Source organism: Eubalaena glacialis, chromosome 9, assembly GCF_028564815.1.
Source record: "Eubalaena glacialis isolate mEubGla1 chromosome 9, mEubGla1.1.hap2.+ XY, whole genome shotgun sequence".
In the NCBI taxonomy this organism is placed as follows: Eukaryota; Metazoa; Chordata; class Mammalia; order Artiodactyla; family Balaenidae; genus Eubalaena; species Eubalaena glacialis.
The window spans coordinates 28,421,392-28,709,749 of NC_083724.1; the positions used below are offsets into that span (position 1 = coordinate 28,421,392).

A 288,358-nucleotide genomic window follows, 5' to 3' on the forward strand; every position below is an offset into this window, starting at 1 on the left:
CTGCATAGCTGGAGTAGAAAGAAAAAGTTCATGATAACATTTAACCAAGTGGCCATGTTTTTCCCATCAGGAGTGGGTAATTTCCCATTCTCTCTCTTAAGTAAGAGAGATAATACCACTTCCTAGAAAAATTTCTTAGATGGAACCTGAATTTAAGTACAATATCCTTTAGCATCCTGCTAAGGGCTAATAGCTATAAAGATTTCAGATAACAAAAATATTTGAAAAGTAACAACAGAGCTTTCCAAATAAAATACTTGGCATAGAATTTTAAATAGGCAACATAGGATTTTTACCACTTTCATTTAAAAAAATTTTTGATGTTTCCCTTGTGTGTTAGAAAACCCAATATAAAATTAAAGGGAATTTTGAAAAAAGAAAAATTAATTTGTAATTCTGCCATCCTCACATACCTGTTTTCAGGTTTATGACTCCCCTTTTGTCTTTGTCCACAGCATGTGCCCCTTTCACCTTGCATTATTTTATACACATTTCCTGTGTTTCTGGTATTCATGTAATTTTTCAATGGTTACATAACATTTCATTAAGCAGAGGTATAATTATTATTTAAACATTTTCCTAATGTGCTTTATGAGGGCAAAGACTTCTGTTTTTGTCACCTCTGTACCCTCAGCATTTAAAACAATGTTGGCAAAAAGTAGACACTCAGTACATATTTGTTGAATAAAAAGTAAATTCAAATGGTTTCAAATTTTTACTCATATATTATTATTTTTCAAATTTCATCATGCCTTCTTTTTTTTTTTTTTAAATTTGTCAGCGCTCCTCCTTATCTATTCCACCCATTTCTTTTTTTTTTTTTTTAATAGTGAATACAGAGAGATGTCAGAGGAGCTAGTTAGAGTAGCAAGTATTAAATTTATTTATTTATTTATTTATGGCTGTGTTGGGTCTTCGTTTCTGTGCGAGGGCTTTCTCTAGCTGTGGCAAGTGGGCGCCACTCTTCATCGCGGTGCGCAGGCCTCTCACTATCGCGACCTCTCTTGTTGCGGAGCACAGGCTCCAGACGCGCAGGCTCAGTAATTGTGGCTCACGGGCCCAGTTGCTCTGCGGCATGTGGGATCTTCCCAGACCAGGGCTCGAACCCGTATCCCCTGCATTGGCAGGCAGACTCTCAACCACTGCGCCATCCCCCTATCATGCCTTCTTTTGACTTGTTAATTTTTCTCACTCTACCTCCATGAAATAGAAACAGTTTATTATGATTATTTTCTCTTTTTTATGTAGAAAACATTGAGTGATCAATTTTCTTTGATGATGATTGGTATGATTCCATGTAAATCCCTTGTGTATTTGAAATGTCTTTATTCTACCCTCACATTCATTTCATAGTTTGTATAGATTATAGAGTTCTACAGTGGAAATCATCTTCCCTCTGAATTTTGAAATTGTCTTTTCATTTTCTTTTGGCTCTCAGTGCTCTCTTGAGAAAGCCAATGTTGTTCTGATTCTTGATCCTTTTTCTATGTATAATGTTTCTTCCCTTCCCTTCTCTCTTTCTCTCCCTCTCTCCCGCCCTCTGTTCCTCCCCCAACCTCTTTTCCCTGAATCTTCCTCTTTTAAATAACCAAACTTTTTAATGAATACAATCTTCTGTATTATGTATCTTAATTTAGTAATTTTTTTAAAAGTGTTCTTGCATCTTACAGTCTGTTTCCTCCAAGTCATTTTGTTGTTGTTGTTTTCTCTTTGTTTTGGTCTCTATCTTTCATGGTAGAGACTTGCCTCAGGGGTCTGGTAATTCTTATTTAAGAATGGGGCACGAACTATATTCAATATCTTGTAATAATCTATAATGGAAAAGAATCTGAAAAAGAATATACTATATATATATATATAACTGAATCACCTTGCTGTACACCAGAAACTAACACAACATTGTAAATCAACTATACTTCAATTAAAAAAAAAAAAAGAATGGGGCACTAAAAGCTAATTGGAAGCTTTGTATTTGTGGGTAGATTTTGGAATTGAAGAGCTTTACTACAGGGTGATCTCGCTGGGCCATTTAGTTGGAGAACTCTGGGTGTCAACATCTTTAGGTATTTTCCCTTGGCCTAGTCAGATTCCCCAGAGAATAATCTTCCAATCTCATGCTTGGTGGGTGAAGGCCTGGTTGCTAGATTTCTGCGAGCTCAGAGGGGGAAGGAGGCCACAGGTCCTCTACTTTCAGTATGTAGACTCCCCTTAACCCCCTAATTTTACTATGGTTCCCTGCTTCTGATGCCACCCTACGTCCTGTATTACCCTCTTCAGAGATTCCCCGCCAATTGTCTGCTGGGGATGAAAAGGGGCCTGACTTCACAGAATAGAGGATGGTGTCTGGAAAAATTAATTTTTTTAGCATACCTTTAAAAATTTAATTATAACTTAAATACAATAAAGTGCACAAATCTTACATGACTAATGAATTTTTACACATGTAGGTATCCATGTAACACCATCTAGATTGACATATAGACTATTTCCAGCACCCAAGAAGACTCCCTCATGACCCCTTCCAGTCAAAGCACTCCTTAAAGTAACCACTATTCTGATATCTTTTACCATAGATTAGTTTTGCCTGTTCTTAATCTTGATTTAACCATTAAATCACACTGTGTGTATTCTTTTGTGTCTAGCTTTCTGCTCAACATTATATCTGTGAGATTTATTCATATTGTTTCAAGTTAGCTGTAGTTCATTATTTTTCGTTTCTGTGTAGTTTGCCATCATATGAATATACCACAATTTATTAATGCATTCAACTGTTGTGGAAACTTGAGGTGTTTCCAGTTTGAGGCTCTTACAAATAATCCTTCCATGAACATCATTGAACTTGTCTTTTGGTGCACATGTGCATGCATTTCTGTCAGGTACATAACCAGGAGTGGACTTGCCAGATCTTAGGACATATATTTATTTTTAGCTTTAATCATACAGCCAAACAAGTTTCCAGTGTGCTTGTACTGATTTATTTTCCCACAAGCAGTGTATGAGAGTTCCAATTGCTCCACAACCTAGTCAACACCTTGAATTTTAGCCATTCTGGTGGGTGGGTAGTCGTATCTCATTATGGTTTTAATTTGCATGTCCCCAGTAACTAAAGATGTTAAGCATCATTTTATATGCTCATTGGACATTGGACTATCCTCTTTTGTGATGTGCCTATTCAAGTCTTTTACCCATTTGGGTTACCTGTCTTTATCTTATTGATTTGCAGAAGTTCTTTATACATTTTAGGTGAGTCCATTTTTAAATGCGTTTTGCAAATATTTTTCCAGTCTGTGGTTTACCTTTCCTCTCTTTTAATGCTGTATTTTGACAAACAGAAGTTTTTGATTTTTATAATGTCCAATGGAAGGCTCAATTTTAAACAACTTAAAAAGGAATGATTTCGTTTAAAAGTCTGGTCCGTCTTTCTGAGTTCACTTTAATGTACTGTAATAAAACTTATGCTGAGCAGAAAACCATCTTTGCTCCAGGGTTCAGGATGATGATTCTTGTTCCAGCTGTCATCAAGATTAAACATTATCAGACACAAACTATATTATGCTACTACAGGCAACAGCAAAGAGGAAGAGAGGGATCAGTCTTTGGTTGTTCTAGCAGACCATACTGCAACAAAGCTTTGATCTCTAAAGACAGACGGACAAAGCTTCCAGGCCCAGGGAATCATTGCCTCTGCCCCTTTCTTTATACATCACTTGTTAATAATCTGATATCATTTTGGATGTTTTATGCAATCCTGAATATTCCTGTGCCCCCATCTTCAACAAAGTGGAACAGAAGGACAAGCATTTTATTATATACAAATGATAAGATTTTATTACCTTTAACAAGGAGTGGCCTGAACAGATACTGTAGTTGGCCTACTAGCTAATTATTGACAAAGAAAAGGGCTATAATCAACTGTTCACAAACTAGAGCCACCATTCAACTGTTTTTGACCAAAAAAAGATAATCTCATACAGTCAACGTACTGTTTTTGGTAACTTTGCAAGTAGTTTATGTTGGAGGTAGGCCAGAAATAAAAGGCCTCAAATCAAAGCTGCTTTATCGTGCATGGTATAGAGGAGGGGCTCAATAAATATTTACCAGATGAATTTGAGGATGCTGAGATGAGTGTATGGAGTTACATTTACCTAACATTGACAAGGCTTCAAATTCTTTTAACCACACTATATGGGCTGGAATTTGGGCCTAATTTGTCAATTTGTCTCTAAGCAGACTAGAGTTCCACCGTCTTTTCAGGTGCGTGTCCCTCTTATGACCCTCATGTCTTAGAGGAGATGTCAGTCTCCTACCCACGCCAGGCAACAGGTAAGAAGCATGGGCCAGTGTTCAACTATACTCCAGGTACTTGTTAGGGAACAAAATGTACTCATTTCACTCCAGTATTCATCAAAAACTCAGCAAAGACATAAATTCCAATGGAATAGAACTGCAAGTCCAGCAGTAAACCCATACATCCATAGTCAATTAATTTTGGCCTTGATAAGAATGCCAAGACCATTTCATGGGGAAAGAATCGTCTTTCAACAAAGAGTGACGGGACAACTGGATACCCGCATACAAAAGAAGAAAGTTGAACACATACCCTACACCATGCACAAAATTAACTAAAAATAGATGAAAGATCTAAATATATAAGCTAAAACTATAAAATTCTCAGAAGAAAAAGAAAGACTAAATCTTTACAACCTAGGTAATCGTTTCTTACATATGACAAGAAAAGAAAAAGCAACCAAAGAAAAAATACATAATTGGACTTCATCAAAATTAAACACTTTTATGCTTTAAAGGACACTATAAGAAAGAGAAGAAAACAACCCACAGAGTGGGAGAAAATATTTGCAAATCAGATATCTGATAAGGATCTGGTATCCATAGTATGGAAAGAAATTTTATGCTCAACAACAAAAAGACAAACTATCCTATTAAAAAATGGGCAAAGCACCTGAATAGACATTTCTCTTAAGAAGATATACAAACGGCCAATAAATATATGTAAAGGTGCTTAAAATCATTAGTCATTAGGAAAATGCAAAGCAAAACCAAAATGAGATACCACTTCACACCCACTAGGATGGCTACAATCAAAAAGATGGAAAATAACACATATTGGCAAAGATGGAGAAATTGGAACCTTCGTACATAGCTGCTGGGAATGTAAAATAGTGCAGCTGCTGTGTAATATGGTTTGGCAGTTCCTCAAAAAGTTAGACACAGTTACCACATGACCTAGCAATTCCATTCCAAGGTATATACCTAAGATAATTGAAAACATATATCCACACAAAAACTCGTACACAAATGTTCATAGCAGCATTATTCGTAATAGTTAAAAGGTGAGAACCTAAATATCCATCAACTGATGAATGAATAAACAATACGTGGTATATTATACAATGGAATATTATTCAGTCATAAAAAGGAGTCAAGTACTGGTATATGCTACAACTTGGTTAAACCTCTAAAACATTATGCTAAGTTAAAGAAGCCAGACAAAAGAGTCTACATATTGTATGATTCCATTTACATGAAATATCCAGAACAGGCAAATTCATAGAGAAAAAAAGTAGATTGGTGGTTGCCTGGTGCTGAGTGAGGGGAAGAGGTATTGACTGCTAAAAGGCATGGGGTTTCTTTTTGGGATGAGGAAAATGTTCTGGAGTTAGATCATAGTCATGGTTGCACAGTTTTGTGACTATGCTAAAAACCATGAATAGTACACTAAAATGGTAAATTTTATGATATGTAAATTATATCTCAATAAAAAAAGAGAAAAGAACTATGAAAAACTTTAGTAAGAAATTATTTAGCTCCACATGATGAGAACTGTAGTTAAAGCACACAAACACAGACACATAAAAAGACACGAAAGAAGATTTGAACAAAATTGATATAAAATCAAAGTTCTGCATGGGAAGAATTATTTTAAAAATTATTTTCTCCAAATTAATTTATATACCTAATGGTCTTCTAATTAAAATTGCAGAGGCCTTTTTGGCAGATGGTAAACAGTTGATAAGTGATTTTATGCCAAAGGATAAAAAGTATTATACAGAAAAATGAAAGATATTAACCGAGACAGAGAATATGGTGGTGGAGTTAGTTACACTTTTACGTATGTAGTTCAAGGAAGGCTTCACTGATGAGGTAACATCTGTACTGAGACATGAAGCAAGTGAGGGCAGGAGACGTGGCAGCAAGTACAAAAGCCCTGAGATATGCCTGCTTGTACAAAGAACAACAAGGGGCCAACTCGTCTGGTGGCTGGAGTGGAGTGAATGAAGAGAAGGTAGCAGGAAATGATTTGAGAGCAGTAATAGATGAGTGTGTGGGTGTGAATCATGTAGGGATTCTGAAATTTATTCAGAGTGAGATGACAAGCCATTGGAGAGTTCTGAGCAAAAGAGTGATGGGATATGACAGATTTTCAAAGCATAACTCTGACTCCTGTGTTGAGAATAGGTAGGGGGATAAGGCTGGAATCAGGAAGACAAGTTAGGAACCTATTGCAATTTTTCAGGCAAGAAGTAAATGGTGGCAGCAGTGGAGGAGGTGAGAAGTGATTGCATTATGAATCTTTATGAAAAAATAAAGTCCGAACTGCTGCTGGACTGTATGTGAGGTATGAGAGAAAAAGAGTGGTCAAGGATCATCGCATGGCTTTCATTCTCAACAAATGGAAGGTCAGTGTTGCTGTTTACTGAGAAGGGAGTTTGGGTTGGGAATGTTAAGTGAGACATAGTTATTATAAATCCATGGTGATGGCAGGTAGGCCACTGGAATTGCCTAAAGTGAATCTAAATTTCATCTGGTAGAAAAACGGGCAAGCGTTGCTAAGTAAAATTTCAATGTGAAGATTAATGTAGGGAATTGTCCTTACAGATATGAAAGTGAAATCTAAAACTACAATAAATAAAACTGGCACAAGAAATCCAAAAGAGATGGATGAAACTAGAGATATACCTTGAAATGGTTCCTAAAAGGCCTCTGTGCATTTGCATACTTAAGTGTGATGTTTTCACTATTTGTAATGAAATCTTGGATGATGATTAATCTCTAACTTTGAGGTATGTACTTTTCCCAGAAACATCTTTATTGTTTTTCCCTCAATATTCATAATTATTGTCAAGAAATTAAATACAGAAAACCCTACCTTCAAATCCCTCAAACCTTTGAGATAATCTAGTTTTATATCCTTCCAGATCTCCCTTCTAAGGCATGAGATGAATTGTGTGCTCTGTGGATGCGTATCACTTAGCTGTGAGTGAGTCAAGCTAATGCCCATTGTGAAGATATTAATGCAGCTTCATTTCATTTTTCAGTCAAATTCCCAGTATCTCATTACAGCTTTCTACACTGTTCAAGACCATCAAGATTTATTGAAGTATGCAATAACTTTACCAATATCATAGTCATAATCATAGTAGCTAATATGTACTGTACTGGAGGTTTTCCAGGTTATATACCTCATGCTAAATGCTCTGCATGCACCATGTAACGTAATCCTCCCTACAATCCCTCTTTCATACATGGGGAAACCAAGGATTCAATGGGCTAAGTAACTTGCTCAAGACCAAAAAAACAGCAGAGCCAGGATCTGAACCCAGATGTGCTGATCACAAAGTCCATCTATTAGCTACTATACTTCTTGGAATATTAAGGATCTACTACATATGGTAAAATATGTTCACAAATCAATGGGGGAAGGAACAACTACCTAATAAATTGGTGAAAAATTTGTTAAATATTCACCATGTGCCTCACTTCATATTTTATTTAGTCTTTTGTTTTGTTTTCTTTTCTAGTTTTTTTTACACTTTTTCAAATTTTATTTATTTATTTTTTTATACAGCAGGTTCTTATTAGTTATCTATTTTATACATATTAGTGTATATATGTCAATCCCAATCTCCCAATTCATCCCACCACCACCCCCACTTGTCCCCCTTGGAGTCCATACATTTGTTCTCTACATCTGTTTCTCTATTTCTGCCTTGCAAACCAGTTCATCTGTACCATTTTTCTAGATTCCACATATATGCATTAATATATGATATTTGTTTTTCTCTTTCTGACTTACTTCACTCTGTATGACAGTCTCTAGGTCCATCCACATCTCTACATATGACTCAATTTCGTTCCTTTTTATGGCTGAGTAATATTCCATTGTATATATGTACCACAACTTCTTTATCCATTTGTCTGTCGATGGACATTTAGGTTGCTTCCATGACCTGACTATTGTAAATAGTGCTGCAATGAACATTGGGGTGCATGTGTCTTTTTGAATTATGGTTTTCTCTGGGTATATGCCCAGTAGTGGGATTGCTGGGTCATATGGTAATTCTATTTTTAGCTTTTTAAGGACCCTCCATACTGTTCTCCATAGTGGCTGTATCAATTTACATTCCCACCAACAGTGCAAGAGGGTTCCCTTTTCTCCACACCCTCTCCAGCATTTGTTGTTTGTAGATTTTCTGATGATTCCCATACTAATTGGTGTGAGGTGATATCTCATTGTAGTTTTGATTTGCATTTCTCTAATAATTAGTGATGCTGAGCAGCTTTTCATGTGCCTCTTGGCCATCTGTATGTCTTCTTTGGAGAAATGTCTACTTAGGTATTCTGCCCATTTTTTGATTGGGTTGTTTGTTTTTTTAATATTGAGCTGCATAAGCTGTTTATATATTTTGGAGATTAATCCTTTGTCCATTGATTTGTTTGCAAATATTTTCTCCCATTCTGAGGGTTGTCTTTTCATCTTGTTTCTAGTTTCCTTTGCTGTGCAAAAGCTTTGAAGTTTCATTAGGTCCCATTTGTTTATTTTCGTTTTTACTTCCATTACTCTAGGAGGTGGGTCAAAAAAGATCTTGCAGTGATTTATGTCAAGGAGTGTTCTTCCTATGTTTTCCTCTAAGAGTTTTATAGTGTCCGGTCTTACATTTAGCTCTCTAATCCATTTTGAGTTTATTTTTGTGTATGGTGTTAGGGAGTGTTCTAGTTTCATTCTTTTACATGGAGCTGTCCAGTTTTCACAGCATCATTTATTGAAGCGATTGTCTTTTCTCCATTGTATATCCTTGCCTCTTTTGTCATAGATTAGTTGACCATAGGTGCATGGGTTTATCTCTGGGCTTTCTATCCTGTTCCATTGACCTATATTTCTATTTTTGTGCCAGTACCATATTGTCTTGATTACTGTAGCTTTAGAGTATAGTCTGAAGTCAGGGAGTCTGATTCCTCCAGCTCCATTTATTTCTCTCAGTATTGCTTTGGCTATTCAGGGTCTTTTGTGTCTCCATACAAATTTTAGGATTTTTTTGTTCTAGTTCTGTAAAAAATGTCATTGGTAATTTGATAGGGATTGCACTGAATCTGTTGATTGCTTTGGGTAGTATAGTCATTTTCACAATATTGATTCTTCCAATCCAAGAACATGGTATATCTCTCCATATGTTTGTGTCATCTTTGATTTCTTTCATCAGTGTCTGATAGTTTTCTGAGTACAGGTCTTTTACCTCCTTAGGTAGGTTTACTCCTAGATATTTTATTCTTTTTGTTGCACTGGTGAATAGGATTGTTTCCTTAATTTCTCTCTCTGATTTTTCGTTGTTAGTGTATAGCAATGCAAGAGATTCCTGTGCATTAATTTTGTATCCTGAAACTTTACCAAATTCATTGATTAGCTCCAGTAGTTTTCTGGTGGCATCTTTAGGATTATCTGTGTATAGTATCATGTCATCTGCAAACAGTGACAGTTTTACTTCTTCTTTTCCAATTTGTATTCCTTTTATTTCTTTTTTTTCTCTGCCATGGCTAGGACTTCCAAAACTATGTTGAATAATAGTGGCGAGAGTGGACATCCTTGTCTTGTTCCTGATCTTAGAGGGAATGCTTTCAGTTTTTCACCACTGAGAATGATTGCTGTGGGTTTGTCATATATGGCCTTTATTATGTTGAGGTAGTTTCCCTCTATGCCCACTTTCTGGAGAGTTTTTATCATAAATGGGTGTTGAATTTTGTCAAAAGCTTTTTCTGCATCTATTGAGATGATCATATGGTTTTTACTCTTCAGTTGGTTAATATGGTGTATCACATTGATTGATTTGCGTATATTGAAGAATCCTTGCATCCCTGGGATAAATCCCACTTGATCATGGTGTATGATCCTTTTAATGTGCTGTTGGATTCTGTTTGCTAGTATTTTGTTGAGGATTTTTGCATCTATATTCATCAGTGATATTGGCCTGTAGTTTTCTTTCTTTGTGACATCTTTGTCTGGTTTTGGTATCAGGGTGATGGTGGCCTCATAGAATGAGTTTGGGAGTGTTCTTTCCTCTTTTTTGGAAGAGTTTGAGAAGAATGGGTATTAGCTCTTCTCTAAATGTTTGATAGAATTCATCTGTGAAGCCGTCTGATCCTGGACTTTTGTTTGTTGGAAGATTTTAAATCACAGTTTCAATTTCATTACTTGTGATTGGTCAGTTCATATTTTCTATTTCTTCCTGGTTCAGTCTTGGAGGGCTATACCTTTCTAAGAATTTGTCCACTTCTTCCAGGTTGTCCATTTTATTGGCATAGAGTTGCTTGTAGTAGTCTCTTACGATGCTTTGTATTTCTGTGGTGTCCATTGTAACTTCTCCTTTTTCATTTCTAATTTTATTGATTTGAGTCCTCTCCCTCTTTTCTTGATGAGTCTGGCTAAAGATTCATCAATTTTGTTTATCTTCTCAAAGAACCAGCTTTTAGTTTTATTGATCTTTGCTATTGTTTTCTTTGTTTCTATTTCATTTATTTCTGCTCTGATCTTTATTAATTTTGTTAGTTCTTGTTTCTCTAGTTCCTTTAGGTGTAAGGTTAGATTGTTTATTTGAGATTTTTCTTGTTTGTTGAGGCAGGATTGTATTGCTATAAACTTCCTTCTTAGAACTGCTTTTGCTGCATCCCATAGGTTTTGGATCATCATGTTTTCATTGTCATTTGTGTCTAGGTATTTTTTTGATTTCCTCTTTGATTTCTTCAGTGATGTCTTGGTTATTTAGTAACGTATTGTTTAGCCTCCATGTGTTTGTGGTTTTTACTTTTTTTTCCCCTGTAATTTATTTCTAATCTTATAACATTGTGCTCAGAACAGATGACTGATATGATTTCAATTTTCTTAAATTTACCGAGGCTTGATTTGTGACCCAAGATGTGATGTATCCTGGAGAATGTTGCGTGCGCACTTGGGAAGAAAGTGTAATCTGCTGTTTTTGGATGGAATGTCCTATAAATATCAATTAAATCTATCAGGTCTATTGTGTCATTTAAAGCTTCTGTTTCCTTATTTATTTTCTGTCTGGATGATCTGTCCATTGGTGTAAGTGAGGTGTTAAAGTCCCCCACTATTACTGTGTTACTGTCGATTTCGTCTCTTATAGCTGTTAGCAGTTGCTTTATGTATTGAGTTGCTCCTATGCTGGGTGCATATATATTTAGAATTGTTATATCTTCTTGGAGTGATCCCTTGATCATTATGTAGTATCCTTCCTTGTCTGTTGTAATAATCTTTATTTTAAAGTCTATTTTATCTGATATGAGTATTGCTACTCCAGCTTTCTTTTGATTTCCATTTGCACGGAATCTTTTTCCATCCCCTCACTTCCAGTCTGTATGTGTCCCTAGGTCTGAAGTGGGTCTCTTGTAGACAGCATATATATGGGTCTTGTTTTTGTATCCACTCAGCTGGCCTGTGTCTTTTGGTTGGAGCATTTAATCCATTCACATTTAAGGTAATTATCAATATGTATGTTCCTATGACCATTTTCTCAATTGTTTTGGGTTTATTTTTGTAGGTCCTTTTCTTCTCTTGTGTTTTCCACTTAGAGAAGTTCCTTCAGCATTTTTTGTAGTGCTGGTTTGGTGGTGCTGAATTCTCTTAGCTTTTGCTTGTGTAAAGCTTTTGATTTCTCCATCAAATCTGAATGAGATCCTTGCTGGGCAGAGTAATCTTGGTTATAGATTCTTCCCTTTCATCCCTTTAAATATATCATGCCACTCCCTTCTGGCTTACAGAGTTTCTGCTGAGAAATCAGCTGTTAACCTTATGGGAGTTCCCTTGTATGTTTTTTGTTGTTTTTGCCTTGTTGTTTTAATAATTTTTCTTTGTCTTTAATTTTTGTCAACTTGATTACTATGTGTCTCGGTGTTTTTCTCCTTGGGTTTATCCTGCCTGGGACTCTGTGCACTTCCTGGACTTGGGTGGCTATTTCCTTTCCCATGTTAGGGAAGTTTTCAACTATAATCTCTTCAAATATTTTCTTGGGTCCTTTCTCTCTCTCTTCTCCTCTGGGACCCCTATAATGCGAATGTTGGTGTGTTTCATGTTGTCCCAGAAGTCTCTTAGGTTGTCTTCATTTCTTTTCATTCTTTTTTCTTTATTGTGTTCTGTGGCACTGAATTCCACCATTCTGCCTTCCAGGTCACTTATCCATTCTTCTGCCTCAGTTATTCTGCTATTGAGTCCTTCTAGTGTATTTTTCATTTCAATTATTGTATTGTTCATCTCTGTTTGTTTGTCCTTTAATTCTTATAGGTGTTTGTTCTTTAATTCTTATAGGTCTTTGTTAAGCATTTCTTGCATCTTCTCAATCTTTGCCTCCATTGTTTTTCCGATGTCTTGGATCATCTTCACTATCATTATTCTGAATTCTTTTTCTGGAAGATTGCCTATCTCCACTTCATTTAGTTGTTTTTCTGGGGTTTTATCTTGTTCCTTCATCTGGTACATAATCCTCTGCATTTTCATTTTGTTTATCTTTCTGTGAATGTGGTTTTCCTTCCACAAGCTGCAGGATTGTAGTTCTTCTTGCTTCTGCTGTCTGCCCTCTGGTGGATGAGTCTACCTTAGAGGCTTGTGCAAGCTTCCTGATGGGAGGGACTGGTGGTGGGTAGAGCTGGGTGTTGCTCTGGTAGACAGAGCTCAGTAAAACTTTAATCCACTTGTCTGCTGATGGGTGGAACTGGGTTCCCTCCCTGTTGGTTGTTTGGCCTGAGGCAACCCAGCACTGGAGGCTCCAGGCATTTTGGTGGGGCTAATGGCAGACTCAGGGAGGTCTCATGCCAAGGAGTACTTCCCAGAACTTCTGCTGCCAGTGTCCTTGTCCCCGTGGTGAGCCACATCCACACCCTGCCTCTGCAGGAGACCCTCTAACACCAGCAGGTAGGTCTGGTTCAGTCTCCTGTGGGGTCTCTGCTCTTTCCCTCTGGGTCCTGATGCACACACTACTTTGTGTGTGCCCTCCAAGAGCATAGTCTCTGTTTCCCCCAGTCCTGTCGAAGTCCTGCAGTCAAAGCCCGCTAGCTTTCAAAGTCTGATTCTCTGGGAATTCCTCCTCCCATTGCTGGACCTCCAGGTTGGGAAGCCTGACCTGGGGCTCAGAACCTTCACTCCAGTGGGTGGACTTCTGTGGTATAGTTGTTCTCCAGTTTGTGAGTCACCCACCCAGCGGTTATGGGATTTGATTTTATTGTGATTGCGCCCCTCCTACAATCTCATTGAGGCTTCTCCTTTGTCTTTGGATGTGGGGTATCTTTTTTGAGTTCCAGTGTCTTCCTGTCTATGATTGTTCAGCAGTTAGTTATGATTCCTGTGCTCTCGCAAGAGGGAGTGAGTGCACATCCTTCTTCTCCACCATTTTGAGCCCATCCACAGTCCTCACTTCATATAATATCCTAAAATTATTTACAGCTATTAAGATATATGAAAGATAAAGACATAAAACTATTAAAAATAGAACATAAATTATACTTTATTTTTAAAAAGAAAAAAATTGAAAAAAATTGAAGAAAAGATAGATAAGTATTTTACTGATTTAGGGGCTTAAGGAGAGACTTTTGAACAGAAAAAAATATAGGAGAAAATAACACAAAATAAATTATCAATTTGTTTATCATGAAATTTAAATCATTTACAGGTAAAAATATCACTAACAATATTAAAAGACAAATTATACAGAAGGAAAAATATTTTCCATAAATGTGAGTGAAAAAGTCCTAATATATAAAAATCTTTTATCCAACAGTAAGAAAAGTCGTGATATCTCAGTAGCAAAATTGACAAAGGACATGAATAGAGAATTTATAGAAGAGGAAATAAAAGGGTTGATAAATAAATGCAAAATATTTAATTTGCTAATAAAGGAAGGCAAATGAAAACAACCAAGGACTGTCATCTTTTGCTTTAGGTTGATCAAAGGTGAATGAGAATAATGTCATGAGTATCTGCCAGGTATGGGAAGACAGGGACGTTCATACACTTTAGTACAAATGCAAAGTGGTAGAACCTTTCTAGAGAGTGATTTGGCAAAATGTGTCAACCTTCATAAAGAAGTACCCTCACCTCTTCATCTAGTAATATTATTTCCAGAAGTCTATTCTAAGGAAATAATCAGCAGTGTGACAAATATATCTCTACAGTAAAAGGGTTATAAGTAATCTAAAAATTTAGGGACTTCCCTGGTGGCACAGTGGTTAAGAATCTGGCTGCCAATGCAGGGGACACGGGTTTGATCCCTGGTCTGGGAAGATTCCACATGCCGTGGAGCAACTAAGCCCATGCTCCACAACTACTGAGCCTGTGCTCTAGAGCCTGCAAGCCACAACTACTGAGCCTGCGAGGCACAACTACTGAAGCCCGCATGCCTAGAGCCCCTGCTCTGCAGCAAGAGAAGCCACCAAAATGAGAAGCCCATGCACCGCAATGAAGAGTAGCCCCTGCTCACCACAACTAGAGAAAGACAGCACGCAGCAACGAAGACCCAACACAGCCAAAAATAAATAAATATATAAATATTCTATAAAAGTTTAATAAAAAATTAATATAAGGGAATATAAATCCACTAGTAAAAATCATGTTTTTTTTTTTAACATCTTTATTGGAGTATAATTGCTTTACAATGGTGTGTTAGTTTCTACTTTGTTACAAGGTGAATCAGCTATACATATACATATATCCCCATATCTCTTCCCTCTTGTGTCTCCCTCCCTCCCACCCTCCCTATCCCACCCCTCTAGGTGGTCACAAAGCACCGAGCTGATCTCCCTGTGCTATGCGACTGCTTCCCACTAGCTAGCTATTTTACATTTGGTAGTATATATATGTCCATGTCACTCTCTCACTTTGTCCCAGCTTACCCTTCCCCCTCCCCATGTCCTCAAGTCCATTCTCTAGTAGGTCTGCATCTTTATTCCCATCTTGCCCTTGGTTCTTCATGACCATTTTTTTTGAAGAATATTTAATGATATGAAACATGCTTTATACATATATATGACATATATAATGTTATATAATGTTAAATGACAAGGACAGGATATGAAAGTTTCTATATATCTATATTTTATTATCAACTGTGAAAATCGGTATAGATAAATAAAATCAGTATTAATATGTAGATATATATATACACAAATATATATAGAAGGAAATACACAAAAATCATAAAAGTAGTTATTCCGGTTAGATGGATGCACATGGTTTTTCTGTCTTTTCTGGAAACATTTGCTATGTATTTTAAAATAAAAATGTGCTACTTTAATGATCAGGAATAAAAATGATAACAAACAATAGCCTTTCAAAAGTTCATTTCATTTTGTCTAACAAGTCATTGAAGTTCTAGGAATGTATCCTTAACAATGGGCAGAGATATAGACAAAGATTTCTATACAAAGATGATCATTTTAGCATTGTTAATAATCCCCTAATTTTGAGAGGCAACTGTTTAATTCAATTATAGAAGAAAGACTGAATAAAATATAGTATGTTCAAATGAAAGAATATTATTAATAGTCCAACTTTCAAAGAATTTCAGTAACATGGGGAAATTCTCATATATCATGTTAAGCAGAAGCATATATCATGTTAAACATATATCATGTTAATTACAGATTATTTAGTATGTATCTTATTTACTGTAACCTTTTATTTTTATTGAAGTATAGTTGATTTACAATGTTATATTAGTTTCATATAACCTTTTTTTTTTTTTTTGGCTACACCACATGGCTCGCGGGATCCCAATTCCCCGACCAGGGATTGAACCCGGGCCACGGGCCACAGCAGTGAAAACCTGGAATCCTAACCACTATGCCACCAGGGAACTCCCCATATAACCTTTTATTTTGCATATGAGTTGAATCAGATAGATAGTAGACAGATAGGCAGACAGATAGATGCACACACACACACACACACACACACACTCATTTACTTATGTATAGTAATTTTATTTATTTACTCATTTATTTGTTTATTTTCCAGTTTACCCATTTAACAATTTCTTTACGAAGACTGGGCTTGAATTCTGACTCTGGCAAAAAATAATTGTGTGACTTTGGGCAAATTACCAATCTTCCCTTAGCCTCTGTTTTCTCATCTATAAAATGGGAAGAACATCTACTCTGCAAGAGTAAATGGGGAGGGAGACCTTCAAGATGGCAGAAGAGTAAGACGTGGAGATCACCTTCCTCCCCGCAAATACATCAGAAATACATCTACATGTGGAACAGCTCCTACAGAACACCTACTGAATGCTGGCAGAAGACCTCAGACCTCCCAAAAGGCAAGAAACTCCCCACATACCTGGGTAGGGCAAAAGAAAAAAGAAAAAACAGAGACAAAAGAATAGGGATGGGGCCTGCACCTCTGGGAGGGAGCTGTGAAGGAGGAAAAGTTTCCACACACTAGGAAGCCCCTTCGCGGGCGCAGACTGCGGGTGGCGGAGGGGGGAAGCTTCGGAGCCACGGAGGAGAGCGCAGCAACAGGGGTGCGGAGGGCAAAGCAGAGAGATTCCCGCACAGAGGATCGGTGCCGAGCAGCACTCACCAGCCCGAGAGGCTTGTCTGCTCACCCGCCGGGATGGGCGGGGACTGGGAGCTGAGGCTCGGGCTTCGGAGGTCGGATCCCAGGGAGAGGACTGGGGTTGGCTGCGTGAACACAGCCTGAAGGGGGCTACTGCTCCACAGCTAGCCAGGAGGGAGTCCGGGGAAAAGTCTGGAACAGGCTAAGAGGCAAGAGACCACTGTTTCAGGGTGCGCGAGGAGAGGGGATTCAGAGCACCACCTAAACGAGTTCCAGAGACTGGCGCGAGCCACGGCTATCAGCGCAGACACCGGAGACGGGCATGAAACGCTAAGGCTGCTGCTGCAGCCACCAAGAAGCCTGTGTGCAAGCACAGGTCACTATCCACACCTCCCCTCCTGGGAGTCTGTGCAGCCCGCCACTGCCAGGGTCCCGTGATGCAGGGACAACTTCCCCAGGAGAACACACAGCACGCCTCAGCTGTTGCAAGGTCACGCCGGCCTCTGCCGCCACAGGCTCACCCCGCATCCGTACCCCTCCCTCCCCACAGCCTGAGTGAGCCAGAGCCCCCTAATCAGCTACTTCTTTAACCCCGTCCTGTCTGAGAGAAGAACAGACACCCTCAGGCGACCTACACGCAGAGGCGGGGCCAAATCCAAAGCTGAACCCCAGGAGCTGTGTGAACAAAGAAGAGAAAGGGAAATTTCTCCCAGCAGCCTCAGGAGCAGCGGATTAAAGCTCTACAGGCAACTTGATGTACCCTGCATCTGTGGAATACCTGAATAGACAACGAATTATCCCAAAATTGAGGCAGTGGACTTTGGGAGCAACGATATATATATATATATATATATATATATATATATATATATATATATATATATATATATATATATATATATTTCCTTTTTCTCTTTTTGTGGGTGTGTATGTGTATGCCTCTTTGTGTGATTTTGTCTGTATATCTTTGCTTTTACCATTTGTCCTAGGGTTCTGTCTGTCTGGTTTTTTTTTTTTCTTTTTATTACTTTTAAATTTATTTTATTTTTAATAATTATTTTTTATTTTAATAACTTTATTTTATATGATTTTATTTTTTCTTTCTTTCTTTCTTTTTTTCTCTCTTTTCTTCTGAGCCGTGTGACTGACAGGGTCTTGGTGCTCCGGCCAGGTGTTAGGCCTGTGCCTCTGAGGTGGGAGAGCCGAGTTCAGGACATTGGTCCACCAGAGACCTCCCTGCTCCACGTAATATCAAACTGCAAAAGCTCTCCCAGAGATCTCCATCTCAATACTAAGACCCACCTCCACTCAACGACCAGCAAGCTACAGTGCTGGCCACCCTATAACAAACAACTACCAAGACAGGAACACAACTCCACCCATTAGCAGAGAGGCTGCCTAAAATAATAATAAGGTCACAGACACCCCCAAACACATCACCGGACACAGTCCTGCGCACCAGAAAGACAAGATCCAGCCTCATCCACCAGAACACAGGCACCAGTACCCTCCACCAGGAAGACTACACAACCCACTGAACCAACCTTAGCCACTGGGGGCAGACACCAAAAACAACGGGAACTACGAACCTGCAGCCTGCGAAAAGGAGATCCCAAACACAATAAAGTAAGCAAAATGAGAAGACAGAGAAACACGCAGCAGATGAATGAGCAAGGTAAGCACCCACCAGACCAAACAAATGAAGAGGAAATAGACAGTCTACCTGAAAAAGAATTCAGAGTAATGACAGTAAACATGATCCAAAATCTTGGCAATAGAATGGAGAAAATACAAGAAACATTTCACAAGGACCTAGAAGAACTAAAGAGCAAACAAACGATGGTGAACAACACAATAAATGAAATTAAAAATTCTCTAGAAGGAATCAATAGCAGAATAACTGAGGCAGAAGAACGGATAAGTGACCTGGAAGATAAAATAGTGGAAATAACTACTGCAGAGCAGAATAAAGAAAAAAGAATGAAAAGAATTGAGGACAGTCTCAGAGACCTCTGGGACAATATTAAACGCACCAACATTCGAATTATAGGGGTCCCAGGAGAAGAAGAGAAAAAGAAAGGGACTGAGAAAATATTTGAAGAGATTATAGTTGAAAACTTCCCTAATATAGGAAAGGAAATAGCCAATCAAGTCCAGGAAGCACAGAGTCCCATAGAGGATAAATCCAAGGAGAAACATGCCAAGACACATATTAATCAAACTATCAAAAATTAAATACAAAGAAAAAATATTACAAGCAGCAAGGGAAAAAAAAACAAATAACATACAAGGGAATCCGCATAAGGTTAACAGCTGATCTTTCAGAATAAACTCTGCAAGCCAGAAGGGAGTGGCAGGACATATTTAAAGTGATGAAAGGGAAAAACCTACACCCAAGATTACTCTACCCAGCAAGTATCTCATTCAGATTCGAAATTAAAACCTTTACAGACAAGCAAAAGCAAAGAGAATTCAGCACCACCAAACCAGCTTTACAACAAATGCTAAAGGAACTTCTCTAGGCAGGAAACACAAGAGAAGGAAAAGACCTACAATAACAAACCCAAAACAATTTAGAAAATGGTAATAGGGACATACATATCGATAACGACCTTAAATGTAAATGGATTAAATGCTCCAACCAAAAGACATGGACAGGCTGAATGGATACAAAAACAAGACCTGTATATATGCTATCTACAAGAGACCCACTTCAGACCTAGGGACACATACAGGCTGAAAGTGAGGGGATGGAAAAAGATATTCCAAGCAAATGGAAACCAAAAGAAAGCTGGAGTAGCAATTCTCATATCAGACAAAATAGACTTCAAAATAAAGACTATTACAAGAGACAAAGAAGGACACTACATAATGATCAAGGCATCAATCCAAGAAGATATCACAATTGTAAATATTTATGCACTCAACATAGGAGTACCTCAATAGATAAGGCAAATGCTAACAGCCATAAAAGGGGAAGTCGACAGTAACACAATCATAGTAGGGGACTTTAACACCCCACTTTCACCAATGGACAGATCATCCAAAATGAAAGTAAATAAGGAAACACAAGCTTTAAATGATACATTAAACAAGATGGACTTAATTGATATTTATAGGACATTCTATCCAAAAACAACAGAATACACTTCCATCTCAAGTGCTCATGGAACATTCTTCAGGATAGATCATATCTTGGGTCACAAATCAAGACTTGGTAAATTTAAGAAAATTGAAATTGTTTCAAGTATCTTTTCTGACCACAACGCTATGAGACTAGATATCAATTACAGGAAAAAATATGTAAAAAATACAAACACATGGAAGCTAAACAATACACTACTTAATAACCAAGAGATCACTGAAGAAATCAAAGAGGAAAGAAAAAAATACCTAGAAACAAATGACAATGAAAACATGACGACCCAAAACCTATGGGATGCAGCAAAAGCAGGTCTAAGAGGGAAGTTTATAGCAATACAATCCTACCTCAAGAAACAAGAAACATCTCAAATAAACAACCTAACCTCACACCTAAAGCAATTAGAGAAGGAAGAACAGAAAAGCCCCAAAGTTAGCAGAAGGAAAGAAATCATAAAGATCAGATCACAAATAAATGAAAAAGAAATGAAGGAAACAATAGCAAAGACCAATAAAACTAAAAGCTGATTCTTTGAGAAGATAAAGAAAATTGACAAACCATTAGCCAGACTCATCAAGAAAAAAAGGGAGAAGACTCAAATCAATAGAATTAGAAATGAAAAAGGAGAAGTAACAACTGACACTGCAGAAATACAAAGGATCATGAGAGATTACTACAAGCAACTATATGCCAATAAAATGGACAACCTGGAAGAAATGGACAAATTCTTAGAAAAGCACAACCTTCCGAGACTGAACCAAGAAGAAATAGAAAATATAAACAGACCAATCACAAGCACTGAAATTGAGACTGTGATTAAAACTCTTCCAACAAACAAAAGCCCAGGACCAGATGGCTTCACAGGCAAATTCTATCAAACATTTAGAGAAGAGCTAACACCTATCCTTCTCAAATTCTTCCAAAATATAGCAGAGGGAGGAACACTGCCCAACTCATTCGACAAGGCCACCATCACCCTGATACCAAAACCAGACAAAGATGTCACAAAGAAAGAAACCTACAGGCCAATATCACTGATGAACATAGATACAAAAATCTTCAACAATATACTAGCAAACAGAATCCAACAGCACATTAAAAGGATCATACACCATGATCAAGTGGGGTTTATCCCAGGAATGCAAGGATTCTTCAATATATGCAAGTCAATCAAGGTGATACACCATATTAAGAAACTGAAGGAGAAAAGCCATATGATCATCTCAATAGATGCAGAAAACGCTTTCTACACAATTCAACACCCATTTATGATAAAAACCCTCCAGAAAGTAGGCATAGAGGGAACTTACCTCAACATAATAAAGGCCATATATGACAAACCCACAGCCAACATCGTTCTCAATGGTGAAAAACTGAAAGCATTTCCACTAAGATCAGGAACAAGACAAGGTTGTCCACTCTCACCACTATTATTCAACATAGTTTTGGAAATGTTAGCCACAGTAACCAGAGAAGAAAGGAATCCAAATTGGAAAAGAAGTAAAACTGTCACTGTTTGCAGATGACATGATACTATACATAAAGAATCCTAAAGCTGCTACCAGAAACTACTAGAGTTAATCAATGAATTTGGTAAAGTACCAGGATACAAAATTAATGCACAGAAATCTCTTGCATTCCTATACACTAATGATGAAAAATCTGAAAGAGAAATTAAGGAAACACTCCCATTTACCATTGCAAGAAAAAGAATAAAATACCTAGGAATAAACCTACCTGAGGAGACAAAGACCTATATGCAGAAAATTATAAGACACTGATGAAAGAAATTAAAGATGATACAAACAGACAGAGATTTATACCACGTTCTTGGATTGGAAGAATCAACATTGTGAAAATACTTATACTACCCAAAGCAATCTACAGATTCAGTGCAATCTCTATCAAACTACCAATGGCATTTTTCACAGAACTAGAACAAAAAATTTCACAATTTGTATGGAAACACAAAAGACCCAGAATAGCAAAAGCAATCTTGAGAAAGAAAAACGGAGCTGGAGGAATCAGGCTACCAGACTTCCGACTATACTACAAAGCTACAGTAATCAAGACAGTATGGCACTGGCACAATAACAGAAATATAGATCAGTGGAACAGGATAGAAAACCCAGAGATAAACCCACAGACATACGGTCACCTTATTTTTGATAAAGGAGGCAAGAATTTACAATGGAGGAACGACAGTCTCTTCAATAAGTGTTGCTGGGAAAACTGGACAGCCACATGTAAAAGAATGAAATTAGAACACTCCCTAACACCATACACAAAAATAAATTGAAAATGGATTAAAGACATAAATATAAGGCCAGACACTATAAAACCCCTCGAGGAAAACATAGGTAGAACACTCCATGACATAAATCACAGCAAGATCCTTTTTTGACCCACCTTCTAGAGAAATGGAAATAAAAACAAAAATAAACAAATGGGACCTAATGAAACTTAAAACCTTTTGCAGAGCAAAGGAAACCATAAACAAGACAAAAAGACAACACTTAGAATGGGAGAGAATATTTGCAAATTAAGCAACTGACAAAGGATTAATCTCCAAAATATATAAGCAGCTCATGCAGCTCAATATCAAAAAAACAAACAACCCAATCCAAAAATGGGCAGAAGACCTAAATAGACATTTCTCCAAAGAAGATATACAGATTGCCAACAAAGACATGAAAGAATGCTCAACATCACTAATCATTAGAGAAATGCAAATCAAAACTACAATGAGGTATCACCTCACACCAGTCAGAATGGCCATCATCAAAATATCTACAAACAATAAATGTTGGAGAGGGTGTGGAGAAAAGGGAACCCTCTTGCACTGTTGGCGGGAATGTAAATTGGTGCAGCCACTATGGCGAACAGTATGGAGGGTCCTTAAAAAACTAAAAATAGAACTACCATACGACCCAGCAATCCCACTACTGGGCATATACCCTGAGAAAACCATAATTCAAAAAGAGTCATGTAACACAATGTTCATTGCAGCTCTATTTACAATAGCCAGGACACGGAAGCAACCTAAGTGTCCATCAACAGATGAATGGATAAAGAAGATGTGGGACGTATATACAATGGAATATTACTCAGCCATAAAAAGAAACGAAGTTGAGTTATTTGTAGTGAGGTGGATGGACCTAGAGTCTGTCATACAGAGTGAAGTAAGTCAGAAAGAGAAAAACAAATACCGTATGCTAACACATATATATGGAATCTAAAAAAAAAAAAAAAAAAAAAAGGTTCTGAAGAACCTAGGGGCAGGACAGGAATAAAGATGCAGATGTAGAGAATGGGCTTGAGGACATGGGGAGGGGGAAGGGTAAGTTGGGACGATAGGGAGGATGGGTGGGAGACGCAAGAGAGAGGAGTTATGGGGATATATATATATGTATAACTGATTCACTTCGTTATAAAGCAGAAACTAACACACCATTGTAAAGCAATTATACTGCAATAAAGATGTTAAAAAAAAAAAAGAGTTAATGGGGAAATGTATATAAAGACCCAACATGATGACTCACTCATAAAAAGGCTTTCAGGAAATAGCAGTTGATATTATTTGATTGTTATTTTTAAAAATGGAAAAGATTTAGGAAGCAAAGTAGTAGTGAAGGCAGAGGAATTTTTTCCCAGACAAGGGAGTTATTTAATTTCTAATTTAAAAATAAAAAACATAAAAGATATTACAATCCTGGGACCTTAAAGGAATGCAAATGTCAATGTAAATCAAGATCAAACATGAGGAAAAATAATGTTAGGAATAATGCAATGCACGAGATAACCCCAGCAAATTCTCTAAAGCTGCTTAATAACTATGACATTGCCACCTTGTGGAATTAGTGATGCATTACATATCCGAGGAAATTTGAGTCTTTTTTTTGTTTTTTGGTTTTTTTACATAGTTGGTATAGAAAGACTAAATTACACAAATATTCTTACAAAAGAAAATAACATGTAACAAGGTGAGATCATACATAAATTGTTCAAGCACATACTTTCTTTAAAAATAAAAAAGTTAACTGTAGAAAGTGATGTTACAGGACATTTGGAGAACAAACAAAAAATCAGAATTCTGTCACTTGAAAGCAATGACATCATTTAAAAATTATTTCTATTATTTCATCCCATTTTCTACTCATTTCTAAGTTAATATTATATAATTAGGATTTTCCATGCTGTGACATTCATCACAATGATTTTTAACGGCTGCCTAGCATTTTGTTGAACGGACGTGCCATACCCTGCTTCAACACTCCCTTAATGCTGGACATCTAGACTGCTTCCAGGTAAAATGTCAGTTTACTGCGATAGTTTCTTTACAGGTAGATATGAGGTATTTATTTATTTATAAAAATTAAAATATGTTCTTATGAAGGTAATACACAATTAGTATTTTAAAAGTTAAGCAGGGCTTCCCTGGTGGCGCAGTGGTTGAGAATCTGCCTGCCAATGCAGGGGACACGGGTTTGAGCCCTGGTCTGGGAGGATCCCACATGCCGCAGAGCAACTAGGCCCGTGAGCCACAATTACTGAGCCTGCGCGTCTGGAGCCTGTGCTCCGCAACAAGAGAGGCCGCGATAGTGAGAGGCCCGCGCAACGCGATGAAGAGTGGTCCCCGCTTGCCACAACTAGAGAAAGCCCTCGCACAGAAACGAAGACCCAACACAGCAATCAATCAATAAATAAGAACGTGAATTTCTTAAAAAAAAAAAAAAAAAAGTTAAGCAAAATTAAGAAAATAAACTACAGTCACAATTTTCCAACCCAGATAACCACTGTTACACCTTGCAGAGTTTTTAAACACACACACACACATGTAATATATGTAAACATATGTTAGCATACATTCACATTTATAAAAACAAAAACGGGATTATATTACTATGTGACCTTTTTTTCATTTAAAATTCTATCGTGTGCAATTTTCTATGCCAGTAATATCCATAGAAAACATTATTTTTGTTGACTAAATAGTATTCCATTATATATTGATAGATTACTTAATCGCATAGATGTACTATGCAGTTCTCACTTCTGATATACACATTATGAACATGGTGCTTACAATTTGATGAGGGGGAAACAGGCATTAAACAAATAAACAAGAAAAAGAAATATAGAAGCCTGATTTGTGATGAAATGCCATGAAGGAAACAAATGGATACTAGGAGAAAAAAATAGGGGTACCCAAGTTGGTTGCAGAAGGTCTGCCTAAGGGAAAAAATTTGGACTTGAAGGACGAAGAATCTGTCATGTGAAAACTGAGAAAGAAAGTTCTAGGCAGAGAGAGCAGTGTATTTGAAGGCCCTGAGGTGGAAACAAATTCTTAGGAAGCACTGGAAACTGAAAGGTGCTCACTGTGGCTCGCACTTAATGAGGCTGGGACAGATGCAGCTGGAGGGCTTCTCTGCCATGGCAGGGAGTAGGTACTGTACTTTCAGTCTGTGGCAGCAACATGGTCTGATTTCTATTTTAGAAAGCTCACTCTGCCTGTTCCGTGTTGAAGAATGGATTGTGGGGGGGGGAACAGTGGAAGATGGGAGACTAGTTAGGGGAGTACAGCAAGAACCCAAACCGGAGATGCTGGGGGCTTGGAGTAGTGTAGAGGTAATAGTTGGATATGAGATATAACGGCGTGGGGAGTTGGTTAGTCCCAATAGTCAGCGGTAAATATTGCATCCAGGGTGGCTGCTAACATTTTCAGGGCTGAGACAAGAGGACAAAAGAAGACCCTTCTCCCATTCTCTCCCCACCGCTTGCCCTAACACTCGCTTGTGGATACCTGAACCCACTAATCCAAGGATAGCCAGGATCCACCCTTAGGAGGATCCACCCTTAGGAGGAAGTACCTGGAGAAGAGAGCCATGCAGGCCTTGTTTGAGGAGGGAGTTCTGGGGTCCTTTGTGGTCTCAGGGGGAGGAAGTGGGCTTTGGGTTGACTTCTTGCCCTGTGGAAGGGGTCCAGAGGGAAGAGGGCAAGGGTGAGGACCCTGATGCTCAGGATCTTAAGGTGGTACTGATCCCATCCAGTCAAAATTAACTTTGAAAAACCTCTTAAATTATCCATAAAGTATAGTACTGTATATATGTTTTATATGTAAAATCCTATATCACTATTTTCTAATTCTTCCTTGTCCGTGGCTCTCAGATTAATTTCATCTTCCACGATATTTGCAGAGTCATCAACGCCCACTTACCTGGCTACTTAAACAATGCCTTTCATAGCTCTTTCTTTTTCCTAGTCATCTCCCAGGGATGTGCAGAGGATACATCTTCCTCTATTGGTGGTGCATAAACCCTTGAAAGCATTCAACCTTCCTTATATATTGGCTTTTAGGCTTGATGGCATCTATTACCTGCTTAAGTTAATATGTCTACAAGACGATACCCTGTATATTTTAGAAAATGATAGGACTCGGAATGACAAGTTGAAAGAGAAGGAGGGAAATTTTAAAATGATTCTAGGCTTCCAGCTTGAGCAACTGGTTTAACAGTGGTGCTATTTTCTGAGAGGAGAAAGACCGGGGAAGAACAGGTGTGGGTGTAACGTAATTCGTTGACCTGATTCCCTATATTTGGATATTTAGGTTGGTTGCAATATCTTATAACTAGGAACAATACTCTGGTTTACGGCAAAATCTTTTCACACATCCTTAATTTCTAAACACTCAATTTTTGGGTTAAAGGATGTGCACATTCTTTAGATTTTTAATACACATTGCCAAATAAGTTCTAAAAGAGCTCTTTCCTCACACTGTTAATATTAGGGTATATTTTGAATACTGAGGTTCTCAGTACGCTCCCTCTTTTTCTTTCCTTTTCTCCTTCCCACTTTTCCTTTGTCCATTCAATAACTAAACTTTTATCAAGTACCTACTATATCCCACACAGGGCCTGAGATAAATCTAGCTTTGTTCCTTGTTGGGGGCTGCGAGGTGACTGGGAGAGGAAGAGCTATAGAAGATGCTAGAGTTTTGAATTGGATGGCTTGGATATCCCACCCACAAACTTCTTTCTCTCTGGATAGCAGGCCAAATTAGTTAAAATTCCTTCTTCATTTAGGTTGGTGATGCCACTCTAAGAATCTGGAAGAAAAAATGTTTACCCTTGAGCAGACTGCGAATAGGACACTGAGACCAGGTTTGCCCCCAAAGAACTGTCACTTAGAGGGTATCATTTTCCAATGAGCTTTTAAAATATTATGCAAATTTTACACTTTAGCCAATGGCCACATCACTTCTCCAGGCTTTGAGGTAGGGTTGCCCTAGCCAGGGGTCTGTCTCCTGGGAGCTGATAGAGAAGGATGGAGCAGGAGACCAGAGGTCAGGGCGGGAGTTCCCAGCATGAGGCCTCTTTGTGCACACTAGGGCCAACCCCCAATGTCTTTTTCTGAGAGTATATCCCATACTACTTGGTTTGAACACCTGAGTAGCTAGATTTAACTATGACCTTGAGTTAAAACAGGCACTGGTGGACTTCCTTATTGTTGTAATTCAGATAGGAGTGTCCAACCCAACAACAGTATCTTTTCTCAACTGGCACTTAGTGAAAGACTTCATTCAGCACACATAACACCATATTTATTACCAGTCATTGGAGACTTAGGCCCCTTGAAAGGCTGAAAAATAATGACAGTGTACCTATGTGTCCAAGGAATTAAAAGGAGATTCCTGGAGTATTGTGAACCTAACACAAGCCTTGATCATGAGTACCACTGCTCTCTTTTTAAACATGGGCTATTACAAAATCCCTGTAATCCAGAGCTCTAACACTTACGTACTTAAGTAACTTGGTAGAGGCTCTTTGACCTCTAGTAAGCTACCTAAGTCTCTGAGTCATTGTGTTCACCTCTTTAAAATGGAAACAACATTCTAGTCTCATGATTCTTATAAGCATTTAAGGAGATAATGCACCTAAAGCCCATTGTAGCTTTCACTTAGTGTTTAGTAAGTGGTGGCTGTTTCTGGAACAGTGTACACCATCATACCACATCTGAGTCATAAAATATTAATGCATTTTATTAATCAGACCATCTATTTGAAAGCCAGAGGAACCATTTCCAGGTATTGTTTTGTAATGAAAAATAGAGTAAAATGATTTTTGAAAGAATTAACAACTGCCTTTTAAAAATATACGATGTGGTTAAATCTTTGGAACTCTAGATATTTATTAGTTTATTCCACATTTGCTGAACATTTTTTATTTACCAAAATTATGCTATATATCTGTGTCTTTCTGAATGGGCTCTTGCAATTCTTTTCTCAGTAGGATACTGAAGCAATACAACAGCAGATCAATCTAGACCATCCTACTCAAACAAGCATTGCACTGACTATAATCAACTCAACATTCTGGCACTTTGCAGACTTCCTTACTTTGGAAGAAAAGAAAGAGATGTCTAAAAAAGGAACATGTGCTCTCCAGGGGAAGGAAAGAGTCTTTCTAATTCTCTCTCTCATACCCCACCATGCACACATGTCTCCAGGACAAATTAAAGAATGTTGTGATAACTTTAATTTTTGAATCCCAATAGGAGGCCAACATTTCTTAAACAATAAAAGTTACAGACAACCATGACTTTTATTTAACCAAGTGCTTTAACTTCCTCCCTCTTCCTAGGAATCTAACAAAGAGTAAAATAGGACATTTAGTCTCTCCCCTCTCATCTTGCCGAAATGTTGGAGGTACTGCAGGCAACAGGGCATATTCCACCAGGATCAGGGGATCCTGGATGGGAAGGGCTCTGGCGAAGGCAGCATTTGTCCTAAATAATGGCAGACAAAAGAGACCTCTGATAAAATGATAGAAAGGCTGTCAAATAACACAGGCACCAGCTGTTCCAGAAGACAGAGCAGGGAGCGTGTGGAAGGTGCAAGGCAGCAGACCCTGCTCTCTAACCATCAGGGCAGCCAGCATGGGAACACGATGCCTTCTAAGAGGATTCTGAACCAGTTAGAAGATAGGAATTACTAGATTAACTTCTACTAATAATTAGCGGTTGGCTGTACCTGCAAATTAGGAGATCCAGAGCAATCAGGAAGCTTCCTGGAGTACAGGATGTTCAAGCCTTCTAAATCCCAGATTGGGACAGATCACCTGTCCAAAGGCTTGTTCTTCTGACTTGTGTATTTTCTGATACTCCCTTTGTAAAACTACAATGCAGGTACAATTTTCTTTCCTACTCTTTGAGCTTATTAAAAGCAAAATAAAAATTACTTTGAACATACTTTAAAATCCTTCAAGTACAACCCAATAGAAAAATGGACAAAAGACTTAAACAGACATTTCTTCAAAGAAGACATACAGATGGCCAACAGGCACATGAAAAGATGCTCAACATCACTAATAATTAGAGAAATGCAAATCAAAACTACAACGAGGTACCACTTCACACCGATCAGAATGGCCATCATTAAAAAGTCTACAAATAATAAATGGTGGAAAGGGTGTGGAGAAAAGAGAACCCTCTTACTCTGTTGGTGGGAATGTAAGTTCGTGTAGCCACTATGGAAAACAGTGTAGAGGTTCCTCAAAAAACTAAAAATAGAGTTGCCATATGATTCAGCAATTCCACTCCTGGCCATATACCCAGACAAAACTATAATTCAAAAAGATACACACACCTCTATATTCAGAGCAGCACTATTTACAATAGCCAAGTCATGGAAACAACCTAAATGTCCATCGACAGAGGAATAGATAAAGAAGATGAGGTACATATATACAATGGAATACTACTCAGCCATAAAAAGAATTAAATAATGCCATTTGCAGCAACATAGATGAACCTAGAGATCATCATACTAAATGAAGTAAGTCAGAAAGAGAAAGTCAAATACCATATGATATTACTTATAACTGGAATCTAAAATACAACACAAATGAACATATCTACGAAGCAGAAACAGACTCGCAGACATAGAGAATAGACTTGTGGTTGCCAAGAGGAAGAGGAGATAGGGAAGGGAAGAACTGGGAGTTTGGGATTAACAGACACAAACTATTATGTATAGGATGGATAAACAACAAGGCCCTACTGTATAGCACAAGGAACTATATTTAATATCCTGTAATAAACCATAATGGAAAAGAATATGAAGAAGGACATATATATGTATAACTGAGTCGCTTTGCTGTACAGCAGAAATTAACACATTATAAATCAACTATGCTTCAATAAAATTTTTTTAAAAATCAGATTGAAAAACTCCTTCAAGTACAAATAAAGCAGGGTAATGTTTCAGCATCATCATTATCTCCCCACATCAGTCACCAGCTCTGTCTTGCAGCCACCCTTGGGCAGGCATTTATACCAGCGCTACTCAAAGTACAAAAGCTGTGCAAACTAGCATGTTTCTCACCAAAAGTTTCTATGCTAACACAAGGGTTCTTCAGCTTGTGAGTCTTTTTCTTTGGTGGCTTTTCAGTCTTTTGTCATTTGGCTCTATTTTGACTGTCATGTTCACTGCCATACTGTGTTTAGTCACAATTTGCCAATTTCTCGGCATTTCCAGGATATTAAGAGTAGATGAGTAAAACAGAACAGAATATGCGTGATGGGAACTGTCCCTGAAATACTGTCCCTTTAAGTCAAAGATTACCTTTGGACCAGATCTTTGAGGGTAATGTTCTTTAGGCTGTTGACTTGGCCGATGAGTAAGAAACCTTGGTCTGTTAGGTAATATCTACCAATAGGAAAGTCATACTTCAGCATGAGTGGCTAAGAGACCCTCTCCTGATTTGGGGTCGGGCCAGTCAGGCACCAGTCTGCTTATCTGTGCAGATGGGGGCAGCCCCGCCCACAGGTCAGGAGAGCCTGTCTTCGGGCATCACATCAGGGTTGTGGTCCATGTCCTGTGGTGAGCAAATATTGACAGAACTGGATTCCTCTTGGAACTGCAAGGAGGGTGGGTGGCTGGTTAATGACCGTCAGACTCCATACTTGAAAGAGCTCAAAATCTTTTTGTTTTGTTTTTGTTTTTAATTTTGGCCACCCCATGCAGCGTGCGGGATCTCAGTTCCCTGAACCCGGGCAATGGCAGTGAACGCGCCGAGTCCTAACCTCTAGACAGAGAGATTGGGACAGTAAATCTGTAAGCTAAGAAAAGGTCTCTAATTTAATTAACCCGTTTCAGAGGTAAACTCCATAGAACAGCACAGAACAGCAGGAACTAATAATGGCCACTTACCACTGTTGTAGTCTGAAGGCCGTGTGCTTCCTGGTCTTTTGATGACTCACTGGTATCAAGGGAAGGATAGAAAAAAAAAGGGGGGATAGCTCACATTTACTAAGGTCCTGCTGTGTGTTGGGCACTGCTCTCAGGTATTCTATACATATTTTTTCTCACTCGATTCTCAAGAGAAGGTATTATTAGCTCCCTTTGCCAGGTGGAGAAAGAGGAAAAGTTAAGTGACTTGCCAACATAATGGGGTGGGAGGTGGGGCAGGGAAGGACAAGATTCAAATTCAAGTCCTTTGGATTTCAAATTCCATGCTTTTTTCCTCTAGACTATGCCAAGCGGGTAAGGCTATGCATGGCGTGGCTGAAGACCAAGCAGAAGGGAGGGGGAAGAAACAAAGAGATTGTGTTTGTCCATCTTTCTTGATTGTGTAGCATGGACCCAAGGTAAGCACCTCCTCCTGTTGTCAAAAGCAACATGCAAATATATCCATTATCACTTATTATATGTTCAAGGTGAAAAATTGTGCACAAAATAATGAATTGGTTTATTTTGTGCCTCAGGCTCTGAATATAAACCAGGCTCAGCTTTTGGCCCTGTTAAGGACACCTGTGGGAGTTTCCCGGGGTCTGTGTGATGGGCACTGCTGCGTATGAGGCCCTGTTAGCACAGGAAGAGGAGGCAGTGCAGAAGCTCCAAAATAAAAGGCATGGAGAGCCTGCTCTGACTAATAGCTACACTAAACAAACAAAGAAACAAACAAACCAAACCCCCCCCCCCAAACCTCTGTTATAGCACACAAGCCAAATCTAATTACCAGAATGCTAAAAGTCTTTTCAAATGGACTGGGGCTTTTTTGTGTGTTGAATATGCATGGAATTCTCAACTATTAGATACAATTTTTTTAAAAAAATTATTTATTTGGCTGCACTGGGTCTTAGTTGTGGCATGTGGGATCTAGTTCCCTGACCAGGGATTGAACCCAGGCCCCCTGCACTGGGAGCGCGGAGTCTTAACCACTGGACCACCAGGGAACTTTAATCAGGAATTTGGACTCAGTTAAATTTGTCGACCATCAGATAAAAAGGAGGTGCTCTGCTTTGTGTATTGCTGTTCCAATGGAATAAACAATCTGATAAAAAGCGCATCTTAAATTTAAGCTCTTCAGTGGTTAGTCACAACCTACAGGATGAAATCTAACCTTGGCAAGTGGGGGAGGTTTGGCCTGACTCCTTGGCCCCATCACCCATCACTGACTTCCAGCCTCACACTTTATAAGGGCAAATTATTTGGAGGTTACCCCTTTCCTGTGACATTCACCCCAAATGCCATTTCACACCTCTGTGTTTCAGCACATACCAGTCTCTCTTCTGGGAGCTTGGGACCTGGTAATGTCCATGTAGGATCTGGAAGAACGAATCTTTCCCACATCTCACCTTCTTCCTTGACTCCACCCTTTCCTCTCGCTGCTTCTCCGCATCACACACACTTCCACTGTAGGGACCACGCCTGCGCCTTCTCCATCCCTGAGCCCCGAGTTCTCTGAGAGGGTGGCTGGCATAAGTAGGTGCTCAGTAAAAAGAAGGAACCAAGATATCATGAAACAATTTTTTTTTTTTAATCTTGCCTGGAGTCATCAATGAGAGAGAAAAGCTGGCTTCTCACTTTTCCTCTAAAACAACCACAGAGAATAAGTTCCCCAGCCGAAGAGTTCAGTAAATCCCTTCAGAGGAAATCCAAGAGTTGGTAATGTTTCAAGTAAATGTGAAATAAGAATATTTGTTCTAAGAAACATGTAAGATAATTGAAGGATAACATTCAAATATATATTGATTCTACCTGAAGCTAGTGAAAAGAAGATACAAATATAAAAGCATATCCCCTAGATACCTGGGGCTTTGGGTATATTAAATATCGCTGTTAGAATTCAGACACTAAAATGCAGCACCTTCAGTATCTGGGCCCCTTAAGAGAAAACACCGGTGTATCAATAGTTTGAGAGGTTGAGCCTTTGCTAATTGTTACTCTCAACCAGCAGGTGTCGTCAGAGACTAGCGCGTTTGCTATGGCTGCCTTCTTGAGGCTGATCACCCAAATCCTGCTCCAGGTGGAATTCCTGCTGCCTCCTAAGATCCTATCCCTCTGTGGAAGCTTCAGCTGGAACAGCCAGTATGCACACCTGCAGTTCTCAAAGTGTATCATACAGGAGAATCACTCGGGGGCGGCGGTGGAGGGGGGGGCGGGATGCTAAAATGCAGATTTCTGAGCTGCAGCTGTGGAGATTCCGATTCAGTAGGTCTGGAGTGGGGCCCGGGGTAATTTTCATCTTAAGCACCATCTTCTTCTCCCTCCAACCTCCCACTGTGAAGCACTTTGAGAAACACTGATCTGCACCCACATAGACTGTACAATATCATCTCACAGCCTCAACTCAGAGACAGGCTGGAAGGGGACTCATTTGTTCATTCATTCGTCAAACACCTACTGGGTCCTTGCAGCCTGCCAGTCACCACTGGGCACCTTCACAAAGTCACGCAGCTCATCTTCCTCTCTCAGGCTTGAGATCCCCATCAAGGGATCAATCATAGAATCCAGTAAAGACTTAGCCTATCCTTTCTTATGTTCACCCCCATCAAAGAACCTGGTTTCCACCATGATAGGGGAAAAAGCCCCCCCTTTCGCATAAAGAACACTGCCATGTTTACAGAAATCCTGCCTCTAAATTGATCCCTAATGGTTATTTTATAGGATATAAACATTCCAATGATATAGTTAGGAAGGAATCTTGTTACCAAGATTCATTCTTTCAAACACAGACGAAAATAATAAATCCATGGCTTTAAAAACACAGACAAAAATAATAAATCCATGTGTATCTGAAAATCAAAATGCTGCTAAGTATGTTTCACTGCCATGTTAACTTTGTAAGTCCAAGATAAATAAAAATCCTGGTAGTAAACAGTGGGATAAATTACATTACTATAAATAAAACATAAACTAAAATTCCATTAGAAATTTTAAATCGCCATGATATGGTTACCCCGGGGCAGTTGAGGGAGAGCGCTTTTTTAGAAACTATAATGAAAATTGCATATCCCACTATAGTTTTTCAGGCTACAGCTGAAAAACACCATCTGTTCAGTGACCAAAACTTACTATGCCAGAGTTCACCTATTTTTAACTTTCTGACCATCAGAAAAGTTTTTGTTCTAGAAAGGACTTTAAAGGTCATTAAATCCGACCTTTCACTCCACACTCAATACTGCTTTATAACATTGCAGCTGCAGAAGTGCCCTACAGCCTCTGCATGCATTCTATTCCTCTGTGGGTCAAGAGGATCACTGCCTCCCTGGAGCTCAGCCCATCTTGGGACTGTTCCAGTTTTTAGCACTTTCTACCTCACATCCTGTCTGATAAGCAGGAAAAGCCAGTTTTTTTGTTTTTTTTTCCACAAGAAAGGCTTTCCCCTCCTAGAATGGAGCAGGGTGCCTGGATTAGGATGGCACCTCGGCTGCATTGATGAGAAACCTGATCCAGTGCCTTAAACAAGGCAGGGCTTAATTCTTCTCATGTAACAGGAAGCCCAGAAGACAACTCAAGTGAGAGAAGCCGTGGCCTTCTTGGCCACGACTCTGTCACATGGCCACCTCAAACTTCAAGGAAGTATGGGATGGTGGGTATTTTAGCTGGTGACCGGAACAATATCTGGGTTATATCCACGAGGAAGAAGGCTGGGACAGATTTTGGGGAGGGCAATTAGCAGTCACTGCCACAGCCTGAGAGTAATATCAGGTGACTAATATGCTAACTGACTGATGAAATCTGTCTTTCTAACCATTAGAACCCTTTAGGGGCTTAGGACAGGATTATAGAAACTCTTTTCTTTTTCTGTAACATCCCTTCAGATATTTGCACACTGTGATCATTTCTTTTCCTTTTCCCCATCTCAAGATGTCTCTTTTCCAAGTGACGTCTTTTCCAGGCTTGTCTCTGAAAACACTCCCATTTGTTTATATTCCAGGTGCGGCCTGACCTATAAAAAGTAATGCAGAGTCATCTCCTTCCTCCTGCTGTACACCATACTATTATTAACAGAGCCTAAAATCCCCTGAACGGAAACAGCCCGCTGTCAATTCATACAGAGCACGCCTTGAACTCAGATGCCTGTGGGGAAGGGGTAGGGCCAAGGGGGGCACACATCACTGAGTATTTACCTTGTGACAGGCACCCCACCATCTCCTTTATAAGGCATCCATTCAGAAGACCCCCCCAGGCCATATCAACCTCATTTAGCCATTGCAAGCCTGCTTTTATGGACCCAAGGAAGCACTTTACATTATCACTGCTAACCTCCATCCTCCATGCTATCAGATTTAGTCCATTGCTCCTGAGCTCTGATTATTACCCAATAGACTATATATCTAGCATTTTTAGCTCTAAGTCACCTTAAAATATGATGTATCTTTGGTATTAGTTAGGATTGTGTTCAGCTGTAATGAAAAAAAAAAAAACCCAAATAATAGCTGCTAACGTAAGACAGAAATTAATTCAAAAGTCTGGAAGTTGTTAGCCAAGTTGACATGATACGCCAAAGTGTCAGGGATGCAGGCACCTTCTGTCCTGTTGTTCCATCATGCGTGTCTTCCAGTGTCAAGGTCACCTTGTTGTCCAGAATGGCTGCTGAACCTCTAGCCACCACATCTGAATTCCAGCTGGCAGGGAAAAGGAAATCGAGGAAGGAGTAATGGCCCTTCCCTTTAAAGACATTTCCTGATAGTTACATGTCATTTCCACTTACGTGCCACTGGCCAGAACTGAGTCACATGGTCACAATTTAGCTGTAAGGGGGAGCTGGGAAATGCAGTCTTCGTTCAGGATGGCTATATATCCATTTAAAAACCAGGTGACTGCTGTCATCAAAGATTAAGTAAAAAGATATTGGGAGACAACCTATAGTCTTGGCCACTCCTTCCATTCTTCATCCACGTCAGTGGTAAAAACATTAAACTATCCAAGACGAAGGCAAAAAACACCAACGATAATAGGAGATAATACTGATTGAGCATTTACTATGTGCCAGCCACTGCCCTATGCATTTTACGTGTAATAATGTAGTTAATCATCACAAAAACATTCTTAAGTTGGGCACTATTATATTATAACTCCCCTGAACTGTAACAGCCTGCTGTCAATTCATACAGAGCGTGCCTTGAACTCAGATGCTTGTGGGGAACTTGGGCACTATTATATTATTAATAATAATTATATATTATGATTAATAATACATAATTATTATATAATTATATAGTATAATTATGTATAATTATACTATATTATACATAGGTGGGAAAACAAAGGCCTAGAGAGTCTGAAGCCCAAGGTCATATAGTTCATAAGGGATACAAGTGGGCTTGAATTGGAGCTCATGTTCCTAATTAATCACTATAATGCATTGCCTTTGGGCAATGTGTGAGAGATGTAAACTTCTGTCTTATTTTGGCAACTGTTGTTTTGGGATTTTTTGTTTACTCACATCTGGAGTTGGCCTCTTCTACTGGAACCTCCCTTGGGTTGAAATTAATTAGCAAGACTTGGGCTTGGTCCTTCAATTAATGACTATTCCACCAGTATACCTGCTCAGGTCTGCTTAGCTCCTAAGAGTCTTGTCCTTTTAATTTGGATAAACAGGATCAGCTCCCAGAACCAGGCTTACGCTAAAGAAAAATGAGAGATATGACCTAAAAGACAGGAGAGCAAGTGTGGCAGCCCAGCAAACACATCATGGCAGTATGGAGGGCTGTATATAGGAGAGTTCAAGGGCTTTGGGTTGTTTATCTTTGCTGTTGAGTGTTAGAGTTCTTTATATATTCTGGATACTAGACCCTTATCAGATATATGATTCACAAATATTTTCTCCCATTCTGTGGGTTGCCTTCTCATACTTTAAAAAATAGTATCCTTTGAAGCAAAAATTTTTAAATTTTGATGAAGTCCAATTTTCTTTTGTTGCTTGTGTTTTGGTGTCATTCCCGCGAAGCTATTGCCAAATCCAAGGTCATGAAGATTCACCTCTATGTTTTCTTCTAAGAGGTTTATAGTTTTAGCTCTTGTATTTAGCTCTTTGATCCATTTTTAGTTAATTTTTGTATATGATGTGAGGTAGGGGTCCAACCTCTTTTTTTGCATGTAGATATCAAATTGTACAAGCATCATTTATTGAAAAGACTATCCTTTCCTCGTTGAATAGTCTTGGCAATCTTGTTGAAAAATCTGTTGACAACAGACACACACTTTTATTTTTGTCCTTTTAATTCTTTCTATTCTAATATTGATTTCTATATCTATCTGTAGGTCATTACCCCATTGTTTTGATTGCCATAACTTTTTAGTAAGTTTTGAGGTCAGGAAATGGTAGCTCTCCAATTTTTTCTTCTTTTTCACAATTGTTTTGGCTATATGGGCTTCCTTGCAATTCCATATGAATTTTTGAATCACCATTTCCATTTCTACAAAAAAAAAAGACGATTAGGATTTTGAAAGTGATTGCACTGAATCTGTAGATCACTTTGGGTAGTATTACCATTCTAACAATATTTGCTCTTCCAATCCATGAATGTGTGTCTTCTCATTTACTTATGTCTTTGCTCATTTCTTTCAATGGTATTTTGTAGCTTTCAATGTAAAGGTCTTGTACCTCCTTGGTTAAATTTATTTCTTGGTACTTTATTCTTTTTGATGCCCTTGTGAATGGAATTGTTTTCTTCATTTCCTTTTTGGATTGTTCATTGCTAGTGCATAGAAATAAAACTGATTTTTGTGTGTGGATCTTGTATCCCACAACAATGCTTAAATCGTTTATTAAGTCTACTTGTGTGTGTCTGTATGAATTGTTTATGATTTTCTACCTATAAGGTAATGTCATCTGAGGAGAGAGATTTTATTTCTTTCTGATTTGGATGTCTTTCATTTCTTTTTCTTACCTAATTACCCTGGCTAGAACTCTCAGTACAATACTGAATAGCAATGGCAAGAGAGGCATGCTTGTCTTGTTATTGATCTTGGGGGAAAAGCTTTCAGTCTTTCACTATTGAGTACGATGTTAGCTGTGAGTTTTTGGTAAACACGCTTTATCAGGTTAAGTTTCCCCCACTGCTGTCACAGTGATTTTTTTCCTCCTAAAATGCAAATATCATAAAGCACTCCCTTGCTAAAAGTCCTGCAAGTCCCCATTTTCTTCAGCATGAAATCAAGTCCCTTAGTATGGCCCAAAGACACTCCAAGAGTATCTGATACCCGCTGACTTCTCCAGTTTCATGTCCCCACATCCTAGAGTCACAGACACATCATTTCCCCACACATGCTGTTCCCTCTGCTGGGAACACTACCTCCCTTTCCCAAAAGGCTTCTTTGCCACAGCCCTGTGTCCCTGCCCCTCCCTCCTTCAGGCAGTCTCTGTGTTACTCCTGAGTTAACGCTCAGAGCAGCTGGTACACTAGAATACAATCATCTGCTTACCCCTTTGCCTTCCTAAACAGACCATGAGGTTTTGGAAGGCAAAGATTAGGTCTCTCATTTCTGTATCCTTAGTGAATATAAGACTTCATAAATGTCTTTGGAATAAAGACTATTTTTCTGTTTTATTTATATTTACGAACATGTCCTATAAGTCCTAACAGAGGTGGATCTACATAAGGAGGAGGTAACAAATTCAGTTAAAGAATCAGGAAGTTATATGCTTGGACTTTACCAACTCAGCTCCCCAAGCCCCATTTGAGAGCCATAGGCAGATTATTTTTGTTTTCACAGTAACTTGAAGAATGCATATACCTTCTTCCATCAAAGAATAACATTCTATATAAATCTTAGTGTTCTTTCTCTTTAGGTTGCTAGGACACTCAAAGTATTTAATGCTTCATTCTCCTGTAACTATATTAGTCCTAGAGTCTAGCATATTTGTTTCTTCCTGTTTATGCCTTTGCTTTTCTATTTTTATTTTAATAATCTCTGTACATAAGCCTTTTTGGAAAAAAGTGGAGCATAAATATGTAAATATATATGCTAAAAATACATTGTATGTATTTCTTGTTAGCAGAGAAGCACACAGATTGTTAAGGTGACAATGCAGAAGAGCAGAGTTAGAGCCATTGAGAAAGAGTTTGTCTGCAGTTACTTAAGCTGTACAAGCCATTGTTAGGTTGGGGTCTCTTAAATGAAAACCAGAAATTAGGTAGATTTCCTTCATGAGGGAGTGGAAAACAATTTTGTTGGCACAGAGAAATATTTTCAGGCCCTCAAACTCTTCTCCAAATGGCTCCTTCTTATCATTACAGAGATTTTGCATCAGACGGCACTGAGAAGAAAAGGTAAACATTTCCAATATTCAGTGAATTAGAGACGCAGAGCCTGGATGAACTTGACCATCTGGAGCAAGTCCCTATCTTTAAATGAAATGGCATACCCCACACTGAGCGTACACCTCCACGATTCCTTTTCCCTTCCCCCCAGATCTAATTTGTCACCAGGTCTGTAAATTTCCCACTGGGATCTTCCCCTTCCCCCTTCCTCCTCTGTCCCAAGTCTCCCACAGGCTCTAGGTCTGAATGAACGCGCAAAACTCCCATATCCTCTCCGGGGTCACCTCTTGCTGCCCATCCACGCATTCTTGGCTCTGGATTTTCTAAACGACTGAGGTGTCCTCGTGTCGCTATATGATGGCCCGCGCTATTCCTCTGGGTAGAATCTTCTCCCTTCCTCCCTCCTGCCCTCTCATCATCTGGCTCATTCCAGCTCATCCTTCAGGACGCAGCTCAGACAGCTTCTCCTAATAACCCAGCACCTCCCTATGTGAAGCACCTTCACTGCTGTCTGTCTCCCTCATTAGGCTGTGAGCTACTTCAGATCAGGGAGTGAAGTTACCAGAGTCCCCAGAATATAAATCCTACTGACCAGAGCAGGTCTCAGGAAGTGATTGTTGATCGGACGTGGACACGCTTAGCACCCTGCCGTAGACACACTCAGTGAACGCGCACGAAACGGGCCTCGCTCATAACAGTTTCCAGAGTATGAGACGTGGACCTCACCAACTTCCACCAGCCTGATGTTTCCCCCTCTCCCACCTCGATTCTTCTACATTTATTAAGTCCTTCCCACTCCTTCCTCTGTCCAATTAAAAAAAAAAAATTCCTTATTCCATTTGGATTTGACTTAGATTTGTTTTCAAACTGAAAGCCAATTGTCCTAAACACTGTTTATTAAATGAATTCTTTCCTTTCTTATTCATTTTAGTTTAGTTTAGTTGCTGTCATCTTATTATACTTACCTGGATATTTGCTTTTTAACTTAACTATATTTTTTCATGTTAAAAAACTATAGCGCTTACTTCAAAAAAAAAAAAGAACAATACAGGAATATTTTAAACATACAGATAAGCAAAGAAAAAATTAAATTACCCTAATGCCATGTCCCAGAGATAACTATAATTATCATTTTGATGTAACAAGAGTGGTAGCTGACTTCCACTTAACCATCTTGCCAGATTAACTGACACCTCTAGCCCTCGGTAGAATGTGCTGGCTGATGTCCATAGCAGGCTGAATGGTCCAGGGGGGCGGCCTGTGCACTGTTCTCCGCATCAGCGGACTGTGCTTAGCAAGAGTCAGGTGTGTTTATTCCAACATGTTATGCCAGGTGCAGTGGTTATTCAAATGGTATGATTATTTAAATACTATGTATATTGATAAAAACAATGAGTATGAAGAGAGTAATTTCTAAGAAAAGTAAGTTGAATGCTTTGGAAAGACTCTATAAAGATAAGATACTAGGGCTTCCCTGGTGGCGCAGTGGTTGAGAATCTGCCTGCCAATGCAGGGCACACAGGTTCGAGCCCTGGTCTGGGAAGATCCCACATGCCGCAGAGCGGCTGGGCCCATGAGCCACAATTACTGAGCCTGTGCGTCTGGAGGCTGTGCTCCGCAACAAGAGAGGCCGCGATGGTGAGAGGCCCGCGCACCGCGATGAGGAGTGGCCCCCGCTTGCCGCAACTGGAGAAAGCCCTCGAACAGAAACGAAGACCCAAACACAGCCATAAATAAATAAATAAACAAATACTTAAAAAAAAAAAAAGATAAGATACTAAAAATATTACTCAAATTATGTGTACATGAGAATTATAAACATTGGAAAGAAATAAAAATCTAGGAGTCTATACTCAGCTTGCTTCATTATTTAGCTTCTCTAAATTCTTGATCCATTTTAAAGAAACCAGTATTTCACATTTTTACATTTTTTGGTGGTTATATTATTGGTATGTTTAATGCTGCCAAAAAAAAAAAAAAGACAACAGACAACTTCAGAGGACTCAAAGAGTCATAAGTAGAACTAATACCTATGCCAAAGTTTGGCCACTGATTATTTACTTGTTGTAGTTTTAAAAAACATTTCATTTATAAAGATTCTCCTCCTTAACCAAATTTTTCAATTAACCGATCAGCTACCAGTGCCCACAGACTTGGTTAAGAGAGCATGTATTATACCTTCAGTCATTTAAAAATGTATAAAAATATTGATTTTTACATAAATGAGATCATGCTATAAATACTGCTTTATCCCCCTTTTCACTGACTATACTGTAGACATTATTTCAAGTCATTAAAGATTACAACATTTTTAATGCCTGCCCAGCCCCTCCTGCTGAAGTCCTATTTAATGTTTCCTTTTATTAGGCATTTAAAACTATGTACCAAAAATAAACAACCCAATCTAAAAATGGGCAGAAGACCTAAATAGACATTTCTCCAAAGAAGATATACAGATTGCCAACAAACACATGAAAGGATGCTCAACATCATTAATCATTAGAGAAATGCAAATCAAAACTACAATGAGATATCACCTCACACCAGTCAGAATGGCCATCATCAAAAAATCTATAAACAATAAATGCTGGACAGGGTGTGGAGAAAAGGGAACCCTCTTGCACTGTTGGTGGGAATGTAAATTGATACAGCCACTATGGAGAACAGTATGGAGGTTCCTTAAAAAACTAAAAATAGAACTACCATACGACCCAGCAATCCCACTACTGGGCATATACCCTGAGAAAACCATAATTCAGAAAGAGTCATGTACCCCAATGTTCATTGCAGCTCTATTTACAATAGCCAGGACATGGAAGCAACCTAAGTGTCCATCATCAGATGAATGGATAAAGATGTGGCACATATATACAATGGAATATTACTCAGGCATTAAAAAGGAACGAAATTGAGTTATTTGTAGTAAGGTGGATGGACCTAGAGCCTGTCACACAGAGTGAAGTCAGAAAGAGAAAAACAAATACCGTATGCTAACACATATATATGGAATCTAAAAAAAAAAAAAGGTCATGAAGAACCTAGGGGCAGGACAGGAATAAAGACGCAGACCTACTAGAGAATGGACGTGAGGATATGGGGAGGGGGAGGGGTGAGATGTGACAGGGTGAGAGAGTGGCATGGACATATATACACTACCAAATGTAAAATAGATAGCTAGTGGGAAGCAGCTCAGGGAGATCAGCTCGGTGCTTTGTGACCACCTAGAGGGGTGGGATAGGGAGGGTGGGAGGGAGGGAGACGCAAGAGGGAAGAGATATGGGGATATATGTATATGTATAGCTGATTCACTTTGTTATAAAGCAGAAACTAACGCACCATTGTAAAGCAATTATACTCCAATAAAGATGTTAAAAAAATAAATAAAACTATGTACCTTTCTTGATTTCCTCTTCGTGGGACTGACAGAAAACTTGGAGTTTAGTTTTATGTGCAGCCTTCTTACACAGTTAATCTCCTTTTCTCAATTTTCACATGCCTGCTTTAAAAAAAATTTTTTTTTTAAATTTTTGTGTGAAAATTGTTTCTTGTTGTAAGTTGGGAGAATCCTTTCTGGCAGAGAGAATAGACCAAACACAAACCCCTAATATCCTGTCTCCAAGCGTGAGGTTATAGTATGAGTTTGGTTGACTGAAAGCCCTTTTGTTTTGCCTTGAAGGCAATTCCTTACTGTTGCCTCTCTGGTCTGACATAACCGGCCAGGGAGCTTATAACTACCTAGAGGGCTCTAAGACTTCTATTGAAATTGCTGATAAGCCCAGGAAGTGGTCTAATAGCTTAGCTTTGCTTTTTCTGGACTCCAGTATGTAACCTAGGTATATCTTCTAAAATTATTTTTCTCAGGATTTGGACAGTAAAGGAGGCACAATATCAAATTAGAGGCACAAAGTATTCCTTACCCTCACTGCTACTTGCAACAACTGAAAAAAATTAACAATAATGTGAAGAGGCCTGGCCTTGTGGGTTAGTTCCACAACACCTGGTCAAAAATAGGAGGCCAGAGGGCCTCATTAGGATGCTGACTTCTTTCTGAAACTTTCGACACCTCTAGGAGCTTTGAGTACTATCTGAAGCTGAAATTTCAATCACAACTTATATATTATCCTAAAGTGCACAAGCAGTATGCCTCTTAAAAGAGACCCTCTGGATTTTTCTTTACTGTCTAAAATTTGAGATTGAATACAGATTATACTTTTCATAGCCAAACAGAAAAAGAATATCTGGGTACCTTTTAGGAGATGTGAGGCTTTTCACAGGCTCTTTAATCACTAGGTGGTCTATGGAACAAGGAATTGTGTACATTAGCATCAGGACCACACCTCCAAAAAGAATTAACAGTCCAGATTGGTTAACATTCTTTAGTATCTCAAACACCTGTAGTGTCTGAGGACTCCTCACAAATGTTCTCTAACAACTTCTTTGGCAAGCAAGTTATAGATAAATAACTAGGGCTATGATCTGGCCATTACTCACATTTGCTAATGAAAAGCAGTCTGTACAGCAGCCTCTCAAGAAAAATCCAAAATTAAAAAACAAATTGGGAGAGATTTATTGGTATTGCAAAAGGTCTTCCACTTAAGAACACCCCTTTCTTAGTCCCCAATATCATTTAAAATAGGATTAGTTTTAAACAAGCTTGATTTTTCCAAACTTTTCAAGCTTGTTGAAAAATCAACAAGCTTGATTTTTCCATAATTTACTGCCTAAATTACGGCACACCACAGTTTCACCAACTCACCAACTTAGCACAGATCCAGGCTTCAATTTATGTGCAGGGCACTGTACCAAGCACGAGTGATTTCCATGGTAAACGTTATCTAACAGGCTTTTCCTCTCTGCCTGATGATTGAATTCAGTTGCAACCTTAGCATTCACAAAGTGACTCAGACTCCAGCTAGGAAGGCTGGCTGGGCAGTGGATGAACTTTGTACTTTGGAAATTAGGTTTTATTTAGTACATTTATGTTTCATACTTCAGGGATCCTAGAACATGCTGAGAGATGCTGGAAAGAAATAGCTGGCCAATTCCAGGGCACCCTTGCAGCATATTGACCTAATCTGAAAACAAGATGTTGCCCACAATCACTTTCTATTGCAGCACAGCAGAATACGCCACCCCCAAATATGACTGCAGGAGTTCAGGACATGCCACCTCAAAAAAATGCCGCTTTGTTGTATTACTGTGAGCTGAAGGCACTTGAAAAACAGCAAATGTGGGTGAGGTATTCTCTTTTTTTTTTTTTTTTTTTTTTTTTTTAAACATCTTTATTGAAGTATAATTGCTTTACAATGGTGTGCTAGCTTCTGCTTTACAACAAAGTGAATCAGTTACACATATACATATGTTGCCATATCTCTTCCCTCTTGCATCTCCCTCCCTCCCACCCTCCCTATCCCACCCCTCTAGGTGGTCACAAAGCACCGAGCTGATCTCCCTGTGCTATGCGGCTGCTTCCCACTAGTTATCTATTTTACATTTGGTAGTGTATATATGTCCATGACACTCTCTCACCCTGTCACAACTCACCCCTCCCTCTCCCCATATCCTCAAGTCCATTCTCTAGTAGGTCTGTGTCTTTATTCCCATCTTGCCACTAGGTTCTTCATGACCTCTTTTTTTTTTTTTTTTCCCCTTAGATTCCATATATATGTGTTAGCATACTGTATTTGTTTTTCTCTTTCTGACTTACTTCACTCTGTATGACAGACTCTAACTCCATCCACCTCATTACAAACACCTCCATTTCATTTCTTTTTATGGCTGAGTAATATTCCATTGTATATATGTGCCACATCTTCTTTATCCATTCATCCGATGATGGACACCTAGGTTGCTTCCATGTCCTGGCTATTGTAAACAGAGCTGCAATGAATATTTTGGTACATGACTCTTTCTGAATTATGGTTTTCTCAGGGTATATGCCCAGTAGTGGGATTGCTGGGTCATATGGTAGCTCTATTTTTAGTTTTTTAAGGAACCTCCATACTGTTCTCCATAGTGGCTGTATCAATTTACATTCCCACCAACAGTGCAAGAGTGTTCCCTTTTCTCCACACCCTCTCCAGCATTTATTGTTTCTAGATTTTTTGATGATGGCCATTCTGACCGGTGTGAGATGATACCTCATTGTAGTTTTGATTTGCATTTCTCTAATGATTAATGATGTTGAGCATTCTTTCATGTGTCTGTTGGCAATCTGTATCTCTTCTTTGGAGAAATGTCTATTTAGGTCTTCTGCCCATTTTTGGATTGGGTTGTTTGTTTTTTTGTTATTGAGCTGCATGAGCTGCTTGTAAATCTTGGAGATTAATCCTTTGTCCGTTGCTTCATTTGCAAATATTTTCTCCCATTCTGAGGGTTGTCTTTTGGTCTTGTTTATGGTTTCCTTTGCTGTGCAAAAGCTTTTAAGTATCATTAGGTCCCATTTGTTTATTTGTGTTTTTATTTCCATTTCTCTAGGACCTGGGTCAAAAAGGATCTTGCTGTGACTTATGTCATACAGTGTTCTGCCTATGTTTTCCTCTAAGAGTTTGATAGTGTCTGGCCTTACACTTAGGTCTTTAATCCATTTTGAGTTTATTTTTGTGTATGGTGTCAGGGAGTGTTCTAATTTCATACTTTTACATGTACCTGTCCAATTTTCCCAGCACCACTTATTGAAGAGGCTGTCTTTTCTCCACTGTATATGCTTGCCTCCTTTATCAAAGATAAGGTGACCATATGTGCGTGGGCTTATCTCTGGGCTTTCTATCCTGTTCCATTGATCTATATTTCTGTTTTTGTGCCAGTACCAAACTGTCTTGATTACTGTAGCTTTGTAATATAGTCTGAAGTCAGGGAGCCTGATTCCTCCAGCTCCATTTTTCGTTCTCAAGATTGCTTTGGCTATTCGGGGTCTTTTGTGTTTCCATACAAATTGTGAAATTTTTTGTTCTAGTTCTGTGAAAAGTGCCAGTGGTAGTTTGATAGGGATTGCATTGAATCTGTAGATTGCTTTGGGTAGCAGAGTCATTTTCACAATGTTGATTCTTCCAATCCAAGAACATGGTATATCTCTCCATCTATTTGTATCATCTTTAATTTCTTTCATCAGTGTCCTATAATTTTCTGCATACAGGTCTTTTGTCTCCTTAGGTAGGTTTATTCCTAGGTATTTTATTCTTTTTGTTGCAATGGTAAACGGGAGTGTTTTCTTAATTTCACTTTCAGATTTTTCATCATTAGTATACAGGAATGCAAGAGATTTCTGTGCATTAATTTTGTATCCTGCTACTTTACCAAATTCATTGATTAGCTCTAGTAGTTTTCTGGTAGCATCTTTTGGATTCTCTATGTATAGTATCATGTCATCTGCAAACAGTGACAGCTTTACTTCTTCTTTTCCGATTTGGATTCCTTTTATTTCTTTTTCGTCTCTGATTGCTGTGGCTAACACTTCCAAAACTATGTTGAATAATAGTGGTGAGAGTGGGCAACCTTGTCTTGTTCCTGATCTTAGTGGAAATGGTTTCAGTTTTTCACCATTGAGGACAATGTTGGCTGTGGGTTTGTCATATACGGCCTTTATTATGTTGAGGAAAGTTCCCTCTATGCCTACTTTCTGCAGGACTTTTATCATAAATGGGTGTTGAATTTTGTCGAAGGCTTTCTCTGCATCTATTGAGATGATCATATGGTTTTTCTCCTTCAATTTGTTAATATGATGTATCACGTTGATTGATTTGCGTATATTGAAGAATCCTTGCATTCCTGGAATAAACCCCACTTGATCATGGTGTATGATCCTTTTAATGTGCTGTTGGATTCTGTTTGCTAGTATTTTGTTGAGGATTTTTGCATCTATGTTCATCAGTGATATTGGCCTGTAGTTTTCTTTCTTTGTGACATCTTTGCCTGGTTTTGGTATCAGGGTGATGGTGGCCTCGTAGAATGAGTTGGGGAGTGTTCCTCCCTCTGCAATATTTTGGAAGAGTTTGAGAAGGATAGGTGTTAGCTCTTCTCTAAATGTTTGATAGAATTCGCCTGTGAAGCCATCTGGTCCTGGGCTTTTGTGTGTTGGAAGATTTTTAATCACAGTTTCAATTTCAGTGCTTGTGATTGGTCTGTTCATATTTTCTATTTCTTCCTGGTTCAGTCTCGGCAGGTTGTGCATTTCTAAGAATCTGTCCATTTCTTCCAGGTTGTCCATTTTATTAGCATAGAGTTGCTTGTAGTAATCTCTTATGATCGTTTGTATTTCTGCAGTGTCAGTGGTTACTTCTCCTTTTTCATTTCTAATTCTATTAATTTGAGTCTTCTCCTTTTTTCTCTTGATGAGTCTGGCTAATGGTTTATCAATTTTGTTTATCTTCTCAAAGAACCAGCTTTTAGTTTCATTGATTTTTGCTATTGTTTCCTTCATTTCTTTTTCATTTATTTCTGATCTGATCTTTATGATTTCTTTCCTTCTGCTAGCTTTGGGGTTTTTTTGTTCTTCTTTCTCTAATTGCTTTAGGTGCAAGGTTAGGTTGTTTATTCGAGATGTTTCCTGTTTCTTGATGTAGGCTTGTATTGCTATAAACTTCCCTCTTAGAACTGCTTTTGCTGCATCCCATAGGTTTTGGATCGTCGTGTCTCCATTGTCATTTGTTTCTAGGTATTTTTTGATTTCCCCTTTGATTTCTTCAGTGATCACTTCGTTATTAAGTAGTGTATTGTGTAGCCTCCATGTGTTTGTATTTTTTACAGATCTTTTCCTGTAATTGATATCTAGACTCATAGCGTTGTGGTCGGAAAAGATACTTGATACGATTTCAATTTTTTTAAATTTACCAAGGCTTGATTTGTGACCCAAGATATGATCTATCCTGGAGAATGTTCCATGAGCACTTGAGAAAAATGTGTATTCTGTTGTTTTTGGGTGGAATGTCCTATAAATATCAATTAAGTCCATCTTGTTTAATGTATCATTTAAAGCTTGTGTTTCCTTATTGATTTTCATTTTGGATGATCTGTCCATTGGTGAAAGTGGGGTGTTAAAGTCCCCTACTATGATTGTGTTACTGTCGATTTCCCCTTTTATGGCTGTTAGTATTTGCCTTATGTATTGAGGTGCTCCTATGTTGGGTGCATAAATATTTACAATTGTTATACCTTCCTCTTGGATCGATCCCTTGATCATTATATAGTGTCCGTCTTTGTCTCTTGTAATTGTCTTTATTTTAAAGTCTATTTTGTCTGATATGAGAATTGCTACTCCAGCTTTCTTTTGATTTCCATTTGCATGGAATATCTTTTTCCATCCCCTCACTTTCAGTCTGTATGTGTCTCTAGGTCTGAAGTGGGTCTCTTGTAGACAGCATATATATGGGTCTTGTTTTTGTATCCATTCAGCCAGTCTGTGTCTTTTGGTGGGAGCATTTAATCCATTTACATTTAAGGTAATTATCGATATGTATGTTCCTATTCCCATTTTCTTAAATGTTTTGGGTTTGTTATTGTAGGTGTTTTCCTTCTCTTGTGTTTCTTGCCTAGAGAAGTTCCTTTAGCATTTGTTGTAAAGCTGGTTTGGTGGTGCTGAACTCTCTCAGCTTTTGCTTGTCTGTAAAGGTTTTAATTTCTCCATCAAATCTGAATGAGATCCTTGCTGGGTAGAGTAATCTTGGTTGTAGGTTTTTCTCCTTCATCACTTTAAGTATATCCTGCCACTCCCTTCTGGCTTGCAGCGTTTCTGCTGAAAGATCAGCTGTTAACCTTATGGGGATGCCCTTGTGTGTTATCTGTTGTTTTTCCCTTGCTGCTTTTAATATGTTTTCTTTATATTTAATTTTTGATAGTTTGATTAATATGTGTCTTGGTGTGTTTCTCCTTGGATTTATCCTGTATGGGACTCTCTGTGCTTCCAGGACTTGATTAACTATTTCCTTTCCCATATTAGGGAAGTTTTCAACTATAATCTCTTCAAATATTTTCTCAGTCCCTTTCTTTTTCTCTTCTTCTTCTGGGACCCCTATAATTCGAATGTTGGTGCGTTTAATGTTGTCCCAGAGGTCTCTGAGACTGTCCTCAGTTCTTTTCATTCTTTTTTCTTTATTCTGGTCTGCAGTAGTTATTTCCACCATTTTATCTTCCAGGTCACTTATCCGTTCTTCTGCCTCAGTTATTCTGCTATTGATCCCATCTAGAGTATTTTTAATTTCATTTATTGTGCTTGTCATCGTTTCTTGGTTCCTCTTTAGTTCTTCTACGTCCTTGTTAAATGTTTCTTGCATTTTGTCTATTCTATTTCCAAGACTTTGGATCATCCTTACTATCATTATTCTGAATTCTTTTTCAGGTAGACTACCTATTTCCTCTTCATTTGTTAGGTCTGGTGTGTTTTGACCCTGCTCCTTCATCTGCTGTGTGTTTTTCTGTCTTCTCATTTTGCTTATCTTACTGTGTTTGGGGTCTCCTTTTCACAGGCTGCAGGTTCGTGGTTCCCGTTGTTTTTGGTATCTGTCCCCAGTGGCTAAGGTTGGTTCAGTGGGTTGTGTAGGTTTCCTGGTGGAGGGAACTAGTGCCTGTGTTCTGGTGGATGAGGCTGGATGTTGTCTTTCTGGTGGGTTCGTCCACGTCTGGTGGTGTGTTTTGGGGTGTCTGTGGCCTTATTATGATTTTAGGCAGCCTCTCTGTTAATGGATGGGGCTGTGTTCCTCTCTTGCTAGTTGTTTGGCATAGGGTGTCCAGCACTGTAGCTTGCTGGTCGTTGAGTGAAGCTGGGTCTTGATGTTGAGATGGAGATCTGTGAGAGATTTTCGCCGTTTGGTATTACGTGGAGCTGGGAGGTCTCTTGTGGACCAGTGTCCTGAAGTTGGCTCTCCCACCTCAGAGGCACAGCCCTGATGCCTGGCTGGAGCACCAAGAGCCTTTCATCCACACGGCTCAGAATAAAAGGGAGAAAAAATGGAAAGAAAGAAAAAAAGAGGATAAAATAAAATAAAATAAAGCAATTATAATAAAAAATAAGAAAAAAAATTATTAAGAGTAAATTTATTAAGAAAAAAAATTTTTTTTTAATTTTTAAAAATAGATTTATTAATTTTTTATACTAAAAATAAGAAAAAAATTATTTAGAAAAAATTTATTAAGAAAAAAAAATTTTTTAATTTTTTAAAATAAAAAATATGAAAAAACTTATTAAAAAATTTTTTTAAAAATAGAAAATAAGGAAAAAATTATTAAGAAAACATTTATTAGGGAAAAAAAAAAATTTTAAGCCAAAAAAAAAAAACAAAAAAAAAAACGGACGGACCTAACCCTAGGACTAACGGTGAGAGCAAAGCTATACAGACAAAATCTCACCCAGAAGCATACACATCTACACTCACAAAAAAAAGGAAAAGGGGAAAAGTTAATATATCCTGCTCCCAAAGTCCATCTCCTAAATTTGGAATGATTCGTTGTCTATTCAGGTATTCAACAGATGCAGGCACATCAAGTTGTTTGTGGAGCTTTAATCTGCTGCTTCTGAGGCTGCTGGGAGAGATTTCCCTTTCTCTTCTTTGTTCGTACAGCTCCCGGGGTTCAGCTTTGGATTTGGACCCGCCTCTGCATGTAGGTCCCCTGAGGGCGTCTGTTCCCCGCCCAGACAGAACGGGGTTAAAGGAGCAGCTGATTCGGGGGCTCTGGCTCAGTCAGGCCGGGGGGAGGGAGCGGTATGGAGGAGGCGGGGCGAGCCTGCGGCGGCAGAAGCCGGCGTGACGTTGCAGCAGCCTGAGGCGCGCCGTGCGCTCTCCCGGGGAAGTTGTCCCCGGATTACGGGAGCCTGGCCGTGGCGGGCTGCACAGGCTCCCGGGAGGGGCGGTGTGGAGAATGACCTGTGCTCGCCCACAGGCTGTTTGGTGGCGGCAGCAGCAGCCTCAGCGTCTCATGCCCGTCTCTGGGGTCCGCGCTGATAGCCGCGGCTCGCGCCCGTCTCTGGAGTTCGTTTAAGTGGCGCTCTGAATCCCCTCTCCTTGCACGCCGCGAAACAAAGAGGCAAGAAAAAGTCTCCTGCCTCTTCGGGAGCTGCAGACTTTTTCTCGTGCACCCTCCCGGCTAGTTGTGGTGCGCTAGACCCTTCAGGCTGTGTTCACGCCGCCAACCCCAGTCCTCTCCCTGGGATCCGACCGAAGCCCGCGCCTCAGCTCCCAGCCCCCGCCCGCCCCGGCGGGTGAGCAGACAAGCCCCTCGGGCTGGTGAGTGCTGCTCGGCGCCGAGCCTCTGTGCGGGAATCTCTCCGTTTTTCCCTCTGCGTCCCTGTTGCTGTGGGATCCGCGCTGATAGCCGCGGCTCGTGCCCGTCTCTGGAGCTCGTTTAGGCGGCGCTCTGGATCCCCTCTCCTTGCGCGCCGCGAAACAAAGAGGCAAGAAAAATTCTCTTGCCTCTTTGGCAGCTGCAGTCTTTTTCCCGGACTCCCTCCCGGCTAGCACCGAAGCCCGAGCCCCAGCTCCCAGGCCCCGCCCGCCCTGGCGGCTGAGCAGACAAGCCTCTCGGGCTGGTGAGTGCTGGTCGGCACCGCTCCTCTGTGCGGGAATCTCCGCTTTGCCCTCCGCACCAATGTGGCTGCGCTCTCCTCCGTGGCTCCGAAGCTTCCCCCCTCTGCTACCCGCAGTCTCTGCCCACGAAGGGGCTTCCTAGTGTGTGGAAACCTTTCCTCCTTCACAGCTCCCTCCCACTGGTGCAGGTCCCGTCCCTATTCTTTTGTCTCTGTTATTTCTTTTTTCTTTTGCCCTACCCAAGTATGTGGGGATTTTCTTGCCTTTTGGGAGGTCTGACGTCTTCTGCCAGCGTTCAGTGGGTGTTCTGTAGGAGCAGTTCCACGTGTAGATGTATTTCTCATGTATCTGTGGGGAGGAAGGTGATCTCCGCGTCTTACTCTTCCGCCATCTTGCCCTAATCTCGGTGAGGTATTCTCTGAACTCTCCTTATCTCCCTGGACAGATTCTCCAAAAAGAACTCAAATGTCATAAATCCCCTTCTCAGGAGTTTCATCAACCAGGGGAGATTGACTCTTATCACAGGAGAAGAGCCTAGAAGTCGACACCACACCCAGACACACTTTGCCATAAGCTATCATGCCGCCCAGCTATTCCTCTAAGGGCCCATTCATCTTTCCTAAAAATCATTTACTCTCCCCTAAGAGGCCTATATCCTCTCTCCCCTTTCCCTATTAAGATGGTATTTAAATCTGAATTCTAAGTCACTTAGAGGAGTTACTCATTTTTCCTGGGTATCTCACATGTATACCTGAGGTATACATGTTAATAAACTTCTGTGCGTTTTTCTCTTGTTAATGTGTCTTCTATTACAGAGTCTCAGCTAAGAACTCAGAAGGGTAGGGGGGACAATTATTTTCCCTCCCCTACACTCTTCATCACCACCCTGGGCATGGGAAAGTGCTATGACACAGTAGACAATGACATTCTTTCCTATAAAATTTTATTTATTACATAAAAAAATTCTATACATTTGTTAGACTAAAATACAGTTTTCGTTATAATTCTGGTAACTGAGTCAGTACACAGAAAACTTAGCATTAGATCAGTACTTTTTTTTCTAGTTCATATTTCTGCACAAGGAAACCATTTCAAAGCTCCATTTCATATAGGCTCATTGTACTCTGAAGCCAGATGGAATTCCATCCAATTCAGAGCTCTTGGAAGTTAATTTCCCAGCAAGATTTGATAACTCCAGAAAGTTAATTGCTTAATATACATATTTTTAAAGTCCTCTGAGAGCACAACACTCTGTAAAGTCTGCACTGTGTCAATAATGACAGTCACAAATACTACAGGGCTATGACCATGTCTGCGGGGCATGTTCAAGCACCTACATGTTTGTTTCCCCACCTGAATACAGTGTAGTGACACTGTAATAAAGAAATAATAATAAGGCAAAAACTCAAAATAATGCTAAGGTAAAAGATCCCGAACCAGGGAATTCATGGAAGCCTTAACCATGATCCTATAGTTTGTAATGGACAAAGACCGGACATGATACAAAAATTCATTTTGACACTGTGAAATAGGATGCAAATAGCAAAACCAAACCAAACCAGAAAGACAAAAAAGGCCTCAGATTGAGAAATATGTGGCACCACAACATACTTCTCATGGTGGATTTCACAGCAGTGAGATGTCGAAACACATTGATGGGCATTTTCTGTTCAAATCACCCCATACACTGGATGGGATCTGACTGGACGGGATGTTAGGCTCAGAGCCTGAGAGACGAAGAGCAGGTCCCTTTGCATTGACTGATCTTTCAAACTTGGCTGCTTTATTCTAGGAGCCTATTCTAAACTCAGGAGTTCAGGAAGGCTGTGCCAGAAAGTACTTAAAGTTGGGCCTTTGGTCTTCAGAAGATATGCTTTTGTCTTCGGTTGTTTTCCCAGAGCCCCTGTCATTTTGTTAGGTGCTCTCTACACTTTTCTCCCCACTCCTGTGTTAGTTGTAGCAAATCAGATCAGCTAACAACCTCCTGAATTTATTTCACTGGGTACCACATCTATTAGAAGTGCATTCAATGGTCAAGAATATTCTGAGACAGTGTAACTGAAACTTCATTATGGAGCTCCCAGTACCCTTTTATAGGATGGACAAAATCAAAAGAACCTCAACAGCAACATAATCTAGTAGCACTAAGGCAATATAGTAGAAGAAAGGTAACTTCCCCCCGTGATGTCTTTGAAAATCAAAACTAGCCAAAACAAGAGGGCCAAAAATTCTGGGAGAACACTGCTAGAACCCAGAGGAAGGGGAAAATTTACTCAGTAGTCTCTGTCTCCAATCATCAGTCCCAAAGCTGTCCTAGTATTGTTTCATTCCTATGAATCAACTCATACAATTTTTGAAAAGAATCCTGGCTTAATGATCCATGTGGTAAATGAAGGAAGTGCTCACATTTTCTAGTGGCCGGTAGAATGGTCTGCAGGATGCTGGTAGGACGTTCACTCCAGTCCTGTGTCCATTCATTCCTCAAGTCTTTTTTTTTGTTTTTTTCTTTTTATTTATTTTTGGCCGCACTGTGCAGCATGTGGGATCTTAGTTTCCTGACCAGGGATCGAACCCACGCGCCCCCTGCATTGGAAGCGCAGAATCTTAACCACTGGACCGCCAGGGAAGTCCCTCAAGTCTTCTTTTCAATGCTTACTTTACTCACATAGAATGGTTTAACACATTATTCCTCAAAAAATAACTAACTCAAACTAATTTCCTAGCTGATGCGATGGGTGGATCAGATTCCTATGTGAAAGTCAGGACATTTCCTTTAGGTCATACACTTCTATGACAAAAAGACATTATCAAATATAGATACTTACACCGGACTTAGGCCCTTTTCCACCCAATATGGGAACTTCCACCTGCGGTCTCTTCCTTTGCTACTGTGGAAGGTTCAATAGAGCTCTTCTGGGGTTGGGGGGTGGGGAGGAGAGCTGACTTTTCTATTTTCTTCACCAGCCAAAGTAGGACATGTCCACTGCTTTCTTCAGCTTGAAAATGTAGGTAATAGTTTGATGTGTGACTACAGGTCATGACCCCCTGGAATCAAATCTTAAAAAACCTCAAATTCCTTTAAGGATGTCTGCCTGCTTTTTCAAGGGCCCAGAGGACCCTCCATATAGTTGCAGCAAGCTTACCTAATAGTAAGGTGTAAATGTGAAGAAACCCACATGCTCCCTAAAGAAGGAAGGTGATGTGGATGGGGGGGAGTGGAGGCACAGTCCCATGGGCAGTGGTCCAAGGCTGCTCTAGTGGTGACCGGAAAACACTCAAAACAGGAGGGAATGCCTCACTGATTTATGAAGGAGAAAAAAATAACTTTTGAATTTGTCCCCCCAGCATCTGCTCCTCCAACTTTCCACTAAAAATTTTTTGTCAACTATGGACTACGGTAAGTTTGCTAATTTATCACCATCTTCAATGTTCTTGGTCGTGTTGACGGAGGTATATTTTTAGACAGTGATCTAACTGATAACACTATGCTACAGATGTCATAGCTGAGTGACAATAATAAAGAATTTAGTGTTTTGGTAGATGGATAATTACAGGGATTCCCTATTCATTTCTTCTTGGATTTTCTTGTCCATTGCAAATAATTTGGTACCTTGCCAAAAATTCATCGTAGGACACATACAACCTCACACCTCCAAGGAGAGAAATCTTACTGTCTTGAAGATTCAGTGTTGACGTCCTGTTTTTCATTCAGATTAGTGTGGTTTTGACTTTCAAAGCTGGTACTAAAAGTTTTCAAGTTATAAAAAGGATTCCAGACAACAAGGTCCTACTGTATAACACAGAGCACTATATTCAGTATCCTATGATAAACCAAAATGGAAAAGAATATTTAAAAAAAGTATATATATATAACTGAATAACTTTACTGTACAGCAGAAATTAACACAACATTGTAAATCAACTATACTTCAATTAAAAAAAAAAACGATTTCAGGTCTGAAATTGGTTAAGTACCATCTTAAAAGGATCTTCAGTGGAGGCCTAATCACTACTTTGTTTCAAAACACATTATCAAACCAACTTTAGAGCAGCCTCTGACTTGTGTTTGTTAGGCCCTGAGGGGATGGGGGCGGGGTGGAGGCTGGCAGTCTGAGGGTCCCGAAATTCTATTAGTATTTTAAATGTTCCTAAGTAGGCTATGTGACTTTGAGAGAAAGGTAGTTCATTGCTTTCATAAGCTTCTCAGAGGGGCCCTTGGTCCCCTCAAAAGATTAAGAACCTGCTTTTGAATATCAAATACTAAATTCGGGTCTTAGCAAATAAAAGTGAAAGATTTCTGAAACATTTGGAAATTACAACGTTTTCATGTTCAGCTAGATCTTGACTAGACCATGAGTAACCTGAAACCCTTACTATTCTGAATTCCCTGGTCTAGAATGTTTATTCCTCAGGAAATCATTTATATTGTAAAACTGAGTATCAAAACTGAAGAAAATAGCCTAATATTTGGGTCTCTAACAATTGCATATCTTTTCCACAAATTTACTAATGAATTCCTTTAAAAAATATCCAACTTAAATCCTGCTCATTTAATTTAGAAAAGTGATAGCTGTTCATGTGATACTGAAATGGAAGCATCATTTGTCTTTTTTTTACACATATAAAAATCAAGGAGATGGGGTGGAAGAAAAGGTACTATAGTATTTCCATAGAAAAGAAAGGTTTTCCACAGAAATTCTCAAGTTTAAAAATGCTGCATTGAAGTTTTTTATAAGAAAGATATCTTCAAAGATTTAAATCTTGGATTAAAAATTTCCTCTTAAATTAAAACTTGGAGAATAAGAATTTGACTCAAATTTATGAAACGTGAATGGGGGAAAGTGTGCTATTTAAAATTTTTTGGTGTGTACAATATGTTTAGCTTTTTATTTTGTTTTCTAAGTTTGCTAGCTTTATATTTTCTCCTGGCACATTCAAGCATCCTGCTTTTTCACAATTTGGGCTATGTGTCATTAAAAAGATGAGCTTATTCTGAAAGTAGTCACTGTATATGAAGAGTGCCTACTTTTCAAATGGGCTAACATGTATTCCTTAGGACACAAAGATACGTGAATATGCATTTAAAGCAAAAGGCATTCTGCACTGTAATTATATAATACACAAAGCTCTGCTTTATGCATTTACTTATGAACCCACAATTTTCCAATATATATTCACAGACCACATCTTAAAAACTCTAGGCGAGCCATTATAGTGCACTTTTATCTATCAGATGGAATATATGAAAAGAATACAGAGATTAACTGTGGCAGGTGCATTGATAAGCCTCCAGACTCTGAGGATTTTGTTTTTGTTTTTTTAAGTAGCGGTAAAAACGCAGTAGATAACTTATTGAAAGGTGAAAACTTTTAAAGACCTTTCTGAAGGAAACTTCTCAGAGGCTGTGTTAAAGGCTATTGGAAACTCCAAAAATTCAAGTGAGGTTACTGATGAAAAATAAGATAAAATGTTCAGGTCACCATAATTGGCAGCTCTGGTTTTAGAACTGACCCCAGAATTCTACTTTGAAGGCCAGGAGACCTCTTGAAATGGCCTTTATTAGCTATTAGTGGAGCTTGGTGGAAATGGTCGGGGTCTTGAGGGCACTAACACAGCCTCACAAATATTTGGTGCCTGTAGTTTCCGTAGCTGTTTTAAGGGAGAGGGTGGGAGGAGCATTACTCCGGTTTCAAGGGGCTCAGGACCGCTATAAAAGGGGTCACCTCCTTGCCACCCCCTACTGGGGTGAAATCCTGAAACTGCCCTGGGAAGATAAGGGAGCCCTTGGCAGATACCGAGGTCAGTGGTATTGGGAACTGGCAGCTTAACGCCCTTGGCTGAAAAAAAAAGACAAAATTAGAGTAAGGGAGCATCTCTACAAAGGAGAAACTTATTTCCAGCTTAATTTTTAAATAGACTCAGTGAATGCCCCCTCCTCAACCATTATGCAAAAAGTTTAGGGACCAACACACAGTTAAGCTACTTATATTGCAGTAACTCAGGACTTAATTATGCTATAGGATAGGATAAAAGCTTTGATCCTTAAACATTAAACATTGCATTAAATGGTTTAAAGGAAGAGCCTGCTTTGAGCTGTGCTCCTCCGTGCAGAGATTATACAATCTCAGCGCTCTAGCTAAATTCCTAATGTTTACCTAACGTACTGGTAAGCCTCCCACAGAAGATGGGTCTCTTGGATTTATACTGAAATATAACCTTTTCCCTTCCATATCATATATGGCAGAGCTTACTCTTGAGGCAGGAGCCTAGAAAGTCTAAATCAGGCACCAGAACCTTAATTTTCCAATGGCAGCAACGATCACGATTCTCTTCTCACTGTGATCACCACTGACAACCGCAGATGCTAACTGTAACTCTGGAAGTAGGCGTCCTGAACACAATTTTGAAGATCCACCGCAGACAAAAGACAGAACCCACCACACAGAGTCAGTGGTTGATAAAAGTATTCAGGTAACCACATTTCACAGATAATTTTTGTCCTTCATCTATTCTCACTTGGGCAGAGATGGAGGCAGTGAGCGAATAGCAATAAGGCAGCCCAGAGCCACCTAAAGAACGGCTCACGAAGAATGACAGCGGCAGCAGGTCTATCCGAACATAGCCTCAAAACATTCAAATATCGCTAAAAGCCTCTGTGAGGCTCTCTGAAATGCATCAACGAATGAAGCTCATGAGAGAGTGATAGTCTGTAAGTCAAATATCTCTCTGTGAGTGTCTGTGTAATATATATGCATATCTGCATATATCTACCTATATGGCACACATATTCACTTAGGGGAAACAGCCTGGCAATTAATTTGGAACTCAAATGACATGGTTACACATAGATCATAATTGCTAAACACAATGTTAGTAAAACAAAATTTATTTGTAAAACAGGACCTGTTATATAAAATGGCACACAATCAAGTTATACAAAAATACAAAATTTCTTTCTGATTACAGTTCTAGTTGCAAATGATAATTAGAAAGCATTCCTGGTGGCTTCCAAACAGCTGAGATTGCAAGCATAGGGAACAGGCAGCAGCAGGAGTCCATGGTGCCGGGATGTCCAAGTGAGGAGAAGCTAATTTCCAAATTCAACAATTCCACCAGGTCACTCTGGAGGGACACCTCCTAAGATAAGTAGCTCCTGTAATGAATGTCTTCTGTTCTGATACCCATCTTCCATACTTTTGCCAATCCTAAATTTACTTCCCAATGTTTCTTAATGTCCACAATCTGTGTGGCTATGAAACAGAAGGTAGTCTGAATTTTCTTACATGATTTGCTCTCTCACCTATTTGGATAATTGTTAGTTACGTAATTATATTTATTCCATTTCAAATGATATAAAAGAGTACAATGATATCGTTTAGTGACATCACATGTTAGAATGTTAACTTCTGGAGAATTAACTGTTTCAAAATAGCTACTCTCACAATTTTGTTTTCTGTGATCTTGCCAAGACGTGAGCTCCTGTTTCTTTAAAAAAAAAAAAAAAAATTCTGGACTGTTATTGCAAATATTCTGAAAAATCAGAAATATTACATGAGCTTTGAAAAGAAACCGAGGCATTTAGCAAATTTTAGCCTAGCTAGAGTAAAGAACACGGATACTTAAAAAAAAATACAATTTACCTTTTGCAGCAATTTAAAGGTCCAACCCTTTGAAAGGAAGCACATTAGCAAACAGCTGCTTATTAAGCCCTAATGACATTAATTGTACACATTTCCATAATACCGGTCTAATTCACTGTCTAATTCTGGTAGGAGGCAATGCTTTCTTTCAAAAGATTCTCCTTCCATGGAATGATAAAATGCTGAGGCTTTTTTTTTTTTTTTTTTGTACAGAGCCTATATTTAGTGCAATAAGTTTAAAAAATCTGCTCTGAAATATTTACTTTACATTAACAAAAATAGCTTTTTTTAAAAAAATTGTAACAAAAAGGAGTTATCGCATAAACAGATCATGAATTATTCTTAGCAAATTACACTTTTTTTTCTTAAAGCATTCACCATTACGATAAGCAGAACAATGAAATATTAGCCATTCATATCTGGTAAGCTTCAGGAATTAAAAAACCCCCCAAAACCCAAAAACCATCCCCAAACACAAAAAACGTTCAACACTTGAGGATCAAAACATTAACCAATTCTTCAGTTAAACATTGTAGAATTCTGGATACTTAATGAATTGTCAAGGAGAGGAGCACCTGCCAGTATGTTTTCAGATTTTATAGCAAGCATTTGAATAAAATGGCTATTTAGCCCTAAGCCACTGAAGTTCCTCTGAAGCAGAAACCCAAGTACCAGAATTTTCAATGCTTTGTGTTTCATGTTTCTCTTCCTTTTTTATTCCTTCCAGCATTACTTAGTCTGCAAACCTATACACAGAAACTTAACGGCTAAACTTGCTGGGTACCCCAGCTTCCTTTCAAATCAGGCACACAAATGTGTGGAGGATGCTACTAACGTCAACATGAAAGAAAGACAAAATATAAGAGAAAAGTTTGCATAAGAAAGATTATCTACCCTTTCCTTTTTTACCTACTCTCTTATAGAAGCATTAGGGTAAACTACAAATACCTGAGGAGTTGGTTACTTTTTAATGTTGGCTGACAAATGCATGAGCTATTATGAAAATTCCCATATTGGGTCCACTTGTATGTTTCTAAAAGGAAAATGACATGGCTTCTTTGATTGGGGAAAACTGAATGGAGTAACTCCTTATTTACCTGAAAGCATATGCCTAGTCTCATCCCACTAGGACTTATGTATCAGTAAAATAAGGTCTTGATTTTATGCACACATCAGGGAAATCACCCCTGAATGAACTTTAGACAGAGAATTCGGTACAATAATTTTACCTAATTTAAATAACTGAAGTTAAAATCTCCTCTAAGTTATTAAAAATGTTAATCAGATATGAATCTTAACATTTCCATTAAGACAATTACAATTGAAAACATTAAATGACGGCAGTTGCCTTGTAAAAGCCACCCGTATGAAAGGAGTACATGTTTGACAAAAATAAGCATAAAAAAGGTATTAAATCCCTGTTCCTGTTCTCTGATTTTGGCTGATTATGTGTGTGTGTGTATATACATATACATATATATACACACATACATATACATATATACACACACCCACACACACAAATACATAGTTATGTGTATATATTGTTTTGGAATGTCAATGGGTTCCATAACGGTCGGCTAGGTTCAAGCAGAACTTGCTCCCGAAGCCTAGAAAACAAAGTCATACAGAGTATAATCTTAGACAATTACCATTAAAAGGAGATCATGAATGATGTTACAGATACACAGATGGTCACAAACAGCAATAAAGCAAAATGGATTGAGAATCCTTCTCCCCCAAACCTAAATTCCAGGGGCTGAAATTCCTGTGACTGTTGAAAGTCACACTTCCCTCTGGGTCATCCTTGAGATATGCAGAGAATTCATCTCTAGTCTATGTTGCTATAGTGCCCAGGTTTTTCCTCCATTTTCTCTAAGTTTTTCCTGTATGATAGCGAGCAGATGGCCAGATGTCTCTTTCTTAAACCTCTACATCACATTTGGTAAATTTTTCTAAAATAATTTTCAAAGATTTATAGAAAGACCTTACAAACCTTCAAAGTTTCCTTAACTAGTGAGGCTCTCTCAAAAAAAAAAGTCTAAGAGGAAAACTGGAAGTACTTATGTTTAGTTTAGTGATGGCCTGTCAAAAGTAAAAATTTAAACCTCATTTTTCTGAACATTATTTTATAGACTTAAAAAAAACCCATATTAAACTATCCCATTAAGGAGACAGACAGTGAACTCCAACAGCAGTGTTTCTACAGATGCAGCAAAATAGTTATGACGCTCTGTTAACAGAACTTTCATCTATGGGAATAACAAGTGAATTAAACCAAGCAAATACAAATAAGCAATCATAAATTCTACCAATCCCCAAACTTTAGGAGGGAGTTTCTCAGGTACTTCTTTAGGGACACACACAAGATGGTGGTGGTTTTACAGGTCAACTCTTATCATGCATACTTCGAAAGAGAGCAGATTTAGAGGTACTGATATGCTTGAAAGATTTAACTATCCTGTGAGCAACAATTCACACATCTCTCATGGGGACTTTCTGAACCACTTAAAACATCATTCTTAGAGATCAAATGCTACAATGTCCAAAGCACCAGAAAAACAATGCACATAGAAGATGTATTTTGGGAGATGGCAGAGGGCTTTGCCATTAATCTGCAAGCAACGAACAACATAAAATAAAAGTAAAAGTGGAATGAAGATTTTAATGTGGTGTTTGAATTAAGGGACATTAATTTAAAGCTGAAAGTAATATTAGGGGGAAAACATTTCTACATTTTTGTCTTCTGATAGAATGCCACATAACCTAGGCAATTCTCCTACTATTAATACCTGTGAATCAGGGGTTTAGGTAAGAGAAGGTATATTTGCATTCTGGTCTACCACAATTCAGCTATCTTTCCCTCAAGAATAATACAGAAATACATGCCAATTCATGGTCGAAGTAGCTAGTCCTAAACCTCTAATTATTTCTCCCTTTCTTTAAATGCTTGTTACTGAAGAGTGATTTAATGTACGCTTCAACCACTGGAAAGACAGAAAAGAGGGGGAAGGGTGGTTTACATTTTAAGATTTTATATGTCTTTTAAAAGTTTTAGGTTTGAAACCTTATTTTCTGAACAATTAGGACAACCAAGCAGTGGCAAGAAGGAAACCTTCCTCATTTTTCCAGGCTATCTTAGGGTTGGCAGAATTTTCACTGTGGTCCCCCTCAGCCCACATGAAGTAAGAGGGATGCAGAAAGAAAGGGTAGGGAGGCAAGGAACCTGACAGGAGGGATTGGTGATTAGCGCCCCCTCCCTGTTCATCCAGTTCTGTCTGATGCACACTTAAAAATAAGAGTTACATGGCCGTTCTACATGCTCTTACTTATGATTAGAGTGATCTGTGCCTTGGGAATATAAACATTGAAGTTTTGACTTTATCATCATCAATGCTATTAAGAGCAACACCAAAACAGGCACTGGATGGGTTACAGAGAAGAGTTTATATCCAAACATTCTGTTGAGGCTTTAATGTAGGTTGAATATGCAGTTATTTTGCATGTACATATACCAACCCCCCACCCCCGCAATGAAGCCATTTCCTTTATTCTTACATACTTAAATGGGCTTGTTTTATACTACATATTTCTTAAGTTGGACACCTATAAATCAAACCACTTATTAAAGTATAAAGGAGAAAGAAAAGAGAGTCCTCACCTCTCCTTTTTTTGGACATTATATGCAAATAGAAGGCACATTGTTTTAAAATTAAGTGTTTAAGGATGTAGGCAATTATATAATATTCTGAAATAAACATGCTATTTAAGAATAATACACTTGTAATACAAGCAGTAATTAGACCAATATAGCTAAAGACATCTGTCGTTATGCAGTGGTGAGAGTATATATGGGAAAAGCTACTCAGGATTTTCTTACACTGGTTAACTTTAAGTTGCTTTTTTGAAATGAAAGGAGAGTGGTTATATATATCACTGACCAGAGGTAATTTATCTTTCTCACAATTAAGCTGAGGCTGGAGAAGACCAGATTGTCTTATTGAGTGGGAATGTGGGTGTTGACGGAAATAGCCTTGTTTGCTATTGAAAAATAGCTTAAGAAACAAAGAAAGTACAATCCAGGCAACAGAAGAAAAAGTCAGCAAAGGGGAAAAGACAGCAACATAAACAAACCAATATTAAAAGAAGGGGGGAATATGAATTTCAGCAAGTTGAAAGGAATTGCTATCATCACTTCTAAAATAAGTATCAAACCATCAGTTCAAGTGCACAACCAAATGTTCAGTCCCATGAAAACTAAACACTGACAGTTAAAAAGAAAAAAATGGAAACTGCAAGTTCACCTCAGGGACAAAAATATCCCCTGCCCCGCCACGAACACTGTTCCTTTCAGCTTACTTTTACAGAAGGTGGTCTCAGTTGTGACAAGAATTCTGCCATCCAAGTGATGGGTAAACACACAAACAGAAAGAGCAGCACGTCCTGCGTGACACAGATCACAAAAGCTTCTCCAGAAGAAGCGCAGTCAGTGAAGAGAGAGAGAGAGAGGAAGTGAAAGTGAAATTCTTGGAGGGCGGCCACCTCCTCATCTCCACCTACCATAGGTTTCAGCTCTCTGGCATCTGCAACACCTCCCTTACCAGCTTCTTTCATTGCTTTCCTACTGTTTTCCACAAACTCCTGCAAAACAGGGACCAAATTACATAAATTCTTAGGTCCTTTCAGACTTCAGTTGGTAGATGATTTCTAAAGAATATTTACATTTTTGACTCAGTAATGGTAAATGGATGGCCTAAAAACATAGCAATAAGTAATATTTGGTACCACACACAAGAGCAGCTAAATTTGTGGGGATGCAATCTGTTGATATAAAACCTTTTTTCCCACCATTCCTTGTGACAATCTCACTTAGGCTCAAAGAGATGTTAGTTCTATGTGAAAGAGAAAATACCTTTCGTTTTTTAGAAAAGACTATTTTTCCACACTTAGAATATTGTTTTATTTGTTGTGTTACTTTTTCCATATCAAGGTTAAATGGAAAAGCAACAACATTTTACTCTATAAGCCTCCTCTTTAAAATAACCCTAGGAGGTAAAAGAAAGCATTGATACTACTAAGTATAGTATACTGTTTTTACCAAGCCATAAATAAGCTACTTGAAAGAAAAAAGTCTATCTGGCCTTGAAATTACTCCATAAAGTAGGAAGACAGGGAGTAACAGCCAGAACCAGTGGATAGAAGTAGTTAAAATGGGATTATGCCCTGAAGGAAACATTTCTATCCTGTCAAAGTTTATGGAGCACTTCCTCGTTCAATATCCTCATCATTCTTATAGAGAAAACTAAAATAATAAAAACTATATTTTTTACTCTGCTTTTCTTCAGCGGCTTAAAAAACAAAAACAAACCTCTCCTCCTAAATGCCTTAATCACAAGAGAGATGCGATGCTTCTAGGTCAAATTCCATTATGAAAATAATCAGTTAGGATTATAATTGAGATTATGAAAATGTCCAAAATGTAGCTGGTAATGTTGTTAGTAAAAGAGATAATGAGTACCAAATAGGTCAGTTGAATCACTTGGAATTTTCGAGATTGAAAAAAAAAAAGAATCTAGCTTATTTATTAATACATTTATTTTAGATTTAACTGGATAAACCATGTTTCTGGAAGATGGTTTGTTATTTCAAGGTCTAATGTTTAATCTTAAATATTATCCATTCTTGAGATAGGAATATTTTACAGCTTTATTAAAACACATCTTTAATTGGGCAGCATTTGACATTGATACTAGTATTTAAACCATTTTAGAATGGTTTCTAAATTTTTAAAAAAATTTAATTGAGGTTCTAATATAGGGAGGCTGCAGAGGCTACGTAACTATAAAGAATCTGAATATAATATCTGTGTAAAGGTTCAGATCTTGACTAATGGAAAACAATACCATCTACCAGTCATGGGTCTGATAATCTGTATTCATTACAAAACTCCTTCAGTTTGTCCTGGCATACTTAGGATAATGAGTTTTAACAGGGCTGACGGCAATAATACTTGGAAAGGTGGTGGATGGAGAAATACAGATAGACACTACAACCTGGGCAATAAAACTTTTTGTCTTTGAGCTCTGATTCAGGAAAAGGCACTTATAACACCAGCTGTCCAATGTTCCAGTTCAAGGGCTAAAAAAGTCTATTCAAGTGTATCTAACTGGAGAGATGGAGAGAGCAGTATGGAATAGTGTGAACTCAGGACTATTAATGGGAAACTGCTCTAGCTAGGTAGATTTGAAATGGTCTCGTTCATGCCAAGAGGATCTTCTTCCCTGATTTCCCCAAGACTAACCTCATTCACGGGTGCTGAAGGTTTAATTCTGAATTACTCAGTTTCATATAATGGGAATTAAATACAGAGAATGGTCTACAAAATATTTATATTAGTATTTTTATCCTTAAAGCAGTAGAGGGCATTTGAGGTACTTACCATCAGCACTTTATCCATATAAAATTCTCTGCCTGGGCTCCCATCATTGTATTTTGTATCAATGGCAAAACACAAGAATAATACATCCACTACCATTTCGTAAATGGACAGGAAGCAATGAGCGACTAGGAAAGCAAAGAGGCAGACGATGATCAGAGGCAGCACCCATACTGTGTAATCTTGCTGGTAGTTGAGCAGCATAATCCCAGCCAAACCCGTGCTGCAGACTATCAGCACCTGAAGCGGAGAGAACAAAGATCACATTTAATAACCTCCTGCAGAAAACCACGGTTTCTGCATCATTTGCAGACATTACCATTTATAAATGATGGTTGCATGAGTCCATGCCACCTCACATTAGAAAGCATAATCCATAAATACCCATATACATGTATATCATATAACATAAATATCATCCTTGTTGACACTAAAAATAATCAAGTTTTCCAAATGTTATGCTTGTTTCCTAAGACTTCACTTATTTAGTATCTGTGGCAATTTTTAAGGTAAATGTATACATATATTAGAAAAAAAATTATACACACTGTTAGCACTCAGAAGAAAATTATTGACATTGCAGGGTATTGCTATGTATTTTTTCTAAGCATTTTTACATATATGAAATAGTATTATATAAACATATCATTAAAAGCTCTTCATTAATATTTATATATCATAAATGTTTCATAAATATGTATTCAGCTACATATTTACATTTTATGGGTGATTTAAAATTTATTTAACCATTCTCCTATACTTGGAGACATATTGTTTTCAGATATAAATAATGCTGCAACAAACATCTCTAAGAGCTTTTTCTTTGTTTCATATTTTATTTCACATAGAATGTGTGCTAAATTTAATATGATTTGCCATGAAGTGTTGATTTGGATTATTTGTGGAGAAAGAGGTTGCCAAACACACTCATGCTGTAAAAAGAAAAGAAATAGCCATTTGCTTACTGTCAAGAACCACCTACTCTGATGCTTCAACACTGTACATGCAGCACTTTAAATTTTCTGTGTTCCTTTTAATACTTTTTATTTCAGTTTTTCAATAACTCTATGAATGGGTTATGGCAAACATTATCACCCTCATTTTATAGATTGGGAAACATGCTTAGAGGGGCTAGCTGATCTGCCCAAGGCCACAGAGTAGATTAAAGAGCAGATACCATTCAAAAAATGGTCTTATGATGCCAACCCCAGTACTCTTTCCAGGTAAAAATTCAGCAAATACTTGGATACTGATATATCACCGTAACAGATTACACTGAATCCTAGCCACACTCTTCCCCAGCCCTTTACCTGGCCTAGCATCAAGCTTTAAATAACAAAGGAAAAGAGTTCTCTAGAACCACAGCAGCCTTTCCTTGCCCAGTGCTGAGGACAGGCAGACTGAGAATTCTTCTTTTGCCTTTCCCCCACTATTTATCAACACCAAAACATCTCTCACTCACCATTATCTTAACCAGGAATTTTAATGCATCAGAGGATATATCGGTTAAGCTATAAATTGATCCCTCTCTCAGATGATTTTAGGGAGCAAATCTGGGTCTGCTCCCTTCCCATCATTTTTTGTGGCAATATACCTATGAATCTTCTCTCACAGTGACTTATTTTCTGGGGTGATGTCCACAGATAGCTAATTAGGTCCATTTTTTTTCACTCTTCTGTTTCAATTTTAGGATGAGTTATTTCTTATACTCTTCTTCAATGTTTTTACGTCCACCCTATGGGAGAACTCAGCTGCTTTACACTCTCCCTATGCCACTAAAAGTTAAACCACATTTGAAATGTTAAAGTCAATTATAGGCAGAAGATGTGGCTCAGACAAGTAGATGCTGAGACAAAAACTGTTAAGGTAGAACACTGTCACATGAGAACCAACTTCAAAAACTAGTGACATTTACCTTAAAAAATCAAAGAAATGTAATAATTACTCCCCAATATAAGGAAAGGGTATCATGCACTCATTCAAGCAGAAGATACATTAGTGGTTCTCAAACTATTAGAGGGGCTGGAAATCCCTTGGGGAGTTTGTGAATAATGCAGATTCCTGGGTCCTGCCCCCAGAGAATCTGATTGGTTGGATTTAATATGAAGCTCAGCAATATTCACTTTAAAAGAACCCCCGGGTGATTCTTAGAAAGTCCACAGCCTATTAGGAGTACTGCTCTATATCACTGATCTCCATGGTAGAGTACACATAGCCAAGAGAAGGTTCAAGAGAATCACCTGGGACTTCTATTTGTATTTCTCATACATTTAAAATTTTACACTTTATAAAGCATATATTAGTGAAAGCTATACATATGTCATTAATAAATAAATGTAAATATATTGGGGAAATGTGCTCAAATTATTTTTTGGTAATAGGATGTTTGATTTTAAAGGTTTAGACACTCTCGTTATAAAGGATAAGTTATTTGTGATGCAGTAGAAGAGATTCATACACAGAGTAGGATGTGAGAAGCAGGAAGAAAAGGATGCTGGTTTTGGAGTCAGAAAGATGTAGGACTGAATCAGAGTTAGACCTTCTTAGTTTTGTGACTCTAAGCAAGTTCACTTAACTTTTCTGAGACTGTTTTTCCATCTTTAAGAGAGACACAATAGGACATACATCTCGTAATTGTTAAAATAAGCATTCTGAAAGCATTTAACATAGTGACTGGCAAACTTAGCTTCTTTCTTTCTTTTTTTTTTGGTCATCATAAATCTTGCATTTATGATGCCCTTTTTCCCCATGGAACCCATGTTTTGAAAGATTTTGTTTACCAACAAAATAGCATCAACAAATAACTCATATTTTTTTAATAATTGAAGCCAGATTAAATTATCAGGTAGAACATCTAATTGTCATAAAAAGTATTATCAAATAGAGGTAAAATAATTTCAAACAGAAGCAAAGAAACAAGATTTGGGGGATTTTTTTGGTATAGTTTTATTGGCAATAAATATGCAGTATGCAATATTTATTAGACTTAAAATGCAATATCTATTAGACTTAAAAATATTTAAAAAGCTTCTAAATCACTATTCTTAATCTTTGAGGACCCTGTAGGCCAGTGATCATAGGTCACAAGCCACTAAACTAGAGGAGCTAAGGTCTCTTCCAAATCTAATTTACCATTCCATAAAATCATTGGGGCTTCATAGAAATGGAATACATGACACTGTCTTTTGTTTTCTTTCTAAAATCAAGGTTTTGAAAATTAAATTTTAAATTTTGAGATATTATGAATTCACGTGCAGTTATAAAAAGTAACAGAATGATTCCATGTACCCATTACCCAGTTCCCTTCAATGGTAACACTTTGCAAAATTATAGTACAAAGTCACAACCCAGATATTCGTACTGATACGACAAAGATACAGAACATTTCCATCACCACAAGCATCCTTCGCTTTAACCTTTTATAGATATCTCTACTTCCCCTCCCCTATCACTAACTGGGTGACCACATATATGGTCTCCATTTCTATTGATATAATATTGTCATTTCAAGAATGTTATATAAATGGAATCATACAGCACTTAATCTTCTGGGATTGGCATTTTTCACTCAGCATAATTCCCTCAAGATTCATCCAAGTTGTTCCATGTACTAGTAGTTTGTTCCTGACACTTTCATAATGTTTATTATGATCTACCTAGTTGAACTATCTGATCAAAAACTATTTCTGCAAACTAGTAGCCATTAATTTCATTAATTGTAATGAAAGAAACTCTTTAAAAGATTTACTGTATCCTGTGATCAGAACTATATTTTTGGAAAAGGAAAACAAGAATTTATCTTAGTATGTTGGAAACCCAGAAGTTTTTTTTTCCTCTTATCTTTCTCCTTTTTTGATTTCTCAATTTAAAAAGTGTTTACCTTTTATGGTTTTAAAAGTCTTTTTTTACAACATTAGAAATATTATGTTATTCAAAATTATATTTTTCTGGAAAGCAACTTGGAAATACGTATCAAAAATCCTATTATGTATTTGAACTCATTAACTCCACTTCTAGGATTCTGGCCTCAGGAAATAAGTATTAATGTGGGCAAGAACTGGTATACAAAAGTTTCACTTTATAATAGTAAAAAATTGAGAAAAGTTCAACTGTAAAAAAAACAAAAAAAAACCCGGAGGCTTTGTTAAATAAATGATACAACAACTATATAACCATTTTTAATAAAATGAGAAATGCTCATAATATAACACGAAGTGAAAAAAGGGATACAAAACTTCCTTTTCTACCAGATTTTAAATTCTCTTTATTGACTAGTATATAAGCAGCACCCAGAATAGCCCCTAGTACATTACCAGTAGGCACTCTATAAATATTTGTTGAATGACTAAAAGGTTATGATAAACCTAAAGAAAAAATTTTGACAGGTCATTAGGTTGCTGAAAAACTCAAAGCCAATTTTAAAACACTGTATTTTACCATGTATATATTTTTCCATTATAAGAGAAATGCATACTTAATATAGAAACTTTATCATATCATAAAGTTTATCAACTTTATCAAAGTTTCTATCATATCATAGAAACTTTACCATTATATGATAAACTGGGGAGAGGTGTTTGGAATCACTCATATTTTCAATATCCCAAAGCAATCGTTATTAAAAACATTTTGAGATATTAATTTTCTTTCTCTTTCTTACGCACATTTTTATGCACATTTTAAAATGATGGTCTAGTAGTTTTACTCAGCTTTCCACTTATTATACACATTATCACATTATAAACTCAATAAAAAACATGGTTTAGGGAATTCCTTGGTGGTCCAGTGGTTAGGACTTGGCACTTTCACTGCCATGGGCCCGGGTTCAATCCCTGGTTGGGAAACTAAGATCCTACAAGCCACATGGCGTGGCCAAAAAAAATTTAAAAAGTTAAAAAAATAAAATAAAAAAACAGGGTTTAAGAGGTGAATAGTCTGTTGATTATTATTTCTAACCTTTATTGTTAGGCAGTAGATTGTTTACAATTAGTCACTACTATAAGTAATGCTGTATTTAGAATTATCTCCAGTAGTTTACCATCATCAGAATCAAAAGGCTTTAGGGGGAAAAAAAAAAAAGGCCCAGGGACAAAATTAATGTCAGTTGAGGCAATTATAGCACATAGTGATTAAAAACTTTGAAGTCAGACAGATCTGAGTCTGAACTCCAGCTCTGCCACATTCGAGTTTTCTAAATTTGGACAACCTACTTAGCTCTCTAAACTTTGGTTTCCTTTGCTGTAAAATGAAGATAATAGTAGTAGGTCTCCTTACAGGGGAGGACCAAATATAACACTTCACATAAAGCACTGCCCTCAGTACCTGGTACCCAGCAAGTGTCTCAATCAGAGTTACTAAAATCATCATCGTGATCAAATGTTGCCACTTGGTATAATTTTCTCCGTTATTCTTTATATGTCTTCTTATTTCTCTTTTATTTTAATTGCTCTGCATATATATATGTTTTTATTTTAAGTTGCTTCATATCTTTCTTAGCAGTAGGGGTCAATTATAAATACATAAAAAATGAACAAAAAATCTGAAGCCTCCCTGAGTTAGTCATATAGCACATAAATAATAGCAATGGTTAGTGACAGGGTCAGACCTGTACTCATTCGTTAACATGAATTAACTCATTCAATTTTTACTATAAAAAATTTCCTCTTACTGTTAAAATGTGACAAAAACAAATCCAGGAGTCATAATGTATGTTTAATTACAAATTTTCAAAATAACTATCTGTATGGTTTTATAATTCTTTTTAGATGACAATTGCCTGAGAACTTAAAACTACATTACACAGTGCTAATCAATGCCTTTCTAAATCAAATATTTAATTCCCTTTCAAAAACATTTTAAAGGCACAGTGGTTGGAGTAACTTAAGTGTTCAGCAGTAAGAGAATAGCATTTGATGGAATAGTGGCCATCATGATAATGAGTAATTATGAAGATCATCAAAGTAATACAAAAAATGTATAGATAGAATATGAAGTGAAAATAGCAGAACAAATAGCTATGTATACTAGGATTGTTATACTATAGAAATATAAGCCTGTGAAAAAACACTGGGAGGGAATATAAAAATAAGTTATTAGGTTATAGTGGTGGTGCCGTTTTCTTAACTCAATTTTTCAAATTTTCTGAGTATTTTATGGTTTGAAATATAGATACAAAGATAAAGTGAGTCCTCAATTATTATGTTATCTAATATTTTGCAGATTTTAATAGCACAGAATAGAAAAACACTTTTGAGGACAGTTAGGTCTCATTCCCTAACAGCTCTATTTTAAGGGGTTTATATATAGTAACGATGACTGCTAATATTCATCAAGAACTTGCAATGTGTCAAGCACTATCTTAGGTACCCTACACGTATTAATCAGTCTAACCCTCACAGTTCTAGGGGTTTGGCACTATTATTACCTCAATTTCACAAATGGAAAAACTGAGGCACAGAGTGGTTATATACCCTGCCTCAGGTCACACAGCTAGTCAGGCCAGGATTTAAATCCAGGCAGTCAGGCTGCAGATGCACTGCCCCTAACCACTACACGGACTGTTTCTTAATTCAAAATATGTAATGGGCAAATTACTTAACTGCTCCGTGCCTCAGTTTCCCCATCTGTAACATGACGATAATAATAGTACTTCCTTTACAAACTTATTATGAGGATTAAATGAGCACAATACATGAAAAGTACTTAGAACAGTGCCTGACACATATTAAGGGTTTTGTAAGTACTTGCTTTATATTATGTGACTTTTAGTTTTTTTGTGGGCTACATATATTTTTGAAATTAAAGAGCAACTATATGCATATGCAAAAATTTACTGTCTGTCTCAGATAATATACTTGGTCTTATTACCTTGCCTAGGAATAACATGAAATCCCCCACTGTGTTGATGGCAGCTACTCGCAAAGCATTCTCCACGAGAATGACAAAGGCATCCTTCGCTGAGGTGCAGAAGTTGGTGCTGTTGATAGCTGTGGCTGTGTATGCATTCTGGACAAAAGCAAAAACAATTTTTCATCAGTAAATGTAATCTTTAAGATTTAAACCAAACATAGTTAAACCATAGCTTGTAAAAATATTTCACAGTTAAACCCATGGCTTTGGTGAGGTACAGATTTAGATTAAGCACAAGGAAATATGAGACATTAAGAAAAAAACCTGATATGGTAACGAGAGCTTCTCATTTGGCCTAGTTTAGGTCCTTTAAAAACATTGATATTTATTAAAACACACGTAAGCCTTTCCAATATCCATTAACTTCTTCCATGTATTAGTAAATCAAACCATAATTTAAACTTTCCTAGATATCTTGGGTTCATTACCATGCATATCAGTGATGCATTATTACCACTTCAGTGATGCTTTAAAAGCTACACACACACACACACACACACACACACACACACACATAAAGGCATCAGACTGCTATGCTGCTTTAACTGGAACACCTCCTCCTTGGTACTTTCTTCTATGCTGTCTTATCTCATAGTTCTTGCAATAGACTGCTGTTTGTTGCCAATCTTATACCCCTCCCTCCTGGGGCAGGATCCTAAATCCCCTTTAAGAAAACAGACCTTCCCCATTCTCTTGGAGTCTGAGTGAGACTGACACTACCTCCAGCTCTTGGGGTGGGCCTTGGTTGATGTAAGCCAATCAACATGTTCTACCTACAACGACTGATTCAGGGATTGGTACATAAACTAATCAGAGCCTATGAAAGTAAAAGATGTTCCCTGGGGCTTCCGGGGGTGCGGGGGGGAAGATGTTTCCTTTCTCTTCCACAGGTGCTCCTGACAGAGCAGCTCTCTCATTTTTCTGGACAGCAAGGTGTGAGGGTAAGAATTTGCCATAGCTGTTTTGCCAACATAATGGAAGTCAGAACAGAGAGAGAAACAGGTACTCGCATTGGGTGACAATGTTTGCATGATTAGGAACTAGCCAGATTCTGGACTTCTTAGTTATTGAAGCTAATAAATTGCTAAGAATCTCTCCCTTCTCCCCTCTCCCCCACCCCCTTCTCACTCTTGCTCTTTTTTAGGCCAGACTGAGTTGGCTTTATGTCCCTTGTAGTACTGAGTCCCCAGCTGACATACTTTTATTAAGTCATACCTGCTTCTGCTGCCCCATGTTTTCTTTGACCACTCTGACTTTTTTCCTTCTTTTTTACATTGCATTCTAGAACAGCATTGGCATTTTCTGGGAAATGTGAATAAGTAACATAACATGAAATATGCCTGAGTCTTAGAAGAGAACGTATATGGACTTTGTAACTAAAACTTACGGTTCTAACCAAGAGGGAGGGAACCCAGCCCCACCCAACAAGAGTCAAGAGGATTAAAGTTTTACTGAGCTCTGCCCACCAGAGCAACAGTCAGTTCTACCCACCACCAGTCCCTCCCATCAGGAAACTTACACAAGCCTCTTAGATAGCCTCATCCACCAGAGGGCAGACAGCAGAAGCAAGAAGAACTACAATCCTGCGGCCTGTGGAACAAAAACCACATTCACAGAAAGACAGACAAGATGAAAAGGCAGAGGGCTATGTACCAGATGAAGGAACAAGATAAAACTCCAGAAAAACAACTAAATGAAATGGAGATAGGCAACCTTCCAGAAAAACAATTCAGAATAATGATAGTGAAGATGATCCACGACCTCGGAAAAAGAATGGAGGCAAAGATCGAGAAGATGCAAGAAATGTTTAACAAAGACCTAGAAGAATTAAAGAACAAACAAACAGAGATGAACAGTACAATAACTGAAATGAAAACTACACTAGAAGGAATCAATAGCAGAATAACTGAGGCAGAAGAACGGATAAGTGACCTGGAAGACAGAATGGTGGAATTCACTGTGGTGGAACAGAATAAAGAAAAAAGATTGAAAAGAAATGAAGAGAGCCTAAGAGACGTCTGGGACAACATTAAACGCAACAACATTCTCATTATAGGGGTCCCAGAAGGAGAAGAGAGAGGGAAAGGACCAGAGAAAATATTTGAAGAGATTATAGTCGAAAACTTCCCTAACATGGGAAAGGAAATAGCCACCCAAGTTCAGGAAGGGCAGCGAGTTCCATACAGGATAAACCCAAGGAGAAACACACCAAGACACATAGTAATCAAATTGGCAAAAATTAAAGACAAAGAAAAATTATTAAAAGCAGCAAGGGAAAAACGACAAATAACATACAAGGGAACTCCCATAAGGTTAACAGCTGATTTCTCAGCAGAAACTCTACAAGCCTGAAGGGAGTGGTATGATATAATTAAAGTGATGAAAGGGAAGAACCTACAACCAAGATTACTCTACCCAGCAAGGATCTCATTCAGATTCGATGGAGAAATCAAAAGCTTTACAGACAAGCAAAAGCTAAGAGAATTCAGCACCACCAAACCAGCTCTACAACAAATGCTAAAGGAACTTCTCTAAGTGGGAAACACAAGAGAAGAAAAGGACCTACAAAAACAATTAAGAAAATGGTAATAGGAACATACATATCGATAATTACCCTAAATGTGAATGGATTAAATGCTCCAACCAAAAGACACAGGCTTGCTGAATGGATACAAAAATAAGACCCATATATATGCTATCTACAAGAGACCCACTTCAGACCTAGTGACACATACAGACTGAAAGTGAGGGGATGGAAAAAAATATTCCATGCAAATGGAAATCAAAAGAAAGCTGGAATAGCAATACTCATATCAGATAAAATAGACTTTAAAATAAAGAATGTTACAAGAGAGAAGGAAGGACACTACATAATGATCAAGGGATCTATCCAAGAAGAAGATATAACAATTATAAATATATACGCACCCAATATAGGAGCACCTCAATACATAAGGCAACTGCTAACAGCTATAAAAGAGGAAATCGACAGTAACACAATAATAGAGGGGGACTTTAACACCTCACTTACACCAATGGACAGATCATCCAAACAGACAATTAATAAGGAAACACAAGCCTTAAATGACACAATAGACCAGATAGATTTAATTGATATTTATAGGCCATTCCATCCGAAAACAGCAGATTACACTTTCTTCTCAAGTGCGCACGGAACATTCTCCAGGATAGATCACATCTTGGGTCACAAATCAAGCCTCAGTAAATTAAAAAAAATTGAAATCATATCAAGAATCTTTTCTGACCACAACGCTATGAGATTAGAAATCAATTACAGGGAAAAAAACGTAAAAAACACAAACACATGGAGGCTAAACAATACGTTACTAAATAACCAAGAGATCACTGAAGAAATCAAAGAGGAAATCAAAAAATACCTAGAGACAAATGACAATGAAAACACGACGATCCAAAACCTATGGGATGCAGCAAAAGCAGTTCTAAGAGGGAAGTTTATAGCTATACAAGCCTACCTCAAGAAACAAGAAAAATCTCAAATAAACAATCTAACCTTACACCTAAAGGAACTAGAGAAAGAAGAACAAAGAAAACCCAAAGTTAGCAGAAGGAAAGAAATCATAAAGATCAGAGAAGAAATAAATGAAACAGAAACGAAAACTATAGCAAAGATCAGTAAAACTAAAAGCTGGTTCTTTGAGAAGATAAAAAAATTGATAAACCATTAGCCAGACTCATCAAGAAAAAGAGGGAGAGGACTCAAATCAATAAAATTAGAAATGAAAATGGAGAAGTTACAACAGACATGGCAGAAATACAAAGCATCCTAAGAGACTACTATAAGCAACACTGTGCCAACAAAATGGACAACCTGGAAGAAATGGACAAATTCTTAAAAAGGTATAACCTTCCAAGACTGAACCAGGAAGAAATAGAAAATATGAACAGACCAATCACAAGTAATGAAATTGAAACTGTGATTAAAAATCTTCCAACAAACAAAAGTCCAGGACCAGATGGCTTCACAGGTGAATTCTACCAAACATTTAGAGAAGAGCTAACACCCATCCTTCTCAAACTCTTCCAAAAAATTGCAGAGGAAGGAACACTCCCAAACTCATTCTATGAGGCCACCATCACCCTGCTACCAAAACCAGACAAAGATACTACAAAAAAAAAGAAAATTACAGACCAATATCACTGATGAATATAGAAGCAAAAATCCTCAACAAAATACTAGCAAACAGAATCCAACAACACATTAAAAGGATCATACACCATGATCAAATGGGATTTATCCCAGAGATGCAAGCATTCTTAAATATATGCAAATCAATCAATGTGATACACCATATTAACAAACTGAAGAAGAAAAACCATATGATCATCTCAATAGATGCAGAAAAATCTTTTGACAAAATTCAACACCCATTTATGATAAAAACTCTCCAGAAAGTGGACATAGAGGGAACCTACCTCAACATAATAAAGGCCATATACGACAAACCCACAGCAAACATCATTCTCAATGGTGAAAAACTGAAAGCATTTCCTCTAAGATCAGGAACAAGACAAGGATGTCCGCTCTCACCACTATTATTCAACATAGTTTTGGAAGTCCTAGCCACAGCAATCAGAGAAGAAAAAGAAATAAAAGGAATACAAATTGGAAATGAACAAGTAAAACTGTCACTGTTTGCATATGACATGATACTATACATAGAGAATCCTAAAGATGCCACCAGAAAACTACTAGAGCTAATCAATGAATTTGGTAAAGTTGCAGGATACAAAATTAATGCACAGAAATCTCTTGCATTCCTATACACTAATGATGAAAAATCTGAAAGCGAAATTAAGGAAACACTCCCATTTACCACTGCAACAAAAAGAAAAAAATACCTAGGAATAAACCTACCTAGGGAAACAAAAGACCTGTATGCAGAAAACTATAAGACACTGATGAAAGAAATTAAAGATGATACCAACAGATGGAGAGATATACCATGTTCTTGGATTGGAAGAATCAATATTGTGAAAATGACTATACTACCCAAAGCAATCTACAGATTCAATGCAATCCCTATCAAATTACCAATGGCATCTTTTACGGAACTAGAACAAAAAATCTTAAAATTTATATGGAGACACAAAAGACCCCGAATAGCCAAAGCAGTCTTGAGGGAAAAAAACAGAGCTGGAGGAATCAGACTCCCTGACTTCAGACTATACTACAAAGCTACAGTAATCAAGACAATATGGTACTGGCACAAAAACAGAAACATAGATCAATGGAACAAGATAGAAAGCCCAGAGATAAACCCACGCACCTATGGTCAACTAATCTATGACAAAGGAGGCAAGGATATACAATGGAGAAAAGACAGTCTCTTCAATAAGTGGTGCTGGGAAAACTGGACAGCTACATGTAAAAGAATGAAATTAGAACACTCCCTAACACCATACACAAAAATAAACTCAAAATGGATTTGAGACCTAAATGTAAGACCAGACACTATAAAACTCTTAGAGGAAAACATAGAAAGAACACTCTTTGACATAAACCACAGTAAGATCTTTTTTGATCCACCTTCTAGAGTAATGGAAATAAAAAGAAAAATAAATAAATGGGACCTAATGAAACTTAAAAGCTTTTGCACAGCAAAGGAAACCATAAACAAGACCAAAAGACAACCCTCAGAATGGGAGAAAATATTTCCAAACAAATCAATGGACAAAGGATTAATCTCCAAAATATATAAACAGCTCATGCAGCTCAATATTAAAGAAACAACCCAATCCAAAAATGGGCAGAAGACCTAAATAGACATTTCTCCAAAGAAGACATACAGATGGCCAAGAAGCACATGAAAAGCTGCTTAGGGGCTTCCCTGGTGGCGCAGTGGTTGGGGATCTGCCTGCTAATGCAGGGGACACGGGTTCGAGCCCTGGTCTGGGAGGATCCCACATGCCGCGGAGCAACTAGGCCCGTGAGCCACAACTACTGAGCCTGCGCGTCTGGAGCCTGTGCTCTGCAACAAGAGAGGCCGTGATCGCGAGAGGCCTGCGCATCGCGATGAAGAGTGGCCCCCACTTGCCACAACTAGAGAAAGCCCTCGCACAGAAACGAAGACCTAACACAGCCAAAAATAAATAAATAAATTAATAAATTAAATCCATGAAAAAAAAAAAAAGCTGCTCAACATCAATAATTACTAGAGAAATGCAAATCAAAACTACAATGAGGTATCACCTCACACCAGTTAGAATGGGCATCATCAGAAAATCTACAAACAACAAATGCTGGAGAGGGTGTGGAGAAAAGGGAACCCTCTTGCACTGTTGGTGGGAATGTAAATTGATACAGCCACTATGGAGAACAGTATGGAGGTTCCTTAAAAAACTAAAAATAGAATTACCATATGATCCAGCAATCCCACTACTGGGCATATACCCAGAGAAAACCATAATTCAAAAAGACACGTGCACACCAATGTTCATTGCAGCACTATTTACAATAGCCAGGTCATGGAAGCAACCTAAATGCCCACCGACAGACGAATGCATAAAGAAGATGTGGTACATATATACAATGGAATATTACTCAGCCATAAAAAGGAACGAAATTGAGTCATTTGTTGAGACGTGGATGGATCTAGAGACTGTCATACAGAGTGAAGTAAGTCAGAAAGAGAAAAACAAATATCACATATTAACGCATGTATGTGGAACCTAGAAAAATGGTACAGATGAACTGGTTTGCAGGGCAGAAGTTGAGACACAGATGTAGAGAACAAATGTATGGACACCAAGGGGGGAAAGCCACGGTGGGGTGGGGATGGTGGTGTGTTGAATTGGGCGATTGGGATTGACATGTATACACTGATATGTATAAAATTGATGACTAATAAGAACCTGCTGTATAAAAAAATAAATTAAATAAAATTCAAAAATTCAAAAAACCCCCAAAAAACTAATACTAAACTTTCTTTGGGTTATTTGTATGGAAATATGTTAATATAAATGTTTCAGACATTACATGAGATTCCTAAAAATCTTATATGTTCTGGTATAATGTTATAAGTCGTAATTCTAGTTATTACTTTAAAATGTATACCTCAGAAATAACTAAATTTCCTTGTCAATTGCATTATTATGAACTTTCATCAAATCTTTAACCGTGGTCATTTTTAAGTCTTTTGTCATTTACAGACAGTTCTGGGTGTACTTTGATGCTTTTGCAAAAATGTTCCTATAAAAGGGTTTCATCTTCAAGGAATTCATGGAAAAGACTCTCACAAGTACAGGTTTCTGGTAACTGTATTGCTGAACTGAATGAATCAGCATTTTCAGAAATCTAATGGAAAACTGATGAATTCATAAAAGTGCTAACAAAAGATCAAGATGAAAAAAAATTTATTACATTGGACTGAGTGAACTGATGAGGGTGATTATAATTTTTGTGACTTTCTGTTTGAATAAAAAAAAATGTGAAAAAAATACAGTGATGTATATATTTATGTATACACATTTAGTGATTTATGGATTTGGTATTTTTCATCATTCTAATAATAATTTCCTTCTGCCAAAAACAAAAAACAAAAAACTTACGGTCCTGAGGAATTTTTGGCTTTGTGCTGACTTAAGAAATTGTTGGTGAGTCCAAAATATGGAAGTTGCTGAAACACTGCAGGACACGAAGAGCTTACTTTACACTGTGTTGTCTGAAAAGTTTTAAATATTGAGCCCAGGAGAGATGGTCTTTAATTTATGAATGTTCCAACTGTACGCTTGTTAGTTATTAAGAACCTGGTATGAAGATGAGGTTTGAGTCATCAAAAATTTAATTTGCCATTATATGCTTAATTTTATTGGTTAAAAATGCAGAATTTTCCAGGGCCAAGGAGAGAGCACTGTACTGAGTAGGTCACTACTTGTGGTTCATAAACTTTTTTCAGTAATGGAGCAGCAAGAAATTATGTTGCTCTTTGAGAAATATAGTATGATTTTGATATATGAAATTCCATCATACAATTGGCATAACATCACAATATATTACTATATCATGTTTGCAGGCCTTCTTACCTTGAAAGCTAATATATACAACATTTTAAGGAAATCATACTATTAAATTGTCCTGGTAGCATTCATTTGCTGCTTGCTCACTTATACTGTCATCTGCCAGTGCTTTCTATCAGTTAAAGACAGCAGGCACCTAACTGCAGTGCTTCACATTTTTTCATCTTCTACAAAGCTTCTTTTGAAACATTCTGCCAAAGGCCTCATGACATCGAAATAAACTATACTTTTGATCTTGTATAACAGTAACTCGGCTGAAAAATGATAAAGAACTTCCCAAGCCTGATCTATTCTCAAAGAACCCAGATTAGTTCCCAGTTCTCACCAGTTCCCTATGTACTCACGAAAAAACCCTATTTAACAATTTATTCTAGAGCAGACGTTTTCAAACTACCACCTGTGGGCTAAATCTGTACTTCTGTACATAAGTTTTATTGGAAAACAGCCATGTTCATTTGTGTACAAACTGTTTTGGCTGTTTTCATGTTATGATGGCAGAACTGAGCAATTGTGGCAGGGACTATATGGCCCACAAAGCCAAAAATATTCACTATCTGGTCCTTTGCAGAAAAACTTTGCTGACCCGGCTCTAGAGTAACGCCAAGAATCAATACCAACCTCACGTACAGTCTATGGAACCCACCTTCTCATCCCTTTCGAAATACAAACCACATTTACTCATTTCCAGTCTATTAGTACCTTTTCCCACAACTTCCAGACTTGTAGCATTTTTTATTATAATTCTTCAGTTCAACAATTGACAAACGTCCTTGGTGATCTGAGATACAATTTCCCTGAAGAGAAAAACCTTATTTCCCCTATTCTAAGATATGATCCAGGGGCTAATAAGCCAGTTATTTAATAAAAGGTTTCCAGAGGGAAATACCCTACCATATTAACTATATATATACATATATATTATTAATGCTGATATAAAAAAGCATCATTATAATGTCTAGAATCAAGGATATTGGATGACCCATTTAAATCAACTAGGTGTTGTCTTAAATCCCACCCCCTCAGTGAGGACCAACAACTCTTAACTATGTTGTTCTCCCCTTTCCAGTTTGAACATAACTTTCCTTGAAAGAAGAGACAGAAGCAAGAGAGGATCCACACACCTCCAATCTCGCTTCTCTGTTATCATCAGACCAGCTGAGTCTAGGAGCAGACCCAACACTTCCAAACTAAACTACAAAAGTTTTTTTTTGCTCTCACTAATTTTCAGAAGCTTCAGTTCATTTGACAATTATTATTCTTCCTCTGCTGCTTCTTTCTTCTCTTCCCCACCCAGCTCCACCCATTCCATCTACTTTTAGAGCAAAAGGCTATTTGTAGACATGAAAGGAGGCAGCAATGATTTCTTTTCTCCACTCCTCAGTTCCAGGGTTGGATATGCTCATAGAAATTTAGCCTTCTTGGGAATATTCCTACAGATCTATGCAACTCCTTTATATTCAACCTAACTGAAAAAAGTAGGTGGATATTTTATAAATGTTTTCCCTCTCTCAAGGCAGGAAGATGACATGCATGTGATACACAAAGGTCAAGATGACCTCTTCAGGAAGAACAATGTGCTAAAGATCATAGCAGGCCATTGAAATTTCCCTCTGCTTCTATACCTCTTAGTCTAAAGGATTCATGCTAAGGTTCTCAAGAGATTCTCAGTCCTTTGTAGCTTTGCCTAATAACTGTTCTCTGAGCTTTCTGCAGACGACTTAGTTAAGATTTTTAGAGCCCACCCACCTGCTTCCCAGACAGCCTTCCTGATCTTGAGCTAAACTGCCCACAGACAGGCATGATGGTTAACATTTAGCCTGTGCACAACATCTGCTCAGGTAGGACACAGGCTTAGAGACTATTCAATTCTCAGAAGCAAGATAAAAGATGATCACCATCCAGGAATCTTTTTAAAAGGATGCCTGTTAGTCCAAGTGGTCCCTGGTGTGTGCATTTTTGTGAAAAAGTACTGGTCATGTGGAAGAAAATATGTTAGGGCAGAGGATCGCCGGGCAGGTAATGCAGGCCTGCCTGGCCACCGGTCAGAGAACAGCTTCTCCATTTTTACACATTCTTTCTTTTGTTCACTGAAGGACCTAGAAATTCTCTTAAAGTTTAAAATCTTTACATAATAACTCACTTAATAGGGGCAAGCTAGACAGCAATGGTAGGAAAAGGGGAACAGTTATGTACAACTTTGTGGATCATTATACATTAAATAAGGGAAATGGTAAGTAAAATGATCCCTTTCTTATTTTGAGTGAGGGATGGAGGGGGCACAAAGTCCAATCTACACCACATATTTCATTCAGTTTGGTTGCAAATATTTTTATAAGGGGCATAAGAATTAAAAATATGTTGCAAATCTTAATTTAAATAGACTGTCTTCAAAACCATCACTTATCTTAGTTTACAGCATGAAACATGAAAGTTTGAGATGTTTGCATATTCTCTATAATAAACTATACTTTAGTTTTCTTTAAGTTTCACAAAAATGTATATACAGTTGACCCTTGATCAACGCAGGGGCTGGGGTGCCAACTCCCCCTCACAGTCGAAGATCCGCATATAACTTTATAGTCTATGTTTTCTATGGTTCCAGCATCCGTGGAGTCAACCAACAGTGGATTGTGTAGTACTGCAGTATTTATTTTTAAAAATTTGCGTATAAGTGGACCCGCACAATTTGTTTTTCATTCTATGTTGATTTTACTACATTAGCATATTAAACGACACACCTACCTATGCCAGTACTGTACATTAAGAACCAAAACAGGATAAAAAGGGGGTGGCACCCCACTCCCTCGAAAAAGCCTTGCCCCTTGCCTGGTAGACTAATGCATGTGCCTCCCCATCATTAGCCTCACTCCTCCTCCCTTTAAAATTAAATCCCTCTCGCCAGGTGGGCGAGAAGTTCATCTGTGATGGACCCACACAATTTAAAACTATGTTGTTCAAGGGTCAACTGTAGGAAGCTGTGCATTGTCATGGTAAGATCTAGGTAAACTTAGATTAGGAACTTCTCCCACCTCTAGGTCATGTGATCTACCACAAGGTACCAGGCTCAATTTTCTCATGTATAACAGAGGAAATGTGCCTTCCTTACAGAGTTGTGTAGAGAAAGTGATAATATATATGAAGCGCTTTGTATACTATCAAGGATTTAAGTAGGTGCTCAAAAAATAACTCCCACTCATACTATGCAGAGAAAAGCTTTATAATCTTAAGAGCTTATCAGCCAGAGAGCAGATACCCTCCAGTGTTAAATGTACTATCTTCAAGTGGAGTCAAAGTAAATCAAGGCCTGAGTAATCCAATGCCCAAATGTAACAGATTCTAGTTGCAACAATCTTTCTACCTAAAGTGAATTCTATAGGTTAGATTAGATGTACCTTCACTTTCCTGTCACATTAAGATAAGCACCTGCAGAAACAAAGAGCAGTTCACAGTTCACTCTGTTTATCTGCAAAACTCTAGCACCTATGCTGTAAATAGTTAATAGCTTATTTAAAAAATCTAAAGCTCTTTTTTTGAAGCCAGCTGTATTTTCCACATTGTTTAGCATTGAAGCATGGTTTGGGATTATGGAATTTCATAGTGTGCTGCACAATGACTCTGGTCTACCCTGCCTCCACGTAAACACTCCTCTCTATTATCCTCTACATCCTCTAAGGCAGTGGCAACAAACTGGTGGCCTATGGGCAACTGACATAGTGGGGCCCAAAGACAACACAGTGTTTGCTTTGGCTCACTCAGAGTTATTCTTTTTTTTTATTAGTTGTCAACATTTTAATAGCAGGAGATAAAATGCAAACATCCAGAATTCTGGCTTCTCTTAGAAAACTGGAAGAGTTAGAAACTGTCTATAAATTCTCACATGGTAAACAGTATCCCAGAGCTAAGTAGTGATGGCCCTCTTTGGATGGAAAATGAGCTCTCCAGTTGACCACTCTCTACTGCTCCCTATTGCTTTAGACCCTGGCTGCTGCACTCACTTACAGAAGTGATGTAACGGACTTCAACCGGCCCTGCAGGGGTTTGTGTTGTCCAGTCCTGCTCCAGGCTTTTGACTGTGGGTTGCATGCTGACATCAGGAGTTGACAGCAGAAGAAAGGATAGGAGGAAAACGATGCAAAGGGACATTAACTAACTCATTGTTAAGCATTTCCAGAGAGTACTACACAAAACAGGACTCCAACTGAGAGACTCTGCATGTGAAGTGTGAGCCACAGTGCATGGCACATGGTAAGCGCTCAGTAAGTGTCAGCTGGCATTATAATTAGTATTATGTTTTCACTGTACTCTATTGAATACTCTAAAGATAACCTCAGAGAATAAACAGGTGACTTGACAAGAAATCTCTGAAAAATAAGAATGAGAGATTTGCATCACAGGATACTTGAGATATATAATGAAGTATAATTAAATATTCCAGTACTGTACACCTGTAACTTATATAATATTGCACATCAACTAGACTTCAAAAATTTTTTTAAATTAAAAACAAACAAACGTGCCAGTAGAAGAATAGATGAGAAAAGAAAGCCCAAAGACAGACTCAAGTATGATATGTAAGAGTTTAATACACGATCAAATTGACATTTCACAGCAGAAGAAAGGATAGATTAATCACTAACTGGTCCTGGGACAACTGATTAAATCCCAGACAAACTAAAATGGTTTTTTTTTTTTTTTCCCTTTTAAAAAGGGGGAATCTCTAAAGGACTATAAGAAAAAATCCTAGAATAATTATTTAATCTTGAGGTGGGGAAAACTTTTCTAAGTATAAAAGCCAAGTAAGAAACCATGAAAGAAAAGTTAAACAGAACTGACAAGAGAAAATAAAAAATATAACTGCTGCACATTATAAAAATGTAAAAGAAATTAACTGTGGAGAGTACTATAGAATAAGAGTCACCACTCACTGAGCACATGCTTCGAGCACTGTAGACTCTCTTCATCCTCATGGCAACAGGCACTACAGATACTCTTTTGTTTTCTAAATTTATTTAATTAATTTATTATTTTGGGGGCTGCGTTGGGTCTTCGTTGCTGCGCACGGGCTTTCTGTAATTGCGGTGAGTGGGGGCTACTCTTCGTTGCGGTGTGCGGGCTTCTCACTTCGGTGGCTTCTCCTGCTGCGGAGCACGGGCTCTAGGCGCGCGGGCTTCAGTAGTTGCAGCGTGCGGGCTCAGTAGTTGTGGCTCGCGGGCTCTAGAGCACAGGCTCAGTAGTTGTGGCGCATGGGCTTAGTTGCTCCGTGGCCTGTGGGATCTTCCCAGACCAGGGCTCAAACCCGTGTTCCCTGCATTGGCAGGCGGATTCTTAACCACTGTGCCATCAGGGAAGTCCTACTACAGATACTCTTATTAGCCCCATTTTACATATGAGGTTTGGAGCTTATCAGACATTAATTGAAGTGAAATACTGCAAACTTTTTCTCAAAGCTAATGATAAGTATTTTAATGAAAGTGGTAGGTAGTTAGACATGAGCGGCTCCTCGCCCTGTCCTGGACGGGGTCATCTTTCCCTCCCCGACCTGGACATGGGTGATCAGAACATGCCCAGAGATCTTCCCTTTTTGCGGTCAAGGACCGCTAGGATTCCAGCCTTATCGAGACCGAACAAGACGAACCCGCCAGCACAGGTTGACGCAGGCCCACCAAGACCTAAAAGGTGCCTCAGAGTAAAACCCGGGGTTCATTATGCCGTATTTATAATAAATTAGCATTGCGGTTTTTTGCCCATGTCCCCCGGGGTTTCGCTTGGGTGCTTGTGGGTAAGCGCCTGCGCACAAAGAGAAAAGTCATATAACCTAAAGCTGTCAATCACCTCGGCAGTCAAATGACGCAAGACACAAGGAGGGACTTTCCACCACTCTGAAAAACCAGCCCTACGCCCGTTGTGGGCTGCTTCTGGTTTCCGGACGGCCTGCTCCCCTTCTCTCTCTTGGGAGTATATTCTCGCTTTGCTTAATAAAACTTCTGCTGCTTAAAACTGCTCTATGCCTCTCGACTGAGTTCTCTCCTTCCGGAGGTCAAGGACAGAGGAATTGACGTTTGGCCGGTAACAAAAGTGTTACGTTAGCATGGTGAGGTCATGGGTGATGTTTTGTTCTTGTCTTGGTTTTCCAAAATCTTCAGTATCTTACATTACATTTATTTTTTAGAGAAAGTAGATTCATTTGTAGAACTACCTTTTGAATTTTCTTTGTCATAGCTCTGTTATCTTAGAGTAAAAACATAGGGAGTTCTTTATAAAAAAATAAAATGCGGTGGAGGGAGAGCGATAACAACACTTACTAGGTGTCTGCCAAGAGTTAGACACTGGAAGAGCTGATTTATCTGCATTATATTTCATCGTAACCTAAAGCCTGTGAGGACAGGTATATTTTTCTCCACTTACTGAAGAAGAAAACTGAGACTCAGAGCTTTCACTGAGCTTGCCAAACAGTTACACTGCTGGGGATTGAAACATGTCTTCAACATCTGGGCTCTCTTTATTGGGCCTCCCCCCAATTATCCACTGTACCTTCTCCAACAAGGCTATAAAAGTGTGGGCTTAATCCTATGTGTATGGGAAAAGGAACTTAATTTGCAGAAAGCAATGATAAATAAAATACAGGAGACAAAACGAAAGGTGTGAGTCGACTCCATCATCTTGGTGCCAGCTATGGCTTCATCTCTAGCAGAGCACTAAGCTTACAACTGCCGAATGTGTGTGATAGCACTAAAAATGTCCCTTCTTGCACTAGTAGATCATACTCTTATATCCTACTGTTTTCTCAAAGTTTAGAAAAGTCTCTGGAACTCATTTATTTAGTACCACCATGACCCCTATCATCTTAAACACTTCAAACAGATGGGTGCCCATCCAGCTCTGAAACATTTCACAGGAACAAGGTTTAAAAAATTCTACTGGTAACTGGTACTTATGCCTAACCTGTCATGGCAGGAAGTATTCTAATGTCTTCAATATGTTGACCTCATTTCAAATAAAATTCCTATGAAAACAAGAGACATGAAACTCCAGTGGTAACCAGTTCCCATATCGCAACGCTTCATATTCCCAAAGAGAACTACCAGGTATGAGTTCAGAATCACTCTCCCTAAACCTTTGCTCCCATATTTGATTTACTACTATTTTGATGCTTCCTTTGAATCTTCAGACATCATGCCTACCTAATGAGGATGCAAAATGGACAAAACCTGTAAAAGAAAGACCAACTTGTAGTTTGGATACACATCTCAGGACTGTTGGGACTAAACTGCTGATTAATGTTTAGCTTGGAATGAGCTGAAAACTTTGGATGTTTGCACCTGGTTACTGACCATCTTGACATGATGTGATTTGTTTTCTTCTGTAGTATAACTGCACATATCCTTTTTGAGATTCTTAGAGTTTTATATCACCGTCTCAGTCTTTTTTAGTCCAAATATTCATTGATTAATCATTCATTCAGAAAACATTTAAAGACCACCTATTGTATACTAGGCACTGTGATAGTTTCTGGAGAGACAAAAATAAGATCTTGCCTTTAAGGACATAAAAGTCTAAAGGATGAGATGAAGAAGTGAACAGACAACTCCCATATAGTGTTCTTAGTGTTTTCACAGAGGTATGAACTGGTGTTGTGGAAAGTCAGAGGAGGGGCTGGGGTAATGAGGGAAAGTTCCTTAGAGGTGATGCTCAGACAGAATCATTAAGGATCAGTAGGAGTTAGGCAAGCATTGGAAGGAAGTTATTCCCTGCACATTTTGGAAACTGGGAGAGCAAAAGGTGCCTGTGGGAACTGAAAACAGAGAGCTGAGGTTAGCACATCTCTCTGAGAATAAGCTATTTAGTGACAGATACAAAATGTAATGATGATTATCTTTAGTGCATCCATCAACTTTTTTGATGAAGATGACTTGGTCCCAAACCAAATTTTAAAGGACATAATTTTTCAGAATGTTGTGGTTGTTACTAATTATTTTAATAATAACCTTCCAAATGCTTTATATCCATAGAGTATGATGAACTACAAGAATGTATTTTGCTAATGAAATGTCATACCTACTTTATCATATTAACCATAAAACTCCAATAAAGCACACTCCAGGCAAGCTCAACACCATCACCACAGGACTCTTACCCTTTGACTACCCGTGAGTGAATGGAAAGTGCAATGCTACCCTGCAATCACTTAAAGGTAAATGGTGAGAAAGTCAATTTTTATCTTTGGTCTATTAGATGAGGGCATCAGTACATTAGAATTGATTTTCAGCGACTGGAGAAAAGTGGTTAAAAAAAAAAAAAACAACCCAGATGAACAGAGTACTTCACAGCGAGAGTCCTACATGCTCAGATACAGAAAGACCCACTCCGCTAAGAACTGTTACCCCATAAGTATCAATCCCTCCATTTGACCTTAGAAATAGCACTTCCTTTGATAATATTTTCCAGGCCAGTATCATAGTCTTCAGCAGTTAGACAAAAAATTAAAACAAAAACAAAAACAAAAAAAACCCCACAGCATACAGAGCATGCTAGTTTTGAACAGTAGTAGACAGTTGCAAAAAGGAGCAAGTGTCACAACAGCTTTTCACTAAAGCTTTCAAAAACCATTAAAAGAATTAAAGAACTATGGCTAGAGTAGACAGATTCTCAGAGAAAATCAAAGATGAAAGGATGTGAATTAAGGGATAAGAGATAAATGTCTTTCCTGAAAGATGGTCCCTAATGATATTTTATCAATGTACTACAATTAATTAATAATAAGCCTTGGTAAGAACACATATTACATTTAAAAACAAGAATATGATTGAAACAGTTATACTTGATCAAGGCACAATGTATAACACCATAAGAAAAACAAAACATCTTTCACTTAAGCTCAATAACTTTATCTTGGAAGAAGAAACAATGAACCTATCTTTGAAAGTGAATGTTAAATGTATTTTTAAAACATTTTACCTCGGGGCCGGGTGGGGGATGAATTGGGAGATTGGGATTGGCATGTATACACTAATACGCATAAAATAGATAACTAATAAGAACCTGCTGTATAGCACAGGGAACTCCGCTGTACAGTAGAAATTAACACAACACTGTAAAACAACTATACCCCAATTTAAAAAAAAAAGGAAACATAGAAAGGATATGACAATTAAAAACAAACAAAAAAATAAAAAACCAAAAAAACATTTTACCTGATTTAAATAATTTAGGCACTTTTCAAGACACCAAAGGCAACAAATGCAAGATTTCAGCACACATCGAGCACAAGCATTTTCCTGGAAAGAATGAAAAATGGAAATAATTAAAGACCAAAGAATCAAACCATATCATATAGAATATTCTAAATTTTAGAAAAATAAAAATTAAGAAAAATCACAACCTATGCTTCCAAGCCTCTACACTCACCCTTTTTTTCCTCAAAATGTAATGGCTGAATTATTTTTAATCAGTTCAATTCAACATTTACTTAGTACCTATTGCATACAAGATATAAAGTATATAAGATCAATAAGGAACTTATAAGGTATATAAGACCAATAAGGAACTTATAAACATAACAACAATTAGAATCAGAATATGATACAGATACTAGTGCTATGAGAGTGGAGAAGAGAGAGAGAAGACATCACTTGGGAGGTGAGAGGACTCAGGGGAGGCTTCTAGGAAGAGGGGGCATTTGAGCTAAGCAATGTAGAAATGCATGGTATTTCTGCAGTCAAGGACAGGAAGGAGGTTCCAAGGAAGAAAGCATGTTGAGTCCCCACAGAGGAAGAGAAGCACAGGACATTTGGGGAAACTACAGAGTGCAAGAGTGGGAGACAAAGGGGAAGAATTAGATTCTACTAGGCAAGGACTTTGAAAAAAACATTTGCACTTGGACTTAATATCGCTGGGAACTTTGCTACATGCAGAACTGAAGTTCTGGAATGTGCCCACAGAAGGTCCAGAAAAGGGTTTTTCCTTACCTTTCCTTTGAGCTGACTGTGAATGTACATAAGGATCATTCGTGGAATTTTGACTAATGTGATAATGAAAGATCCTTTCGCCACAGTACCAAGGTGATAACGAATAAGGCGATTCACTGATGCCAAAATAGGTGTAAATGGCAAATTCCTTTTATCCCTATATAAAAGACCAAGATGGAAACAGAGAAATGGTTTAGAGTACAAAAGAGTGAAAAATTAGTTCATTTTTCTTATTCTAGCTCTATGACAAAATGGCAAAGTAATACAAATGCTACAGATGTACCATGTAAAATTAATGTTTCATTTCTTTATGGTAGTTTCATGGGGTTCTTATGCTGTAATACTTCAAGTTAAATAAAACTGTGCTTTGAAAGCTCTTATTAGTAAATAGTTATGGGGTTAATTGTAGAATCAGATAATGGAACTTAAAAAGATGTTAGACCTGGCACCTCATTATAAGGCTATTGTAGTGTATATTCAGCTATTAAGTTAGGAAAGGAAGTCACAATACTTGTTCTGATCCATACAAATTAAAAAGACTTGTTATCCTTTGATGGACGTTTATATAAAGCAAAAGTACAAAAGACACTACTACAAGATTTGTTCTTCCGCTAAATGTAATTTAAGTGTAGCATGACCTGAGGTTCTAATTAATTTTTTGAGAAAGCTACAGAAGAGTATAAAGAATAAAATAATAACCTCCCATTTTCCTACCTCACAGAATGATCAACTACACATTTTGTTATATTCACTTCCAATTACTTTTTTTTTTTTTTTTTTAATTTTTATTTATTTATTTAATTTATGGCTGTGTTGGGTCTTCGTTTCTGTGCGAGGGCTTTCTCTAGTTGTGGCAAGTGGGGGCCACTCCTCATCGCGGTGCGCGGGCCTCTCACTGTCGCGGCCTCTCTTGGGGAGCACAGGCTCCAGGCGCGCAGGCTCAGTAGTTGTGGCTCACGGGCCTAGCTGCTCTGCGGTATGTGGGATCTTCCCAGACCAGGGCTCGAACCCGTGTCCCCTGCATTGGCAGGCAGATTCTCAACCACTGCGCCACCAGGGAAGCCCCACTTCCAATTACTTTTTAAAGAAATGGAACTCTTACCGGTCTCAGTTCCATTTCCTTTAGACACAATCACTTAGATGATCTTAAGTTTTCTTTCTTTCTCTCTTTTTTTAATTGAAGTATAATTGACCTACAACACTATGTTAGTTCTGGGTGTACAACATAGTGATTCAATATTTCTATACATTACAAAATGATCACCACAATAAGTCTAGTTATCATTGGTCACTATACAAAGTTATTATCTTTCTCTGCCTGACTTATTTCACTTAGCATAATACCCTCTAGGTCCATCCATGTAGTTACAAGTTAAGTTATTATCTTTCTCTGTCTGACTTATTTCACTTAGCATAATACCCTCTAGGTCCATCCAGGTAGTTACAAGTGAAGTTTTCTGACAAGCATAAATTCTCACCTAGTAAAATAGTATGTTACCACAGCTCCTGCCACAGTCATCTGTTGACAGGCTAGAATAAATTCACTGATCCAAATGAGGCCCACCACATGGTACCACCACATGTATTGCAGAGGCCCAGAAACTCTGAACTCCACAAAGCCTTGGTCATTCTGAATAGCGCTGCCTAGGAAAATATCAAAGAAGGAAAGAAGAAGCACATAAAGCATAAACCAATAAGTATGGCTATTAAATCTAAGAGATTAATCTAATTTCCAACAGTATGTCCCTATCCCCAAACCACTGACTTCATGATCACAGTGCTATTACATTAAGGGACAAAAGTAATTATCACTTAAGAACTTGTAAAGACAAACACTGTACAATTAAGCATTTGTTTTCCTCAAAGGCATCATATATAGCTTTTAAAAGTTGTTCTATTTGAATATAGTTCTTTTTTTTAAAAAAAAAATTTATTTATCTATTTGGCTGCACTGGGTCTTAATTGCGGCACATAGGATCTTCGTTGCCGCGTGCGGGATCTTTAGTTGAGGTATGTGGGATCTAGTTCTCTGACCAGGGATTGAACCCGGGCCCCCTGCATTGGGAGCTCAGAGTCTTAGCCACTGGACCACCAGGGAAGTCCCTGAATATAGTTCTTACCACATTATCAGTTATTTAGTATAGGCATGAATTTTCAAACACTTCAACTTTTTTTCAGAGGAGTTACTTGTCCAATAATTATAGACCTAAATTATTAGCAAAGTACAGAAATTAATATTATTTTCAATTGGTGATGGTGTGCTGAATGGCCAGAGAAGTTACATGTAAGCTTACTATCCTTATACCACTCCTCATAATTAATTCCATTTAGACATACATAACCTTTGATATTAAGTATGGCTACAAGTAAGTCTGAGAGTCTAACTGTGAACTGTATCACTACTAGCTCTACATAGGTTCAGGTCATTTCCAAACTAGAAAGTCCCAAGGAAGCAAGCTGATCTTTGGCTATAACTGGAGTTTGAGGCAATTCCAGAGCAGCACTGCATTCATTAGTTCATCTTAGAATGAATCCAAATGTCTGAGTCAGTACAGGAGCTTACTTCAAATCCATAACCATCTTGAAACTGGATATGATTTCAGGCCCTACCTGGTTTAGACTCACTTTGCTGGGATGTTCTAAAAATCATGAACGGGGAATAGGTTATTGAAGAGCCATAACCATTGCTAGTTCTGATGGTTGTTAGACCTTAGTCCATAAATGTCTTAAGAATTATATCTCTCTGATGTTTTAAAATATTTTAATGCAAATCAGTTTCATCACTAAAAGAAAGAAGTAACATGTCTTCTTACCGGTAGTGCCAAGAAAGAGAAGTGTCATGATCCAGTACACCCAAAACAGGACAAGAGCAAAGAAGGTCCAAAAGGGTTGGAAGACTAGCAGTGGCAAGTGAATGAAGACCTTGCCAGCCACGTGGAACAAGGCGATGGTGAGAGCAACCCGTTTGCGCATGACTAACATTATGAGGAACAAGACAACCTGTAGGAGAGAACAGATGGAAAGATTCCAGCTACTGTTTTAAGCAGTAAAAACAGAAACTGAACAATGGTGGAAATTTTTTAACATAACCCTTCATTCCAAAATGGGGATGTATCATTCTCTGAATCCCAATAACACTTTAACAGTCTGTATCTCTCTTGCAGCCCTTATTTTTCATTATATATTGAAAATGTCTTTTAAAGCTAAACATAAAAGAGTTTCTCAATTTATTAATACATCCTAGATGTATTAATTCTTCTACTTTCCCTTTTTCCACTCGTTATGAATCAAAACGTGTTGTTTGTCATCAGGATGAGACTCTTAATTTATTTAAATAGATACATGCTTGCCACTCTGAAAATAGGGGAAAAGACGATATGCTATGACCACAAAAGCACAGAGAACTTATACCTCATCTCCCTTGTTGGACCAAAAGCACCTTACAAGCAGGGTCCATGTCAAATTTATCCTTTGTCACTCCCCACTCTGCCCTGGCACCTGGCACAGAGAATTGTACTTAAAAGATGATTAATAAATATTTGTACAATGATAGCAAACAAAAATCTTTTGGCACCAATGGTTTTACGATGGCTTTATTTTTAGTTTCTAATGCTCAATGAAAAGCTTGGGATTGCTCCAAGAAGTGGACTGAGATTTTTTTCCCCTTTTTTCAGAGAGGAGAAGGAGATGAACCAAAGATATGAATATAGATTACTGAACCACATGTTAATGAATAATTTTACTGCAATTATTATAATAATTATACTAGTTAGTGAAGCTCACCTCTCTTTTTAAAATAATGTTGTTAAAAGTTTAAAAGGGAAAAAGGGGAAAATAATTAGTGAATAAGTAGATGGAATGACACTAGGTAGCCTATTTCTTAATAGACTTTTCTATAGTAAAGAAAACTGTTTTTTAAAAATAATTACACTATCTCATGACAATAAGATGTACGTTCTTACTAGAAAATGATAATTAATATTCTAGGTGAAAATTCCCTCTCAAAAAGCAGGCAGTACAGAACACAATGTCACATCAAATAGCACTCATCATTTAGGGGAGCCTTCTGAAGCCTTTTGAGTATGTCATACACTGTGGGGCAGAGATTTTATCCAACAGGGATCATGGTTAGGCATGCAATGGCTAAGCGTGAGTTTCTGCTTCATTAATGATCTGTAAATAAAAACATAAACCTGAAAGATACACCAAGGCCTGTACTCACTGTGAATACTGTAGCTGAAATGGCATAGATGAGGAGGGCCCGAAGATTGTCTTCAGCTACCTGAAGCTGTTCAGGGATAACTGTTTCTTTGGGAGACTTTCTTTGCTTTGCATATAGCCACCATAGTACACCTGTGCCACCTGGAGACAAACAAAACAATTGTTTTTGCAATAATCGGCACAAGAAAACGTGTAACATAAATCCTCAATTTTCTGGACCCTTCCTATACATCAACGTGGACTAACACAGCAGCAATCCATTTGGCTGGGAGGTGCGTGGCTGTAACTTTTTGCCAGCCTAAGGGGAACTCCAATGACTCCACTTACACCTTCCACATTAGGCACTTACAAATCTCTCACTGTATCAAATAAACTTCCTTTAACTGTATTTATTATCAACTCTGAAGCTGAGAGACAGCCAGCAAGGACAGATACCCCTGAGAGGAACTGGTCACGAAGACAGCCTCAGCGCCTGTTTAAGCTAAGGAGCCTGTGGGAAGCAAGTAAGGGTTACAGAAATCAGCAATGAAGCTGAGGAAGGCAAAGATCTTCTCTGTTGTACAGTAACCCCAGTGCCTAGTGAGGATACACTCATGCAGTTGATGAAATATTTGTACAATGAATAAATGAAGATCAGATGAGTAGTTCCCACCAAAGGTAGGAACAAAGATAGGAAATCTTTGATAGCTGGATAGCGGTGGGCACTAGGGATGGGAATTTTTATCTCCATGACTGGTTCAGAGATTCTGAGATCTAGACTGAAGAGGGAGGCAGACCTGCCTCCATATAAGAGAGCTGCATTGGACACCTTCATTCAATCCATTCGACAAACACTTTGAGTGCCTACAGCACCTACTGTTCTAGGGGCTACGGATAGAGCGGTGAAAAACCAACATCAACTCTCATGCAGCGTATATAGTAATGGGGAAACAAAAAAAACAAGGAAACAAGTGAAAATAGAGTATATTAAATCTAAGAAAAAAGCTGCCAGTAAGGGATAGAAAGTGCTAGGGCTGGGAAAGCATTACAATTGTATATAAGCAAGGCCTCACTGGGGTGAGACGATACTTGAGCAAAAGAATCAAAGACAGGGAGAAAGCAATCTATGAAACTATCTAAGAGTGTTCCAGGCAAGAGGAAACAGCAAGTTCTGAGATGCTGATATGGGCCATGCCTGGCAGGCAAGAAAAGAGGAAGCCACTATGGCTACAGCAATGAGCAATGGGGAAAGCAGTAAGAGATGTGTGCAGAGAGGGAGCTGGGCACCAGATCATACTGCAAGGCCTTGTAGGCCACGGTAAGGAAATGGAAGATTCAGAGTAGAGATGTGTATGTATAGGTGGATGAGATGAATGCCTGGGAGAGAAGCAACTGGGCTGAGATCTATGCAAATCAACCTGACCTCCATGTGCACTCAAGTCAAAAGTGAATAGTGTCAAAGGGAAATTCCAACTACCTGTTGGCAAATATTAAGCATGAATTTTTCTTCTATGGAAGATGATTAAACAAACCAAAACAACCATGAGTCTATGAAGAATATTTCACAGAAAGGGAAAGGTTACTTCCATTTTGGAATCTTGAAGGTACAAGAAAATTGTTTGTAAAACTGTTTAATATCCTCAAAAAATGGAATAAAATATGTTCTCTACAAACAGAAATAAAAAGTTGAGAGAAAGCCTGAAGTTCAAGGAAAATAGAATGAGATAATAATGATGACATCAAGGGCATTGTTCATAACATCCACAGTAGATATCATTAATTAAACATTTAAACTTGTGCCAGGAATTAGCACAAATAGATGCAACCACATTTAAACACAATGCTATTAAGTGGGTATTATTAGCTCCACTTTGCAAATGATGAAATTGAAATTTAGGAAATTTCAGCAGCATGCCAAATGTCACAAACTTGGTAAGTGGGAGAGCTGGGATTCAAATCTACTTTTATTATAAAAGCTATCCATCTGTTATGAACTGAATGCTGTGTCTCCCCAAAACCCATCTATTGAAATCCTAATCCCCAATATGGTGTATTTGGAGGTGGGGCCTTTAGAAGATGATGAGGCCATAAATGTGGAGCCCTCATGAATGGGATTAGTGCCCTTATAAAAGAGACCCCAGAAAGCTCCTTCCCCCTTCTGCTATGTGAGGACACAGCAATCAGATGGCCGGAAACAGGAAGTTGGCCCTCACCAGATGCCGAATCTGCTGGTGCCTTGATCTTAGACTCCCCAGCCTCCAGAACTGTGAGAAATAAATGTTTGTTGTTTATAAGGCATCCAGTCTGTGGTACTTTGTTACAGCAGCCCAAACTGACTAAGACATCATCTAAACACAGAATTAGATTAGAAGGCTACAAACTGAAATGAAAAGGAAGATGGCTGAGAGAAGGAAGACCTACAAATAAGATGAAATTGGAATAACAAAATTAAGTTGTCAAGTACAGACTGACACCACGGAAAACAAAATCAGTGATATGGTAGATAAACTTGAAGAGTTCTTCCTGAATGTAAAGAAAATGACAAAAGGATTAAAATGATAATTTAGAAGATGATAGCAGGAGAGTAACAAGGATCTTAAAGAGAAAACCACCAGGATGGAAACAATAAACAAGTATAGAAATAAAGTAAACTTTTCAAAGTTGAAAAAGATTCCCCAAAAAAGAGATCATAGGCAAACTGAGTTAAGATTCTGAACTAGACAAAAATTTTAAGTTATAAGGATAAGTTAAAAATTATATAAATATCTAGGTAAGTGAGATAGGTTATGGGCACGGGAACAAAATTTAGACTGGTCTCAAAGTTCTTCTCTGAAATGAAGTACAGACATAAGGCAATATACTGTATCTTAAGACTTTTATATGCAACAAATTCAATATTCACATGTGAAGGCAAAGGCAATCTTAGATAACCAAGAATTCAGAATATTACAACCCATAAGTCTTTCATGAATAAGTTACTTGAACTCAGATTCCAGTCAAAACAAATATGAACTGAAATTTAGAACTCAAGAATGAACTTTTATAAAAACAGGACCAGTATAACTGAATCACTTTGCTGTACACCTGAAACTAACACAACATTGTAAATCAACTATACTCCAATGTAAAATAAAAATTAAAAAAAAATAAAAATAGAAATAAAAACAGGACCAGTAGTTCTCACTAAAATCAGGACAGGAGAGAACTTAAATAAACTTAAATATAATTATGAAACTCCTCAAGGCAAAGGTAAGCAAAATTCTTTGAAAAGATATAGTACAACAAATAATATTTTAAGTTTAATAATAACCTGAATACGAACACTCAGAATATTTAACAAGAGCTAAAAAGTGCGAGTGGGCAGAAGAGAGTAGGATTAGACAGGAAGGAAAGTTTATGCTAAATTTAAAGGGGGGGGGAACCTCAACAAATATTGTTTCAGTTCAGCCTTTAATAATTATAGAATTCTAGACTGAAGAATATTTTCTGAAAATGTTTAGGTTACCAACTGAAGAAGTGAAAATAAAATTATACCATCCAAAGCAAGGGTGAAAATAACCAAAGAAAACACAGTTCCATACAGCAAAGATAGGGAAAACAAAATAAGGAAGCATAAATTTAAGGAAAACATAAAACAGATGACATCAGTAAGACCAAACATACCAGGTAAACGTGACAAATTCTCCTACTGAAAGAGTTTCATATTGGGTTAAAACGTTTTTATACTATATACATACACACACACACACACACACACACACACACACACACGCATACATATATATATGAATATCAAGGTCTGGATTCCAAATGCTAACACTGGTGAACTGAAGGTGGTCCCTATAATTATGACATTTTTAAAGGCAAAAGTAAATACTCTTTAAAGAGAAGATGTAGCATGTGAAATAAAACTTTTTTTTTTTTTTTAATTTAATTTAATTTATTTATTTATGGCTGTGTTGGGTCTTCGCCTCTGTGCGAGGGCCCTCTCTAGTTGTGGCAAGCGGGAAACACTCTTCATCGCGGTGCGCGGGCCTCTCACTGTCGCGGCCTCTCTTGTTGCGGAGCACAGGCTCCAGACGCGCAGGCTCAGTAATTATGGCTCACGGGCGCAGTCGCTCCGCGGCATGTGGGATCCTCCCAGACCAGGGCCCGAACCCATGTCCCCTGCACTGGCAGGCAGACTCTCAACCACTGCGCCACCAGGGAAGCCCCCTAAAACTTTTATTTTCTTTCCTATATTTCTATTTTCTACCATGGAAGTAGTTAGATACCATGAGTAGGTATGACATTTATAATTGGGAGGGGGAAATTTTTTTTTAAAGACAATAAACACAGAAAACCCAGAAGGTTTCATTAGAAACACTAAAATAAAAACAAAATAGAATGTCAATAGACAGAAAAACGAGTAACAAAATTTTAAACACACACACGTACACACCCGGCCCCCCACAGAGTTATCCTGCCAGGAACACTTTTCAACCAGAAAGAATTTCAACACCTTAGAATGGCTGATTCAGGCCTTAAAAAAGTGCAAGATAAAAAGAAAGGGTCCCTTCACTTGCCAGGCAGGGAGCACTGGAAGAATCAAGTGAAAATTCAAAAGCAGGAGCAGAACAGAGGCTCAATTCCTTTCTTTTCAATTGTACTCTCCCCCTCAAACTGATATTGACAGAAAAACGTTAGTCCCCATTTAAAAATATCTCACTTGCTCTTATTCCAAAAGCCACTGACCTTCCCATTTTATTTGATTTAGTGATCTCACAGTGAACTAACTTAAATATAATCCACTCACCTGTCTTTACATTTTATCAATGAATTCACAGGCCTTACAAGAGGAAAATTATTTAAAATAACCAAAATAGTTCTGAATTGAGGGATTGTTAAAGGCAAACTTTAACTCTCAATTCTAATTACTAAAAAACAAAGGAATAAGCAGCTTACCAAGTGAACCCAGGATGAGCAGAATTGTTAAGATCCACACAAGTATTCTTGATATATACCTGATTATCACCATCAAAATCATGGACAGAACTGCAGGGAAGATAAAGAACACACAGAATATCATTTGAAAACTTTAGAAAATATAAAGAGAAACTCTTTCAATTGTTTTCTCCTAGGGAAATAATTTGTTGCTATTGACAAGTTCATGACTCCAATTTAGGTAAGAAAGGAAACTGGCTGCTTTTGTACTTTGACTTTGGTACTTGCACCACTTGAACAGCATCACTTAAAACCAAAGGCACCTAACGGGGTTTATAAATGACAGAAAAGAATACATGCAAATGTATATGGTGACTCAAAAACAGCACAGAACTGTTGTGGATTTGCCACAGGAAGACATCAGAACTCACATGCAAACATAGATGCCAACACACAAAGTGTAGAGAATGACATGCCATGTTGATGACCGGAAAAATTACCACACGTAGACAGAGATCAGTTAAATTAGGTGCTACACTTCCTTGAGTCACCTATGCGTTTCAGGACCAACTTCTGATGTTCGGTCAACAAGCCAGATGGTATATTATCTTTTTCTAGTTGTTTCTCCTCTAAAACTCCAAGAGATGGTCTGACCCTATAGAATAATATCCTGAAAACTACTGAAGCCAAAATTCCTCTGATGTTACTTCTCAACTGAGGTCAGGGGTCCTGACTAAGAAGCTCTTCAAAAAAGGAGCAAAGCTTAGTTTGAGTTATTTAACCAACTCCTCTACCCACCCCAAGCTAAATTCCAACACGCCAAAATCTTGAGTGAAAATCTCAAAACAAACTGAGAAGATTTAACCCTTGCATGGGGAAATTCATTTCTGAAATCATAATTTGTTCATCTTTAATTATCTAAAGTCCTATTTCACAAACAAATGAATAAAGATCTTAAACCTCAAAAGAAAACCATTCTAATAAAAAATGGAATTCCAATGGCTTAACAACATTATTAACATTATTTTTAGGTTTGGATTTTTTTTTCTTGGTTCAAGTATTCAACTATTTCAGAAATCAAAAAATTATTATATATAAAGCTAGACTAATAATCAAGTTTCCTTGGACCATTTGCAAAGCCAAATAAATGGTTGGGATCTGTGACTAGGTAACATTATTAAGGTACTCACATTTGCAATAAATGTACAGGAACCAAAAACAGATGGGAGCGTTTCAAATATCACAGAAATAGCTTTTCATATGGACAGCATTATTTCAACTGAGTCAAGTACTACCTAAGCAAAAAGAAAATACTCTCTAATGACAAGACAGAAATACAGCTAGACTTCTCAATGACTATAATTGGTGTTAACAGGCATAAACACTCATTTTACTTATATAACACAATAGTTGTTTGGTTCCTGCTACAGTTTACTTCTCCCAACTAAAAAAGTCTATAAATTCTGATATAGCTACATATAGTTCTAGGATAATATAGGGAATTTACATCTTGAAAATGACATTTATTTGCTTTTATTTATTTTATTATCTATTTATTGACCAAAAAACTAAATGGCTAACAGGTGGAGATTTCCTACTTTTTCAAGCAATACAGATATTAATTGTAGCAATGAAAAAAATTACATAATCCAAACATAATATATCAGAAATCTATGCTCTTTGATGGAAATATAAAAGAGAATGTGTAGCCTCTTTTTATAAGCAAGTAAGCCTTTTGGAATCAAAACTAAAAACAAAGGGATGCTGATAATAGAAACCTCCTATTATCATATTAAAGGTTATTATAGACTTTGTAATCAAAGTTTGGGAATACACCAGTTTTCTCCAATGAGAGAAAAAGACGGGAAATGAGTTTCAGACATATATATATTCTTTTTAAAATATGTATCTATTTATAACTATATATATTCTGAAACAATTATTTTGGCTATGGGAAGTTAAACAATTTACAAGTATCCCCAGCAGTATTCATATTTTGGTTAAAAGAACAGTCTTCTACTGCAGTACTATGCAATAGCTAATAATGAGAAAAACAATTACCTAGTGATAACAAGCAAAGTCCCAATATAATTTCTTTGCTGGTCATTACTCCACTAATCAGCCTGTGTAAGACACTATTGTCACTGACAAAGGTGATCAGGGCCTCTGCAAACTTGGCATAGCAGGAAATGTTCACAGGAGCACAGCGATGGAAGAATGGAATAGGTGCACTGGTGACACAAGAAAAAAAAAATCAGAAAAAAAATTACTCCTACTTAATATAAATGCCACATCAAACACACAAATGAAAGGTGAATATGACTGCAATACAGTCCACCCTCCACACGTCATATGGGAGCTAAGAGCTGTGAGCTTAATGCTATGAAGATGACCGTCATGGGGCATGATGCACATCTTACCACAAGCCTTATCAAAGAGGGTGGAGTGCATATTCCAACAGAAGACATTACCCTCCCCTTCTGAAAAGAAACACACACATACACACATACACAACTACTAAAAGCAAAACCAAACACTTAAACTCCTCAGCCTACACATCTATCAATCAAGGGGCAGATGGCAAAACTTACAAACATATACTTCATTGAACTGAAAATGAATTTTTGCCATAAGCTATCTAAAAATAAAAACAAACATACTTTTGCTTGAAACATGCCACCATTAATAGAGTATTTCTTCTCTCAGAACGGCATACAAAACCTTAGATTAAAAAAGGTATTTGGGGCACAAGCTTAATAACTCACACAAAGTAGTCATACCAAGACATCAACATACAGCATAATATGCAGCTATTTGAAACAATAACTTTGAATACTATTGTATGGAAGAACTTATGATTTAATAGTACAAGGGAAAAAACCCAAAAATTGATATCTAATGTGATGATTACATCTCTGTATAAAAGATATATACATAAGAATGAGAACAGGAAAAAATATAAAGAAATGAAAAATCTCTGATTTGTTAGGGTCATGAGATTCTGGGCCATTTTCTTTTCTTTTTGTATGTTATTATTATTATGAGATTATTTGTGTCCAAAAAAGAGGGAATCAATTATATCAGGTTTATACTGACTGCAGCTTTCACTTGTGAAGGAACATAGCTATGTATAAACCATGACATAAATATAGCTTGTTATAACATGGTTCTATTTTAGCTTCTGAGAACATGTATGCACTAATCAGTGAGAGATTTTAAGCCAAGCTCTATGAACATGCCCTCAGTTGTGACTTATTTGGATTCTAAAAGAGCCCATACATGCGCCTATGCACAAACACACATTTATGTGTGCATTAAGTTAAAATTTAGTCATTACTAACACGAATCCCACGTTGTCAGAATTATTTGTAGGACTATCAGTCACAGTCTAACATAACACTTTTGACTGGACTGAAATAAGTGTGTTCTCATTCTTGACTGGCACTGTATTTTGGTCAAATTAGTGAATAAGATTACATGGTTGAACACCAAATAAAATCCCAAGGTTTCTAATCTCAGCGAAGCAACTTTGTATAACCCAAAGCAAAACACTACCTTTGTTTCCTTCCTCAAAAAACAATTAGAATATTTCTTTTCAAGTAAGAATATAAGTGAACTATATATTGATTTTCCTTAAATGTTGGTACATGAGCACCGTTGGGAGTAAGAATAAGCAACATCTTCCGTGATGTTAAACTTCATGGAGCAATAAAATAATATAATTTTAAAGATCTAGCCTTACCTTAGTTATGCTCTAAAGTAAAATGTATCCAAAAATGAGGATGACATGCATGTTCATTTTTTAAAAATTACCTCTTGTGATGTGTGGGTGTATTTGTATACACCTCCAAAATGGTGTTGGTGAAAGATAATACCAAAGATTTGATATTTTGTCACAAAGTGCAGAAAGCCAGAGCATTCTGAGTAATGCTTGAATTACAGGTATGTAAGTCACCATTTTTTGACCAAAAGTTGTTTTACTAATGATTTAAAAAGACATTAAATTACAGAATACTTTTAGGTGAAATGGATTTAGTTAGAAATATTACAGGAAAGAATAAAAAAAGATTAACTACAAGTTCCTACTCAATGGAGGCTAACTTGGGACAGAAACCTTTAAACTTGACAACTGTGTTATGACCTACAACTATTTTTTTCCTGATACTGTCTAGATACTGTCCCTGCCAGGTTAATGTCCCTGTCTAAGGACTTTTAACCGTATTTTAACTAAAAGGCTGGTTCTCTGTCCTTCAAGACTAAAGTCCTCTCTGCTCCATGACTGTCTACATCTTCATCTGCTTTATTACCCTATATCTCTGATGTCATCTCAGTTTAACTCACTTGACTCCAACCTTGAACATAAAATACATCCACCTTAAGGATACTGATGTTCTATTTTTAATACCCACCAATTTTTTTGGTCCTGCTCCCCTGTTTCCTTTTTCCTGTCATATAACCGTAAACTTTATCCTCTGTCCAGAGGTGGCTCCACTTAAATCTCCCATATCGTAACAGGATGTTGATGTATTTTTATACTCAAAGAGAAATATACATCATTTCCAAAAGAGAGTGGAACTTGTGATAAAGAAAAGAAAACTGGACTTGGGTTCAAAAGCCCTGGGTGATTCTCCTAACATTACACAGGTCACTTCACCTCTCTTTCTCAGTCCCTCCTTCTGTTAGCTGAAAGGGTAGAAGTAAGTCCTCTATAAGTCTTTCCGCATCTTAATAATAATAATAATAATAATAATGTCCACCCATAAATCAATGATTCTAAATTAGTAGAAGCAGGATGCCCAGTAGCTTTAGTATTTTTCTGCTTTTCATACTTATAATGAGGATAGCTGATTTGCAAAGGGAAGGATTATAGTCTTAAAATTCTAATCCTTCATTTGTATTTAAGAGAAAAGCTGAGTAATATCAGTTTTGAACTTACGCTTTCAAGTCATTTGTATACTGTATATAAACACTTGGCCAATTAGAAAGAGTACTTTTACAAGTATCCTTCAAAGAACTGGAATAAAATAACAGTCCCTTGCCTTATAGTTCAATCTATGTCAGTTAAAAAAACCTGACAGCTCTAAATTTAAAGGTATAAAAATAGCACAAGCTGATTAACTACACTGTTTAGCTGATGGTCAAAATGGTCAAAAGCTGCTCTTAGTGGTAAGGAATAACAGAAATAGAAGGCAAACAAAACCGAAGATAATATTTGGACATAACAGCAAAAATGAAATTAAATACTTAGCTTTAAAGTAAAAAGTACTAGATTCCCTTGTCATTCTTTTTCTCAACTCTTTGCCAAACAGAAACAACTTGACTAGTCATGAATTATATTGTTTGAATTATTTTATTATTTAAAAAAATTTTAGTAATCATGGCATTGAAATGGTTTATCTTATATTTTACCATTTAAATCCCATGTGATATGATGAATTTAAGATGTTACCTGATTTCATATACCTCTCAGAAAATAACCCTTCTGAGAACCTAGTATATGAGATCACTTCTACTTTAGTGTCTAACCTAAATGACACACTCTGTGCTTCTTAATTCAGAGAACGAGCATAAAGAATTCTATTTACAGTAAGTTTTTCTACCTTTTGAAGCCTACAGAATATTGAATCTTTAAGAAGTCAGTGCTGTCCCATTAGGAACTGATGCTGTTTCACTTTATTGAAACATTAGTCAACAAGAACAAAATGAATTTATAATGAGTCTTTTAAAGATTTTTTTAAAATTAGCCACTCATAGGAAAATTGTCTCTTACCTTGGCAAACATATTGCCCATTTGCCTCTAAGTCCAGACTATCACAGTTAATGAGCTCCCTCAAAGTATGATGACAAACAATGCCTAATATCTTGTCCATATGCCTTTGTAAGAGAAGATAGGAGTTTGCACTTCACACAATTATTTTAAAACTTCAGGTTATAAATAAGCAATTATACAAGACTTCTAATTAAAAGTTGTATTTAAGAAAGAATAAAAATAAAGGGTTTTGGCAATATCTCTATAGCACAGCAAAGGCAGGAGATAAGTAATCAAGAATCTAATGGCAATGTGCAGTGATTTTCACACATTTCATTTTATTTCTTTTCTCTCCTCTTTCATTCCTATACTCCCTTTTTTCCCTTCAAATTAACTGTGGTATAGACTTTACAAGATCTTAGATTCAAATTCTGATTCCCAACCATTAGTTGTGTGGCCTTGGGTAACCCATTTAACCTCTTATCTTCTATTTCCTCATCTATAAATTAGGGACAATATCCTTATAGGCTTTTGTGAGGGTTAAGTGAGATAGTACATATGAGAAACATAATATGGTACTTGGCATCCAACAGATGATTTATAAATGTTAATTCACCTTGAATCCTTCACTTAAAAAAATATAGATAGATAATATTTTTTTTCTTGGCTACTATTTTCTTATTCCCATATCATGTTAATTCCTCAACACCAAGTATCCTTTCTGGCATCTGGAAGTACCAAAATAAATGTCGGATGAATAAACTGAACTTATGAAATCTGTTTCTAGTATTGCAATTTTTTCTAGCTATACCCAAACCTTTAAGCACTGGAAGTATAAGGGCTGGCTAGACTCCCTGTTGCTACTATGTTTAGCATGTCACCAGTAGAGTTCTGAATTTGGATACAATATGGCCCTTTCTAGGCATTTGCTTTTAAAATTCAAAAGCTCTTAGGAATAGTAACCATTTGGCAATTATGTGGCACTAATGTTTTATTGCAAATTAGTTTCCAACTGCTTTTCTTTAAAACAGGCACCTTCAAGCTGCAGAAGGTTCCTGGGTACCCAGGAAGGTTGGAAGGCTCTAGAAGTTGAGACAAATAATAGTCCCTAAGCCAAATGCCAAGCACAATAATGAATATTTAACACATATTATCTTACTTAATTCTTATAACAATTCCATGGGAGAGGTATTGATATTCCTATTTTACATATGAGAAAACTTGGTTTACTGAGGGCTTAACAGACTTGCTTAAGCTGACAAATAGAAAGTGGTAGCACAGAATTCAGCCCCAGGCCTATCTGGACTCAAAGTTCAGTTCTTTCTGTCCCACTGCTGTGCTCCCAGAGGGACAGCAAAGGAGACATAAAAGATGCTGAGGGCCATTTGCCTGCATCACAGGTTTGCCTAGTGCTGGTCTTCTGGTGCATATAGAAAAGTCAATCAAAGCATAGTCCCTACTCTTTTTAAGGACAGAGTTTCTTAAGGACAGAGACTAGATCTTACTCATCTTTGGAGATTTGGTATCTAATCTAATACTGTGTGTGAAACAGGGTAGTGCCCTAAGTTTTTTATTAAAACAAATTTATTCTTGTTTTTTTGATCCTTTCACTTTGCCAAATACCAGATGATGATATTTACAAGATCTTGATTTGCCTTCCTTCTATCAACTGTTGCTTCTCTTTTACCTTCCAACAATGTGAGTTCAGACAAAAGTGACAGACTGTGAACTACTAAGATAAGTAAAATGTGAGGATCTTTAAATACAGTATAAATATAGTATATAGCCGGTTTTCACATGATTTAGGTTCATCATTGCATCTTGGATTACTAAAACATTAGTGGATAACCTTGTTAGAAGCCGAGCCTGTCCATCTCTAAAACCCAAGCCCTTAATACTACGTTTTGTCTCCTAGTGAATGCCCTTAGGATGCTGTATGTGAGACGTCCATGAGTGTGCAGCCAAGGCTGGATCACCCAGTATAACCAGGAACAGGCAGTCCTCAACATGGTAGAGTCAGAGGTCAGAGGTGCTGGAGGATTTGCAGTATGAACTGCCCACCCATATTATACTAGAGCAGAGCAACCTCATTCTCATACCATGGCTTTCTGGTTATCCTTTTATAATATACTTATGCCTTAAAATAGTGACTCTATACTCAAAGTATGCATTTAAAATAGGCTTTAGCAGTTGAATGGAGAACAGAGCTTTTCTTGTTTTTACATTGATAATTTTCTCTATTCAAAGAACCTCCTTTCTTTACTGTCTCAGCCTCCCTAATATTCTCAATTTTCATGAATGGAGTTTCCCTACCTACTGGTCTAAGCCCATAATTTGTAGGTCCCTCCTACTTAGTATCTTTTAAAACAGTCCCATTATTTTTATGTCTGTAGGCTTTAAATTTTAATTTCAATAGCAACTTGACAGGACTAAAAGAGCTGGAAATCAATTAAACTGATATATCCTTTGTCGACTTTTCAACAGAAAATTTCAAATTCAAGTTAATAAAGCACAAGTAACACCCATAAGCAAGTTGAAGGAAAGGAGATATAAGATAAGAATTTTAACTAATAGCTTGCTATAACATACTGAGATACAGTAAAAAGTGGTTTTGATTCAATATTCCTGGGAAATACTCATGTCATACATGGTTAGTGATATATGCTAAGGTTCTCAAGATCAGACATGCTCCAAAAACTATATACCTAATTCTGAGGATATATTCCACAATGCTTGAGGATTTATTTCCTTTTTTAAAAAAATCAATTTATAATTTTAAAATTTGCTTTACTTAAAACTACTGTGAGATCCTTCCAAACAAAGAACATTTCTTGTTTCATCTTTGCATCCATTACACGCAGTAGGTACTTAAACAATAAATGTTTGTTGATTAAGACAAACAGCTTACTATAGAGAATGTACCTAAAGGATATAGCCTGAAATAAACTATGGAGAATAATCACTGGCATATTTTTTAAACTTACAAAGAAAATTTTAAAATAATACCAGTAAGTATGACCAACTTCAAAGAATCTTCGGAGAGTGTGAGACTTGGCTTCCAATTTTGTTGTGGGTTTTATAATGATTCAGCAGCTTTGTATACTTAAAAACTATGGCATTAAAAAAAAAAAAGTGAGCTCCCAAAAGAAATTTAAAATATCTGAGAATGATAAAAGTTGTTTGCCTGTGTGTGTGTGTGTGTGTGTGTGTGTGTGTGTGTGTTTTAAAATGATGTGAAATTCACAATGTTATTTCTATTACTACTTTTAAAATTTTGTTGTAAAAGTACTGAAACTGGGCAACAGGTATCATCAAGTGACTCTTGTCTCAGAAAAACACATACAGTTTAAAATCTACCTACAAAAACAGAAGTCACAAGTTAACAAAATACAATAAAATTTACCTCGCTGGAACAGGTAGTTTGGGGCAAAGAACAGAAGCTTTTGATGATGTAGTATATTCAGAAGGCTTTAGGTTGTAGCTGCATAGCACTGAGCCTGTTGAAAGAAAAGCTAAATGTTAGCTAGCAGAACAGAGTCCGAATAAATTCTTCTATTAATTCACTTTAACTTTATTTTATAGGTTAATATTAACTCAACATACACAACTTTCAAACATTATAGAATTAATAAGAGTCTGATTTGGTCTGTAGTATCAATTCTCAATCATTTGAAACAGATTTTTCTCTGGTAACTTATATACAAATTTTAATTAATAATATTAAGGGTAATAACAATAAGTACTAGAGCTACTTTTATTGAGTGCCATATATCAGGCCCTATACAAGATGACATACATATACACATATTTTTTTTTTTAATAAAGAGTCAACTTTTCATTGTAACTGACCAAACTGTGTCTAGGAATGTCTTCGAACAACAGAACCAAAGAAACATGATAAAACTATCCTCTTGAAGAAACCAAGGGTTTTTGCCAGCCCCCGTGCTTCTGAGGGTTAGACTGAAAGCAGCCCATTCCTGAGGCTGGTTCTCTTCCCCACGCCAAGAGGAGGGCTGGGATAGACAGAGGACCTGGCCTTTCCTCCTATCATGCAGTGGGGTGAGCCTCTCCTCTCATCATATATATAAATTACATCATTTACTATAACTCCATTAGGCAGGCCTTTTTAAGCCCACTTGACGGAGGAGAAAATAGAGGCTAAGAGACAAGGTAAATAACTTGTCCAGGATGACACAGCTGCTAAGCCAGTAATGCTGGGGTTAAACCCTAGATCTCTTTGACTACGAAACCCATCTTCAACTACATATGCCATCTCTCCTTCTGATGCTATCCATTACTAAATATTTAAAATTATTGCATATAGCACATATGCATTCAGATAATATATTACTTTTTCCTTATTTAAAAGGCAGGAAACAGTAACTGTAAATAAACTGAATTAATTGATAAAATCAATAAATTGATCAAAGGATTCCCTGTTTTCAGATAGTTTAAAACAGCTTAAATTCAGGCCTAGATTGGTTATTCTCTGACTATATGGCTAATATATATCTAAATAATACATAAAATTCAAATGGATACAGTACACCCTATCTTTGATAAGTCTTATTTAACTGACCTGCTAATTTTATAACATAGCAACTAGAATACTGTAAGATTCATTGTACAACAGATATTGTTAACTAAGGAGATCTAGGCTTTAGTTCTAATTTTGCTGAGACCTACTACATTATATCCCATAAACTGTTTGTATTTCATTAACTGAAGTGCTTACGAGGTTACTAATTTGGTCAAATACTTCATTATTAAATACAAATAGAATAGCTTTGCATTTATATTATAGCAGTAATGAGATTTTGCACTGTACCACCATGGAAAATGTTTAAATTATAATGTGAAGGCAGACTTTAACATTGGATTAATTATGGAAACATCATGTGAGGATGTGAGAAGGAACTAGAAGGGAATACAGAAAAAAAGATTTGTTGGGACAACAAAATTGGGAGATTTGTTACATTTATATCTGGCCCTTTCAATCAAAAGCACTTTTAGAAAGCCACAAACCTGCATTTAATTCAGTAATGCTGCCCCTAAAGCAGCAACCAACTTGTTACGTGTTTGAATACGTGGGCCTTAATAGCACATTTACATAAATACATGTAGCATCTATTTTATATAAAAATAATTCAAGTAATTTGACAGTGTAAAATATTTTTAAAGAGATACTTGAAAGTTACATGGCACTGTTCTTCAAGTTTCTTTAGCTCTTAAGATAGACTCGATAGAAAACTAAGTTTCTGAAATTGTTTTCGATCATTCTCTTCCATTTTAATGACTTTCTTTTCTTTAAGTTAAACATGAATATTAAGCATCTAACTCTTCTAAAATTAGGCTTTCGTGTTTAAAGATAATGCAACTAGATACTATTTATAGCAATTTTAGAGAAAATATGACAGCAATGGCAAGCAAACATCTTAGATTAATTCTAAAATAACTGGGAGCCCTATTATAGAATTGCTCATGAAAAAATAGCAACTGTGCCAATAACTGCAGAGCGCCCAATGTGATCATCAACTTCCTGATCTGAATTGTCAACTTACTTCTTTCAGAGTCCAAGATGGAATCGATTTGCACAATATAAAAGGCCCTAACTAAAGCATACTGTGTCAGTGCTGTCAAACACAGGCTCCATCTGAATTCAGTGAACATAATCTCCATCTCCACCCTTTTTTCATTTAAAAAAGGAGGTCAGCAGGTGCAACAGAGTTCAATTTTTTAAAGACTTTCCCAGGATAATGCTCAATGAAAGGATAATAGCCTTATCTCTGATGGTATTCTGGGACAGAGGCCAGTACTAAATAGATCCTGTACTAAACAGATTAAAGAAAAAAGATCTTTACAATGTGTTAGTAGTAACAATCAGAAGAAACCTTATATTTCTTCCTGCTCAAAGGGTTCATGGACAGAGAAGCCTCAATGAAGAACACTAAAACAACCCAGAAATGGCCAATGTGTTACAATTGTTTTTCTTTTCATGTTTATTAGCTAATGCATTTTTAGTGAACTCTTTTAAGGTAGTATCTATTTTATTTTTTTTTAATAGTAGAAGTATAAACATACGATGTTTGGTTATAAACAGCAAGACAAAATTTTTCTTCTAATGCAAAAAGCAGGGAAAAACCATGCTAGAATAATGAAAAGTCTAAAACAAAAAACAAAAGCTTATCTAAACCACACCAGAGGCAATCCATGCAATTCAGCCAGTGTTATTCAAAGGCCATCAGAATGAGTGATCTTAGGAACCTAACTTGGGTATATAAACATTTATCTTGGTAAACAGTTGCTATAGTCCCCAGAATGTTTAACTACTACAATATAGCAAATGCCTTTTAATAGTCAATTATTTATTCTTTAGCTCAATATCACTTATAACAACACCCTTAAGAGGTATGTTTCCATTGCCATGCTCCAAACATTACAGATGAAAAAAATAAGTCATACTTCCAAGGCCTTTTAAGCAATCACTGGCAAACTAAGAAACAGAATTCTTTACTCCTAGGCTACAATGCTTCTTCTGTGTCTTTTCTAATAATCATAATCAGACATGTATTCAATAAGCTCCTGGGCAAAAAACATATGGTCCACAGGTACTACAAAGATAACATGTTTGAAAACATTTTTTTCCATCACCCACTCTCTAAATCTGCTGTCTCCTCCCGTGTTAATTCTACCCTGGTTAATGGCTCCACCACCCATAAAATCCCCAAGATGAAGTGTGGAAGTCATCCTATATCTTCTTAATCTACATCTTCCATCTATGTCTTCCCACACTATTCAAGACATTCAAGATACCAAGTCCCGACAATCAGATCTTTCTGTGTTATTTCAGACCATCACGATCTCTTATTGGGTCAGTTAAACTATTCTCTCAGAGGGCTTCTTAACTCCATCCTGTGTACAACTTTCAGAATGATTTCTGTAAACTGGGCATTAGTTGTATTACATCCCTGCCCTCAGGAAAATTCCAAACTCCTTGGCTTCAAAGCCCTCCTAAGGCAGGCCTCTTCCTAAAACTCCAGCCTCATTTAAGCATAATAAACTACTTATAATTCTTGCTGTTTCACAAACTTCCAGGCTTTTCCACATGCTGTTCCCTCTGCTTGGGCTGTCCTTTCCTAACTAGCATCTGAATGAGTGTTCCAAGTTTGAGCAGAATTTCTACAAACTACTCAAGCTTTACCTCCTCTGTCAAGTCTTCTCTGATGCACCCAAACAAAGCTATTTACTTCTTAGCTCTATTATAAAACTTAGCATATTATTTTATAATTTTTTAGTTTACATATCATCTCTATCTTTAGAATGTGAGCTCTTTGAGAACTGGGACCTTATGCCTTCAAAATATCTGGAACTCCTATCTCCTGGCATACAGACAGCACTCAAAAGCCATCTGGTAAATAAAACAGACAGAAATAACTACTTTTAATCTCTTATATTTTGGTGTTACATGTTATATATAATGATATATGCTTTTCAACATTGACTACAAAGTACACTATCTGAAACAGGATTTCTAAACCGTGGTATTAATACAATTCTTGGGCAATTCTTGGTTGTATGGGGCTGTCATGTGCATTTGCAGGATGTTTAGCAGCATCCCTGGTCTCTATCCACTAGATGCCAGCAGCCTCCCTGTAACCTCTCACCTAGCTGTGACAACGAAAAATGTCTCCTGACACTATTAAATGTCCTTGTGGGGGGCTGGAGGGTGGGCAGCAGTGGCAGGTGCAAAATCACCCTTAGTTAAGATCTACTGGTCTAAAACATCAAATTATTTGAAACAAAGAATTGGCAAGTTGGAAGCTAATTCTTGTTTAAAAATTTTGTTTGATTTGCTATCTCAATAATACTTGTAGGATATACAAAGAGAAAAAATAGTCCTTAAAAAACATGCTTTAGGACTTCCCTGGTGGCGCAGTGGTTAAGAATCCACCTGCCAATGCAGGGGACACGGGTTCGAGCCCTGGTCCGGGAAGATCCCACATGCCGCAGAGCAACTAAGCCCATGTGCCACAACTACTGAGCCCACGTGCCACAACTACTGAAGCCCGTGCGCTTAGAGCCCGTGCGCCACAACGGGAGAAGCCACCGCAATGAGAAGCCCATGCACCACAACAAAGAGCAGCCCCCACTTGCCTCAACTAGAGAAAGCCCACACGCAGCAACAAAGACCCAATGCAGCCAACAATCAATCAATCAATCAATAAAATTAAAAATAAAGAAAGAAAAAAGAAAATCTTTTGATGCAGAACAGTTTTCATTATGAAAAACAAATTACATTGCTATGAGAAGTTTAATGAATTTAACCCCTTTCTCTCCAATTAAGAAAGCATTATATATTTATATGCCAGAAGAAAGCAAGACAATTTTCCAATTTCAATTTCTAGTAACCAATGAAAAGGATGGACATATTTGCAGTTCCCAAGAAGCACCGTTAACCAGCTGGAGATATGACATCATCTGTCAATCACTATTGGCACACAGTAGGCACACAAGAAATATTTGCTGAGTGAATTAACTTTGGCCATCTATGTACAAGACCTCCACTAGGTATTGTGGAGGACAAAGAGAAGTTTGACTGCCTACTCTAACGCAAGCTCCTTAAACAGGGGAGGACTGTACCTTGTTTTTGTCTCTATGGCACATAATTATTTGTTGAATAAAGGAATTAGTTAAAATTGCGTTACTAAATTTAAGGATTTTTTCCTCCCCTTTTTGACAATCAAGTTTCCCTTGCTGGTCTCTGACTTGGAGGCAATTAAATCAGTTGCTACGGTTGTATGTTTCATTCATTTATAAATTATATCAAGACCAATCTTTTGATTCACTGTGGCCAAAAAGAATCCATACTCTCTGTGGCTTAAGTTATAGTGTTATTGCCAGGTAAAAAAAGAGGGTAATAATCTGATCGCCAATTCATACTAACTCTACACTTACCAACCAGATAACGATAATCAAAAGGCTTGTTAGTATTCATAAATCTTATACGAATGGATCACATAATCTTTCATGATTTTCAGCAGTGATCACTGAGAAAGCACCAAGCTGCATGGCTCTACTCAAAATGTGAACATGGTCCAATTGGCAGGTGATAAAGCTCTCAGAATTTATACAAAATACAGTACACTGAAGAAGCACTCTTAAATAGGAGTGTTATAAAAGGGATACAAACAAAAGGAAAATAATAATTCTGTCATCTTACTACTGTGTTAGGGAAAACAAAATAAATATTGACACAATAGTTTGATAAGAGTAATACAAAAGAAAATAACGAATTCCATGTAAAATATTAGCACCAACTGAGAACATGCAGCCAGCCCCCAACCTACAGGTTATTCTCATTTCTAAACTTTTGTTTAGAATTTAGACTGCATGTGGAAAGAATAAAATGACATGTAAAGCATCTGCCACAGTGCATGACACAAAGTAGGTACCAATAAATGGTATGTTGAAACAAAACGCAGGGCTTAAGTCTGACTTACCTATTCAGACTCAGATGCCCATGCTGAACAATGGGGACAGTGGAATAAAGGGAAGGGTGGACTACAGGCCAGAGGTGGTGGTAGGGCCAGAATTAGGGAAGGGGGAGAGGAAGGGGAAGAACATCTGAGCAGGCATTATCTTCCCTTCCTTCACCACCTGTCATGGTCTGGCTGGGCTGAGATGAAAGTCTCATGTAAAGCTGAAGTTAGTTTCAGAGGGAGGGTGATTCTTTTCCCCCCTACAATGTATACATTATTGAGTTTTCAAAAATAATGATAATAAAGGAGGAAAGAAACCTCTTCATCAGAAACCGGAGGGAAGAAACATTGCTGGGTTCATGCTCTGCTGAAAATAAGAACTCAGATGGGAGCTCTCACCAGATGGTTTTAGTTTCCTCTGTAGGGCATAAGGTTAGGAAAGAGGAAGAACAAGAGAGCTTAAGAGAATAAAAGGCATGAATAATCCTTGGAGAGTACGTATAAGAGAGATAAATGAATGAATAAGATGAATTATTTAGAGATGAATAAAAAGAACTTGATTTCACAGCAATTCTAGTTAGACTGAAGCTAAACAATTTGCCTGCTGGTGGCAACTCACATGGATACAGAATTGAGCAAAGAATAGTATGTTAAGAGAATGAGAAATTATTAAGTGGCAATAGAGATGAAGAGGGAAATTCAGTCTATTATTCTTTCAAAAAACATGAATAGTTGCTGTGTGAGGTCCTATATTAGGGCTTAGATATTCAGAGATGAATAGAGCATGACCCTGCCCCCAGGAAACTCATGCACCACTGCAGCAAGATGATAAACAAAGAACCAAAGAAGTTTAATACTGAGTCCTTACGGTATTTGGCAACTCTAATTTTTTAAAGGCAATTGTTAAATTGTTTTATTCTCTAGCATCATATATTTATGATTTGTGTCTATATAAACTATGAACCAAAATAATAAAACACACATTTATACACCTACCACTCAATTCATGTACTAAAACTTATACTTTTATATTCATCTGAAATCTTCTGCCTGTCTTTTAAAGCTCCTTGTAATATGGCAGCATCTTCACATAACTAATCTAATTTCCAGCTATTTCTTCCAAGCTTTCTATTCTAGTCAGACATATTTGACAGAAGCATTCCACGAACTTAAGTGTCCAAGAAAACATCTCCTCTTTCTTGTCTAAAAGAAACAAAGAATTGAGGAAATATTATTTGCCTAATAAATGCATTTCTGACATTACTACAGGAACTAAGAGCTTTTCCTTATAAAGATTTTAAATAGTTTGTAAAGGTAATAAAAGTTCACATGAATGGATGGTTAAGTGCTAAAAAGTACCTTCAAACGTTGTCATGGAAACTTAAAACTCTGAAAAGAATTTATATTATCTTTTCATTCTGGCAAGAAAAATGTTATTTTACCTTGCATTTTAAAATAAGGTTTAAAATTATCATTTAAAAAGTTACTACCCCAGGGACTTCCCTGGTGGTGCAGTGGTTGAGAATCTGCCTGCCAATGCAGGGGACACAGGTTCGAGCCCTGGTCGGTGAAGTTCCTACATGCCACGGAGAACTAAGCCCATGCGCCACAACTACTGAGCCCGCGCTCTAGAGCCCGCAAGCCATAACTACTGAGCCCGCACGCCACAACTACTGAAGCCTGTGCGCTCTAGGGCCTGCGTGCCGCAACTACTGAAGCCTGCACACCTAGAGCCCGTGCTCCGCAACAAGAGAAGCCACCGTAATGAGAAGCTCTCGCACCACCACAACGAAGAGTAGCCCCTGCTCACCTCAACTAGAGAAAGCCCACGCACAGCAGCGAAGACCCAACGCAGCCAAAAATAAATAAATAAAATAAATAAATTAAAGAAAAAAAACGTTACTACCCCAAACAGGATCCTTCTCTTTCATGAACTTTTAAATTGTGGTACAACACACATAACAAAAAATTTACCATCTTAACCATTTCTAAGTGTACAGTTCAGTGGCATTAAGTACATTCACACTGTTGTGCAACCATCATCCATCTCCAGAACTCTTCATCTTGCAAAATTGAAACTCTTCATATATAAAACAGTAACTTCCCATTCGTTTCTCCCCATAGCCTCTGGAAATTACCATTCCACTTTCTGTCTCTGTGAGTTTGACTACTCTAAGTATCTCATATAAGGGAAATCATACAATATTTGTCCTTCTGTGTCTGGCTTATTTCATTTAACGTAATATCTTCAAAGTCCATCCATATTGTAGCATGTGTCAGAATTTCCTTCTTTTTTAAAAAAAATTGTGGTAAAAACACATAACATAAAATGTACCATCTTAAGCATTTTTTAAAATGTATGGCGGTCTTACCTATATGTATATTGTTGTGCAACAGATCTCCAGAATTTTTTCACCTTGCAACACTGAAACTCTATACCCATTGAACACCATCTTCCCATTTCCCCTTCCCCCCAAGCCCCTGGCAACCACCATTCTACCTTTAAAGAATCTGACTACTTTAGATACCTCATATAAGTGTAATCATGCAGTGTTTGTCTTTTTCTGACTGGCTTACTTCACCTAGCATAATATCCTCAAGGTTCATCCTGTTATAGTATATGACAGGATTTCCTTATTCTTTAAGGATGACTAATATTCCATTGTATGTATTTATATATACCACATTTTCTTTATCCATTCATCTGTCAATGGACATTTAGGTTGCTTCTACCTCTTGGCAGAATAATGCTGCAATGAACATGAGTCTGCAAATATCTCTTTGAAATTCTGTTGTCAATTCTTCTAAAAGTGGGATTTCTGGGTCATATAGCAATATATTTTTTTCTAAGACTTAATTTTTTTTTTTTTGAGCAGTTTTAGGTTCACAGCAAAACTGAGAAAAAGGTACAAGAGTTCCCGTATACCTCATACCCCCACATATGCACAGCCTCCACCATTATCAACATTCTCGCCCCAGAGTGGTATGTTTGATACAACTGATAAAACTACAATGACCAGTGATAATCACCCAAAGTCCATAGTTTACATTAGGGGTCATTCTTGGTGCTGTACATTCTATGGGCATGGACAAATGTATAATGACATGTATCCATTATTATAGTATCATATAAAGTATTTTCACTGCCCTAGAAATCCTCTTGGTAATTCCATTTTTTTAATTTTTGAGGAACCTCATAATGTTTTCCATAGCAGACACACCATTTTATATTCCAACCAACGGTGCACAAGGATTCCAATTTCTCCATATCCTCACCAACATTTGTTACGTTCTCTTTTTTTGTTTTTATTGTAGCCATCCCAATGGGTGTGAGGTGGTATCTCACTGTGGTTTTAATCTGCATTTCCCTTATGATTAGTGATGTTCAGCATCTTTTCATATCCTTATTATTGGCCATTCATATATCTTTGTTGGAGAAATGTCTACTCAAGTCCTTTGCCCCTTTTTTAATTAGGTTGTAGGTTTCTACTTGCTGTTGAGTTGTAGAGTTCTTTATATATTCTGGATATTAACCCCTTACCAGATACAAAGATTTGCAAACATTTTCTCCCATTCCATTGGTTGCCTTTCACTCTGTTGATTGCGTTTGACTCACAGAAGTTTTAAATTTTGATGAGTTCAATTTATCTACATTTTCTTTTGTTGCCTGTGCTTTTGGTTCACATCCAAGAAATTATTGCCAAATCCAATATCAGGAAGCTTTCCCTTATGTTTTCTTTTAGGAGCTTTGCAGTTTTCTCATGCATTAGGGTTCTTTCATGGACGTTTAACAATTCTCTTACAGATTTGGAAAGTTCCCACTTAAACCTAAATTATCTTCTAAAGATATAACTCTCTGAAATTAATGACTGAGAGCTATATATTTGAGGTCAAAGAACTGTGTATTTTCAAACAGAAATATAGCTGTAATAACAAATGGACACACATAACAATAAAAATTATCTGCTCCTTCCAAATCAATTTGTACCTCCAGTTTTAAGTCACCAATCCAAAAAACAATATAGATTCTTTTGAGAAATTTAGAAATTTCAACTTAGGGTTGCTGTTAAAATTAAAGTGTTTAGGCCCCTACACCAAAGGCTCTCTCTCTATTACAGTTTTATAGTTTTCTATTTGCCTTTTTAAATTATTATCTTCTCCATCCTCCATTGCCATGCCTTTTGATGCTGCCATTGTTATTATCTTTTAAAATGCCTAATCTGTTAACTTATTTTGCAAACAGCTGCCTCAAAAGCCTAAGGGTGCCTTTGTCACTAGGCACCAATCTAAGAGGTCTGTTTTCTGAAATAATGTTTATTCATTAATACTCCTGAACACTCACTTTGTGCAAGATACTATGGGTAATACAAAGCTGCAAAACTCACCAGAAGGGGCTTCTTATCAGGGCCTATTAAGGCCATACTCGGTATCATATTCACCCAGGATAGGGGCCTGGAAACAAAGCATAAAAGCAGGGCAGCATGGAGCATTTCTCCCCAGTGGATCATCACAGCAGGCAATACAGCCAACAAGGAACTGGCTCTTTTCTGGCCCTCCAGATGATATGTCAGGTTCAAGGGACCAAGACACATCTGGTAGGTCCAAGAGAACTTGTTAGAAGTTAGTTCAATACTAGATCATAGTTTTGAATGCAGGGTAAGACATATAGACTTTTATTTTATTTTCTTACCACTGATTTCTGAATAAGAGATTAACATGATTGAAGCTCTAGGAATATTAATATGGCAGCAGTATGTAAGGGCACTAGAAGTTAGAGACTGGAGACAGGAAGAGTATTACATTTCATTGGTAGAATAATAATAATAATGATGATGATGATGATGATGATGATGATGTAACAGCAGTAGCCAACACTTTTTTTTTTAACAACTTATATTAGTCAAACATTGTTCTAATGATTTTTTCATGTACTAACTCCTCATAACAACTCTATGAGGTACTTTAGGTAAAAATATTATCCCTATTTCATAGATGGGGAAATTGAGGCATGGAGAGATTAAGTAACTTGCCCAGGGTCTCACAGATATTAAGTAGCAGGACCAACATTTGAACCCAGATAACCTAGCTCCCGAGTCTCTACTATTAACCACTCAATGATACCACTTCTCAGAGTATACTACATATGCTCACATTGTCTAATATTTTAGGAAAACGCTTAAGGAATAACTCATCCACCCCTGAAACCTGATAATGACAGAGCTGATAGTTCTGGTATTAGACTCAGCAAATCAACACATGTGAGGATATCATGTGGGACTAGAAAATGAGATCTTAAAGAATAGTTGGTACCTCTTTATTCAATGCCCACCAAGTGCCCAGTATTCTTCATGCATCATCTCACTTAATCCTCGTACCAACCTAAGAGAGGGGCATTATTTTAAAACCTTTTTTCAGTTGAGGAAATCTAGGCTCAGAGAGGCTATACCTTCTGTCCCTCATTATAGAGCCCATCAGTGACCGAAGCAGAAGTAGAATCCAGATCCAAATCAATCCCATGTTCTTCCTACTATCTTATGTGGAGGGCATATAGCAATGGGACAGGAATACTGCCAGTCTGGAAGGCTGCAGTCCTTCTGCCCTCAGAAGGCTAGCATCCCCATCTGAAACACTCTGGAGCCACGCTGGTATGTGTATAGTTATGTCCCTGGACTGTTTCTCCACCCAGCCAGAAGTTACACCAGGTGGATGCCTGAGTCAGCCCTTGTTCCAAGGCTAGAACTAGCCTGTGAGTTTCAGCAGGACTGAGGCAGCTCTGAGGATTCTTATACACAAAATACAAACGTGAAACCTCATGGAAAAATACAGGCTTGAAGAACTATCACTATGCAGCCCTCCACGAAGAGAGGTTAAAAAAAAAATTCTCTGAAGAGAAATGCTGTGAGTCATATGGAGCTGAGGATAGCACCTGGAGATTAGCAACCCAAGAGAAGAGAGCTAGAGTTCAGGAAATTGACTATGCTTGTTTTCTCAGGGAATTCCCATATGTTTAACCTCAGTTTCTCAAAACTTATTTCTTCAAAAAATGGTTAAGACATAATGTCTAATTAAAAAAGCAAAGCACAAAATTTGAAAAATGCTGGAAGTTTCCTTTTTACTTCATTATTTTTTTCTGAACTTTTCAAATTTCCTATCATAGACATATATTACATCCAGGGGTAAAAATAAAATAAACTAATTGAAATACTTTTAACCTATACTTAGGAAGAGGTGGAAAAAACCCCCAAATTTCCCAGAGAGTAATCTAATAATTCCCAAATACTCAAACAGGCTACATCAAAATCACCTGAAACATTTGTAAAAAATACAAACTTCCAGAGCCCAAAGACCTACACAATCAGAATTTCCCTGGGTGGGGCCTAGGAATCTGGAGTTTCAACAGCTCCCTAGGTGACTATAATAATTTATATCAAGGAAGTCCAAAAGCACCTTCACTTCTCTTTTTCTTTCTAAGGTTCTTTGATGATTTATTTAATGCTAGGACAAATTTATATTGAAAGGCAAACACAATATTTAACAGTGACTGGGCTGTAGACTTGGATGGCCTACTGTCTCACCATTTATCTCTGCAAACTTCTGAACATCACTTAGGGTTTTCAGTTCTTGTCTTGGACATGCTGCCACACACAGTGCTACAGACTTGATCTTCCGGTTTATCAAGTCCAGATTGCATGGATCCAAAAAGAATACGTACCTAAAGCATGAAGAAAAATATTGAGATATTATTTCACAAAATACAGTCTGGTTCACTGCATATTTGAATAAACCTAAGCACAAAGAACATCTCATTTCCCCTTCACAAATTTAATCATAGATGAACAAACATTTCACAAATCTAATCAAACATGAATTTTTAAAAAAATAATTGCTTATAAATACACTGTTAACAGTGGGGATGGAGGAAATACGGGACTCATATTTTTCATGATCTATTTTTCTAATATTTAAAATTCTGCAATGTGTATTTTATAATCAGAAATTATCTATTTTAGTTTTTTTTTAAATAACTAACTTTAGTTTTATTTTTTTGACAAAGTTGTATCCCCCAAATTACTGAAATACTCTTATATAACATGAATTGTAATTTAAACATAAACTTTAATGAATACATAATCATATACAAAGTGTATCATTGTAAAAATGAACTATATTGATATATACAAGGTGTAGCCAAGATGGCTGAGTAGGAAGACCCTGAGCTTATCTCCTCCTATGGGCACACCAAAATTACAAGAGCAACTATTGATGAGAATGATCTGAAGATTAGCAGAAAAGATTTCCCACAACTAAAGATATAAAGAAGGAATCACAATTAGATGAATAGTGGCGTGGAGACGTGGTACAGGAAAGATCCACACCTCTGGGTAGGCAACCCACAAATGGGAGGATAATCACAATTGCAGAGGTTCTCCCCATGGAGAGAGGGATCCGTGCCTCATATGGGCCCCCAGCCCTGGGACCCTGCACCAGGAAGACAAGCCTCCAGAGCATCTGGCTTTGAAGGTCAGCAGGGTTTGCACACTGGAGAGTCAGAGGGCAGTAGGAAACAGAGACTCCACTCTTAAAGGACACACACAAAATCTCACATGCTCCAAAACCCAGCACAGATATAGTAATTTGAAATGAGTCTGGGTCAGACCCACTTGCTGATCTTGGGAGAGCCTCCTAGACAGGTAGGAGGCAATTTCAACCCACCTGGGGACATGATTGCTGGTCACAGCCATTTTGGGGAACTTGTTCTACCACAAGGACACTGGTGCTGACAAGCGCCATTTTGGAGTCCTCCCTCTAGCCTACCAGCACCAGGGGCTTACCCGCCCACCAGCTGGTTACCCCAGGCCCAGGACACCCCCCAACCCAGGACAAGCAGCCAGCCATGCAGGGACCCAATCTCACCATCCAATGGGCCAACACCAGCCCCAGGCACCATAGAGAGCTACCCCAGGACCTACTCCCACCCACCAGAGGGCCAAGACCTACTGTAAGCTATGCTGGGACACAGGCCTATCCACCAGCAGGCTAGCACCTGCCCCAGGACTCACCAAACTTTGCAGCCACCCATGCTGGGAACCAACCCTGCCCACCAGCAGACTGACATTAGCCCTGGACCCCCTGGGACTCACTGTCAGCCATGCCAGGGCCCAGGCCCATCCACCAAAAACATTAAACATTGCAGGGGGAAGAGGGTATTAAAATTGCACCCTCCTTGTTAGAATGTCTTTGAACTTAAGAGATTATCAACTTAAAATAATCATGTATAAATATATGTTGTTATATATGAACCTCATAATAACCACAAATCAATAATCTATAATTGATACACAAAAAAGAGAAAGGAATCCAAACGTAACACTAAAGATAGTCATCAAATCACAAGGGAAGAGAGCAAACGAAGAAGAAAGGAACAAAACAGAACTACAAAAACAACCAGAAAACAATTAACAAAATGGGAATAAGTACACACCTATTAATAATTGTTTAAATGTGAATGGACTAAATTCTCTAATCAAAAGACATAGAGTGGCTGAATCAATAAAAAAATGAAACCCATCTATATGCTGCCTACAAGAGATGCACTTCAGATCTAAAGACAGATACAGACTGAAAGTGGGGGGGATGGAAAAAGGTATCCCATACAAGTGGAAACAAAATGAAAACTGGGGTAGCAATACTTAGAACAGACAAAATACACTTTAAAACAAAGACTGTAACAAGAAACAAAGAAGCATATCACATAATGATCAAAGGATTGATCCAAGAAGCAGATATAACAATCGTAAATACATACATACCCAACACAGGAGCACTTAAACATATAAAGCAAATATTAGCAGACAAAGGGAGAAATTGACACAGTTTCTTGTATTATTAATTGTTAATTGCTAATTGTATTATTAACACAAGAATAGTAGGGGACTTTAACACCCCACTTACATTAATGGACAGAAAATGAATAAGGAAACACTGGCCTTAAATGACACATTAAATCAGATGGACTTAATTGATCTATAGAGAACATCCCATCCAAAAGCAGCAGAATACACATTCTTTTCAAGTGCACATAGAACACTGTCCAGGATAGATCACATGCTAGGCCACAAAACAAATCTCAATAAATTTAAGAATACTGAAATCATATCAAGCATCTTTTCTGACCTCAATGGTATGAGACCATAGTTGGTAGAAATCAACTATAAGAAAAAAAACCTGCAAAAGCCACAAACATGTGGAGGGTAAACAATATGCTACTAAACAAGCAATGGGTCACTAAAGAAATCACAGAGGAAATCAAAAAATACCTGGAGACAAATGAGAACAGAAATACAACAATCCAAAATCTATGACACACAGCAAAAGCAGTTCTAGGAGGAAAGTTTATAGTGATCAAGTTTACCTCAGGAAACAAGAAAAATCTCAAATAAAAAACGTAACCATACATCTAAAGGAACTGGGAAAAGAAGAACAAACAAAACCCAAAGTTAATAAAAGGAAAGAAATAGTAAAGACCAGAGCAAAAATAAAATGAAATAGTGACTAAAAAATGACAGAAAAATCAATGAAACTAAGAGTGGGTTCTTTGAAAAGACAAACAAAATTGATAAGCCTTTAGCCAGACTCATCAAGAGAAAAAGAGAAGGCCCAAATAAAGAAAATCAGAAATGAAAGAGAAGTTACAACCAACACCACAGAAATTCAAAGCATCACAAGAGATTACTATGAACAATTATATGCCAACAAAATGGACAACCTAGAAGAAATGAATAAACTCCTAGAAACATTGATCTCCCAAGACTGAATCAGGAAGAAACAGAAAATATGTATACACTGATTACTAGTAAGGAAATTGAATCAGTAATCAAAAAACTCCCAACAAACCAAAGTCCAGGACCAGAGAGCTTCACAGGTGAATTCTACCAAACACTTAAAGAAGAATTAACACCTATCCTTCTCAAACTATACCAAAAAATTGAAATGGAAGGAATGCTTCCAAACTCATTCTATGAGGACAGCATCACCCTGATACCAAAACTAGACAAAGACATCACAGAAAAAGAAAATTACAGGCCAATATCACTGATGAACATAGATGCAAAAATTCTCAACAAAATATCAGCAAACCGAATTCAATACGTTAAAAGGATCATACACTATGATCAAATGGCATTTATCCCAGGGATGCAAGGATGATTTAACATCTCTAAATCAATCAATGTGATACACTACATTAACAAATTGAAAAATAAAGATCACATGGTCATCTCAATAGATGTGGAAAAAAACTTTTGGCAAAATTCACCATCCATTTGCGATAAAAACTGTTAACAAAGTGGGCACAGAAGGAACACACCTCAATATAATAAAGGCCATATATGACAAGCCCACAGTTAACATCATACTCAAAGGTGAAAAGCTGAAAGCATTTCCTCTAAAATCAGGAACAAGACAAGGGTGCCCACTCTTGCCACTTTATTCAACATAGTATTGGAAGGCCTAGCTACAGAAATCAGACAAGAAAAAGAAATAAAAGGAATCTAAACTGGAAAGGAAGAAGTAAAACTATCACTGATATCAGATGACTTGATACTATATACAGAAAATCCTAAAGACACCACCAAAAACTATCAATATTAGAACTCATCAATGAATTCAGTAAAGTTGCAGGATAAGAAAATTAATATACAGAAATCTGTTATGTTTCTATATACTAACAACAAACTATCACAATGAGAAATTAAGAAAACATCTCATTTACAATTGCATCAAAAAAAGAAAAAAAAAAAAGCCCTAGGAATAAATCTAACCCAAGGAGGTTAGAAACCTACACTCACAAAACTCTAAGACACTGATGAAAGAAACTGAAGATGACACAAATGGAAAGATACACCATACTCATGGACTGGAAGAATTAATACTGTTAAAATTACCATACTCCCCAACACAATTCACAGAGTCAATGCAATCCCTATCAAAATATCAATGGCATTTTTCATAGAATTACAACAAATAATTCTAAAATTTGTATGGAAACACAGAAGGCCACAAATAGGCAAACAATCTGAGAAAGAAGAACAAGCTGGAGGTATCATGCTCCCTCATTGCAAACTGTACTACAAAGCTACAGTAGTCAAAACAGTGTGGTACTTGCACAAAAACAGACAAATAGAAAAATGGAACAAAATAGGAGCCCAGAAATTAACCCATGTACTTATGATCAGTTAATCTATGACAAAGAAGACAAGAATATACACTGGGGAAAAGACAGCCTCTTCAATAAACGGTGTTAGGAAAACCAGCCAGCCACATGCTAAAGAATCAAACTGGACTACTTTCTCACACCATATACAACAATAAACTCAAAATGGATTAAAGATTAAATGTAAGATCTGACACTGTAAAACTCCTAGAAGATAACACAGGTAATATGCTATTAGACATTGGTCTTAGCAAATTTTTTGGATCTGTCTCCTCAAGCAAGGGAAACAAAAGCAAAAATAAACAAATGGGACTACATCAAACTAAAAAGCTCTTACACGGCAAAGGAACTATCAAAAAAATGAAAAGGCTGCCTACTGAATGGCAGAAGATATTTGCAAATGATATGTCTAATAAGGGGTTAATATCCAAAATATACAACAAACTCATATAACTCAACATCAGAAAAACAAACAACCCAATTAAAAAATAGGAAGAGGACCTGAACAGACAATTTCCCAAGAAGACATACAGATGGCCAACAGGGATATGAAAAGATGCTCAACATCACTAACCATCAGTGAAATGCAAACCCAAACCATAAGATATCACCTCACACCTGTCAAAATGGCTATTCTCAAAATGACAACAAGTAGCAAGTGTTGGCGAGGATGTGGAGAAAAGGGAACCCTCGTGTACAGTTACTGGGAATATAAATTGGTACAGCCACAATGGAAAATAGTACTGATGTTCCTTAAAAAATTAAAAATAGAACTACCATACGATCCTGCAATTCCACTTCTGGGTATTTTTCCAAAGAAAACTAATAAAACACTTAATTCGAAAAGGTATATGCACCCCTATGTTCATTTGCAGCATTATTCACAATAGCCAAGATATGGAAGCAACCTAAGTGCCCATTGATAGATAAATGGATAAAGAAGATGTGTTATATACATGTATGTATAATAGAATATTACTCAACCATAAAAAGAATGAAATCTTGCCAGCTGTGACAACATAGATGGACCTAGAGAGTATTATGCTAAGTGAAATAAGTCAGACAGTGAAAGACAAATACACATATGATTCCATATGTGGAATCTAAGAAACAAAACAATTGAACAAACATAACGAAACAGAAACAGACTCATAGATACAGGGAACAAACAGGTGCTTTCCAGAGGGGCTGGGGGATGGGTGAGATAGGTGAGGGAGATTAAAAGGTACAAACTTCCAGTTACAAAATAAATGAGTCACAGGAACAAAATGTACAGCATGGGGAACAGAGTTAATATTATTGTAATATCTTTGTATGGTGATAGATGGTAACTACTTATCATGGTGTTCATTTTGTAATGTATAGAAATATCAAGTCACTATGCTGTGCACCTGGAACTAACATCGTGTTGTATGTCAATTACACTTAAATTAAAAAAAGAAAAAAAAAGGGAATTCCCTGGTAGTCTAGTAGTTAGGACACCGCACTTTCACTGCCGAGAGCCCAGGTTCAATCCCTGGTCGAGGAACTAAGATCCCACAAGGTATGCAGCAGGGCCCCCACCCAAAAAAAAAAAAAATTTAATGGGTAAAAAATAATATCTTACTGTTTTAGTTGCATTTTTGATGAGTTTGAACATTACTTCATATATTGTTCATTTGTATTTTCAAAATTTTTTGTATCTTTTTGCTTGTTTTTAAAATTGCTCTACTACTCACTGAATCATAAATACTTTGTATATTAAGGGTATTAAATTTTTGTTAAGGCTGATACAAGTATTTTCATGATTTGCCAACTGTTACTTTGAAATAGTTTTCTATTTTTGTCATCAAATCTTTTCTGTTTTATTTTTGTAATTAGTTCACTACTTTTTTATGCTTCAAAAAGTAGATCCCCTTTCTCATATCAAATGTTTCATAGATACAATTTGGTGTACAGAAAAGAGAGAAAAGATGTTACTTTAAATTTCTAAGTAATTAACCAATTGTCCTAGTGCTGTTTTTAAAATATTATTTCCTGTTCATAGCATGTTGTCACTCTTCTACACTAGAGGATATGGGTTTATGTTCTCTATTTTGTTTCATTGATTCATCTGAATGTTCTGGTGTTAGTAAAAAAAAATTGAAAGAAGGACATATAAACTTGAGCTAATGAATATATAATTATAAAAATGCATTATAAAATTATATAAAATTTAATATATAAAGGTGAATATAGACTAGAGGAAAATACACCACCAGTTCAACTACAGTCATCTCTGGATGTTAGAATAAAGTGATTTTAATTTTTTTCTTTTACTTTTAGGGGCAGGACAGGAATAAAGACACAGATGTAGAGAATGGACTTGAGGACACAGGGAGTGGGAAGGGTAAGCTGGGACGAAGTGAGAGTAGCATTGACACATATACACTACCAAATGTAATACAGATAGCTAGTGGGAAGCAGCTGCATAGCACAGGGAGATCAGCCCCATGCTTTGCGACCACCTAGAGGGTGGGATAAGGAGGGTGGGAGGGAGATGCAAGAGGGAGGGGATATGAGGATATACGTATGCATATAGCTGATTCATTTTGTTATACAGCAGAAACTAACACAACACTGTAAAGCAATTATACTCCAATAAAGATGTTAAAAAAATTATTATTTTCTAGAATGAATGCCAATTACTTTTGAGTTGAGATGACTATAATAATAAATGTTGTTTTCTAAAAATGTCCATTTCATATGAACAAAATACTCCCCAAATCCTAAATTATCCTTTGGTTTCCTGTACATTTATATTTTAGGAAAGAGAAAATTAATTAGAAATTACAGTAAAACATTTTTTTTTAATGTTATAAGATAGAAGAGATGACAAAGATTGCAGATGTTATCATTTGCCCAAAGAGAAGGTAAGAGCCAAACACTCTTAACTTAGATAAACAAAGTCTAATATCATTGATCCAGGGAGAGAGTACAAGTAGGGATACTTTCTCCCAATAAGAGTTAAAGAACCTCCAGCCCTAGGTTCTACTCTACTGGGTCCATGCAAAGTTTTATAAAATAATGTACCTTCCAATACCTTTCTCACGCTGCTAAACTCTGTTGCTTTACAAAATATGATTCAAATCAGGAAATATAACCGAATACAAGAATTAGGTGAGAAAACTGAAAAGCAGAAAGATAAAGTCAATATATGTGCTCAGATGGATCATATAAAGGGATATCAGAGAAAAAATTAAACAGAAAAAAAAAGTTGGGAGTGGTGGCTATGACAGACCAGGAGGGCCTTTGCAGGTGGAGTAACCACTGAACACTTCAATGGAGCTGGGGACCAGGAACCCAGCATGCAGGCCAAGTATAAGCTACAAACCACCAAACTAAACAAAATGAATTTTTTGTAACTCTGTTAGTGACTCCAATACCATTAATGTTCTATGTAGATAAAAGGAAAGGAAAGAAATCAGGCAGGAAGATGTGGTTTGGAAGTGGATTCACTGATAACAAAGGATCTAGGGCACAGAGAAAACTTTCTGGCACCCTTTGTGTGGAAACAATCATTCCCTTACTAACTCTCCCTCCATCTATCCTGTGCATCTTACTGGGCATGCCCATGCCTGGGACCCTGTGCAATGAACTGCTCAAGTCAGCCACTAGGCAGGGAACATGCTGGTCTTTGAGGAAGGTGTCCTAGAACCACTGAATCATCTACTACCACCACCACTAATAATAATACTATTAACAATGAAAATAATGGTAGCCAACATTTATTGAGTACTTACTATGTACTGGACACTGTATTAAACCCTTTTTACATATTAACTCATTTATCCTCACAACAATCCTGTTGTGTGTTTCTAGGTATGTGCTTGGGGTGGGAAGGGTGTGGACAGCAGAACTGGGGTGGGGTACAGGAGTTAACTGTGATGAGCAATGCCTTAAGAAATATCTGGAGAATCTCATGACAGTTTAAAAAAACCAAAAAACATGCTTGGGGAAAAGGAGAGAAAGCCAGAGGTTTCCAGGGTCTTGCAGATAGCTGGGCCTAGGCTGGATCAATGACAGTGCCTTTTACAGCTTCCTGAGAACAGATGCCTTGTCTGATTGTCCTGCAAGCTTCTGCCCCCTCCAAGGCCAGGAGTGCCCTCACTTTATTTCCAACTTTTTATATCTTAAAGCACACTCCCTTGATTTATACTAGTGACTGGGCAGCTGCCTTATACCACACCTGGGTCAGACCAATCTGAGCTTGCTTTCTGATTCTCTTTCTTAATAGTCCTCTGGCCTTGGGAAATATATTTATCCTTCTGAGCCTCAGTTTCTTTACCTGTAAAACTGCATACCACCTACTTTATTTGTTGTAATGCTATTGACAATGTACATAAAGCATCTAACAGGCAGTATATACTCAGTGATTCATATCATTAAGAAACTGACTTGCCTTTCACAAATTTTACATTTCATAGTAAGGCACTAAATTCAACACTTTCTGATATGGACATAAAACAGGACTACAATACTAGTATTTAGCTTTCATTTGGAGGAAAAATCTGTGTAGGTGTAGTCATGACTGTTAGGGCATTAGCCTTGATAAGAACTAAGCAGGTCTCCAGAACTGATCTAGCACAAGGCAAACAATATTAAGAGGGAAAGAAGAATTCTACAATGACTATAATACTGTAAAACACTGCACATTTTTTTACCCTGTGTATATGGTTCAGAAGAATCTGCTTCAATAGAACTACAAAAATAACTTTAAATGGTATCCTCAGGAATTACACTCATATACATACACGTCATTAAACTCAAAAGTCACCCTACTCCACAGTCTAAGAACACAATAAACTTAATTCCCTACACATTTCCCATATTCAAATGCATATACCCATAACACATGTGGACACACACAATGTTTAAAATAATTTGTAGGCCTTAGATTTAGATTCTATCAACATTTACTGAATGTCTGGGTGCTGGGAACTGTCACGCTAATGACTTTATTTGATCCTCTCAACAACTTTATGAGATGGAGGTCTTAACCTTCCACAGAGGACAAAACAGAGATGAACTCAGTTTTGCAGTAGGGACTAACTACATGGCCCAAGAGAGCCAGTAGGTAGGTGTCAGAGTTATGAAATCAAACCTAGTCCTTCCGATTCTGAGTTTCACTCTATTTCCAATCTGCTCTAGTCTTAAAATATTTCCCACAAATACAATTAATAATTTTAACTGTCCTATATTAATTCTGAATATTGTTTCCAGCATTCTGAAGTTTATCCAATCCATGGCAACATGTCTATAAGTAATTATATTTTAACTAATTGGTATTTAATTGAATATTTACAGAGTAGGAAAAGTGCTTCTATTAAACAGACAAATTTAGGATTCATTAAAACTGCACTCTCTTGCCTTTTGATTTGAAAATGCCCTTAGCCTAGTAAATAAATCCTTAGATTAGCTTCAGTTTTCACTTCAAACAAAATGAACTATATGTGGCAATTTTATTTTTTTGAAATGAAACAAATAACCAACTCTCAAATAATCATGGCATTGGCAGATTTTAATAACAAATCAACAGATGAGTGTTTTTTAACTGAGAGGAGGCAAGAGACACTGGGTAAAAAGCTATAAAATATTCTAGAAAGATTTCTTAAAACATCCTACTTCCGCTCTGCCACCAGGCAAATGGACGGGAAAGGGATGGGGCATATGAATTTTGAGAAAGCATCTTAGGCAACTCTAATTACACGCCTTGGCTCCTATGCCCCATTCTTTCAGGGCAGAGAACCCCTGTCACAGATAATTTATAAACCTAAGTTAAAAGCAAATTTTCATTGCTATCCTCAGTGAATCTTTTACTAGACCTAGTAATAACTTAAAAACAGCTTGATATAAGCTTCCCATTCTTTAGAGGAACTAGAATGACTAAAATAGCAAAAGTGGGAATGAGAGAAGAGAAGCACCAAGAGAAAAATACTCCACAAATGAAACAGCCCAGACACCTGCAGGCACTGGCCTATACAACACGCACACAGCATGATCCTGAGAAGAACACATTTGCAAAGAGAATTGTAAAGCAGCCGAAGCAAGCTTTGAACTTAAAAGTTAGGGGAAGGGAGAAAAATGTTCAAACCAAACTGTAATGCAAACATTAGAGAGGACGGCAGTTAAGACAGATAAATATATATTACGGTCGAAGTGGTTTCTGGGAATTATCGAAGGAGAGAAAAAGATAAATTCATTTAAAACTGAAATTCTTGAAATGCAATAGCAAGGTATCCCCAAAAGGGGAGGAAAGGAGAGATATCTAAATGAAATATCTATCTACACAGTGAACTCAAGGGGACAGATGCACCAAAGATGAAAACAGGGCTATGAGGCAAAGGGAGGGGCACTAACACAGGGAAGCTCAAGGAAAGTGACAAGAGGCACAGAAAGGGGTGACTTTCAAAGCCGTGCTCAGAGCCAAAAAGACGAACAGTGAACAATCTGATGCAGATAAAGGTGCCAGAGAAGGTTTAAACCTAGTTTAAACTTCTATTTTGCTGTCACTTTCCTCATGGAAGATAGGGCAAGGTAAAAACAGTAAGATTTACCAAGAACTTACTTTGGGCCACAAAGCATGTCAGCGCTGTCCTCACACGTCCTAATTCAACAAGAGAGAACTGAGATTTACATTCTGGGCAACTAACCAAAGGCTACACAGACACGAGCCCAGGGGAGACTGACTCCCAAGGGTTGCTCTTTCCACCACTGCTATTCCAATTCAAATTGGAAAGTGAGAATAAATGCAATGGAAAGTGAGTTACAGAGCAATCAAATCAGTGAATTAAGATGGGTCAATCCTCTGGAATCCCAGAACAGATGAACCCTTACTTGGGCATGACGGTGTTGTCCGCTACGTGGTATGCAACACCCCCATGACAAGGATTAAATAGGTTGATATGAAAACACTTCATTCATTCAACAAACATTATAAGTGTTTACTATGTGCCCACTCCTGGGCTAGGTCCACAAAAAAACAGGGACTTCCCTGGTGGCGCAGTGGTTAAGAATCCGCCTGCCAATGCAGGGGACACAGGTTCAAGCCCTGGTCCGGGAACATCCCACATGCCGCGGAGCAACTAAGCCCGGTGCCGGAACTACTGAGCCTGTTCTCTAGAGCCCGCGTACCACAACTACTGAGCCCCCGTGCTACAACTACTGAAGCCCGCGCGCCTAGAGCCTGTGCTCCACAACAAGAGAAGCCACCACAAGAAGCCCGCGCACCGCAACGAGAAGCCCGCACACTGTAACGAAGAGTAGCCCCCACTCGCTGCAACTAGAGAAAGCCTGCGCTCAGCCCGGAAGACCCAATGCAGCCAAAAAATAAATAAATAAAAAATTTTTAAAAATTCACAAAAAACCCCACAAGAATACAATTCTTGAATGCAAGTAACTAGAGAAGAAAAGAAAAATACAGAGTCATCTCAAAATCACGTGATATGCGGCAGGGTTTGGATGGCAGAGGAAACAGTGTAATTCCGCAGAGGATATGGGGTTAGAGGAAGCATTACAGAGCAGGAGGCAGTAGCTAAGCCACATTTTGAAAGTGAGTAGGAATTTTCCAGACAGATGGGGAAGGCAGCATTCTGGGCAGAAGAAACTGCATATGTAAAAGCACAGAAGCATGAAAGAGCATATTTAAGGAATTGTAAATAACTTGAGAAAGTGGACTACAGGATGGGACATCAAAGGGCTATGCACCAAGGAGAGGCAGGCGCTGCAAGAAATAGCTATCCCTAGGCTTGGCAGCATCTTTCAATTCTACTCCATTAGACAACTTGCTTTCAAATGGCCACGACACAGTGATGCCCTAGTATAACCAGCCTCTTGGGTTGAAGGCCAGAGAGGGGAAGGCTACAGTACCAGCAGCGCGCTGCCCCAGAGATGAGCCTTTGCCATTAAATTGCCTCTCGCTGCCATGGCAACTCTCTGCAGCAAGGCTTTTTGGAGCAAAAGGTGGCAAGCAGATACTGGGTCTGCTGGCCGCCTCCTGCCAAATTTGGCTTCTCTCCTCTCTAATCAGGATAGAAGCCCTGCAGCACTAAAACTGGAAAGCCGGCTGAAAAATCCCTCCGCCGCCTTCTGCTTTAGTGATTCCTGACACGTGTTTTCCCCAGAGGGGAATAAAAATGGAGTCTGATCGTTTTCCCAATTATTACCTCATATCAATTTACAATTTATAGCCCCTTTCCACAGAGTATGCTGCCATTAGTGAGTCACACCAAAAGGAAAACACGACGGCCTAGCAGAGGCTTCTGCTACTGCTAAATATAGACTGTAGAGAACCCCGGGTCTGTACTCCACTCACAGAGGAATTCCGCCCAGAGGAGGCTTCTTACTTCCTGTGCGGGGTGCCAGCACGGCAAGTCCAGTCATCCCAGCCGGGGTGGGCCCCAATTACCCCACGAAGAGCTGTGTTATACAAGAATAGCGCTACGGGGCCAGCACACTAATGTCGGTGAAACCCAACCTAACCCAACACAACTAAGTGCAACACATAATTAACTACAACTTTACTGGGACAAAGCTAAGGGGAGAGAGAGAAACAAGCTGAGAGCAGCCATTGGACTTCAAATTTGTAACTCCCGATGGTGGCTGACAGAGTTGTACAATTTTTATAAAGCCCCCGAGACTCCACGAAGACAGACTAGAGAACAGAAAAGGACTGAGGTGAACTGTGGGAAGCCCAACACATGAGGCTGATGACAGTGGTGTCCCACTTTCCCACTGCCCCCCCAATCCCAACGAGAAAATGGTGAAACCGTCCTGAGAAAGAGGTAGTTCTTGTTAAAGAAATGCACCTCACCAACCTCCAAAGAAGCAACTGAACCCTCACCAGCACGGCAGCTTTCTACGCCAGCACCGCCAGAGCACTTGATGCACAGGTCACTGCTAAGAAGAGAAATTTTCAGAGTCCTTCCTGGGAAACTCATAGCATTGAGAGCTGGGAAAAACTTAGAACTATAGAGGAAGCCCGGGGATTGGATTGAGGCAGCAATTGATATTCAGAGAATAAATACCTCCCTGACCTCACTCCCCCGGGTCTCCAGTCTGTCCTCAAACAGCCCGGCACACTCTCACATGAGGCCTTTGGACCTCTGTCTGCCTGGAATGTTCTTTCCTCAGATAGCAGCATGGCTATTGTTAGCTCCTCCACTTGCTTCAAGCCTTCAGTTAAAAGTCACCTTCTCAAAGAAGCCTTCCCTGACCACCCTATCTAAAATGCCATCTCTCTACTCTGATGCACCGTATCCATCTTTCTTGCCTTGTTTCTCCTCAACACTTACAGTCAATAAGACAATGTATATTTTACTTATTTATCTGTTTATTATCTTTCTCCATTGGTAGAGTATTAGCTCCCAGAAGGCAGAGATATTTAACTGTTTAATTCATCACTATATGCTCAGTGCCTAAAATAGTGCCTGGAATAAGAAAAGAGCTTCATTCTTATTTGTTGAATTAATAAATGGGTGGTAAGTGTGTAAGATTTTACCAAGTGTGGCAAGAGTAGAGGGAAGGTAAGGAAGAAGATATTTTAGGTAAAAAGAGACAACTCTCATTCATTCAACAGAAATTTACTGAACACTTTGCCAGGTGCAGGGCTAAATAAGCACTAGTGATACAGTGAAAAGTAAGACCAACGCAAACCAGTGTCTCCCTTCCCAGCATTTATAGCCCAGAGAGTAGGGAGGCAATGACAAAACTGTGTGTAAATGCTTTAACAGAGAAAAGAGGATAGCAGAGGATGCATCAAAAGGGCCCTATGAATGGACAGTCAGGATCGGAGTCCAGAAGAAAGAAAATCTACAGCCAGAACCTAAAGAGTGAGTAAGAGTTAGCAAGGTGTGGAGGAAGAGGGGTGGGAGCAGGGAGGGAAGAGGGCACGCAAAGGCGTATGAAGTGAGAGACAGCATGGCATTACTGAGAAAATGGAAAAGGTCGGGATGGTTGATATGCACAGTGATGCAAGAGACAGATGGCTGGACAGGCCAGCTGGAACTAGATCACATAGGGCCTTGCAAGTGGTATTAAAGACGTCAGAAAGTTTGGAGTTCATTCTAAAGACACTAGGAAGCCATTGAGAGTTCATCAGCTGCCATGGGGAGACTGAATTAAAGATGAGCAAGAGAGAAAGTAAGGAGACTGGTCAGGAGGCTACTGAATCTCTACCAAGAAAGGATGACTTGGACTAGGGTGAGAAAGGGAATGAAAAGGAGATTTCAAGAGCGCATAGGCATAATTAAGAAAACCCGATGACTATATATAGAGAGGGAAAGGAAGAAATTAAGAAGGATGTTTAGCATCTGATTTAGGGCAGGGCAGCTAAGGCATCCTTGGTTTGGGCTCTTGTTCTGTTCAATAAGACAGAGAACTCAGGAGGAGGAGGACAGTAAGGAGGGATAAAGACCATGCTCCAACTTTAGACAATTTGAGTCAGGGGTGTCTGTGGGGTGTCCAAGTGGACCTAGACAGTTGGCTGTAGTGTTCTAGCAGAGAAATCCGGACAAGAGACAGAGAGTTTGGAATTATCAGCATATAAATGATAACCTCACCCCTAGGAGGGCATGAGATCACTAAAGTGAGTGTATGGGGTAAAGATTCTTATCCTAAGTGAAGTCTGTGACCCTCCTGAAATTGTAAGCAAAATTTGGTACAGATTCACGTGTAGTTTTCTGAAGAGAGACTTCATAGTTCATAGTTTTGAACAGATTGTCAAAAGCCTCCAAAGAGATTAAAACTAAGAGTAAAGTAAGATGAGCAAAGAGCCAAAAGAGGTACCAACATTGCAAAACAAAGGCATGGAACTGGAAACCATGGGGAAAAAATGATTCTCCCGTTTAGCTATAGTGTCTGTCTTCTCCTTATACTTGTTCATTAAAGGGAGAAACAATTGCAAGAATGGTAACCAAGAGTCAGATATCATATAGTGTTCCTTATACTAAACTAAGACAGAAAGCAAATTAAAACAGCCTTTTAAAAATATTTCATAAGAGCTACAAGAAAAAGTTTTCTATTTAATCTAGTTAACTAGAAGAATATACCTAAACCCAAGTTCATGGTCAACACTATACAAAGGGATGATTCTCAAAATCATCTTGTTCCAGTACTCAAAATAAATCCTATCTGCTAAGAGCCAAAGGCCAGAAATTTATTTTTCTTTTTAGTTTTAAGCTTTATTGAGATATAATTTGCTTACCATAAAATTCACCTGTAAACTGTATAATTCAATTCAATGTTTTTAAGTGCATTTTACCAAGTTGTTCATCCATCACCACAATCTAATTTTAGAACATTGTCACCCCCAAAAGAAACCTTATACCCATTAGCAGTCACTTGCAATCCCCCCACACTCCCTAACCCCCAGACCTAGGCAACCACTAATCTATTTTCATTTCATAGATTTGCCTATTCTGAACATTTCATATGAATGTAATCATGTAATATGTGGTCTTTTGTGATTGGCTTCTTTGACTTGGCACAATGTTTTTGAGGTTTGTCCATGTTGTAGCATATATCTGTACTTCATGCCTTTTGATGGCTAAATAACATTCCTTTGTATGGATACACCACATTTTATTTATCCATTCATCAGCTGGTGCACATTTGTGTTGTTTTCCCTTTTTGGCTATTATGAATAATGCTGCTATGGACATCTGTATACAAGTCTTTGTGTGGACATATGTTTTTATTTCTTTTGGGTACATACCAAGGAGTGGAATTGCTAGGTCATATGGTAACTCCATGTTTAATATTTTGAGGAACTGCCAGACTATTTCCCAGAGTAGCTGCACCTTTTTTGTTCCCACCAGCAATGTAAGAGGGATCCAATTTTTCCACATTCTTGCCAACATTTAACTGTATGCCTTTTTTATTATAACTATTCTAGTGGATGTGAAGTGGTAACTCACTGTGGTTTTGATTTGCATTTCCTTGATGACAAATGATGTTGAGCATCTTTTCATGTGCTTATTGGTCATTGATCTCTCCTCTTTGGAGACATATCCATTCAAATCCTTTGCCCATCACAGATCTCTTTTTAATCTTTGAGAAGGACAGAGTAAGGCAGAGAAAGGTACTAGATACTATCACAACAGTATGAAAAAATTATATTAGAAGAAAAAATAAGGATAAAAGTAGTGAAGGAAGAGTGTTTAGAAAGTACAGGAGTCAGAGGACTAGAAGTGAAAGAATGACTCCAGTGGGCAAAGAAGAACACCCAAGCTGGAAGGAGAGAAGGCTGTGGTCAGAATGGGGAATTCTTGAATCAGGCTGAATTGATTTAAGGGTGATGACGAAGATGAAGCTGTGACTACAGAACAGTGAATCCTGAAAACCCCCACTGGGAAGAAATTAAAACAGTTCCCATGTCTAGGGTGAGAATCAATGAGACAGAAGATGTGAAAGTGCTTTGTAAACTACACAAATGTAAGGTTGGCTAAAATAGCTGTGTTTTCCCCAACTGGGTTAAAAGCTTTGATAAGTAACTTTGAAACTTGTTTTGGAAGATGGTAATAATGAAGATGATTATAATAAATAGCAGTTAACATTTATGGTTCCAGGCAATGTGCTAAGGAGTAGACATCATTTATCATACTCATTCCTCCAAAACACCCTAGGAAGTAGGTACTACTATTATCTTCACTTTACAAATGAAGATCTTTAAGCCAAACATATCCATGTTTTTCTCTCTAGTGCAAACCATCCTTGGTTACAGTGTAAACCATAACTGGTTACCTGCCTACTTATGGATACATCTCAATTTCATGGAAAATCTTACCTATCAGAGAGAAACTACAAATACTACTCTCACTGCATTGCTTTTTTCTTTATATCAGAGAATCAAAGTTTTTGATAATCAAACATGCCTACCTTGGTACTATTTTATTTCTTTATTGCTTCAACAATGTATAAATGATCTTCTCTCCATAACAAAGGTAAGTACATAATGTTTGTTTTAAAATATTTAACTCATCTGGGATTTATTCCACATGGTATGAGATTAAGATAGAGCTAAATGCAGTTTTCTTCATATTATCATTCAACAATGTTTTTTATTAAACACTGATCGCTTTTCTCATATATTAAACCACTATGAGTTTATTTCTGATATTTCTATTTTGTTTCCATCACTATTATTAACACACATTCAGGTAGTCTTGTTAATATACTTTGGAATAGGTTTTGGTCTTGAATGGCAAAACTCCCTTTGTTCCTCTCTAAGCTATATAATCCTTAATTAGATAATGACAACTATACACACATAACCCTTACTCAGACAATGAGTAACCCCTCCCCCCTACACATTTTGTCTGGCCAGTACACTAATTGCCAGTATTTAAAGATCAGTAGGGCTTCCCTGGCAGTGCAGTGGTTAAGAATCCACCTGCCAATGCAGGGGACATGGGTTCAAGCCCTGGACCGGGAAGATCCCACATGCTGCAGAGCAACTAAGCCCGTGTGCCACAACTACTGAGCCTGCACTCTACAGCCCGTAAGCCACAACTACTGAGCCCACGTGCCACAACTACTGAAGCCTGCACACCTAGAGCCGTGCTCCGCAACAAGAGAAGCCACCGCAATGAGAAGGCCGCACACCGCAACGAAGAGTAGCCCCCGCTCGCCACAACTAGAGAAAGCCCGCGCTCAGCAACAAAAACCCAATGCAGCCAAAAATAAATAAATTAATTAAGTAAAATAAATAAAATAAACATCAGTAGATGATAGGTGCTATGGTCTGAATGTGTCCCCCCAAAATTCACATGTTGAATTCTAACCCCCAAAGGTGATGGTATTAGGAGGTATAGGGGCCTTTGGGAGGTGATTAGGTCATAAGCATGCCTATAAATTTCTGGCTTCTCTCGAAAAATTAGTATCACTGGGCCCATGTACCCACATGCCAAGAATTAGCTAGAACCAATCAGCCACTACCTCCCCTCCTTCATATGGGCACACACATGTAAAGTTCAAAGTGCCCAACATTCCCTGTTGTCTTATTCCCAGGCCACCTAAGTGACTAACAGTGTCTGCCTAAAGGCCTTTGAACTGCACCTTCTGGTAAAACCTACGAGTTTCCCCTTTCTGCCTTCAAAGCCAGAAAGTTCACAGTTAATTTGATGATCAACTTCAGCAACCACACTTAACCTAGATTTCTGGTCTAATCTTTTCTCTACTTCCATGGTATGGCTCCTGATCTTTATCTTCATTTAATTATCTTAAAATATATGCACCTAATTCTAACCCTCTCAAATAATTCTATGAACAAGAATAACTTTTAAAAACACTTGCCCCCTGAAGTTCTTGTCTGCTCCTTTACTGTGTGATTTATACTATCACTCAAATTCAATTCAACATCCTATTGGGATCTTAACTGGTATTATATTAAATCTATAAATTAACTTTGTTAGTATTGTCGTTTTTATCATATTAAGACCACTCAACCAGGAGTAGACTATATTTCTCTTACTATTTGTTTTCTTTTTTTCTATTGAAGTATTATAATTCTCTGTATTTGGCCCTATATCTTGTTAGATTTTTTAATAAAACAAGTATTATCTTTTCATTATGTTTTATCTACTGATAAAATAAATGACTGAATTCAGTTAGGCATATTTTTATAACCCATGATTTAAGCATCTCATTTCAAGACATGGTTTTGTTGAATCTCCTAAACATTCAGGATACAGTCCCTAGTCATTGACAAATAGCATTATTTTTCTCTCTACTGATCTACACACATTTCACTTATCTCTTTTATATGATTTGTTGCAACTATTTACTTAAAATAATACTATAAAAAAGGTGACATCCTTATTATGTTTAATTTTAAATAGACTATTTCTCCATAATATTGGTACCTGCCACTACTATAAACTCCATAAACTTCCCTCATGCCCTCAGACTTAAAATGAAATCTATTTCTGACAGAAGTGCGAAGGTAATTCAATGGGGAAGATAATCTTTTCAATAAATGCTGCGGAAATAACTAGATTTTTGTATGGGAAAAACAAACAAACCTTGACCTCTCGCACTGTACACAAACATTAAACATAAGTGCTAAATAAAAAAACTTCCGGAAGAAAACAAAAAAATCTTTGTGACTTTGGGGTACAGCAATGATTTCTTAGAACACAAAAGGCATGAACCATTAAAAAGACACATTTTTGTGTGATGTTTTTAAAATTTATCTCATGGATAAATTAGACTTCATCAAAATTAAAAACTTTCATTTGTCGAAAGATACCATCAAGAAAATGTAAAGGAAAACCTCATAATAGAGAAATATTTACAGAACATGCCTAACAAAGGTCTTTTATCTAGTATACATAAAGAACACATAACTTATTAAAACAAACAAACCAATTTATTTAAAAATGTGTAAATGACTTAAATACTTTGCAAAAGAAGATATATGGATGGTCAACTAGCACTTAAGATGCTCAACATCATCAGTCACTAGACATATGAAAATTAAAACCACAGTAAGATACCACTACACATGTACTAGAATAGTTAAGATTAAATAGCCTGATAATATGAAATGTTAGTGAGGAGATGGAGCAGCTGTAACTCTCCTCCTTTCCTAGTGGGAATGCAAAACAGTTTGGTAATATCTTATGAAGTTAAACATAGCCTCACCATATGACTTGGCAATCCCAATCTTAGGTATCTACCCAAGAGTAATGAAACAGACCTTCATACAACATCATATACACACATTTTCAAAGCAGTGTTATTCACAATAGAAAAAAAATAATGTTAAGCATGGAAAACACACACACACACACACACACACACACACACACATCCAAAAACTGGTGAACAGATAAACAAAACGTGATATATCCACACAATGAAATACTACTCGGGAATTTAAAAGGAACAAACTACTGATATATTTAACAACATGGATGAATCTCAGATTATTATGTTATGTGAAAAAAAGTGAGAAAATACTACACACTGTATGACTCCATGTATATATATGAAATTCTAGAAAAGGCAAAACTATACTGACAGAAAGCAGATCAGTGGTCATTTGGGGACAAGGATGGGGCATGGATTGACTGCAAATGAGCATGAGGTAATTTTCTGGGGGTAAAAGAAGTATGGATTATGATGGGGAGCATATGACTGTATAGTTACCAAAACTGTACACTTAAAATGGATAAATTATTATACATAAGTTATACCTCAATAAGACTATATTTTAAATTTCATCTTGAAAATGCATTTAATAAAATCCAACTTAATCTAAAGAGTCCCAGTGGGTAGTAACAAATTTAACCTACTCAGAAAGAGGTCTGGACTTTGCCCTGGGCTTTTGGGAGTTAATCTCTAAGCTTTGTAGGAGTGTCTTTATTTGCCTGGGGATTTAGGTTATGGCAGGTAGTCAACAATGTGAAGGTTGGAGGTGGGCCTCACCAGATAGGATTTAGGGTGGAAGTTGACCACTCTTAGAAAGATCAGCAATGTCATATAGACCAGGAGTTTTGGATCATATGGTATTAGCCTGACCAGAAGGGGCTGAGACTGAGTCAGCCACATGGGTAATGAATCGTGCTTGCACAATGGAGCCCTAATAAAAATTCTGAATGCTGAAGCTTGGCTGAGCTTCCCAGGTGGCAATACTCCATGCATATTACCACACATCAATGCCAAGCAAGTAACATGCCCTGACTCCAGGGGGAGAGAACAACAGTACAGCTTCTCTTGTTAGCATCTCCTTACATCTGTTTGCTTTTCCTTGCAATAAACTGTAACTGTGAGTGTAATAGATTTCAGTAAGTTCTGTGAGGGCTTCTGGAAAATTATCGAACCTAAGGGTGGTCTTGTGGACCCCTGAACTTGCATTTGGTGTCAGAAGTGAGTGTGGTCATGTGTGGACTGTATACCCTCTAACTTCTCAGTTGCCCTCAACTCTCACATCCAGGTAAACATAAGTAGGTTGCAAATTGATGACTATAAAATTCATAGTTGAAGTGGTTCATAATAACCTAAAGTATATTGCAAAGGTCATATCCATAAGCTTATGTACAATGACAAAATAACAAAGAACTTTTACAGCTGTCTGGTTAACCTGGAACCAACCCAAGTAGTAAGACTCTGGGCTGAGGATGTGCAATCAGTTGTTTAACTTAGATATGTCAAGTATACAACCTAGGCAGGTAACACAGAGAAACCAATCATCCCTCCCTTGCCTAGGTGTACGTCTATCATCTAATTCTGTTGAGTGGCTTTTTACTTCCTTATTTAGAATCTGCTCAACATTTTGACTTTCAAGTCCTGAATTTCCTATGGCGTGAAGTTGGATCTCTTCTTTCAAATTGCTAGCAGTATTATCCAGAGTAAGTATTTTCCTAAAGGAAGAATTTCACTAGCAATACAGACATTACTTCATAAAAAGTGTTTTAAAAACTCAGGATAAAGAGGGTGTAATCATGAAATGACAAAAACTATTTTCCAAAGATGCCATCATAAATCTGCTTTCTGAAAATTTAACTATCATTTTCACAACTTCCACGAGAGAAAAATGAAAAATGAGGAAAAAACCGCATAAATAATACAGTAAGTTTCCATAGAACACCATAAATGTTACTGTTTCCAAATGCTTGTAAATTTGTGGGCAAATGAGTCCACAAATGCAAGTTCAAGTGAAGTATCTATCTAGGCTGCTCTTTTTTGTGTCAAGCCAAACTAGGACAGGTGGTAGGTTAATGTTGCAGTCAGAGAGTATTTGACAGGAGGGCACAGAGGAGAGTGCTTTCCCTCGAAGAAAAGGCAAACTCAACAAAGGCTCAAAGTATCTCCATTTGTTCAAACTTATCCCTAAGTGTGGGAATGAGCAGATATCTACTGGGCTGCTCTGAAGAATACTCGGGACACTCCGTAAAACCCAGCACAATGGATAAATGTGCTACCTCTGTTCTCCTAAGTTTCTACAACTCCACAAGACAGAGCTGGGAGCTCCTTACTGTGTGCACCAGTTTTCATCAGGCTTTAGGTTGGCCTGCAGAACTCCAACCTGCAGACCATCTTCTTCAGCCAACAAGAACCAAGTTTAGCATTCTAGTCGGAATCTCATCCTCACTACAGGTGGGCTCTCGGAGCTGCCTCTTGGCCCAAGAACCCACATGACCATCCATCATCAGCTCCCTCCTGCACCATCATCACTATGTGTGCCCTCCTTCCACAGATCTACTTTATTTGATTTTTCCTCTGCTAGAATGCAAGTTCTGCTCTGAACCCCCAACTCACCTAACTGGGGCTCTAAAAAACCCTACTTTGAATGACTCTGTTCCTGAACCCCCAGTCATTGGATGAGACATTCTCCAACCCACATGGACAATCTAGAACTAAGAGGCAACCCTAAAGAAGGGGAAGTCAAAAACATTGAAGCATGAGAAGGATTTGACCCACTGTCGTTGAAGGAAAGGGACCATAAGCCACAGAATATATAGGCTACAGAATACATAGGTTACCTCTAGAAGCTGAGAATGACCCCTGGCTGATAGCCAGCAAGGAAATGGAAGCTCCTCCTACAGCCACGTGGAACTGAACTCTGCCAACAGCCTGAATGAACTTGGAAGAAGATTCATTCCCCAGAGCCTCTAGTAAGGAACACAGCCCTGCCAACCCTCTGATGTCAGCCTTGTGAAACCTGGGGCAGGGAACCAGCTGAGCCGTGCTGTGCACAGAATTCTGATTTACAAAACTTTGTTGTTTTAAGGCACTTAGTTTGTGGCAATTTGTTACAGAAGCAGTAGAACTGAACACAATAGTGCTCCCAGTGCTACCACCAAATTGCCTTATTTTCCTGTCCCCACCAGCCTGCAGTTAGGAACCCAGGAAACTGGAGTCACCCAGCTTTCAGTATATAACACTTTTATAGGATGCCCCACACTGCACTGTCATAGCTTATCTGTGTATTTTGTCTTCCTCACTAGAAGGCAAGCTCTTCAAGGACAGGGACTGTGAATTCCTTTTTTTTTAACTCTAATTTTTTTTCATTGCCCAAATAATATACACTGATGGTAGAAAACTTAGGAAAAAAAGAAGCATAAAAGAAAATTTAAATGACCCATAATTCAACAGTTAATATTCAACAGTTAATAATTCAACTGTTAATATTTTCATGTCATTCTATACTTTATTATGTACATGTATTTTTCATATATATAAATAAAAATCACACTATATATACTGATTTATAACTTTATTTTCCCCTTAATAATGTTATGTGGATATTCCACGTCAATGGACATAATTCTATACCATCATTTTTACCGTTCCGTAGTATTCAGACTGGGCCAGGTCCTGCTGTTATAACCACTCTGGTGCCCTTATATCTCGCCCTTCATAACACTTTTGACAGCTGTAATAACATTTGTGATTGTATGATGATATTATTAAGTTCTGTTTTCTCTACTAGATTGTAATTTCCATGAGATAAAAGAGTGTGCCTATTTTTCTCAGGAGTATAATCTCCAATGCCTAACCCAAAGAAGATGGCCAAGAAATATAATTCATGAATGAATGAATTAATTAAAGCAAACCACTTTTTTCAGCCATTTAGGTTGTTTCCTATTTTGTTATTCTTAATAGAGGTTTTTGGCACACAGTAGATTTTCAATAAATGTTTACTGACGACTAAATAAAATACTAAACAGAATTTTAAAGAATGGTGAAGGATAGTCATTCAGTAGGCAGTAATTTGATTTAAGTCATTGGGAGGAAGAGAAATACGCCCTAGTGACGTAAACATGAAGAACTGTACATAGCTGATAAAAGGATCCTCAAAGTGAATATTCTAGCAAATTTTATCTTTACTTTTCTAGGCTTTTTTTTTTTCAAACAGAGACAGGTATGCATAGTCAACAAGATTTGATAACTCTTTAAAAAGTCTTCAAAAGAGGTCTATGTTTTATATGAAAACTAATTTTTTTTTTAAGTTCTTCCTAAAATATATGGTTATATGGCATAGTATAGGCCCAGAAAGCTTGGCAATCTGGTCATGAGTAGTTTAAAATGTGAACACATTCTTCATATGGGTATAATATCACTACCAACCCCCTAAATAATAAATAAGACATCATAAAAGTTAATAAGCTTTATATAGTATTGTACACCAATTATACTTCAATTAAAAAAAAAAAAGAAACCAGGGGAAAAAAGTTAATAAGGTAATTAGCAATCATGGGATAGACTGAACCAGACACTAAACCTACAGAATTCTGAGCTTTAGTGGCCACTAAAGTCCTATTCTTTTTTTTTTTTTAATATTTTATTTATTTATTTATTTGGCTATGCCAGGTCTTAGCTGCAGCACGTGGGATCAAGTTCCCTGACCAGTGATCGAACCCGGGCCCCCTGCACTGCAAGCGTGGAGTCTTAACCACTGGACCACCAGGGAAGTCCCTGAAGTCCTATTCTGTATCCATGTAGAGATTATAAAAATAGACAGTTTCTTTAAAATAAGACTATTGCCTATTAAACAATCAATGATCTTACTAAGAAAGTAACATTGCCAGTTTTAAGCTACATGTTTTTCAATGAATATTTAACACATACAAACGGTAAAAATATACAAATGTGAAATGAGAATAATGCATTTCATCATTAAAATTCATATTCTTTATCTTACGGAGAAAGAAACACACAAGATTGCCTCCAAATTATTCAAAGCCTTCAGAGACTGTATAGGTGCTTTGGTTCCTTACAAAGTTTCTTTAGTTATAACTTTATTGATTTATATAACCTGCCCTTTCTTCTTTGCATGTTCTACTAAAAGTTTCTTTCATCTTTAAATGTTGGAAGGGAGAGGCCCCAAAAGCGAAAAAGGTGAGAAAGTAGAATCACTGTGTAGCTTACCAGAGACAGTATAGCATATAATGCAAAGAGCACTAGACTAAGCACGGAGAGTGGAGAGCTAGTCCTGGTATTACTGTCTTCGTCAAGTCACTGATGTTTCCTAGACCCCAGTTTCTTCACCTATAAAATGAAGGGGCTCAGTGATCTTAAGGGCCCTTCCAGCACAAACATTCTAAGCTGTGGATTTCTGGGGAATGAGACAGTTAAAGAAAAGAAGTAAAACTCACACTAGATACCCTGCTAAAGATTATGAAGGTAACTGAAAAGGTCTCAAATAAAATGCCCCCTATGGATTTTACTCACACATGCATGCCATCAACCTCCTCAGACCTCTATTTCCTGTACATCTTGTTGACACTGATTTATCTGAAATCTGAGAGGCATTTTAGGGCCACAGAGCCTTTATCAGTGATTGGGACTTTAATGGCTTCCTTAGAGAAAAGCCAAAAAGATAAAGAAGAATGTTAGATTTGTGCAAAAACAAAACACACACAAAAAAAATTTGTGTATTAGAGGTACCTTCAGAACCTCTGCAGAAAGATCAATATTGATAAGTGAGATAAGCTGAGAAAATTTCTTAGAGCAACAAAGAAAGTGGACACTAAGCTGTGCGTTAGGATTGTTTGCAGAATGGAGAACAGAGTTCTATTAATAATATAATGCCTATATCAAAATGATTAAAAGCAGTTCCCTACATACTCTCACCCGGCTTTACGATAGCCTATGTATACTAAGAGCCATTGCCACCTTGCCTTAGCCTCTCCCATCCCAAGCAACCAGAAAAAGGGACTTTCCGTGGAGGAAACACAGTACCTCCCCTCCTCCAATCGTCTTACCAGGGGTCAACAGAGCTAGATGCTTTGCCCCCATATAGTCCTCATATACACTAATTCAGGTATCTTAGAACTAGAAGCATTTCTGCTTTATCCAAATTGATAAGGATAAAGCAGAGATTTGACGGATGATTTGATTTTGCAAATCAAAACTATAATGATATCACCTCACACCAGTCAGAATGGCCATCATCAAAAAATCTACAAAAAATAAATGCTGGAGAGGGTATGGAGAAAAGGTAACCCTCTACACTGTTGGTGGGAATGTAAATTGGTACAGTCACTATGGAGAACAGTATGGAGGTTCCTTAAAAAACTAAAAATAGAGTTCCCATATGATCCAGCAATCCCACTCCTGGGCATATATCTAGAGAAAAACATGGTTCGAAAGGATACATGCGCCCCAATGTTCATTGCAGCACTGTTTACAATAGCCAAGACATGGAAGCAACCTAAATGTCCATCGACAGATGAATGGATAAAGAAGATGTGGTATATATATACAATGGAATACTACTCAGCCATAAAAAGAATGAAATAATGCCATTTGCAGCAACATGGATGGACCTGGAGATTATCATACTAAGTGAAGTAAGTCAGAGAGAGAAAGACAAATGTCTTATGATATCACTTATATGCGGAATCTAAAAAAAAAATTATTCAAATGAACTTATTTACAAAACAGAAACAGATTCACAGACTTAGAGAATGAACTTATGGTTACCAGGGGGGAAGGAAGGAGGGAGGGATAGATTAGGAGTTTGGGATTGGCATGTACACACTGCTATATTTAAAAGATAACCAACAAGGACCTACTGTAAAAATAAATAAATAAATATGTTTTAAATAAAATAAAAAAAGATGGGGCTTCCTTTCTGGGAACAATTTCTATAATAATAATGATTCTCTGTCCAAAAATTGACACATACACTCTAAGACTAACTTTATTTTATTTTTTTGTTTTTTGTTTTTTTTTAAATTTATTTATTTTTGGCTGTGTTGGGTCTTCATTGCTGCATGCGGGCTTTCTCTAGTTGCGGTGAGCGGGGCCTACTCTTCGTTGAGGTGCGCAGGCTTCTCATTGCAGTGGTTTCTCTTGTTGTGGAGCATGGGCTCTACGCACGTGGGCTTCAGTAGTTGTGGCACACGGGTTCAGTAGTTGTGGCTCGCGGGCTCTAGAGCACAGGCTCAGTAGTTGTGGCGCACGGGCTTAGTTGCTCCCAGGCATGTGGGATCTTCCCGAACCGGGGCTCAAACCCATGTCCCCTGCATTGGCAGGCAGATTCTTAACCACCGCGCCACCAGGGAAGCCCTAAGACTAGCTTTATGGTTTTGAAAATGATAGGCAATCTAGAATGTGGCAGAAGAGATATGTTTTGGGAATTGCCAATCAGAGTTCAAAATATATTATTACCATCCCAATCCCCACTACCAAAAAAAAAAATGGCTATAAGCCACACCCATGCTTTACAGTACCATTAATACCATAGCTCAGCTATAAATACAAGTCATTTTCTTCTCCGGGCCTTAGTTGGCACTCACAAATATTTGATGCAATGCTTTAAGGAGGTTACCTATTAGATAATCTTAAAGATCCCTTTCATCTCTGGCACTTTATGGTTCTAAGATAAATGAGCTTTTCTACGTTGACCCAGCGTCAGAACTTTATTTATAGCATTGTTTCTATGCAAAAAAGTTTTATACATCTCAAGCAACTGACTTAAAAATCAACTTTGGGAACATAATCCATTTGAAGTTGAGGCCTCCCAGTATCTCATAAAATATTGTCTGCCATGTTCCCATACATCTTTATTACTACAGTAAATATTATTTGGAGAAAAAGAACACATTATAATTAGAATGATTAAAAAAATAAAACACAGCCTTTCCTTTACTACTATAGAATTCTTACGGTCGTCTTGGTATCTTAAATTTTCTGGTTAGAACAGGTCAAAGACATTTCCCTTCCCATGACTCTCTTGACTTACCTCCTTCCTATTTTATTGCAATTCAATAAGCCCTTATGAAACAACTCTTGGTTTCTGAAATTTGGGAGTCATAAAAAACATGGTGCTCCAGGGAGACAGAGTTGGGCAGTGTGGCATTGAGACTCTAAGATGCCCTAATTATCCCTACCTCCTATAATTCAGACTCCTCCCCTTAAGTTTGGGTGGGACCTGTGACTTGTTTCTAACCAGTAGAATATGGCAAAGGTGAGGGGATCTTACTTGCATAGTTACATTACATAAGACTGTAACTCCCATCTTGCTAGCAGACTCTCTGTATTGACTCCCTCCCCACTGGCTTTGAAGTAAGCTGCCATGTGGAGAGGCCCACGTAGCATGCAACGAAGATGGCCTCTGGCTGACAGCCAGTAAAGAGCTAAGGCTCTCGGTCTAACAGTCCTCAAGGGGTATGTGCTGCCAACAACCACCTGAGCTTGGAAGGGGAACTTCCCCAGTAGAACGCCAGCTCTGACCAACACCTTGATTGCAGCCTTCTGAGAGACTCTGACGCAGGAGTCCAGCTAAGGCAAATCCAGATTCCTGACCCACAGGAACTGTGACATAATAAATGTCTCCTGTCGTAAGCCACTAAGTTTATGGAAATATGGTTACCTAGCAACTGATCATTAATACAAGCAGATAAGAAGCACAGTATAATTAGAGAACAACTTAAAGGCAATAGAAATCCAAGTATAAGGTTCTGGGATAAAGTTAGTTTTGAAATATTCCATAGAGAGGGTATGAGACCCACATTCTTTCAAGAATTCAGATTGGCAGAGAGGTAGAGGGACAGCACAGAGGTAGAATAAACTGAATACCATGGACAATAGTATCACTACACTGAGAAACAGTGAGCTAAGACTGAAGAGGTACATTGGGTCTAGGTCATGGTAGGGCTAAGTGGGCTCATTTTCAATACTGTAGGTAATCACACAAAAGGAAAGGCTCTTGAGCAGGGAAATGACAGTAAAAAGTGCTTCAAAGAACTTAATCCTATCACAGTATAAAGGATGGAGAAGATTAGAGATAAGAAGACCAAGAATAGATATGCTGGCACAACAGTCTTCATCTGTTGTGAAGGGGGGGGGGTGCTGTTTCACACTCATGAATAATCAAAGGCATGCAAATTAAAACTATAAAACACCACTTTGTGGTTGATCAGATTAGTACAAAAACTAATAATACTAGCAAAGATAAAGCAATCTCAGACACTTTGTTGGTGGGAATGTAAATGGAACAGACTGTATGGAAAGGCACTTAGTGATATGCATTAATAACCTTAAAATATTCAGATCCTCAGACTCAGTAATTCACTTTGAGAACATATTCAAAAAAATAAATAAATTTATTTACTCATTCAACAAACATTTAATTGAGTGCCTACTACATTCCAGGTACTGAGGATACAGCAGTGAACAAAACAGACCTCACCTCTGTTTTCATGGAACTTAGAAGAGACCAACATTTAACAAATAATCAAAAAATAAATGTATAATTACACATATTACAGGATAAAATGAGACAAATTATGAGCTTAAAAAAGACCTTTCTGGGAAGTAACATTTATACTGAGAGCTGAAGGATGAATAGAATTTAGCCACATGAAGAATAAGAGGATTTTTTTTTTTTCTGATAGAGGAAACAATATTCATGAAGGCAAGAAAGAGTTGTATTCAAGATTTTAGAGGATTCATTCATTAACTTATTCAACAACTATGTATGGAGGTTGTAGTAAGTACCAGGAACTAGGGGCTGAGGATAAGGGATGGGAGAAAATGATCAAGGTCAAGTTGAGGTAACAGCAGACAAAACAGGTATAAAAGTTTCTACAGGAATGGAAGGGCATGGTATTCATAATAAAGCCAAAGATGTATGTGTGAAAAAGGAGAAAACCAATGCATTTGGCAGGAAAAAAAAAAAAAAAGGATGGAGTATAGGTAACAAACACAAAGATTTTCTACCTCCTCTCAAATCCAAATAGTATAGACTTACCTGAGAAAGATACGTTCAAAACAGTACCATTCATTTATTTTAAAAATGACTACTTATAGATAGAAATACTTAGATGGCTCAGTGCTAAAATGTTCATATGCAGAGAAGAAGAAGTAGAGATCAAAAATAAATTTTAAACATATATACAGGAGTTAAGGCATAGCTATACTTGGGACACTACCCTACAGCTATCCATGAATGTGTCTCAACTGTGCTAAGCATTCAAGGAAAGGGAACCACTTTTTCGGAAAAATAAGCAGGCTTCCTTTGCAAGAGGCCAAAATGTACATAGAATAATCCAAGGATTTGAAATTAAAAACTGACCAAATGAACCTCCATAAGCTTAAGGATGAAGTGACAGTTACACAAACTTTATGGTAAGAGTATGCTTGGAGTTATCAGCAAGTTAAAAAGGGAGCCATAAGAAAGATCATGACCTCATCTCAGCAGTAGACCTGAGGAAGTAGAGCCCTTTTCCTCCTGTCTCCTCAATTATCTAAATGGTAATATTTTATGTTTGGTACATGTCAGCAGCATTAAAGAGTTACAAATATTTGACACTACCTTCAAAAATATATATATATGCAGAACTCTGTACTATTTTTGCAACTTCTCTATGAGTCTAAAATTATTTCAAAATAAGTATGGGTAGATTTGCTACAACAAATAACACAAAGCCTAAAATTTGTGTTGATTTCATGAAGCAATCAAAAAGAAGGACAAATGAAACAATTCTCCAAATTATGCTCTAAGAGTCCAATTTTCACTTCTTCTGTTAAGGGATGCAGGTACCTATCAAGAGAAAAGCCCATGGTCTGTCTTGGACATCCACTGCCCACCAGACTTTTGGGGAAGTCATTTCAATCTCTCTAAGCCTCTGCTACACCTACCCCACAGGTTGGTATTATATACTTTTTGACTATGGCATACTATACAAGTATTCATTATCATTATTTAGAATTATTTATTTGAACTGCATTATTCCTTCATTAAATGGAGGAATATCTCTAAGATATGATGAACTATTTGGATTTTTTTCAAGTCTTTGCATTTATCAAATGAATCTTCTACTTAAGTAGGGGCCCAGATTTAACCAACAGATTTATCTAACAATAAATATAGTTATTATATCCCCCCAAATATAATAGAACTACAGTCTAAAAAAATGTTTTTATCTGCTTTAGCCTTTTCCTATAAAGTTCATTAATGGAATTGGTTAAGCTGTTACCTTAAAATTAATTCGGTTAATTCTGAAGACCTGTATTTATTTATTAGACCTGTCTAATAAAGTTTGATGGGGCATAAATACACAGTTTGAACAAACATACTATCATACATAAAATGTTTGATGAAACATATTTTCCCCATAGACATTAAAAATGAAAAAATAGCTCTTTTGAAGAAAAGAGGCAATTAAGTCAGGAATTTCATGAAATCCAAAAGCTGAACCTTGAGAATCCAAAAGAAATTTCAAAGTCTGACAAAGAAAATATATCTCTTATAAAATTGGAAATCAATGTGTACTTATAAATGATGCAGCACAAAATGCTTCATTGTAACTTTAATGTGTCAAAATCCATTATCCCTCTGCCTTCCATCAAGTACACTCTTAGGAAGAAAAATATTATATTATTTTCTGTGTTAAAACTTAGTGTACAGCCTGAAGGTGAGTCGGAAAACAGAGTACAAGAGTAACCCTCTCAAATCACGCATTTACTCATTAAAACCTCAAGGTAGCCCATTTTAACATGGCACCTCATTTTGTTTCCTGGAAAATGTATTTATAGACCAAAACCAGAAACGATTCAAGTGGACAGTTAAAAAGAAAATAAAAAACATCAACAGGAAGCATATAAAAATAATATTCCGTAAGATATTATCTTTATAACAGTAAGAAAAGCAGGATGCCCCCTCCCCTTCAAAGTTTCCAGTGTTCACCATTCAGCCAGTCTACTCACTTCCGGTGGGTGTGGTCCATGCCACTGTTTGGTATTGCTTCCAACTTTGCATTTTTCTGCCCACAGATATTTCCATAGCTGTCGTATCCTGACACTAGTCTTGCTGCTGCACCTGTTGCTACTGAAAAGCCACAAATAAATCCCTAGGGGAAAAAAACAGAAAAAAAACATACAAATAAACCATTTCAATAGCAACAGTCACTACTTGATACAATAATGAGCTGCTTTTGTCCCTTGAAGGGAACAAAGAGCTATCTTTCCTTTTGCAAACACTATTTCACCGTTCTCCTTGGATTTCACATAAGCTATATACAAAGCAGTCCACAGGGTAACACTATTTACTACAATAACAAATCTCAAGCTTTTACATTGTAAGATGGTCTTTGCATTTTATAATAATAATAGCAGCTTCTCTGTATTGAACATCTGCTCAATGCCAGGATCTGTACCAGATGCTTACCATACATTTTCTCTAATCCTGATGATGGGGAAACTGAGGCCCAGAGAGCATAAATAAGTTGCCCAAGGCCATAGAAGCTAGTAAAGATCAGAGCGTAGACTCAGACCCAGCTTTCTTCATTCTTTAGTTTTATTTGGTTGTAAAAGAGTTCTGTTAAATGAACAACAGCAATAGATGAAGGACAAAAATTCAAAGAACAATAGGTATGTGGGTTTTGAATTACTATCACTTCAGTACACACAGCACTTCTGTTCCCTTCCTGCAGTAAATTTGTATACAAGCCAAAGAATTATACCATGAAGCACCACCACGCTCTGAATATTGGAGACTCAAGGAGAGTGAGGCACTGGGTCCGTGTGCCGCAAAGGTCACTTCATTTCATGGGAATATGCTTCGCCACAGTGCCAAAGGCAAATGGTACTTCCTTCAGATCTGCATCATGCTTGCTAAATTGAGGATGCACTGACCAAAGCAAAGCAATAAAACCCTACACTCAACTGCAGGCTACTGGGCATAAGAACAGGAAATACGGGGAGTCACTACTAATAAACTGACTGAATTGGGAGAAAGGATGGGGGTTAAGAAATATTCTTGCAACACGGTCATTAAAAAGGCTGAGTTTTTTGTTATCTTTATTAAAGTGACGAATGAAGATAGAGATTATCACTGTTTCACTCATCATAGCCAAGTATCATGAGTAGTACTTACCTAAGCAGCCCTGCTAGAGCTCAGGTCTACACTGGTAAATACTGTACTCATATGCAATGCCTCAAAGGATTTCCCCCTTAAACCTACTTTTCTAAAAAGGCAAACAAACTCTTTTTTCTAAATAGCTCCTCTACGTTTATCGTGCAGGTAAGGAAAATGAAGGGGGAAGCGTAGAGAGTGTAGGTCTACCTAGTAAAAACGTCTTGAAACTACGCTTTGTAAGAAAGTGGACTTGGAGCAGAGACTATGCCTGATTCGCTACCCTCTCACCCTCTGATCCTTTTGCCAAGTTATTTTAATTCTCTGTGCCTCAATCTACTCACCTGTAAAATGAAGATAATGAGTGTCGCTCTTAAGGCTGCTGTAAGGATTAAATGAAACAATCCAGTAAGGGGGTAAGAATCCTGTTTGGCACATAGTAACAGCTCAATAAACGTTGGCTATTACAGTCGCTAGAAATGAGAACATGTTGTAAGGGAAAGACCATGGGCTTTCGAGTCAGATAAACCTGCACTGATCGGTGGAATACTGATGAGTCCATTTTCTACTCAGGTGACCTTGGACAAACTTGCTTAATTCTCCATGCCTCACTTTACCCATCTCTAAGTTGGGGCTAAAACCACTTACCACTAAGGCTGCTGTGACAATTACCTAAGATAATAATGTAAAGTGTCTGTCTCAGTACATGTTAGTACCCTCTGCCTCAAAGCACAGCTAACTGCTAGCACTGGAGTTAGGCATAGGCTGGTCAGTATTCACTCATTCACCCTCACCCTGGTTTCCCTCTCCCTCTCTCCTGACTCCTCCAAGGAGACTGCAGGGCAATTAGTCCCACATCAGAACTTCAAGCCAATACTAAGACATGAGAAAAATATGTATACTCCCCAACATACATATACATGTGCAAATCAGCATGCCATTTTTTAAAAATTTAAGACCTTTATTAACAGGTGCTTGCAGTTTGTTGACTTTTTTGAAAAAATCAAGCTGTAAACTTTTATTACAAATTAAAAATGAGGTTCTTAAAAATCTCAACTTGACCAGATATGAAACAATTTAAAAACCTTTAAAGGTGTATTGAGAAAAACCAGGCTTTTTAAAAAACAAAACAAAACACGTTTGTCATTACCAAAAAGATACTTCTTTAGGTAAAAATAATAAAAACCCCATGCTGCATAGATAATGCAGATAGCTCTAGTTATCTGGTCAGCAGGCAAAAAGCAAGCACTTAAGGTCTTCAGCTCCAATCTTTCGTTCATTGCTCATTGCTGGAATTTCGTATTCATTTCTTCTTGTTGGATGACTAAACCGGATGATGGTAGAGATGGTAAACCGGTGTTTACTCAGCCCCGCCCTGCTCAGCCTCGGGAGCAGACGAGCGGACGAATTCTCAGCTGGTGGATGGGCTGCTTTTGTCTCTTCGCCCGCCACCTTGTGGTTTAGGGTTTTCTGGGCGTCTGGGCGTTTTCGGTAATTGAAGTTGCGGCGGTACCGACGTTGAGGTAGCTGCTGACCTTGGGTCTCATCTCCTTGATTTTCCTTATCTTCTTCATTGCCGTCCTCTCCGGGCTGTCTTTGGTGAGGAGGGCCCCTGCGGAATCGTGGTCTATAACCGCGATACATATTCTGTCTCACTGGTCTACCTTGTTCTCCTGCGCCCTGGTTGTCAGCACCCTCCATCACCTCTCCCTGCACGGGAGGGTTGGAGTACTGTGGTCGACGCCCATAGGCTCTCCGCACGCAGTAAGGTGGGCGCCTTCGCCTGCGGTAGGGCCGCCGCTGTCGGGCCTGGCCTTCGGGGGCACTCTCGGATCCCTCCGTCTTTTCCCGGCACTCACTAATTTGGTAATTCTGCTGGTAATTGCAGGGAGGACCCCTGCGACGTGGAGAGCGTCTATAATGGTTATGGTCTGCTGCATATTTACTGCCTTGCGCTGGAACTCCACCGGGGCCTGTAACATTTGCTGCCTCCGCGTCCTTTTCTCCTTCAACGACATCAAACTCCACAGTCTCTCCGTCTCCTACGCTGCGAAGGTACTTCCTGGGGTTCTTCTTCTTTACGGCAGTCTGGTGTACAAATACATCTTCCTTGGTGTCATGCCCGTTGATGAAGCCCTACCCGTTTCTTACATTGAAACATTTTACTGTTCCCAGAACCTTCGCTGCGATGACCTTCTCGTCCCCGCCGGCAGGCGCTGCCGATGTGAGGACGCCCGGGCCGCCGCGCCCTGCGCCGCTGCTGCCCGTCGTGCAGGGCGTGGTGTCGGCAGCGCTGAGGGCGGCGGACGGCTGCCGGGTCTCCCGGGTCTCGGCCTCGCTGCTCCTGGTTGCGGCGACGGTGACTGGGGCCCCCTGCGGCAGCTGCGGCTCCTCCCGGGCTGTGATGGCAACTAGGCCGGTGGCAGCGGTGGCGCTGCTCGGGGCTCTGTGGGGTCCGCTCTCCCAGCATGCCATTTTAAGCATATCCTTGAACTTCACATTAGGAAGCCCTACACTAAACAAAACTGGAGGTGGAGGTAAATATTGGAGGTTTCATGGCTAACTTTTCCAATACAGTTCTTTAACAAGAAGGATCACAGAGTAATAAAAAGGGAATCAGAAAGTTCTGGATTCACACCCTCATTCTACCACTTACTACCTGTATAACTTTGATCCAGTTACCTACTTAGATGTTTCCTCATCTCTGACACAAAGTAATATCAACTGTTTCACAGCCTAATGATGAGGAGTAAATGACATAATGCATCTCTGACTTCTAGCTGGTCTGGTTCATGGCAGGTGGTCAATATATGGTGCCTGTTAGTGAGAAAGTCAGACTAAAGAGGTTGACAACAGTAATTGGGGACAAACCAAAAACCCCTTCAGTTCTCTATTTTAGACAAGACTTTCTAAGCGGTCAGGGGAAGTGAGAAATATTGTCAGTCATTTTGTTATGACACAGAAACATTCAGACCACAATTACAATCTTCTTTCACTACTAGCCTAAAATAGGAAAGCCCTTGCATAATTAAAAGGTTATGTTCTTCTTTCACTTTTTATAAAAATTTTCGTCTTATGTTTGATAAGTACTTCGTGTTACAGATTGCCTTAAATGGTTTCTGATTTCCCTTTATGACTATTTTTAACAATACTGTTGGACATGTGGTTTTTGTGCATGTGTGTGTGTTTGTGTTGGTTTTTTTTAAAAATCATAAGCCACCTCGTATCCCTCTGGGATGTAGGCAGAGTATAAATTATAAATGTTACATATATATGGTAAAATGGGACACTGACATATTTTCACATAGGCCATTTAAACTTCTTAGTAGCTTCCCAAAGCATTAGAGTGGAGAGGGTGAAAAGCTGCAGGGGAGAAGGAAGGAGAATAGGAAGCTAATAAGATAGAAAGAAACCAAGACTGTTATTCCAGAGACTTCCCATATGGTACAAGTAGTGACAATGGAGAACTAGGCCAAATATAATTAAAAAGACAATCTCCTTTTTAAAAAAATGTGAAATCCAAATGCAGGAAGCAGTACAGTTTCAAATGAGAAAAAATGTGGTACATGAAATTAAAATAGGCTGAGAGAAATTTTACAGAATGCACTCAATAATTTAATGGCTCCATGAGGCGGATGGGGGCCGTACTCAACAGAAGGAAATCACATTAACGAAGCAAATGATAAGGGGGATGAGGAAAGCTTTTATACACCTATAGTAGGGAGCAATCACTAGAGAGAAAGTAAGCCTATTAGTAAGGAAGAGAATCATGGCTAAAATCTTAAAATGACTAAGCTATTGAAGTGCTTTCAGAACTGCTATTTGAAGAGAGAGAGAAGGAGCAGACAAATCTAATAACAAACAGGAGGTGACTCAAATCAGATAAAGGGATACAGGGATGGTAGATCACAGGCAAGATCTGGCAACTAATAAGTACCTATTGCCTACGTCAGAGAAAGAAAATTTGCTAATTAATGAACTGTGCTCATTTCCCCTTCACATCACAAGGTTTAGTTCAACTTAAGTAAGAGTTTTGGCTTAGTTTCATTCACTGTCAGTCAAAAGAAGGGACATATTTTATTTCACAAGCATGTTTGAATTTCACACGTGGAGCATTTACCATGCCACTGAGCAAGGCAGAGGCCTTAGTTTCTCTCTGAAGAAAAAAAAAAAGTCAACAAAACATGCATGAGGGGTGGGGATGGGGTATGAATACGGCATTATGCTTCAACATAAAAAGATGGGGGAAAAAGACTTAGGCTTACAGCCTTCTCCCGGGGATTAATGAAAATATATCCAAGCTTTTTTCTCAAAGACTTCCGCTCTTATCTCAATCAACACTTGGAGTCAGTCTGCTAATAACTAATTTGTCAGACTTCAGAGTAACACTTGGCTTCTCTTCCTCCTGTTCTGAGAACCCTGAGACAAGGGGGCTATTAGGACCCAGCAGATGGGATAGAATTAGAATGTCTGATGCAGAACTAATACTTATGCAAGCAAATTTGAAAAACAAAGTTAAAAGCTTTGCCAATCTGCCAGATTTCTGAATTTCTTTAAAGTTTAATAGGATACATTACTCTAAGAAAGAGGAAAGAGGAAAAAAACAAGAATGGTTTGAAGTCTAGGAAATATCCACTCAATAAGCATTTATTGGGCACATAAAAACGCAAGATGCCATGCAAGGTACAAAGGGTTATAATACGTAAAGTTCACCCTGAAAGAACGGAAGTGTTCTCAAAAGAAAAAAATAATGGGGCATGAGGGAGCAAAATCAGAGAGGTTCAGTTTCATGGGCAGCTTGAGCAATGAAAAAGAAAACACAGACAAAGAATATGTACTGAGAACTGAACGCAGCTCTTTTGCAAATACTCATGATCCCAGACAAGTCACTTTAAATTCTCTGAGCCTCAGTCTCCTTACCTGTCACTAAGAATGGACTAGATTAATCTCAAAAGCCCTTTTCACTTCCAAAATGTTATGATTCTAAGGGAAAGTACATACAGAGTAAATTTTTTCAGGGTATACTTCCAGGGAGAAGTATAGGCCCTTTTGATCCACTATAATGACTGAGTGGGGAAGGGGCGGGAGGGGATGTAGATTAAAAGTAAATGGATTTAACTGAACTGTACATTTAAAAATAGTTAAAATAATAAAAGTTGTTATGTACATATTACCACAATGATAAAAAAAAAAAAAGAAAAACCAAAAGATTTAACAGAACGTAGGTAGTCATTTGGATCAGGTGACCTTAAGGTAATTTTTGGCATGCTGTTCTTCCTATTCTATCATCCTGCCACAGCACAGCCCATCACACAGGTGATGAAACACTGCAGTGAGTCTTTGAGTCTTTCACTTTGTGCTGCATACTCCACAATAGTTAATGAGGTAGAAACACTGTGCTCTAAGAACTAGACTAAGGCTATAAAACAGAAAAGGTCCTTGAAAGCAGTCTGCAGGGACGACCTATGCAGACCTATAATGGCTCCTAAATCCAGCCCTAGTCCAGATCATTCTCCAAACTTCCAGCTCTGTGTTTCCTACTGCTTATCCCTACCCACACACTGTACATGTCCACAACTCACCTCCTTCCACATTTCCCCAAACCACTTCCCCTTCCTGCATACGCCCTATCTCCATTAGCAGCACCGTTCCTGACTAGACTGCATAGCTAGGATATGGAGTGAGAAGACTCTAGCGTCCTAACTCTGTACTAGAGGAAGCAGGAATGCTAAACTCTTTGCTCAGAGTCTGGAATATTGACTAGACCACATTTAACTGGCAGGTGAGGTTACTGTGTCCTACAGGTCCATGTTCTTAACAGCAACTTCTTTTGTTGTTCCCAATTCCGGGCAACAAAGAAGGGACTGACTATCTCTTGAGGCCTTGCCTTCTTCCTCTTCTCCCCTGGGTTCAATGCTGCCGCCACTGTGTAATCTTAGACAAGTTATTCAACATATCTCTGTGCCTCCTTATCTGTAAAGTGGGAATGATGATAACAATAGTATCTACTTCATTGAGCAGTTGTGAAAATTAAATCTGTATCGAGTGCAGAGAACAGTACCTAGTCCATAAGTAAGCAGCAATAATGATCAGGGGTAAGTTGGAGGAGGTATCTGTGTCTTCTATTTTCCAAGGTACATACTCCTGTTAGGACCATCCAGACTCCTCTTTTTCCTGACTTTTGAGGTAAGATGATCTGGGCAGATGTGGTCCAGGTGGATCTCTTTTCTTTCCTCTTCTCACATATACCTCTACTTGGGACAGAATGAAGTCAGACTATCCAAGGTGGGAAGAACCTTGAGTCCATGTGGGCCAAGCTTCATTCCACAGGTCATGTTTACCAAGGAATTCTTTACTGGGCATAATCAAGTGACTGCTTGGCTACGAACGAAGTAGTACTTTGTTTATCCATCCCACTCTTATTCCTTCATGTGCACAGAAACTGTGGTTTGGAACCTACAAGGAGCTGGAGTAGGATTTGAGCTGAAAAAGCTTACCCGGAACCCTTAACACAAGAATCTCTCAGTCATCCTTTATCTGTTTCCCACTTGCCCGCAACACTGGTGACACCAAATACTATTGATCCCACTCCTTCAATCTCTCTCCTCTCCTTTACTATTTCCTTATTTCAGGTTTTTCACCTCTTATCTAGACTCATCTGAACTGTTGCATCAGCCTCTGAACTGGTGGCCTGAAATCTCTTCCCTCTTTACAATGATTTTACATTTATTTTGGCTACCAGGGCCATGTTTCTAAACCCAGCCATATCATTTCTTGCTTAGAACTCTTCAGTAGTTTATCAGTGCCTACAACAGTGGGTCTCAACACTGGCTGAACATTAGAATCACAGAGATTAAATCAGATTCACTCGGGTGGGGCCCAGGAATGAGTATTTTTATTCTAATACCAGCTAATTCCAATACGCAGCTAGTGTTAAGAACCACTTGTTTACTATCTTAATGGAAAATAGAAATTTAGAAGTACAATGCTACATGTAATTTTTTAGAACAGGGTAAGCATATGTCCAATAATTTCAAAATATTGAATAAGTTAGAATCTGGAAGACGATAGCTCTCACAAAGGCTGATAGCAATTTACTTTGAAAAATACCCTAAGTTCTAGACAATTCAAGCATGGAAAAACCTTAAAAGTAAGGGAAGAAATAAAAGAGAAGTACAAGTATTTATGATGAGATGAACATGTGTAAATAAAAAGATTTAATGGTGAAGACGAGTGAAAGATGAAAAGATCTTAAAATATTTCAGAACTACAGAATAGATACCAAGGAATGAGCAAAGAACTGCAAGTAAGAGCGGTGAGTAAAGATATGGTTTGAGTAATGGGCTGCAAAGATTGACTATAAAAGCAGAAGCAACTGGGCCACTAGGTGAAAAGAATATAGGCAGAAAGTTCTGGTTCCTATTCTATTTTTGCCTTTCATGGGCAGCAGTATATTCTTAGATAAGCTAATACTTAATCTCACTACACTTTGCCTGTAAACTGGGGATAAAACCCATTTCATAGTGTAACTGGGAGAATTTAGTGAGATAAATACATATATGAAAGCATCAAGCCCATGATAATCCTCAAAAAATATTTGTTGAATGTTTCTCTTAAAGGTACTATAGAATGAAATCCAAAGGCAAAAACAAAATACAACTTTTAAAAAACATACAAAACGCATACTCAGAAGACCAAAAAAAAACTTTGGTCTATTGTTGTGCCAGTAAGGTGTGCAACAGAACTTTGAGATTTCTCCAGTTTCCACATGGAAAAATTTGATGTTAGCTCAGCTCCAAGATGGTAATCCATAAAAAGAATCATTCCAAAACAAATAATGCTATGCCTGCATTTAAAAGTACACACAGTGGGTCTTAATTACCATCACACTGAAATTAGCATTATATTAATTACCATTGCATTACAACGTTTCAGTAAACAAATAGCTCCTTACTCTCTGGTCACTCCCAAATCAGCCTATTAACATTAATGATTGCACTTTCCTGAGCTATTTTAGCACAGAAAATCAAAAGCACCTCGGGTGGCAGGTACATATTTTTATAAACATAATTTTGAAAGGTCAGCTGCTATTTGTCCCAGGGTGAAATTCGGGGGTGGGGAGAGGTTGTGGACTAGTTCTGTTAGCAAAGAATGTTCTCCACACTCTGACGCTGCATTTCAGTTGCTACTCCATTAAACTAAGTAGACTCCTGAACAACATCTTACAAGTCCTAAGTTAGGAAATGGATATTTTGATGTTTTCTAAATATCCTAGATTTGATGAAACTGAGCTGTCTATTATCTTTAAAACTAACACTCTTTATTTTACTGGATTTATTATATCTCATCAGAGTTCACTGCTTTCTTTTCCTTGATTCAGGAGCTGGACTGGTGCCTACACTTATGCCCATTAGCCATGAATAGGGTTGTTCTGTGTTTCTCAAGTGACATTTTCGAGGTGGGCAGCTGCAGAGAGACACAGAATAAGTTTACCTAAAAAGTAGTAATAAATAAAAAATAACAAGATTCCTAAAAAAAAAAAAAGGTATGGGAAAAAGGAGGTTAAATACACTCACACTTGTGTGAAAAAAAAGGGTGCCTGAGGTAGCATAATTTTGTTTCCAGCTGCAAAGACTAAGGAAAGAGAGAACAATACTGTCTGCGTGATCCCCTGATCCCCTCGAGGGAGAGGAAACTAAGTGGCAGAAAAGAGCACTGGCCTGGAAGGTAAAGAGTCCTGGGGCTCTGTTCCCAACTCTGCCATTCACTAACAGTGTGGCCTTGGGATGGTCATTATCATCTCTGGGGTCTGATGTTCTTAACGTATATAATGAGGGTGATGCACCAGCTGAGGATTTCTAAGTCCTTGCTAGCTCGAAATATCGGCTAGCTCTAAAACAGCTGCTTTCTACCTTTTTTCCAGCCCAGCACACTGGCAGTGACACTAAAGTCCCTGAACCCTGTGTGGAAACTCCTGCAGGGTAGAGCGGGGATGCAATCTGAGTAAGTACAGCCCCAGCACTTTGCACTCTGCTCCTCCATCCTCCATACCCATTGGAAAATCACCAGCTCCCGTGACCTCTGACTGAGAGATGCCACTTATTACAGTAGACACAGCAGGCAGCAGGAGCCTAGTATGGGTCGAAGGAGGAAGAAGCAGGGAGAAACCAGCCTCCTTCTAGGAAGAACTGAAAAATGTCAGAACTGGAAGTATTGTAGATATCATCTAGCAAAACCTCTAATTTTATAGAAAAGAACACCAAGTCCCTGAAAGGAAACTGAATGGCACAAAAATAACCATCCGGTTTGTGTGACTGGGTTGGATAAATACTCAGGACTCTACTCCATGACCATTGCTCTGCTCACCACCCCATCAAGATCATAGTTCACGGATATTTTGGTCAAATGACCTGGCTTTCTGAAATGGGATAGTCAAAGAGATAGAGTTTCAATTATTCCTTAATTCTGATCACAGTTTTCATGCAAACCAAAAAAAAAAAAGTCAAGGGGTACCAAACACCACTTAACTGTATGGGGAAAAATAACCTGCTTCAATGGTATCCTAGGACTTCCAGGTATAAGCAATTCAAGAGGGGTTATTTATTTATTTACAAATATAAATAAATAAATAATAAATAACAAGTTCCCTCTTTAAACTAACTCCCCATCATCCCCTCGGATCATGAGTTCAGGTTCTGAGGATCTGTGAGTTTCTTACCATCCCAATGCAGAACAGGATAAAAAGCAGCAGCCACGGTATGTCTGTGCAGCTACGGTCCTCCAGTGGCTTCCATTCTCGTTTGGAGCTCTAATTGAAAACACAAAGAGAGTGGTAAATGTGAATTTTAGTTAAAGTTAGGAAGGTGCAAACATGCCATCGATACCTAGATCCCTTCTTTTCCTGACAAATTCTTATTGAACCTTTGAGTTCAATAGGAACCTCAAATATTTGTCACCTTTCTGTGAATTTTACCCTAACACCCACCTCTCTTCCTGGCCAGGATTGATTCCAATGCTTTTTTGGTACCTCTATTAGAGCAGTTAGCATGCTGAATTATTATTGATTGAGCTGTGCCCCTAGCAGAGCATGAGCTTTGCAAGGGAAGAGACCACTTCTCATTTCCCAGTGTCTAACGTGATGCTTGAGGGTTCATGGTATATACTCAGTAAGGGCTTTTTTAAATTAATAAACAAACAAATTCTTCCAACATCAATCTTGGTGGTAGCTTTTTCTTTGTGTGTCCAGATGCTAGACTTAAAAATGTAGAACGTGCTTTCTACATGTTCTCATCTAGGAAGGAGGCTCATTAATTATGAATTCCTATTGGGGGGTAGACTCTTCTAAGTCTAATAAAATTCAGGAACAAAAAACTAAATTAAAACACTTTTACAGACAGATCTGGGCAACTCCTAAACCACCATCCACAGATTTTCATTCTGTTTTTAGAAAGTGTAAAGAGTTTTTAGATCAAACACAAAGATTCCCTAACTAAAAAACTAAAGGCATTCTAAAAGTCAACTTGCAAAGTATTGATTGGAATTGAGTGCATTTTTTTTTTCATACAGCAATAGTCTTAAGGTTCTCAACTCAGCTCACAAATTCCCTTTAACCAGAATGTAATTGAAATAACACTCTTGAGCTTTCTAATGAACAAAAATTCCTGAGTCTCACACCCTTTCCTGGAAACAGTAAGCAGAGAAGGGAGAGAGAAGGTAGCCTTGGGAAACTTATGGGAAAAGTTCCTGCAAAAAGAAGGCCCGGGCCTCCAGTGGCTTCCATGACAAGATCCAGGAAGCTATCCGGAGAAGGCTTGTCAGTAGGAAAGGACACCCGCACAAGGTGTGATAAGGAGATAAGAGAGCCCTCTAGTATAATTAGTACGTAGAGTTCAAGAGTGGGGACCCAGTTCTTAATCAGGTTTGCTTAGCTTTCTCTCCTTCTAAAACAGTTTTTAACTTTGACAACCTGATGAAAGCTACAGATTCTTTTCTTAGGAGATAAGCATACAGTTGCATAATTTTCTTAGAAGTTTAGGGAATTCAGACCCCAGGTTATGAAACTCAACTTTAAAATACCTGCCTACGGACACTGAGGGCAAAGCATTGGAGCTACAACCACTCCTTCCTGACCCCTAAATGCTAACCAGACAAATGCCTTTCCCTTCTTTAGTGTCTTATACACTGTTAGTTTTTCACAAACAACAACAGAAACCACCACCCTTGATAGCTTGTTCCCAGACACCCACACAAGAAAACAAAAGAGCACTAGTTAGTCATGGAAAAAACCTCACCCCAAGACTCTAACTAGCATTAAAAACCAAGAGTGAGTAGGCAGTGTTTTCCAGAGGAATATAACACTATGGCAAATGGATAAAGGACTCTGTCCTCTCCTTGGCTCTGTCATTAGTTAGCTACATGACTTTGGATAAAACACTTCATCTCCCTGGGTGGCAGGAAGAAGTGAGATTAAATCTCTTAGTTTCCTTCCAACTCTAAAAATCTATGGTCAGGAATGCAGTTTTGTGAAAATTTGTGCAACGACCAAAAAACTGCAAAAATAATTTGACATTATTCCCTGTGTTATTCAAATAGAATGCATGCATTGTGGTCTGTGTTTTGGAAGACAGTTGTTCATTCTATGAATAAAGAATGTTTCTTTGTATTAAATAATTTCAAGCTTGCATAATACCCATTATAGTAAAATTACTTACAAACACAGAATTTGAACACATCTTTGAAATTCATTACATTTACTCTAAGGTGATTTCCAGAGCAATGGCTACTTTGAAATACTATATTTGTTTATCTTAACAAACACTATGTATTAGGGGAAGGCGGGGGGGGGGGGGGCGAGTCTCAGACTGATTGAGCATTTTCTTTATCCACAATTATTTTCTTCGTATTTTTACTTCAGACCAACATTCAGCTTTTAATGCTTAAATTTTTACCTATAACATAAAGAAGGTAGAATTTCATTTTGACCAGAAAAACACAAAGATTAAATATCTCAACAGTCAACTTACTGTGGGCCACTTCTGGGCCAAATACATAGAAAACCTTTCACTGGGGATGAGAAGTGGAGAAGGGGTAGGGGTTACATATAAAAAATAGTCACAGAGTACAACACGGAGTAGAAGAATATAAAAAAAGGAGGTAGTCACCTCACTCAGATAAAGAAAGACTTCTCCAGGAGGGGCAGCTTACCTCACAGGCTATTCTGAGGATTAAATGTGAGCATCTGTCACACAGTAAGCACTAATTCTTGGTTATAATTCTTATTTATCAATACTCACTTTTCAGTTAACCTTCTCGCTATTGTAAAAATATCCCTTTACCAGGTGGACCTTTCCACTAAAAGGACAGAAAGAATATTAAATTCACCTTTTCCCCTTCTATTACTAAAATTTTGACTTAATGGTGGCATCTTTCATTTTAGCTACTGTTTTTAATGCTTTCAGTTATTGATTACTATTAACTAGGCACTATACCCAAAGCTGTATACACATTACCTTCAAAATAGCTCTCTGATGTATGTATCATCCCTATTTCACAGCTAAGGAAACTCAGGCTCAAAAGTTAAGTAACCAGACCAAGGTTTCACAACTGTGCAACCAGGATTTGAACCCACGTCTGTGGCCACAAAACCAAATCTGATGAGAATATCATTCATTTTGCACTAGTCAGTAAAGAGCAAAAAAACCTCCATTAGTTTTTCCTCACACTGCAAAATTTGGGAGCCAACCCAATAATTTAAAATCCTATAGGCACAGAGAAAAAGAGAGATGTTTTATGAGCCATGAAATTTTTCAAGCGAGTCAGGAAACCCAACAGTTGAAAGAATTTAATGATTCTTTAACAGACTTAACCAAGTGGTAACTGGATTTAATGCTGTCTGTTTCTTCCAATTAAAATCCACATAGACCTAGCAAAAGTAAAATGTTTTGCAAAAGCACTTTTTAAATGTGATTTTTATCCCTTTCTCAAATTCTACATGAGGTTAATAAAGCCTGTCAATCAATGTTAGGTTCCTTTCCATTCACAGACTCTTACAATTCAGGAACTAAATAGGACCAAAGTAATCATACAGTCTAAGCCTTTAAATGACCTAGGGAAAGGAAAGGAAGGGACTTGCCTGACTTGCCCAAGATCAATTGTTTTGATCTTCAAAACAATTCTGTTAGTTGTTATTATATATTCCCAGTTTTTCTGCTCTGTAAAAGAGAAAACCAAGGTTCAAAGAAAATAAGTGGAAAATTCAGTACTGAAACCTGAGTCCTCAAACTCTAGCAGAGAGATGGAAACTATAAGAGTTAAGAAAATGCTAAAAATAAAAAACCATGGTAACAGAGATGAAGAATGCCTTTGTCTGGCTCATCAGTAGACTAGACACTGCCAAGGAAAGAATCGATAAATTCAAGGATAGGTCAATAGAAATTACCCAAAGTGAAACACAAAGAAAAAGAGAATGAAAATTAAAAACCCAGAACAGAACATCCAAGAACTACAGGATAATAGCAAACGGTCTAACATATGTGTAATTGGAATCCCAAAAGAAGATTAAAGGGAGCATAGGGAATGAATAAAGAAATAATGACTGAGAATTTTCCAAAAATAACAAAAGAAATCAAAGCACAGATCCAAGAAGCTCAGAGAATCCCAAGCAGGATAAATACAACACACACATGCCTGCATACACACACACAAACACATCCTACACAAACTATATTCAAAATGTTGAAAACCAAATATAAAGACATCATCTTGATGGCAGCAAGAGGGAGGAAAAGGCACACTATAAACAGAGAAGCAACGATTAAGCAAACTTCTTATCAGAAACTATGCAAAGCAAAAAACCATGGAATGACATGTTTAAATTACTGAAAGAATTAAAAAGAAAAACAAAAACATTATTAACTCAGAATTCTATACCCAGAGAAAATGTCTCTCAGAAATGAAGACTTTTTCAATGAAAACCTAAGAGAATTTATCAGCAGCAAACCTGAAGAACAAAAAATGTTAATGTTCTTCAGGCCGAAAGAATATGATACGAGACAAACTTGGATATACACAAAGAAATAAAGACTTGTAAAATGAAGTTTTGAAATTTTCCATAATAAAGTATTTTAAAAATAAGGGTGTGAATATATGTGCATAACAACATTCACATTACAGTCTTCTTGCACACTCTACAAGATTAATAACCTAGAAAGCAGAATTACAATTTTTAACTCTAGTATTAGACCATAAAAAATAAATATAAGTCAGACCACAGCTGATGTATGCCTTATGTTTGTATTATATTCATATCCTTAAAGTGAGGGAGGAACAATATTTAACATCTTCACATTCCTTCCTACATTTTCTACATCATAGATTAAAAAAAAATTTTTTTTTCCATAGTATCTTACAGAAGTCATAGTACAGGCAACTATATATATCCTAGACTTCACATTCACTATGAACCCTAATAGCTAAAACCAAGGCCTTCTGGTGAATTTGATATGATAGGGGTGTGTATTTTTTTAGGAAATAAACCTATAAAAAGTTTTGTCTTAAATTTCCATGTTGTTCCTAATGAACACACAGTTGTTGAGTAACTGTTTTTTTAGATAATAGTCACACACAAAGATTTTGACAAGTGATATGTTACAATCAGTTAGTCAAATCAGGCATCACTGGAGGGCATCAGCAGTAATAGGGCTGGCAGGGTGGGCCAAGCCAGGGAACAAATCAGGTAGGAAAAGTTCTGGCAGATGTGAATCTAGTTCACAGAGGTAGGCAGGGCTGGTTGGATCAGGAAGATATAAAGGGATCAGAGAGGCAACAGCAACAATCCAGAGTTAAGACAAAAAGAGTCAGCTAGGTCTCAAATATGGAAACAAGTAGGGTCCAAAATCCAGGAAGTCAGAAGATCCAGGTGATACCTAATGACAAAGATCGAATGCTCCCTGCCCTCTTTTTATACTCTGCATACTGTCTGTATGACTCTCTCCTAATTAAGACAGATGTACAAAGATTCCCAAAAGATTCTTATCGTAATCTAGTAACAGTATTACCTAATGCTATGAGTCTTTCCTTGATACACTAGATTTTTGTAAGCATGGTTTGAAAATAATGAAAAATGTGCTTAAAAAAATGGTATTGTCAGTTATACTAAGAAGTTACTTAATTTTTCAGGTAATACCCTTAAGCATTCTGTTGGTTCTCCAAATAAATACTGAGCACCACACAAAGAACCTGAGATCCAAAGCCATGTACGACAGCCCCTACCCTTACAGAGCTCTAGTTTAGCAAGAGAGGCAAACTAAGGATTGATAATGTGAGTGATGCCAAAATAGAGATGTGTAAAAAGTACTGCAGGAATAGAGATAGGGAACCATTAAGCAAACATTTGCAAGATTTATTGAAATTACCTCATAAACTTCTGAAGCAAACACTAAAAAATGATCCTCTGTTGTCTAAAATAGAATGTGTTTTTGTGCCCAAAACATACTAAAAATTCTTGCTAGCTATGATGGGGAAATATTGACTGCCAAATAAGAATTATTCCACTCAGAAATGTTTAGTAGTAAACAAACAGAACATTAAGTTGGTTTAAAAAAACAAAAATCAGCCATTTTCCTCACTTTATACCCATTAGATTTCTCTGTACTACATTTTATGGCTGCTCCAGTTAGAAAGGAGCCTTTCAGTTTTGGAAAAGAGAAAATGTATCTTCCTTTGTTTTCTGGCACAATTAGTGCAGGGTTATATTTAACTAAGCTACTAGAATAATATTTTCATGTTGATGTCATTGGTGAGATTCCTACTAATACTGAGTTAAGTACTATCTTGTCGCATACATCCAGAGTTGCTGTAAATTGGAATTTCTGATGGGCTAAAGGACTACAGGCTCCCTGTCATTTACCTAGTACAACTGTCTTTACCTAGTACCTTGTCCAGCAGCTCTACTTTAGTTTTCATTTCCCAGCTACTCCGTGGCACAACTAGAAAGCCTCTAAAGCAGTCACTGAATGCATCTCCAAGGTCACTGCTACAGACATTTGTGATCTAAGTACATATGTCGCAAGCATTGGGCTATCTGTGAGGACGTCATTTTGTTCATGCCCATCTGTTTTACACAAAAACCTCCAATATTAAAGACAAATAGTCATACACTCCAAATCTTCAAAGCTCCCTCCAAGGACATACTGGTTCATTAAATTCCCCAAAATGCTTTTATTTGTGCAGAGTATTAACAAAATAAAAGAGCTGTTGTGCATCATTTTTGCCACACTCTTGAATAGAGTGGGCAGACCTGATGAAGTTGGGTAGCAATAAAACATGGAGGCTTTCAACTTTCTGTTCATAGCACCTGAAACTAAAATCTTGTAATAGGATTTTGAAAGACATTGCCTGTCCTTTGGGAAAGCTCTCTCAAGGATCTGGAGTGCATAACTACTTACAGTTACCATAAGTAATCCATTTCATTTGCTAAGCTTGGTGATGGCAATTCATATTTGAAAGGTAAAAATAAGTGCTGTGATTTTAACAGGCAGTTAAAGGTAATAAGATACATTGAGTGGAAAGATACAGGCATCTGTGTCCAACTGCTTTTCTTAGTTCATGAACTTTATGCTAAATCACAAACATTCATCTATTTAAGGAAAAAGGGGGAAATGGCAACTAGAGCTGCTCTAAGTTATGTATTTACACAGTGACGGAAAGATCATGGGAGATATGTTGCCAATGACTTCATTCTTTCCCTGAATGTCCTAAAAAAAAATAACTGTGGGTCTGTTAGAGTTGTCCTTCTTCCATCAGACTTCTCAGGGGCTGTCTTTCTTGCACACAAGCACATGATAATTACTGGGCAGAGGCCACGTTCCTCCTGTCCTGCAACATAGCTAATAGCATCTTTTACCTCCATGACCAATGAAACACGATCAGAGTTATACAGATAAGCCTTGTCTGTAATCCTCTAATAGTATTTCTAACTTGCCTTTCTTCTGAATCATCTGTAAGCAATGTTTTTAATTTAAAATTACTATTTGGTTTTATTCTAATTATACAGTTTTCATGGGCTTCATTCCCCCCCATCACATCCTACAAGTGTCGGAACATCTTCAGTACTTGGTGACACCAAGGGCAGACTGAAAGGACCAGAATTGTACTTTGCACCTCCAACCTGCTACAGTACAGCCAGTTTCCATATAGCTAATGGATTTACTGACTTTTCTTGCTATACTGTAACCCTTTCTTTTAAAGCAGGAATTCATAGGTACTCAAAAGAGGATTATCATTCCAATCTTGCCTCCTTTCCTTGATGGAATGGCTAAGAACTGACTTATGAAGACTATGATGACTTATGGAGAAGAAACATGAAGACTACACTGATCATATATATAGCTAATAGGTGAGTGGAAATGAGTAAATTTATGTCTTACATCAAAATTAGATCTCATCTTTGCCAATGAAGAGTTTTTAGTCCATAGCAATTGTGCACAGAAATAAATATATGTTCAGTTCTGTGGCAGTGCCTAAGAACTCTCAAGGGAACAAATACTTATTACAGTTAAATAACTTACAAAAATATAGATTACATTCCTTTCTTTTGTGTTCCTATAACACACTATGTACACACCACCATCACCGTAATTATTATTTCACATTATAATTATTTGCTTCCCCAGTAGATTACGAACTTTTTGAGGGTAAGGATAATGTTTCTATTTTTTGTTTAAATCAGGGATCAGGAAGTACTTAATATTCTTCAAGTGAAAGCCTATTCCACATGAAACTAGAATCTTGCCCTAAGTGGTTGAACATATAATGGCCATTCTTCCTACCTTACTGCCTACTTCGGGCAGGGACTTGTTGGGTTTTATTCACTGCTATATCCCCAGTAGATGAACAGTGTCTAGCACATAATAGGCTCTCAGCAAATTTATTTAATGGATGAATGAACAAGGTGAGGTCTTTCACCATTCAAGTAGCATAATGTTAGAGCAAACATCCTCACTGCCTCTCCTGCATGAGACCATTTCCCTAAAAAGCATTCTATTGCGTCACAGGCTGGCTCCTTTTCCCACAGATACTGTAAAGTATAACATTTCCCAAAGATGTTGGTCAGTAGGTTCTCTAAGAAAAATAAATTCCAGATTTAACTACGTTTTGGAAATGCTAGTTAATGAAATCTAGTCTTTTGAGCAGGACTTCTCTGAGACCTTACTGTGAGACTCTCCAAAATCTATCTGGTCACACACTGACTGGGAGACGTGAATACAGACAGTGCCAACCTCTCTCACAATACATTTCTGGAAACCAGAGCATAAGGGTTCATGGTTAGGATTGATGCTCCCACTGAAAAACACTTTCAAAGTAAAGGCTGGTAGCACTGTTTAAGACTATGCTGAAACTCATAAAAAAGAATGAAACCTTGCCATTTGCAAAAACATGGATGAACGTGGAGGGTATTAATGCTAAGTGAAATAAATCAGACAGAGAAAGACAGATACCGATATCACTTATACGTGGAATCTAAAAAAATACAACAAACTAGTGAACGTAACAAAAAAGAAGCAGACTCACAGATATAGAGAACAAACAAGTGGTTACCTGTGGGGAGAGGGATGGGGGAGGGGCAATATAGGGGTAGGGGATTAAGAGGAACCAACCGTTAGGTATAAAATAAGCTACAAGTATATATTGTACAACACAGGGAATACAGCCAACATTTTACAATAACTATAAATGGAGTACAACCTTTAAAAATTGTGAATCACTATATTGTACACCTGTAACTTATTTAATATTGTACATCAACTATACTTCAATTAAAAAAAAAAAAGACTATGCTGAAACTGAACGCAATATACATTGGTTCAACACTTTGGAAAGTAATTTGGTGATACATTTAAAAAACCCAAAGAAATCATCTAAAACATTAAAATAGCTGCACGTGAGATATCCAATATAGTGATATTATGAGAAAAAATTAGAACTATCTATAATAGAAAATAATTAAAAATGAGAATGGAATATTAAGCAATCATAAGGATAATTATGAAGACTTTGCACAGTAACATATAAAATGATAATGATAAAAAGCTGTGTTCAAAAACATGGTATGAAATTATGCCATGCTCCGGTGACACAATTTACAAAATAGTATATGCAAATGTATAAGCATTAGAAGAGGATAGTGCAAGTTTTAAATAGTTAGACTTATAATGCATTTTTCTCATTTTGATTTCTATTAATGCTATTTAATTATGGAAGAAATATCAAAAAAAGAGGAATATTAGCTCCCATTTCTTCAGATCATGCTTTTTCTACTTCCTCAGTATAGTGTCAGCTATAAATAGATGCACAATGAAAACTACCAGAATATATTCAGGTCATTCTCTCTGACACTTATTGACAGGAGATCAGAACATTTCAAACTTCACTAGAAAGCCATATGCTGAGAATCACCTAGGCAAGAGCAAGATTTCTCCTGAAAAATGCAGAACTGGCAACGTCAGAGAGGTAATACACTCTAATAAACATTAGAGAAGAAATCACCAGTGTAGTGAGAGGGAGGAACACATACCTGGGTGTGAATCATAGCTCCTCTTCTAAATAGGAGTATGATCAGCTGACATGATCTTCCCAATTCTAAGGTAAAGATGATTCTCCCTACACCATTCACTGTTGTTTTCAGGATTAAAGTAAAGCTGCTGGCTAGACCAGGTCCTAAACCATTGTTAACATCCTTTCCCAAAGGGCTATGAGAAAAATCTTCCCTATGAAGCATCTTAAAAAGTGAATTCTCGCAAACAATCATCTCAAACATTTTAAAACTGCTCCCATATTGTATACATTCTAAAATGTGTGCTTGGAAAGTGAAAAATGAGTTGTAAAGGAAATACAACCGGGAGAAATTGAGTGCAGTTTTATAGATAATCGAGATAAACATAAGAAACAAATAGTAACTTTCAAATGATAACACAATAAGAGCAACTGAAATGACTTCTTATATCATAAATTTTTAAAGGGAGTTGAAGAAAACATCAATCTTAAAAACCACAGTTAACCAAATTATTAAAAAAAAAAGTCCATGCATTCAATAAATAATTGTTCCACCTGAAAAGAACTAGGCTGGGACTCCGAGAGCCCATTAGTTTACTTTCACCTTTCTACTGTTCTCCTCTTGCTAATTTACCTTCCTCATCTCTAGGTTTTACCTTCTCTCGCCTCCCTTCTATAAATAAACAATTCATTTGAGTTCACATGTGAGGGTTGCTGTAATGATAGACAAAAATGTATGTTTATTGAAGGTAGAAAAAGGTCATGGATCAACCTTAAGAAGATTACCAAAATAATGTTTCATCTGGAGTACTTAATGACTGTAACACTAAATGCAGACTATAGCTAGTATCAGTGAGCATAAGCCATGTGCCAGACACTTTACCCATATTAACTCATTTAATTTTCACAACAAGCCAATAAGGTTGATCCTATTATATTATTCCCAGTTTTCTGATGACGAAACTAGACAAAGAGGGGTTAAGTAAATTGCCCAAGTCATACAGCCAATAAGCACTAAAAAAGCAGGGATGTGAAGCAGGTAGTTGGGCCCTAAGGCCCATGATCACCCCGCTCTGCCTTGCTTACTATGGTTAACATATCCTGTGTGGACATAAGGAACAGATTTGTGGTTGCCAAGGGTGGGGAGGGGTGGAATGGACTGGGAGTTTGGGATTAGCAGATGCAAACTATTACATATAGAATGGATAAACAACAAGGTCCTACTGTATAGCACAGGGAACTATATTCAATACCCTGTGATAAACCATAATGGAAAAGAATATAAAAAAGAATACGTATATGTATAACTGAGTCACTTTGCTGTACAGTAGAAATTAAGACAACATTGTAAATTAACGTGTCAATAAAAAAATTAAAAATTTTTAAAAATTAAAAAATATATATATCCTGTATGGACACTGTGGATAGATGGGTGTTGGAAGGGAGGAGGAAAAAGAGGAAAATGAGAGGCATAAGAATTACTGTTGACCCTTGAACAATGCAAAGGTTAGGGACACCTATCCCCATGTAGTCAAAAATCTGCATATAACTTTATAGTCAGCCCCCCCATATCTGTGGTTACGTGGATCCATATCTGAGGTTATGTGGATCCCTATCCGAGGTTCTGTACCTGAGAATTCAACTACCCACGGATCATGTAGAACTGTGGTATTTACTGTCGAAAAAAATTTGCAAATAAGTGGACCCACGCAGTTCAAACCCATGTTGTTCAAGGGTCAAATGCACAGCAAAAATACTATAGTAAATTCTGTGGCTTATTTTATCTAAACTGATGTTTTGCATGGTTAATATTTCTTCTTACAGGAAAATTATAGGACATAACCAAGAATAAGATATTATTAACATATTTTGTATTTTGATTTCAAAAATAATTTCCAAATGTCCAAATATTACTGTTGATATTTGAAGAAAACACCTGCAGTGGTGTTTAACAGGTGGAAACAAACTGTTGTTTCCTCCTAGCCTTCTGTAACTTCCACCTATATTTTGCATAACACTTGTTTGGATTTCAAGAGTAATAGTACTTAAAATGCTACTTTGCTATTAGGAAAGCACATACAAATGCCCATCAACTGATGAACAGATACATACAATGTGGTAGGTCCATAGCATGGAATATACATTTTGGAATAAAAAGGAATGAAGTAGTGATACAATACTACAACATGGATGAACCCTGAAAACTTTATAAGTGAAAGAAGCCAAAGTGGACATATTATATAATTCTATTTATATGAAATGTCCAGAATAGGTAAATCTGTAGAAACAGAAAATAGATTAGTGTTTGCCTAGGATTGGATGGGAGTTAAGGGGAAATGGGGAATAACTGCTAATGGCTATGGGGTTTCTTTGGGGGATGATGAAAATGTTCTAAAATTGACTGTAGTGATGATCAAACCTCGGCGAACGTACTCAAAACCATTGAATAGTACACTTTAGATGGGTAAATTGTATGGTATATGAATTACATCTCAATAAAGTTGTTATATGTATAAGAAAAATCATGCGAAAAGGGGGTCATTCTGGCCACTCACATATGGAGTTCTACTGATTTCATGATAGACTCCATACGAACACTTTTAATACAGTTCCATTAGGTAGACAAGATAAAAGCAGAATAATTTAACTAAGGTAAAGAGTTGGGTAACAATGAAATCTGATGAAAGAAAACATTTTTCTGAGAAATCAGAAGTTACAAGAATTACTAGATAAAGTGCTGATTTTCATGTAATAGTTCAATTCCTCTGTAGGTAGCATAAGGGGAAAAGAGAAACATGGTTGCAGAAAACCGAAATAAAAGGTAAAATAGACCAAGTAGAGAGAGAAAAGTCATCTTTTGACGAGACCAAAGAACACACACACCAAGGCAAAAACTAGACTGTGGTATAAACACAGCTACAGAAAGAATGTACTTGTCAGAAAAAAGGGACCAGACAGGGAAGGTACACACACAGCTACTATTTATTTAGCACCTCTTAGGTGCCAGGATCTGTAATTGGCCAGTTACACTGAGAAATAATGGTCTAAAAGATACACATTGACACTGCCCTTCCAAACTGTCTTGGGGAAGGGGTACCAGGGCAGCAGACTCTAGAATGCTGAATAGACAATTCAGGATACTGAGCTGCTGTGCCGTGAGTCATCCAGCCTACTCCCCTTCATCTGATTCCATGACGTTAGGCGACCTTCTCACTGTCCTCTGGCTTCCCACAAGTTGACAAGCAGGGTGCATAACATAACTACAGAGCTATAGAAAATAAAGCAGTGGAGCAACAGAGGTTATTGCATATGCAGAGAGTCGGGAAGAATATATATAGACTAAGCTGTGAACAATTGTTATCTCATGAGGTGGGGTCAGAAAGGACTCTCTACTTATACATGTCCATATGTGGATTGGATTTTTTAATAACCACACTACTTTTCTATTAGGAATAAATATGATACTTCTTAAATAATAATTTGGCTTTACCTTAATACTAGCTAAGCTGACAAAATCTTCTGGTTTGTATGTCAGTTTAATAAATTAGCCTCCTGAGTCGATGCACGTCTCTTAAGACTTTGGTTTACATGAATCTACTATTAACGAAAGGATCTACTCTTAATGTATTAGCAAAATCAAGTTTCTGAGCCTCCAAAGCCCCAGGGCTTGGTGAATTCTAAAAACAATACTTGGCCAAGCTTCCAGGTTCAGCCTGGTAAAACCTGAACTACACCAAGGACCCTGCATTCAAATTCTATAAGCAGAAAATATTAAAGCACTATAATTTAGAATCCTTCTAGAGAATGTTTCCCAGCATTTCAGCATAATTTACAAATAGGCAGCTCCTTGAACTGCAGACTGGCCTTAGCCAACTAACTTTGAAAGAAAAGAGGCTGGTTCTATCCTACCACCAACCAACACCCTCTCCCTGTGAGTGAATAGATCAGAATCATGGAGAAAGCCCTAGGAGCATGAGAGTCCTAGGTTTAGCCTGGACCTAGAGTCTGGATCCTAAATCCAACTACCTTCCCATCCCCAGCCGGGGGTTTAAAATTAAAGGTCGGAGTACCCTGTAGTAGTAGCCACTGGATGGTGCCAATATTTCATCATCAGATAACCAGCTGGCCCTCAGCCACCCCAAAGTATGGCCAATTGGTTATCTCCAAATGACTACTGGGTCTGTTAACGCTATGCTGTCACGAAGCCCCCAAATCCTACTTCTAGGTAAATCCAACTACTCAAAATCAAGATATCAGTTATTTAAGTCTGAAAGGGAAAAGAACAATACAAGGGAATCAAGCATTAAATTAACTGTTGGATTAGAAGACTATTGCAGTCCCTTCCAATCCTGAGATACAATGGTTTCACAATCAGCAAAGGTTTCCAGGAGAAGCAGAATTAATGAAAACCAGTTAAAGACCTAAAGTGATTAAAGAAAACTCACACAAAGACTAGAAACACCCAAATAAGTGAGGAGGAACACTGAATCATCAAATTAATAGTCCTATAAATGACAGATACTAAACTTGCTCTTAAAAAAAAGAAAATCAACCAAGAATAATGAATGTTAATGGACCAACCTTGAATAAATAAATGCTCTGAAAACATGAGCATCTGTAAATCTCCATGCCCAATGGGTCATTAAAATATCCCACTCATAAGAAACCATTTTTGTCCACCTCCAAAGCCAAGTCTCAAGCTCAGGCAGACGTCATTTATATCTTAACTGGTTTGTATCCAGTTCTGGCAAACTATCTTTCCCATCAGTCAGTCCTCTATGTAGTTGTTAAAGCTACTTTTCTCTTAAGATTAATTATTTATTAACCCCTTAAGAGTAACTACTTTTTTTTCTCTCTCTCCACACCTTTATTCCCATCTCTATGTCAATTGGTTCTTTCTGTACTGCCCAAAGCAATGATTCTCAATCACAGGCTTCAAACAACTATACAACTTCTAACAACACTGCTCCCATCTTCAGTAGATATCCACTTCTCTGAAATCCAGTTAAATCCTGCTGCTTTACACAAAGTCGACCTTATAATAAACCAATCTTCTATTAGAACTACAGATATGATCACAAAGAAACAACCTATTCTAAGATGGTACATTTAAGACTGGGTTACAAAATGACCAGCTAGTAATCCATTGTGGAATAAAAGTGCAAGCCCCTGATAGAATCCCTCCATCCAACAAACATGAGATAGGACTCCAAGGCTCCATACTTTGCCGCTTCCAATCCTGACAATACCATGGCTCCTTGGCCACAATGAGACCCATCTTTGGCCTGCTGGTGTACTATAAATATCACTTAGGTCACCTTATCACTGTCTAGACACAAGATTTTGTGCTTTCACTTATGAAAACTGTCATAGTAATTGAACAGTATCAAAGGGAGAATGAAAAACAGAGATGAGAATATAAATATGCAGAGACAGCAAAACACATGCACCACTGCCAAGAGTATCATGGGCTTTAGAAGGAGAAGAAATCAAGGGGAAAACACCCTCTGCTCTAGTCCAACTCTTCTTTTGCTGCTAAGCGTTTGGCTAGTAACACCTCTCCCCTTAGTCCTCAGCCATTGTATGATTTGGCCCCAAAGGGGCTACTTCTAGAATAGATCCCAACCACCCCACTGGGATCTTTCCACCCCAGAGATCCTTTGCAGGTCCAGCACCCCATGCTGGGGCAAGTCCAGCTCAAGAAACCCTCCACGGTACAATACAGTGGATGTTTATTCCCAATTGTCTCTATTGTGTGCTTCCTGGGGAAGGCAGCTTCAAGCAGAAATGTGCTCTGGCCTGGGGTTGATCTCCAGGTGGTTTCTCAGCATGCTCTGGCACGTCTGTGTATGGGCTGCTGCAGCCGGCGAGCACCAGCTCCCGAGCACCAGCAAAGCACATCTCTTCCCAACTCCTGCTCACCGACTTCACGTTGGTAGCCTGGTGGGAGTATTTATACGGTGGAAATCAGCAAATGTGACAAATCCGGGCATTTTCTTTCTTCCCTTGCAGAGCTGATTGTTAAACATTAACCAGTACACCACTGCTTGTGCCTCAGTTTGTCATCTAATTTGAGTTTTTCTTTTATATAGAAATAAGTTTTCGCATAGCCAAATAAATTTGACTTTGGACCTTTTCTCACTGCTTTTAAACTCTTCAATTGTTTGATAAATATTGTTTTCTTCTACTTGTTTATGGTTTCATGAAATTAACTTTGATGTATGAGTTATCCAAAACCTTTTAACTAAATATCATAGCTCATCAATTGTTGATTCAAAATGGCTCCTTTAACAAATAATAAATTCTTGTTTACACTACGGTCTTACATTTACACTCTTCCATTGACCTATTTTACTCTTGTGTCAACAACAAAACAATAGTAGCTAACATTTTTTGAGTACTTCCATGTACCAGAATTTGCTCAGTTCTTTAATTGCATTATCTCATTTAATCTCACACTTTACAGGTGAGGAAACTCATGCTTGGAGAGATTAAGTCACTGAGCTATGGTCACATGTCTGGTAAGCGGCAAACCTGAAATCCAAATACTTTCCCTCCAACACCTAAACTCACTGCCACTCTGCTAAACTGTAACACATTACTGATTGCTACAGCTTTTTTATCTGATATTGGTCTCTCCTTTATGTTTACTGCTTTGCCAAGCCCCTCTAAAAATATATGTATTTTTAACTCAGACCACGTTAACTTTATAAATTAATTGGGAAAAAAACGACATCATGTCAATACTCCATTTTTTGCCTCCAGGAACAAAGTACATTCCTCCAGTTCAAGTTTTATCTTATAAATCTCAAGAAAAGTTTTATAGTTTTCTTCATTTTGATCACACATATTTCTTGTTAGGATTATTTCTAGGTATTTTGTATTGGTTGTTACTAAGGTGAATGGCATATTTTTCCCATTATATGTTTCCAACTGGTTATTGTTGACACTTGGGAAAGCTACTGATTTTTGTATACTTACCAAATATAGCCCTTATTAATAATTTTTAGGTGATTTTCTTGGGTTTTGTTATGTTGTCTCCTTTCTGATCATTATACTTATTTTTGTTTTGTGGTTTATTGCATCAGTCAGAACTTCTAGAACAATGCTAATAGTGATAGAAGGCTTGCTTATGTGCTCCCAAAGTAAAGAGAAAATCCTCTAGTGTGTCACTGTCAAGTATAATATTGGCTGTTGGTTCAAGGCAGTGGATCTTATTAAAGATGTAGTCTTTACCTTCTAGCTTTAAAATAGCTTTATAAAGGAGGAGACTTTGAACTTTCACATGTTTTCTGAGCATACCACTGAGATAATTTTAGGGTTTTTCTTACCAACTTCCTATTTGAAACAGAAAAATTCTAGACTATCCAATAGGGAGGTAGGTCTGAGTTTGGTCCTGGTGTGTATGTCAGCTATAAGGCATCCTAGGTCAGTAGTACGGTCTGTTCTGCAAAAAATGTGTTTCTTTGACACGCATTACCTCACACACAACTGGCAAATAGATGAATGATGTCAGTATAATGGAGAAGTCACTTTGGCTCACGTGCAATTTTCCCCAGCATGTTAATGTTTCCAAGTAGTCAGACTCAAGTTTCCTTATGATTATTAAGAGAAAGCTTTAGCAATATAAGACCTTCAGCAGGGGAAAAAAGCTAAAAAATCTACAGAAGTGACTTACTTTTAAATGATGGCTGATTTAGTGGCTTCGAAAAAACCACTTTCCTTCTTTTAAGCTACCTGGCAAAGGTGCAAATGCAGCTGAAAAAGCTGCAGAGACATTGCTCCCTGTATTAAAACAATGGATTAATTAAGAAGGCTCTGTCCTGGACCAGATATTTAATTCTGATGAAAAGGTCTCTGATAGAAGGAAATATCCTACAAGACCTACTTCTCAAAGAAGAGAGCATTAAGCTCCAGGGTTGAAAGCTACAAGATTTTTCTGACTGTGATACTGGATGCAAACACCAGTAAACTGTGCTGGGCTTTTTGTTTGTTTGTTTGTTTCCCTTTGTACTTCTATTAGGACTATACTTGGTTACAAAATTCCTTAGTTTTAAGTGTTCTGTCCCAACTCTATTTCTCCATCAGCCCTGTTGTTTTTAGCACCTGAATTTGCACAACATGAGTTTATTTTATTTTTAAATTGTTGTTGAGGTTTTAATCTTGCTGTTTTTGCTTTCTCATATTTTCCAGGTTCACCTCTATGGGGTGGCAGAGAAACATCTGCATTCCTCCTAGAACCATCGGGTCTAATGCAACCCGCGTATCACAGTGCAGCCCACTTGAGATTTGAGATTTTTTTTTTTAACCCAGGCAGCTAATAGACACGAAGTACCTGCCATCAAGGAATCTAAGATAATTGAGTTAAATATTAAAAAGTTTAAATCATTTTTCATAGATGGAGTACCTGCAGTGAAGAGAGGGGGTGTGCAAATTTCTGAAGTATATTCACGTGAAGAGGCTGGCCACACTCGGGCTCCACTGTCCCATTTACAATGCACATCTTTCACCAAACTCCTGATATTCTCCTGCACAACCTGCTCCACCAACAGCCTTCCCCTTCTCTGTAAACAGTAATTCCACCTTCTCAGGCGTTCAGACTAAAAGCCTTATTATGGCCTTTCTTCCTCATGCCATATGCCCCATTTACCACGAAATGCTGCTGTCTCAACCTTCCAACCATGTCCAGAATCTGACCATGTGTCCTCACTTCTCCACGGCTACCACCACTATCTCTCACCTGAGTTACTGCAATAGATTCCTCTCTGCTTCTATCCTTGCCCCTCAACACCAGTTTCAATAAGATGAGGCCCTTTTCCTCGGAAAGCCAGATCACGTTATTCCTCTGCTCAAAAGCCCGCAATGTCTTCCAACCTCACTCAGAGCAAAAGCCAAAGTTTTTATAATGGCCTACAAGACCCGAGTCGCTCTGGCACCAACCACCTCTGACCTGTTCCCTTCCCTCCACACACTGCTCCAACCACTCTGGCCTTGTAGCCTCTCCAGCCTCTCAGGCCTGCTTCCATCTCCTGACTTACGCACTGGCTGTTCCCTCTGCCTAGAACGCTCCTCTCCTAGGTAATCAAGGTGGCTTGCCCCCTCACTTCCTTCAGGTTTTTGCTCAAACACCATCACCACAGAGAGGCTTTTCTTGACCACCATATTGTAAATTGCAAATACACACACACTCCCTATCCCCCTTCCCTAACTTACTTTTCTCCATAGCAGAATGTATCTTCATCTGCTAAAACTATGTATTTTACTTATTTCTGTACCTGCCCTGTCCACTAGAAAAGAAGCCTGATGTTCTCTGCGGCATCCCCAGCACCTAGAATAGCTCTCGTTCAATAACTATTTGCGGAGTGACTGAATAAGGTTCACTGCATGGTGTGATGAAGGAAGTGACAAAGATGACTCCAGGTTATGGCCTTCACCATCACAAATTCAAGGAATACTTGGAAGAAGGTGAGCAGTGCACAGAAGTTTATTTTAATGCAGTCATATGGCTAGGTTGTAAAAACTTGTTCAAGAGATTTACTGAGCAGCTTCCTCAGATCAAGGACACTTGAAATGAAAGGGTTTTGAGTGGTTCGACTTGTCAGACACCCCAGCGACTCACAAGATTGTTCTTCTATGATGTGGCAAGACTTCTGAACACACCAAAACTGAGACTGCAGGGGGAAAAAAAACCCAGAAGCACTGCTGACATGACCAAGGAAATACGAGCATTCTGACTAAAAAACTGGACATGTGAATCAAGCAGCTGGAGACCGCATTCACTGTCCACAGCAGATCAGCTCCGCACTCAACGAAATCACTGCATTTAAAAAGTGAAGAATCTTATAAATCAATTTCAAAAGAAATTCACACATTTTAAAAAGAAATCACGCTGTCAGTATCTGTGGTTGCCTTTGAAGGTCATCCCTCGGGGATAGGCTTGAATCATCACGCATTTGTCCCACTGGCATGGCTCACATTTTCACGAACAAAATGCAAGAGCTAAAAGCAAAATCCGACCAACAAAAAGTCAATATTCATGACATTCTGAAGATGAATTCGCAAAGCTTAGAACAATCCTAAAACTGCTCACATGTGCTCAACTCGGTTTTCTATCCCTGATGCTGTGAAAACCTATTCTTTTTCATGAAAGTGCTGAAATCAACCCTGGAGCTACCATCTGTGATATAAACCTAGAGTCATAATAAATTGAAATATGCCTCACTATCCACCTAGAGTTGCAGAATATGGTTGTTTCTTAAGCGTCACTTTCCTCTTATTAGATCAAGAACACTATACGAGTAGCTCCAGGCCTGTAACTGCACTTTTGGGATTAACAAGTTTATTCAATTGTTTTTCAAACTGACTTTGATTAATTTTGAAATCATATTATAGATCTGTTTTATTTCATTACTGTTAAGAATTTAAACTTCACATGGGCCCACACATGTATGGATTCCAAATTATGTAATTCATCACTTTAAAAACATAGGTGCTTACTTTTCAGTAGGGACAAGGGAATGAAATATAAGGACTGCCTGAGAAACTGTCAGAGACTGAAGGAGTTAACTAAGGAAACATGATGGCTAAATGCAATATGGGATCTGGAATTAAATCCTAGGATAGAAAAAAAAGAAGAACAATTGTGGAAAAATTAGGAAAACCTGAATAAAGGCTGTAGTTTAGTTAGTGGTACTGTACCAATGTTAATTTCTTAGTTCTGATAAATGTACTATATCATGTAAGATGTTAACATTAGGAGAAGCTGGATGAAGGGAATACAGGAACATTTCATACTCTTTGCAACTCTTCTGTAAATCTAAAATTATTTCAAGGGAGTTCCCTGGTGGCCTAGTGGTTAGGATTCTGTGCTTTCACTATTGTGGTCCGGGTTCAATCCCTGGTCGGGGAATAGAGACTGAGATCCTGGAAACCATGCGGTGTGGCCATAAATAAATAAATTAAATTACTTCAAAATTAAAATTAATTCTAGAATTAAAAACTCTAGAAACACAACAAAAATTTTTAGCCATTTTAGGGTGATCTATTAAAAAAAAAAGCCAATGCCACAAAGATGGTTTCATTTAGTTACTGATACAGAATCAAGAAAGGCTACAAAAATCTGGAATTTCAGCTACTCTCAATATGCAAGTTGTCAAAAATAGGTTCACTGAACAACAACAAAAAATCTTCCATTGCTCTGTCACAACAAAATATAACAGACACATAAAAGAAAACCACCTCAAAATAACAAAAACGATCACATTTATATAGACTTGAAGTGACAGTGAAGATTAGAATAAACCATTATTTCAACTAACGTGGGATATGAAGGGCGTTGTAAATTTGGAAGGGAACTAAAGCATATAGTGGTTGTTTCTATGTGCTGGAATTGTAAAGGATTATCTTATCCTTTAAGCTTTTCTTTACAATGGCCGCATAAAGATTTAAAATCTGAACAATAAGCATAATACATTTTGGTATTAGTCCACGTGATACTGAGATAAAATAACAGGAAGCTATTTCTGATCCTGCAAGCTCTCACACTCTTGCTCCGCTTTTGTCCCCTCTCATCTGCAATGGTTTGGACTCTGACCAGTTCTCCCCTTATCTACTGCATCAACAGTCTCCCTACACTCCTCCACTGAACTTCAGTCTATTTTTCCATTCTTATAAGCTATTTTCCTAAAATTCAGGTTACAACACATCACTTCTCTGTCAAAACAAAACCACAGAAACTCTAATGGCTCTACCTATTGACTAAAGAAGAAAAAACCCTTCCACAAACTCAATACCCACCATTAAGCTTCCTCCAAGCCTCTGTTCATGCCCTTCTCATTAATAAAATTACCTACTTTAACTAACGTTTGCTGAGTGCTTATTTTATGCTAAGCAAAATGTTAAGAGATTTACATGTCATTTTTTCCCTATAGTCTTCTCACCAACCCCTAGGGGTAAGTGCTACTACTAAATGAAAAAAAGTCAGAGCTTTAGTTAATTTTCCTAAGGTTACCTGGCTAGTAGGTGGTGGTGTAAGAACTTGGACCCCAATCTCTAAGTTTCAAAGTCCAAACCCTGAACACAATCTTCTTGCCAACTTCTATCATTCCATCGAGTCCCAGAACAAATGCTAACTTCTACTACCATCCCTAATTCCTCCAGGTGGAAGTGATAAGCTTTTCCATGGACCCACACGCCTGTTTAATTTCCTTTTATAGATCTTACTTCATCCTGCCTTATATGTAGGAAACAATATATATGTCTAAATTACCCATTAGATTCAAGAGCTTTGAGAACAGGAACAGCTAAATTATTATCCTTCACAACTTGGACTCATGATAATGCCATGGGGTAGCAGAACTGAGTAAATGTCTATCAAAGAAGGAAATCGTGTTCAGAGAAACTTAGACTTCTACTTAATTCTCCTAGTTGTTCACATACACACACGTTTGAACTATAGACACCAAGAATTTCACAGAATACAAAGAACACAGATTTTGAAGCTCGACAAACCTGTTTACAAATCCCGGCTCTACTAAAAAGAAACTACTATCTGACCTTGGGGGCAACTCACTTAACCAATGTGTCCTTAATTCCTCATCTGTAACATTGAGACTAATGATAACATGTGTAAAACACATAGCACTATATAGCAAAGTAAACTTTTGATAGGTGTTTCTTATGAGAACTTGTTTCATGCCCAGAATGACAGGACCCTCTTTAAAAAGGGTCAATATTTCTGTAGATAGATGACGTGAAACACTTAGGTAACAAGATCCAGGATGGTGTATGATTAAGTGCTAAGTGTTCAGGGATGGGAATGATCAGTGTTGACCAAAAAGAAGGCTTCTTGGGGACTTCCCTGGTGGTCCAGTGGCTAAGGCTCCACACTCCCAATGCAGGGAGCCCGGGCTCAATCCCTGGTCAGGGAACTAGATCCCACATGCCGCAACTAAGAGTTCACATGCTGCAACTAAAGTTCCTGCACGCAGCAAGGATGATCCTGGGTGCCGCAACTAAGACCTGGTGCAGTCAAATAAAAAAATTTTTTTAAATTAAAAAAAAAAAAGAACTAGCATTGTAGTTTGTAACCTTTAAAAGAAAGAAAGAAAGGAGGGAAGGAGGGAGGGAGGGAGAGAGGAAAGAAAGAAAGAAAGAAAGAAAGAGATAGAGAAAGAAAGGGAGGAAGGAAGGAAGAAAGAAAGAAAAGAAAGAAAGGAAGAAAGAAGGAAAGAAGGAAAGGAAAGAAAGGAAGAAAGAAGGAAAGAAAGAAAGCCTCCTTGAAAGGAAAGACTATGAGCTGGCTCATCAGGATGGGATTTGGACAGAAAGGAGAAAAATTCCAAAAAGGAGACCATCATAAGTAAAAGCAGTGAGGCCAGAGTAAAGATGCTCATTCAAAAAGTATGCCTCCAGTACAGTTCTTGCTCGGTGGGCAAATGCCAGATGAATAAACCGAGGGCAGAGTCCAGAGAGAACTATGAATCTAATGCTAGTATAAAGGATATTGTGCTAAACAGAATAAAAGTGGGAAAGGAGAACCTTCATACTGCTTATAGGAAAACATGCAGGAAAATGAGAATTAGTGGTTTATCTAATGAATGCATGAATAAGAGTTTGCTATAATGAGCATAAGCAAAGTCTTACCAGTGGATAGATCCTTTGTTTTTTATTAGCTTTATTCACTACTTTTATCTCTAACATCAATGTCGGTATTCCCACCCAATCCTGTCTTTTAGCAGTGTGAAATGTATTTGTATGCACAGAGAAATAATAACTTGGAAAACTATTGTAGACGTTCACATGTGACTGAGGGTGTAGATAAAATGCAGAAGACATAGGGCTGAGGGTTCCTTACAAGTTAAAAATGCTGTTTGATTCTGAAGACCATCAGAACCAGGAAAAGTATTTTATTATTAATATTACTAAGAACAAAAAATTTAGGCACATTCTGTTGAGGGAAAAACAAAGCAATGCCAAACTGGTTAATGAACTATGATATTGATATGTACAATCGTATGAACTATCACTGCTCTGTGATGGCTGGTAAAGAATCAGACAATATACACAGAACATAACACTTTTTCAAAATGGACTCACACCTTCAAGACTCCTATTACTTGAATGAAATTCACTGTTGCAATTTTACACAAATCATCCACCATGAAATGGTATAAGAGCCCAGCATCCTGAGTTTATATATATGGATTTTTCAAATCAGTGGGCACCTGTTCAATCAGAACTGAAAAAACAAAAAAGAAAACACCTAGCTGACAAGTGTGTTTTTTTTTTTGGTCTCACTGTGCAGCTTGAGGGATCTTAGTTCCAGACCAGGGATTGAACCCGGGCCCTCAGCAGTGAAAGAGTGGAGTCCTAACCACTGGACTTGTCAGGGAATTCCCTGACAAGTATTAATAAAGCAAAATGTAATCCACTCATCTCTGCAGTCCATATTAACCACAGTGACAATAAGGAATAACACCCCTACCTCTAATTCATCAACATTATATGTCCTAGAAATAAATTTGGGGTAACTCTTACTCTAATCAAAATTACCAGCCAACAGGAATAATTTATGCCAAATGGAGGAGGCCCTTTTGAGAATTACAATGTTAATGTTGAAAATATCGGAAAGAAAATTAAAAACTAAATATGTTGAATGGAATTACTGTATTTTAACATAATATTTAATGTGGTATAAAATCATGTTTATTTTTCTTTTTATTACCTATTTTCATTCATATGTCACAAGAAAGGCCAGAGGCTTTGAATATGCCTGTATCGCTTAGCAGATGGGGAAGGCATACTTTCAGCATATGTACTAGCCAATGCTGCATAAATTGCATTGTTTTTCAATTGGCCCACAGGCCATTAATGGAATTTGAGATACCTAATAAATAGAGGAAAGGAAATAACATAAGACCTGTGTTCTAATTCCCAATCTGCTTACCAGCTAAATCTTTTTAGACTTTTAACTTCTATCAACTTGTTTTCTCATCTGTAAATAGGATAGTTATATCTAACACAGGACAGTTAATGGTGGCTCATTTTCTTCTTTGAAGGACACAAAGTGTCCCCACAAAAATCAGAGGCAGTTCTCTGACTGGAAGGGGGTGCATGAAGATGCCTCTGCACAGTACTGCACTGAAAATTATGAAAATATTAGCTGTCTTATCAAGAACGGGGACTTGGAGATACCGAGGAAACCAAATATTCCACAGGCCCCTCCTTGATGCCAGCACTGCCTGGTATAGGGATCACAAATTATACATGGTAACAATGATGTGGGAGATGCAAAGAAGACAAAAAATGAATATCCACAGTGCAAACTCATATAAGGTATGCAATAAAAAAATTACACAAGTCTTTTTTTTAGATTAATTGAATAGAAAAAGTCTGATTGGGATTGACATATATACACTAATATGTATAAAATGGATAACTAATAAGAACCTGCTGTATAAAAAAATAAATAAAATAAAATTCAAAAATTCAAAAATAAAAAGAAAAGAAAAAGTCTGGCCATCTAGATTCTTGGAAAAATTAAATCCTCTTATCAGAATTCAACTCAACATTGAACACCTATTATGTGCAAGCTACTATATAGGGGCTACTGAAGACAGGAGAAAAAATTAAAAGTCCCTTACCTCCAACTAACCAATACACAAAAAGAAAAAAAATAATTCCTACAGTAGAAATACAAAAGTATCATGAGACTAGAGTACAGACTCTCCATAATCCTGAGCCTAACATTTAAGGTCACAATCTACCTTTCAGCCAGATCTCACACTATAGATAAACAATACTCTAGTCATTCCAAACCACTTTTGCCAAACATATTAAGCATTGTATGCTTCTGTGCTTTTGCTCATGCCACTCCTTCAGGCTAGAGTTCCTTTACTCCTACTGAGGTTATTATTCATCCTCAAGACCAAATTCCATTCCATTTGCTTCACAAAGCCTTTCCCACAACAAGCTGGAATTAAGGGAGGTGACTAAAACAACAACAAATGATACCAGGAAACAAACAGAAAGAAGGAAAGGAATGCAAAATCTGTACCAAAGGAGCTAGAAGGTAACTATAAGACTAAAAATTCGTCAGAATCTTCTAGAAAGATCATGCTACAAGAGAAAATGAACAAGTCTAACAAGGTCTGGAATGAAGAATCCAAGAGGTAAGAGAAAGCTGTCAAGATTATGGGATAATAAAAATGACAAAAAACCCAGCAGCAGAAATCTGAGAAATGTATCTAGGGATTATGAAACCTAAGGCCTTAAAGCCACAGTTGGTATTTTCATCTATTATTCCAACAGAACTAAGAAGTATATGGAAAGTTAACCATTGGTTACACGGATGGCATCAAAGAACAGAATTTAGGACTTCCCTGGTGGCGCAGTGGTTAAGAATCCGCCTGCCAATGCGGGGGACACGGGTTCAATCCCTGGACCGGGAAGATCCCACATGCCACGGAGCAACCAAGCCACAACAACTGAGCCTGTGCTCTAGAGCACGTGAGCCGCAACTACTGAGCCCACGTGCCACAACTACTGAAGCCCACGCAATGAGAAGCCCATGCACCACAACAAAGAGTAGCCCCCGCTCACCGCAACTAGAGAAAGCCCGTGCACAGCAACGAAGACCCAATGCAGCCAAAAAAGAAAAAAAGAACAGAATTTAGTTTCTTACAATCTTAAGACACTGCAAAGATTAAGCACTTAACTCCACCAGAGGGCACCTGATTAAGTCTGGAAGAATGCCTTTGCCCAGAAACTGGCTTATCTCATAGAAGTTCTCAACAGAAGGGTCTTGAACTAAAAATGGAAGGGTAGAAGAAACAATGTAAACGGATACTATAACGCATCATTCATTCAACAAACACTGACTGACCATCTATCTCCTAGGTGCCAGGCCCTAGTATAACACTGGGGATACAGCAATCAACAAAATACACAAATCCCTGCTCATGGAGATTATGGAAGGAGAAAGCCAATAAAAATACATTACTGATTTCAGATGATGATCAGCTTAAAGAAAAATAGAGCCAAGTAAAGAAAAAAAATGACACAGCTGGGCTGGAAGGACTGTTTCCGAACCAAGGGAGCAAGTCTGGCAGATCTGAGGGTAGAGCCAGAGAAGAGGAAGGGCCTGACAAGGACAAGCCTGCAAACAAGGAACTGGGCCAAAACATAATGAATTAAAACAATGGTAAGAAGGGAGGAGAAGAGGTAGGCAGAACCAGATAAAGGTAGAGAGGAAGTCTGGATACCATATTTAAGTGTGCTGGAAGTTACTGGAGGCTCCAAGCTCAGAGAGATGGGATCTGAGTTGCTTTTTGATCACTGAGGCTGCTGTGGAGAAATGACTACAGGCACCAAGCACAAGATGCTAACTTGGAAAGGGTGGTGGCGGCAAGGTTGGCACATGTCAGATACGATATATAAATAAAGACAAGAGCCTAGGTGAGAAAAGCCAAGAAGCAAACCAATTTATGCCACAAAACTCCCCCAAACTTCAGGAATTAGTGGTATATGATATCTCTGGAACTACAGGTGACAGTGGAGCTACCAATGGGAGGATTCATGAAAGGCTGTTTAAGAGTTGTGAGACTCTCTGTGCAGGTAGGCAACTAACTGTCCCTCCTCTACCCAGAAGAGTTGCAGACAGGGGGGCAGAAAACAAAAGGAATAAGTGCAAGTGTACATAGTAAATACTGAGACCAACTTCCACTCCAGTGTTCTTTCCCTGCTTGGGTCCCAGAACTCTGGCAGCCAGACTAATACCCACCAGGAGGCTAGATGAGACTTCTTTGGGAAAATCTGACCAGTCTAAGAGAAAAGACCAAAAGATACTTACCCTGGGTGTTTCCCAAGGAAACTGGCCAGCCAGACCACCTTACAGTGAACCCCATAGTCAACAATCCCATCCCCACATGAATACAGTGCTTTTTAGCAACCTTTTGGAGCCCAACACTTAAATAATGAGCAGATAACTAAGGATCACCAGACATTTAAGAAAATCTTTAACATGAATGCAGAGACAAACAGAAGAAACTAAGTTGGAAGAAACAGATGAGGCAGACACAGAGAGAAGCGAACTTAAAACAAATGCACACACATAGCACAGAGAGAGAAGAACAGATGGTGCAAAAAAAAAAAAGAATATTGAAGAGAACAATGTAAAATACCATATGAAATTAAGAACTCATAGCAGAAATAAAAATGTAATAGAAGGACGAAGATAAGTTGAGGAAATCTGATTAAATATGGATTAGAAGACAAGGTGTTCAGAAATGAAAGAAAAGATAAGAAAATTAAGGAACAGGGGAAACATGGGAAGGAACAAAAGAAGAATTCAGGAAGAAATTTCCCAACTGCAAAACATAAATTTCCAGATTGAAAGACCCCACAGTGTCCAGCATAATGGATTAAAACAGATCCACAAAAGGCACGTCACTGAAAAATGTCAGAACATGGGTCACAAGGAAGATCCTAAATGGTTCCAGAGAGAATTAAACATGTTTAATACAAAAAAAAAGGCAAGAATCAGAATGGCATCAGACTTCAACTGCCACCCTACCAGAAAGAAGACAAAGGAAAAACTCATTTTAAATTCTGAGAGGAAATAATTTCCAATCTAGAATTCTAAAACCAGCCAAATATTAAATATGTATGAAGTAAGAATAAAAGTATGCAAGGTATCAAAAAAATTACATGTATCCTTTCTCAGGAACCTACTAAAGGAGGTATTTTACCAAATTAAGGGAATAAACTAAGAAAGAAAACACCAGGACAGGAACATTGATGAAAGAAATCAAAGGCTAAATAAATGGAGAAGGACACCACATTCACAGATTGGAAGACTCAATATTATTTGACAAATTCTTTCCTAATTGATCTATAGTTTCAACGCAAGCCAAATCAAAATCCCAGCAGGATTTTTTGGGGTAGATATTGATAAACTGATTTTAAAATCTATTAAGGAAAGGCAGAAGAACTAGAATAGCCAAAATAGTTTTTTAAAAAGATAATAGATTCACACCACCTGATTTCAATATATACTATAAAGCTACGATAATCAAGACCACGTGGTGTTAGTTAAGACAAACAGATCAATGAAATAGAAAGTTCAGAAATAGGGACTTCCTTGGCAGTCCAGTGGTTAAGACTCCGTGATCCCAATGTAGGGGGCACGGGTTCAATCCCTGGATAGAAAACTAAGATCCCACATGCCACACGGCATAGCCAAAAAAAAAAGAGACCCACACATATATGGTTGATATTTAGAAAAGGTACAAAGGCAATTCAATGGAAAAAGTATAACCTTTTCACCGAACTGTGAAACTGGAATAATTAGACAACCATATGCAGACAAAAAACAAGATCCCAACCTATACCTCAAACCTTATCCAAAAATGAACTCAAAATGGATTCTAGACCTAAGTGTCAAACATGAAAATAGAATATTGTAGGGCAGTGTGTCACCTTGCTGCTTAGCTGCGGAAGTGATCTGAGGGTCTGCTTACTCCAGTTACAGACTATCAGCCAGTTCTGTGGTTTTTCAGCCTCTCTTCTCACCCACGCCCTCAGAGATCCCTGGCCCTTAGATTCCTGGTGTTCTGAGTCTGTATTTATGCTCTGCCAAGGAGTTTGGGGAAGGAGCAGAGATAAGTGCCTGTGTTCAATCCACCAAGTTGACTAGATTCATTGGTCTCATTCCAAACATAGATGTTTTGAACTTGCAAGACCTTTGAGTTTGAAGGCAGAATACAAGTTTTCTTCCTCCAATTCTATTTCACCGTTTTTTCATCCTTCCTTTCCTTCCTTTATTTTCCTTACACAGAGTTGTAAAATAAAGAAAGCTACATAGCCATTTTTTTTAAAAAACAGTTTTCTAGGGGCTTCCCTGGTGGCGCAGTGGTTAAGAATCTGCCTGCCATTGCAGGGGACATGGGTTCGATCCCTGGTCTGGGAAGATCCCACATGCCGCAAAGCAACTAAGCCCGTGTGCCACAACTACTGAGCCTGCACTCTAGAGCCCACAAGCCAAAACTACTGAGCCCGCACGCCACAACTACTGAAGCCTGTGCGCTCTAGGCCCCACGTGCCACAACTACTGAGCCCACGTGCCACTACTGCTGAAGCCCGCGCACCTAGAGCCCGGGCTCCGCAAGAGAAGCCACTGCAATGAGAAGCCCGTGCAACAACGAAGAGGAGCCCCCGCTCGCCGCAACTCGAGAAAGCCTGCGCGCAGCAACAAAGACCCAACGCAGCCAAAAAAAAAAGGTTTTCATAAATTTTTTTTTAAGTACATGGGTTCCAGATAATCGGGACACCAGCACAAGAAAGACAAAGGAAATCCTTGGTATGATGTGAAGAGAGATCTCAAATAACTTTGAAGCAGGCCTGAGAAGCGGCCAGCCCAGATTGGAGCTATAGGAAAGGTCTTGTCAGGAAACTGAAATTGAAAGATTATCTAAGGCATCTGTGCTGACTCAAAGAAATTCACACAACCAGGCAAGAATGTAGAGGTCAATTAGTCCTCAATAAGTACACAGAAAACTAGGTAAACAGCAATACAAGACAATTATCATCTCCAAGAGCAACACGGAATTATGGAGGAATGATGAAACACTACATGACTCAGCTGTGAAGAGCATTTACATAGTCATAATGGAAAGACTGAACATCAATCCAGACAGAACTGTGATTATCTCTGCAGTAGGAAAAGGGGGACTGGAAGCATGTACACGGAATCAGGGCAAAGAATCATCTGGAAGCGAGCGCATTCTCCATCTTCCATAGTGGAGGCCAAAATTAATGCTGGAAACTGAAGAATCAGGTGGTAGCAACAGAAGCATGTTAGAGATACAGAGGGAAATCGCAAAAGATTTAGTTCAAAGATCTAAAAGTGATAGCCTCAGGACAGCAGAAAATGCGGGAAAGGCTTTAAAAAAAAATAACAATCCTGCTACTAATGTTTGACTCTTTAAAAATATATGCATGTATAGCTTTGATAAAAATAAAAATTAAATAAACTTTAAAAAGTCAAAGCCTAAGAAGAAAAAAAAGGGGAGGGGCAGAATAGTACAGGATCTGGAATCATGACACTTAGAAATGGTTATATAAACTAAGGGTTTTTAAGTTTAAATGTACACACACACATGCAACTTGGCACACATTAAGGCTGATTTCAGTTGTTTTACCTTCAGTTGTTCAGTTATTCTATATAGCTAGTGGGTGCAGAATCAGAACCAACAATAAAGTTACATGGACAAGTGAGGTCAGCGGTGCAAAGAAGAAATTTCTCATAACTACCTGAAAGTAGAGTGAACTGTCTCAGGAAGCAGTGGGTTCTCTGCTGACGGAGGTATTTAAGCAGAGCCTGAACAAAACCACTTAGTGGACGTCATACCCTCGTAGGCTGGAATATAGGCCTCTAAGTACCCACCAGCTGGGGGATTCTGTAAAAGGATTCCAGGTAATCATCTCCTTTGAATTAGTACCTTCTGAAGTGGGACTAGAAACACCGGTAGGTGAAGCACCTGAGGTACTTAGGCCACATTACAAATCAGGGACTTCCCTGGTGGTGCAGTGGTTAAGAATCCGCCTGCCAATACAGGGGACACGGGTTCGAGCCCTGATCCGGGAAGATCCCATATGCCATGGAGCAACTAAGCCCGTGCGTCACAACTACTGAGCCTGTGCTCAAGAGCCCGCCAGTCACAACTACTGAGCCCGCATGCTGCAACTACTGAAGCTGGCGTGCCTAGAGCCCATGCTCCACAACAAGAGAAGCCACCGCAATGAGAGGCCCGTGCACCGCAATGAAGAGTAGCCCCCGCTCGCCACAACTGGAGAAAGCCCATGCGTAGCAACAAAGACCCAATGCAGCCAACAATAAATAATAAATTAATTAATTAATTAAAAAAAATATTTTGGAAGCAGATGAGATATAAAAAAAAGAGTAGAAGAGAAAATGCATGTCTGAGTGGGAGAAAGCTGGAAGAGAAACAAGCAAATGGTGTGATGGTTGGTAAGAAATGAAGAATCCACTCTGGGTCCTGTGGTTTGGTGGCGGTGGGATATTAAACAGGTCACAGTGCCCAGTTAGGTAAGAGACCTTGGGGCCATGGCAAGAGCACCTGGGCTTCCTGGCAGAGTGAAAGGGCAGAGACCTGTGGTTCAGTCACTAGATGCAGACGAGCTGCAAGAGAGCCACCTGAGATTACAGAACAGCAGCAAAGGGACACTTGATTTGTTCTACTTTAAATAAAGTTCCTAGAACCTAGTGCTATCAAAGAAAAAAAAAAATCACACCTCAGCTTCAACGTTGGTCATTTCAAAGTGGAAATTAAAATATTAAACACATTATAGGTCCCATCTTTTTTACGGGACCACCTCAAGAGTGTGACTTGTCTACAGGCTTCAGGGAAGCTTTATGTTATTTTCTACTCAAGGCCAGTATTTTTTCTTTCACTCTGTCTAATAAAATACTGTCATGACTACAGAGACAATAAATTTATCCCAAAGTTTACTAAACTCCATCCTTACCAGTTAAGAGCTGACATGGATCATACTTTAAAAAATGTCTATGTTCCCTCAGGACACTTTTGTATTTCTAGTTCTTAGTTTTAAAACTTAGTTGAGAATCTACCAAGAAATTATCAGCACTGCGTACCCTGTAAACTGTGTGACCATTGGCTACTTAAGAAACAGAGACTCAGGTGAGCCCCGACATTCTGTGGACGCCCCTCCACCTTCTCTCCGTTAACTGACTGCACACTTCTAGAGGGAAAGTCTGCTTCTTGGTTGAATCCAGTACTTAGCACCCTAAGCAGCGCACTGGTCAATAAATGCTGAACCGAAGCAAAGCATGTGACTAGCCTGGAATTTCCTCTTTATTCTACTAACATTCTTGATTTTCTTTTTTTCTTTTCAGTGCCTTCCCCTCACCCCTGAGTGCCAGTCACAGGCACGGGCCATTGCTGCAGGCTGCTCTTCACCCTTCTGGCCGCACTTTGAACAAAATAAGCAGGATTTGTAGCTCTACCCACTCTGCTCCCAGGCAGGCATGAGAAGATGGGCCAGAAGAGCTTTCACTGTACATCCTGTACTGTGGGCCAGTGAAAAAAAAAAAAAAAGAAGGGGGGCACAGGTGGCAGCAGGAAAGGTACGCCTCTGTTCTTATAAATCTATTGACCAGGGCTGATGAGGCCCACTGGTCTCTAGCTTATGATGTGCTCTTTTTTTTTCCTGACTGGTTAGTATTAATGTCTTTACCAAGACTTCATTATAATGTGGGAACACATGCTAACAAGGTCAGGTTCAAAAATCACCAGAATTAACTTAAAACATTTCAAATAGTGGCTTAATTTTCAGGTTCATTCCCATTTCCTTCCATTGACAGGTTACCTTTGTTTTAATAGTAATTTTGACAAGAATCATTAGCATCATAAACTAAAATTCTAGTCTCTGAATACCCCATGCCCCCGCCACATATATTCAATAAACATTTATTTGGGATCTATTATTTGCTTAGCCCCTGTAATATCATCTCTGTCCTGGATTCTTTCTCTAACAAATGATAGTCAGCATTCGATGAGCAGGTCCCATCTGCAGATGTCCATTTGGAATGCTGAGCAATAACTACAACTACCCCTGTAGTCTCTACCGCAGACCCCGGGCAAAAGGAGAAGAAAACCCCAAGCGCAGATGGCTGGTTCCCTCTCTAGCTGTTGGCCCAGCTGGCCTCACAGCAGTTCTATTCTGAAGTTCCAAAGTTGAAGGATCCTTTTGTAAACCCTTAACCTTCCCAACTTCTTGGAAATCTCAAACTACAAATCTGAGAAATTATTCACGTGAAAGGCTTTTACATTTTCCTAATATACTTGAGTGACTTGATACTTATCTACATTATTTTGCCAATACTGTAAAGAACATATTGAAGTTTGTGATGTGCTCAAACTCAGTTTCAAATCTGCTAAGCGCTTCCTACTAAGGGTTACCTGATGAACAACATTCTTGCTACCACACTCACTTTTGTTCTCACTTGAGGAAATTGAGAAGGAATATTTCAAGCACTGTTTCTCAAAGTGTGTCCTGTAGGAGAACAGTTCCTCAAGATGCAATGAAAAAAAATAAATTTTAAGGACAAATGAATTGACTGAAGGTCAATTAAGCCAAGTTAAACTGGTTTCAGGTGTGGGGATGTGGAGCTTTTAAACAGGCTGATAAACACTGTGGCTCCACAAACTGGGGGAGTGGGGTGGGTATGGAATGCGCAGGAACTTCCCAAACTTTTCTGACCTCAGATCCCCTTCTTGGATCCATCTTGTAGCCCTGGTGCTACAGGAGCACATACTTGGGGAAACCCTGCTTACAGTATTCTTACATAAATGGGATGGCATGTGGAGCACCACCTACAGAGCAGAGAGCCTAGTGAGCAGCAGGTTATGGGGAAATGTTCTTCCCCCCAGGAGGCTCCCTACCCTGTTTGCTTGTCACTACCTCAACAGAAATGTGTGTTTCCACTTGGTCTTGGTTTACTTTCTCAGATTTAACTATAAACCTTTAAAAATTATCACCAAAACTAGAACTGCATCTCATTTTAAAATGAAGTATCTTATTAAAATATTATTTCCATATCTTCATAACTGAAATCTACTTCTACCACAAATGTCCATTCCGAAATGTTTTTCTTGATGTAAAAGTAGGGCTAGTTTCAAAATATATTTAATATGCTAGACTTTAAAACTTGATGTTTTCAGAACTGTCTTCCAACACTTGATGTTTTTAGAATTTATGAAAATACAAAATCACATGCAAAATCAGTTTGAAAACAACTGAGGTTTTAAAGCGCAGTTTAGTTAAAACAAACAAACAAACAAAAAACTCCAGCTTTGCTCCAGTGGTAAAAATCTCTGCCTTTGTAATTTGATCCCTATGTGCATGCAAATCATTTGTGCCACAGTCTTCCAACTTCACCATGCCATGGCCATTTTCTTCACCCTTTCCTTTCTTACTGCTCTCCTGAGCCTTACTGATACTATTAATAATGTTAGTATCAATTACATTAACCCTTTCAGTCCAAAGACTAACTAAATATATAAATATATATTCCTTATTAAAACTGTATTCTTGAGAATCTGAGTTATGGGGAAAGGACACAATTGTAGTCACTTTTAGTAAACTTAGTGCCATGATAGACTTGTTCAGACTTAAGTTCTTAGAAGAAAATGCAGAGGGCCCAGGAGGAAATGCACAGCAGTTAAGGGTCCCAGGAGTCTTCAGTTTGTAACCACCACTTATACAGACCCTGCTGCAAATTGTTACATTCTTACCTCTGGTTTAGGGTGCACTGACTGAAAAACAACACCCACCCACCCCAAACACACATACACTTTAAAGCCAGAGTAAATAGTACACACAGTCTCTGAATTTCAGTGACAGAAAAGTGGTATCTAAGCTACATTTAATATACTATTTAAATATAGTATAGCAGTGCAGCAGGAAACGCACATTTTGAACTACCCCAGGCTTTACACTACTTTGGAGGCCTTGGGGCAAGCTGCCTGAGCTTCTGCGCCTCAGTTTCTCTCTTTTTTTTTTTTCAATTGAAGTATAGTTGATTTACAATGTTATGTCAGTTTCAGGTGTACAGCAAAGTGATTCAGAACACATATATATATTCTTTTTCAGATCCTTTTCCATTATAGGTTATTACAAGATATTGAATATAGTTCCCTGTGCTATACAGTAGGTCCTTGTTGTTAATGTATCTTATTTATAGTCGTGTGTATATGTTAATCCCATACTCCTAATTTATCCCCTCCCCCTTTCCCCTTTGGTAACCGTAAATTTGTTTTCTATGTCTGTGAGTCTATTTCTGGTTTGTAAATAAGTTCATTTGTATCACTTTTTTTCTAGATTCCACATATAAGTGATATCATGATATTTGTCTTTCTCTGTCTGGTTACTTCACCTAATATGATAATCTCTAGGTCCATCCATGTTGCAGCAAATGGAGCCTCAGTTTTTTTGTTTTTGTTTTTGTTTTTTTTCATTTTTGGCCACACTGTGGAATCTTAGGGATTCCACAGGGATTGAACCCGGGCCCCAGGCAGTGGAAGCACCGAGTCCTAACCACTGGACTGCCAGGGAATTCCCGAGCCTCAGTTTCTTAATCAGTAAAATGGGGCTAACACTGATACCCATCTCAGAGTTGCAAGAATAAAATGAAATTTATTCTGTGAGGGCAGACAACTAGGGAATGAAAGCAGGGAAAACCCAGTGGTCTGCTCTCATATTCCATGCCCTTTCCTTCCCCTGGGAGACCACCCATCCTTACAGCATCTCCTTTATGCATATGACTTAGAACATTTTCTGAAATCCAGTTCTGGATCTTCAACTGCCTATGGGAAATTGCTACATGGAGTATTAATATCATCTCAAACTCAGTTCACACAAAATTAAATTCATCTTCCCCTCCTCATATTCTAGTCTCCATTTCAACTCCCATGTCTGTCAATTATAATACCCTTCTTCCATTATACAGTATTCTAAACCGGTTTTATCCCTCTCCGTTATCCCACATATCCAGATTAAGTCAGAAGAATCTGTGCTATTTCAATTCTATAATGTCTCTTCTGTTTCCCATTTACACTGTTGGTTCGAGTTACTGAACGGTTTCCAGGGTGGCCTGTTTCCCTTTCTCTCACTTCAGGCATAGGCAAGGCTCCGATTACTCTTCCTTACATTGCTCTGAAAAACCCTCCATGGCTGCCCATTTCTCTCCCCTTGGAATAGTAGTCTTCCCTACATGTTACATTTCTCTTTATTCTGGCCAGGTCTCCTTTCCAAACGGACACGCAGTCAGCTAAAGGCTTCCTTGCCTTTGTTCAAGCTGTTCCTTTCACTGGAATGTCCTCTCTTGTCCCTGCTTTGTACTAAAATCTGTCTATCCTCCCACATTTTCTAAACCCATCCTTCAAAGCCAAATCAAGGATGATTTTCAGGAAGCCCACTCTCCAACTAGTCCATCCTTTCTTAACTTCTCCACTGAACTCCTAACCACCCAATTTAGCCTCTCATTATTGCTGTTCATTTCACCCTTAACACTCATCTTCCAGACACAGTTTAAAATTTTCGGAAGTCGAGGTCCCTTTTCCAAAACCCAAACACAGGATTTTTTTAGGGGGGTATTAATGGGTAGGAGAACATCTAAGAGCCTTAGTGTACATTAATATCATAATGTCTAAGATATATTCATGGGGTGTGCAGTTTGCTACAAGCCTGTGAGATAGGTTTTATTATTGTTCCCATTTTACAGCTGGGGAAAATGACGCACAAAATGTTAAAGAATTTGGCCCAAATAACCCAGCTGGTGACAGAGCCATACGGTCTGGCTATACAGCCCACACTCCTGCCAGTACAAGATGGTGTTTAATTCTCAGATTCTAATATCCTTTTAGAGCAGCGGTAGGGAAAGGATTTCTTTAAAGGATGGCAGAAGGCTACTTACCCATTAAGGGAGGATCATTTAGTTGGGGATGGTGAAGTGAGACACATATAGCAGACTGAATTCAACTGAATTTTATATTAAGAAAATTTTACATCAGCAATATTATGTTTAAAATTAAACTATTTTGCTATTACAAATAATGCCACATGTAACGTCATCTAGCACTTACTATACTTTTGGATTACTAAAGGGTGTCAACTTTTTTATGGCTTTCAATGTATGTCATCAAACAGTGTCCCAAGAGGGTCATACCATTTATTCAGCAAATCAATAAAGTATACTTGAGTTGAAACCACGTGAGCAATTAATATTATTCTGTTAAATTTTACCAAAGTTACAGACGAAAGTGGTGTCTATGTACCCTTAATTTGATTTGATTATTAGCAAGACTGAACATATTTACATGTTAGTTTACTAATTCTCCTTCTGTAAAGAAGCAATTTTTATACTGTGAGAGCTCTTTACATAATAGAGGTATTCTAAATAATGACGTGACTCTTCAGTTTTACTATTGCTATACCAAAAAACAAAAACAAAAAACCCCAAAATTAAACAGGAGGAAAAAAAAGACACTCTCTTTCTCCTTTTCTATGCTAGTATATTCCACTCAGTATTATGGCCCCTTAAGTGCATCAGGTAGGGGTAGAACGAAAAGGGATGAAAAAGAAAACTTTAGGGGAAAGGAGGGAAAAAGAAAGAAAACATGAGTACCAATCGGACAGAGATAAACACACAAAGAAGTGAGAAGAGGTAGAAAAGGAAATTGAGAGCTTGAAAGGGAAGAGGTTATAGTAACCCCCAAGGTTCTCTTGGGTCCCACTGGTTGTGGGAAAACTGATTACCTACTTAACCATTATTCCAACCTTAAATGCTCTTCTTTATCCAGAAGCTATGCCTGCCTCAGAATGGGAGAGAAGCAGTGGGGGTGGGGAAAAGAGAAAGACGGGGCTTCAGCAGTGGCTAGAGCAGTAGCACTGGGGAAATAGGAAGATAATTGTGTGACTTTCAACTATGAACTGTGAGGTTTTATAATGGAGCTATAAGCAAAATGTTAGGAAACACCGTACAAATGTGATTTTATAGGCAGAAGAAAATGACAAAACTATGCAGCAGATACCATTGGCTGCCTACTCAGTCACCACTCTTCCCAGCACCCCCAAGCCTTAGTGGAGGAGTCCTAATTTCGCTCTGGTATTGCTCCACCCTCCACTTGACTCAGAGGGAAATCCTGGTTAGTCTAAGCCAATTAGGGTGTCCTTGCCTCCCCCTTGCTAGAGATTGTTTAGGGATGAGTATGCAGCCCTCCCTAACTCCTACTGAAAGAAAAAGCACTGGAGATCGGCAGCTCAGCATGTGTCTGTGAGAGTCACATCCATCTTGGGATCACAAGGGGAGCTAAGTGAGGGAAAAACTAACTTCCTTAAATGACAAAAAGAGACAACTCAGGTCCTTGTTGACATCATCAAGCCACTGAATTAACCAAGCTGGAAGCCACCCTACCTCTCAACTTGTAAGAGATAGTAAGTTTTCCTTCATGTATTAGCCATTTAGATTTAAGGTTTTTCATTTCTTAAAGCTGAATCATCCTTAAGTGATTCATAATGAAAAATCTTACAAGATCATTATCATTACCATTATCATAATGCTACCAAAAAAAAAAAGAAGCAAACTTTAATACCTTCCCTGCTACTTGAACATCTTGAAGTAAACATATATTTTCAATTTTTCCATCTTTTTGCTGTTTTCCTTATTTTACATTATACAAATGTATCCAGAAATCAAACACGTCTGTTCAGCAATCTTCAGTGTATCTCGCAACCTTAAAAATTAGGATAAAAATAGCTTTTAATAGTTTCCTTACTAAATAAATGTCTAAATATTTGATTGCAGGATGTTATAGACAGCAGCTAAAAAAAAGTAATATTATTAAAAAAAATTCCAGTAGTTTATCAACCAAATGTTTTTTCAAGTAAATCTTACTATACAGCTGATATGAAATCAGAGAGGAGTCCATCAGGGGAAAAAAAACACCCCCTAACTTACACCTCTAGAAGTACACTTGCTTCACACAGGAGACGTATACCTGCAACAGACAAGCTGCTTAAGACAGCTACTAAAACTTGTTGAGAATCTTCTTCGAAAGTATTTGTCCTTTTATGGAATTCCCTGGCGGTCCAGTGGCTAGGACTCAGTGCTTTCACTGCCTGGGCCTGGGTTCAATACCTGGTGGGGGAACTAGGATCATGCAAGCCGCCAGGCACCGTCAAAAAAATAAAAAATAAAAAAAAGTATTTGTCCTTTAAAAAAATTTTTTTTACACCGAAGCCCTTGGCTTTTTTTTTCTTTCTTTTTCTTTAAAATTTATTTATTTATTTTTGGCTGTGTTGGGTCTTCGTTTCTGCACGCGGGCTTTCTCTAGTTGCGGCAAGTGGGGGCTACTCTTCGTTGCGGTGCACGGGCTTCTCATTGCAGTGGCTTCTCTTTGTTGCAGAGCACAGTCTCTAGGCGCACGGGCTTCAGTAGTTGTGGCATGCGGGCTCAGTAGTTGTGGCTCACGGGTTCTAGAGCACAGGCTCAGTAGTTGTGGCACATGGGCTTAGTTGCTCCGTGGCATGTGGGATCTTCTGGGACCAGGGCTCGAACCCGTGTGCCCTGCACTGGCAGGTGGATTCTTAACCACTGCGCCACCAGGGAAGTCCCTAAAAAATTTTTATATTGAATTTTACTTGTTTTTTTAATAAGTAACTACTTTTCATTTTTAAAAAATTTATTTCTTTTATTTTTTTGGCTGTGTCAGGTCTTAGTTGTGGCACACAGGGTCTTTGTTGCAGCGTGCGGGCTTCCCTCTATTTGCGGTGTGCGGGTTTTCTCTCTCTAGTTGTGGCGCACGGGCTCCAGAGCACGTAGGCTCTGTAGTTTGTGGCACGTGGGCTCTCTCCTTAAGGCGCTCGAGCTCAGTAGTTGTGGCATGTGGGCTTAGTTGCCCCCCGGCATGTGGGATCTTAGTTCCCTGCAGGGATCAAACCCATGTCCCCTGCATTGGAAGACGGATTCTTTACCACTGGACCACCAGGGAAGTCCCTATATTGAATTTTAAAACATTAGAGTCACTACGGTTGGAGTTTATCCACATCCATCCATGAAAGGAAAGAGATTTGAACAAATTCACTAATTTGTTCCAATATTTCACAAGCACCTACCAGGTACCAGGTACCAACTAAGCACAGAGAATAACAGCAATGAACAAAGCAGTCATGGTCCCTCTCCTCATCAACTCAGTCTAGACCAGGGGTTAGTAAACATTTTCCCTAAGAGCCACAGAATAAATATTTACACTTGCAGGCCATAAGGTCTCTGTCACAACTAACCACTCAACTCTGCCACTGTAGCATAAAAGCAGCTATAGACAATGTATAAATGAATGCGTGTGGTTGTATCAATAAAACTTTATTTGCAGACAATGAAATTCAAATTTATATAATTTTTATGAAATAAATTTCTCATGCAAAGATCTTCTTTCGATTTTTTTCACCCATTTAAATATATAGATACCATTTTTAGCATTCTTAGCTTGCAAGCCATACAAAAACAGGTAGCTGGCCAGATTTGGCCCATGGGCTGTAGTTTTGCCAACTCCTAGTCTAGACATTAACTGCATATTGCTTTAGGTGTTCATAGGGAAAATACATAAGGCTGTGAGAATTTAATGAGGAGACATGGTCTGGTTTGAAGGATCAAGGAAGCCTTTTCCAAACAAGTGACTCTGAGGCTGAAACTTAAAGGATAAGTATCAGGCAGCCAAAGGCCAGGGAGAAAAGCAAAGAGCCTTCCAAACAAGTGAAAAGCATGTGCAAAAGCTCTAAAAGAAGAATACAGTCTCCTGAAGAATCTGTGAGGTTGGAGCGAGCACAAAGGGTAAGGAGAAGCATGGTATGAGGTGACAATGATGCTGGAGAGAGAAGGAGACCAGCCCATGCAGCATTGTTGGCTAGGGTCAGTGATTCTGGTCTTTGTCCTAAGAGAAATCAGAAACCATTAAAGGGTTTCAAGTAGGTGGGGGACACAATCCCCACGCAGCTTTGGATTTTTTTAAAGAGATCACTAAGACTGCAGTGTGGAGAAAAATTAGAAGGAAGCATGAATGAATATGGGGAGATATGGAAGCAAGGTTCTGGCCAGAGATGACAGAAGCTTAAACTAGGGGGTTGGTAGTGGAGTTCAGAAGGTAAAAGAGGCAAGATATGGTGACTAGATATGGAATCATGAGAGGCAGGTTTCCTATGTGCCTCAGGTTTCCAGTTTCCACACCAGGATATTGGTATCATTCAGTGAACCAAAGATACTGAAAAAGATGTGTGTGTATGTGCCTCCAAATTTTGAGTTCGTTTTGACATGCTGAGTTTGAGCTGCCTACAAGACATTCTAGTGGAAGTGCTAAGTAATCAGGGGATATATAGCTCGGAAGCCAGGAAAAAATTGGTTTCAGTTCAGTAGTTCAGTTTGGGAATTGTCAGCATATGGATTGTAACTGAAACCATAGAAGGAGATGGAATTATCTAAAGAAAGGGTGCGTAAGAGTGGGTTTTAACCTTGGCAGAACATGAAAATCACCAGGGGAACTTTACAAAATACCCCTGGACCAATGACATCAGAACCTCTGAAAGGAGGACCCAGGAATCTGTGTTTTTTCAAGTTCTCTAAGTGTTTCCTATGTGGAGCCAAGGTCGCAAAGATAAGAAGACTTAAGACATTAAGAATTAACACTAACTATAGAAAGCTCAAGAGATTAAGCGACTAGGTAGGTTTCTAGTCCTAGCTACCTCATAATGTATCTCTCTGACCTTAGACCACTTCTTGTCTCTACATTCTAGTTTAGCTCAATAGAAAAGAGAGATAGTAGGCCTAGTTTATCTCTAATAGAGATAAACTAGAGCCCCCAAAATCTGAGCCAAATTATGAAATTGAAATATTTACTTCTTCTTTTTTTTTTGGGGGGGGGTTGGGGAGGAAGGAGACAGTAAAATAGCTACTAACCAATTACCAGTAATAGAATAGAGAATATATTTCTATAAATAAATATCCTCCAAGCCAATAACATTTCTAAGTGATAGGATTAACACATCAAATAGTATTTGGTAGTATTTGTTAAGCCTGGGAACTTTCTAACTGGACTAGTTTTGCTGTATTATATTATGTCGTTCTCCAGCTAGTAACTGCAGCAAGTTCAAAAAGGCATGACTTTAACTTGGACATTCCTTAATTCAAAATGTTATTGAGTGGACCTTTTCTAAAGATAAAATGAACTGCAATTTATGATATGGGAAGCATGTATGTGAACGTAGAAAGTAAAGCACAGGACTCACATTCAAAAGACCTGGGGTAAAGTTTGGATCGATCCCTTAGTAGCTCTGAGACTTCAGCCAAGTCTCAACTAATGTCCAAGTCTCAACTGCCTCCCCTGTAAAATGGAAGTAAAGTCAACTTCAGAGTTACTAGAGAAATTAAAACATGAAAATGGCTGTGAAAAATAGGTATACAAAAAGTCTCACCATTTTTACATTACTTTCCAACCAATTTTAATATTAACTTTGATGTACATATTTGGAGGAATGGATCTTCTATGCTAATAGCATAGTATTCAGAAGAAAAAGAAAAAAATAAATTGTCTTCATGCTGTGTTTTTTTTAATTCCAGTTAGAGCAGGTCTACTTTGCTGGACACTCTTCAAATTTCATTTTTACCCTCTGACTTCAAAGTTCACAAAGCAGAAGGAGACTACAGTACTAATAAAATTCTGTTAAAGAACAGTTAACATTCTCAAAAGTTAACCAGTATTTGTGCACCACTTGATTGTTTTTCATTACTCCTGAGACACGATATGAGAGCTAGAAAAACACAGTTAAATACTTAGCTCTCAATTTGAAGACATGGGACGAGACCAGAGACAAGACCAATCTCTCCTAAAGTCAGAGAGATATGAGGGGCAGTTTGTTCAACCAGAAAGATTCTCCTCCATCCCTCTCACAATTTCTAAGGTTAGAACCAAAGGACACAGAACTTCAGAGCACTTGCGAAATCTCCTGGCCTCCAAAGCGCTGCTGTGAGAAATGATGATCTAGCCATTAACGAAAAAGACTTTTGGCAATTTGCTAAGTAATCTTTCAAAAGCCTCCTTCATTCAAACTGGTTTGTCAATGGGAAAGAACATTTCATGAATCTGAAGATTTACAACTGAACTTTGAAGTTTAACATTACAAGAATAGAAATTATGTCAGGTTATAACAGAACAAACGAATTATGGAGAGTTGGGAATAAATTTTAAGAATCTTAGGGAGGATGAGTGCTGTAAAAAGAAACTCATGACTATCTCACTTTTAAGTTCTCTTCAAAGGGATTTTTAGGCAAAGGCTATCATGTATTGGCTTGTGTTGAGCAATTACTAATATTAGCAAGTAACTTGTAGTGGCCACAAATAAAAAAATAATTAAGAGTTCTATAAGAGTTCTATAAATATATCTAAGAGTTCTTAAGATTCTTAGAAACACATATCTGATACAGCACAAATAATTTTGCCAATAATTTCCTCCTTCAACAGTAAAATACAAGTAAGTATAGAATGTGATGCTTTTCTTTTATCTAAATCCAAAAACAGGATAATTATTTTGATGGCAAATTATGATAACCAGACACTGCCAAGAAAATGAAAATAATACCAGAACAGACTACAAGAGATGAAGCAGTTTGGAAGTCAATAAACTCTTTTATGAGAGTCTACAACATAGCAAGAGACTATGAGGGAAAATAAATTATATGTATTTCAAAAGTGAATTCCTACTACAAAGAGGAAACACACTATATTTACATTGATAAAACCTGCCAGGGCTTTAAAGTTGCTGACGATACCACTGAGAAAAGCTAAGCTGAACTGCAGATTACCTCAAAGCGCATTGTTTTGATGTGCTGTGCAGGTTATCATTAGAGTTTGCAGACAAGCTCTTTTAAGATGTTATAGCCACTGCTCCAACTAAAATATAAGCACTGAGCAGAGCACCACGAGAAAAGAAAAAACCTGCTCAATTTTGCAAACTGACGGTACCATTGACAGAATAGGAAGGAATGTGGGAAAAGCAGGTGAATTTTAACTTAGTTCAAATTTGAGCTTTGAAGAGGGTGGCGTGGTGGCATTACTCAACCAGCTCATGGAAGTAAAACAGCACATAGTTCGGGGCTGGATTCATATTAAATGTTACTCGCCAGCCAAATGTTCAAATGTTCCAATCTGTGTATCTATATTCTGTTCATTGACTACTGCTGAGCAACTATTATGTACAAGGTATAGTGAGGCACTGCAATGGATACAAACGTGTGGAAAATAAAAACAATTCCTATACTCAAGAAGTTTACAATTCAGTAGATGGGATGAAAGAAACATTCCGCCTGAAAATACAATCGAGGCCTCTAAGAGAAGTTCAAAGTGATGTGAAGGTTCACATTTAGAGAAGATGTGCAGCTGCATCCCTATTTTGTTTCAACACAACTCATACAGATACTATATGATCCTAACTGGTGATGCTCCTGAAAGGAGCATTAAAATGCAGCAGATTGGTAACATTTCGCAAATGAAGAATGATGCCAAAATCTCAAATAAGGAAAAAAAAAAAAAAATGATGACCAGCTCTTTGGCACGAAACCTCAATGCTCCACTTACACTACAAGTCCCTAAAGCTGAACTTAAAGGCATGTGACAGCTGTTGATTGGTTATAGGAATCCACAGAAAAAAAAATGCACCCTTCGGAGTGCATGACATGCATCTTGTCTGTAGAGCACAGCATGAAGGAAACAGTGGCTGCAAGAGGAGGAAGAGGCAAGGAAAATATATGGGACAGCATTCTGAAAAGTAAGATGTGGAGCTAGTCAAATGCAAGACCTGTTAAGCAGAGTTTTGGTCCAGCATCCATCCCTTCCAAATTTAATCGATTAAACACTGAACAAGCCATCCATAAACTATCCAATACTTTCCTGTCTTAAAGGCATTTCATCTCCAAAAGAGGATGCAAAATAACCCAATTCTTAAAAGAAAGGCAACAGGAAAGATACCTTTTTGGTGAAAATAATATTTAAGTAAATATCAGACGAATAGCACCCAACTAGATTCCTCCCTCTCCCCAAAAATCTCTAACCAGTTGAAAGGTACTGTGTGATTCCACACCTTTATCTGTTAATATGAAAACTGTGGTCTATCGACCTCTCCTTCCTAACACCACTACATATAGTTTTTCTCTGTTATTCTAACTGAACAGGAAGGTTTAACTAACTAAACCAGTCAGCCTGACTATGATCCTAATAGGAAAAGAAAAAAAAAATCAAAAAAAGAGTAAGCAAACACCCAAAAAAGAAGTGGACAAATAGGATGGATACTTAATAAAACATAAATGTCCTCCATTCATCTGCAATTCTAGTCATTTTCTCTCTAACAGATCTCAGATTTTCAGAACAAGTATGCAGGTTATTTAAAACTGAGTTATATATAGTCATTTAGAAGCAGCAAAACACTTCTGGCATTATCACAGATGCTAGATCTCTGAAGGAATTTTTTTTTCCAAACTAGCGTTTTTCTTCACCAAGAACGGACCAGCCTTTATTTCTAAAAACAAGAGCCCTTGTATCCCCCCAAAACAAACAAATCAAAGACCACAGTTACATTATACACTAATGAAACTGTGAGATTACATCCCAGGCGTTGTCAGAGCCTATTTTTCATACACCACCACCAGACAGTTTGATGCAGTATTCCTGATTGCTTTTTATCGTATTTGTAAATACACTCACTAATCCACCAAATTAGGTAATTTACAAACAGGTCCTCTTAGTTATTAGTGGCCAGCAGTCAAGTCCTATTACGTTTGATCCTTATACAGTTGTCTAAACATTTCTATCCAGGTTAAGGGCTGGGATCGGCAAAAGAGAGGGAGGTTAGCGAAATCTGGATGGGGGCAGGGTAGAAGCTGGGAGAAATCTCTGCATCTCAGCCCTCAGCGACAACACTCAGCTAGTGCACACAGAAAAACTAAATTCGGCACCTCTTCCTCCTGTTACACTGGCAACAAAGAGGGAGTCTCCGTAACGATCCCGTCACCCACCAGGTGCCCAATCTCCTTCTCAGCCCAATCCCCGCGCTCCCGCAGGGGCCTCGGGGTGCGAAGAGGCCGCGGTGCCCGGGGTCAAGGCACAAAGGGGGGATGGGATGGGGTGGGAGGCGAGCGGCTAGAATCGGGGAAGCGGGTCGTAGAAGGGCTCCGGGATCCGCTTAAACACTTGAACCCGGACGGGGGGCGGCGGGCAAGAGAAAAGGGACAGAATATCTAAGAGCAGAAACTGTAATAAGGTGGGAGAGGGGTGAACAGCCCATACTGGGGGTACTCCTCCAGGGAGCACAGAAAATAGTCTGTGGATGGGGAGGGGGAAGACTCCAAGGAGGTAGGAAGAGAGGAGCCAGGCCCGGAAGACGAGGGAAGGGGGTGCCACCAGGGGTAGAGAGCAGACGCCCTTATTGCCTCTACCTGCGGGCTGGCGGGACGGGCCGCTCAGGTGTGACTGGGAGGAGGCGGCCAAGTCGGCAAGGGGCTGGGCAGAGCTAGGGGCGCCCTGGGGGCCGCGCAAAGGCGCCTGCGAATCGGCAGCCCTGGGAGCCAGCGCGGGGGCATCTTCGGGACAGGGGGAGGCGGGAGAGGGAGGCGGGAGTGGGGGTCTCTGGAGTGCACGGTGGGTTGAGGGGACGCTCGCAGGTAGTGGGAGGCTGCGGGCGCCCGCGGCACGGCGCGGGGAGGCATCCGGGCGGGCGGCCGGGAGGCGGGAGCCCCTCACCTGCGCGGCTGAGGAGGCGGAGCTGCAGCAGCCCATGGCGGGGCCGGAGGAGCCCGGAGGCGGCGCCGGGCGCGCAGCTACGCCCCGGAGCCCCTCGGCATGCGAGCCGGCGGGCGCCCGGGGAGGGCGCGGCCTGGCTCCGCACGGCTCGGCGGCGGCGGCGGCGGCGGCGGCGGCTCGGGCGGCGGCGGGTACTCAGGAGGCGACGCGGCTCGGGGCGGGTGCCGACCACATCCCCCAGCGGCGGCTGTAGTGGCTGCGCGGCTCCTGCTCCGCTCCTGCTGCTGCAGCTGCTCCCCAGCGGAAAGGGGCGGGCGGCGGCGGCGGCGCCTCCCCCTGTCCCCCGCCTCCGGCCTCCCGCGCCCAGTCCCTCTCCCGCTCCCTCTCCCGGGCCGCCGCCTTCTCAGCGCCACGCGCGTCTCCCATCAGACTCCCCGCCCCCAGTGCAGCGCCGCGCGGGCGGCCGGGCGGCTGCGGCCAAAACGAGGCCGGGCCCTTCGGCACGCGTCGGAACCTGCGCGGTGCCGAGCCCATTTAGCGGTGGCACCGAGGCAGAGCGCTACCTCGGTGCGAGAGGGCGCCTGAGGCTGGGGTGCCGGAGGGCTGGACAGGCTCGCAGCCGAAATGGGGTCGGGTTGCTTCCGGACCTGTGAGGCACGGGCGAGGCTTGCGGAGCCGCTTGCTATCCTCAGTAGGCGCGCAACCCGAGGACCCCGCTGGTTTCTTACCTCTCAGGTGGCTGATTTTATCCGGGGGAAAGCGTACGCAATAAACCCCTGGAGAAGTAGTAGTTGATTGAAGACAAGGAGAAACAAGCAACTGTTGCTACTCGCCCCATTTTGCTGATGTGGAAACTGAGCCTTGAAGGACACCAAGAGCTTAATGGAACGCACCCAAGGTCGAAATTGTTATAAAGGGCCGAAAATAGGGAAAAGGCAAAAAATTCTACAGGTCTGTCAATTCAGAGCCATATTGGATCTAAACGAAACTTTTTATACAGAATAGTACACAAAAAACAATAAGCGAGTATTCATCATGTTAAAACATATGTATACTGAGGGCACACTAAGTTCCAGTAATTTACAGGCACTGAGAGGTGAACAAAAGAACCAAAGTTTCTGCTCTCTTACAAGTCCCTGTTGATACATGAATACGCTATGCAGTATCAAGAAGTTACAGTAGGTGCGGTCACCACCTTCAAGAAGTCTACAACCCAAGTCCTTGAGAAATCGTGTGAGATGAGAACAGTTAAAATGTGGCAGGAATAACACTAAAGATCCTGCTTAATATTAAGAGAACCACTTATTAGGCACCTTTTTATGTTTCCTTTCATCCTGTCAAAGAATGTCTTAAAGACAGAATCAGTTAGAAAAGAAGAAAAAAAGAAAGAGTATTTGCAAAGGAGACTCTAGAAGGCCTGACTTGCCAAAAGAAAGACAGCAAGTTTTAAAGACTATTCAAAGACTAAGAGGAAAAAAATAGCACAGAAGTAAATTAACTTCACGTGCCTTGAAAGGGAATCTAAGCAAAGGAAAGTCAAGATGGGAACCTAGGGACAGCCAAAGAAAAGGCCAAAGAAGAATTCCCAGTTGGTGTGTGTCAATACCATTTCCTAGGTCTGTGACCAGGGGTGCATCACTTCTGCCTCTTTCCCCTGGTCTGTGAAAAATGGGTAATAAGGATGACCAGGAAGGGTTGTTGTCAAGATTAAATACTACCTGAAAGTAGCTAGTAGGACGGTAAGGACTTAGTAAGTACTGCTTGAGATTATTCTTCCTCTGCATTCTCCTTATGTTCCCTTCAAATTTGATCAGAGGGTCCACCATACCACTGGGCTGGTGAATCCTAAGTGTGTTACCAGTAACCATTAGGCCATTAAATAGAAGTGAAAAAAATAAAACTTTAATGGCTCTGGTCCCAATTCTGACTGTAAACTCCACAATTAGATTGTAAACTCCCTGAGAACAAGGGAAAGCATTTTCTCCTTTGTATCTTTCTCAGCTCTCTCAAATGTTTGTTGAATTATTCAATGCAGCCAGGAATAAAAAACTTTCCCTTGAGATTTTCCCTCAAAGCCTCAAAGTACATCTTGTTTTTAACTGAGGGAGGAGGCTGAAAGCAAAATTACAGTCTTGAACAAGAAGCCATCTGTCTTCCTTCTTTATAATCAAGGAAAGGGCAGTTGTTTCTCTTAGCAGAGTCAATATGGGAGCATTTCTCTCAGATTATAAAAGTCTTTTTGGCTAGTGTAGTTATTCTACATAGTAGCTAGTGCTTATTTTGTAATTAGAACTGCAAAAACTGATAAACACATAACAGACTGTGACAGTGCTTCAGAAAAAAAAATGCATTTCAATTTTTTGGGAGGTCTCTTTCCTCGACAAGGATGATGGGTGAATATAATTGAAAGGGAGCACATTCCACTGTGCTTGACTGATCTGAATTCCAGTTTTCCCTTTAAGGGTTAATGGAACTAAGAGTTCTAAGGTTCTGCTAGGTGCTTTGTCAATATACTAATTATGTATATATGCACCATATATGCATATGAATGTTATGTTTTTAAGTTATACCTTGTCATTAGCATGAAAGAAACTAACAGCTCCCAAATTGATGTTCTGTACCTTCTAAGAATGAGTCTCTTTCCCACCCCTCCCCCTACCCAAAGAAGCCTCATAAAAGGAATGATTTAGAGGGGGGCAAATTACTGCTTCTTTTCATTCTTTCTCATAAACAAGCACACACAGCATTCAATGAAATTAAATTACAGCAAATTCAGAAATCCTGAGAGGGAATTTTTTCCGCTAGCTAGTGATCAGGGTACTGATCTTAACCACCATGAGGTGTCATCAAGGCAAACCACTTGGGAAAGACTTGGGTTTGTTTTTCTTTTTCTTTTAAGAAAAGGGGGTGTTAAAAAAAAAAAACTTATGTAAGAACAGCATCTGCACTAACCAGGATAAAATTACAAGGTCTATCAATCTTGATGCTGCAGGGTAAAATCAGATCACCAGCTGAGCCAGCCAGAAATGCTTCCCAGTGGTCTAGTATTGCATAATTGGCCGTGTGAATTCCAGGGTTTCCAGCTTCAAATGGAGGATTTGGTGCTGGTCACTCACCGAGGGAAAACACTGAACTAATGGTCTTTCCGGAGATTTTAATAAAACCCGACTCATCGTTCACATGATTTCAGGTTTTGGGGTAAAAGAAATATAAATGCATCCATATGTGTGTATGTCTATAACTGCTCAGAAGAGTCCTCTATTAAAAACAATTTTTTTTAAGCATGGCATTTGGTGCTTTGGCTGTGTTATTTACATTTTAGCGCATACTGTGTTCACAGCCGCATCCCACACGAGCACATTTGCCTCGGCAGAGCCCTAGCTTCCATGTCCGCCTCACAACCTCCTCCTTCAAGCTATTCGCATATCACCCCTGGGAAATGCTCCAAAAGTGAAAACTAATTGTAACCAAGGGCTGTAACTGTTCATTCATTACCAGAGATGCAAGAGCAGGTCTCTATTCGAGAAGACTGAAATGTATCCCAGCGTCCTAGTTAAACCCTGAAGTTAGAAACCCCTGAAAAGAGCTTCCCTGAACTCAGGCATGTGGCAGAAAAAGACAACATTGTTCCCAGCAAGACTCCAGTGAGAATCATAATTCCTTAGCTGTGCAACTTTGCTCCTGCCCACACTTGTAAGTTGATGTTTCTCCAGTGTTAATTAATAACTCTGGCTTTTATTTATTTTCACTTGGATTTCCTTTGCAAGATCAAATAACATATAAGTTCTCTAAAAATACTTGCTGTGAACTTGTGTTCACAGGGGTGTGGCACTTCCCTATGACTTTTCTGAAAGACGTTTCTTTTAAATCTGTAGTTATTCATTTATTCAATTTGTTTTTATTGAGTCCCTCTTATGAGCTAAGCATGTTTAAGTATCATGTATGCAAACATGAGTCCCAGGGATCTGACCTAACATAAAACTAGTGTTCATTTTTATTTTGGGGTGATGGGTGAGGAAGGAGGGGAAGGAAGGCAGGATTATGAATATTCATTTGAGAAGGAAAGAGGCAATTTGTAAAATAGGGAAATCCATTTATTTAACAATATAGTTCTTGAGCCATTATAATGAGCCAGATACTAGCTAGATGCCAAGGATTCAAAGATGAATGAAGGACATTTCTCACCCTTAAGTCGTTTTACATTTTAGTGAGGTGGAAAGACATTTAAGCCAAGAATGAGAGTATGTTATGTTTAAATATAATGAGAAGAATGAGTCCACATGCTATATAAGCTCAGAAGCCACAGATTATTTTGTTTGTAAAAAAAAAATTGCTGCATTATGTTCTTTCCCGTTCCCCTTTTTTTCTTACCTCCACTAGACAAGTTCCCACTGGGTACCATAAGCCTAGAAAAGAGCTTGGTACCCAGGAATGTGTCATAAATATCTCTTCAATGAATCAATGAATTTTCTCAGTATGAGTTCCTGGAAATTTAGATTTGTAAATTAAATGCCTACTAGAATGTCTCAAAGAAAAGGTTATCTGAAACATTAAACAATTACTGGCTTTTTTTTTCCTATAAAGCGATTGGAATAAAAAATATTTACTTATATAACACTAGAAGTATGAAAGTGTCTTTCTTTGGAAGACACTTTAACCTAACACCTTAGTAAAAGACAGATAGGATCAATTACATAACCCTTTTAAAACTCCTAGATGCAAAAGGTTCTGTAAATAAACACAACCAACAAACAGATAAGTAATACTTGCAAAGCAATATGTAAATGGTTTACTGCTGTGGTCTGAATGTGTCCCCCAAAATTCATGTGTTGAAATCCTAACCCCAAAGATGATAGTAGGAGGTATAAGCCTTTGGGATGTGCTTGGGTTCATGAGGATGGAACCCTCATGAATGGAATTAGTGCCTTATAAAAGAGGTTCCAGAAAGCTCTCTACCATGTGAGGACACAGTTATGATCTGTAACCCAGAAGAGAACCTTCGCCAAAACTTGATATGCCAGCACCCTGATTTTGCACTTGCAAACTCCAGAACTGTGAGAAACAAATTTCTGTTTCTCACAGAAATTTTTTATAAGCCACCCAGTCTATGGTATTTTGTTAGAGCAGCCTGAATGGATTAAGACATTTATTATCCATAATACTAAAAAAACTCCTACAAAAAAAAAAAAAAAAAGAAAGAAAATGGGCAAAGGGCATAGCAGACAAAATCTACAATGAAAGGAATACAGGGGCTAATAAAATGTGAAATGCTGCTCAACTTCACTAATAATAAAACTGTAAGTTAAAAAACTTAGGAGCTATTATTCCTTACCTAAAACACTGGCAAAGATTTAAAAGCTTGATAATACCCAGTGTCAGAGAAAGTCACAGTACTCTCATATACTCTTCATGGGAATATAGTTACCTCTTTCTGAAGAAGAATTTAAGAATTTATACCAAACTTAAAAGGTGCTTTTTTAAAAAAATCTCAACAATTCTTCTCCCAGGAATGTATCCAACAGCAATATACTCTTGTTTTTAATAAGGAAAAGTTGGGGAAAACCTAAATTTCTACAAAGAGAATATTAGTTAAACAATTGGTTAAATAATAGGAAATACTATACAGCTGTTAAAAAGCATGAGATAGATTGGTATTTACTGACAGAAAGATAACTAAAATATGCCATCAACTGAAAAAGCAGTTTATAAAACAGTATTGTGATGGAATCCTGTTTATGTGAATAGTTTGTATGTGTGTGTGTATGTGTTTGCAGAAGAAGTTGTGAGGAATATGTACCACTCTGTTAAAGCTGTTACCTTTGGAGAGGGGATGGGGGTAAACTGGAGTGAGATAGAGCAAGACAGAATAACTTTCTGAATTATTGTTTTCTGTATTGTTTGTAGTTTTGACAAAAGCAGGTATTGTTTTTTAAACTATATTAGAATATTTTAATAAAATAACTGCAGGGGGATAGGGTCCTCACAAATGACCCATTAATCATGGAGAAAATATGGAGAAAGAACAGATCAGTATTAATCAATGTTTAGGAAAGGTATCGAGCTGGTCCTTGAACAGTAGGTAGGTTCAAAGGCACAAAACGACTTAAGCGAAAGTGCAGGTTTAGAAATAAGATCTGGGAATTCCCTGGTGGTCCAGTGGTTAGGACTCTGAGTTGTCACTGCTGAGGGTCTGGGTTTGATCCCTGGTCGGGGAACTAAAATCCCACAAGTCGCATGGCATGGCCAAAAAATAAATAAATAAATGAGTAAGATCTGTTGGCTGTTCCAGCTATCCATTGTTGCATCACAAACCAAACTAAAACTTGGTGACTTAAAACAACAATTATTTATGATCACCTCTCATAGTTCTGGGGACTGAGTAGGCTCAACTAGGCAGTTCTCTCTTGGGCAGCTCTCGTGGTTGCAATCAGACAGTGGACAGGGCAGGAGTCATTTCAAAGTCTTCTCACTCACATGTCTGGTATAGCTGATGCTGGCTGTTGCTGTCAGCCAGAATACTTACCGTGTGACCTGGGTTGCCTTGCAGCATGTGGCTGGGTTCCAAGAGTGAGCATCCCAAGAGAACCAGGCTGACACTGCATTACCTTTTATAACCTAACCTCAGACAGCAGATAGCATGACTTTTGCTGTAGTCACAGGTCCATTCAGATTCAAGGGAAGAAACTATGGATGCCACCCCCACCCTACCCCCAACTGAAGAAATATCAATGTCACGTTGTAAGGAGAGCATGTGGGATGGGAAGTTGGGAAGCCGTGCCAGGAGCTCTCCAATTTACTACGGTTCCCAGCACTCTCTCAAGTCTTTTCTGACAGGAGTCAGCTTCTCCCATCTACATTACCCACTGGCATCCATAAGCCTTGGAGTTTGTACTTCCTACAGACAAAAGGAGCAGGGAATTTGGAGCAAAAAGGTAATAAAGGGAGCTTTTTGCTTTAAAAAGATCACTATGATGATATCTTACAAGGAGGTCTAGAGGAAGGAGAGATTAAATAATAAAAACAATGGGTGCTAAAGCTGTTGCCCCTACTCATCAGCTCCCCTGCTCAATTCAGCAAAATGATGCCTAAATATGATTGACAGCAGTCCTCCATATCCTTACCAAAGCCTTCAGTCTTCAGGATGCTCTCAATGGGCCTCAATTCTTATAGAACCAGATACTCCTATGCCTGGCAGGAAATTACTAGGCCATGGGAAGTAATTGAACTTTTTGAGAATACCAAGGTACCACTTCGGGGATACTAACTCGTATTTCTTCCACTGAGCAAAGGACATATACTACCTGGGAATGAAGTCTGATTTGACCACCGACTCGCTCACTTCCCAAGTGTTCCAGTAGTTTGTCTCCTAGTGTGGTGCTGAAGAACAAAATGAAGGAAAAGGGGAGGGGACAGGCTGTGAGGTCTGGCTGGACTAGCAATTGGAAGCTCACTTACCATCATTCCCAGCTTCCCTCAAGTCCTGTTAAGAGATTTCTGTCAGGCAATGAAAATTGTAGCATTAGTCTGGTTTTTAAAGGTTTTTTTCCCCCCAACTATTATTATTTTATTGGACAAACTGTCAAAATCCACCTGTTCTTTTTCTCAGAGCTCCTTTCTTCCTTTCTCATTGGCATTAGACAGAGTCATTTTCCCTAATACTATGTAATTTAGAAGAGGCTGTGTCAATTGCATAAAATATTTCTAATCTCCATAATTAAGATGCTGCTGGTCTGACAGCTTTGCTCTCTTACTCCCCCTCAGCTAGTTGCAGGGATGTAGAAAGACATTTAAAGAGAGTACTAAAGCAAAAATGACATGCAGTTCCCCTCCCGAAGGGCCGCCGTCTTACAGCTATCACAGTCTCCCCAGGCTCACTTCTGGAGCGTTTCATTTATGGCTTTTTCATAAGTAGGAAAGAGAGACTCTGCTAAGGTTCTCCAGACCATCTCCAGAAAGTGTATGCCCTGTCCTCAGTTTGGATTTAGAGAAAATCCACATTGCCCCTTCTCAAGATCTGTTCTTGAGGCCAGCTCCTAGCACAGCATTTGACAACAGAATAGTCGCCAACAAATTTGGGTCAAACAATTGAATGACTGAATTCTGAGGTCAGAGAGAAATTTAGATGTGAGAAATAGCAGAACATCCTAGTTGGTGGCAAGGAAAGTCTGGAGATCATGCAGTCTATTTTCCTTTACTTTTGGAAAAAACAGAGAGACAGTGATTCACCAAGATTGCCACACATCCCATTCTTTCCTCCTGCCTCTTGCTAGTTTTACAATGTATTCAGGTGTAACCTGAAAAGTCTCATTTCATCCTCACAGTAATTCTATTAAGTCAAAATTGTTATCACTATTTTAGAGTTCAGGAAAATGAGGTACGAAAAAACTAGTCTTGATAGACTGGGTTATGCTGCTACAACAAATTTACCCTCAAATCTAAGTGGTTTCATAGAACAAGGGTTTATTTCTCCTTCACAGTTTGTATGGCACAACAATTGGCCTGGCTGGAGAGAGATGAGTGGTAGCGTCTATTCCATACAGTCATTCAGGTACCCAGGCTTATAGAGGCTCCAAGATATTGTAACTGCAACCTGTTTAACTTGAAGTCTTTCAATCTCTCAGAGATAAGAAAGAACTGGATAATTATCCATGGATGTTTCACTGCTTCTGCCCAGAAATGGCATACATTGCATTGCGTGCATTTCATTAACTAGTACTAGTCATATGTCTCACATAACAGGAAGAGGGAGGAACTGGAGAAGAAATGGAATATTTGGTAAGCACTACTGTCACTGCTTTATAAGGTAATAATTTGTCCACCATCCCATAGCTATTAGATGGCAGGATTGTCATCCAGATCTAAGCTGCCTGACCCCAAAGCCCATGCTCTTAACCATTGTATTTTCTTTTCTTTTCTTTTTTTTTAATATTTATTTATTTATTTATTTAGGCCACACCAGGTCTTAGTTGCTGCATGTAGGATCTTCGTTGTGACATGTGGACTCTTAGTTGCAGCATGCATGCAGGATCTAGTTCCCCGACCAGGGATTGAACCTGGGCCCCCTCCACTGGGAGTGTGGAGTCTTACCCACTGGACCACCAGGGGAGTCTCAACCATTGTATTTTCATCACTTCATAATGCCATTTTGGGGATAGAAGTAGCCATTGCATAGGAAACAAATATAGCATAGTAGAAAGATCCCTGGACTTGTGACAGGTGGGTCTGCCTAACCATTTTGCCACTTCCTAGTTGTGAGGTCTTGGGCAAGCCCCTTAGCCTCTCTGCTAAGAGCAGGTTTCCCATCTATAAAATAGAAGTTACTAAAACTCATTAAATCACTGTGAAGTTAAAAGCATGAGACCTTCGTGACCTGTAACACTCTCTCAACGAATGGTCTTCTTGTTCCTCTTTCTGTCACGCAGGTGCCTTCCTAGGATGTAAGTCCTTCCATAGTAAGAGCTTTCGCTGAAAGTTGTAGTTGAAATTTTGCCAGAGGAAAGCCTTCAGTAACCTGATCTAAAACACTTCCAGCATTAAAGTTCTGATTCTATTACAAGTCCTTTTCCTGACATCAGCGATTTCCTTCATGTGTTGCCAAGCACAACTCATTCATGACTTCAGGTAAAAGGAAAGGATAATGTCACAGTAAAATTAAAAGTTGTGGCTTGAGAGCAGTTTCACATTTAAAAACAATGGAAATGTTGGAGCCTCTCTAGGAAGTAAATGTCAAGTCGTATTAATGTAGAGTGAGCACCAATGCCTTCAGGTATTAACCTACTGAGAAAACCCATTTGGTTCACCATTGTAGCCTCTCCTAAACTCTGAAAATAGGTCCTCTATATTATTTTAATGTTACTTAGAAAAAAGAATTAAACATCTATTAAAGCAACCAGGTGTTAGGAAAAATGTCTTTTTAGAAACCTACTGGGCCCTTTCCTCCTGGGAAAGGAAAGTAAATTGTTTGCTACGGAAAGGCGCATTAACTCTTTCAGGCCCCTGGATGATTGTTTAGGAGAGTATTGGTAGAGATAATTAATAACTTTTGGTTCCAAGGTTCATGGCAAAAGTAATGAACTTCCCAAAGCAAGTTTCTTTTTCAAAAGGAGCCTGAAGCATAACAACTTTTATTTCTTACTTTCCCTTTCTTGTTAGCAACTCAAACATCCTGACACACTGCTTGCCATATTGGGCTCTGTAGTCAAGACAAATGTGGTTTTGATAACCAGCATAGCATACTACTAGCTATGGAACCTTGTGCAAGTTACATAAGCTCTCTGAGAGCCCGTGTCCTCGTCTGTGACATAGCATCGTGATTATTAAATGAGGAAAATCTAACTTCGCAAGTTTACAGTGGTATACCTGGCATGTTTGACACCGGCAACAGATCATTTTTAACTCACTCCTGTAGATGCGAAAATTATTATCAGTAATAATCATTTTCTTAATTTATTCCTTAGTTTCAAAACAATTTACAATTAAAAAGAACAAATTTAATTTTTAAGAACTAAAATGTATGTTTTGTGTGAACTAAAATACACAGTTACTAAACAAGGTATTACACTTTGCAGCTCACCATTTTACTGTTTAAAGTTTTAAACTTTAATTAAAAAATCAAATTGTCAGTGGAATGATTGAATTAAATTAATCCAGTTTTGTTTCTTTGTCTTTAGAACCAGCGTGCTATCATTGTTTATTCATATTTACTGTTTAAATGTAGGGATATATTGTACCACAGGGCTTGGAGACATGAACAGTGCCCTAAGTGAGCTTGAACAATTCCTAGCTATGATGAACTTACTCTCGAAGCAAACCCATGAAGCTGCGTCCACATGTGTCAGGGTGGCCTGTGTAACAGGGGGTTCTCTGAAGTATCTTCCATGTAGAGTACAATGCGGATTAAGAGACAATTTGAATGATGAATGAATAAATGAATGGTTTGATTCATAGAACATAAACAAAACTACATGGTAGTGCTTCAAGATACTAATATTGGTTATACAACTAGAAACTACTCATGTCTAAAAAAAAAGAGAATTTGAAGTTTACATACATACACAGACACACATACATATTCTATAATAAGTATTATATACACATATTATATAATAAATTTATAAGTATATGTTTATTATACATACACATATATACATATTATATAATATATATACATATTGTTAAAACTCAGCAGTTTAGAAGATAGACCAACCAAAGATGTTTTAGGGAAGAGCATTTTATCACCAACATTGTTTAAAATTGTGAGCACATGATGATAATAAAAAGCAGACAGACTAGGCTTGAGTGGTTTTTAAAATTCTCTCCAGACAGTGCATGCTCTATTGTTGCAACAGGGCCAGCCACTCCCCCTGCCCCACCCTTGGCACACCACTGCACAGTTTCCAGTGTATACTTGGCACACAAGTCTTTTTACAATATTGTACTTTTTAAAATTATTTATTTATTTATTTATTTATTGGCTGCGTTGGGTCTTCGTTGTTGCACGCAGACTTTCTATAGTTGCGGCGAGCAGGGGCTACTCTTCGTTGTGGTGCGCAGGCTTCTCATTGTGGCGGCTTCTCTTGTTGCAGAGCACGGGCTCTAGGCGCACGGGCTTCAGTAGTTGTGGCATGCGGCTCAGTAGTTGTGGCTCGTGGGCCCTAGAGCTCGGGCTCAGTAGTTGTGGCGCACGGGCTTAGTTGCTCTGCGGCTTGAGGGATCTTCCCGGACCAGGAATTGAACCCGTGTCCTCTGCGTTGACAGGCAGATTCTTAACCACTGCGCCACCAGGGAAGTCCCAGCATGCAAGTCTTTTGAAACCAGAAAGATTTCTAGGGTCTTACTTTTGTGTTGCAGAGAGAGAAAAACAAAGACATGGAAATATGACTTAAAGAAGTAGCATTATCTTTTAAAAAGAGTAATGTTCTTCTGTAATAACAGCGATAGATGCATTTTAATTTAGAAAATATACAAAAGTTTTTTTTTTTAATTTTATTTATTTATTTTTGGCTGTGTTGGGTCTTCGTTTCTCTGCGAGGGCTTTCTCTAGTTGCGGCGAGCGGGGGCCACTCTTCATCGCGGTGCGCAGGCCTCTCACTGTCGCGGCCTCTCCCGTTGCGGAGCACAGGCTCCAGACGCGCAGGCTCAGTAGCTGTGGCTCACGGGCCCAGTTGCTCCGCAGCATGTGGGATCTTCCCGGTCCAGGGCTCGAACCCGTGTCCCCTGCATTGACAGGCAGACTCTCAACCACTGCGCCACCAGGGAAGCCCACAAAAGTATTTTTTGAAGAACACAAAAAGCAATAAAATCCCCTGTAGTCATGTTATACACCAATAACAAACATTTATTGATTCCCTTACTGTATCCCAGGAGCTGTACATTCATTCCATTATTCTAATCCTTACTATGAATTTAGGCAGTAGATTCATTTTTCACTTTTTTTTTGTTTTTTCAAATTTCTTTCTTTCTTTTTCTTTCTTTCTTTTTTTTTTTTTTAACAGAAGCGATAGTTGAGACCTAGAGAAGTGAAGTTATATAAGTAGCCCAAGGTTACAAGCCCGAGCTCGTAAGTGGCAAAACTGGGATTCAAATACAGATCTGTTTGACTAAAAGCCCAATCTCTTAACAACTCTGTTATTTTATACCTTTATAACCTCTCTTCTAGGGATTCATTCAAAGGAAATGAACAAAATTTTTTTCAAAGATTTATGAATGAGGACATTTATCAGAGTGATAGCTGTAAAAACACATATTTATGTACATGGGAGAAAGATGAGAAGGAAACAATAATATGTCACCAATGGTTAATTCTTTGTTACTGAACTATTGGTGATTCTTATTTTATTGTACATATATTTCAATATTTTCTGGAATTTCTATAATAAGAATGTGTAACTTCCAAAAAGTTGAAAAAATGTTGCTTTAGAAAATGCTGATAAATTTTTTGTGAATCTTCAACTGATCAATCATTGAATCCTGATCTTTTATACCAAGTTTGATTAACATGTTCTGTACAGCTCACACTTTCCAACAACACCTGTACTAGGCTGGAATTAAATGTCACTTTGTTGTCTTCCCTCATATCTCCTTTAATCCTCAGCTGTTAGTGGCTTTTATTCTACCAATTCTTTATTGCTCCTAACCTTCCCAGGGGGATGGCATTCATTTACTTCTTTGACTGCTTTTTATTTTTTTATAATTTTATTTATTTACTGCAAGGCTAAATAATGATTTATGCTTTCTAAAATGCTTTCTTCATACATAGTAATCCTCATCTAAGTAATATGTGCCCACCAATGAAACAGGCGGGAAGGGGGCAGGGCACAACCTTTGAAAGAATGACATAGCCCAAGGACATGACATAAACTGATTAGAACCAAACGGGTCCAAGATGGCGGACAAGTCAACTTCCACTAGACCTTGAGCCTCCGTATGCTCACTGTAACACATCAGCAAGCTAAATGACACACCCACAGGTGCCATGACAGTTCTAAGACCGACCATAAGGATCAAAAAGTGGGTGGTGGCCTAATTCCTGGAAATCCCCACCCCTTCCTGAAATAGCTGGAATACTCCTCCCACTCATTAGCCTATGAAATTACACACCCCTATAAAAACTGACAACCCCATACCCTCGTGCCTTTCTCACCTTCTGAGATGGCCCACACTCTGTTTGTGGAGTGTTTTTGTCTCTAAATAAATCCACTTCTTACCTATCACTTTGTCTCTCACTGAATTCTTTCTTCATGAGACATCAAGAACCTGAGCTTCATTAAGTCCTGAAACCAGGTGTGTGATCTCAGTTGGAAGACTGTGGGTTTTGGCCGGGTTTGAGTCCCAGCCTCGTGGGTTCAAGTCCCAATCAGGGTTTTGGCTGGGTTTGAGTCCCAGCATGTGGGTTCAAGTCCCAATCTGAGGTACATAGTTTCACACCCACTCCACCCCAAAAAGTACCCAGTTACCCATTTACTTTCTAATTCCCAGGATTTCTCTTTCCTCCACACTTCTTTTGGGCCAGTTATCTCATGGCTTTTGCATCAAATCAAGCTTGTTCCTTTTTTTTTTTCTACAGTGTCAACTGTTTTTTAAAAAAGACATCCAATTCCTTTCTCTCATTAAGAAATTAAAGAAAGAAATATTTACACAGCCTAACTTTCTCCAAACAGATGGAATATTTTTTTCCCATCTTTTAAAAATTTCTTCCTCATAGCTAAGCTCTCTCCAGAAATTTTGGACATGGTTAGCAGTTTTCATTACAAGCATAAGCTTCCTGGATATCCAGGCATAATATGTTAGCTGTGGGATCCTCAGTGTATTTCTTCACTGTAGACTCACTTTTCTCATCTATAAATGAAGACAGAAAGTCATTGAGCTCTAAAATCTCTGCCTAGTCTTAATCCTTAAATAAAAACAGACCAGTAAAGACTGGATATTAGTTCTTCTGGTCCCAGTGCTGAAGGAGGATGTAACGTATCAACTCTCTGAATGGTGACTGAGCAAGGGGCTTAGAGTATAGAAGCTTAAGGTAGTATTGAGGAAAGATGCTGAATTTAGAACTAAAGGAAGCTATATGGCTTTGAGAGAGTTATGTAATCCCTGGGTTGCTTTTCAGAGTTTGTCTTTGTCTTTATCTTCTGTGACTTCTGTACAAAGTGTTCAGATGTGGATTTCTTTTTGTTTATCCTGCTTCAGAATGGTAGAAATTTTTGAATCTGTGTGGATGGTATCTTTTATTGGTTTTGGAAAATTCTCAGCCACTCAGTATTCAAATATTGCCTGTAGGGGTAAAATTATATGAACTCTGGAAATTGCCTTAGAATGTACCAACAAAGAGAGACATAAAGAGAAAGAAAGAAAATGAAGAAATGTGTTAAAATCTTGATAATTGTGGAATCTGGATGATGGGCATATGGGGTTTATAGTATTATTCCCTCTATTTTCTTTCTTTCATGTATGTTTAAATAATTTTCTAATAAAAAATAAAGAGATATAAGAGGCATATCAACCATTCTGTCTCTTCTGGAGCTTCAATAGAACATGCATCAGACCTTTTATTTATATTCTCCATGTCTCTTAATGATCATATTTTTCATATTTTTACCTTTCATGTGACATTCTGGGTAATTTCTTCTGGCTTATTTCTAGTTCATTTATGTGTATTCAATTATATTTAATTTGTTACTGAGTACTTAATTTTGGTTATTGCAATTTTTATTCATAGACATTCTTTTTGTTTTTTCTTCAAATATATTAGGTGCCTTTTTATAGTTTCCTGTTCCTTATTTTTTTTTTTTTTTTTTTTTTTTTTTTCCTCCTCCTCCAATCAGAAGTGAGCTTTCTCAGGCTTCCCTGCTGGCGCAGCGGTTAAGAATCCGCCTGACAATGCAGGGGACACGGGTTCAAGCCCTGATCCGGGAGGATCCCACATGCCGTGGAGCAACTAAGCCCGTGCACCACAAGTACGGAGCCTGTGCTCTAGAGCCTGCGAGCCACAACTACTGAAGCCCGCATGCCTAGAGCCCGTGTTCCGCAACAAGAGAAGCCACCGCAATGAAAAGCCCGCGTACCACAACGAAGAGTAGTCCCCGCTCACCACAACTAGAGAAAGCCTGCGTGCAGCAACAAAGACCCAACATAGCCAAAAATAAATAAATTAAATAAATAAATTTAAAAAAAAAAAGGAATGAGCTTTCTCCAGGAATTTTTTTTTTAATACCTCTACCCCAGCTATTAAAACAACAACAATATAGTAGGCATAATTGTTTTATAGCCTGGGTCTCATAATTCAGACATCAGAAATCTGTGAGAGTCTTTTTATGTTGTCTATTTGTTCTATTGTTTGAACAAACCATATTACCTATGGTTCTTGCTCATGGTGCCTTGTTTGTGTGCTTGATTATATTTGACTGCGTGCTGCTCACCATTTGAAAAATTATATGTGGGATCCCTTGTGGTCTAGGATGGAGGTATTTTCCTCTAGGGAGAATATACATTTGATTTTGCCAGGTGCTCAAAGGCATTGACAATTTGGAACCATTTAAAAATAAATTCGGGGGTGAGGGGAGGGATAAATTAGGAACTTGGGATTAATATAGATGCACTACTATATGTAAATAGATAAACAACAAGGACCTACTGTATAGCACAGTGAATTGAACCCAATATTTTGTAATAACCTATATGGGAAAAGAATCTGAAAAAGAATAGATATATGTGTATGAATATATATAAAACTGAGTCACTTTGCTGTACACCTGAAAGTAACACAGCATTGTAAATCAACTATAATTCAATAAATAAATTAATTTTAAAAATAAAATAAAATGAATTCAGAAGTTGCAAATTTTTGGACCAACCAAATTCAATGATGTGAATGTAGGCTGCAAATCTGAGGTAACTTGTTACAACTTTTCCGTCTTTCCCTCCCTGACCTGGGGTTCAGCAACAACACAATTTTCTTACAGCCCCTGAAGTCGGGGAGAGGTGTGACACCTTGAGGCCCCATTTTCTTTGAGATGAAGAGGCTTCTCCTTAGAGTCCATCTTGGACAGGACCTGGGCTTTGATATCCCCCGCCCTTGCCATCAACACTCTGGGGAAAAAAGCAGCCTCAGTGTTTTCTCTTACCTTCCTGGAAAAAGATGAGTAGTCAACTCCTCTAAGGTCCAATTTCTTTATATGTAAGATGGGGCTGAGACTGCTTCACTCACAGAGTTATAAGTGATAAACAGGATTTTAAAATGCCTTTTGTAAATTGTGTTGGGAGGAAGAAATTTTCCTCTACCCATCTAAGTTCTGGCTGGTCTAAGAATTAAATTGACATGAGACGATTAACAGGAGAAAAAATCAAATAAAAGTTTATCAAATTTGCCAAGAGTTGCTTAAATCCAAGGAACTTGCTGCACAAATATTTTCTCCTGCTTATCTAATTTTAGAAACAAGAGAAAGGATTCTTACCACGCTCGATTCCAACAGACCCTGAGGGCAGAGATCAGGGAGACTGACTAACATGGTAAGAATTCTTATCTTCTGCTGGCTTTTGTCAGTTTTCTCAGGATCTCTTAGTGGCAGCTGTCTTGAGGTGAATAGGATCCAGTAAAGCTGAATCCTGCCGGCTATGCAAACTGTGGGGAGGGGAATATTCCCCTCTTTACCCTCTAAGTTCTTTCCGATGGCAATGAAAATGACATAAGGCAGATTAACAGGAGAAAATCAAACTTATCACATACGTAAAGGGGAATTCACATAAACATGAATTCCAAAGACAGTAAGGTAAGATTAGGTATGTATGTCATTCTGGACTAAGGAGAATGAGGTAGGGGTCTTCCCTTTCTTTACTTCAAAGGGAAATAAGGTAATTCACAGGAAGATGAAAATAATCTTTGATAAATAAATGTTTGCTGGGCCATGTAGAGACAATGGGACAGAGAGGACTTTGATCACTAGGCCTTGCTAGGTTCCTCCCTGTCGGCCACACCTAGTTCATACTTTATTATAGTTACCTATGGTGATAGCTCCTTCCAGGAACAGGTCTTCTGTCTTAAATTCTTTTAGGCAGTTAGGGGGGAGTTCAAAGGTTCTTTCTGAGTCTTTTGGGTCTTGCTTGATTTCAGCTCTGTGTGCCAGAGTTGTATATCTTGGGACAGCCTGCCCTGTACCTCATCAATTGCAAGTCACAACATAATCTTATTCAGGAAACCTGGGCCCTTAAGGTTTGGGGAACCTTCTCAAGTTGCATTCATTACTTTGTAGATAAGTGCATTTTGCTATGTGTGTGTCAGAGGGTGCCCACAAATTTCATAAGATTTTCAAAGGATTCATTGACTTCCAAAACATGTTTAAAAAGCAATTGAGGGCTTCCCTGGTGGCGCAGTGGTTAAGAATCCACCTGCCAATGCAGGGGACACGGGTTCGAGCCCTGGTCCGGGAAGATCCCACGTGCTGCGGAGCAACTAAGCCTGTGCGCCACAACTACTGAGCCTGCGCTCTAGCGCCCACAAGCCACAACTACTGAGCCTGCGTGCCTAGAGTCCATGCTCTGCAACAAGAGAAGCCACCACAGAGAAGCCCGTGCACTGCAACAAAGAGTAGCCCCCGCTCGCCACAACTAGAGAAAGCCCGTGTGCAGCAATGAAGACCCAAAGCAGCCAAAAATAAATAAATAAAATAAATAAATTTATTTATTTAAAAAAAGCAATTGAAAGTGCAAATTATTATTAGCAAGTTAACAAGTACAGGAAGAGGGCAGCAGATCTGTCTAGTGTTTATTCATTTAGATGTTGCTGAATTTTTTAAATCCCTACCAATTACAGGGATTTAAAATAATGATGATGATTTGCTCAATAAAACCATATTTTCCCTGTTCTCTTCTATACTAAAGTTCCACGTGTGTGAAGTTCAAGGGTAAGAGGGAAACAACATATGTATATTCCAAATAAATGCATTGGTACTAGTTCAAGTTTAGTATCTGGTAGGAAGAGTATTTTTTTCCCTTCGTAATTTATTCCTCGCAGATTTCCATTCATGGGTGCGCATAGACTCTTAGAATGTTAGAACTGGCTGGATCTGTGCAGATCAGATCACTTATCCATTTAATTCACATTTAAGGACAGTGAGGAAATGACAAAGATAAGTTTACTAGGATTATAAATTCTAGAGCCTTTGTGCTCCGATATTCCAGAGGCTTTCTGCTAATTAAAATGATTCCTTCCTCTAAAAAAAAAAGTAGTCAGCAGAGTCTGAGATTTCCCCCCTTCCCTCTATAGCATTGCCAGTGTTACTCTTCAAGGCCCTGATCAAATGTCCTCTCTTCTGTGAAGTTTTGCAGCCTCAGATGAGATGAGCCATCTGAGTGTTGTAGGAAAGAAAGTGGGGCCGGAGAGGATGGTCACATCCCAGGTCACAGGCAAGTCCCTGGGACAGCCACTAAGCGTGGATTCTTGGCTTCACGCAGGAAAGAATTCAAGAGGGAGCCATAGTAAAGTGAAAGAAAGTTTATTCAGGGAGATACACACTCCACAGACAGAGTGTGGGCCATCTCAGAAGGCAAGAGGCGCCAGGGTACGGGGTTGTCAGCTTTAATAGGGGAGGGTAATTTCATAGGCTAATGAGTGGATTTTTTTTTTAATTGGAGTATAATTGATTAACAATGTTGTGTTAGTTTCAGGTGTACAGCAACCTGATCCAGTTATACATACACATTCTTTTTCAAATTCTTTTCCCATTTAAGCTGTTACATAATATTGAGCAGAGTTCCCTGTGCTATACAGTAGGTCCTTGTTGGTTATCCATTTTATTTATTCACTTATTTTATTATTTTTTTTTGAATTTTTGAATTTTACTTTTTTTTTTTATACAGCAGGTTCTTATTAGTCATCTGTTTTATACACATCAGTGTATACATGTGAATCCCAATCACCCAATTCATCACATCACCACACCCACCCCCCACTTTCCCCCCTTGGTGTCCATACATTTGTTCTCTACATCTGTGTCTCAATTTCTGCCTTGCAAACTGGTTCATCTGTACCATTTTCTAGGTTCCACATACGTGCGTTAATATACAATATTTGTTTTTCTCTTTCCGGCTTCCTTCACTCTGTAGGACAGTCTCTGGATGCATCCATGTCTCTACAAATGACCCAATTTCCTTCCTTTTTATGGCTGAGTAATATTCCATTGTATATATGTACCACATCTTCTTTATCCATTCGTTGGTCGATGGGCATTTAGGTTGTTTCCATGACCTGGCTATTGTAAATAGTGCTGCAAGGAACATTGGGGTGCATGTGTCTTTTTGAATTATGGTTTTCTCTGGGTATATGCCCAGTACTGGGATTGCTGGGTCATATGGTAATTCTATTTTTAGTTTTTTAAGGAACCTCCATACTGTTCTCCATAGTGGCTGTATCAATTTACATTCCCACCCACAGTGCAAGAGGGTTCCCTTTTCTCCACACCCTCTCTAGCATTTGTTGTTTGTAGATTTTCTGATGATGCCCATTCTAACTGGTGTGAGGTGATACCTCATTGTAGTTTTGATTTGCATTTCTCTAATAATTAGTGATGTTGAGCAGTTTTTCATGTGCTTCTTGGCCATCTGTATGTCGTCTTTGGAGAAATGTCTATTTAGGTCTTCTGCCCATTTTTGGATTGGCTTGTTTGTTTTTTTAATATTGAGCTGCATGAGCTGTTTATATATTTTGGAGTTTAATCCTTTCTCCGTTGATTCGTTTGCAAATATCTTCTTCCATTCTGAGGGCTGTCTTTTGGTTTTGTTTACGGTTTCCTTTGCTGTGTAAAAGCTTTGAAGTTTCATTAGGTCCCATTTGTTTATTTTTGTTTTTATTTCCATTACTCTAGGAGGTGGATCAAAAAAGAACTTGCTGTGATTTGTGTAAAAGAGTGTTCTTCCTATGTTTTCCTCTAAGAGTTTTATAGTGTCTGGTCTTACATTTAGGTCTCTAATCCATTTTGAGTTTATTTTTGTGTATGGTGTTAGGGACTGTTCTAATTTTATTCTTTTACCTGTATCTGTCCAGTTTGCCCAGCACCACTTATTGAAGAGACTGTCTTTTCTCCATTGTATATCCTTGCTTCCTTTGTCATAGATTAGTTGACCATAGGTGTGTGGGTTTATCTCTGGGCTTTCTATCCTGTTCCATTGATCTGTATTTCTGTTTTTGTGCCAGTACCATATGGTCTTGATTATTGTTGCTTTGTAGTATAGTCTGAAGTCAGGGAGTCTGATTCCTCCAGCTCCGTTTTTTTCCCTCAAGACTGCTTTGGCTATTCGGGGTCTTTTGTGTCTCCATACAAATTTTAAGATTTTTTTGTTCTAGTTCTGTAAAAAATGCCATTGTTAATTTGATAGGGATTGCATTGAATCTGTAGATTGCTTTGGGTAGTATAATCATTTTCACAATGTTGATTCTTCTGATCCAAGAGCATGGTATATCTCTCCATCTGTTGGTATCATCTTTAATTTCTTTCATCAGTGTCTTATAGTTTTCTGCATACAGGTCTTTTGTCTCCCTGGGTAGGTTTATTCCTAGGTATTTTATTCTTTTTGTTGCAATGGTAAATGGGAGTGTTTCCTTAATTTCTCTTTCAGATTTTTCATCATTAGTGTATAGGAATGCAAGAGATTTCTGTGCATTCATTTTGTAACCTGCAACTTTACCAAATTCATTGATTAGCTCTCGTAGTTTTCTTGTGGCATCTTTAGGATTCTCTATGTATAGTATCATGTCATCTGCAAACAGTGACAGTTTTACTTGTTCATTTCCAATTTGTATTCCTTTTATTTCTTTTTCTTCTCTGATTGCTGTGGCTAGGACTTCCAAAACTATGTTGAATAATAGTGGTGAGAGCGGACATCCTTGTCTTGTTCCTGATCTTAGAGGAAATGCTTTCAGTTTTTCACCATTGAGAATGATGTTTGCTGTGGGTTTGTCATATATGGCCTTTATTATGTTGAAGTAGATTCCCTCTATGACCACATTCTGGAGAGTTTTTATCATAAATGGGTGTTGAATTTTGTCAAAAGCTTTTTCTGCATCTATTGAGATGATCATATGGTTTTTCTTCTTCAGTTTGTTAATATGGTGTATCACATTGATTGATTTTCTTATATTGAAGAATCCTTGCATCTCTGGGATAAATCCCACTCGATCATGGTGTATGATCCTTTTAATGTGTTGTTGGATTCTGTTTGCTAGTATTTTGTTGAGGATTTTTGCATCTATATTCATCAGTGATATTGGTCTGTAATTTCCTTTTTTTGTAGTATCTTTGTCTGGTTTTGGTATCAGAGTGATGGTGGCCTCATAGAATGAGTTTGGGAGTGTTCCTTCCTCTGCAATTTTTTGGAAGAGTTTGAGAAGGATGGGTGTTAGCTCTTCTCTAAATGTTTGATAGAATTCACCTGTGAAGCCATCTGGTCCTGGACTTTTGTTTGTTGGAAGATTTTCAATCACAGTTTCAATTTCATTACTTGCGATTGGTCTGTTCATATTTTCTATTTCTTCCTGGTTCAGTCTTGGAAGGTTATACCTTTCTAAGAATTTGTCCATTTCTTCCAGGTTGTCCATTTTATTGGCATAGAGTTGCTTGTAGTAGTCTCTTAGGATGCTTTGTATTTCTGTGGTGTCTGTTGTAACTTCTCCTTTTTCATTTCTAATTTTATTGATTTGAGTCCTCTCGCTCTTTTTCTTGATGAGTCTGGCTAATGGTTTATCAATTTTGTTTATCTTCTCATAGAACCAGGTTTTAGTTTTATTGATCTTTGCTATTGTTTTCTTTGTTGCTATTTCATTTATTTCTGCTCTGCTCTTTATGATTTCTTTCCTTCTGCTAACTTTGGGTTTCGTTTGTTCTTCTTTCTCTAGTTCCTTTAGGTGTAAGGTTAGATTGTTTACTTGAGATTTTTCTTGTTTCTTGAGGTAGGCTTGTATAGCTACAAACTTCCCTCTTAGAACTGCTTTTGCTGCATCCCATAAGTTTTGGATCATCGTGTTTTCATTGTCATTTGTCTCTAGGTATTTTTTGATTTCCTCTTTGATTTCTTCAGTGATATCTTGGTTATTTAGTAACGTATTGTTTAGCCTCCATGTGTTTGCATTTTTTACATTTTTTTCACTGTAATTCATTTCTAATCTCATAGCATTGTGGTCAGAAAAGATGCTTGATATGATATCAATTTTTTTTAATTTACTGAGGCTTGATTTGTGACCCAAGATATGATCTATCCTGGAGAATGTTCCATGCGCACTTGAGAAGAAACTGTAATCTGCTGTTTTTGGATGGAATGTCCTATAAATATCAATTAACTCGATCTGGTTTATTGTGTCATTTAAGGCTTGTGTTTCCTTATTAATTTTCTGTTTGGATGATCTGTCCATTGGTGTAAGTGAGGTGTGAAAGTCCCCCACTATGATTGTGTTACTGTCGATTTCCTCTTTTAGAGCTGTTAGCAGTTGCCTTATGTATTGTGGTGCTCCTATGTTGGGTGCATAAATATTTACAATTTTTATATCTTCTTCTTGGATTGATCCCTTGATCATTATGTAGTGTCCTTCCTTGTCTCTTGTAACATTCTTTATTTTAAAGTCTATTTTTTCTGATATGAGTATTGCTACTCCAGCTTTCTTTTGATTTCCATTTGCATGGAATATCTTTTTCCATCCCCTCACTTTCTGTCTGTATGTGTCCCTAGGTCTGAAGTGGGTCTCTTGTAGACAGCATACATATGGGTCTTGTTTTTGTATCCATTCAGCAAGCCTGTGTCTTTTGGTTGGAGCATTTAATCCATTCATGTTTAAGGTAATTATCAATATGTATGTTCCTATGACCATTTTCTTGATTGTTTTGGGTTTGTTTTTGTAGGTCCTTTTCTTCTCTTGTGTTTCCCACTTAGAGAAGTTCTTTCAGCATTTGTTGTAGAGCTGGTTTGGTGGTGCTGAATTCTCTTAGCTTTTGCTTGTCTGTAAAGCTTTTGATTTCTCCATCGAATCTGAGTGAGATGCTTGCCGGGTACAGTAATCTTGGTTGTAGGTTCTTCCCTTTCATCACTTGAAGTATATCATGCCACTCCCTTCTGGCTTGTAGAGTTTCTGCTGAGAAATCAGCTGTTAACCTTATGGGAGTTCCCCTGTATTTTATTTGTCATTTTTCCCTTGCTGCTTTCAATAATTTTTCCTTGTCTTTAATTTTTGCCAATTTGATTACTACGTGTCTCAGCATGTTTCTCCTTGGGTTTATCCTGTATGGGACTCTCTGTGCTTCCTGGACTCGGGTGGCTATTTCCTTTCCCATGTTAGGGAAGTTTTCAACTATAATCTCTTCAAATATTTTCTTGGGTTCTTTCTCTCTCTCTTCTCCTTCTGGGACCCCTATGATGTTAATGTTGTTGCGCTTAATGTTGTCCCAGAGGTCTGTTAGGCTGTCTTCATTTCTTTTCATTCTTTTTTCTTTATTATGTTCTGCAGCAGTGAGTTCCTCCATTCTGTTTTCCAGGTCACTTATCCATTCTTCTGCCTCAGTTATTCTGCTATTGATTCCTTCTAGTGTATTTTTCATTTCAGTTATTGTATTGTTCATCTCTGTTTGTTTGTTCTTTCATTCTTCTAGATCTTTGTTAAACATTTCTTGCATCTTCTCGATCTTTTCCTCCATTCTTTTTCCGAGGTCGTGGATCATCTTCACTATCATTATTCTGCATTCTTTTTCTGGAAGGTTGCCTATCTCCACTTCATTTAGTTGTTTTTCTGGAGTTTTATCTTGTTCCTTCATCTGGTACATAGCCCTCTGCCTTTTCATCTTGTCTATCTTTCTGTGAATGTGGTTTTTGTCCCACAGGCTGCAGGATTGTAGTTCTCCTTGCTTCTGCTGTCTGCTCTCCGAGTGGGAGGATTATTCCAACTATTTTGCGTAACGGGCAGGGATTTCCAGGAATTGGGCCATCACCCACTTTTTGACATTTTATGGAACGAGCTCGGAACTGTTGTGGTGCCTGGGGGTGTGCATTTAGCTTGCTGATGTATTACAATGAGCGTATACTGAGGCTCAAGGTCAAGTGGAAGTCAATCATCTGCCATCTTGGACCTAGTTGGTTTTAACCAGTTTATGTCATGTCCTCAATGGCTGTTATTCTTTTAAAGGTTGTGCCCTGCCCCCTTCTTGTCTCATGAGTTTAAACAAAGGCTTCGTGATAGACCAGAATTGCTACTTTGACTTTTCAGACATTTTTACAAAACAAGTCTTGCCATATTCCAGAATCAGAGTAAAAGAGAAGTCAGGGGTGGCAAGTTTGAAAATGTATAAATTTAATTCCAAAGATGTAAATTGGGAGTACTCATTCATTCTCTCATTTAACAAATATTTACTGAGTATGTGCTAGTGTACTAGGTGCTTGGGTTACAATGATGAACAAAAGATAGATATGGTCCCTGTCCATTTCACCATCTCCACATCACCACATGTCTCTTTTGGGCAACTCTGTTTATCTCCTCATTGACGTGTCTGCTTACACTCTGATCTCCCTTTGATCCAGGCAGAAGAACCTTTCTGTTACTAATTTGGCCACCTGGAATCTGTGCCTGGGTCCTAGCCTGGGCCGAGACCCCTTGTCTTGGCCAGGGAGGTTCTTTTTCTGCTCAGATTTGCATAGCCAATAATGAGAGTGATGCTGAGACTGAAACGGCGCAAGCTTTATAATGGCCAAAGAATGGAGAAGCAGGAACTTGTTTGCAAATTAACTTCTTAACTTGATTCTGGTGGAGACACCACATATATAGGAGGATGGAGGTAAAAAGGAGGGAAATGAAGAGAGTGGGAGGAATATTCCTGACTTATCCAAGAACAGGGGTGTGCTTCGGACCTGGAACTGAGGCAACACTCCTTTTCAGTCCTTGTGTGGGCTTTTCAGTTTGTTGTCATGGCAACTGTCAACTGTCATGGCGCTGATGGGTGTGTCATTTAGCATGCTAATGTACTACAATAAGCATATAATGAGGCTCAAGGTCCACTAGAAGTCAAATCTTCTGCCATCTTGGACCTGGTTGGCTCTAACCAGTTCTTGTTTTTCTCTTTGCAGCTTCCTCCTGAAACTCAGATAAGAGCAATTGGTTTCCATTTGAGGGAGGGAAAGGGGCATGATCCTGGGGCAACAGCCTTGGTAACGTTTTGATAATGCTTAAAACTCCTGTTTAAAACCTGTAGGAGCTCCACTTATGGAACAGTGACCCACTCCTCAGAAACAACCGTAACTAGTAACCTTTTTATTATATATATGTATACATAAACCAACCATTATCTCTGGAGATTGTCCTAAGGCCATGTAGTAAAGTGTTGCAGGAGAGGGAGATGTCATGTCCTGGGACCCACAGGAGTCCTTAGGACGGACCACCAAGTGAGGGTCCTTGGCTTTGTGTAGGAAAACATTGAAGAGCGAGCCTTAGCAAAGGGAAAGCAAGTTTATTTAGAGAAACACATTCCGTAGGCCAAAGGTGGTTCAGTCTCAGAAGGCTCAGAATGTGAGTGGCCCCAGGGCATGGGGTCATCTCAGAAAGTGAGAGCTGCCCCCAGGCATGGGGGAGTAGGTTTTTATGGGTTAAGTAATTTCATAGGCTAGTGGGAGGAATAATCTTGCTATTTTGGGGAAGGGTGGGGATTGGGCCACTGCCCACTTTTTGGCCTTTTATGGTCTGCCTTGTAACTGCCATGGCATAAGGGGGAGTGATTTTTACTATTACAATGAAGGTATAATGAGTTAAATGTCACTGACCGGACTATTCTCAAAGCCACCGTGGTTTCAGCCAGTTCCAGCCAGTCTTTATCGCATCCCAACAGCTGAGCCCCTTCTCCATTATCTAGCATTTGTGTCCTGCCCCTTTCTGTCCTGTCTCAAAATGAAGAAACCTTTATTAAAGAAATTCTATTAGTGGATCTTGGTCAGAACGGCAAAAGTCTGTGGCACAAGCTGCTCCCTCCCCGCTTCCCATCACAGCTTGATGACAGAAGCTCAGATCTGGGAAGGTATCACCGAGAAAAATGAAGCTCCTTCTCCTCTCAGCTCCCAGTCAAGGGATGTGGAGGAGCAGGCCACCAGCATCTCTCATGCCGCGGCTCTGGGGAGTGTGGCTGAGAGGTGAGGGGCTTCCTTCCTCCACCCAGTGATGCCCAAAGCTCTGCACTGGTGCCGAATCAAATCTCGAATCTCGGAGGCAAGAGTTTTGAGTGAAGTAGAAAAGAATAGCTTTATTGCTTTGCCAGGCAAAGGGGGACACAGTAGGCTCCTGCCCTCGAGAAAACTACGTGCCCCAAGCCGGGAGGATTTGATGAAGAGATTCATAGTAATAGTTCAAGGGTAGGGTTGCTGACAAGATTAGGGTGTGTGCAGGGCTTGCACTCCCTTGATCTTGTCTCAGGTGGTCTCCTAATCTTGATGAGCTTCTTTGTTCCCTTTAGTCTTGCCTCAGTTGGTTTCTTGGCTGGTCCTCCCTTGACTAGGAGCAGTTTGAATCTGCCCTTTGGAACTCAGGGAAGGTCATGGAGGCTCTAGTCTTGCCTAGAAGAAACAGGGGACAAAAAGGCCTCCATGCCCAGGAGCCCCACAGGGCCCCGCTCAGTTTCACCAAAACCCATGTGTAGGTGGAGTCTCTATCCAAGGCATGGCAGGCCAAGAACACTGGAGACCCGATAACTCTTTCTCCAGCTTGCTTGCAGGGTGGAGGTTTTGCAGAAATCTTAGGCAAGCAGTTGGATATAGGATTCTGGAACTCAGAGAACTTGAGACTGTAGATACACAAAATCAACCTGGGAAAGTGTGGTCACCTCTGGGGAACCAGTCCTCCTTCACTCCCAGGCCTGAGGCTCCAGAGGGACAAATGATCACTACTGCTGCTGTCAGCCTCTGGCTCCAGTTCTGCCTTGCCCCACTGGACTGTCAAAGGCCTGGAGTGTCCTTCACCATGCCTCTCCAGCTGTCAAATTCCTGCTCCTCCTGCAAGACCCTTCTTTCTCTGAACCCCACTTTGCAGGAGGGGTGTGCCCTGGCTCCTAGGGATTCTTTTGTAATGAGCTGGTCCCAAGGAGAGAAACAATTTCTAAGAGTTAATGAAAAGCTCCTTTTGTGTTTCCTACTTTAATTTGATCTTCTTAGCTTGAATCCCAGCGGAGGTGTGTGTGCTGAATTCTGAGGGTGAAGGGAATGTTTTTCTTTTATCTCTCAAAGGTCAGGCAGCAAGCCTTAGTCATGTTAATGGAGATCTAACCTTTCATGGCCTCTGAGAGTTTTCCAGCTCAAGGGATTTTCCAAAGTCTCTTAAATGAGGCCTTTGTCTCCAAATCACAGTGATAATTGCTAGCAAAGTCAGAACTTGAACTGAGGTCTTCTGACTTGAAGGCTAGTGCTTTCTTCACCGGCAACTCTCTCTTGTAATATTTGACTTTTTAATGGCTCTTTCAGCACCAAGTACCATTCCTAGCACATAGTAGTGTCATAATAAATATGATGAATAAATAAACCAATAACAGCTACTCTACTCCCTGATTCTTCCTTTTCTCCCTAGCATAGCAGGGAGTAAAGAAAGCAAACTGGCAGAATGTGTTTGGGGTTTCCAAGAAGTAGTATCAGCATGAATGAATGACCTTTGGGATCCCTGCCACTCAAATAATTCAATCAAGTGGAAATTGAATTTCTGAAGAACTACTGTCCATTCTTAGCACAATCCCTAAAGGATACAAAATCCTAGAACACAGCCAGTAGAAAATACTAACTCTGATCTGTTGTATAAGTGATATCATGTATAAAGATGGAAGCCCAGATACATTTCCAAAATGGCTGAAATACATTTTCATGGCTACCACAGGCATGGGTTTAGAAGCAGATGGCTCCCAGGTAGTCTTAGGGTGTGTTTGTTGAAATGAGCCAAATTTAATTGAATTGGGTTGATTTCTTCTGTGATTACTCAAGGGGTCAGAGTTTTTGTCTTTAAGGTCCTGGGAACAAGACTCTAGAGGACATCTATTGTTTTCTGCCATAGTGCATCAATTCACCCTCCCTCTAGAAGTACTCTGCTTTACCCCTGAGAAGCTCTCCCTCCTCCATTCTCAGCCCCTGTGGCTTGGGCAAGGTTAAGCCAATGCCAAGCTCCAGAGGGGACCATGGACTTCAGACATGGCTAGTTAGTTGTTGCAGAGTCAATGAGCCATAATGAAGGATTTTTATAAGACACATAAGACAGAGACTCTCACTGTTTACACTGAAGGTAGATTTGAGAGTTTATAGGGAGTTGGCCTGCTGCTGCCATATTACTACCGTATAAAGCCCAAGGCTGAAACCAGATAGCGGAAGGCAGAGTCAAGAGATTGGAGAGAAACTAAATCTAGATGATTTCAATTGAAACCTGAATCCACTTACCTGAAGCCAGCCCTAGGTCTGGATTTCTCAGTAAAGATGTGGACCCATAGTATCCCTTTTTGCTTAAGGTAGGTTTAGGTCGGGTTTTTCTGCCACTTGTAGTCAAGAGGCTCCTAATTTGTGTAAGAACAGTTCCTGTCTCACTTCTTCAATGTCCTCTCCTGAACAGTCTTCTCTAGTACAGACCGTACACATCCAGCAACAGGAAAACAAGCTGGCTCACCGTGATCTTCTCTGATTTCTCTCCAATCTCCACCCTACCATCAGCATGCTACCTTTAAAAGGTAACTTGTGCTAGGAAACAAGTGTTTTATTGGAGATCATATAGCTAAGAGGTGGTGAAGCCAAAACCATGGGCCTGGGATTTTGGATTCAAATACTTTGCTGTCCACTTATCACATTTAAAAAAATCATATTAGGAGCCATTGTTGATTCCCTTTTCTGGCTGTAGCCATATACTTTAGAGCTGCACTGTACAATATGGTAGGTGCTAGCCTTATGTAGCTACTTAAATTCAAATTAATTGAAAATAAATAAAATTTAAAATCAGTTCCTCAGTCATTCTTGTCTCATTCCAAGCACACACTAGCCACATATGGGTAGTGACTGCCAGATTGGACAACACAGATAAAGTACATTTATGTCACCACAGAAAGTTCTGATGGACAGCATTGCTCTAGAGACAGATTTCCTTCTTTAGCCAAAGTTGCTGGGGTCAGAATCCCTGATAGAATCTTTCTACTCTTCAAATGGCAAATGAGGCTAATAGACAGATGATGAAATATGAGCTGTTCAGTCATCTATTCCATACTTTTTTTAAAAAATAAATTCAGTTGTTCTTCTCTCAGCGAAATACCACGAGAGTGAAGTTTGTTTGTTTGTTTGTTTGTTTGTTTGTTTTTTTTATGGCTGTGTTGAGTCTTCGTTTCTGTGCGAGGGCTTTCTCTAGTTGCGGCGAGCGGGGGCCACTCTTCATCGCGGTGCGCGGGCCTCTCACTGTCGCGGCCTCTCCCGTTGCGGAGCACAGGCTCCAGACGCACAGGCTCAGTAGGTGTGGCTCACGGGCCCAGTTGCTCCGCGGCATGTGGGATCTTCCCGGTCCAGGGCTCGAACCCGTGTCCCCTGCATTGGCAGGCAGACTCTCAACCACTGCGCCACCAGGGAAGCCCTATTCCATACTTTTTAAACACCTAGATGGGATGAATAGGTCCTAGCCCCTCACCTCTGGGATGGGTAAATCTGAAACATGCTACTTAGTAAAGGATGATTAATCGGTTGTTATATCAAGCATTTTGAAATTATATAAATAAATATAAATTAAAACATGCATCTCTCTACCCTGCTCTGATCTAGTATGTGATTATACTTTTCTTGGGAGTTTGAAGAACATGATATTTCATTCTCAAGCTGGTGATTCATTAAGAATACATTTCTCAATGACGTTTCCACAGATCATCATTCTCCAAGCAGGAACTCTCTTCCTAGGTCTGGGTCCATTTCCCTTTCAGATTAAAACCCTCTGGGAGAAAAGATCTAATCATTTCCATTCAAACAAGCAGTAAGGCTCTCCAACTGAAAATTTGTGGCAGATATTCAAGTTGGGAAATGGTAACTACGGCATAAAATAAACCTTCTTTATTGGACAGAATATTCAAATGAACGATTGTGTTGTCACCTAGATACCACTAGTGAGTTATTCTTCCAGGGAAAAAAAGAGCTAGTTTGGCTTTGTTGTCTGTCAAACGGAAAAAAAAAAATGAACAGACAATACACAGGACCCAGGATGACCATTTCTTTTTGGTTTGACATGAATAGTGTGTATTTGCAAACATTCCCCATTCACTTGTATGAAGTAATTAGAAAAAAAGCACACAATTTTCACAAAATGGGAGGGGGTGTGGTCAGATTTCAGCCCAAGTGCTCCCTTGTTGGGTGGATAATTTAGTATCAGAAGGTAGCCATGGAGACCATGAAAGTTAGTCATGTGAGTAAAGATGCAACTAATGATGCCCACAATTACTTAATCGCAGGCATGCTTAAAATGCTTTTGCCATTTTTGGAGACTGCTTATGGCTAATTGTGGCTGCAAGTGAGTAACTACAGGTGCAATCAGATGTGTTTCTAATTTTTACATTTGTGCTGACAGCAGGAGAATAAACTGCCCCTTCTAAAAAAGGGAGTTGTAAAAGGAGGGCTGAAATTAGTTCTTTCAAGTTCAGGGAGGATGGAACAGCCTCCAACATGAAAACAAACACAAGTCATTTAATGTTTAAACAGAGGAAAATTCTAGATCATCAACCAACCTTCAGCCAGATTCCAGGCCCATCTGTGCATCTTCCCCTTTCCCCGAGGTCCTCCCACTCGGATTCCTGCTACTGCCCCTACCAAAAGGGGCCTTTTACATTCTCCTTATAACCCTACAACTCCTGTCGCATCATGGAATAGACACTATTTTTTAATGTTATCTTCTGCATGGTCACAATTACTCTACAAATACTTTTTACACATGTTGTAATACATATGTGCACAAATGAACTCTGATATATACCCTTGGGACAGGCAGTTAGCTTTTGAAGTTCTCTTACCAGGAATTAACACCCAAGAGGTGGCTACGGAACACTTCAAATATCCTTATCAAAATCTCACTTGGTTTTTAATTCCTATAAGGAATGTTAGAAATATTTTTGAACAGGTAAAATGCGTGCTGGAACAAGGCATTTGGTTGACTAGGAAATAGAAGCCCCACTGCTCTTGCAGGGCTGAGTGTACAGCTCCAGCAAGCTCAGGGGACAGACTCTACCTGAGAAGTGATTGTGCTTGCATTGCCTGTAGTGCCTGCTGCTTGTGGCAAACGGACCCCCAAAGCCTCAAGAACCAGTCACAGGACTGTTCTTGTACCTGCTGGCTAGTAAACATTTGCAGTTTTGGCAGAATTAGGTCTGAGTCCTCACCTGGTGTGGAAGTGGTAAGGTAGAGGATGTATGCCACAGCCCACCTGTGTGCACTAGCGCTACTGACATTTACCCCAAGAGCCTGGCAGTTGCTGACTGGCCAAATTAGTTTGGGTCAGTTCAGAACATTTTGATTTTCTCCTAAAATAGTTCCCACGGGTTTATATTTCCAAAACAAATGAAATAAAAAACAAGGATATATATATAATTATAATACAGATAACGAAATAAACAACAAGGATTTAAAGGAAATATGTAGTTACAGAAGGCACCAAATGCAGAGAAATGGACACGTTATTTTAGGTTCAGGAAATCACCTTCTACCCAAGGGAGGAAATGTAAATGACTCCCTTTGTGTACATCTTGCCTGGCCTCTGGCCCTCCTAGGCCCTGCCTTTCTCCAAGCGCTATGAATCATCTTTTCCCTGCCTCATAAGAGTTGCTGGTTAATCACTCAAACTACTCTCCATTCCACAAACAGTATCAGATATCCATTCTGCGTGTTCTGGGCTCTGTGGCGACTCAGTGGGATAAATTGGACAGGCTCCCTGCCCAAGGGATGCTTTCCTATAAGTAAGCCCTCTGCTCTATTAATCATGCACTCTTCTGGTTTGGGGCCTGAGATACAAGCTTTATCCACAGCCAATGGCAGAACTGTGAGGACTGGTGAGTAATGAGGTAGAGAAAATGTTGGTCACCAGAACCCTCTTAGGGAGAGCTCTCCATTTGATTAGAAGAAATACTTTGCAATGACATTTGGGGTGGAAGGTGAAGTCCCAAGGGCCTTGTCCATCAAGGAAAGATGTCTGCTAAACATGCTAAAGATGTCTGTTTGCATGACACAAGGAGACGGATTGTGTTGCTCCTAAGAGACGGCAGAGAAAGGGTAGGGCAGAGAAGGGGGAGGCCAGGGAGGTGGAGGGAAGAGCGTGCAGCCACAATGCAACCGCGGAGGTGTCTGTTGCACGATGGAACCCTTTGTGGGGATACACAGATCCTTGGTCAAATATGCTAAACGAATGAGATGTGTAGCATGTGCGATTATCTTGTGGAGATTGGTGAAGAGGTTGAGTTTGGCATCTGGACTGATGCTGAACACTACCTCTGGGTTTTTTAGTTTCATAAACCCAGGTGTTCCTTTTTTTTGCTTAAGCCAGTCTGGTTCTCTCTGTCTGTCTCTCTCTCTCTTACTCACAGACACACACACACACACATACACACACATGAACATACACACACACTGTCCTACCCTTCCCCATGGTGATAGTGAAGGAGCACTGGGTAGAGGCAGGTAAAAGGAGGATTATTCTATCATACTGTAACATGACAGGCTGAGGGTATGAGTGGGCTTGGAGAAATGGGCATGGTGCCCAGGGCTTGGGCAGCCCCAAGTCAGCGGATGATTAGACAATAGCAATCAACGACTTATAAAGGCTCGGGGTCAAGGCCACAGAGATTTTTCAAAATCCAGGCAAATAATCACCACTCAGGGGTCTGCCGGTGCTGTGGGATTTGAGTGTGGCTGAGGATCAAATGGTCAAACATTTCCTCAGCACGGTGATATGCCAGGCCCAGTGTTAGAGATTCCACAGGGATGGAGACACTGCCCCCCTTCTCCAGATGAGAGACCTTTAGGTCCAGTAGCAAAACTACAGCATTAGGAAGCTCAGAAGAATCTGGCAGGGTAGGGAAGCCTTCCACAAGGAGGTGGTTCTTGCTGTCAGCTTTGGAAGATAAATAGGAGTTAGGCAGATGTGTGAGGAAAGGTCTTCCAGGCAGAGAGGCTGGCCTGTGCAAAGGGCAGAGGCCTGAGAGTCAGGGGGACTGAGGCAGGAGATGAGGTTCTCCAAGATCAAAAAGGCTTTGCCTGGAAAGGAGAGAAGCCTGGAACAGACCCTCCCCTCATGGCCCTTGGAAAGAATCAATGCTGCTGACACCTTGCTTTCAGACTTCTAGCCTCCAGAACTGTGAGAAAATTAATTTCTGTTGTTTAAGTCACTGAGTCTGTGACACTTTGTTATGGCAGCTCTAGCAAACTAATATAGCAGGTTTGAATTCTGGCTCAGCTGCATCCCAGCTATGCAAACTTGGGTGAGTTACATAATCTCTCTGTCTCACTTCCTTTACCTGTGAAATGAAGATAGTCATCAGAGCTATGTCATGATAAATGATATATATAATGTGTTTAGCTTAGTGCCTAGCCTGAAGTCAGCTCTCAATAAATGCTAGCTGCCATTATTATTTTGGTTATTATTATAATATTAGTTTCTTGGGAATGTTTTTAGCTTCATGATGTAGTGCTACTGTAATGAAACTTAAATGGCTCTAAATTGTTTTATGAATTCCTCTTTACAGTCATAATCAAGAATGTAGTCAGGGGAGTTCCCTGGTGGCCTAGTGCTTAGGATCCCGGGCTTTCACTGCTGTGGCCCATGTTCAGTCCCTGCTCGGGGAACTGAGATCCCACAAGCTGCCCAGCACGGCAAAAAAAAAAATGAACGTAGTCAGGCCTGCAAGAGTAACTCCTGACACTCTCACATGTCTGGGGTAGAAAACTTATTTTAATGAAAAACCCCAGGAAGCTCTCCTCAGAAGGCCACCTGGCAGGGGGCTGGATCCCCTAAATCACCTGGATCCCCTAAGATCACGTGTCAATCTGAGAAGTTGCATCGTCCCTTCACTCTGGACCTCACCCTGATCCTTTTCCAAGCTGAAAAACCAAAGCTTCCTCACAAGCAGAACACATGCCCAGATCTAAAATACACTTCCTGCCGAAACAGATTTCATGTGCCTCCTGGTCATGCCTGAAGGAACCCTACTTCCCTGCTGGGTTTTGTTGTTGTTTTGTTTTATATTTTTACCATTTTATTGTGGAGAATCTCAAACATACCCAGAAGTAGACAAAAATAGCTTAAAAGCCCCAGGTGTCCATCATCAACTCATGACCAAGCCCGCCCATCCACTCTCAATCCCTCTCAATTTTTTTTTAATTTAATTTTATTTATTTATTTTTTTATACAGCAGGTTCTTATAAGTTATCTATTTTATACATATCCTCTCAATATTTTTAAAGAATATTCCAGACCTTATATAATTTCACCATTAATGTTTGATTATGTATCTTTAAAAGATGAGAAGTTTTAAAATTTATAATACCATTATTACATGACTTAAATAATTAACAATATAATATTATTCATAATATCATAATATTCAGTCAATATTCAAATTTCCTTTCTCATAACCTCATAACTTTTAAAATAGTTTGAATGAAGATGAAAATCATCCTTATTATTTAAATATGATTTGCACATTGCAATTAATTAATACAGTTGACCCTTGAAAAGATGGGTTTGAAGTGTGCAGGGCCACTTTTAGGCCGATATTTTCAATAGTAAGTACTATAATGCTACATAATCCTAGGTTTGTTGAATCTGCGGATGGAGAGCAGCAGATACAGAAGAAACTCGTACAAGGAGGGCCGACTGCGGATTTTTGACTCTGTAAGGGTCAGCGCCCCTAACCTGTAACTCTCGCATTGGTCAAGGGTCACCTGTATATCTTTCAAGTTTCTTTTAATCTATAGGTTTCTCTTTATTTGTTGAAACCTGGTTGTTTGTTCTATGGAGTTTCTCACAGTCTGGATTTTGCATTCATCCCTGTGGTGGCATTTACCATGTTGCTCCGTCTTATGCCTTTCTTGTCCATTGGTGGTTAAAACTAGGGTCTTGATCAAACCCAGGCTCAATTTTTTAGCCAGACTACTTCGTAAGTGGGGTTGTATTCTTCCACCAGGAGGCATATAATGTCTGGTTGTCTCTCTCCTGCTTGTTTTTCCCTCCTTCTTGACTTCCTTCCTTTTTTCCTTTCCATATCTCATCTTGCTGCTTCCTGGCAATGGACCTGGAGGTTGGGAGTCTAAGGGAGGGGATTGCCAGCCTTTCTGTCCCCACCTGGGGCATTGCCCTGCCTTATCCCCTTGCTTTCTGTCAATGCTGCCAACGTGGCTTTCCATTCCCGTGGGACATCATGGTGCTGCTGAAGATATTCTCAGGTCTGGGTGGGGAAAAAACATGCTGAGAAAACTTCGGAGGATGACATTGAACTTCTTTTGTTCTTCCACGTTAGGGAGTGCCAAATTTGAGCCCTGCTTGACTTGCTAATGATCCAGATGGCAAACCCCTGTCAGTCAGGGGATGGACTGCTAGAGGTAGGGAAGTAATTGCAGTACTTTCTCCCTGACCCATGCAGAGTAGGAATATAATTTCCAAATATAACTTGGTGCCCAAAGTTCAAATTTAATGTTTGAAGCCTGAAGTCCAGCCATAGTTGAACCCCATAAGAATTTTCCAGATCCCCTAGACCTTGGTCAACAAAGGACTGCCGTATATAAAGGATTTGCTCAACCATTTATTGCCCACATGAATATGGAACCCTTGCCCAAGTTCCAGGCTATTTTGTGTCTAGAAAAAAGAAAAAAGTGTTATCAGTTATCACAGCCAGCCTTTCTGCAAAATAATCTTTCGTTAGATTTAGCAACATTTACAGAGTATCTGTTTTAATTTTACCTCAATTTCTTCCTCAGTTAACCTTACCTTGTTGAACCCTAAGTGTAGCAGATTCTGTCGATGCTCCACCTGAGTTCATATGCAGCTGGAAGGGGGTTGTTCTAGGAACTGGCTGGCTCCTACCTCTCGTGCCTGCAGCTCCCTGCTTCTCTTCCTGAAGGTTTTTTCTCGTTCCACCAGAAATTACCAGACTGCTCAGGGCATTGTGGAGGTGCTGGTTATTTAAGGCTCCCGGGAGCAACCCTCAACCACTGAAAGATGAAAGTCAATGGATAAATACCTCGACTTCCCCCTCACCCTCAGCGGAAAATTCTGAGATGCGTTCTACATGGTCCTTCAGAGGGTTCCCAGCAATATTGATCCATAGTGGGCTTTCCTGCTCATTGGTGCACCTTCTACTGACTTTTCTCCCTCTCCAGTCGTACATTCTTCACTGTTTCACTTGAACTTCCTGGGATTACTTCCCAAATAAGCCATCTCTTCCCAATTTCTTGCGCAAAGGGCTGCTTTTGGGGGAACAGAAACTAAGACAGGGAATACGTGTGTAAGCTACCTTAAAATCTTCTGGAACAAGTGGGTACAAATAAATAAATAAAATATGGAGAATTCTGTGCTGAGTAGCTTCATATGTTCCTTATCTCCAATCCTTTTAGTTATCGATAGCCCCATTTTTCAGTTGATGAAACTGAGAATAAATCATTAAAAGAATTGCCCAAAGGAATTCCCTGGCGGTCCAGTGGTTAGGACTCAGTTTTCTCACTGCCGGGGGCCCCAGGTTTGATCCCTGGTCGGGGAAGTAAAATCCTGCAAGGCCCGCAGCAAGGCCAAAAAAAAAAAAAAAGAATTGCCCAAGATCATATAACTAATATGAACTTAGATGCAAGTCCATCACTGCCATCAATATTGTCTTGCCTCTTGTTCTCCATTTTGTTTCAGGTGAAAGATTTTCTCTGACAGCTAGTAGATCTCTGTCTTTCTTTCTTTTTTGTATTGTTCTGTTTGCTTACCTGTATTTTGAATGGAAGAATTTCCTGCCAGTTGAACTTCAACTTGTAAGTGAAAAGGCCCATCTTGATATGGTTTCCTAGCAACAATTTATGAAACACTTTAAAGCAATTATTCTTCTCAAGCAGGTTTCCAAACGTTGAAGCATGTTCATTCACTTCGATCATTAAAATCCCCAAGAGCATTCATTGTGCAGCACACAGTTCTGGTAATTATAAGCTCGTCAACAGGTTGCTTAGCGAGCTGAGAGCAAGGACGGACCACATTCCTCCCAGGAGCTGAGCACTTTGTTTCCAGCCTAGCAGGGAAGGGCAGGGCAGGGCAAGGCAGACCCACTATTCTCCGAAGAAATCTTAATTGACTTGTGGGGCGGGGGTAGGAGGAAGAATATTTAAACCCCAAACAGCCATCTGTAAAATGTTGAGCCCATGGCAACACACACAGCTTTAGGGAGGATTTGAATAGCTAAGGCCCAAGTCCACTAAGCAAGCAGTTTTCTGCTCCTCCTCTGGGCCCTCACCTTTACCCAGCCTAGATTTGGACAATCAAAGTCAGGCAAAAGACCCATTTTCTCCCCTGGTCCTTTAAAAATGCAGTTCTGCCCTAAATTAGCCTCTTGCCCTTCAATTTGTGCTTCCTTCCTCTGTCTTTTTCAAAGAATTTTTTATTTTTATCTTTTTAAAGAAAATATATTTATTTATTTTTGGCTGCATCGGGTCTTATTTGTGGCCTCTTTCATTGTGGCACGTGGGCTCTTCATTGTAGCACACGGGCTTAGTTGCCCCACGGCATGTGGGATATTAGTTCCCCAACCAGGGATGGAACCTGTGTCCCCTGTATTGGAAGGCAGATTCTTAACCACTGGACCACCAGGGAAGTCCTTATTTTTACCTTTTAAACGTTTTAGCATACAAGTCTGGAAGGGAATCTAGATTGTTGGTGATCACTCTGCAGGCGTAGCAAGTAGGAATGACAATTTGGCAAGTTAGAGAGTTGTTGGTCTGGGCTGTGGTTGTGTAGACATCAGGCCTGACTACTCCACTGGTGAGGATGTCACAACCAGGTCGGTGCCTTGGACAAAAGATAAGTGCCCCTGGGAAGTTTTAGACCTAAGGAAGAGGGGAGGATTAAATTTCCTGCTAATCCAGACAATAGCTTCTAAACATTTTAGATTTACAGAAACGTTCCTGTATACCCTGCATACCCTTTATCCAGCTTCACCTAATGCCAACATCTTACACAGCTATGGTACACTTATCAAAAGCAAGCATCTGTTGTATTTTAGGTGTTCTTGTGGAGGAAAATTGTATGAATCCCAAGCTGGTGAAGCTGGATGTGTGCACAAGCACATACACCTATCATACATACATACATGCACACAACAGAGAGGTACACACACAAAACATAATACAGATACGAAGAACACACATGTACCCTTAATATACATACAAACACAGCATGTACACACAAAGCACACATGCAGATATACACACATACAGATACACACATGTGTATAGACACACAGAAAACACACAGCACACATACAGTATACACACACAGAGATATACAGATACATGCCCCATAAATACAGACACAAGTACACATCATACATACAGATATACACACATGCTGTGTCTTAGAATTAGGGGTTCATACTACACATCCTGAGATTGTTTCTTGATGAAACTTGAGCTTGTTGATAGAGGCAGAAAGGTGCTGAGAGAGAACTAAAGAACACTAGTGATGAAACAGGGCAAGTGGGCAAGACTGACCCTCTTGGCCTGGAGATGATGATGATGATGATTATTATTATTTTTAATAAATTTATTTATTTTATTTTTGGCTGTATTGGGTCTTTGTTGTGGCGTGCAGGCTTTCTCTAGCTGAGGTGAGCGGGGGATATTCTTCGCTGCAGTGCGCAGGCTTCTCATTGCAGTGGCTTCTCTTGTTGCGGAGCATGGGCTCTAGGCGCGCGGGCTTCAGTAGTTGTGGCCTGTGGGCTCAGTAGTTGTGGCTCGCGGGCTCTAGCGCGCAGGCTCAGTAGTTGTGGTACACGGGCTTCGTTGCTCTGCGGCATGTGGGATCTTCCCGGACCAGGGCTCGAACCCCTGTCCCCTGCGTTGGTAGGCGATTCTTAACCACTGTGCCACCAGGGAAGCCCCTGGAAATTATTTCTCTGTGGAGATGCAGCTGTCATCTCTCACAGCAGTATTTTGGGTTGCAAAATCTGACCCACCCAGCAGTTTGAGGGAGCCTCATTCAGATAAGTTTCTGACATAAATGGTTCCATCCTCTTCCGCAGGCAGGGCTGGGGGTGAGGGGCAAAAATGAGAAATGTCTCCACGCCCAGACTTTAGGTTGAGGTTCTTGATGGAGAGTAACAGAATTATGGGAGAGGGTGGAGGCTGAAATCTGCCCCAAACCTGCTGTAAGAGGATAATAGTCCTGAGGTGGGTGTCATTCACTGAGATGTAGAGACAGGTGGGCTTTAGAGACACAGGGAAGTAGGAACAGCAAGGAAGAGAGGACCAGAAGTGTAGAATGGTACTTTGGATGAGTTCCAGGGGCAGTGGTCTACTTTGCCTGAGTTTGTATTGGTTTATGTGGGTCAGGGTGGGGGGTGGTTACTTGAAGGAATTAGAGCCATATAGATTAAAAGAGCTCAAGAGTTAGGTTAGTGAGTGTATTAATTATCATTTCTGTGTAACAAACTACCCCCAACACTTAGTGGATTAAACAGCAATAAGGATTTTTTTTAATCCCTCATAGTATCTGTGGGTCAGGAAATCAGGAGCACCTTAGCTGGGTAGTTCTGGCTCAAGGTCATTCACGAAATTATAGTCAAGATGTTGGCCAGGACTGCAGTCATATGAGGGCTTGAGTGGGGCTGGACAATTTGCTTCCAAGGTGGCTTACACACACAAAAGGCATGTTGATGCTGGCTGTTGGCAGGAGGTCTCAGGTCCTCACTATGTGGGTCTCCCTGTCTGGCTCCTTGAATGTCCTCATGGCATGGTGGCTGGCTTCCTCCAGAGCAAGTGATCCAAGAGAGTAACGCAGAAGTCTCAATGTCTCTTATGACTAGCCTTGGAAACCCCCCTCTCGTGTCTGCAGCGTCCTAATGGTCACACAGGTCAGCCTTATTCAGTGTGGGAGGGGACTTTCCAAAGGTGTGACTAACAGGAGGCCATCTTGGGAGCTGACTTGCACAGTGTTTATCATTTTTATGATAAATTTATTCAGGTTTCATAAAGCATATTTGATTAGACCTGAAACCAAGTCAGTGGAGTTGGTGAAGGCCAAAGTCAGGTGTCCCTGGTAAGATGAAATTTGAGAAGGAACCTGAAGGAAATGTAAGAGAGACAGAGAGAGTGAAGGATGAGATCAGAGCAGTGTGAGTTTGGGGGGAGGTTGGTTGGGGGGAGGCAGGTCACGTGTGCCTTGTTTGCCACAGTAAGGGCTTGGGTATTTCATCCTTTCCATAGTGTCAGGAGCCTTGCCTAAGTGCTTGTGTCCTCCTCCTCCTTTCTGTCTTACCTGTGGAGTTCAAGCGACATACAAGATTTTGGGGAATTGTGTGGGAAGGAGGCCAGGAAGTATGAAACACAAATGGAGGACCTGGTAGAGTTTAATAATAGAAGTCATTACTACTGTCAGGAATTACTGTGTGCACCGTTTGTGTGTGTGTGTGTGTGTGAGAGAGAGAGAGAGAGACAGAGACAGAGATAGAGACAGAGAAATAAAGGGATTCAAAAGTCTAGGGATATGGATTGGTAACAGCTATAATAGTATTCTTTTCCTTTAAAAAGTTATTTTAACAAATTCTTACTTTACAATTTTCTTCCTGATTATCCAAGTAATATATGTTCATTGTAGAGAGATCAGGGAGAAAGAGATAAGTATAAAAAGATAAGGCAAGAATCATCCACGATACCTCACCCAGAAGCAACACTTAATATTTTGAAATTTTCTTGGTACATTGTATTCTTATCTGCATTTTATTCCTGAACTTGAGATCATATTTTCTCTGTAATTTTGTATTCAGCTTTCCATGACATTTAACTTGGTCATTTAAAAACTTTTAGTAAGTATTATTTTTAAAGATGGATGTATATACATATATAATTTCTTCTCTTGTTATACATGCTCAGAAAAAAATTAAATACTCTAGAATTGTATTAGGAAGGAAGAAAAAATCCTCCCACCTATCACTTCCTAAATCACTGTTGATGGTATAGTTTATATTTTTCAGACATTTTTCTATATATTTGTAAGTGTATATAGATAATGTTGATAGATATTTTTAAATGTTCTGTAATTTATTTTACTTCATTGTCACTGTCATGAACATTTTCCATCATCAGTGAATAACGCCTCAACTTTTTAAAAGTATTATATTATTTTTTCTGATTATGAAATAATAATAAATGCTTTTAAAAAAGTATTTTTTATGAGTGTGTAATAGTCCATCATGTAGACACCATCATTTATTTAATAGTTACCCTATTATTTTCACTATTTTATTATTATGAACAATCTTGTGAGAATTATCTTGGTAATTTCCTCCTGTATTTCTGATTATTTTCTTTGGCTCAACTCTAAGGGTTAGAATTTTCATGTCAGACTTTAATAACTATGTGCTATGTATTGCTATTTGCTTCCCTATCACAATTTCATGAATTGTAAAAACAGTAATGTCTCATTCAATTATTTTTTCTTAAAAATATTTATTTAATGAACAAACTGCATTGTAACAAATATTTAAAATTATTAAATATGAATAAAAATCACAATAATACCTCCACCATAATAAATCAACTTTATTTTTCCATATTCTTATTTAATCCTTTTTCATATAGTACATATATACTTTTAGACTAGGGCTTGGCAAACTTTTTCATAAAGCACCAGGTAGTGGTATTTTAGGCTTTGCACACCACACCGTTTCCGTTGGAACCACTCACCTTTGCCATTGCATCATTAAAGCAGCCATAGACAATACATAAATGAATAAGCATGGCTTTGTTCCCATAAAACTTTATTTGCAAAGACAGGTGGCCAGCTTGTATTTGTTGACCCCTATTTTATGGACAGTTGTTACTATAATATAGATAAAACTGTTTGTTCAGTCATTCATGAACCAAACTTCTCTTTCTGAAGCTGCTTTGCATTTTTAATTGTTTAATTTTCACTTATGGTTAGTTTCCCCAAATCTTCTTAACCATACTAGAATTATGGAGCTGGAGCTCCCACAATGATTTGTTTTTAGTAATGCAGTAAACTGCATTAATGCATTTACCGATTATAAAAATACAGAATACACTTTTACAAAGGGCTTCAAGTATGATTCTTAAAAGAAAAATATTCATCTGTAACCCCACACCATAGCAAACAGCCGTGACCTTTCTCTATCTTGGTCTGTGGGCTTAATTTTGGTTAATTATGTTAATAGAAAAGGTGACACAGCAAGAGTAATTTTGAAAAAAAAAAAGATCACCTCTAGTTCCATTAACCCAACAGATACATTTCTAATTCTTGTCTACCTGCAAACGTGTTTTTACATGGCTGCAATTATGTACCTATCTTTTTAAAAATATTCTTTACATTTATTATAATGAACACATATATATATATTTTTTGGTCGCGCCACGCAGGATGCAGGATCTTCGTTCCCCGACCGGGGATCGATCCTGTGCCCCCTGCAGTGGAAACATGGAGTCTTAACTACTGGACCGCCAGTGAAGTCCCATGAACACATATTCTAAGCTATGTAAGTTTGTCCACAGTTTTGATCTTCTAAAGGAATTTCAAACTGCTTTTACCCTTTTCAGAGCAGCTCCCTCTCCATTATTCTGAGGCAGCTTAATCCAATCCAGTTTTTTTATTTGTATATTTTCACTTAATACTATGAAAAAACTTAAATGTACAGAAAAGTTGAAAGAATCGTGTAATAAATACCTACGTACTCCCTACCTAGATTCGGCAATTGACAATATTTTACACAGACACACACATAATTTTTCTCTCAATCATTTGAAATTAAAGGGCAGACATCATGTCACTTCACTCCTAAACACTTCAGCACATATCTGAACCTAAGAACAAGGTTGTTTGCCTCCATAACCGCAATACAATATCACACTTAAGACAACTAATAATAATCTCTAATATCATCTACCATCTAGTCCATACTCACATTTCCTCAATTGTTCCCAAAATATCTCATATAGTTCCATTTGGAACTAGCATCCAATTAAGTTTACATATTGCATTTGTTAATTTGCCTTTCAGTCTCTCTTAGTCCAGAAGAGTACCCAGACATTTTTCACTATGTGATTGACTTTTTGAAGTGACTGGGATGATTGCCTTTATTCCACAGTCTGGGTTTGTCTGATTTGTTTCCTCATGATGTCATCTAGATTGTTTGTCTCTGGACTCCCCATACACTGTACACTAAATCTAAAAGCAAAATAGTTGGAGGTTAAAAAGATAAAAAAATATTTCACTGTTTATGCCTATCAACTTTGATACATTAGACATCCTCTTATACATAAAAATATGTTCTGTGTGGATAGTGGACAAGATCTGCTTTGGAATCAGAGAGGTTTTACAGGTAGAGACCTTGGGAAAATTATTTCATTTCTTTGAGCCTCAGTCTCCCATATGTGAAAAGGGGAGTGACAGACATTTAACAAATGTTTCCTTCCTTCCGCTGGTTTACAGGTTCTTCTGGATCTCACAAGGCTCCACCAGAATAGATATCTCAAAGCACATTTGAAGAGCTCACGTTTCTTAAGTAAGACAGCAGCAGCAAGATGGCAATCATTTCTGCGGAGACAGTATCATCATAATGCAATATTAGCTACTGTGATCTTCTATCATTTCCTTCCTGGAGAGTTATGACTGTGGCATTGAGGATTTAAGACCTACAGCCTGAACACTACTTACTACAAATCTCTCACAAAGCTGCTGCAATAAATCTCATAGAAGAAAGTCATTGCATAAAAAATCCCCAACTCCAGGGAGCTGGCCATTTATTTTCCTAGAAAAGAAGGTCTGTGATGAGAGACCCTCCATGGTCCTTAAACTCCATGGAACAGAAAGCAACAAAGCATTCATCATGGAAAGTTGAGTGATGAGCCCAATGAGACCAGCTGGGGAAGGAAGATGGAAAGAGAAGTGCCCCAACCCAAGGCCTGCTCAGGGATTTCCTGTTAGCCTAGCGATTGGCTCTGCATAGAATCAGCACAACTCAAGGTATAGTTCCTGGAGACAAATTACCTTCAGAGGCACTAAGTCAGTGGTCTTAACCTGGGCCCAATTGACTCCACAGATTTATTTAGTCTTCATAGTGCTTAAAAATGTTTTTATTTAGTTCCTAATATTTAAAAATGGAAAATTGGGACTTCCCTGGTGGCGCAGTGGTTAAGAATCCGCCTGCCAATGCAGGGGACATGGGTTAGATCCCTGGTCTGGGAAGATCCCGCATACCATGATCAACTAAGCCCGTGTACCATAACTACTGAGCCTGTGCTCTAGAGCCTGTGCTCCCAACAAGAGAAGCCACCGCAGTGAGAAGCCTGTGCACCGCAATGAAGAGTAGCCCCTGCTCACTGCAATTAGAGAAAGCCCACGCACAGCAACGAAGACCCAATGCAGCCAAAAATAAATAAATTAAATTAAATTTAAAAAAAAAAAGGGAAAATTACACAGAAAAAGATAAAATCCAGATCTGTGGCTCCTCTAAAGAAACTGAAATATCTGACAACTGTGGGTCATATTCCTGCCTCCTCTAGACAGTGTGTGCATTCTCCCATTTGCCACATGGCTTTTGCTTCTACCTTACCTGTCCTGTAGGCAATTGAGTTTGCAATCCCCATAATAATCCATCGCCTGGGAGTCCATTCGCTCACCCTCTACTCCCACCTCTGTCTTTGCATCAGAAGTGTAAACCTATTGCACAGAGAATAGAAAATACAACTGACTGATCCCTCTTAAACCATGACTGATGCCAAAATCTTGGCTCTCTGTACACCGATGCCAAAATGTGATATGGAGACAAAGTTTTGGAGGAGAAAGACAGAGTAGCTTTATTCTTTGCCAGGCAAAGAGGGGACATAGCAGGCTAGCGCCTCAAGAACTGTGCCCCCCTCGCTGGGGAATAGGGAGAGGTCTTACAGACAGGGTTCGTGGTTGGAGGTAGGTGATAAAGATCAAGGCAGTGACAGGCTTGCATTCTTCTGATGGGTTGGTGGTGAGGTAAGTAGGAGTCAGCATCATCAACCTTCAGGTTCCAACTGGTGTGGGGTCTATGTGCTTGTGGGCAGCATACCATCATTCGTCGTTAACTTCTCCCACCTGGAGGGGGTTTTAGTATCTGCAAAACAGCTCAAAGATATCTTTGTGTGTGTCCGTTGATGGGGAACAAGGACCTTGCTCCAAGGCTGCACTATTGTTTCTCTTGACTGTTAGTTTCTCCCTTGTCTTGCATCCCTTCCCTCCTTCCCTAATTAACAACTGCTTGAATCTGCCCATTGGAACTCAGGGAAGGTGATGGAGGCTGAATGAAAGCTGTTTCCTGTAATCAAAGAAATGGGGGACACAGGAGATATTTCTAAAAGGGTAGGGAGGCAGCTTGGTGTAAAGCAGAGAGCATCGGCTTTGCTTAAGGAGAGACCTCAGCTCAAATCCCATCTTGCCCTTACAGTGGGGTGTTGTCCAACTTGCTAAGTTCCTCTTGAAACTTTGCTCAAAGTATGCTCATAGCAAAAGAGCTATAATGGGATCTTCCACTTTGGGTGAGGACCAAGTAGAGTAATGGATATAAAATGCCTGACACCTTGGATGTGCCATCTTCTCCTAGCTTCTGTGACCTCAAACTCTCTTGGTTCATTCTTTTTCATGGTTTCTTTGCTTCACTTTTTCTGTCTCCTTTGAAGGTACCCCTTCCTGGAACATGCCATAGGGGGCAGTGTTCTTCAGGGTTCTATCCTTGACCTGACTCCCCTGTATCCTGAAACGAGCAGGACTCTGTGGGGCTCCCAGGTACAAAACCTTTCCATGTCCCCCGTTTTCTTGTTTGTAGGAAATAGGCATCATTCAGCCTCCTTGACCTTCCCTGAGTTCCAAAGGGCAGATTCAAACAGTTGTTAATCCTGGAAGGAAGGGAATACAGAAACAAGGGAGGAGCAGTCAAGAAATAATAGTGCAGCATTGAGGCAGGGTCCTGGTTTCTCCTCAAGGAATATACATGACCGTATCTTTGAGCTCTTCTGCAGAACTAAGGCCCCCAGCCAGGTGGAGGATGGCAACTTCAGGTTGAGCACAAGATTCCTGGAGCATCGCCCTGTTACCTCACCACCAACCAGTCAGAAGAAAGCCACACACATTTCAGCCCTCACCCAGATTTTGCCTATAAAAACTTTTACCCCCAAAGGACTGGGGAGTTTGGGGTTTTTGAGCATGAGTCACCCATTCTCCTTACTTTGCCCTACAATAAACATTTCTCTGATCCAAACTCTGATGTTTTGGTTTGTTGGCCTCACTGTGCATCTGGCACACAAACTTTGCCCTTCCCTCTGTTTAATGCTGGTATAGACACACAATTTGATAAGTAGATTACAGTACAATATGACTTTCTGTTTTGCTTTTTTTCACTTATCATTATATAAACTTTTTTTCTTTGCTGCAATACATCCTTCAAGATAAACATTAAATGGCTGCACAGTATTCCATTGCATTTCATTTCTCTCCATTGCAGATCATAATTTAACTGATCATTCCTTTAGTATTGGACATTTAGGTTGTTCTAATTTTGAAAGGCAAGAATGCCAAGGATGTTTTCTTATACCTGGCATTTTTCTGTTTGGGGATTATTTCTCAGCTTGGAAAAGAGAATAGTTAAAGAGCAGCCTCAAGGGGGTTTAGACCATAGAAGAAAAGTTCTAGAATCAGGAGTGTTTTGTTTTGTTTTGTTTTGTGTTTTTTTCCTTTTTGAGACTTAGAAAAAATTCAGTGCGCTGATAAATTGGACACAATCCCAACTATCTGGTCACAGGAAATGAAACTTTGATCTAAAGTCAGATTTCAGGAACACCCAGGAGAGTTTGTAAACCTAGTAAAATCCCAACTGAGCTGCTCTCTTAGGCTCTTCACAAGCACTACAAATCCTGTCCTTTTCTTTTCCTTGATTGAAGTGGCTGTAACATGAGAGAGTTCACTAACCAAGTTTATGACTCCAATGGAAATGGCCTAGTTTCCTGGATCACTCCTCCTAGCCAGCCACTGCACTGTTGCCTCTGATCTGTGATTGAGAAAGCAATCAACTTCTGACCTGCAGAACTGTGAGGTAACAAATGGGTGTTGCTTTAAGCTACTGAGTTTCGGTTAATTTGTTACACAGCAATAGAAAGTGAATACACCTACCTTCCTCTTTCATTACTCAGGAAAATACTATTAAGACCCATTACTCAGCTGGGCGCCCGTGGATAAAAGGGCTTCTCCAGAACAGAGCACCCATACTGCCCTCTGGTGTAGATCTCGGGTAAAACAGGCATGTGTAAGTACAACTTCCCTTTCTGAGAAAGAATCTGGTTGTCCCAATCCTGATTAACATAACCGTGGAAACATTGATGCCAACCTAGCACAGGAATCTTCTCTTGAGAGTAAAGCAGATCCAGCTGAACAGTTCTACCACCTCCAAAGTTCCCTAATGAGAAACCTAATGCACACAATAACATGTTAACAATAACAGGATAAGGAAAAGGGACAGCTTATCAAAGATTCACATCTTCCCCCTGCCCAGTCTGTGGTCCAGAGAGGCATGCCTGGGAGCTCCCCAGCTTTACCCAGCAGCCTGCTCCCTGGAACTCCAGAGCCATGTGTGCTGTTTGACACCCCTCCCACCCTGCATCCAAACAAAAGCTCCTGGAGGAAGAAGCTTGGTTGTCTCCCTAGTTAATCACCTTCCAAATCCCTTCAGGCTTATTCTAAGTGAGGACAGCCCTCTCCCCCTATAACCCACTCAGGCTTTGCTCTTCTCTGTGAGCCAGGCTAGCTCAACCACATTTTGCCTTTCTTAGTAGACCAAGAAACTCAGAGACTGGGAGGGCACTAGAGCTGTATTTTGTGAATTGCTGAGGTTTCACTTATTCAGCTTTGTGCTGGGTGATGATGCCAAAAACTCGGCCTCTGTGCACCAGTGTCAAATTGAATCTCAGAGACAGAGGTTTAGGTGAAATAGAAAAGAATAGCTTTAGTGTTTTGCCAGTCAAAGGAAGACACAGTGGGCTCGTGCCCCTCAAAACTGTGTGTCCCAACCTGGGAGGATTTGGCGAGGAGTTTTATAGCAATGGTTCAAGAGCAGAGTTGCTGATAAGAGTCAGGGTGTGTGCAGGGCCTGCACTGCTTTAATCTGCTTCAGGTGGGCTCCTGATGAGCTTCTCTGGTTCCTTTAATCTGGCCTCAGGATGTCTCCTGATGAGCTTCTGGAGGTTATCAAATGGTGACCTTCTCTGGAATGAAGAATGCTAACATCTTCCATTTTTGGGGGGTTTTAGTTCTGTAAAAGAGCTCAAAGAGGGACTTCCCTGGTGGCGCAGTGGTTAAGAATCCGTCTGCCAGTAGGGGACAGGGGTTCGAGCCCTGGTCTGGGAAGATCCCACATGCCATGGAGCAACTAAGCCTGTGCGCCACAACTACTGAAGCCTGCGCGTCTAGAGCCCGTGCTCTGCAGAAAGAGAAGCCACCGCAATGAGAAGCCCACCACCACAATGAAGACCCAACACAGCCATAAATAAATAAATAAATAAATTTATTAAAAAAAAAAAAAAAGAGCTCAAAGATCTTGTTATGTGTATCCCTTGAGGGGGAACCAGGACCCTGCCCCAAGCCTGCACTGTTGTTTCTTGGCTTCTCCTCCCTTGTCTCTGCATCCCCTCCCTTCCCTGATTAGCAACTGTTTGAAAGGCTTCCATGCCCAGGAACCCCACAGGGTCCTGCTCGGTTTCAGTGCGCCCTGCACCTGACATTGCTAAAGAGGGTTTCAAGAAGGTGCAAAGGCGATATGCTTCCAGGCCAATGATAGTGCATTTCTGCTCCAGGTTCATTCAAGTGCATTTTAATAGAACCTAAAGTCAAGGTGGATGGAACCAGGTTCTTTTACATTTCAGCCTCATAACCATCTTGTGAGGTAGATAGTATTATTTTTTTATAGATGAGACTTGAAAGGTTAAGTGGCTTATCCAAGGTCACAGTCAATAAGCTGTGGGAATTGGGATACAATTTGATTTTTTTTAAAAAAAACCTGTATGTGGTATTATGATTTATTTTTAAATAAACTTTTAATTTTAGCATAGTTTTAGATTTACAGAAACACTGTGAAGATAATAGAGTTCCCATATACCTCACATCCAGAATTTCCTATGATTAATATCATCCATTCGTATGATACATTTGTCACATTAATAAACCAGTATTGATACACTATTATGAACTAAAGTCCATGGTTTGTTCAGATTTCCTCAGTTTTTCCCTAAGGACCTTTTACCTGTTTCAGGTTCCCATCCAGGATACCACAGTACATTTAATAGGTCTACTTAAGATCCTCTTGGCTGTGGCAGTTTCTCAGACTTTTCTTGTTTTTGATCAACTTTAAAGTTTTGAGGAGTACTGTTCGGGTATTTTATAGAATGTCTCTCAATTGGGAGTTACCTGATGTTTTCTCATGATTAGACTGGAGTTACGTGTTTTGGGGAGGAAGACCACAGAGGTAAAGCGGGCTTTTCATTACATCATATCAAGGGTGCATGCTCTCACTGTTGATGTTAATCCAGATCACCTGGCTGAGTTAGTGTTTGCCAGGTTTCTCCATTATACAGTTACTCTTTATTGACTCTTTTTATATTGTACTTATTTGGAATTCTGCACAGGAGATTTGTCTTTTCTCTCCATTCACGTATTTATTCAATCATTTATTAATATCAATATGAACTCATGAATATTTATTCTATGTTTTAGGTTATTATCTAAATTTTGTTGTACATAATTTGATTTTAACCTTTTGTGTTTTGTTTTGTTTTTTTGTTTGTTTGTTTTTACAATATATTGCTTGTGGTCTTGATTCTATGACCTGGGGGTGGTATTTGCCCAGGAGCTGGAATCCTTTCCTGCCACAGCCATACCCTTTTGAGGTTGCCAAGGGACATAAATGCCAGAGGACAAGGCCAGGTAAAGGAATTCTCCCTATCACTGGACTGATCTTTGGCCTCTATCAAAGTATAAATTTCAAAAGTTGAAAGCATGAATTGGTACAGCCACTACGGAAAACAGTATGGAGTTTCTTCAAAAAACTAAAAATAGAACTACCATATGACCATATGATCCAGCAATTCCACTCCTGGTATATATCTGAAGAAAATGAAAACACTAATTTGAAAAGATACATGCACCCCAGTGTTCATAGCAGCGTTATTTACAATAGCAACCTAAGTGTCCATCAGCAGATGAATAGGAAAAGAAGATGTGGTGTATATATATCCAATGAAATACTACTCAGCCATAAAAAAGAATAAAATCTTGCCATTTGTGACAACATGGATGGACCTAGAGGGTGTTATGCTTAGCGAAATAAGTCAGACAGAGATGGACAAATACTGTATGTTATCACTTATATGTAGAATCTAAAAAATTAAACAAATGCATGAATATAACAAAACAGACTCACAGATATAGAGAATAAACTAGTAGTTGCCCATGGAGAGAGGGAAGTGAGGAGGAGGCAAGACAAGGGTAGGGGATCAAGAGGTACAAACTACCATGTATAAAATAAAAAAAGCTACAAGGATATATTGTACAGCACAGGGAATATAGCCAATATTTTATAACTTTAAATGGAGTATAATCTATAAAAATTTTGAGTCACTCTGTTGTACACCCAAAACTAATATAATATTGTAAATCAATTATATATTAATTTAAAAAGTTGAAAACATGACTCAAAAAATATGGAATAAATACATGTCAGAGATTTTATTTAACTTATTCATTAGTGAGGGAACCAGTAAGATGGTAAAACTGGTTTTAAAGAGTATTTGAGGAACAGGATAATTGTAGGCAATTTTAAAAAGGAACATCAGAATAAGATCACTGGTTAGATACAAAACTGATTTAATGCCCTACAGGGCAATAAAAACCACAACCTTTGGGGTTATTGTAGCTACCAGTCAGAAATCATTTGCATTTCTGCTAGCCACAAATCTACAAGTCAACTGCAATGTCACTGAACCTGAGCCTTAATTAATAGTAAATAGCAATGTCATAGAATGGTACCTTCTCATGAGAAATTAAATAATTGTTGGATGGGTCTGTTAAACAGTATTCAGTATGACATTAAAAGGACAGGTGCACTTTCTTAAACTTACCATGTTTTGGATAATTTTTCTTAACAATCATACCCCAATGTCCTCTCCTGTGGAACTGTAGAAAACAACAGGAAAGCATTTTTGCCAGCCTACATAGGCCTAGTGGCTTCCATATAGGCTCCACTCTGGTTTCACTCCAGGAAATAGAAGGTCCTTCCTGCAGGGGAGGTAGCCTCCAGTCTAGGGAGACAGAAGATTGCAAAGGGAGGCCAGAAAGAGCCCTGGGGGAGCTTAACACTTTAGTTTATTTCCTTCTTACAGCACCACTTCCTGGCACCGTGGTCCACAAAATATTAAACCTGATCAATTCATAGCAAGACCTCTTTCCTTGATTGTGGGGAGACAATGAGGCTTGGCAAAGTGGACAGAATTGGATTTCACTCTAGAAAGTAAAATACCCTACACGGCTTCCAAATTTTAACATCACATAATAGTACTAATTTTTATTTAATGCCTTTTAGGTTGAGTGCTAAGGGCAGGACTATGTCTTGTATAGCTCTGCATTCTTCACAGCATCTGGCATTGGGCCTGGCATAGTGCAGGTGCTCTGTAAAAGACAGCTGTGTGAAGAAGAAGGTACTACAACTTGGGGGTTAGTGTTTTGAGAAGCCTGCACCAATGACTCGCTATTTGTGAGGTCATGCTGTGAGGGGTTGTCTTGAGGACACAGTATTCCGGAAGAAGTAGTTTCTAGAAACACAAGAAAGCCTCTTATTTTTTTTAAAAATGCTACCCAGATGGCAATACCAAATAATAATAATTATGATGATACTTTTTTTTTTTTTAAAAAGAGCCCAGGCCTGACAATGTCTGGCTTTAGATTGTAAATTGGCTCATTATCAGGAAAAAAATATTTATTGAAACACAGTAATGATCAATGGCTCCACATAAGCCTGTTGCAAAAATCAGGCAGTTATTTGAACATGTGGTATTTGGCGCATAGCTTCTCAACAGGGATAATTTTGTTCCAAGATGAGCACCAGGGACAGGAATAGGACAGGGATCCTGGACTGATCATCTGGAAAATAGGGCTAATTGGGATGCCTCCCTTGGAGGTTTGCTTTATTAAGGTTCAGTTGAGCTCTCAGGAAGCATTGAATCAAAGACTCCTCAGCACTTATTATTTAAATACAAAACCTCTAGGTGCTTAGACAGTTTGTTTTTGAAGCCTCTCTGTTCTTCTGTGACATTAAGGCTTTCCTAGGAACTTGTCAGCATTCAGCTCACTGCCCCTCTACTTCCTTCTCCAGAAGCATCTTAAATATTATTGAGCATAGAATATACTGAAAGACTCCAATACCTTCAAGGTCACAAATGATGGGAGAATGCACCAGAAGGCCAGCTGGAGCAGTGCTGGCTACAACAAGCAGCCTGTAGGAAATAACCCAGGCTTTAGTGTCAGATGGCTCTGAAGTAGAATCAGGAGCCTAAAGCATAGTAGATATGTGAACTTAGACACCTTATTTAGTGTTACTGAGCTTCAGTTTCCTCCTCAAGAAGAATGGGAATTATACCTGCTTTGTAGTATGGCTTTAAGAATTAGAAATCATATTTGTGTAGTTGTTAGAACATAGAAAATACTTAATAAATGATAGCAATTATTATCATCATTCCCCCCCACACACACACACACAAAAATAAATAAACACCTGGCAGAAAACCTGGCAGGGAGAAGCAGAGGTTTGGGAATTCTCTCCTTCAGAGCATCCTGAGCTGGGAACATGGAGAGGAGGGATCTCTGGTTATAAACCTGATGGGAACATCAGTAGCAACTCTGAACTCCCCAGTTCCCTTGAACCTAACCAGCATCAGCTGTAAAATACACATGCCTAACATGTTTAAAGCTGAAAAGAAAGCAGCCAATGGAATGAATGAGACTGAAACAGCATTCATTGTCTTCGACTAGGGTGCAAATTGCCCCACCTCATAAACCAGGAATTGGGGTTCCTGGAGGTAATATAAAATAGTGGTTAGGAGCTCAGACTCTGGAGCCAGACTGCCAGACCCACTCTACTTGTTTCAGTTTCCTTAACCTGAAGATGGGAAATTGTCAGTCAGGATAGGCTAGGTTATGCTGCAATAACAAATGACTCCAAAAAATCTCAATGACCGACAACAACAAATGGTTCCTTCTTGTTCTCACTACATGTCCTTCATGAGTCGGCTATGGCTCTGCTCCATGCCACTTTCAACCTCAGACCCAGGCTGACAGAGCAACCACTATTTGGGACACTGCCAGTCATCATGCCACAGTGAAAAGAGAACAGGGCAAAGCACACACTGGCTTTCAAAGCTTCTTCGTGGAAATGACACATGGCACTTCTGCCCTAACTTCATTGACCAAAGAAAATCCTGTATATGGTCACTCCTTAGTCCAGCAGGGCTGGGATATTTAAGTCTGCTATAAGCCAGAGCCCTGCAGAGAGGGAAACCAAAATATTTGGTGGATAGTAATCTAATTTACCACAGATGAAGATAATAAAAGTCCCTACCTCATGGGTTGCCCTGACAACTAAATGAGTTAATTTTATACATAAAGCACTTAGAAGAGTGAATGACACCCATTAAGCAAAATATGTGTTTGCTATTATTATTGCTGAACATCATACAGTGGGTTAGTGACAGAGCTGGAATAGATCCCAGGTGCTGTAACTGAAGGAAAAACAAAATTGCGTGTATTAGGAACTACAGATCCACAGACAACCAAGGACCAAACACACCAAAAACCAAGACAAAGCACGTTTTCACTTTTGTTTGTTTGTTGTTGTTTTGGCTCAAACAACAGAATTTTATGTTCTCACTGTTCTGGAGGCTGGAAGTCCAAAACAAAGTTGCAAAAAGGGTTGGTTTCTGGTTTCTGTTGAGACCTTTCTTCCTGGCTTGTAGACGGCCGCCTTCTCGCTGGCCTTACTGTAAACAGATAACGTAGGGGGTTCCCGGAGAAAGATAACCAGGCGTGGCTTTCTTGACATAAGAGAAGCCATTTTTGGCCTAAGCCACTTTGTGATCTAAGCCTGGCCACAATGCTTGTCCTTGAACAGATCTCAGTAATTGAGGATCTTAAGCAGACAAAAGAATGCAGGAACAAGCAAGAGAAGTTAACAATAGCAAAGGTAATATATCAGTTGTAAAGACTCCCAGTTCTGTTCCAATGATAAAGATTAGCCTGAAGCGCTTCACCACCAGATAACTGGAACTTAAGGGATGATGATGTTGACCTTTTCTGGTGACCTCAATCAGCTAAAGCTTGGACTCTGCCTACCGCCCAAGCCCCTTCATGAATATGCGTGTACCCTTAGCTTAAAACTTCCCCAAATTTGCTATTGTGGGAGACATTTCTTTGGGAAAGATCCCCGATGTCCTCCTTATTGGCTGCAAGTAGTAAGAAATCCTTCCTTCTCCTGATCTTTGGTTGTGTCTTTTGGCTCAACGCCCACCAGAAGGTGAATCCAGTTTTTGGGTAACATTACCTCTGTGCACACACACCCTTGATGTCTCTTCCTCTTCTTATAAGGACCTAGTCTTATTGGATTAGGGAAGCAGGTTTTATAAAGGGAGAGAGAGGGAGCTGAGGGAGAAGGGATAGAGGGAAAGGTGAAGGAGAAAGAATGAGTGAGAGGGACAGGGAGGGGAGAGACCCCAGCCTGCAAAAGTACAGGGGCAGAAGCTTCAGGGAGACAGGGAGACTCGACAACCTCTGAAGCACACGTAGTGCCATGGGGAGCTGGCTGTCTTTGTCCAACCCTCCTTTTCCTGGGACTCAAGTCTTTCTAGTAGGTTTGCTTTGTCTGTTATTAAAATGCTGATTTCCTCCAGCTGCTAGTACCTCTTTCTCAGTCCTCTAATTGTTCTCCTCAACCTTGAGTCAGCAGCTGGATGGGATGGTCGGAGCTCTCACGGAGAAAGGAAATTTCCCCTGGGTTCCAGCCTTAGGTGATGAGTGCATTTCTAGCTCAGAAGGACTCAGCGCTGGGCTGAAATCAAGGTGAGAGTTAGGCTCTCATTAGAAGCAGGAAAGCTCTACCCCAGGCTCCCGCCTGTGACGCAGGGTGGAGTGGCAGAAGGTAGGAATGCTGTTGGGATCTGGGGCAGGGGATGGTTCCTGAGTCCGCCAATAATAGAAAGAGTTAATCGTCCAATTGCACAAACTACGTGCCCAACACTTGAGGAAGCGCTCACATCTATAAACTCATTACATTAGCAATAGCTCTAGGCTGTCTGATTATCACCCCCATTTCACAGATGGAGAAACTGAGACACAGAATTAGGTAACTTGTCCTCGTCCAGGTTCACAGTTGGAGCAAGCAGCTGAGCTGGGCTTTGAATCCAGGCAGCTTGCTCCAGAATCCATGCTCTGAATTACTACAACCTGCCTTTCTAGGGCTGGCTTGGGGCACTACTTCAATTTTTTTGTGCAGTAAGTTTTGTCTAATAAAGCAAGTGTGCCCTGATTTGAAACTCTGGACATACAACATCTAGAACTTAGATTGAGGGACTCATTTTATTCCCCCTCCCAATACTAAGGATTCTTTACTTATAAAATAACACAGCTATTGTATTTAGAAAATGGCTGTCAATTGTTATTATTATTACATTGGCTCCATTCGGCATTAATTTGTCTCCAGAAACATAACATAATCAGCACAAACATTCAGAGCTTTCTATGTTCCACCAGGGGAGTGCGGGTCAGCCCCAGTAAAAGGTGCCCTTTTGGGAGGTGTCTCCCTGGAGCCCTTGGACACAGAGCCTCTTCTCTGGTCCTTTCAAGAATCAGTCTCCACACTGATTGCCTGATCTCACCTGCCACCAGCAACTTGCCTCCCCTTGACTATCATTATCTGTCCTAGCCTAATTATTTTGCTGAGCCAGACAATCAGACTTAATTGCCCATTTCCACCTCCAGATGTGCCTCTGTCTCGTGGGAGGGAAAACCTCTTTCTTAGGGCCTGGTGCCGCTCATCCCCCTGGATCGGATGCCCAGGGTGGCAGTGCAGGGTGGCAGAGGACCTCCTACAACTTCTGAGCCCCCAGATTCTCATTTTCCTGGGCTGTACTGGGGGAAGATGAGGGTTTTGTTCATGTGCAAAATGTCTCCCACTAGCCTCCCCCCAACCTTCACTGTGTCCTCTTTAAGAAGCGGCCAGTGCTGTGCACAGACCCCTTTTTTGTCCCTCCAGACTCACTCTCACTCTTCCTCACACTCCTCCCTGCCCTGGGAAGTGGGCCTGTTTGGACCCCATTGAAGGGCTCCTTTCCTTCCTGGCTTCCAGCTGGTCCAGCAGTGAGAAGCCTGGGCAGGAGACCTGGGGAGGTCAGGATGTTTATTCCCCTGGTGCCCTCCCTGTGGGATTCCTCAGGTTCTCTCTGACGGAAGGTAGGAGCATCTCCCAAGGGGGCCCTCTTCTCATGATTCTTTCTGAGTTCTGCTAAGTACTCCCTTCCTCGACCCTAGCTATATGATTGATTAAATTATTGGCCCCAATTCTTTGTCCCTCCTGGTATCCACGCTCTTTGCCGGGATGTGACTTTGCAGTTACTCTCATAAAAGGAGGGGTGTATTTCTCCCTGCCCCTGGGCTTGGCTCTGTGACTTGCTTTGGTCAATGGAATGTGAGTGGAACCAATTGTTTATGCCAGTTTCAAGGCCAGGCCTTTAGAAGCATCTTGTGTTTCTGTGTGCCTTTTGTGGGCCTCTGCCATCTCCATGAGAAGACCTTCCCCTTGGCACTGCTGCCTCCTCAGTCTGGGCCCTAGAATGAACCCATGTGGAACAGCCCAGAGCTTGATCTGCAGAGGAGCCAAGCCCAGCTGGACACCAGCTTGAGGCAGAGCTCCCAGCTGAGCCAGCTGATCTCCAGTCAATCCACAGCCTGGGAGAAGTACATGCTAATTGCTGCATTCCACCAAGATTGCGTGAGGAAGGGTGGCAACACCCTACTGGTACTAGAACCAGGGTTACTGCAGTATTCCTCGAGCTTTCCCTGCACCCTGCTCTTACACCATAAATACTCCCTTTATTAAGCCCTTGGGGAGTCACCCTATTTTGAGTGTCATCTGTTTCCTGTAGTGACACTGAGTGAATCATATAGGCACCAGGCCCAGCTCTTCCATAACATTACATCACATTGCCAGCAAAGCTCAAAATATGACATTTGATACCAGCTGCACTTCTTCTGTGTTTCTCATTTGCTACTCAATATTCAACTGAAAGCCAGTTATTAGAAGCTGATAATGACATCTTATTTTATTCTTTATATGTATCTTTTAAATCTTCCATCTTTTATTAGGAAAAATTTTCAAACACATACACAAGTAGAGATATAATAAACACCCAGGTACTTATGACCCAGTTTTAACAATGACTGACATTTTGCCAATCTTATTTCATGTCTTCCTCTCCTGTGTATGTTCTAAACCTAATGATCTTTCAATTTCCAGAGCAAATCCAGGGGTCCCATCTCAGCTCTAATCTCCTATGATCTCTGTGCAGCATTCGCTGCTATGGCTCACCCTTCCTTCTCTGCCCTTGCTATCTGTCTCCTGGGTCTCTTGTATCTCCTGTGTCTGGTCTCGGGTTCCTGTTTTTGATTTCTGACTTGGCTCTCAAATGTTGGGATTCCCAAGGGACTTGTCCTCTCCTTCACCTGTTTTCCTTCTCTCTACGCTCTCTTCCTGGTGGGGGGGGGGGTCCTTCTGCACTCCCATGGCTTAATCTGTGAGCCTGCTCTGTGTTTCTGGACTGTACTTTCTGTCTGTCCACTAAGTGTCTTCACTTGGATGTTGTATGTACTTCACAAACCAAACTCAGCGATTTCTTCTCAAAACTTCTCCTTCTCCACCTCTTCTTCTGGGTTCCCCATCTCTGTTTAGATCTTCCGTAGTTGCCCCATCACATAACTAGATATCTTATTTCTCTCTTTGGCCCAGTTCTGACCAGTGTGTTTCTCTAAGTGCTAGCATCGCTGTTCTAAATCATATCATGCTAACCCCATCCCAACTTAGAAATCTTCTATGGCTCCATTCAGAATATATTCTAAATATTTTGGTGTGATACTGAAGCCTCTTCACCCCTCTCCTTCTAATCTCACCTTCTGTACCCTGTCCTCCAAACAAATGGCCCTGCTTGTTTCTCCCCTAATGTACCACGTGCTTTCATGTAGCCTTGTCTCATGCTGATCACTCTCTTATTTTAATAAGATGAAAAAAATGCGGTTCTGGTTCTCAAACACTAATTTCAAAGTGTCCCTTCCATCATTCTTGAATCCCCCTTGCCCTTCTGAGATTCTTGCTGACATCTGAATTTGTTGTTCTTGCCAAAGGAAACAGCCAACATGGTATTTAATTTTTTGAGCAGTCTTATTAGAGTTTCTGTTTCAAAAGAAATGCGGCAATGAGGTATTTTCTCCATAGAAATACTGGCCGTGTAAAGTTCCTGACTCTTCTGTAGCACTTTGAGTGCCCCCAAGGCAGGAATGGTGTGCTACTCATCTCTTTATGTATCCCCAGTACCTGGCATATAGGAAATACTCAGTAAGTGTTTGTTTGAATTGCATCTAAATTAGCATTGGGACGAGGAAGTAAGATCTGGAGAGGGCACACATGTTGCCAGCCAATTGCAGAGAAAGCTGCCAAACACATAATCTATGAGCTGAGAGGCTGGGGTCACCCTTTCCCTGCAGTGAGGGCCTCCAGGCTTGTCAGATGTCAGTTGCATTTGCAAAGCTAGGAGTTCAGGTGGAAGGTTGAATTTTTCTTTATTAAACTTGTCACTCCCCAGGGTGGGGCTCTGACAGGAACCCAGTGAGATGTCAAGCTGAGACAGCTGTTACCAAACCTGGTGGAGGCATTTCTGACAGCCGGGGATACAGCTGCTGCCTTGGGCTTCATGGGCAACATCCTTTTCTTCTTAAAGGACATCAAGATGCTTAACAAATAAATAGCAATGGTATGATGGAGGCAGAATTGGATCAGAGTCAGATCACGTGGATTTGAGTCTCAACTTTGGTTCTTATTAGCTGTGTGACTTCAAGCAAATTGTGTCACCCCCTCTGAGCCTCATTCTCCTCATTCATGATACTGGTTGCTGTGAAGACTTAATGAGATAATGTATATGTAAATGTTTTATAAGTTGTAGATCACTCTTCAAATAATAGGTAAAATTAGAATATATTAAAATTACGTTTAGTCTTCAAAACATGCACACACATTGAATATAGAATGGTTAAGTTGATACATATTTGCTCACTGTCTATTATATGTCCAGCTCTCTGCTTGGAACTGTGATAGACACAGAAGTTTATATAAGGTCAGTTTTCTGACTTTAAGAAATTTATAATCTAGTTGGGAAAAAAGACCAATTTATTTCTCCCCATGTTTCTACACAGGGGAAGAAATTTCTACTCTACAACCAAGGTAGAACATTTCTCTCTATTTCTTTTCTCATTCTTCCTGAGAGAGGGAGAGTAACCTATGTGGTTGGTAAGCTTGGGCAAAGGTACTAAGCATGGTGGTTTTGCGCATTTTTTTCTTCTCTCTTCTGAACTAGTAGATCACTGGGAATGCATGCTTTCTCTACTCTTTGCCACAATGTAAGGTTTTAGGTGGCATGTGTTGGGTGAGAGCAGAGGTTGTCCAGATTTCTCTGTGATTGGATGGGTAGGTTAAGTTCTGGGGGAGAGTAGTAGAAAGCGCATTGTATCTTGACATGTAATACCAGTTCTTAGCCTTGATTCCATCCTAAGGTATGTTTCTTTATTTAAACCTTTGACATCTAAATCTCCTCCCTTGTGGGGGGAAGCACCTGCCACTGACTCTCAGGATTTGAACCTATCTCAGGATCTAATTACCTCTAGAGATTTAGATTATTTAAATTAGACCAGTGCCTTAGGACTTCTGCAAGTCTCTCCAGGTGGGCTTGCCACTCCAAGTCCTGCAGGACAGTTCAGAATGCACTCCAAATCTGATTCTCTTCTGTATGTCCTGGCAATGTGAGTTGATAAGGTGCTTCTGTATCTTTGGCTTTGAACTCTGTTAGGTGTGGTTTTCTTTTTGTTTACCCTACTTGGGTTTTGTTGAGATTCTTGAATCTGTCACTTAACGTTTTTCACCAAATTTGGGAAGTTTTTGGCCATTATCTTCCAATATTTTTTCTGTTCTGTATCAGTCATGGTTCCACCAGAGAAACAGACCAGTAGGATATATAGCAGGATATGTGTCCAGGAGGATGAGTGTGTAGAAAATTTTATTGCAAGGAACATTGGCTTACATGACTGTGGGGGCTTGCTAGGCAAGTTTGAGACTTGCAGGGCGGGCTGTCAGGAAAGGCAGGCTTGGACTTCTGGTGCAGGAACTGATGCTGAAGTCCGTGGGTGAAATATCTATTTTTTTCTCAGGGAAACCTCAGCTCTGTTCTTAAAACTTTTTAACTGATTGGGTAAGACTCACCCAGATTATTCAGAATAATGTCCTTTATGTAAAGTCAACCGATTATAGATGGTAATCACATCTAAAGAATACCTTCACAGCAACACTAGATTAGTGTTTGATTGAATAACTGGGTATAATTTTTAATAGTACAATATTATTAATATTAATACTAATTTAAAAAACATTTAAAAGCATTATAGATATAAAATTCCAAATGCAAATGCATTTGCAGTTTAAAGAGTGACAAGGAAACGAACACATACAGTCACTATCCGTTTTGAAATAGAATATTAGTAGTTTGAAGCCCTATGAGCCTTTTTTTTTTTCAGGTGCATCCAACTCCCTACCATATGGAAAGTTTAAAATATGTAAAACAATGTTATATGTTGTTATATAAAAGTATAAAAACATGCATACAATGATAAACACCAGTTGAAGACAGTGGTTACCTCTGGAAGGAAGGAGAATGGGATTGGGTAGGGATACAAGGGTTTCTAATATATTCGTAATGTTTCATTTTTAAAAAACGACGTCAAGCAAATGGGGCAAAATGTTAAGATCTGGCTGTTTGCTACATTATTCTCAGAGGGCATAAATGCAAAATAGCCCGAGGGGTTGAGTGCACAAATTCTGGGGCCAAACTGGTTTAGATTCATTTTTGGCTGCTTAAATTACTAACTGTAGAAGTTGTACAAATGACTTAGCCTCTCTGCAACTCAGTTTTTCTTATCTGTAAAATGGAGATCATAATAATACTTACTTTATAGTATTGTTGTGAAGATTGCATTAATTAGTTTAGGGAAAGCATTGGAACAGTGTATGGTATATAATGAGCATGCAATAAATGTTAATTAGCAGCAGTAGTATGTTTTACATATTTCATAAACTCTTTTAAGAAACTGCAAACACACACACACACACACACACACACACACACACCCACACACACACGGACCCAAATCCCTAAACTATAGGATCACAATCATTTATTTGAAACTCTTAGGGTAGATGTTTCATATTTCAGAACTATTTGTTATTTATTATGCAACATCACTAGTGGGGTCTGGGGCAACATGCCCTAATCAAACACATTATTATTTCTGCAATAAAAATTATGAATATTCATTAAGTAAGATACATAAAGACTCTAAAAAGCTTCATGTCGGTTCAGGTCAAGTTTTACCACCAAATGAATTTGCTGCCAACTTTCCAAAAACTTTCAGTTTTCAGAATGTTTTGGAATCTGGAACTGCATTTAAAGGATTGTGGACCTTTACCATACTGTATCTACCTTATGAGTACAGGTTTGTCTTTAAAAAGAACGAGGAAGCTATACATATTGAAATGGAAAGGTAAGGCATATGTTAAGTAATAATAGCATATGTGTTAGAGTATTTGGCAACTGGCCAAACAATACATATTACATAATTCCTGTTATATTTATAGAATGAGACTTCCATATTTTCTTACATATATAGGATAAATGCATTGAAGGGAGACTGAAAAACACCCGCTGTTACCGAAAGTCGGGTCAGCTGCTTGCCATTTGAAAGCCAATACGAGGCGAGGTTGGTGGAAAGGAAAGTTTGCTTTATTTCGGAGCTCAGCAACGGGGGGAGAGGGTAAACTTTTCTCCAAAGGCCGACTCCCCACTGACAATCATTGGACAAGAGCTTTTTTTTTTTTTTTAACATCTTTATTGCAGTATAATTGCTTTACAATGGTGTGTTAGTTTCTGCTTTATAGCAAAGTGAGTTATACATATACATATGTTCCCATATCTCTTCCCTCTTGCATCTCCCTCCCTCCCACCCTCCCTATCCCACCCCTCTAGGTGGTCACAAAGCACAGAGCTGATCTCCCTGTGCTATGTGGTTGCTTCCCACTAGCTATCTATTTTACGTTTGGTAGTGTATATATGTCCATGCCACTCTCTCACTTTGTTTCTCCAAAGAAGATATACAGATTGCCAACAAACACATGAAAGAATGCTCAACATCATTAATCATTAGAGAAATGCAAATCAAAACTACAATGAGGTATCATCTCACACTGGTCAGAATGGCCATCATCAAAAAATCTAGAAACAATAAATGCTGGACAGGGTGTGGAGAAAAGGGAACCCTCTTGCACTGTTGGTGGGAATGTAAATTGATACAGCCACTATGGAGAACAGTATGGAGGTTCCTTAAAAAACTAAAAATAGAACTACCATACGACCCAGCAATCCCACTACTGGGCATATACCCTGAGAAAACCATAATTCAGAAAGAGTCATGTACCAAAATGTTCATTGCAGCTCTATTTACAATAGCCAGGACATGGAAGCAACCTAAATGTCCATCATCGGATGAATGGATAAAGAAGATGTGGCACATATATACAATGGAATATTACTCAGCCATAAAAAGAAACGAAATTGAGTTATTTGTAGTGAGGTGGATGGAGTTAGAGTCTGTCATACAGAGTGAAGTAAGTCAGAAAGAGGAAAACAAATACAGTATGCTAACACATATATATGGACTCTAAGGGGAAAAAAAAAAAGGTCATGAAGAACCTAGTGGCAAGACGGGAATAAAGACACAGACCTACTAGAGAATGGACTTGAGGATATGGGGAGGGGAAAGGGTAAGATGGCAAGAGCTTTTAAAGGGGAGTTTCAGGGGTGCACAGGCGTAGGGAGGGGGCCACGTGAAGAACAGCACAGTCAGTTCTGAAAATCACCTTGCAATTAGTCATGAGGTGGTCTGATCAACATCATCTTGATTGTTTTAAGTACAGTTAACCTTCAGTTCCAGGGTCGGTTTGTTCCTATTTCTTTGAGGCCAGTTCTCGGAATTGTGCAAGATGGAGCAGATTATGTCATGGCTACAGTCCGCTCATCATGTAGTTAACTTCTTCCATCTGGTGTGGGTTTCTGTATCTACAGAACAGCTCAAAGGATATGGCTCAGGATATTATCTCTAGTCCTTGAGGAGGAACTAAAGGTCTTTGACTTTGCTTAATGACTAAACTATTATTTTGTCCTGTTTGCTTTTTCTTTGTTTCTGCATTTTCTCATTTCTCTGATTAAATTTATTCTTTGACTAAAGTTTTTCTACAGACAAAAGGCAGGCTGAGGACATGGCGGGTGGGGGAGAGGACCATAGGGTCCTGCTCCATTTCACTGCCAAACTGGCTAGAGGGGGGCTACCACATTTTCCTCTGTACACATCTGACGTTTTGTCTTCTGTGAAAAGGAGTTCACCTATATTTGGGTAGTAAAAATGGAAAAAAACTGCTTGGGAAAGTAAATTGAGGCAGTATTGTGGAGAACCTGAGAAGTTTTTATTTAAATAAATGAATGTTAAGAAGCAGTGGCTGTTTTTGAGCAGATTAGTAACAGCAGGTTCAGCAGAGAAGTACGTTGTAACTATAAGGTTAGGATTTAAGTATGGAAAGGAGAAATACCCCAGGATCAGTCTGTGAAAATTTTCCACTTGAGTTCCGGCCTCGGCTCAGAATAGTAATACGCTGGATTACTGTCCCCAATGTTTGTAGTTCATGAAGAATCCAACAGATGATCTGTGATAACAACAGAAATGAACCTAAAGGGCTTCTTATCCTCTACAAGAGACCCGTAATGTTTCTGTGTCACAGATATCAAGGGAAGAGAGAATTTCATTAAGGAATTGGCCAGCAAGGTCATGTGGTGCTTGAATTTTTGCTTCTGTCCAGCCGATTCTACAAATAGCAGCCAGAGTAATCTTTGAAAATCACAAAGTTGGTTGTGCACAACTTCAGTAGTTTCCCTAGAATCTTTCTAAGTAGAGCTGGTGAGGAGGAGCCCTCAGTTCCTTTCTGGTTGTAAGCCTAGAGCTCCCTAGGGTCATATTTCCCCTCCATCCCCCTGCTTGGAGAAGCTGGCTCGAGAAAGAGATGCTGACAAAGCAGAGAGCATCAGAGATGAAAAACAGAGCGAAGGAGGACTAACAGTATTTAAGTCCCCAAATCCAGTCTCATTTTGAGGTCTGGTATGCCATTAGCTCTTTTTTTTTTTTTTTTTTTTTGGCTGCACCACGCGGCATGTGGGATCTTAGTTCCCCCACCAGGGATTGAACCCGCACCCTCTGCAGTGGAAGCGTGGAGTCTTAACCACTGGACCACCAGGGAAGTCCGCCATTAGCTCTTTTTGAATTTGGTTAACGTTTTTGCCCATGCTCGTTTGAGTTGGATTTCTATCTCTTGGAGCCCAAAGAATCCTGAGTAATACCCTCCACTTCAGTGTTGGATTTCCTAGAACATTTAACTGGGGCCCAATTTGAATTGTTCTCCTGGTGAGGTTTATTAGGATTTATGGGATCTAAAGTCTTTATGTCTGCCTTATACAAACACAGAATTCTACATAGCTGAAGCGGGAAGTAGTAGGAGGTGACTCAAATAGTCATGACATTTATATCCTAAAATACATCTTGTCACTGTGGTAGTCATTAGGGCTGCTTACCATTATTCCAGGTCCCCTTTCACTCATCACTCCCCTTGACATTGGATGTAGCCATGTGATTTGCTTTGATGAATGGAATGCAAATGGAAGTGACATGGGACATTTCTAGACAGAATCTTCAAGAGGTTGTGTGCAATTTGCATGATCCCTTCCTGCTGCTCTGGAGATGGTAGAAGTACACGTTGAGATGAAACTTCTATCATCTAAGTGATTATGGTGGCTGAGACCTCCTACCAACCCACTTTTGGTCATGTGGGTGAGAAAGAAATGTTAAGTCACTGAAATTTTGGGGTTATCTCCATAAAACCTATCCTATCCTGATTGACACAATCATTCAAAAAATTGAGTATTATAAATTCTGTAAGACTTTGACTTTGGACTTGAGAATCTATAATGAACATAATTATGGGGAGAGTGGAAGTAAAGATCTCAACTGATGTCTAGAAGAATTATTCCTCACAACTACCTCAGATTTTGTAGACCTTGCACTACATTTTTGGTAGAGTCTGCTAATTACTCCTCTCAAATCCATTTTAAAGCTCTAGATAAAGGTTTTATTTTGCTGTATTTTTTCAAAGTCTGTTATTCTTTGTGACCTCTGATCCTTATTAAACACTTTTCATTAACTCCTCAAGTACAATTCAATCTAGGCACACTCAAAAGAGAAGCCGTTTGATTTTTACAAATGGAAAACTTCTAGCCCTCAAAATTCCATTTTTACTTATGTGGTTTGTTGTATTTTCCTTTAGTCTTTGTGCCAGCCTCATTTTAAAGAAAATTCTTGTTTGGGTTTCTAGGACAGAATTTTATATGCAGAGCAAATGGGCTTTAGGCATATTTACTACATTATTTGTTAGAGGTAAGCTATTCAAAGGATATTTCCGATGGATTTGAGGTGACTTATACTCATCCAGCTTAAGGGGCATTTGCAATCATATCCTAACCTACAGTGCATTTATAGTTCTTACATCTTACGTGTGTATGTAAAATCACTGTAAAAGGTCACTTTATGATAATGAGAATTTCTCAATTTTTTGCAGTTGTATTGTCTAATTCAAGTTGGGATTCTTCAGTTTTCCCAAATTTGATGTATAGATTTTGGCATTTATCTTATTTATTGTTGCTCTCTATTGGAGAAGATACAAATACTTAAGTAATATCTAGAGGCGAAAAAGTTGGGAGCACCTAAATCTACCTGGAAACTTTTTGATGCTTGTCAGCAGATGTTAACAATATGTCACAAGAGGCCAAGATCCCACAAGAAGGTGAAATAATCAGATGAGACCCTTGAAAAGTAGTAGCTCCAGCCTGGAGGTGAAGTTCAAATTTGTAGATGGTTCAATGTGTGTGGTGTGTGTATATGTGTGTGTGCACGTGCATCTTGAATTTAGAGACGTGTTTGATCAGTCACACTGTCAATCACATGATACTAGGGGCTATCACAAAGTTGACAAAAGTCTTACGATTCTGTGAGCCAAATTGCTCCTGGTCTCTTTAATCATCCAGGGAACCCAGGGAGGCCACAGCTAGGAAGGTGAAACGAAATCGCAGAGGTGGTAACATTGATCATTGTGCAAAATGATCTTGTGCAGAAATCTGGCAAGAATAATATTATTGACTTCGACTGGTCTGTCACTCTAAGTATCATGAGCTTAATACAGACACTACATTATGGCTAATTCTACAAAATCTGTATGTTAATACCCCTAATGAATTCAGAATTGATAGAAATAGTCTTATATCCTAATGAGTCTCAAATCGTAGATAAATATGGATGCCTATCCTCCCAGAACAGGATGGTAAGTGTCTTCCTGGGTGCTGATGATATGGTTTTAATGCCATGGCTAAAGAGTGACCTCAGTAATTGGTTCTGAATAATTAACCATTGTCAGTGCTTTTGATGCAAAGTATTCCAAAGCTAATGTCACTACCATTAGCAGATATTTCCCAAAATCGATTTAAATAAATAACAAAACAAAAACAACAATCATGATAAAACTGGACCCATGTCCATATAACGAGTCCAGCCATTCAGTTTTCTTGGGGCTAATTCATTCAGCCAAATCTACTAGGAAGTCACATGATTCACTGATATATTATTGAGAGTTTTTAATAAGCATTGAGGTGACAGTTAACATCTGCTTTTGATATTTTCTCTTTCAAAATAATCTCAACCATGCTTTGTGGGACATAACTTTGTGTGGCAGGATCCAGGCCACTTCATGAAGAAAAAAATAATTTTGCCAGTAGATTCATCTCTGTGGGAAAGGGGTAACTTTTGATTCAGGTAGAGATCCTGGCTAGGTACCTCAACTTTTTAAATAAGGCAAGGCCATTACTACCTGTGCAAGTATGTTCTCACGCAGTTGTATGCTGGAGATGGTTCTCGCTGGCTTGTGAGACTGTACACATCTCTTCTCATATCCACGGTCAGTGATGTCAAGTTGGTAGCATGAAATTGATCAGAACAGGAGTAATTACACCAGTGGTTCTCAATGAGGGTGATTTTGCCCCCTAGGGGACACTTGGCAATCTCTAGAGACATTTTTTGTTGTCACAGCTGGGGGGTTGATACTGACATCTAGTGGGTAGAAGCCAGGGATGCTGTTCAACATCCTACTATGCAAAAGACACCCCCCAACCCCAAAGAATTATCTAGCCCAAAATGTCAATAGTGCTGAGGTTGAGGTGTGATTTATACCATGGAAATTGGAAAACATAACAAGTGTGGAATATTTTTTTTTGAGTGCCAGTTTATCAACCACCAACTCAAAAAATGAATTCTTATGCTTTCATTACTGTACAATCTCTAATTCCTATCAGAAGCCGGCTAGGAGAAGTGATGTTCTTGGGAAGACTGAAAGCTGTGTTCTCCCCGGGGTAAGCATATAGAGCACAGGTTGGCAAGCTTTTTTCTGTAAACTGCAGATAGTAAATATTTTAGGCTTTGCGGACCATATGGTCTCTCTTTCAAATACTTATCTCCTCCATTATAGTGTAAAAGCATTCATAGACAATATGTAAATTGAATGAGGATGGCTGTGCTCCAATAAAACTATTTATAAGGCAGGTCACAAAGTTTACTGACCTCTGACTTAGACTACTAGCTTAGCCCCACTTTAGAACTGCCTTCACTGAGGCTTTGTTTTGATACTACACCTTCAGATTTATTAATTTATAAGACATAACCAAATTCTGTTTGTTGCAACAACAGGTACAAAAAGAAGACACTGAGAACATTTTCCTCTGGGTCATTATGTACTTTATTCTTAAAGTCTCACAGGAAAAACTTCTTAAAATGCTTGGCTTCCCATTGAGGAACTAATTATGCTTACTTTCTTCTGATTTTACTTTGTATACTAGGAAGCTCAAAACTATATTTGATATTCACCTATAGCAATAACTCCCACCTTGCCTAATGAGCCTAATGAGAATCAGCTGTGGGTGCTTTACAACATACAGGCACCTAAACTCTACTCCAGGTCTCCTGAATCTCAGTCTTTATGGGGGGACCCTAGATCAGTGCTTCACAAACTTTACATACATACACTTGGGAATCTTGTTAAAAGGCAGATTCTGATCCAACAGGTCTGGGGTAGAGCCTGAGATTCTGCATTTCTGAAAAGCTCCCAGGTGACGTTGATGCTGTTGGTCTTGGGACCACAATTTGAGCAGCAAGGTCCTGGAGTATCAATAGTATTTTGGTAATAAATTCTCCCCAGATGATTCTTACCATGGAATTGTATCTCAGCTATGTTTCTCCTTTTGTGTTCTGGTTTCTGCTTTAATTTATACTTTGAAATTTCATTATATATGTTCTTACTTTAAGTCCTTTAAATCTTTCGGAGGGGGTGAGATGGGGGACAGAAATAAATCTAAGATGAATAACTTTGGATGCACTATTTTTTTTTTTTTACAAGTTTAGTCTGATACTAGTTAGTTGTACAACGAATCCATACATAACAAACAGCAAGATTAATTTTATGTTATTTCTTCAGGACTGGGGCTTTTTGATGCTTTCAAATTTGGGATCTTCAGATTTGAAGTTAGGGAACATATTCGTGTCTACTTTACCTTAAACATGTTAAAGCTGAGAAAAGCTCCCTCTCCAGCTTTTGCTGATCCTCTGGGCCAAGAAGGTCCTCAAGATGCTGCTTGCGTAGATTTATAGTCTCTAATCCTGTCTACGAAAAGTTTTGGTACAGGATCAAGCTCCTTATTAAATGCTACTGCTGTAACAACAATGGTCTTCTGCAAATGGACTGAGACGGCTAACGGAATGGCAGCAGAACCTGAAGACCTCTGAGAAAACATTGAGATTCTGTTACTTGCATAGAAACTCTATGGTCCCAGAGCGAGCCAGAGGGGCCACACTTCTACCTCCGGCCCTGGCCCCGCCCCCAGCCGGCTGCGTGCCTTGCAGTGCACTATGGGGCGCTTCTTCTGTGGGATGAAGCTCACTGGGCAAGAAGTTTCTCAGAAGCCGCGTGCACAGCCGTGTGCTGAATGTCCTTTTAAAACGTACACTCCTTCAATTTACACTCCGGAATTAATAGGAGTTTTTGTGTGCACATCTTGTATGAGCACAAAGATTTGTGAGTAAAAGTTCTGCAATTCATGGGAAGGAGATAATAGTATTTCCGCTTCTCCTTCCTGACGGTGGAACTTCAGGATGAAAATGGCCAGTTTCAGCGTGCCTTTTCAGTCTTCTGCTGTTTTCCCTTGAAACCTTTGGCAACTGTCAAGAGGTAGCAAAGGGGCCAGTGGACCGTGTTGAATGGCAGAGGGTGGACCTTTGGGCTCCGTGTGAAGTCTGTCAGCCTCAGATTGAATGGCTCCCTTGGCTGTTGACCTATTTGCAAGTGTCTCCTGGAGCTGTGAGCCCAAGCAGAGAGGATGCCGTGCACCAGACGCTTGTGGGACACCATGCTCTGGCCTCCAGGTGGTGGAGGGCAGTTCTCTCTTCTCTTGGAGCCTGGCTAAGCAAGTATGTTAAATTTCCTTTGTCACTAGGTGGCAGAATATAATTAAGATGTCAGGTTTTCATAATTCAAAGAATCATGTACCACAACGTTCATTGTAGCTCTATTTACAATAGCCAGGACATGGAAGCAACCTAAGTGTCCATCGACAGATGAATGGATAAAGAAGATGTGGCACATATATACAATGGAATATTACTCAGCCATAAAAAGAAACGAAATTGAGTTATTTGTAGTGAGGTGGATGGACCTAGAGTCTATCATGCAGAGTGAAGTAAGTCAGAAAGAGAAAAACAAATACCGTTATGCTAACACATATACATGGAATCTAAAAAAAAAAAAAAAAAGGTTCTGAAGAACGAGGGGCAGGACAAGAATAAAGACGTAGACACAGAGAATGGACTTGAGGACATGGGGAGGGGGAAGGGTAAGCTGGGACGAAGTGAGAGAGTGGCATGGACATATACACACCACCAAATGTAAAATAGATAGCTAGTGGGAAGCAGCCACATAGCACAGGGAGATCAGCTCGGTGCTTTGTGACCACCTAGAGGGGTGGGATAGGGAGGGTGGGAGGGAGGGAGACACAAGAGGGAGGAGATATGGGGATATATGTATATGTATAGCTGATTCACTTTGTTATACAGCAGAAACTAACACAACATTGTAAAGCAATTATACTCCAATAAAGATGTTAAGGTTTTCCCCCCCATAACATTGAAAGGTGTTTCTAGTTCCTTCCTAATGACCTCTTTCATTACTTTTCAGTATTTGCTAATACCAGTTAGGGCTGAAGCAATGAAATAAAATTTCTTCTGCAGACACTTCCTGTACTTAGGAAGGAGTTTACTTTTTCATTTAACTGGTTTGCCTTTTAAGGAGGAGCATCCTTAGCATAACACACATTCCCTTCCCTTCCTAAAAGGCTACTGTTTGGACAATGCAAGCTTCTTATTTTACAAATTATTTTGTTATTTTTTTGAAGCAAATTGCAGACATTGTTTCACTTCACTTCTACCTTTTCCAGTGCCTATATCTAAAGTAAAGACTATTGGGAATTACCTGGCTGTCCAGTGGTTAGAACTTGATGCTTTCATTGCCAGGGCTGGGTTCAATCCCTGGTCGGGGAACTAAGCTCCTGCAAGCCGCGAGGTGTGGCCAGGAAAAAAAAAAAGGACTATTGAATCTGTGCAGTTTTGATGATTAACACAATCAAATAATGAAATATTTATGTGGATCATAGTATCAGGATATTCACAGTTATCCACAGAAGCCTAGTTTTGCAGGGGTGGGAATGGTCTGACTGCAGTGGGCCAGTTCCCCTGCCTATGGAATCTGGGATTTATTCTGCTGGGGAGAATACATCCATGACTCAATCCCTGAATCTCTCTTCAACCCTCAGGTAAATGTATGCAAAGAGTTTAAATGAACAGAAAGCAACAGATCAAATGTGTGGTTGGCATATACAAGTTGAGAGACTCCTTCTGTCTCCTCAATCTTTCACGTGCCCTCTGCCCTCTTTTCAGTTATCAGAGGGGTAGGGAGTCTTCAGCTGAACCTCCTGTGGTTGAGAGTACTCGCTTCTGGGTCTCAGTCTTGTTCTCCGTTCCCTGCCCTTCTAGGGCTGGTCTCAGCTTTCATCTCTTCCTTAGTTGGGGTTCACCTTCTTCATTCCCCCCTGATTAGCACTGGCCCAAAGTACCCTTTTTACCCCTTTGCCTTAGTTGGGTTGGCTACACCTTTTCTGCAAGGGTTGCTGTATTTTCCTCTCTCCTCACTTCCTCTTCAAATTCCCAGTTTTACATGAAGGCCCCCGTTGATTCCCCTTTCCAGAGTGCTAATGCCACAAAGTTGGCTGGTCTGCCTGCCCCCCTTCTTCTCTTTTCCCACTTTCACTTCCCCATGTACTGGATGCTTGCCACACATCAGGGACTGCACTATGTGCTGGGGATACAAGAATGAAAGAAACAGAGCCTTGCCTTCGAAGAGCTCAGAGCTTGAGGGGACTAGGTGAGCAAGGAAGTGGAGCATAAATGAGGGCAGTGCAACATGATGTGTGTCAGAAAAAAATGTAGGCACAGATGAAAGAGGAACATGGGAGAGGGGTGGACTTATTGTGTTTGGAAAAGGGTCTGAAAAGGTTTGCCCAGGGTGAGCATTTTCATTCTGTTTTTGTATTTTAATTTTTAATCAGGTTATACATTCATATAGTTCAAATATATATGCATATATTTTAAAATAAATTGATAAATATATATATCTCTCCTAACCCCCATTTCTCTTCTGCCCATCCCCATGCTCTCCAAATGTAACTATGGCTATTAGTTTCTCATGTCCTTCCAGAATTTTGAATGCATACACAAGCAAACATAAATAATTTTTTCTCTTTCTCCCTTCCTTTTTACCCCAAAGGTAGCATATTATATTTACTTGTCTGAACTTTGCTTTTTAAACTTAATATTATTGTTTAGCAGTTAATAAAATGGACTCTGGAATCAGAATGCCTGCATTCAATCCCAGTTGTATAATTTACTAGCTGTGGGAAGTTGGCAAGTTACTTAATGTCTCATTGCTTTAGTTTATACATCTGTATCTGAGGTTTTCAAAATTTTGCAAATTTATCATAAACTTTAGGCACATACATATGCAACTTTATCATATACTAAATCTCGTATGCATTCTGTTTTGTTCTATTGGTCCGTCTATTCGTGTACCAGTACCACACTGTTTTACTTTTTGAGGTTTTACGTTATGTTTACTATCTAGTAGAGCTAGTCTCTACTTGGGAGTTGAAGGATGACTGGAACCCCGCAGGCAGAGATAATGACAGCAGCAATGATGACTAACATAATTAGTACAGACTGTTACCACCAACAACAATGTTTTATTTTATGCCTCACTGTGTGCAAGCAGGCACATTCCTACTTTTACTGTTTTTTACTATACTTGGTTTCCCTTTGCTCTGAAATTTTTACCGCATTATTTTATTTTACTTATTTATTTATTTATTTTAACATCTTTATTGGAGTATAATTGCTTTATGATGGTGTGTTAGTTTCTGCTTTATAACAAAGTGAATCAGCTATACATATACATATATCCCCATATCTCCTCCCTCTGGCGTCTCCCTCCCACCCTCCCTATCCCACCCCTCTAGGTGTTCACAAAGCACCGAGCTGATCTCCCTGTGGTATGCGGCTACTTCCCACAAGCTATCGGTTTTATATTTGGTAGTGTATCTATGTATATGCCACTCTCTCACTTCGTCCCAGCTTACCCTTCCCCCTCCCTGTGTCCTCAAGTCCATTCTCTAGTAGGTCTGTGTCTTTATTCCCATCCTGTCCCTAGGTTCTTCATGGCCATTTTTTTTGTTTTTTAGAGATTCCATATATATGGATTCGCATACGGTATTTGTTTTTCTCTTTCTGACTTACTTCACTCTGTATGACAGACTCTAGGTCCATCCACCTCACTACAAATAACTCAATTTCGTTTCGTTTTATGGCTGTGTAATATTCCATTATATATATGTGCCACATCTTCTTTATCCATTCATCTGTCGATGGACACTTAGGTTGCTTCCATGTCCTGGCTATTGTAAATAGAGCTGCAATGAACACTGTGGTACATGACTCTTTTTTTTTTTTTTTTTTTTAAAGAGATTGAAGTTAATTAATTAATTTATTTACTTATTTTTGGCTGTGTTGGGTCTTCGTTTCTGTGCGAGGGCCTTCTCCAGTTGCGGCAAGCGGGGGCCACTCTTCATCACGGTGCGTGGGCCTCTCACTATCGCGGCCTCTCTCGTTGCAGAGCACAGGCTCCAGACGCGCAGGCTCAGCAGCCGTGGCTCACGGGCCTAGTTCCTCCGCGGCATGTGGGATCTTCCCAGACCAGGGCTCGAACCCGTGTTCCCTGCATTGGCAGGCAGACTCTCAACCACTGCACCACCAGGGAAGCCCCATGACTCTTTTTGAATTATGGTTTTCTCAGGGTATATGCCCAGTAGTGGGACTGCTGGGTCCTATGGTAGTTCTATTTTTAATTTTTTAAGGAACCTCCATACTGTTCGCCATAGTGGCTGTATCAAATTACATTCCCACTAACAGTGCAAGAGGGTTGCCTTTTCGCCACACCCTCTCCAGCATTTATTGTTTGTAGATTTTTTGATGATGGCCATTCTGTCTGGTGTGAGGTGATACCTCATTGTAGTTTTGATTTGCATTTCTCTAATAATTAATGATGTTGACCATTCTTTCATGAGTTTGTTGGCAATCAGTATATCTTCTTTGGAGAAATGTCTCTTTAGGTCTTCTGCCCATTTTTGAATTCGGTTGTTTGTTTTTTGATATTGAGCTGCATGAGCTGCTTGTATATTTTGGAGATTAATCCTTTGTCAGTTGCTTCATTTGCAAATATTTTCTCCCATTCTGAGGGTTGTCTTTTCATCTTGTTTATGGTTTCCTTTGCTGTGCAAAAGCTTTTCAGGTTCATTAGGTCCCATTTGTTTATTTTTGTTTTTGTTTCCATTCCTCTAGGAAGTGGGTCAAAAAGGATCTTGCTGTGATTTATGACATAGAGTGTTCTGCCTATGTTTTCCTCTAAGAGTTTGATAGTGTCTGGCCTTACATTTAGGTCTTTAATCCATTTTGAGTTTATTTTTGTGTATGGTATTAGGGAGTGTTCTAATTTCATTCCTTTATATGTAGCTGTCCAGTTTTCCCAGCACCACTTATTGAAGAGGCTGTCTTTTCTCCACTGTATATTCTTGCTTCCTTTATCAAAAATAAGGTGACCGTATGTGCATCGGTTTATCTCTGGGCTTTCTATCCTGTTCCATTGATCAATATTTCTGTTTTTGTGCCAGTACCATACTGTCTTCATTACTGTAGCTTTGTAGTATAGTCTGAAGTCACGGAGCCTGATTCCTCCAGCTCCGATTTTCTTTCTCAAGATTGTTTTTGCTATTCGGTGTCTTTTGTGTTTCCATACAAATTGTGAAATTTTTTGTTCTAGTTCTGTGAAAAATACCAGTGGTAGTTTGATAGGGATTGCACTGAATCTGTAAATTGCTCTGGGTAGTATAGTCATTTTCACAATGTTGATTCTTCCAATCCAAGAACATGGTATATTTCTCCATCTGTTGGTATCATCTTTAATTTCTTTCATCAGTGTCTTATAGTTTTCTGCATACAGGTCTTTTGTCTCCTTAGGTAGG

General features: G+C 39.0%; 1 protein-coding gene and 1 pseudogene across 3 annotated transcripts; both read right to left on the reverse strand.

The window, feature by feature from the left end:
* Window positions 1-58,941: 58,941 nt before the first annotated feature.
* On the reverse strand, window positions 58,942-212,761 carry SLC44A1 (solute carrier family 44 member 1). 3 transcript variants are annotated; one of them, XM_061200159.1, is made up of 16 exons: window positions 165,448-165,534; window positions 165,181-165,270; window positions 154,316-154,458; window positions 121,998-122,134; window positions 109,347-109,440; window positions 102,256-102,425; window positions 100,216-100,305; window positions 95,294-95,433; window positions 93,885-94,071; window positions 92,550-92,715; window positions 91,072-91,228; window positions 90,298-90,381; window positions 73,007-73,144; window positions 66,143-66,379; window positions 64,264-64,344; window positions 58,942-61,313 (listed from the first exon to the last, which is right to left on the reverse strand). In XM_061200159.1, exons 1-16 carry the CDS (start codon window positions 165,508-165,510, stop codon window positions 61,290-61,292), a joined length of 2,001 nt encoding a protein of 666 aa, XP_061056142.1. In that variant the 5' UTR covers window positions 165,511-165,534; the 3' UTR covers window positions 58,942-61,289. The 3 variants fall into 3 exon arrangements, with proteins under 3 accessions (XP_061056142.1, XP_061056141.1, XP_061056140.1); XM_061200158.1 differs by lacking the exons at window positions 58,942-61,313; window positions 165,448-165,534 and adding an exon at window positions 212,396-212,761 and having other exon boundaries at window positions 64,054-64,344; XM_061200157.1 differs by lacking the exon at window positions 58,942-61,313 and having other exon boundaries at window positions 64,054-64,344.
* LOC133098096 (Y-box-binding protein 1-like) lies at window positions 156,683-157,937 on the reverse strand (annotated as a pseudogene).
* Window positions 212,762-288,358: the final 75,597 nt, after the last annotated feature.

Excerpts from the sequence above, each read along its gene's own strand:
- SLC44A1 (XM_061200157.1), bottom strand. The coding sequence starts at position 165,510 with ATGCTAACTGCTCTAATAGAGGTACCAAAAAAGCATTGGAATCAATCC. Across the intron at positions 154,459-165,180 it reads TCCTGTTCTGCATTGGGATG|GGATTTATTTGTGGCTTTTC; the intron begins GTAAGAAACTCA and ends TTTTTCCCCTAG. Across the intron at positions 90,382-91,071 it reads ACAGTCAGCTCAAAGGAAAG|GAAAATGCTTGTGCTCGATG; the intron begins GTAAGGAAAAAC and ends CATTCTTTCCAG.